The sequence below is a fragment of the Parambassis ranga genome, chromosome 8 (assembly GCF_900634625.1).
Source record: "Parambassis ranga chromosome 8, fParRan2.1, whole genome shotgun sequence".
Lineage (NCBI taxonomy): Eukaryota > Metazoa > Chordata > Actinopteri > Ambassidae > Parambassis > Parambassis ranga.
The window spans coordinates 7,861,860-8,150,217 of record NC_041029.1 but is presented as its reverse complement, the minus strand read 5'-3'; the positions used below and the strand labels follow the sequence as shown (position 1 = coordinate 8,150,217).

The 288,358-nt window shown below is 41.8% G+C and overlaps 10 protein-coding genes and 1 non-coding gene across 16 annotated transcripts in view; 6 read left to right on the top strand and 5 right to left on the bottom strand.

Moving 5' to 3' along the window:
- Window positions 1-97,538, top strand: part of LOC114439623 (RNA binding protein fox-1 homolog 3-like) — a 109,242-nt gene extending 11,704 nt beyond the window's left edge. For 2 of the 3 annotated variants that reach the window (XM_028411684.1, XM_028411683.1), the window contains exons 2-12: window positions 60,985-61,236; window positions 68,458-68,601; window positions 72,640-72,693; window positions 75,222-75,314; window positions 76,058-76,118; window positions 76,207-76,260; window positions 81,418-81,550; window positions 82,378-82,417; window positions 84,781-84,839; window positions 87,282-87,360; window positions 95,318-97,538. In XM_028411684.1, coding sequence (XP_028267485.1) covers window positions 61,018-61,236; window positions 68,458-68,601; window positions 72,640-72,693; window positions 75,222-75,314; window positions 76,058-76,118; window positions 76,207-76,260; window positions 81,418-81,550; window positions 82,378-82,417; window positions 84,781-84,839; window positions 87,282-87,360; window positions 95,318-95,320 — 939 coding nt within the window. In that variant the 5' untranslated portion in view covers window positions 60,985-61,017 and the 3' untranslated portion in view covers window positions 95,321-97,538. Of the gene's footprint in view, window positions 1-19,849; window positions 20,091-60,984; window positions 61,237-68,457; window positions 68,602-72,639; window positions 72,694-75,221; window positions 75,315-76,057; window positions 76,119-76,206; window positions 76,261-81,417; window positions 81,551-82,377; window positions 82,418-84,780; window positions 84,840-87,281; window positions 87,361-95,317 lie in introns of those variants that run through there. The other variant, XM_028411682.1, reaches the window with a different exon arrangement.
- A 28,985-nt stretch (window positions 97,539-126,523) lies between these two features.
- Window positions 126,524-154,474, top strand: grin2ca (glutamate receptor, ionotropic, N-methyl D-aspartate 2Ca). Its single transcript, XM_028411681.1, has 12 exons — window positions 126,524-126,949; window positions 135,026-135,627; window positions 137,862-137,976; window positions 141,746-141,957; window positions 146,286-146,454; window positions 147,428-147,581; window positions 147,676-147,801; window positions 148,739-148,968; window positions 150,515-150,675; window positions 150,799-150,986; window positions 151,688-151,920; window positions 152,606-154,474. The coding sequence occupies exons 1-12, from the start codon at window positions 126,524-126,526 to the stop codon at window positions 154,226-154,228; spliced, it is 4,239 nt and encodes a 1,412-aa protein (XP_028267482.1). The 3' UTR covers window positions 154,229-154,474.
- Window positions 154,475-171,007: 16,533 nt separating this feature from the next.
- Window positions 171,008-220,164, bottom strand: tmem104 (transmembrane protein 104). Of its 3 annotated transcripts, none has more exons than XR_003671115.1 (11): window positions 219,897-220,164; window positions 219,413-219,479; window positions 218,613-218,734; window positions 218,218-218,299; window positions 215,150-215,249; window positions 214,666-214,746; window positions 210,023-210,122; window positions 208,734-208,830; window positions 195,175-195,268; window positions 185,406-187,619; window positions 171,008-171,018 (listed from the first exon to the last, which is right to left on the bottom strand). XR_003671115.1 is itself a non-coding variant. In XM_028412615.1 (10 exons), exons 2-10 carry the CDS (start codon window positions 219,455-219,457, stop codon window positions 186,853-186,855), a joined length of 1,488 nt encoding a protein of 495 aa, XP_028268416.1. In that variant the 5' UTR covers window positions 219,458-219,479; window positions 219,897-220,164; the 3' UTR covers window positions 184,515-186,852. The 3 variants fall into 3 exon arrangements, 1 of the variants encoding a protein (XP_028268416.1); XR_003671114.1 differs by lacking the exon at window positions 171,008-171,018 and adding an exon at window positions 184,515-185,222; XM_028412615.1 differs by lacking the exon at window positions 171,008-171,018 and having other exon boundaries at window positions 184,515-187,619.
- A 2,808-nt stretch (window positions 220,165-222,972) lies between these two features.
- Window positions 222,973-226,640, bottom strand: tsen54 (TSEN54 tRNA splicing endonuclease subunit). Its single transcript, XM_028412464.1, has 12 exons — window positions 226,563-226,640; window positions 225,932-226,090; window positions 225,652-225,715; window positions 225,463-225,546; window positions 225,281-225,379; window positions 225,147-225,199; window positions 224,903-225,010; window positions 224,318-224,753; window positions 224,083-224,218; window positions 223,927-223,987; window positions 223,516-223,629; window positions 222,973-223,350 (listed from the first exon to the last, which is right to left on the bottom strand). The coding sequence occupies exons 1-12, from the start codon at window positions 226,616-226,618 to the stop codon at window positions 223,200-223,202; spliced, it is 1,521 nt and encodes a 506-aa protein (XP_028268265.1). The 5' UTR covers window positions 226,619-226,640; the 3' UTR covers window positions 222,973-223,199.
- Window positions 226,641-227,500: 860 nt separating this feature from the next.
- trnat-cgu (transfer RNA threonine (anticodon CGU)) lies at window positions 227,501-227,572 on the bottom strand. The gene has a single exon. It is a non-coding gene; the product is annotated as a tRNA-Thr (tRNA).
- A 6,326-nt stretch (window positions 227,573-233,898) lies between these two features.
- On the top strand, window positions 233,899-241,492 carry LOC114439304 (polycomb protein suz12-B-like). The gene is made up of 16 exons (XM_028411153.1): window positions 233,899-234,594; window positions 235,253-235,299; window positions 235,433-235,497; window positions 237,092-237,160; window positions 237,326-237,375; window positions 237,459-237,544; window positions 237,674-237,920; window positions 238,252-238,354; window positions 238,446-238,551; window positions 238,716-238,890; window positions 238,976-239,064; window positions 239,244-239,387; window positions 239,529-239,686; window positions 239,767-239,965; window positions 240,173-240,252; window positions 240,459-241,492. The coding sequence occupies exons 1-16, from the start codon at window positions 234,423-234,425 to the stop codon at window positions 240,898-240,900; spliced, it is 2,232 nt and encodes a 743-aa protein (XP_028266954.1). The 5' UTR covers window positions 233,899-234,422; the 3' UTR covers window positions 240,901-241,492.
- Window positions 241,493-243,876: 2,384 nt separating this feature from the next.
- On the bottom strand, window positions 243,877-254,109 carry crlf3 (cytokine receptor-like factor 3). 2 transcript variants are annotated; one of them, XM_028411155.1, is made up of 9 exons: window positions 253,994-254,109; window positions 250,598-250,725; window positions 248,555-248,762; window positions 248,210-248,297; window positions 247,913-248,090; window positions 247,524-247,752; window positions 247,228-247,366; window positions 247,003-247,115; window positions 243,877-246,787 (listed from the first exon to the last, which is right to left on the bottom strand). In XM_028411155.1, exons 2-9 carry the CDS (start codon window positions 250,712-250,714, stop codon window positions 246,522-246,524), a joined length of 1,338 nt encoding a protein of 445 aa, XP_028266956.1. In that variant the 5' UTR covers window positions 250,715-250,725; window positions 253,994-254,109; the 3' UTR covers window positions 243,877-246,521. The 2 variants fall into 2 exon arrangements, with proteins under 2 accessions (XP_028266956.1, XP_028266957.1); XM_028411156.1 differs by lacking the exon at window positions 253,994-254,109 and adding an exon at window positions 253,624-253,906.
- A 1,481-nt stretch (window positions 254,110-255,590) lies between these two features.
- mpv17l (MPV17 mitochondrial membrane protein like) lies at window positions 255,591-259,551 on the top strand. The gene is made up of 4 exons (XM_028412005.1): window positions 255,591-256,515; window positions 256,885-256,955; window positions 257,503-257,532; window positions 257,772-259,551. Exons 1-4 carry the CDS (start codon window positions 256,209-256,211, stop codon window positions 257,985-257,987), a joined length of 624 nt encoding a protein of 207 aa, XP_028267806.1. The 5' UTR covers window positions 255,591-256,208; the 3' UTR covers window positions 257,988-259,551.
- A 996-nt stretch (window positions 259,552-260,547) lies between these two features.
- On the top strand, window positions 260,548-265,873 carry LOC114439307 (nuclear distribution protein nudE homolog 1-B-like). The gene is made up of 9 exons (XM_028411158.1): window positions 260,548-260,747; window positions 261,410-261,524; window positions 262,061-262,214; window positions 263,204-263,352; window positions 263,526-263,662; window positions 264,297-264,560; window positions 264,686-264,771; window positions 265,023-265,168; window positions 265,263-265,873. The coding sequence occupies exons 2-9, from the start codon at window positions 261,439-261,441 to the stop codon at window positions 265,309-265,311; spliced, it is 1,071 nt and encodes a 356-aa protein (XP_028266959.1). The 5' UTR covers window positions 260,548-260,747; window positions 261,410-261,438; the 3' UTR covers window positions 265,312-265,873.
- A 1,460-nt stretch (window positions 265,874-267,333) lies between these two features.
- On the bottom strand, window positions 267,334-282,782 carry LOC114439306 (myosin-11-like). The gene is made up of 44 exons (XM_028411157.1): window positions 282,705-282,782; window positions 280,947-281,295; window positions 280,686-280,856; window positions 279,581-279,737; window positions 278,666-278,693; window positions 278,246-278,345; window positions 277,936-277,962; window positions 277,577-277,603; window positions 277,255-277,347; window positions 277,086-277,149; window positions 276,879-276,977; window positions 276,590-276,733; window positions 276,283-276,378; window positions 276,074-276,192; window positions 275,779-275,931; window positions 275,524-275,697; window positions 275,199-275,372; window positions 274,991-275,105; window positions 274,712-274,905; window positions 274,505-274,626; window positions 274,349-274,418; window positions 274,052-274,212; window positions 273,867-273,975; window positions 273,644-273,775; window positions 273,360-273,566; window positions 273,092-273,229; window positions 272,886-273,009; window positions 272,474-272,645; window positions 272,124-272,336; window positions 271,882-272,026; window positions 271,582-271,788; window positions 271,340-271,444; window positions 271,099-271,251; window positions 270,733-270,981; window positions 270,432-270,644; window positions 270,141-270,353; window positions 269,892-270,053; window positions 269,609-269,737; window positions 269,306-269,394; window positions 268,933-269,056; window positions 268,624-268,832; window positions 268,430-268,538; window positions 268,180-268,352; window positions 267,334-267,698 (listed from the first exon to the last, which is right to left on the bottom strand). The coding sequence occupies exons 2-44, from the start codon at window positions 281,109-281,111 to the stop codon at window positions 267,461-267,463; spliced, it is 6,066 nt and encodes a 2,021-aa protein (XP_028266958.1). The 5' UTR covers window positions 281,112-281,295; window positions 282,705-282,782; the 3' UTR covers window positions 267,334-267,460.
- Window positions 282,783-283,533: 751 nt separating this feature from the next.
- hoatz (HOATZ cilia and flagella associated protein) lies at window positions 283,534-283,998 on the top strand. The gene has a single exon (XM_028412810.1). The coding sequence runs from the start codon at window positions 283,534-283,536 to the stop codon at window positions 283,996-283,998; it is 465 nt and encodes a 154-aa protein (XP_028268611.1).
- The last annotated feature ends 4,360 nt before the right edge of the window (window positions 283,999-288,358 follow it).

Here is a 288,358-nt window from a genome sequence, read left to right as displayed (position 1 = left end):
GCTCTAAAGAAAACAGACAAAAAAAAGAAAAGAAAAAACACTGAAGCCTGTAGCTGAGGTCTGAGTCACATGCAAGAACGTACAGGCCCAGATCCTTTGGTTTCTATCTCTATCTCTGTTGTGGTTCAATATGTTAAACCATTGAGATGTGATATGAATCAGCTCAACACAAGCCAGTGCATCATTAAATCTCCTGTTAACATTCACTATACAGATTATGTAACCCAGATTATCTCTTACACAGCTTCTGTTTTCATACAAGCACATACATGTATTAACATACATTAGACTAGAGGGAGCTGTGAGGACGAATTACATTCAGAACTAGTGCCAGACACACCCAGAGTGAATTACTTGACTGTTTTTAGGAACTAATAAAAAGAAAAAAAATGAATTGCTGATTCCAGTATGCTGCAGTCAGTTATTTGGAATCTATGAGAAACTCCATTTGCATGTTTTGAGATGATGGATTCACATAAAGTCCTGCCCTTTCTTAGATATGTTAATATGTAAGATGGTACTCCAGCTTTAGTTAAAAAGTAAACAATCATCTCAGTTCAAGTCACATCACTGGTGTTTTTCATATATATGTGTTTATATTAACAGGTGCAAAGGCTCTATTCAAAGCTTGTTATATACTCTTCTCAATCAATTCCAGCCAGTATAACCCTCCCTGTCACGTAAAAGGGGGTTAAGAAACAGTGTGGCACACTGGCTGTAAAATTAATGGCAGGAGAGTGACATTAGTGTTATAGGTTATTGACCGATTTCATGGAATTTATGACCCTAATCGAGAGTCAGTGTCAAAGGGAATGAAGCAAATAAGAGTGGCGCTGACAGCAGGGCCGCGCTGTGGCCACTGGACACCACAATTGGAGCCTTCCCAGTAAATTGTGGCTGGGACTTTATAAGTCTCGGCGGAGGCCCCTTTCACTCCGGCAGCCTGGGTCCCGAGGCCATGCCCCGGGCCTACCTCCATCCTCCAGGTCAGACACAGCCAGGCTCAGCAGATGATGAGAAACGCTACTTCATCTCACCTCATGTCAGACTTGGCCTCTCACACTGTCAGCCACTGTGTGTGTGTGTGTGTTTGTGTGTTTAAGGTGCATCCACACGGGTGCACACACTCCTGTCAGTGTAATTTTTGTGTTTGTGTTTGCGTGAGGGGGGTGTAGGTGTTGGTTCTCATGTAGTTTTCATGATCATTATATAACCTGCTGTATATTTGTAGCTACCGGTATCTGTTTCCATGCCTGTGAGAGCTGGTCAAAGCTGCTGTTTAAGCTTCAACTAGAAACAGAAATATTCAGCAGTGCACAAACGGCCAGCCCATAAAGATGACTGAACTCCTGCTGATAAATAATTCTCAGTGAAAACGCTGTATAATGTGACACACTGTGTCATTTTATCCCAAAAATATATATACAAATGAAAACAGGTGAGAGGAGGACATGACTGTGGCCAAAGAATCCATCACTCGTCTTTTTTTTTCTTTCTATTTAACCCCTAACAGCCAGCGGATGCTTTGTGCGCATTGTTAGTGCCATAAAGCTGTCACACTGCAGATGTATACACAGCTGTAATAAACCCAAAGTACAGAAATTCCTTTTTGATGTTGGGTAAGAATAACTGCCACATACAGTATGTATACAGTATGCATATGTGTGTTTGAGGGACTCAGATCTCGCTTCTTCATCGAGTGCAGACATGAACTGCAGCAAATACATTCCACTATAAACAGGGTTCAGGTGTAGCTCACGGGAAAAAGAAACCCAACAGAAAAATCCCTGAAAAGCATCTTTTTTTTTAAAGCTCACTATTTTTTTTTTGACAGTGCTTAAGCATGCAGCGTCCGATCAGCATGATTCATATGCTGCACTCACATCATATTAGATGCATTTGAGGTGGAAAAAAAAAACAGTCATGTCAGCCTTGCAGTTGTAATTTCGAATTGCAGAGAACTTCTGACGGCTATGATATCTTCCAGTTGGTGAAAAGAACTACACACGTGTCAATGTACAGCTTGTAAGATAAGTACAAAGCCAACATGACTGGCAGTGACACCTGGGAAAAAAAAAAATAAAAACATTATGTAGAGATGAGGTGTTTCATCCTGGTTTCTTGGACCTAAAGTAAATACAATTTGTCTATTGGATTATAGCAAAAACTAAATTTGTGTGCCACACACCAGAAAAACAGTTGGCAGAATTAAAAAGCTACTGTGAGGCTATTATAGTGCTACATTGCTGTAGCGCTTATAAAGGTCATGTTTAGCTGCTTGTTAGCAACCATCTTTGCTAAAGCACATAAAGGCCTTGTTTCAAATTATAAAAATATCTCTTGGGCCCTTTAAATTTACCACAGATGGTATTTTTGGCATCAAATTACATTTCATACAAAACCCAAACCCAAGAAAATCAAAGGTGCAAAAATGCTAGTATGTTTTTAACAACTACAAAACTAAATACTAAATACTTGAACTGAACCTAATTATATTTAACATTATAAAAGGAGCGTATAACTAAAGAAAACAGACTCCTGACTGCAGTCTTTTGTAGCTGTGCATGTAGAGGTTGCTAAACAGAGGGAAGGAATTAATACTTTAAAAAGGCTCTCTTCACCCGAAGATGCTTCCATTCATCTAAAAATAGAAGCTGACATTATCTTGCTGTTAACAACTTGGCCTGGACCTCCCAACGAGTGGCAACACCGTGCTGTGTGTTTACTTGGGGGTCCTTCAGGCTGTGTGAGGACGGTCAGCTGTGGCGACACGGCCTCCACCGTTCTGCCCCAGCGCTCTGTGTCTTTGTGCGGTGGCTTTTGTGCAGCGCTCTAACCTGCTTTAAAAGCCCTTTAGTGTGCTTGTGACATGCTGCGCTATCACATCGTGGCCTCTGTAGAATGTATAGAGCCATTCAGACACTGTGCAGACTGAAATGAGTTTTATCCAGCGGTTGACGATTGAATGTAATGGCACTCTCTCCGGGGAGCAGAGTTTTCTATCCAATGATGTTCGCACTGATACGATGCAGCTCTCGCTCTGCACCACTGAGGAACAGCTTGGTCTCAGTTCTTTTAAATTATGCATTTTCATGACTAGAATATGGGAAGAGAGTGTGCCACTTCTGGACATTTACATTGAACAAAACGGATGCAATGTCTTGCACGTTACATAATCCATGGGAGTAGGGCTGCATTAGTGTTGTTGCATCATGTTTTTGAGAAAAAAAAATGTCAGAATGAAAGTTGTTTTTCTTTGGTGAAAAAAAAAACATTAAATAGAAAATGACGCTGCATGAGCATAAAATAAATAACACTGATGGTTTTAGAGCGGATGAATGACACGTAATAAGAATTAATATCTATATGAATGTCATCATTTGGGATTTGAGGGCTTCCATGACAGCTTAATCCCAAGGAACAACAAACGACAAACAGAAAATAAATTTCTCTGCTGCACTGATTGATGATGTGCCAGCAGTCTTGCCAGTGTTTTTTTTTTCATATAGTGATGAACATATAAACAAGGACAACCCCTCTCCTCTTCTCATCATCAGCCTGTGGTATTTGACAGAGAGTGCAGTGGTATGCTTTTTAATTAAAAAGAAAATTCAATAACCTTATCAAGACTTGCCATTTTAGTTTGAGACGTATTGATCGGCCATTTCAGTTATGCAGATCTGTTGCTTTCATCTACTGGGCATTTTTTTTTTTTTTTTTTTTTTTTTTTACATGGCGGCCTCTTCTTACTGAAAAGATCTCATTTCAGAAAATCTATTTCATATATTATTCAGGTTATGTTTAGTTCGCCTTACAATACAATTTTCAAATATGTTGTCTTGTCATGTACAGTGCGGCATCTCTTATGATGATATGAAAGGGTGACAGATTGGAGGTTAAAATATGAATGTGTGAAGTCTGAGTGTGAAGGTGAGCGCTGTCAGCAGAGATTCAGGACAAGATGGACAAACTCCTGTGAGAGCGAGAAGAGAAACTGTGCCACTGATGATCCGTCGCAGCAGTAGGCTAATTGCCCGCACACCTCTGTGTATCTCCCCCTTTTTTTCCTTTTTTTTTTAGTCCAATATGTCTGCTAATGGAATTAAAAACATGTTGCCAGGGGTCTTTGCAATTTGGAAAATAAGTCCATTAAGTTCATTAATTTAATAATGGGCAATAATAATGAATAAAAAGTATTGCTCAATTAGAGGGGAGCGTACGGTTGGCTGTTTCACATTCATTCGAAATCACCTCAGTGTGCAATAGCTTAATGAGATTATAATGGAATTGATATCGCATAGGTAGTGAATTAAGCCGTTACCAGAGAACCCATTAGGAATGAAATTCTAATCCTGAAACACTTGTCACAGCTAAAATAGGCTTCTACTTTTGTTATTAGCCCGCCAGTCGAGGTGGTGGAGGAATCTGTGAATATGAATCTGTCGTAATGATGATGAAATGCGGTGATTCTCCTTGATGTGTGTTAATAGCAGTGAATGTCAGGCAGTCCCTCAGTATTTGTTTGGTATTGTATCACTGCTGTATTGGTGGCTTTAGACCACTGATCCCATCAGCGGACCGCCTCCTTGGGTTTCATAGCCAGTGTTTCCAGACCAGCAAAGCTGCTGAGGACTTCAGTTAAAATTACACAGACAGCACATTCATAGTAATCTAAAAAGGTCAGGATAAATTACACTGCTTATTTCAGTGAAAAAGGCGGGTAATGTGATCCGCTGTGAGTAGTTTTTCATGCTGGCCACAGTACATTCGCTCAGCTTAGGGCGCAGATTTGACTCTTTGACTTTTACATGCTTGACACTTGATGTCAATTTACTGTCTCTTTTTAAGACCAGGAGGGACTGAACGAGATGAACTTTTCCTTTTCATCAAGATATTACAATAATTTCAGGTGTTTTATATTCATAATGGCTTTTTTACAGGAACACTTAAAATAATGTGTCGTTGGAGGATGTTGTTAAAATCAGAAATAGATTGGTTCATAATTTAACTTTTCGTTTAACGCGTCCGCAGTGATACACCTTGTAAATCCACATTATCAGCAGTTTGTGCAGCTTCAGCAAGGCAAGCATGTCAGAAAGTATTATTAGTGTCAGTCCTAATGTACTATATATAATACATAATGTGCTATATGTAACAGATTAATCAAAAATTAGATCTCTCCTGTTGAAATTAAGATATTAATCTAAAAAAAAAGAGGGAACATTTTACAGTAGGCTTTAAAGGCGCTGGCTTGCCCTTGGCTGAAAAATGAGCACATTTTTTTAGCCCCAGCCATTTTTATGTTAGAGATATGGCACAATAAAAATGAGTCAGATTGTTATTTCTTTCCAAAATGAAAATATTGTGTTTTTTTTTTTTTAAGATGGGAGAGAGGGGTACAGATGTTGTGGCTACACTTTCCACATAACATGCTTTGATGTATTCACAATGACTTGTGTTTTGAACGGAGCGTTTTCGAAACAAATAGGAAAATACAGGCGGAACAAGCCGCAAAAGTAAATGACACTCTGCCCAAAACATACAGTACAGGTGTGTTCTTACGCTTGAGTTTGCTTGCGTAAGGCTGTGAAATCTCCTGACGCACAGCGCTTGTACTCCTTCCACATCCTGAACCATTGTGGTGAGACAAAAAAAAGAAGAAGAAGAAGAAGAAAAGTCAAATGAGGATTTTGGGAGGATGTGAGAGGAGCAGAGCTGGGGGATGACAGCACTGAGTATCCTAAAAAAAGAATGAAAGGAATTAATCAGTAAGATATGGTTGTCTGCGATATGAAAATAGGCTTCGTGTGTGTGTGTGTGTGTGTGAGTGTCAGGCTCTCTGGGTGTGTGTTTGTGGTTGAGAGAAATGAAGGTTTTTGCAGGAGCTGCTTGACAAAATGAGACAAAGAAATGAGGAAAGTCCCCGATATACAAACTTTAGTCGTGAGTAAAGCAACTTTTTCCTATAGCTGTATGTGTGTGTGTATGTGTGTGCTTAATTAATATTTAAGCCACCTTCAGCATACCCTGGAAAGGAAGTAAAGGGGATTGTGTTCTCATAGATCCTTTAATCCTCTGAATTAGCAGTTTAATAACAAGAAGCCATTTGTAGATTAGTAAGATCAAGCTTCCAAGACGTGCTTGTGTACAATCTACTTAAATGCTTTGATTTTTGATGTCGGAAAAATTCCCCTCACACACCCCTGCATATACAGTGAGAGCCCAGCTGTGCATGTGAGCGTGCATTTATAGCTGCCAGGCCTCCTCTGATATTATTTGATCATTATTTCATTATATTTTTGGATTACTGCAAAAATGATCGGTTGATTAATTGAAGCATGGGGAATTAATCAATAGCACTTTTTGACTGATCAATATCATAAGTCAAGCAAAAAAATATGCATGCTTCAATGAAATATGACAGATTTTACAAATATTGTCTGTCTTTACTCATTTTATTTTGTACTAATCTGATGTAGTGATTACATGTAGGTAAATTACCCAGCATGCACCAGGGCAACATGTTATTCTGATGCTGCAGTAGCCGTTTTATTTGTTTTTGTTAGTTGTGCGCGCAGTTACTCTATAGGAACAAAGTTGGTGGTGTTTCCTCCACAGACAGAGCAGAGGTGCGCCCAAGTGTGAGAGAAAGTTCATAAAACCAAGGAATGATAGTTTGATGTTTCTCTGGGAATAGTGTGGAAGCATTATATATAACATTAATACAATTTATTTAAGTGTGTTTGGCCTTGTTGTAGGAGTAATTTGATTCTCTGATGCTAGAGAAAGGTCACATGTCATGTTATCCGCTATCATTTTCTCCCTGCTTTTACTGTACTTACTGTATTACATGAACTAATTGTGATATAAGTTGATACCAGGTTAAACATCAAATGAACATTGCCATTAATTAAGATTAATTAATAATTTAAAAATGTCTGCTCTGTTCAACTTTTCAACCTATAGCTAGTTGAAGTTTTCTGTAGGCCTGACTTGTTTTGGCGTGTTTTTAATTGCGAGGTAAGAAACTGATGAGCGAGCATGTGGCCAAAATTAGCTGCACAAATTGATTTCCCTCACACAGGGCCACTGCAGATATCTGTGGAGTTATGGACGCAGCCTGCTACTTCCACTTTCCAGACTAGTATATTAATCAAGTAAGATAACTTATATTGCTGATCATTCGATTCAGTTATGAAGTTTCAAAGTTATGGAATGATATCAGACAGTTAGCAGAGTCCAGTGTCAGCGTGAGGAACGGCGGCTTGCTGACCACACTGGCTATTAAACAGTCTGGAACTCTTGTGATCAATTTTAATGACTTTTCATTTAATATTTTTTATTTGTTTAAAGGTGCACGGCTTTGCTACTGTAGAATAGATGGAAACAATAAATAGCTGCTTTTATAGTCAGTCTAAGTTTTTTATGCTTCCATTATTGTTTACATTATCAAAAGCCAGTGTGCACACAGTGCAGTGTTTTTGGCCTGGATATTAGTATATGTGGACCCGCTTCGCCATGTGTGTGTGTACAAAGCCTTGCTGTGTTTTGCATCAACATGCCCCTCTGATCCTCACACACACACACACACACACACCTAGATCCCATCTCCTCTATCAGTGCTCGGCGTCATCATTTGCCAGCTATGACAGCCGCCTCTGTTTAACCACCGCAGATCAGCGTGTCACAGCCACCGTGTTTCTAATCATCCTCATGCAGAAAATCTCCGTCTTTGTTGGCGTTTGCTGATAGCGCCGGTGTTATCCCCGACTCTCCCACCTGGCCAATATCAGAGATTGATTGCTTTTGTCTTGTTATCGGGGTCGTTTAGGTGAGATTGACACATGCTCGTAGGATAAGGAGGCTCTGAGGGGCTCTCAGACTGTGTGTGTCTCTGTGTGTGTAAAGTATGCTGGTGTGCCTTTAAACATGCATGATGACCTGCATGAAATGTTGATGATGAATAATCAGCTGCATCATGGGGGCTGTAAATAGGTCAAAGAGGACTACTCTGTGCTTCTTTTTTTGTTTCGGCAGATATAAGGAAGTTCATTCTTTTTTTTTCTTACTGTGCAAACGTAGAAAAGAAAAATCCTTTCAAATGTTTCTCTGCTCCCTAAATCAACTCCTCTGTTAACTGAAACCCAAACCTCAGTCTTTCACTCCAAGCACATACAGAGGAGAAGAAATAAAGACCTCAGACGGGCGAATGTTTGTTGCACACTGAATTTTCTCGGCCACTCTGCTTGGTGGTTGCCGGGCGGGGTGGCTTCATGCTCTGCACACTAGCCACACATCCTAAATAATTCACACTCTACTTGAGAATTCTCCAACGGACTCACTGCCGCCATTAGACACTCTCTGGCTGCCAGTTTTTCTTTTCTTTTTTTGGGGGGCTTGTTTTTCACATTCTGACTTCAACATTACACCTTCATGGAACAGAAGAAGAAGAAGAAGACAGCATGGTGTGGTGTGAGGAGGGGGAAGAAATGAAAAACGAGTAATATCTCGGGTCGATGAGAGTTCATGGACAATCCAATATATAAAACCCAGTTTACATGCATAACACTTCAACGTTAAGATTTTTCACAGAGTTCAGCATATTTTGTAGAACTCTCCCTCTACTAGTTTTTTTTTTTTTTTAATCTGAGACGCCTCTTTGACAATGTCTCCCTCATGCAAAATGCATGAGCGCTTGTGGATCGATACAGGCCCTTTAATCTCTCTACATAGACAGCTCCCGCGCTCAGGCGTTGAACCTACACCCATGGCTGCCACCGCTGCAGCCCAGATCAGAGGCCAAGAACAGTCAGAGTGATCTGGGTTGGCCCCTGAGGTGGGCACAAAGACACAAACTCTCCAGCTAAACAAGTTTGTCCTAGCTTAATTTATCATGCAAACACTGAAGTCTACTCACAGAACAGGTAGAGTCAAGACTTTAATTAATATTTTGTGTATTAAAGGACATTTTTACTTCTGACATGTGGGTGAGACCTCAGACTCATAGCTAACCCTACAAGTATAAAACACTTACTATTAATATCCTACCTAACAAAACTACTCATTGGAGTAGGGTAATCCGCCGGAGAAAATAGTCCCCCACTAAACTGTTTCCTCCTGTTTGAACATTGTTTGCTAAAAGCTCCAATAACAATAATAATAATATTAAAATAAATTATGTTTGTGGGATATTTTAAAGATCCATTAAGAGGACATTGTTGACCTGATCATATCTGGTGATTATTTCTAATGCATTCTAATATAAACAACATTTTTAAGACAGAGCTAGCTCAAGGAAGCTTATTTGTGTTCTCCTTCCAGTTTTCTGACATCGTTCATTTATCTTAAGCTTTGTGTTAGCCTGTGCTGGTAATTGAAGTAAAATAAAGAAGAATACTGTTAGCTCTGAACATCGAATGAATGAATTGGCTAACAGATGGATGTGGAGATATTTCCATGGAGACCTATGTGTTCAGTAAGAGCGAGTGTTCTTGTGTAAAATGTACTGTATGAGGAGAACAGAGCTGCCAGCAGAGCAGCGTGGATAGGAGAGTTATTTCTGGAGATGTATTTAGGTTAATTCGGCCTTTTGTTAGATCAGTTTCTGACTCGGATTATTACAGTGGACATTTGTTTGAAGTGTTACAGCTTATTAGTTGCATCCAGTTGTGTTCTATTTTAGAGAACTGCGTCTGTCTTTGAGTTGAGACTCTCCTGGAATGTGGGGCTGCCACAGGAAGAGAAAACCCTTTTTTTTCTTCATTTTTATTTATTTATTTATTTTTTTGCACACAAAAGAAGATTGCTTTGGCTTCCTTTTATCAACACTTTTGTTTACTTAGAATGTGCCAAATGCAGGATTTAGTGTCACATTTGTCTGAGTGTCTGGCACTTTGACTGAGCTTGTACTTCAGCTGCTCTTATTATCAGCCATTTTGAAGCTGTTACTCATTTCGCCAGTCATTTAGTTATTTCTGAGGCATTGTCATTTTCATGTTGAGGTACACTCCGTGTGAAGCTTTGATCATATTTTGTACAAACAGATTTAGGAAACAAAGAAGAAGCACTGAAGGCTTCTTTAGAACCTTGGTGTTTGTAAATATTAAATGAGGGAAGAAACATTATTACATTTAAGTGGATGTTCTTGAAGGGAAACAAGGCCAAACAGAATAAAACATTATCACTGTTTTTGAGCTTTTTGAAATTTTGTTCATGTAAACTGTTGACAAACTCTTTTGATTAAGTGGAAGTTGATCAGCTTGGCTGCCTTCTTAAGCTTGCATGAAGAAAGAAAAAAAGATAAATAATGAACAACAAGACTTTAAAAAACATAAGCCCCTGAGCGGAAACCCAGCGCTATCAGTTAAATGGAGTATCTCAGGGCCCACCTCCGGATAATGTGTGGCGGTTTAGAAATGATCCAATATGGCTGATGCATCAGCTCAGCCTCCCCATTGTCTTCCGCCCTCAACAACTCTCTCCCTCCCCTCCCTCCCTCTTCCACTCCCCATAATGCAACGCTGCTTTTGTTCACTCATTCTTTTAACCGTTTCTTTGGCTGCGAGTTGTCACGGCGGGACAAATTAAGGAAGCGGTAATAGGGTTATGTCAAGTAGACGGAGGTGCTGGCTCTGTGTGGATGCCTCCCTCCCTCTGTCTCCATGAAAGGTTACTGCGCTCGCTGGGTTTTGTCTCCCCCGCTGTAATGAGAAAGGCAACAGACAAGCCTCTATCAGTCCTGCAACACCTACTGACAGATAGCATTTGGAGACTGGAGAAAAAGAAGCATTAGGGAAAGAGCGAGCGAGCGTCACAGGAAGTAATACAGCAACATGAGCATGACTGATCACAACGGACACGCTTGACCAAGGAAAACAATCCTTCTCTCCAAGGGTGCTGTGCTTTAACATTTACCTATATGACACCTTCACATGTATGTATGTATGTTTGCAATCCCCCCCGATATATACCTTGCAGACACTTTCCCATTGAATCATCAATATTATGACCTCAACAGGGCACCATTAAAACCTGACGTCTGTTAAAATATTAAGCAGTGATCACAGCATTTCAGTCCACTATGATATTACATTCATGATTCCCACTCATAGATATTACGCTCACATTTCTTCCTCCTCCTTTGGGCAGATTGTCTGGGTCCCTTTCTCTTCCAGCCGCTGTCATTCTGGGGCATATGTCCATAGAAAATCTGTATCAATGCGAGAGTCCCCATAGCTACGTTTTGATGGCGATGAAACAGAGAGAGAGAGAGAGAGAGAGAGAGAGAGAGAGAGCAGGCGGTGGTGAGGTCGGGTTTGTGCACTTGCCTGTGATGCGGTCAGAGGGCAGAGTTGGATCTTAGGTAACAACTGCAGATGCTTCAGGTACTGCACAGGAGGGTTTTACAGCCTGGCAGATATCTACACACAAAAAACACATCTACAGCCAGAGACGCACCAACAGAGGTACAAACACACACCCACACAAACTTTATATTTAGAGCTTCTATTTAAGTAGCACTTCTCAAAACACAGATGCTCACCAAACGTAACAAAAAATATGCTTTATAAAACATTCAACAGTCAGGCTTATGAAAAGACCTTAAATCCAGTTTGAGAGGTGATTCAAAAGAGGGCATTGATTTAGAAATTGTGACGTCTGCAGCCTTTAGGCCCCCATTGAAAAGGTTGTACATTGAGACTGTGGTTTGGACTTTGAAAGAATTGCTTGGAGAAAGCACATAGCAGGTTAAAGGGTTAGAGATGGACCTGGAGGAGAAGACCTCAATGAAAATCGTCCTTAAATTATTGAAATCTGTTTAAAATAAACATCTGATGTATGGATCCCAGAAGTGTGCTGGTTTCTGGAATGAAATGCTGTGTGTGTTCCACAGTGCTAAGTGTAAATGCACCACTAAATCAGGCTTTTATGAATCCATCATATACACATTCAATATAAGGTGTTGGATAGTTGTACAGTTACAAGCACACACATGTTCACATATTCCCTGACACCACCCGCCCCGGCTGTGGTTTCTAACGCTCCATTCTAATATGATATGTGTGTGTGCAGGAGGCCACTGTGGCCCAGTGCGTCTGACAGTATTGATGTACCATTTCTCACCTGCCGCTGCTAAATATGAGAGCACGGTAGCTGCAGTGTGAACCCCTGACCCCTCTGGGAGACACACCGGCATTCACAGTTGTGGGAAATAGGTCTCCGGTTCCCCAAATGCCTGTTTAGAGTAATGGTCAAAGGTATGCCTGCTGGAAGGGAACATTACTGGGCATGACCAATCTGCTCCCAAATGGAATACACTTTATGTCACCACACCAATCTATGTAATTGACTTTGCGTTGGGCTGAAGCCATTATGGTTAAGGGTGCTTTTTTTAACAGAACATCAATGACAAGGCACAAGGATGGTAGATTCTGAGAATGATTGCTTTGGATAGATATGAATTGTGGGACATTTTGTCCATAAAGAACACTTGATATGTGTAATGTGCTTGTCAGGCAGTATATCCTGTCTGGTGTCTCCACGTTCATTCCTCAGTCTCTGCTGCGGTGTATCTGTTCTGGCTGTTGAATGGGAGACTGATTTGGACCTGGGACAACAGGTGAATGCAATTAAGTAGGTGGCAGAAGAGAGAAGCAGCAGTACCTCTGGACCCTGAGTATTGGATTTGAGAACATTGCCCTGACTTATTGATTGGTACTAAACTTAGCAAAGGCATGATTACAGTACCACTTGGGTGGTGTGTGTGGTCTTCCACTTCTGGGTTATAAAAATGAACTCCAAGATGAAGTTAAATGGCAGGATTCACTTCTTCAAATTGATGGTTCAAGACTAAAGGGCTATGTTTACATTATTGTGGCATAGTTGTACAGCATCCAGAAAATACAGTCTTGTTTACCTGCATTGGTCGACTGTGTGTAGGGTTGTGGTGGTGAAACACTTTTAAGTTTGCATTCCTGGTAAAAGATTTCTAAGCACTACTTGACAGTTGAAGCATACGTTTAACTAATATACCCAATATACCCAATTTCAAATACCAACAGAATTGTACATATACGAGTGTAACCCGATAAACATGCCTTTTTAAATCCCATCTATTGATTTCTTCTTGCTTTTAGGCTCGTTCCTAACCAACCATTCTGTCCACATCGTGGACAAATACACAAATGCCGGCTGACACATAAGCATCTACATGAACATCCAGTAGTCACACGCTTACATGCACCATGTGACATCGTCCCCAAGAGCGACTCTTGCCGCCACTGAATTTTTCATCATTGATCTGATGTGATTTCCATGCTTGACCGTTCTTCTGCCCTGTCAGCTCTCTCTCTCTCGATCGTAGCCTCTCTCTCAGCCTAAAGGGCTAACGGGGCGTGAGCCATCGCCCCCGTTTGTTGTCCACCACCATGCTTCAACAAAACCCTTCCCTGTCTTCCACCCACCACACAGGAGCTTCACACAGCCCCTGGCCTCAGTGCTTTGTAGCCGCAAGCAAGCCAGACCTTTGGATAAGAGGGTGGTAAAACGCTCAATGTATTGATGTTGACTGTCCACCGCCATAAAGCTCCATCAACCCTCCTCCTTTCCTGCCTTGTCAAAGCAGCCAGAGCAGCAGTCGACCAGTGTGTGTGTGTGTATGTGTGTTTCGGATGTAGACGGTGTGGCATGGAAGGTTGATATATGACAGTGTGGGAGCTAGAGTCGGCACCCCTCGGCTCCTGCTCAGCCTTTTCAGAAGCTTTTGGAATGTCCTAATATCTGGGCAGAGCTCAGTGAGCGATGGTCAGACCCAACCTGCTGATCTTAGAACTGGGTGCATTAGTTTGCCATAAAGAAGCAGTGATTGTGAGACGCGGCAAGCGAAAACATATGAGGATGAATGACACCATATAAAAGCCAAGCTCTGTTTCAGAATCCATTAGAGAGGCAAGTGCCTCAGCTCCAAACGCAGCAAAAGCCAGGCCCCTACATCCTATCCCAGCATCCAATTGAAGCATGGATCGCAGATCACTCTGGCAGTTCCTCCCTTAACTGTCCATTTAATCAAAATTTTTAATCAATGCATTAGTACGTGACAGCTTTGAGGGGAGAAAAAGCATACTTCACTAGCTGCCAGATATTGGCATCCAAAGATAGGTGGGAAATGAATGCAGCTCATTTGGTGCTAAGATTGAGCAAGAGCTTTTTTAGTCCACATGTACAGGCTCACTTTCTTCTTTTATGAGTGCAGGTATGTGTGATTGTGTGCATGTGTCTTTGTGTGTGCATGCACTTCCATGAAAGCTCTAGCCCTCCCGTGGCACTGCCTCTTAATTACTCAGATCTGCGCTCAAACTGAAGAAATAATGAACGAGAGCTTTAATTATGCCTCCAGACAATGATCCTTGATGCCTCCACAACACCGCTGGCACCCTAAGATGGGTGAGGGCAGGTCAAAGAGGAACCCTTTCCTCTTGGTGCTGAAAGCTGGTCAGCCTTGAATGCAGACTGAGCTGGCAACCTGACATGATGCCGTAAAGTGCAGATATCGAAGGGGAGGATTAAAAAAAAAAGATGAGCTACATAGGTTTGTTATCTCTAACAGATATGACACAACCTTTAATTAGTGGGGATCCCTGAAGCTCTGGGCCTGAGATATAATCAGTGGACCTTTAGCGAGAGCACTAACCCTCCTCTTTCCGGGTACCCTCGGGGCAGGCTGATCGAGGCATCCTCATGCCCCCTCTTCTACAGCAGGGTTGGCTGGCACTCTGGAGATGCCAGATAATGAGGAAGCCTGTCAGAGGGGCACTTCAAGGATGCCCCTCCAAAGGCCCTGCTGCTTCTTAACAAAATCCACCAGCACCAAACACTACTACTTTGTTTCCTTTAGAGTGCGTCTCTTGAGGTCTTGGCTGTGTGTCCAGCAGGGTGAAGTGCTTCCCTCTGGACTCTAGAATCTCTTTTACTGTGATCACATAAGCGGCTCCAATGGGCTAATTACAGATACTCTACACTGTGATAAATGGCGAATATGAAAAGTTTTCTATATTGACTTCAGTTTGGATACTGGGTTTGGATCTGTGCATATTATTGCATAATCTGCATTCTCACACGTTTGTGTTGTTCAAACTCTGGTGGTCGTCCTGATGGGGGAGCTGTGTCCATAGTGAAGTGCAGAGAGCAGTTATGAAAGCACATTCAGTCAACTAGTGTACAACCCTGAGCTACTTACTTCTAAACTATCACATTTAATATTGAACTTTTTACCCATTTTTTTGCAGTTGGCTTTAATTAAACTAGGGCAATGAGAGCTGAGGATGATGAGGATGAGGTCATGTTTCCTTCGTGTAAATTGTCAAAAAGATTTTTTTTTAATTATATCAGTGAAAGTATGTACACACTTTTGAATATAAATATAAAGCATGAAATCTTATATATAATGTATGTGGACAATGTTTGACCTTAATCCTCTGATATGTTTAAACAGATTACTAATAAAAATTGTTTAAGAGGGTTTTTCTGAATGCAGGACTCTTTACACTTATTGATACAGTTAAGTGAAGTAAGTGAAGGATCTGAATGCTTCTTCCTCCACTGTTAGAGTGATGGGAGTTAAGGGAAATAAACAGTCATCTCTTATGATGATTAGTGCGAGTGTGCTGTATTGATCAGTGGTCATGCTATAAACAGTGGAGAACTGGAATGCGCTGCCAATCGTTTGGGCCCCATTAGTCTCCGCTTGTATTGCCTTTGATTATTGCTGACTGCGGCTCCCAGTGCATGTGATGGCTTTTTACTGCTAGAACTGCTGCTTTCAACCTTTTTTTTTCCTTTTTCTTTTTTTTTTTTTTGAGAAGCACATTAAAATAACACCGGCTCAAAAGACAAACCACTCGGTATCTTGTCACACCAAAGCTGTGGCTCATATACACAAAGGCGGATGTGTTAGTGGATGTTTCTGAAAGGAGATTAAATCCAGATTTAAAAGCTTGTTGGTGCCACAAATCAGCCGAAACACGCACACACCTGCACAAATCCACACACATGATGACATGATGACAATCAAACACAAGCCCTGCCTCGAAGGCTAAATGCTGTGGTGCAGAATAGAAGGCCAGTAACACAGACTCACAAGACAGACATGACAGAGTCGACGGTGACAGTGATGATGATGGTGATTGTGGTAATAATGATTATGCTGATTATTACAGGCCTGCCACAGCGATGTGGTGATTGCACTGCAAGGAAGAAATGGAGGAAGACAAAGGGCGACAGTGACAAAAACTGATGATGATGATGATTAAGATCACTTTTTTTTTTCTTTTGGTGATCAACTGTGAGCCATTCGCAGCAGTTGTTGATCTTTCTTTAATTGGCAGAGCAGCGGTGAAGGGAGTTAACTGAGGATATCTCTACTGCGTTTGAGGGCTTTGATTTCACATGACAAAAAGAAAAGGCACCGTTGAGAACATTCCAGCAACTCCCTTTGAAGGGAGTGATCTGGCAGTGCTCATTTGAATTATTAACTGGGTGAGACAGACAGACATAGGGAAAAAAAAAAGGGCGAGAGACAGAAAAACAGATAGAGGAGAGACAGGGAGATGGATTCCCATCTTTAGCAGGCAATGCCAAACGGCTCAGCCTAAACCACCTCAGATAGCTGTGATGACTGATCTTTGCATCAAACAGTCAGGCCAATTATTCAGGATGAGAACACACACTGGCAATAAAGATGGCTGCTGTTGGAGGTGAGCGTTTATTTGAATTAATGATGTTATATTATTCACTTTCTTTCTTTGGAAATACAAGAATGAATGTGTAATTACAGGTCAGCCGTCCCCCTGCTGCTGGCTTAGAATTGTTAAATCTGCAGAGGGAGTGTCCCAGAGCTGCTTAATTCTCCACTGTGGTCATGTTGTGTCTCCCATGGCGCAACACTGTTATTACTATGGCCAGGACACCAAGGGTATAAAGTGATGTAAGTTATGGAGGAAGTTATGGCCAACAGAATACATCATATTTTATTATCACATTTTCTGTAGAACATTTTTGGGAGAATATTGCTATTAGTCAAATTCATATTTAACTAAGTTTTTGTGTTTTAATCAAACTGACATATACGTCTTTAACCAACATGCAGTTAGGTCTTAAAGTCCTCATACCTTAGCTTTAACATTTGGAGTTTTATAGTAAGTAGCATATGGATACTAGAATGAGCACCGTATAGGTTGATGCTTGGCAGCTATTGTATTATCAATATGCATGATGTCATGGTTATTATAGGGTTATTGGAACCAGTGTTAATTTTGGCAGCAATTTCTGATTTAGTTTTTATTTTAGTCTTGTGACTAAAATGTCATTTGAGTTTAGTCACATTTTAGTCATCAACATTTTTGAACTTTTAGTCTAGTTTTAGTCGACTAAATATCAAAGAATTTTAGTCGACTAAATCTGCCGTGGATTTAGTCGACTAAAATTCTATGATATGTATTTTTTTATGAAATAATTAAGGTTTGAAGTGCAATAAAAACAGGCACAGCTTTAACTTTTGTTATTTGAAACAAACACCTCTTTATTTAATTGCTATTACCTTTTCACAAAAGAACCAGTGAACAGTGAGCTGCTCTCCCTGAATACACTGTTGAGTCATAACTACAGCAAAACACTTTTGTGACAACTTAGAAACGGTGCGCTGTAAAACCATCAGCAGCGGTGTCTTAATTTATAGATTTTGTCACATGTATCTTTGAACGGAAGTTAAGATGACTCGTCTGCAAATGTCGCTTCACGTTTATTGTGTTTTTACCGCTGATAGTCGCTCCACATGGTTTGCAAACCGTCCTGTTTGTCTTGACATCAAACGTGTCTGTGTGTCTGTTCTTCTCCTGTGTTGTGTTACCATGCATGAGGACGCCTTCTTCCAGCATCGCGGGGTAACATCCTTACGCAGAGAGATCACTTCTGATTGGCTCTCTGCCGCCATCTCCTGATTCATCCCTCCCTTCCACAGTCAAAATTTGCTCTGATTGGATCTCGTCTCCATCAATAATTTCGTCTCGTTTTTATTCGTTGACGAAAGTGTCAGTACATTTCGTCTTCGTTTTTGGCACCGTGCATTTTATTTAGTTATCGTCTCATTTTTATCAGCAAAAAAAGGTCGTTAACGAAAACTATGACGAAAATGATTCGTCAACAAAATTAACACTGATTGGAACGCCTCTGAATGCCCAGTAATGTATCTGCAAATAGACAAGAAAGTTGCAGCTCTGCTTGAAAAAAAACGTGATGCAGTGTGCAGATCTGTTACATTTAGCAAGCTGGTTAACATACATACTGACATGAAGCAGATTTGGGTGAAAAGAAAACAAAAAACATTCTAATTCCATAACACAAAGGGCCACAGAAATGTTTCTGACAGACCCCCATTCACTTACATCCAATGCACAGGAACAGTCAACTCACAACAACATGCATCAATCTCATCCATATTGTCGCCTTTTTTTATGGTATTTTTTCCGAAGCCATTATTCTGGCTCTGCCACAGGAAGATAACATCCCCGTTCTTAATCCTGCCTACAGAGCACAGATTGTCTTTGCCGTTTCTGTTTTTTTTCTTCCCAGCCAGCAAAACAGCCATGAATGAGCACAACACCAAACCTATTCGAATCTCTGAAATAAAAAAAAAATGTGAACAATGATTCAGAGGTGTGGAAAAAGGCTAAAAATACACCACCCGAAAGATTGTAATCATCTTGTAAGTTTGATTTAAAAAGAGTTAAAAACAAGAGAGTGATCACACCTCGTTGATGATGGCCCACGTTCCTCCAATCTCTGCTGAGACTCAGACGAGGGATGTGTTGGAGGACATGCAGGATAGCTTCCTTGCGTTTTCTCCACCAAGTGTAATGAATGCATCTTGTGCATTCTCTTTGCTTCCCTTTAAAGCAGTATTAAAACAGAATTAATCAGAAAGATACATTAAAGGCAGCTCTGAGTTGTTTTTCTTCTACAGTTTAGCATGCTCCACAGTACATGCTTGGCTTGATTCATGTTTACAGCTCAGTAGATGCAAGAGCAGATGAAGAAGGACGTCACGACTGGGCCTAATAACAGCCTGTTTTTGTTTTAATGCTGTTTCCCCTGGCTTCACTGATACGTCTGCCATACATGCTGTACAGTATGTGTCCTTGAGCGTGCACACACACACACAGAGGAGGAGAGGGAGGTGGTACCAGCCACAGTGAGGATGGGGTGGTGGTTGTTCTGTGTGTGTGTATGTTTATATGTGTGTTTGCAGAGTGGGGGGATAGGGGGCTGCAATTAAAAGGCAGCATGCAGTGTCCCACGAGGTGCTAATGCCCAGGATCAGCTGTTCTAATGTCATTCACATCCCCTCTGCTATTCAGCCGGCCCGTTTGATGTATGAATCCACCGGGGACTTCATCAGTACCCCCCCAACTCCATTGCAACCACCATCTCTTTTATACCCCCACCCTAACCTACCCAACCCCCTGTCGACTCTACAACCCCTCCTCCTCCTCAGCTTGCACAGAACCTCCCCTTCTGTGTCTGAATGCTTATGTTGGCTTTTATCGCACACAAAGTAAACAGAGTCGCGCCAGGGATAGTGTGAGTGAGAGAGAGAGAGAGAGAGAGAGAGAGAGAGACCTAAAGAGAGAGAGAGAGACAGGGAGAGAGAGAGAGAGCAATAGTGATAAAGGTGGAACATGCACATTGTCTGCGCGCTGCTCGACTCCCTGCTACATCTTCAATAGAGACACAAAAGCCAGCAAAAGGGAAATTTAAAAGGCAAGAGGAGGCTGAGGAAGGGAAGTGATCCGAAGAGGCAGAGCAAGAGAGAGAGTGTGTAAGAGAGTGGGAGCGAGCAAGCCAGAGAAAGAGAGAGAGAGAGAGAGAGAGAGAGAGGAAGAAAGAGTAGAGCGAAAGGATCTCCCTGCTAAATGCGCAAAGCGTCCCGTCACCCCACGCTGAGCTCCATGGCCAACTCCGGCTGCCTGCTGCTCTCCGGCTCCGGGATGCTACCTCATTCGCTCCAGTGTCCCCCTGCCTTCCTCTACCTGCCCGAGGTAAGACTGAATGAAGCTGGCTTTGTCGCCCTCGCTCTCTCCCTCTCCCTCTCTCTCCTCTCTTCTCCTCTCCCTCTCCATCAGTCCCCCCTTTCATTCCTCTGTGCGCTCCGCGGCAGCACGTGATAGCATCACTCTCGTCTTGTGTTGAGCACTTTCGCCCCTCTAACCCTTGACCCTCACCCTGCCTATTGTGGAGGGACACAGGAGGGGTAGATCAGAGGAGGTTGAGGGAAGCGGTGCTCGCCTCTTTAATTTAAAACCTTTTAAGCATCCTCCGCTCTTTTTCTTCTTGTCCTCGGTGTCTCCCTGTTAGAGTGAAATTAAAGCAGCGATTACTGTGACGTGGGACCATGCAGTGTTTGTGTACATCAGTGGCTTCATGACTCATTGTGTATGGAGATGTTTCCCGGTCAGTTTGTGGTGTTCAGTCACTTGTCAGCTGCAGTCACAGTCAAGTGTAACAGACAGGCTTCTTTGTCTTTGGATGTCAACTTTTGTTTGAGCATCTTTGTTAAAAAGAAAACACACCATTTATCTGCATGTGGTAAATGTAGTGTGGGATGTGTTACCTTATCTGACCCCAGCCTGGTGCTGCATATTAAAAAAAACAGATTCTAACTGAACAGTGAACACATGATTTTTGATGAATTTATACCCTTTTAAATCATAGAAATCCGAGGCCTGCAGTTTTTTGTTGATATTTGTGCGTCATGCCAACAAACAATGCGTCTAAATTTTGGTCATGTATGTATCACTTTTCAGTGTATTCGTCATGCAATCTTATTGATTTTCATGGTTAAATCACAGTGTTACAGGGAGGATAAAATGTGTCCATTTACTTTAAATTTAAACACTAAATAAAACTGAAACTTTAATTGTGAGACTTCAATTTATCACACCCGCTGTAAGCTCCTCAATCTCCCAGTGATCCTCACCAGCTGACAATGCTTTGAATAATTATATATCTCTCCAAATTAACATTGATTTCTCCCCCTTTTTTGTGCGATTCTTTCTTGCTCCTTCGGAAATTGATTCTGTCACTGATCCCTTTGTTTTGTTTGAAACATGAAGACTGCGATTTTCTGAAGAGAGGTGAAAAAATAAACAACAAGGTGACTCTTAAGAGCCCATGTGCCTGTCTTATCTGCTGAATTATTCACATGCTTTAATTCAGAGAGTTGAGGGACGACGGGAGTGCTGTTAGTGGTGGGATGATGGGAGAGGTGGGTGTTGGGGTCTATAGCATCCAATTCTGTTTTTTTTTTACTACCAGCAGCATGTGTTGCAGTAAACAGAGTGTGTTACTGCAGTGATTTAGGGGAAATAACAGTGAGGATACTCGAGGTTTTAGCCCTTTCTCTCCCACCACCCCCTCTCTTTTTAACCCCCCCCCTCCCCTACCATCATGGTAATGGCCCTCACCCCCCCCTCCCACCCATCTGTCCAGAGTGGGCACATCCCACCGGCATGTGGACGAGGTGCCATCAACACACAGCAACTGTAAAGGCGCCAACACCACCTCCACAAACTCATACTAAAAGATTTATTCTTATAGCCAATTTTACTTTTAGTGTGGTGACAAAACAGCAAAATTAGTTTCATTAGAATATCAGAAGAGGAAATTTGATGACCGGCTAAGATTGTTCCTGTTAAGCTGTGAAAAGCTTTCTGAGCTTTTTTTTTTTTTACAAGTTACAGAGACAGTAAACTGAGTGAGTTTAGGTGGGTTTACCTTCCACTACATCCCTGTTACTTCCAAATCCTCAGCAAGCCTCTGGAGAGTGTCTCTGTGTGTACCTGGCACCTGTGTGTGTGTGTGTGTTTACATCCACACTAGATTCCTTTTAAAAGTCCAACACAGAGCTGAAATTGAAACTTCCTGTGTGCTATTTTCATGAAACATCCCTTTTTTGTTTCAGCTCCCTTTAATGTATCAGCAGCTTTTGTTCTTTTTCTCTTCTCTGTTTTTTTTTTCTTCTTCTTTGCGGTAAATCCTCGCCCTGCAGCGCTGTGAGGGGAAACAACCCTCTGAATCACACTGTGGCCAGCGTCTCTCTCCCCCACCATCCCTTTTCCTCCCACATCACCCATCCTTCGTAGCATGCTGCCTGTGTTCCCCGCCTCTCCCCACACCACCACCACCACCTCCTCCTCCTCTCCCCTCGCCACAGTGCAGGGCTGCAGCATCGGCTTGTGTAAGATGACAGCCAGTGAACAGAAGGGGAATAGATTGAGGTGATAGCCTCTGCCTCACTGTTTGTTTGCATTTCAAATAAGACACTGTATTAAGTTGGGCTCCGAACAGCTTTGCTTATTATGTGTGAACATGGCGCCGCATGATATCACAGGAAGACAGGAGTTTATTACATAAAAGATTAGCAAAGCACACCTTGCCTTTATTTGTGTGCAGCAGTGTTTGGGTGTGTGTTCCCAGGCAGTTTGCTTTGATGCTCTTTGTAGTCGGCTGCAGCATGTATAAATCCCGGCTAAATGTTTGTTTTCATTAACACAAGGAGAGACTCCCTGCAGTGTGGTGGGAGAACTGTGAGCTTCTGATTACAAAAAAAAAAAAAGTGGCAGTATCACACCGCCGCTGAAGGGCCGTTCCTCTTCTCGACAGGGGGAGAGTTTCTCTGCCACATGGGGTGCCGGCTTCATCCTTCCGCAGGATGATGTCACTTTTCTTCTACCCTCAATTTGTATTGTGGTGGTTCATTTCATGAGTTATGGTGCTGGATATTGAGGGAGTTATGAATTACAGTGTGGTGAGGCTTTTATGGGGATGCAATGCTCACCGCTGTAGGCCTGTATTAAAGTATAAATATATTTATGGTACAAGCTGAAGCTGACGGGGGTAGCTCCAGTTTGCTCATGGTAGTTAGTAGCTGTCTTCAGAGTCATAAAAACATGGCATCTCATGGATTTTCTATTTACCAGGCACTGGGTGGGCATATGGCAATGCTCGTAAATGTAACTCTATTATCTAAGAAGATGCTGTTGGGTGGGAAGCACCGCGTTACTTATGTCTAAAGAGGAAAAAGCAGCAGTTGTTATTGTCTTGATGTCACATCTCTCTCTGTCTCTGCCTCAGACTTATCTCCAGATCTCCCGTTTTCTAAAATTGCCTTCCTTTGATTTGTAATTGGATTTTCTATCGTTGCATTCCACTGTGCTGATGTCTTTTGTTATTGTTGCATCTATTGATTTCTTTTTTGTGGCTTCTTTGGTCGGGCTGTTTTGAATTTCCCCCTTAACTGTACATGGCTTCGGTATCGTTCTAAATGGTTAGGTCACCTAGAAGAGGCGATCCTTTCATGTCGGTGGATCCTAGGAGGAATTGCCCAGGCTCTCTGGTTTCAGCGGCCTCCTCCTCCTCCTCCACCTTCTCCTCTTCCTACTCTCGCTGATCTCTTTTCTACGACTGTACTGCTACTGACTCCCTCTCTTCTCACACACACACACACACTGATATATCTGGTTAAAGGCGAGGATTGCAGAGAGGAGAGTGCTGGGAATACTCGTGACATACTTCCCCCTCGGTTCAGGCCTTGATCCTGCCTCCCAAAGCGCCACTATTCAGGGGGACTTTAGATATCGAAGGATTCAGGTTGACGGTCTCCCGGGGACGGACTAATGCGAACCGTGCAGAGACGGCTCCTTCCTGGGGGATAATTATTGTAGGCCAAGCTGCACTATTGACAGCTGTAAATGGAGATGCTGTCTGTAACTGGGGAGGCCTAATAGGTTTTTGTCCCTACATGGGCTCTCGTTAGGCCCATGTGGGTGCATCAGAGATGAGTCTGAGAAATGAGCCACGGCCTCACTGGGTTTCAAATGGGACTCAAAGAGACCACCACCCCCACCACACCGCCTTCAACTTAAACTCCTGGGAAAATGGTTAACATACAATAGTCGTGGGTCTTCGTCTATCTAGTATTACACTTATTTTTTATATGTTCCAATCATTGTGACAGAAGGAGGCTGTGTGGTCACATTCTGTATTTTGTCCTGTTGTCAATAGTGTTTCTGTAAAGCCTGATTTGTCTTATTCCTCTGAGCCACAGTGCCTCTTTCTCGTCCAAAAACACATTGTAAATCACCAGCTAGCAAGTCAGCTGGTGATTTACAATTTTCATTTATTATTGTAAACTATTGTGACTCAAAGAATATTCCAAGCAAGCCTGAAACTTTATATCAGTGAAGGATTTTCAGGTTGGAAACATTGGGCCTCAGACAAGTTCAGGAAACGTGAAAATATTGAACAAACATGATTTTTTTTAGGAGGAATTACAGTACAATAAGAAAAACCTAGAAAAACACCAGCTTTATACTTTAACCACTTGCAAACAAGATCTTATGATTAGGAGTTTGTTGCATCCTTTCCACAATCTTCTTCTGTGTTGTGTTGTTATAGATAAATGCTGCGTTTGAAATATTTCCTTTATATCACAGGGCAACGGCAGCTTTGTTGTTTTTCAGTCACTTTAGTCAAGCACAATTCCGTCAGATTCAATCAGGTGCAAATAATAAACAACCAAAAACAACAAACTTTAAACCCAATTTCATGGGCTCCAGAATATACTTCTCAATATGTTGTATGTTTCGGTGTGAAATCATTCAGTTTTTCTCCTGCTGCTGTTTTGTCCCTTAAACAGCTGATTCATAGCAGCATAACAAAGGCGGAGGGACTGATTGAAATGTTTTCTCACTTTTCTCTGCCCCGGAGGAGAATTGTAAATCACAGCTCAGTCGTTTATTTTGAAATTTCATTTGGTGTGTGAGTGAGTGCTGCCTTGTTCTTCACAGAGACTTCACAGTCAGGCTGACTTGTGTGTGTGTATGTGTGTTTTCTTCTTCTTTTTTTTTCTTAAGGCTACCCACCGTCTTACTCCAGTAGACCTTTGTAAATGGAACAAAATTAAATTTGTTCCCTGTATAGAAGAATGGCACAAACGGTGCAATAGGTTTACTCACCAACAAAGGCTTATTCCACCGGGGGGTCTGACTGTATTTTTAATGTGTGCCTACATATTTGAGCTGACATGTCTTTATTTATATTGTTCCACCCAGTGAGGAATCCTTGTCATCTGTAGGTGGATTGCTTGTAGGGCTTTGCATGCACTGTGCTGTGCCGTGCATCAATAAATGTATATTTACATTTTGCCAATAATGCTAAATATCCCCTAGTCATTAATAGTAAGCGTTAGCTTGGCGAGCTCCTGTCTATATTCAGGTCCTATAGTGTCGGTGAATTAGTATTCACAGTGCTGCTCATGCTAATATACTTCACTTCTGGAAAACAAAGCTGCGGTTGCAGATGTCCTCACCTTGCAATAATTACACAGCTTTTTTTTTTTTTTCTCAGAAGGTGGCAAATATCTAATGACGCTTTTAATTAACATCAGTGTGGGAATCATGGCATTATTGGCTACAGTGGGAGTGCCTGCGTTTTCAGTAATGATTGTTTTTAATCCAAGGAAAGAAGTGAGATTTCTGTGAGAGGTCAGTGGATTACTTCACAAAGATTCACAGGTTCAGATAAAGGATGCTGGTCGCACAGCGCTGTCGACACATCTGTGTTGCGGTGGCTTTGCTTCTCACTCAGGCTGGGTGTAATACTGCACAGTATAAGTATCCAGTTGGTGCTGAAATCTCTGCTGCTCGGTTCTCCTCACTGTTCCTTTAGGCCAAAACAGAGACAGTGTGCAAGTGAGGGGAGAAAGACAAGACGCACGACACGACACCTCCCTGTCTTTACACTGCAGGAGCTCTCGCTACATCCCTCACGCTTACACACACACACACTTACAGCAGAATAAAGACAGGAGGATAAGTGATTGTAGCCTCTTTATTTCCCTGAGACTATAATCTGACCTGAGGTTTTCTATTTCTACAAATGGCACGCTAAAATGCTTAAGCAGCCAGACCAGCTTGAGTCCAATTATTTCTTTACTGCAGTATCTTAGCCAGCTGTGATTATTATGTTTATAATGTAGTGTCATTCTCACACTGTCCTTCAAGCATTCTCCTCGCGGTGGGATCCTCTCAAATGAGACGTATTGCCCTGTGTGCTGAGTTAACAGAGTGGCCGTACAACTGAAAGCAGAAAAAAAAGAAGCCATCATAAGCCATTAAAAGCACTGCACCTTTTTATCACCAGCAGCTTAATGGCAGTGGTGCAAAGCATTATTACACTTCTCCTTGTGCTCCTGCAAGGCTGTTTTCTCCGCCGCCAGAAGGCACACTGCTGCTGACAAATAGATCTACAGACAAACACCGAAATTTTGTTTTTCAAAAGGTCATTATCTGTCTTCATCGGAGCAGCAGGCACATTGCAAGTTTGAGAAAACGATTTGTCATTTCAAACAAGCCTAAGAAGGTTCCTTTCCTTCCTCACTTTTTCCTCTTTGCATTTTATTTTTAAAGGATGCAACTACACTGGGTGTTTGACTACTAAAGAAGCACCCTGGGTCACCCGCTAAAGAAGATCAATATTTGAACTATGCTGTTGTGGGTCAGCATGTACAGGCGTATAAAATTAAATGGGGCTTGAAATTGATTTCAAGTTCTCCTTGAAAAAAAGTCTACAGGTATTCTGAAACCAAGAGGAGAAGTGCTGGAGAGAGGAGATGACCTCCACCCAGGCAGATTCATAATTGTTTTTGTTTCTCCAAATTAAATGAGCCCTTTTATTAGCAGTATGATTATTTCTGTATTGCAGAGTTGGGGGTCCGAAATTGCGGTTATGGCACGTTTGTTTTTAGAGACCTAAAGTCATATAAAGTAATGACCGTGATTCCCATCGCATCGCCACTCCCTTTAATGCTGTGAAACAAATGACCATGTGATGGACTTCAACATAAAAAATGGGACCTTTAGTTAATCTGCATTGCAAGAACACAATGAGAGAAAAAAACAATGAAAGTTCAGTTTTCTTTTTTCTCCTTGTGGGCATCCAAACAGGTATCCTTCTGATTACTCTGCTCCTCTTTGGGTAATCGGTAAGAAAGGAGAGATGCTCATGTAATTTAGCTCAAATCAGAGTCCCCCTTTCCCTCCTCCTCCTCCTCATCCTCATCCTCCTCACTTTCCCTCTCCTCAGATGGAGAGTCTAAATATCACTGCTTTTTTCTCACAGCACTTTGTTAGTGGAGCACGCCTCTGTGTTTTTCTAAAATCATCTATCAAGGTGAGATCTGTGGGAAAGAGCAGCGCCTCGGGCTTCCTCTCCGTGTGCTTATGAGGTTTTATTAGGTCCCACAGGACCACTGCTTTGGTGTGTGTTAAAAACAAATGGAACTTACAAATTACAGATTACAGCCTCCACAGGCTCGTGCATCCACCTTCAAGTGTGTGTGTGTGTTTTCTTTGTGTAGAGGCAAACACAAGTGTGCTCAGTTAATGAAAGAATGAGCTGGTGTGTGCAAGCAGCCTTGCATGGATGAGCTGATGTCGGCCATTGTTGTAGCTGCTGCACGACAGTGTTTATTAGTGATGATTGTGAAGGGTCAGTCATCAGATATTTATTAAATTTAGTCTAAATACGGGCTGTGAAAACATGAGCTAATAAACTGTAATGGAAGTTTTTTTTTTCCTTCTGACTCCTATAATAATGGATTTTTTAATGTAAAATCACAGAATAAATGAATTGTCTGAGATTAATTATATTGATTAGTATTTTGATTAGTAATCAAAATACTAATAGTTATTTAATACTTACTTACTTACTTTAACATCCGTTGCTTGCACAGGTATGTTTATCCTGTCCTCTCCTATATTCTTTATTTTGACTTCTCTTATCAGTAAATAATACAATTTACTCAGTTCATTATCTTAGACTGTGCTAATTAGATGCTAGTTTTTAGCTATCCAGATAGCCACAGCCTTAGTTTTACATTTTTATGTACTTTTTTAGGTGTTTTTAGGTGCCCACAAAGATAAAAGTCCAGCTAAATCCATCTTTAGCCTGAATGGTTCTGATGTGGCAGCACACATTGACAAGGCAGAGATCAGGGGATCGTCACATTTTTAGTATATTGTATTTTTTTAAATTAAATTGTGCCAAATTCATTGGAATTTTGGTCATTTTTTAAAATATTTTTATTCTTCTTGAATGCAATGGCAGATGTGTTCTCATCAATATGATGACAATTATAATTAGAACTGATTTGTATGTTTCAAAGCAGATGTTTCTTTTACTATATTGAAGACAGATGGTATCCTTAAAAAACAATCAGAGGTCCGAATATGACTGGAAAAGATATAAGATTTATAATTCTAGCCGCATAAATGAAAGTCTATACGCTGTCATCATTTTTGTAGTTAAAAGACATCTAACAGAAATCAAACCTCGGGGATCTCCATGGTCTTGTACTACTAAAGATAAGTATTTTGGAAGAAGCGACCCCTTTAAACCACTACACACTGTCGATACTCAACAGGGAAGAGGATTTTCCATCGCCCACCCCCTCCCATTCATCCCCCTCCTTCTAATTTAATGACTCAGAATTGTAACTCCAACATTGTTATCATTCAGCAATAGCGAGTAATGAATAGCAATTAACGTTTTCAAAGGAGGGAGTAAAGCTTGAGAGACGTCGCTTTTCACCCAGAAATGTTGAAACAGCACAGTCGGGGGAGATACTGTCATGTAGAGAAAGGGCCTAATTTATCCGTCCAGCTGTTTTTGGTAAATAACTTTTCTTCTTCTTCTTCTTCTTCTTCTTCCCGTCACACAGACTGCTATCAGCGCAAACACAAGTAATCATTCTAATATCCAACACATTCTAGCTTCCTCAATGAACTGTAATAAACTGTAATAAATTACTCTGCACATTTTGTCCAATGATTGCTCTTTCTGGTGCCGGGCGAGAAAGTGCTAATTAACTGGATATGAATGAAATTCTAGAGCAGCATGGTATCAACGGCAGGGAGACAAATGCGATTTAGTTCTGTTGCGAGCGAGTGGAAAATTGCTGTGTAAATTGGAGGTTGTTGCTGCAGAGCGTTTTTCTGTGTGCTTACATTTCATGGGTGAGAATCCAATCTCACAGGGCAGCATGTGCGGACTGCCCTCTCTGATACACTCCACCGTCCTCCACCTACTCTATGATAGCGCTCTAAAAGCTCCCCCAAATCTCTTCACACACACACACTCACATACACTCCCACTGACACAGAGAAACACAAACACATATTTCAAAAGGTAAAAGCTATGGAGCCCCAGAAGCCACGCCGAGCTGAGGTAAAGATGTTACCGTCGCATTCCTGACAATTTGACTCATTTTCCAATTCACCAAATTTCACTGACACTTGTTTTCACACTGTGTAAACAGAGCAGATTCTAATTGTCACACTTGTCTTCTCCTTTACTTTATTTTTTGTATATTTCCTGCTTGCTTTTTCACAGATGTAGTGGGTGCTTGAGTCAGAAAAAAAAACAGTCTCCTCATCCAGACTCACTTATTGTCCCTTTTCGCCTCTATGCACTTTTTCATCTGTAGCTGCAGTGGCCGTTTTTATCTATGGGTTTGGGCAGTTTTGGAGAGAATTACGGTGACAGAGCCATGGAAATGATAGGCCGGCAGTGAGATATCTCTGCCTCATAAATTCTACATTGCTCAAGATAATTTACGAGGGAGGTTTGTGTGCGTAAGACAGACAGTGCTCCAATGGTATCCATCCACTCCACAGCCTCCATTCACTTCGGCCCTGCAAGTGCAGTTGATTTATCGAAACTGAATTTATTTCCACTTTCATTCCTTTCGGTCCCAAAGCATCACTTTTAATGATTATGATAATTTTTTTTCAGCCTTTATTTTTTGCTCTGAATATGCCTGGGTATTATTTGTTCTGTCAGGATTATTACAGATAAAAGATCAAACTAATAGATCTTGTGAGGCTTGTCTACTACTTTACGACAGAGAGGCCTTCACTGTGAGGTATTCCGCCATCAGCAAAGGTCATCAGCTCCCCAGATTGTGCGCCGCGTGTATGAGGCCAGGCCAAGAGGCAAGGCGGCTCAGACGTTGGTAATCATTCTTCGTGCATATTTCTGCTTGAGGGAGGTTAGTGCTCCTTACTGTATGCACTACACTGGGAAACTTTTCGGCTATTTCCCACCAAGAAACAAATCTTTTTTTTTCTAAGAAAGTTTTGATCCTGTTTGGATTTGCTTCCCTTATTTAGCTTTCATTGTTCGTGTTCTTTTTTGTTATCTTGACAAGGCTTGAATCCTCTCTCTTATGTTACAGGCTGCTCTTGTGAGCAGAATATGGCTGCAGCCCTGGGGCAATAGAAGTTTACAACTCAGTTAGTAGTGGGCTCTGTGTTTCTATCCAGTTAGGTTTTAGGCCTTTATTTTGGTTGCAGCAGTGCCTCTAGTCTTTACCCCTCACAGAGCCTTGTCTTTCACGATGTCGATTTACAAAATGGATGTCTTTGCAGGAAGAAACACCCCTTGAGGGCCCGAGTATAGAGTCCGATGGGTGTAGTGCGGTACAGTTTGTACCCCAGTGGCTCTCAGGAATCACTCACTTGATCTTCATGTAAGACGGGTGTTCTGATGAGGGAGGAGGGAGAGTAGGGGCTGTACGTCAGCGGTGTGTTTGTGTTTGAAGAATACTCTATAGGTTTTCCAATCAGTGCCAGTATTCCCAACACAACTCTGATGTCAGTGCACCTGCTTATTGCCATGGCATACCTGTGTCGTTTTAACTAGACAGGATGCACAATGGAAGCAGACAAGGCTCTTTCACAGGGGAGTTAATCTAATCTACTCGCACTCAACTTGGACATTCGCTGTCACTGACATGCCGGCGTCGTCTCCAATAAAACAGGTGAAGGCAGAGCACGTCGGCTGCGGCTCTGCAGGTAACTGGGGCTGGCACTCTGCTGGGCTTTCATGTTAACCCTCCCCGGATTCCATCCAATCATTATACATGAGCATTCATTTTCGATTCGGACTGCTTTCCAATCAGTTGTTTTTGCTGTCGTCTTATTTTAGAGGAGCAACCGTTGATGCCACTGACAAGATAGGTTTCCAAAAATATGCACCAGCTCATGGCTGCACTATAGTTTTGTCAGGCGTGTTGAGATTTAAACGTTAAATGTTAACATACCTTCTGTTTCTTCTGTTTTCATTGTCACTCTGTGTGTGTGTGTGTGTGTGCATTTTGTGCACACAGGTGACGAGTCAGTGATTCAAGTGCTCAGCAGCAGGTTATTTCCTCTGAACCGGGGCCCTTATTTAATGGTAATTGTAGCAATTAGCATGTGAATGAGGTAAGAATTGGATAATAGAACTAAGATAAATATTGATGTTAATTCACATTGGTGGAATAGTGTGTGTGTGTGTGCAAGGGGGGGGTGTACAAGTTTCTGTAAATGTATCCTGAACTCTCATTTGCATGCATTAAAGCAGGGGCAATTACGACCTCAGAAAACATCAATGCTGCTGATGTTAAAAATAAATCAATTACTCTTCGAAGGCAACTATGTCATATCAGGAGAAAATGGATCCGGGCCTGGAGAGGTGTTTTCAACTTTCAGCCTTATTTGCTTTGGTGTCTAAACCAGTAACCAGCTGCTGGGAAGGTTAAATGACATCCATCAACTGTCAGACAGCTGACCTGGGGATGAGGCTTTTCATTTTGACTTTGTAATAACAGCAGCTTGGCTCACAAAATGAGACGGATGACCTTGCTCGGTCTGTTTCGTAGGCACCTTAAAGCTCTCTCTTCGCAGGTATATAAGAGGTGATGAGACAGTGTCATTTTCTCCACCAAGACGTGGCGGTAGTTGAAGGGGTGAGGAAGGAAACTGCGCAGGGAGAGACGTGGCGGCCTGTTTGTGGCGACCGGTGGCTGTAAAAGAGGGAAGTGACCCAGGATAGCTCATGCTAAGAGGTAGATAGGTGGAGTGGAGTGCTGCGACAGAGCAGTTGTTGGGGTGGAAGTAAAAAAATGCACTCCCAGAAGGCGGCTGCCATCTGGACATTGGCCCGTGTCTGCAAATCAGCAATGTGCAGGCGATGGGCCATCTCAACAACCACCCGCACACGTCCTACGAAACATTACAAACATACACCCACTCGAAAATATACGCCAACATTCACATCAGCCAACCCCCGCCTTCTTCACCCCCTCTGCTGTTTTTGAAAGAAAAATGTGAGAGAAGAAAAAAAAAGCAAGGGAAAGAGTGCAGTGCCAGGGGCGGGCGGTGGAGAAAACCTCATTTCTTCCGGCGTGCTGCAGCGAGTGGGTTATTGAGGTGGCTGTAATTTGATAAGGAGAGGAAACTCAATGGACTGTGAGCAAGTCAGCAGTTTGAGGCCAGTCACATTTCTGATGTGATGTGGAGGTGGCGGTGGTGATAGTGGAAGGAGGGATGGAGGGGGAGAGCTGGAGAGGAAGTGAGGGAGACGGCGAGAGGCAGGGGAGGGGAAGGAGAAAGCAGGGTTCCCTGACATTGGCGGCTTTTCCTCTCCTCCATGAGAACAAAGCGAGCAAAGGAGGAGCAACACTTATCCTCCTCAGGTCCAATTGTCTCTCGGACGGAGTCAGATGCACATTCCCAGGCAGATGGCCCATATACATTGGTCTGATCATTCTAATCTGGAGATCTCCCCACAGAGCCCCGCCAAACCCTTCCCCCTTCTATTTCAAACACTCACACTTTTATCCCTACCTTTTTCTCCGTGCTCTGAATTTCCACTTTCCTCGCAAAGTCACTTTTTGTTGTTGTGGCTGTTTCTCGCTCACTAGATAAGAGACACAAGTGTGATCAGCGGAACCTTTGAAGTTCCCATAAATAATCGGGCAGCGTGGCCCACTCTGGAGCCCTCAGCTTCCAGTTCAGATCAAAGATTAGCCTCACGTCGGCCCCAACCCTGGAATAAAGCACTTTATTGGATTCCGAAAGCTGGGCAAGCAGGCCCCTTTCTCTCTCACCGCGGGCCCCTCGTCAGACACAAGGCCCGAAGACTTTCACACGCAGCCTATCGAGCTGTTTGTACTCCCAGGATCCACAAGAAAGAGAAAACAAGAAAGCCTGAACAGTGCTGACTTTTTAATCAACACCACGTTCAGAGGCAATCAGCAACCAAGGCCTGATGTCTGAGAAATCTCTTTGTGGAAAAAAAATGGGACAGGGGGATTTTTGAAGTTACTGTTAAACAGGCTGTAAAATGCTCCCTCAGACCTGCAGGGCATTTGGATCTGGCGAGCCCATGCAAGCAGTCAGGGCTGTTCACACATGAGCAGGCTCTCTCATCTGGCTGAGGGCGAAGTCAATCTGGGGCCCGGTGTTTGAGAATGGCAGCCCACCATTCAAAAGGTCGGCACTGGGCTTCTCTGGCTCGTGGTCACACATCTATCTGGGTACGTTGCTGGACCGCACTCCAGGTTAGAAAACTGGCCTGAGCTGCTTCTGCGATGCCTGACTGAAATGAACGCCGCCAGCATTTAGATGTCTGGAGAACTAAAGGGTAGGCTGGTCTGTTGTTAGCTGGTTAAAGACAGGGCTCACTGAGCCTTTTGTGAGGGATGAAAAACGATGTCCCTTTGCATGCTCGGCTGCTCTCGCTAAGAAATGGCTGATGAGGGTGGAGGGGAGTGTGTAGCTCCTCCAAACCCCTCAAAAGAGCAGAATTATCTTCTTTATGCACCTCCCACTCCCCACCTTTCAATAAGTGTCCTGTACCACTCAACACCGAGAGTTATTGTCAAGACTTTACAGGTGTACAGGAGCATCAACAACACTGTGTAAAACATTAACAGGCCTGTTTAATATCCTCATCCTCCATTGCTGCAGCTCTCCTAACATTGCACATTTTTGACATTAGGTAATACTCAAATCTCTCTTGCAGAGCTTAAATCCCCATAAAAACACATCTCATCATGGCAGCTGTATTCTCTGGGGATTTGATGTTCATGTCATGAAAAGCCATACTCTGCAAGCACACTGAAGCACCCACGCACAGATTAGGCTGGTCATACCAGCTCTCTCTCTTTTTCTCTTTTTTTTTCCGTTTTTACATTTGTTTCTTTATTTTTTCTTTGGAATTATACTTGGTAAACAGCGGAGGATTGTACCAAGGGGAAGGGATTTTATGAGCAACAAAAAAATCACTGCAAGATGAAAATTGTTTCAACCCTTTTAACGGTGTACAGTATAGAGCTGACTGAGCCAAAGATGAGATGAAAAATAATTCTGTCAGCAGACACTTTCTCCTTACATCACCCCATTGCACTCCTAATTGATAAATGATGTCCATTCATTTCATCAAGGTCGGCGTACAATTAAAACTTTCGTGATTTATCAACCAATGAACAGAAACCAAAATCAGCGGGGATTGCAGGCAACAAACCTTGATGTTTGATGACTTGAATATGTAGCCACACTCTGGAGTTTGATCGGAGCATCTCACTGGGGATGTCTAACACTCTGACTCCTGCTGCTCCCGAGTGTGTGGACTTGGGAAGTAATGAGTTATCAGACGTACTTGATAAATCGTTGACAGCCAGTACATGCTACAGAAGTAGTTTTTACTACAGAAACATGATGAGAAGAAGTATTATTTCCTTAAAGTGTTGCCATTTCAAAAGAAAACTAAAAATCTATTTACATTTTTTTATTTCAAATTAGTTTAATTGCTCAAATTTGACTAGTCACATATTCTCTTTTATCCACACAAGCTAGATACATACCATGTCTTAATCTCTGAAATTAAAAGAAACATATGTTCTTCATGATAGCCTATAAGATAAAACAGAACCATATCCAGTGTGACATTAAATTAAAGATACTGGCAGCTGTGAAATGGAAAAACCATGCCTTGCCAGGTCAGTGCAGACATGCTCCAGCCTCTTGTGCTTGTGCTTTTCTGGTGAATTTCCATTTTCAGAATCTGCATTACCTTTGCATATGAATTAAAAAGGTCATTACAAAGTCTCCTTTTTGATGTCTGAGTGATAAATAATATATATAAGCTTTTGCAAGATATGCTCTTTCAAGTCCTATCTGCGGATCTTCTCTTAATATATGCGCCACATTACTGTGCATGCACACCCTTTGGTGCACCCCCCCTTCCCCCCATGCATACTCGAGATGTATGTTAATGACTTTAATGGGCTGTTCTGTTTCCATTTAATCAGAATCTAAGTTCTGGGATACAGCTGTGTGCTCAGTGGTGTCGAGGCTTCGTGTTCAGGCCCAGCTGAAAGCCGCTGCTGCCTGCTTCAAACCGGCGCTCCCAGCATCCCAGAGACCGATTTTAGATGCCTGCTTGATTGCACTCTGTGAGGGTGTGTGTGTGTGTGTGTGTGTGAGAGAGAGCGTGTGTGTAGTGAGGGGTGGTGTCAGGTGAAGTTTAATGTTCGTAAGAGAGAAATCTCAGTGTGAGGGAATGAAATATGAGAAGTGTGCTTGATGTGTGGCGACTACAGTCTTACAGTCTTCTCCTCAGATGCTTTCGTCTGCTTCAGTGAACACTTGACAGTGTGGCTTGCATTTTCCCCCCTTCTATGTATGCTTTGGACTGAAAAAGAACAAAAAGGGATAAATGCATTTGGCTGATTTCACTATCAACTCTAATGAGTTTTCTCACATTTCACTGTTCGTCTGTTCCTCTCTCTTTTCTTTTCCCCGTCTCCCCTCTGTGTGTTCCCTGTGGTGTTTCTTTGGTTTTCCCTCCCCAGTCCAGCACAGACCCATCTAACTGAACCTGATACTGAGATTTGTGCGGCTAATTCCCTGCACTCACACAGCTCAGTGTGGTGTCATAATTGGCACACCATTGATTTATGTCTCCTCTTACAGTGCCCTGAATGGCTGATGAGTCGAGCTTCCTGTCATAATAGGCCTTGTCCAGGCCTCTTGCCGCTCGGCTGCTCACCACACTCCTTCCTGTCCTCCGCTATTTGTTGTGGCTGAAACCCAGCTGAAACTATGTTAATTTCCTTTTTACACGGGGACAACATGAGACTAGTACTCATATTTTACCTTGTAGCTAATAACATTCTGTACATTTCGAATCATTAATGGACACTGAAACCACATACATCCACATTTTCCAAGCTCTGTTACCCAGTAATTACATTGCAGTTGTCTAGTAATGCGATGCAAGACCATTCTAGAGGTTAATGGCTTCAGCTCGTAGTTTTGTTCATTTAAAAATGAGACATAATCTCTATAAGGCTGACCCATGTTAGAACCAGGAGCAGGAATTTGAAGAGCTCTCTCATTCTCAGGCAACCAGCAGGGGACTATGGCGCCTGCCGTGAGCTGGGCTCTCCCTGGGGGCTTTTGTAATCTCGTTGTCCCACGGTAGGGAATGGAGAGAGGCGGTGGAGATGAGGGCTCCCAGGGCCCGCTGGGAACACTTGCTCCATCTCCCCAGCTAACTGTGCTGCCAAAATTCTAAAAGTAAGCAGGAAAGATGCACTAGTCATCACTCCTTCAAAAGCCCTGCCTTGATTGATTTGTTTGTTAGATCTGATAAGGGGGGAATTGTACTTGATGAAATTAAAAATGTCCATATTTTATGGTGTTTATGAGCTTTATGTGTATTTTTGCAATCTTCTCCTGACATTACCTTCCTAAAACAACCCAACAACACTTGCATCAGCAAAGCAAAACAATCTATATTAAGCCTGTGTGAATTGACAGATGCATGAAAAATGTATGGAAAGCTGTAAGCTATCTGCATGGTAAGAATAGCACAGTATATTCTGGCTCTGTGCTGTTGTTCTTCTTCATGCTTGCATTTCATTAAAGTTTCAGCCGACTGGCTTTGGGAAATCAGACACCTCGTAGATACATTGAGATCAGGCTGAGGAAGAAAAGGGAAGCACGAACGACGGAGCTGAGTCAAGTGTCGGCCAGGTTAGGAGCGACGAGCTTGAGAGCGAGCAAAGCTAAGATCGGTGGAGGGCTCTAGCCCCGGGCGGCCCTGCCTTTTCAAACTCCGTGCATTCATGGAGTTGCCAATTGGACAGGCGGGGCTCAGCCAGATGAGCTGTCAGGGCATCCATAGGAGACTGTGTGAGAGCGGCAGCACGTGGCTATGAAGGGGGGAAAAAACAGCAAGGAGGAGAGGAGGAAAGGAAGGAGTGGCAGGGAGGCAGGCAGAAAAACCCCAGACCTTGTGTTTCTAAAGCCCAGCTCATACATTGCTAATGCCTGGAGTAATATGGGTCTCATTCATAATGGATAAACCCTTGGCCCCTGCTTGCAAAGTATATCATGCACACTGTAAAGAGGTTAAAGATTGGGTTGTGTTTGCCGGGAATGTGGTGACCACTTCTGGCCTAAGCATCAGCTTATGCTATTGTTGCGAATGCTGATTGCAGGGAGGGTCCACTACATTACATGGCCACAGGCCTGGGGGTCCTGGTACGCAGATGGCTAGAGGTAACCCTGTTGATGCTACCTCAACCCACCAACATTGTCTTGAGATATTAGTTTTAGTCCATTGCGGTCTGTCTTTTTTTTTTTTTTTTGGTGTTATGTTACTTGATCGCTGCCATAACATTTGTGTAAATGATCCAGAAGGGTATGAAAGAGCAGGCATTTATTTCATAATACCTACATGACACTCACAATCACAGAATAGCGTTGCATTAGAGAGGCTGTCAGCAGCACATGCCACAGACCAGTCAGTGCTGCTCCATTCTCTGCTTTTTCACTTTAAGAAAAGAGCAGTCCCAGAGGTAGCTTTTAATCTAAGACTTAATTGACAGTTGAGAACACACGCAATTAAATATACAGTAGATACAATTTAGGAAAACTTTAACCTTGGCATCTGTGGAGCTCTCAGCGTGTCACGAACACTCTTTATATGTGGTGATAGCTGGGCCAGACGCGGTACAGTGCAGAGGAGGTGAACTGCTTTTAAAGCTAGAGCAGCAGTGAAACACTACTTCTTCTTCTTCTTCTTCTTCTTCTTCTTCTTCTTCCCTCCTTTTTCTGTCCCTCTTTTCTGCTTTTACCTAGGTGACTGTGCACATAAATCAGCACTCCAGTTTGGCCCCATTACCAAGCACTTCCGCCACCACCACCATCCGGCCTCCTTCATCTCTGCTCTGCAGCCTAAACAATGCATGAAGCTCTCAAAGGGCAAAATGCTGTACCACTTAGCAAATGAATATTTTATAGTGTGTAAAACTATGTACAGCCTGCCTTTTGACTGGGCCCCCACCTCCATTTTTTTTTGTCCCACCACGCCCTCTCTCTGCCACAGGCTAGAACAAATTGATGCTGATTGTCTCTCCTGCAGGGTCAAAGATCATCCTGCATCTTCTGCCACATAACATCTGGCACTTCCTTAAGTAGCATTCCAATTGGTTCTTTTGATAAGGTGGAGTGCTTCAGCACATTGAATGTGTTGTAATTTCATTTCATGTAATCATATCAATCCCTTCAAGCCCCTCGTCAGATTACATACAGTACAGTGGAGTGGGGGGGGTGGACAATAAAAGAGTCCAATAAAAGCTTGAGACAACTTATGAGAATAATGTATCGCAGAATTGCGGTTGTGGCTTCATTTATGCCCACAAGCCTGCCTGCCCACGTTCTGTGGTCCCATAATTCTGAAGCAATCATCCAGAAGCCTCCTTAATGCTCCATGTTCTAGTCAGGGATCACAGAGCATTCTTCTTAGGTCAATGGTCTTTGGGTTAATGATCTGATTACGGCACCACGGCTTTCAGTATCAGATGTCCATTTGCAAGGGATTGAGACGACATGATCATCCCTCTCTCATCCATTTCACACCTCTGTTTTTGTTCCTGTCTTCTTTCTCATGCTTATGTTTGGGGAATTCACTAAAAAAACGTTGCACTTTTTTGCAGCATACTCACATACCTCACCTCTCTGGCCTTCATTTCCCCCCCCCCCCTTTCTCTATCCCATCTCGTCCCTTTCTCTTGCTTTTTTTCTTCTACCCATCTCTTTCTTTCAATTTCTCTCTCTCTCTTTCTCTCTCTCTTTCTCCCCCTCCCCCCTTTCTGTGCTGATCGATATTTGGGGCTGAATTGGCTGAAAGGGGAAAAGAGGCCTGTAAAATTGAGGAGACAGGCTGTTGGAGGGCAGCCAGCCTATCTCCCTGGCTTGTTTATGCTTCAGGAATGATTCCCAATACCAGATAACCTGCAGTAACGTCAGCATGTGTCTGTCTTGAGGGATGGCCATAGATCCGCCAATTTCTAATTATCGGCCAGCTGACCACTTATCTGAGCAGTATTTATTATTATTAAAAATGCTAATTGTATTCCAGATTAGGCTGCTTTTCATTTTATGTAATAGTAATGGAGAAGTTTTACATCAGGTAGTACAGTGAAAGTAACATAGAGGAGGATGTTGGGGTCAGTTGCTGGAATGTTCCGTCCAGTCTTTGCACCCTGTGTGTGTGCGTGTGTGTGCGTGTGTGTGCATGTGTGTGTGTGCGTGCACAGAGGGGCCCCTTGGGGAGTTTGTCTTTCTCTATTTGTGTTTGTCAGGGGATTTTTTTGTGGCAAACACACACTTCATCACTTTGACATTGATTAAAAATACATGGCCCTATTCTCGGGGACAGTCAGTGCACAAATCAGCACAGTGTTCAGTTCAGCACTCGCCGTCCAAAGCTTTCCTGCCCCTGCTCCTCCGGTCTTAGCATCCAGGCCTTTACTCGTTTAATTGCAGTGCTGCTCTGGGCAGCGTAACGGCAGCTCATAGGGCTGCGGGCGCACATCCATCCGTCAACGTGCTCCGCCACGCTCCACTGCTCGCACATACACACCCTGTGCAATCAAGTTTAAGGCAAAGCTCGGTGTGCTCATCATGTTAAGAGGAGTCAGAGAAACCTGCCTGCGACGATCATCTTTTGCTTTTGCATTCTTCCATCGATGTGTATGTGTTCCATGTAGAATTAATTTGCCTTGTTTTTCTTTGCTTCTCTGTGTCCTCACCTTTTCTTTGTACCCTCCTTGCCTCTCCTCGTTGAGTCCCAGAGTGCCTCTCTTGTTTCCTTTGGCTCATCTGTTAAGTGGGAGATAAACCTCAGTTAGCTTGTGTGGAAGTCTCTTCAGTGGGGACAATGTTATCTGAGATGAAGCAGTAGTCTGAGATGCACAGAAAGGTATGATGTGCTTTGTTGTGTGTGTGGGTGTTTGTGTGTAAAAATGTGTGTTAATGCTTGCAGGCATATACTCTCAGGTGTGTGGTGCCCTCGCGGTTTGTTCACCGTTGCGGTTGTGGGGCGAAGTGTACCGACTTCCTCCCTCAGCTATTGCAGCCTTTCCCGATCATTCCACTGCCCTCCACCCTTGGAGCATCTGGTGTGGTCATCCGTGCCTAATGGGCTTACACTGAAGCCCGTTTTCAAGCTTTGCCAGCAGAATTGTTGCTCCATCAGTTACTGTGGGGGCCATTTTGCTGGGATAGCTGGGTGGTGGTAACCCAGCCAGGGCAATTAGAGGGTATATGGAGGGGTATCACACCCACCTCTCTCCCTGCTCCTCATCACAGCGCTGGGGTGGTTGTGCTGCCGATCGATGGCCTGGACCTGGAGGGGGAGTGGGGTTGCTGATTAGAGACGGATTGGTTATAGAGCCCGAGAGAAGCCACAGCCACTTCTCCCTCGTTCGTTTCCTTCAGTCGTTCTCACTTCACTATCTCCGCCTTGGACACTCTTGCCCCCATTTGAAAGCAGAATGTGTGTGTTCCTGAGTGCGTGCATGCGCGTGCACTACCTTTACCCTGACATCAGTGTGACATGGCACTTAATGGACTCTGCCATGTGAAACAAGCACCCTCGGTTAATTACCTTGCCAAGGCCCTGGCCTTTCTAGAGCAGTTCATTCCCACTTGGGCAGGGACCGCTCCTGCATGTGTGTGTGTGTGTGTGAGAGAGAAAGATAGTGTGTATGTAAGAATGCACGTGTGAGTGCACGAGCTCTCTATTGTTACCCTAATCCTCTGAAGTTGAATCAGATTCAGGCTCTTTTCCTCTAAAAACAAGTGTTTTGTTGTCACTATTGCACAAATGCAGCAGACTGAGGCTAGAGGCGAGGTGCTAACAAAGACCCAAAGATCCAGTAAAGCTGGAGGCTATTCTGGGAGCGGAGGGCTGCGGTGGTACTCCTCCTGAATAAGCTTGCCTGCGTGTTTCATTCATATGTCGATTAGCATCCATTCTGTAAAATCTCACATTTGAATGGAACCGACAAGCACTTTGTTAACAGATGCACAAGTGTCCATTTTCCAATCTGTCTGCGTACTTCAGTCAGTTTGTTTTGTTAATAAAGTGCTCCATAAAATCCCCAGTGGATGTGTTTTTCTTTAAAGAAGCTGTTTTTTTTTTTTTTTACACAAATATGTTTTGTAATTTCAATGCATATGTTGTAGCTTCAGGATGGAAATGATTTTTTTTTTCTGTTGTTACTTTCTCTATATTTTATGTTACTCTTCAGTTGGCCCTGTTGACAAAACAATGCAAATGTCTCAGATTCTGGGCAACATGCTCACGTTGACTGCCCAAGCGCTGTAAAACAGGTGGTGTGGAATAAAATATTTAATGGCTTTCTCTGAATCCACACGTATACTGTGCAGTCCAGTCCATATGTCAAGTGAGTAAACAAATCCTACAATTTTATGTACACCAACTGCCCACCAACTCTGTGTATAAATAAACACTGTATAAATTCATGAAAAACATGTCAGTGGCCAACTTGCAGGCTTTGAAGGCTTACTGACAAAGCCGGGTTAACTACTTTTACTACTAATTACCTTTCACAAGCAAAAAAAAAAAAGTGTATCCGCAAGTGTGTAATAAGCTTAAGACCACAAATGGAAATGGAATAATTTGCAGTTAGAATGAACTCCTGCCTGGGTTTTGTTCCCTTCCTGTCTCACCCTGCCTCAGTCTATTTTATTATATTGTTAAGTGAAAATTAGTAAAGAACAAATGTGAGAGCGCTTTCTTCCAATTGAAATGTTTAGTTTATTTTAATCTAAAAGGGGAAAAGGTTTGATAATAATAATAAGAGTCTATGTGTTCTGCCTAATAATACCTACAGGCTCATCAGGCAACAGGCGACAACAGCAAAAACTGTATGAAAGATATCAGACCTCGCAGTGATGCTTTTTGTTACCGTGATGTTTCATATTCGGCCTGAGAATTACAGCTCCCTGTCCCTTTGCTGCAGATGCTTTAGTGGGGCTACCCTGTGTTTATCTCTGAATTACAGGTTGGGCCTCTAAATACAGTTTATATGTTGTTGTCATCTGCTTGCTGAGATTTCTGAGAAGTGGCAATTTTCAGCTGAAAATCAAAAAAGCAGTATCGATTGCACAGACGGAGAGTTCAACTCCCAAAATGAAGTATGGATGTGATTTGACGGCTTGGAACTGAACTAAGGCACTTTGATCAGGAAATCTGAGGAGGCAACAATTGTGACATGGTTGTCTTCACTGTAGATGAAAGGAGAGTAGAGGTAGTTTTTTTTTTTCTTTTCTGTCTGTCTCCATCATGCATTTTACAGTAAACAGACTCTGACAGAGCCTCCATCTCTCTTTGAGATGCAAGTTATCCAGGATTCAATCAAACTTGAATTTTGAAAAAAAAAAAAGCATTTTTTAATTAGTTCATTGTTCTTCAGCACTCTGTCGAGATTAAATTTCATAGACTCAGACAGCAGCTTTCATGTTCAGAAGTTTCATGTGATGGATTCTTTCTTTTTTTTTGTCTTCTTTATTACTCATAAACTTCACAATGGAGTCCACTGTGTGCCAGCCCGAAGTTAGCAGACCTCTCCATCTCCCGAGGTGTTCTATTCGTCATGGCTGATTATACAGCATGAGCTGCCAAAGTAGAGTGAGGCCCGGCTTTACCTCTGTCATTACCATAGTGTGGGTATACACTACATCGGCTCTCTTTCAAACTTCGAGGCTGGTGGCAGGCAGGAGAGACTTGGGCTGCTGGGCACTGCTGTACGGGGCGTCAACCGCCTTCATTAATGATGCAGCAGACACTACCTCTTCTCTTGCCAAGACAGACAGAGGGAGAGGATAGAGGGCCCCTGAACTGAACAGCCCCATGGGTTAGCCTCTAACAACCCTCCACCCGCTGCATGCCTAGCACTCCCTGCCTGACTGCAGACTCTGTCCAACTCCCCGTCTACCTCATCCTGTTCGTTTCTGACCACAGCCAGGTTGAAACTGAGCCGGTCCCAGCACAGCGAAGGGGGGGAGGCAGGTGAGGCTGAAAGGGAAGGAGGTAGAGTGACAGATAGCGGTTAAGGATGCTGACCGGAGCCTCAACCGCACTTTGCCAGCTAGAGAGATAAGCGACATCCTGCTGGATTGGCGCTCAGGAGGAAAGTCGACTTTTAGCTCTTCCTCTCTGCATTGCCATTCATCTCTTCTTCTCCATGGATCATACAGTAGCTCTACTTCTGCGAGATCAACCTGTGCGTGTGTAGTTATTTTCAGCTAATGCAGTTTGACCAGCAGCTTGACTCAAGGGGCAGAGCTTAATCTACGAGAAAGGTGCCAGTTTTGATGAAAAAGAACAAAAAAAAAAAAAGTTTCCTGCCTTCATCGCCCTCTGGCCTTCTTTTATCAAAGCAGCTAAATGCACTAGTTTGTAGTTCTGCCTTTATTAGATAACATGCTGTTATTCTAAGGATGTCATATTTTTATATCTTATGCAACCATATGAAACACAGTCCCCAGCAGTGAATACCTGTAAGGCTCTCTGGCTGCTTTTGACTACCTGAACTCACAGCATTCATGTTCTTTGGAAAACAGATAAAGCAGCATTTTTCTCTGCTTTCAGGAACTGATCCGCAGTCCCAGCTGAACTTGCAGGTGTTTTAAATTACTCTAATATTGCGCATTTAAGGGACTGCGGTTTGTGAAAATGTAAACATAGACCAAGTTAAAAAAAAATGGATGCTTTGTGGTAGATAAGATGTGGTGCATCCCACCCACATGGTTCTAATTATTTGGCTGAAAACGATAACCCACTTTAGCTGAGGGGTTTCGACGCACTCAGCAATAGCTCTTCAGTGGTTGGGAGGACATACAGCTACATGATTGAAAGGTGTACTGTTCTTAGGAGATGGTGTCCCGCCATGCAAACTATCCTTTCTCTTCATCTGTTCCCCACCCACTTCAGGCAAAGTGGCATTTCCATTTTAAGATTGCCTCCCGAGCCCCTTTGTGAATAGAATCGAATTACGCTGAAAAGCACCAATTGATTCTTTCTGAGCACAATAGTTTTCATCATTTAAGCCAATCCCAGCAGGTTTTCCCTTTCATGAAGTACCTATTGAATCCGGTCCAAGAAGTCATTGTGACCATTTTATTGTTTCAAAATGGGTAAATGGGTGAATGGTTTCTGGGATCAGGAAACACAGCTCTGAGGAACCGTGTCAGAGGAGACCAGCCATGGGAGGAGGGAGGGGGTCAAGAGTTCAGGCAGTACATGCACGAGGTCCGGGGTATGCATCTCACTGCTTTAACACACCAATGGTCTTGTCACAGAGTCTACCTAGAACCCAAGGGCTCCTTTTAATGGCAGCATTGAGGACTGGATTCCAGCTCATTATAACTGCTAATTTGCCACGAGGAGAGTGCAGCAGAAAGAACAGGTTGGAGCTCAAAGTAAAGCCGGTCGAGAGGCTTTTTTTTTCATTCACGGCACATTTTTGATGGAGGAGAAAGAAAGAGGAGGGAGGTTATCCTCGAGGTTTTTGATAAATGAGCAACCACCATCCATCTCTTTGCAGCCACCCACACCCAGGCCACCCTATCCCCACCCACCCCGAGCTTCTGATTACCCTTTGAGGGCACTATAATGCAGCCTTCATGGCCATAATCTCAGTGCACACACAGCACAGCGAAGCAGGGCAGCACCACCCTAACCTCCCCAACCCAACAGTGATGAAAGGCAGAGCAGGTGAGGAGTTCACATCTCCGCTCGTGCTTTAATCAACTTTCCTGCAGACATGCAGTAATGTAAAACAGAGAATGACGGGCCAATCCCGACTTTGACACTATAACAAGCCCTGGTCCCCCCCACCCCCACCCCCTCTCCTACACCACCACCGTTTGAGCTGCCTTATTACAAGTGAGAATGGGGTTGCAAAAGGGGGAACATCGCTTTTCCAACCCCACTCAGCAGCTACTGACATCAGCTGCCAAGTTCAGAGGAGCTGGGGGAGGGGCCCGCAGAAAGCCTCTGGACCAGACTCAGGCTTTCTGTGCGTCTGTGCTTTGACGAGCTACCTGTGCTGACGGACAAAGTGAACAGGGGCACTCTGGGTAGTCAACAAAGGGTTTGAGTTGGATGTGTCTGCAAGAGCTGCTGCAAGTGATGTTCAGCCAGCGATACATGGATGAGATCCATGTGCACTGTCACACCGGCTCTGGTGTTGTATATCAGTGACACACTCCAGTTTTCATCTGGAGGGCTGCCAGTCTGATGAGCTGGAAGCAGCGCAGTTTTTTTTTTTTTTAATTTATACTTTTTTCCTGCCTTCATCAGCAGCAGCACACTTAGAGAAACAGAATCCAACGTGTTCTTTAAGGCTTTGTAACCTGATATGAGACGGAGACTGTGGAGGCCCTTTTGTTGCATTAACATGTGTGAAACGTGGCTCATTGCAAAATGTCACCGACTGTCACGGTCACGTCCCCCAACCTGCTTATGAGCACAAACGTGAATTTCATCCTTTTTTTCTAAAGGATACTTCCCCTGGCTGGAAAAAGAAAATTAGACTATTAACCGACAGAGGGGTTTGTGTGTGTGTGTGTGTGTTAAAACGTCCTGTGAGCAGCACTATTGTGTGTGTTTATGTGGTATGTTTTATTAAAGGTGTCTGTCTATTGTGTTTTAAAATGGAGCTTGCTTGACCTCCACCGCACGACCGAGCACTGTTGAAATATTTACTATCCGCAAAAATTGTCACTTTGCCCAATGTCCCCCGATCAGTCATCTGGCCTGCATGACCCTCGATTACTTCCACCCCCTGCCTCCCTGTCAGGCCTACATGATCAGGCCCTGGTGGCTGCTTTTGTCCTTTTCTTTCTGTAATGTAGTATTTCATGCTTTCTCGCCCAATCTGCTCGATCAGCAGTATTCCCTCTGTCCCTCTGCACCTCCCCCCTCGTTCACCCCGTCCATTTCCTCCCTCCATTGGTTTGACATACACGGCGGAGAGCGGAGAACTTGCCTCTCACTGAGGAGGATTCACTGGAAGTTTGGATCATGATGCGCTTATTGACTTTCTTTCACCTTCCATCTTTGAGGCTTGTCTTAGAGTAATGGAGAATAAAGAGAAATGTCAGAATAACCAGAAAACGATATCACACTTGAATCTGCTGCTCTTATCTAATTAAATTCATACCTGATGTTATCTTGGTGCTTGTCACAGCACAGATGGAACATAACAACTCTTTCAATATTGACGAATACTTAGCTGTCATAAAGTAATTATAAAATAGTTTTATTCACCCAAAAAAATGTTGAATTAAAGTTTTACTGAAACAGTCAAAAGTAGAACTTAATATGTAACATGAGGTTCCTGAATGAGATCAGATATAATCCTTCTGCTCTTTCCCTCCATCGTTGGATAAACAGAGACAATCTCCAAGCTCTCTTTATTTATATCCTTAAGACCAAACCCAAACCTTGACTGTATATTTTTCTTTTGAAGATCCCTTCCACGGATTAAGGTGCTCCTAATTGACTCAATTATCCCGTCCAGTCAAAGTTTGAAAAGTAAAGTGTGGGTTGTGAGGATTTTTGTGGCATTAAGTCGTCATTGAGAGGGCACGCGGGCCCAGTGTATTTACTGCCAGAGCCCGCGTTTATCCGACCTGATGCCTCTAATGCGGGTATCAATCTCCACAATGCGTTCTCCCTCCAATATGGGTCGTGTCATCTCTGGTTAGTGGAGTCTCCTGATGAAATTGTCCAAAACTCCACCGATCAATCAGGCTTGCCGGGGGATTGATTTTCTTTCATCTTTCTCGTCTTCTCTTTCTCTTCCTGCCCCTCTCGATTCCGAGGCCTCTGATGTTTCTCAATGTAAGACGAATGTCGCACAGAGGGTAAAAGAATGGCTCGCTTTGACCCACACCTACCAAACATTTCTGTGTTTTTTTTTTCTTTCCTTTCAAATCCTCTCTCCTCCCTTCAGACTTTGGCAAAAAAAGAAAAAACAGAAAAAGGAAAAAAAAGCTTCTTTCTCATCCTGGTGCACCCCCTCCCGCTGTCTACATTAGCTCTCTCTGCAGCCTGTTTAAAAATCTTTCTCCAAACAACTAAGTTCTTTTATTTCTTCTTTTTTTTCCCGTCATTGTATCAGCAAAGCTACAAGACAGGCAGGTCTGCCCCCAGTTTCCCTCTTAGGCTCGGGACGGCACAGCTAGGCGGATCAACACCCCCCCCGCCCCCCATTTATATGGGCCTCACGACTTTCCCCATAATGAAATATTCACAGGTCACTGGTTCCCTGAGAAATGATGGGGGTCAGTCAATTGCTTTTCAGCGAGTAATTTTCTCCCCCTTCAGACGGCCCTGCTTGTCGTGTTGACAGTCATTAGCGCAGGAGGAAGGCTGGATCGAAGCGCAAGTGTGACACTTGTCAGACAGTAGCAGTCTTTAGCTCCTCTGCCTCTCTTTTATTTCCCGCAACCTTTTCTTCTCCTATTTTATCTAGCTTTTTACGCTCCTTTTTTGTGCACCCTGCTGCTTTTCAGCTTGAAGTCAGCTGGATAAATCATGCCTCTGCAGTTTTTCTTTTTTTTCATATTTCTTCTAGCCTCCATTTTTCTCTTTCTCTTTTTTTTCCAAGCTGGTTAATTCCATCCAGAGTATTTCCTACATGTTACTAAGCTTAAAAAAATTGCTGGCTGTTGTCTTCTAACTGCCCCTTTTTGTGTAATGGTTCACTTTTAAATGAGGTCATCAAAAGCCAATCAAAAGAGACACTTCAGATTTGGTGATTGGTGATTAGACCTCTGGAAATCCCAGGGAAAGTTTAGCCAAGGCTCTTTTTTCTTTATGACTCAGCCTGACCTTTAAAGATATTAACATTTGACATGATGAATGGTGCACAGAGGAGACAGAGACTTTTCCTATTAACCAGCTGCAGCAGAGGAGGATCACACTCTTTCCTTAATCCCCCCAACCACCCACCCACCCTCGCTGTCCTTAAAGGTGGAAAGAGAGACAGAAAGACGCGACAAGCAGTGACATGGAGTTAAAAATGATGCAGAGGTGGTTTGAGTGGGGGTCTTTGCTGGTAGAGGCACCACAGATGGCTACCCTGACCCCGAGGAAAACTCCAATTAGCTAACAGTAATGGATGGGCCCGGTGCCTTGTATCTGCAGGCAGCCACAGTGGTGACCCTTAGGCCTCACGTTCCCTCGTTCTGCTGAGATGTGATGGAGAGCTGCAGAGCAACCGTGGCAATCTGTTTCCATTGTGTCAGCTGCCACATAGTAGCACTGTATCCAGAGCCTCACAACACACACACACATAGACACACAGAGAGATGCATGTCTGTATACTCAGGTTACCAATACATCCAGCTGATTCTGGACTTTAAATAACCACTGGGTGTCACCAGACAGTCTTGTCTGATATGATGCAGACAGAGCAAAACTTGTATCAATCAAATAAATGGGGCCTGGGATCTTTAACCGTGTATTGGAGGAGGGTTTTTGTCAATTTGGTTCATTTTCCGATTGCAAGAATAATCTGTGAAATTCAGTGAGGAACAAAAACTGTGACCGAGTTTTTGATTCCATTTTTTTAACTTTCTGTCAATCATTGTTCTTAAACATAGCAGGGCTGTCATTAGAACAGGATGACAGGATGACAACAGAAATACAGAAAGGATGGTAAATTAAAAACACTCATCATTCTCTCCTGTACACAAGCGTCTGTTTGGCCACTTTCACTTCATTTCCCTTCATGTCATTTTAATGCAGGGTTTCATGGTGCTGCAGAGTTGCACAGAAGCTTCTTTTTTTGTTTGTTTGACAGCATTACCAGCTCCCTTTCTTTAAAAATCCTTGATTGGACAGTTGAATTTAAAAAAAAAAGAAAGCATCTGCCTTTTTTTCCCCATGATGTAAATCAATGTTTAGAAGCAACTATTCTCAGGAACAAATTCCTCACACTTTGTCCTCAACTGTAGTAATTTCCCTCTGAATAAAAACTTGTCAACTTTATTTATTTAATTGTTTTGGCTGCTTGTTTATTCATTCATTACTTTTAAAAAAAAACTCACTGCCTGTTTGCTGAGTATGCAACCTCTTTTTCAGGCATCGCCCCGCAGTGCTCTCACACAGTTAACTCTCAGCACAGACGCTCGTTTTTTTCCGCTGATGGCTACCGTGCAGCTCAGTTAGGGGGATAAGTGCTTTGCTGAAGGGCACATGGGTTGGAGAACGGTTACTTGGAGGAAAGTTAATTTACCTGCCAACACCCTCGCAGGCCACTGCAAGGAATGATATTCGGCAGCAGAAAGTACAGGTTTCTGCTCCCGCTGATAACAAATGTATCCCTCTTAGTGAAAATCTTGTGATTTTAAGTGGCATGATGTTAATGAAAGGTGCTTGAAGAGGTGTCAGGATTCTCCTGAAGAATCATTTTAATGTGACTGTGAGAGGAAATGGTGCAATTGTTGGGGGCCATTTTCAGCATCAGATGAATGCACATTTTCTCACAGTGAGAAAAAATAAAGAATACTGACCCTTATTATCGCCTATCTGCATGTGATCTTGATCACAGCGCGAAGCTGGCCTTCAGTTCACCGCTCATGTGCAGTTTGACCTATGTGTCTGTTGAGAGAGGAAAACAGAGCAGCTGGAATCCCTGTTATTACAAACTTTTAAACTTAAAATGAGCGGATTAATTAAGAAAGATGGATCTCTGCTTCCGCCTCTATTTTTGATTTTCTCTCTCTCTAAGGAGCCAGATGTTTATAAAGAGCAGAATTTTGCAATGCAGCAAAGCCAAACATATAGAGTCTCGATCAGAGAGCAGAGCTCTTTCAAAGATGGTTTGATCTTGTTTAGATTTTGATAAACATGACCAGAGTATCAGCAGGCTTTCATATTATAGTGTGTGTGTGTGCTGATTATTTTACATGTAAACATAGGGCCGGCTGTGTATCACTATTACAGTCTGTGTCAACATGTAAACAGTACACGGCATCAATCTTGCACTCAGCACAAGTGGACAGAGTTATTATGTTAAAAGCCCATTTGCCCGACATATTCTTTCCAAAGATGGCCTCTCGCCGTGGGAGGAGTCTCATCCAGTGAGTATTGATAAGCTCATTGATTGATTGATGGTCCCCGGTGATTTATCGATTCATCTCGCTTCCAAATGAGCTACGAGTGCTTTCCTGCCCAGAGGAGAACAACCACACAGCCACACAGTGCCTGTAATGAGAATTCACTGACTTATTTCGAGCAGTACGGCACCGGTACCCCACCCCAACTTCGAATTTGATCTTTTTTTTCTGGGGAGGGAGAGATGTGCCGTTTGAAATTGAAAATGAAAATTGCAGCATGGTGTTGTGCCGTGAGATTTAGAGAAAGATTCACTCAGGCAAAGCACTTTACCCGATCACTGTACAAAGTCAATCTCCTCCTCCTGAGGTTTTAGGAAGAGTTTCAGGGCGTCCTTAGGTAGTTAAAAGTGGATCGACTGTGGATGGGCTAGTGGGATGTGTAGATTAATGCAGTGGAAAGCCATCCCTCAAAGTGCTTAGAATAATTAGAGTCAGGCTTCCAACAGAATGGGCATGTCACTGGAGGAAATTGTATTTTTATTTACTGTGTCGGGTCTCCCTTGGCCTCCCCCTCGCTCTGTCTCTGCCTCTCTCCATTTGTACAGCGGTGACGACGCTCGGTATTCAGGAGCCGGGTGTTTCTCAGAGTGTCTTAAAGGTGCTGTCAGAGCGCCGTGATGCATCTCTCGGATTTGTATCTCTGCCTGTTTCCACATGTGGGCGCACACCATTTGTATTCTGCGCCGGCATTTGCATTCAGGAGTGGATCCAAGTTCTGTAGGTGTGCATATTCACATATGTATACCAGAGCTCGCAAGCATGTATGAAAATCTGCCGCATTAGCATGTGTTTGAACTTAAAAAATGTGTGTTTTTGTGAGGGCGTGTGGTTTCCTTTATGGCTGCATGCGGTGCTGGAAAGTGTGCAAGAATACAATTTTACAAATAATATTTACTCTCAAGATTTTGCCTCAAATCACCTACATTTCCCACACAGAGAACAGATTTTATAAAGATCTGTTCTTAGATTTATTTTCAATCTAATCTGATTCAATACTTTTTACAAGCACTGTGCCTGCTCTCAGTGTGTCTGCTCTCAGTTAATGACCCTCAGTTGTACAGTGCTTTTCATTGTCATATCAATTTGGAAATAATAAGACATTCGGGACACTGAATAAAATGGTAAAACGAAAAACAAACATATCATAAAGCTTATGAAAGACGATGTGTTGTTGTAGATTTAATTGCCCGATGGTAGATAAAGTAGTTAAATGAGCTCTACCTCAAGCAGCTACATTAAATGATGCTTACACATTAATGCCTCAGTAGCAGAAATTGAATAATAAAACACTCACAGCCGATGTTTCTACCGAGTCTGGATGATATTTCAGTTTTTTTTCTGTATTGTGTGTGTGTGTGTGTGTGTGTGTGTGTGTGTGTGGAGCTCACACCAATGTGTGCAGGCATCTCCCATCTCAGTGCGGTGGACAGCGAGGCAGGCTATTGATAAATTGATCAGAGTGAAATTGTGGAGTAGTGAGACATGCTCTAAATCCCTCCCCCATTGCCACACATCCTGCGCGCACGTGCGTGCGTGCACACGCCCAGGCTTTGGCATCAATTATTGTGGATTGCGTGGTTGACAGAGTGTAAACCAGGTGCCAGCCCTCAATCCAATTAAAGAGATTTAATTGAAGAAAATAAATGGTGTGTGTCCACAAAGTGCTGCCTTACCCACATTTAGTAGTTTTTTTTTCTTACCTTTTTCAAAAGTAAGGTTTTGTTTATGAAAGACCGATTGAATCTAATAAAGCCTCAAGGCTGTTGCTTTTTTCCAGACTGCTTTGCTCCACAGGTCAGTAATGCAAACAATCCAATTTCTCCAGTCTGAGAGCTGTACTGGCATGTAGAAATGGGATTATTATCTAAAATGGGCCCAGCAGGTGTTTCTGTGATACAGTGTAATTTTAGGAGGATGATAGTGCTTCATGTGGCCCAGCCTTACATTCCCAGAGATGCGTTTAAAAGAATATCTAACAAATAAGTTGGCAGATCTGCCACTCTGGCCTGTTAGCATTACTCCAGCAGAACAGGCGTCTGTTTCCTGCAGTTATATGCATGAGGTGGCAGCCATCAAAGTTTGAGTAGTTCGTGGAGCTAAAGAGAGGCATCTGAAGCGGTCAGGTAGCGCTCACGGTGGTCCCGACGTTTCTACACCTAGCTCTTTTCTATCCAAATTTGTCCCCAGGGATGAGAGAGTGTGGCTCATTCCCGTCGCCATCCACCCCTCCTCAACTCCTCACAAGGGACAGACATGCATAATGCAGGATTGTTATCTGTCTGCTGCTAACCCCCCCTTCTTCCCCCATACACACTTACACACACAGACACACACACAGATCTGCAATGAAACAGTCTGACTGCACATCAATGATTCACCAGACAGCACCCCCCCCCCCTTCCCGCAGCCCCCTCCTCTCCGTTAAGGGAATCATATGGAGCCGACAGGGACTCCACAAGCATGCAACTTCCTATAATTGGAATGAAAAAGGGCGAGTGGGGGGGAAATGCTGTATCAGGGATCTGGCGAGTGCGGCAGAAGTGTTCAAACAGCCATTCAGCAGTGTCAACCGGCAGATGGGCGACTGGGTGCATACGTTGGCCCTCTCGTTAGCCACCAGGATAGGAGAGACAGGCGACACGGCGCCAAGGGTTTCAAGAAGGAGGAACGCTTCAGAGTTTGGATTCATGTCTGTGAAGAAGACAGATTTTAAGCCTCTGAAATGCACCAGCACTGGGACTGCAGGCGGATGCCTGAGCCTCCTTCCCAGCTTCCTGCTGCGAGCATTGCCATTTCCCTGGATTGCTCCCGCCTCTTTATCCCCCTCTCTTTCTCTTCTTCTCACCACACTTACCTTTTTCTTTCTTAAACATCACAGAAGCAAATCAGCAGACAAGTGAATGTACAAGTTTTCTCAAGCTTTCAAGAATTACCACCATTTCATCATGGATAATCACAGTTAATAACCCTTCTCATTAAGGAGACGAGAATCACGGGTCATTAATATTGTTAATATCTTCTCCTTTCCTTCTCTTCTATCTCTCTTATTCCCCCTCTCTGCATGCCAGAGGGAGTGGAAACAAAAGGATGACTAAAAAAGAGCTTAGCGTGACAGTGATTAACCGATCGGGGTAGATGGACTGTGATGAATCAAAGTTATCTCTCAAATCTTAATAACTGGAATTAGCCCCTGATTAGATGAGCTTTGGCTACAGCAGGGAGTACTCTGCATTTTCACTTCAAAGAATCCCGCCCATGTAAACCTGTCCCTCCTTCCAGTGCAGAGCAAAGACAAAAGAAGAGATTCAATGGAATCGTTGAGAGAATAAAGAGATAACGTGAGTGCCGGTGTTACACCTGTTCTGTTGCAAAAAAAAAAAAAAATAGAAATCCACTCATCCTCATGCATTCATTTATCTCTCCTTTTCAGTTTTCTAACATGCACGGGGTACACTGGGAGGTGTCGGCGTCTCCGTGACAGGGTCATAATGAGAGTGGCACTCTCCTTCATTTGCATATGTTTGCCATTGTCACAGCGGTCAAGGAATGTCATGTCGAGATTCCTGCATGCTTAAGTAATGGCATTTTGTCCCCACGAGGAACTCTGGCCCCGGTATCATAACCCCTGCATTCTGTACAAAAAAAAAATGACTGAATTAACATGACAATCAGCTGATTCTAAAACAAATGTTGGCATTTTTTTATTCCCAGCAGACTTTCAAAAGACTCATCTGTAGTCTGAAGAGCTGTGTGCACATGGCATGATGACACTGTGCAATTGATTTATATGACCAGAACAACAATGTTCATCATATCAGTTTTCTTTTGATACAGGTCTTTATCTTATTGATCAATAGCAATCTCAAAGAAGTCGTTCAAGTTTGGAAGGATTTTTTAATAGAATATACGTCAGTGCCACTTTGTTCTGGCAACTTTAGAAGAACAAAAATCAGACAGGAGATAAAAAAAAGTTCTTTGGTGTGTTTTTGATGAGGTCCAAGGAGCGCGCTGTCTGTTCCTGTTCTAAAATGGGTCTGTGCATCTCACAAGTTAATCCAAATTTTGACACCCAGCGTGGAGTAATTAGTCCCAGATGTAAATATCTGTTATGCAACAGAAGAGACAACAGCACTGAAACACACAATTATCTCCTCTTATGGTGCTATGAGTCTAACCATGTGTAACTGATGACTTTTTCACAGGGCCTCTAGGCTGATTTGGTTGTGGGTTTTTTTTTTGTTTATGTATTTATTAATGTGCATTTTTTACCATGCAGCGCCCGAGCCCAGGCAGCGCTGTAGCTGAGACAGACAGGTTCATTACATGTCACCGGAGTTCAAAGTGATCCTCTGTCTACTCTGTTTATTAAGTGGCGCTCCGGCGTCTCTGAGGTATAGTAACACTCGCCGTCGCACAGCTAAGAGCAGTCCCATCTCGGTGCAAGGCTCCGCGTGTGAGGCGCCTCCACTGCAATGTAATGAAGAAATCAGCAAGGGATTGAGGAAAATGAACTCTTCTTCTAATACCTCCATCCGAGGCTGTGGAGCAAATAAGTGCTCCCAATAACGAGGAAAAATCACGTTAGAGGGGATGAAACGTATGTGACATGTGAACGATTAAGCCTCTCGGAAAAGAGCGGCAGGAACATGCACAAAATCTAAATTGACTTGGACGCAGGGCGAAGACACCGAGTGTTTATTTTCATGAATTGATTTTTTTCACAAATGAGATGGAAAAATGGAAAGACGGGAGTTTGCACGGGAGGAAATGTGAGACAAAACAATAACCCACTCCCCAGCCTATTTGAAATCATAAACCTACTGTAGTGGTGAAGAAGACTGGGACTTGGTTGCGGTGGGAGAGTGTTGTGAATCTGCATTAAATTGGGCTGCTTCTCCGCATCTCCCCACTCTCTCTCTCTCTCTCTGTCTCACTCGCTTGATGTAATTGGTTGACTTGGGGGAGGGGAATAGCCATTGCACCAAATATGTGCCTCATCATGAGAAACTCTGCTGAAGGTGTTTTGTTTTTGTTGTTGTTTACCTCTTCTTAGTTTCTCACCTTGGATGCGCTGTGTGGCATGTGGTTGTAATTAACACACACTGCAGCCTCTGGTGAGTGTTAACAGAGAGACTTGGAGTAAGATCATGTGGCTCGCCTAATTAAAATGGACCCAGCTAGACAGACTTTATTTATGCGCCTTCAAGACAAAATGAATGCCAGTTGCCTGTGGAAATCATCTCAGGCCGTCTACTCGCCCGCCTGCCTGACTGTCTGTGTGCGGGGCTACAATTAACCGAGCATCAGCAGCAGAGCCGGGGACAACAAGACGCTTTCATGCAGCTGGCTGAAAACCACTCAGTGTTTCGTTTGTGTTGCATCAACTGATTGCCGCACGTTGGCCTCCGCTGAGCTGCATTACACTCCTCACAATAAACTCTGCTCGGATTTACGCTGTGATGGCCCTGCGGGATTTGTCACAAGTTTGCTACTGTCACTGTCAGCCGGTCATTAAAACCAAATGAGCATTGTTCTAGAGAGGAATGCTGTGAATGAACTATTTTCAGGCACTGAAAACCTTAAGGTTCACTTTAAAGAATGTTATGTCATCTGTAATCTGACAAAGCAAGTCGCTCGTGTGCATTTTCCACGAAGAAATCAGGCAGCAGTGCTGTATGTTGATGAAGATTCTCAGTCATCCAGGTCATCATACGTAGAGAGGATTGAAGCAAGGACTCTACAAGTCCAGACGCCTTGCTTCAATCCTCTCTAAGCAGTGCTGTATGTTAAGTATTCCTGCTGTTTTGGATTATGCACAAACACTGTCGGCCTCTTCATAAATCTATAGGAATTGCCTAATATATGGAGTCAGGAGCAACATTTCTTGCTTCTTTAGACTTTTAGTGTCGTACAGTAGGAACCATGTAAAGTAGAAAGGCCTGAAAAATGATCGGAGCTGTGTGTGACTGAGCTAAAGCCATAAAGCTGCCCACTCCATCACGGCTCCTATCGCTGAGATTGATCAGCCCGCTCCCATTTGAGTGATTTCCCTCTGGATTCAATGCAACGTAATTAGTCGCCTGCCGTATTTTGCCTTTGCATTGCTCTTTGACCCTCCATCGCACGTATGAGTCAGTGCAGCACTCTGCCGTTATGAGTTCCTCCTAACAGCTCCTGTATTTGCACAGCCCATCTCCTCCTGGCCTCTCAGCGCCGTCCCTCCCAGCACTACTAAAGAGGATCACAGACTGCTGGCGAACAGCCAAGCCGCTGTACCTGGTGAGATGGAATGTAGCCTTGACCATCTATGCTGGGGTTAACAGTGAAAGTCTCCATCTCTCTCTGAGTACTGTGCGCTGGGGATTTCTCTGAGACTGGCAGCCTCAGCAGTGGGCATTGCCACAAGGCCTTCCTGACCTCTTTGGCTCCCGATGCTGACTGTAAAAACAAAAACTCCACTCCAGAAGTGATCTTCTTAAGTAAGGGTTTCCAATCCAATTTTACACAAGGAGAGTGCTTAAGATTAGAGATAGTGTTTTTTATTGTGCTCTTCAGTAATAGGAGTGGAAGGGGTGAAAGGAGAGATAGAGGGAAGGAGGGACAGAGGAATGGAAAGGATGTGAGATCGATAAAGCTGCTCTTTCTGGTTGCCTTTAGTCTTCATCGTCGTTGTGCCTGTGGAGATGAGGTTTAGGCAGCTCATGGCTGCAGGCCATGTAAGGGGGCATTAAAGTGTCGCACAGGGACCTGCTCTTTTCTCATAAACAGGCCTGCAGGTAGAGAAACACTCACCGAGATCCCAATATAACAACAACTCCTGGTGCTTGTTCGCAGCCATAATGAACAGCAATCTCTTGCAGTGGAATGAAACGTACTGTGTACCTGACTGATTTTTTATTAGGCTGTGTGGATGTTTGCCGGGACTGAGTGGCCCTGGCAAAAAAAAAAAAGGGCGTGTGGTTGCACTGGGACAAGCACAACTCCTCTGATTTGCATGGTCCTTTTTTCTTCTCCCAGTTCATTTCCAGTTGAATAACTCGTTTGTCACATACATCAGAGGAAGGCGAAGATCATACGAGAGCCAGTGTTACTTTGTGTTTCACTAATGAGGCCTGTGCTCTCCGCCTCCTTGCTTTTTGCCTTGCTGCCCTTTGAAACAGCAGCGACATGGTGCTACAACACTTTAGTAGTTTTTTTTTTTTTTCTCCAATGCTGAGCTCTGGGCTGTTATCCTGTTTGTGTGTCACTTGGCTCTGTCTCAGTCCTTTTTGCACTTGTTTGTGGCTCAAATAGCAACAGACCTGACACAGATACACTGACCCTGCCTGGCCTGTGAGTGCAGCGATTCAGATTCTGACCCAAGCACAGAGGGACACTCCGAGGCGCATGATGGTTTAACAAGTTTAGTGGAACATGTCATGACTAATGCAGAACTGAAGCATGAAAAAGAAACTGAGGAGTAAACTGCTTCATAGATTCTCCTAAACTTAGGAACTGTCAGATACATAGCTAAGGATATGGCAAATAAGAAACTAAACCCAGAAGCTCCACTCCAACATGCTCAGCAGAAGCAAAAGCACTCAACATGTCATGTTCTCAGGGAGAAAAACAAGCAGCCAACACAGCTAGACATTGTGTTTGGTACGTGCAATTTTTTTTTTCTTTTAACTCTTACAATTTGATCATATTTGTGACTTTCATAACACAAAGAAACCCTTTCATCCAGCTCTGTGTAGACACAGCTATGCAGTGTGTACCTCAAACTCTCAGGCACTCTGTCATTTCAGTTTTCAACTTAGTTACGTGAAGTTTTAAGGCAAACTTGATTTACTGTCTGTGTGGCTGTGGACGTTGCCTCATGTACCACTCTGCTGGATTGGCATCTAATTGTTATTAATGGAAGACAAGAACAACAATATTTTTTTATCCTCAATTTTCTTTTCAACATGTGCATCATTTTTCTTGCTTTTTCAATCAACTAAAGCCTAAAAAAAACAAACCCCACACAGGCGGAGTTGTCTTCTACCAGTGTATTTGCTGATTTCTCTGTAAAAAGGGGGTAAAACATACAGGAAACACATCTGTTTACATGAAGAACGTGTTAAGCTCTGTGTTAATAGGACAGAATTAATTTTTTACAATCATTTTATCAGTAATCTAAGCGGTGCATTGCAGGTTAACACTGCAGTGCAGCGTTCAGCATCAAGACGCCTCCTGTGCCAGTGCAGGAATCTCACTGAAAAACTCATGAGATCTCTGTGAGTCACGCTAAGGTGCCGCGATACCCTGCATTAAGGCAGAGTAAGCCCACCAGCATAGAACAGAGACATAGTGTTTGTCCTGAAGTCTGAAACCTGCATTTTATCTTTTATATGAAAATGTTTTGTCGACATACAAAAGACACTCAGTGGTCTTGACAGTGACTAAATAGAGACACAAAAGTAAAGCTGTGATCACTTTAATGACACAGAAAGCGTTTGATGTACAAACAGCACCCTCTTGTTTCCGGGCTGCTGAGCTCTCTGTCACTGCCGGACCGCTGGGTACTGTTTTGTTGACGGGCTTGCACAGGCTGGTGGTTAAAAAGAGGACACGGGATCTGGTAGTACTTTCTGCTGTTGCACCAGGAGGTGCATCTTTTTTTAGGTAACCAACCCCATTCTTCTTTAAAATGGGCGCTTAGAAGTTGAAAATTGCCAACATCAAGAGCTTCCTTGAATTAGGATGCCCCGCAATGCAAGTGTGTTATATAATGCCATGACTGGAGGGAGAGAAAAAGTAGAGCACAGGGGTAGAGATTAAAAAACTTTCTGCATAAAAAGAGAGGGAGGAAGAGATGAGCATAAAAGGGAAAGGGAAAGGGGGGGCGGGGGGTGGGGGGATTGAGGGAGAGACAGAGGAGATAGAAATATAGTATAATGAAAGAGAGAAGGGGGGATTAGGTCAGGCAGGAGTGAGTGGTCCACTCCTCCAGCAGGAGCAGCCATGAGGCCTGGCAGGCTGCAGGAGGCTGGTCAATCCTCCTCCTCTCTCAAGGCTTCTCTCTTTTTTCATTTAGATAATGGAGCATTTCCTTAATTGGCAGAGCGCAGTTTAGGCCGAGGTTTGTTTGCCAACACGTCAGAGTAGAATTATTTCCACTACATTTACAGCATAGTGTTGCTCAGCTCTCTCATTAAAACCACTGCCTCCGCCTGCCCAGATAGAGCTTACTTTGGAAATCCGCAGACGGAGGCCAAACACCACAGCAGGAAAAAAAAAGAAGAATAAAACACATTTATCTACTATCTCCCCATCCACAGCCTGCTTGTAAAGGCAGAGACAGAAACTTCTCTATCTGTTTACTGTTATTGTTTTTCTCCAATCATAAACCCTCACTTCTGGCTGCTATTGTGTGCTTTTTCCTCCTTCCCTCTTATCGAAAGAGTTATGCGTCGAGCTTGCATGATCTGTATCTTTAAATTTGATTGAGGGTATTTGCAGGGGGTGTTATTGGATTTCGGTGTTATTGTCTCACCTTTTTTAATGTTGGGATGGATATCCGCTCCAGCAGCACTGATCTCACTGTTCTGCTCATTAGTTTGGATTCACAGAGCCTGGTGCTTCGCAACAATAAGACAAGCACTTCTGTAGTCCGGCCATTACCGAGTTTAACAATGTGCACCAGCCAGAAAAGTCCATTATTTCTGCAGCTCATCATCTCAAGCATCCACACGAGAAAAAGGGTCTGTGAAAGTGCTTCATTTCAAAGGGCCATCTTCCGTATCACTTAAGTCAGGAGCAGAAGCTAAAAAAACATATGTGTTACACACATTCTGTTCAAGCAGCATAGAACCAGCTATACCACTGACTTGTTTTTGTTTCTCCTACAAGCGTTCTCCTAAGTATACATCATCAGAATGATTTTTTTGAAGCTACTATGCACGGCTCTGAATTAAAACTGTGGATTTTAGAATTTAAAATGCAGTAAAATATGACAGAAATGTAAAAACTGCTCCTCAAACTCAGGTACTCTTTTGGCAAAATTACAAATAAAACTCTGAGGGATCCACAAGCAGGCCTGGCGAATGATAGGAAAGCCCGTAAAGCAAGGCGCAGGTTGCTGTTAAAAAATATGAAAGTGCAGCTTGGAGAGGGAGCAGCTGCTAGTTTAACAGACCTGTCGTTGAAATCAAAGGCCCTAATCAAAATTTTATCAATTAATTGATCTTTCCTCTTGTGCTTTGCCACAAGTGCAGTTGAGATTCCCCCTGACTCCTGCCCCTCCAACAGCAAGCCATGCTCTACAACATAAACTGTGTTCATTAGTAAAGATCAAGGATTTCTCTAATCTGAGCTGAGATGTGATATGATGGCTGTTTCCCCCTGACTTAGTTGGTTTGCAGGACAACTCTCCCTGGTTGCTTTCCAGATCGCACCAGGGAGCTCGCATTTCTTTCATGCTGCTAGAACAAGTCAAACAATGTACTTTAACTTTAATTTCAGCTCCACTTCTGACGCTTGCCTCCTGCTGTGTGTTTTTTCCTCACAGGGTAACCAAGAGGCCACTAACCCCCCAGAAGCGATGGCCCAGCCGTACACCCCAGCCCAGTACCCACCTCCCCCACAGAATGGAATCCCCGCAGAATTTGCGGCACCACACCCGCTCCCGACACAGGACTACACCGGGCAGAGCCGGGTTCCCGAGCATGCCATGACCCTGTACACGCCCACACAGACGCACAGCGAGCCGGCCGGCACTGACAACAGCACGCCCGCCATCACCGCCACCACGACCGCACCGGTCAGTGTCCTTCATCACCTGCAAACACTGTTCTCAGCACGCTGTCAGCAAGTAAAATATATTCATACTATCATTTCTTTTAACTGTGACAGAAGCTAAACTGTACCCTTCCCTCCTGTTTCCTCCTCCCTCCCTGTGCCTGGCTCCTAACACTCAGTCTGCCTAAGAGTTCACACCCAAGTGCATTAAAAGCTGTTAAAAATCTGATTTAATACTAGAAAGCATTCAAAAAAATATGAATGCATAATTATTATGATTTTAAAGGTCTGTAAACAGCTTATGTCAAGAGACTAAGAATGAATGAATCAAAATTTAGTGCATAGTTCATTCAAAAACATCCATGTAATATAGCATTAATAGTCTTTATCAACCAACACTTTGTTGCTTCAATATGTTTTAATTTTCAGTTATTTATCTGATTTTGGTATGAAGTACATTTTAACCTTAATGCATTTTTTTTAATAAAATAATTTAGATTCTTTCTGCATTTTAAGCAGAAAAAATAATCCTTTTGATAACAATAAATTCTTTATTTTTTAATAGTTATAAGCTTAATAATTAACTATTGGGATTGGGCCATATAATTATACACATTGATGTCAGGTCAACAAACTAACAGTCATTTCCAAGGGTTAAATCGAGGCAACTGGACTCAAGGATTGCTTTTTGGAAGACGTTGAATGATCCAGAGATCCAGAGATAGATTAATAACAGTCACATTCCCTTCACTCTATCTGCAGCAGGTCCTTCTGTCTTTGAACAGAAAAGACAGCCTGCTGTAGTGTGTATGCCAGTGGATGATTGGCTGTAGAAATCCTAGTCACTGGTTAAATGATGGTGCAGAAATTCATGCACAAATGTACAAGCAAGGCTGTTTTTAGGTAAATGTTTAGGTAACATATGTTTTTCCACTTTTCCTTTCCTTTCCATTAGACACTTAATACACTAATAATCTGAGCCTGTCTCTTTAAATGGACAAACACTCCTGGTTAAAGTTGATTCGCAGTGTTGAAACCGTTCCTGACATTCTTGACCCAAAAATACCCCGAAATATAGGTCATGAGTAAAAATAGCAGAATTATCCTTTAAGAGTGAGTGTTAGAGTAATGCATAATTAGGAGCAGCTGACTTTGATGCCCGGGCCAACATCAGTGCTTGATGATGGAGGTGAATTTGACTAAAAATCTGCTCATAAAATGAAAGTGCATATCTGAAGAACCATTTGGGGCTCCCTCAAAAACATGTCAACCTGAGCTGTTTTATTTATCGGCGTGAAGGAGCTTTGACATGCTGTGGACATGAATGATTAAGGATCTGTGAAAGGCAGGCACGCCCCTCCCTCCCCTTATCTTTTTGGTCTCAGTTTGAAGAGCAAATGAGCGATGTAGTTTTTTTTTTTTTTCCCAGCAGCCAAAAGCAACTGCTGTTTAGTCAAATCAGCTAATTATCTGCAACTCCACCCGAATGTCTAATGTCTGAGATTTTCCTTTAAACATAAGGCTTGATCCTCCATGCTAGGGCATGATAATGCTTCTGTTTTTGCTTCTTTCTCACCTCACCATTCAACTGCGTGTGTTTGAAGTTATTGGCACTTCAAGTAGAAAACAAACCTCTGGCGATGGTGGGTGAGTGAGAAATTCTAAATTATATATTATACATTTCATTCTTGTGTACTGATACGCTTACGTAAAATGCCTTGACCTGGGATTTACTTTCACAAGAGGCAAGATGTAGATAAAAGGGAGAGCGACTTAGCTCCAAACTTTAGAGCTGACTGTAGAGAGATGGATAATACTGGCACAGATAAAAAGAGAGAGAGAGAGACCTTCAGACCTTCTTCTCTCCTTCAGTATGAAAACACCTACTGTGAGGGGTCACGGCAAGGCCGCAGCCCTCCTGAGATGGATCGGGGTCACTCATAAAGAACACTCTTAATAACTCCATTTTCTCAGCCACACAATTACAGCACAGCCATGAATGTTTGGCGGCAGAGAAATTCTTATGCAGCACAATAGCGTTCGCATGGCGTATTATCATTGACTTGTAATGTAGCAAGGTTTGATTTGAAGATTTGTGTGACACTCTCCAACTGCTTCACAGTTACGTGCTGCACTTATAGTAATGGCTGACACACAAGAGAGTTTAAAGAGAGGAGAGAATTGGCAGGAGGTTCAGTCTCCTCCTCCTCCTCCTCTTCCTCCTTCCCCCTCTGACACAGCACACCACTCCTCCGCTCTCTATCTCTCACTGTCTCTCCTCTCTCTCCATTTCGCATTTGATTTCATTTCATCTATTCACCCGCTGTGAAGAAAGCTCAGAGATGGTGGCCATGGAGAGATGAGAGCTCGCCCGGCTTTCCTTCATGCTTTTCTCCACTAGCGCAGTCCCAGCTTTCCTCCATCTTCAGTCTCTGCATCCACGCTCTCCCCACTTCCAGCGAGCCTTTTTCAGGGAGGACAGAGGGATGAGATTAGTGGGGTGTAAACAGAGAGTCTAATCCTGGGGGTTCGCTGGTGTAGTGTCGCCCACCGCTGTGTTCCCCAGCTTTAATGACAGACCCAGCCTGTTTGCTCTGGGTGCCACAGACGGGCCCGGGTGCCTTTGATTAGGGCACCCTGCAGAAACACAGATTGAGGGAGCAGATCAGCTACTCGCTGCGAATCTCCAACGCACCCTCCTCCCTTGGCTCGACTGTGCTGCGCTCAGCTCCTCTACCCCACGACGGCACTTTACGCTGCACATCTTCTTGACTTAAAGACTTAAAACAAGTCAAGAGAGTGAAAATTCAGTGAAATGTATGGATTGTGTGTGAATTCCCTGCAGAGAGCGGAGAGTGTGTATGTTTTAATGAGACGCCGGGACTCTCTTCACTTCTTCTCTCTGTTTCTGTCTGTTTCTACCAGTCCCTCCGTCTATACTGGGAAGGTGGCGTTGTCCAGAGCCAGACCTCTGGGACCTCACTCTGTGCCATGTTCAAACAAGATGACTTAAAAGCGTGCGACTTGAGGAAGAGAGGCAGCCCCCAACTTTTCTCCAAATCCTTAGAGATGAGGGTAGCAGAGGGCTGCCAGCGAGCTCTGCTACAGAAAAAACTGAGCTCGTTATCTGGCTCAGTTCAAATAGTCTGAGGTTTGGTTGAATTTCATGAGTAATCATTCTCTTTTCAGATAACAAATTAAGGCAGTGGCGTTAGGGCAGCACTCAATTCCAGATTTTTCACAGCCCGTGTCAGCGCCATGAAGACTTTCCAAAGGGTATTCTGGGGGACTGCGATAACATAGACACACACACACACACACAAACGAACACACAAGGGCATGCAGAAAACATGGGCACATGCAAACATTCATATATACGTACTCTCTCATCTCTCCTGAGCTGTGTTTAAAGGATTGAGACACCACCAGGGTGTCGCTTTCACAGACGGTGCTGATGGCAGCATGTAGGCCACCATTAAAAGGGGATGACTGTAAGAGGGAGGAGTCCCTGATTTCCCCCAGACTCTGAATTCCCATTTCAAAGATATCTTCAGTGTTTCTTAACATAAAAACCCTCCTGGATCATTTGAAGGATATGGTTGGTGTTAGTTAACAAATGGCAATTTGTCGGCGTGTCTCTTTGTCTGTTTATACTGAAGACATTAAAACATAAAAATTAAGTTTCACTTAAATGATGAAAAAAATGTTTTCTGAATCAGCAGCTGGGTGCTGCAGTATTGTGCAGTTAGGTGCATCTTTTGATCATTTCATAGGCCAGCTTCATGAGTTCTGTGTTGCACTGCTGTGCCTGGCACCAGAACATTGTAGCATAGTTGCACAAATGATCCAGGCTCAGTGATGCTACTTGTAAAACAGCTAAGAGATATTACTTTGATTTATTTTTCTGACAGACACTCCGGTTTGGTATTGGTGACTCAGAGTGTTTCACATCCATCCAGGCTTTAGTAGTGATCCAGCTGCCTGTCTATACAAACAATGAATGAGGCTCATTGTTGCCTGAATGACCAAAATAACTCTTCCAGCTTTGGCTACTTTGTATGAATCAGGGAGAGGAGATGGGGGTGGACCTTCTACTCCACACTTCCTCCCTCCCTCCCTCCCTCCCCTCTCTCAGGTGATGGAGAGGTTATATTTGCAGCTTCTTTAGAAAAAGAAAACAAACAATGGAGGACCCGAAGAGGAAAATAATGAATTAAAGCTCAGGCATTATAATTCCTGTGAGCGAAGCTCAGAACCCCCCACCCCAACTCCTATTTAATCGGATGTAATCTACCTGCTTGGCAGCATTCCAATCAGATAGTTTCAATTATGCTCTTGTAATGCCACTCTGCGAGGAGGGGGAAAGTGCTGAGCAGAGCACTTTGCAGGCGATTTGCAAATAACAGCAAGGGAGTCTTTTAGAGAAATGACTGAACAGGAAGCTGGAGAGTTGCTGGAGCTGACAGCTCTCTCACTCTTAGGTTTTGCTGGCTTTGGCGGTGACGGTGTGTTTTGCATCCCACCTCCTCCTCCCCATGACAGCAGCTGTCGGGACAGTAAAGTGCCACTGAAGGTGGCCTCCTATGGTAATATGGAGGTAATTATTTTCCACTGCTACACCACGATCTCACAACCAGGCAGGCAGCTTGGAGCCTCGGGAGCAGCGCGGAGAAGCAAGCATCCTGGATCTCAGTGACACTCACGTTATTGAGTTAGTAGGATGCAGTCTGGGGTGCTCAGGAGTCAGCAATTCAGTATTTGTGTTCTCAGTATGTGTATTTGCCCCTGATGTCAGCATGCTGCTGGCCTGTCTGAGCACCGAGTGAAAGTTAATCTGGATGTCTGCAAACACACGACTGCTCCTGCCGTGATAAAAAGCCAGACAGACAGAGCTGGAGGACAGCGGTGCTCAGTAGTCTGGCAACATACGCTAAAGGTCGATAGTGTCATGTGTGACCGATGAAACAGATTGACCCGCGGGGCTCTGGTACCTTGTCACCCTCCACGGTCCTAGCATCTGTCTGCAATGTGTCACCCCTGGGGCCCAACATGGCTACTCAGGCTATTAACCTCCAGCGAGCGAGGACACAGCAGAGTTAAGACCCCTCCGCCCGTCTCTCTCTGTCACAAATCCACTCCTTACCAGCCGGCCGGCCCGGCCAGCTCAGTGCATTTTCCGGCTCCTGTGTCCTTTACCACTTGTTAACCTCTGGTCTAGACTCCGTCAAGCCCAGGCGGGACTTAGGAGGCTGCTGCCAAAGCAGCCTACCTGGATAGCTGCAGGGGAGACAAAGTGGGACCTTGAATCAAACAACTGTCACTGTTAACAATGTATGTCACCATCTCGGAATGGGCCATAAAAACCAAATAAATGACGGCCATTACAGTGGAGATTGTGATTATGATAATGAGAATAATAAAGGCGATCATCATTACGATCATGATGATAATGATAATACTGTGATGATGAATTATAATGAATAAATCCCTTCCCCATTTCCTAAATGGTGGGAAATGTATCACTAAGGGAGGCCTGCAGCCAGCTGACAGCCTCAGAGCAGGGTGAGGGTTATCATTGTGTGTGTGTGTCCATTTGTACTCAGGCAACAACCTACTCTTTTTTCGCGTCTGTATCAGTACAAGACTTTGTGTGTGTGTGTGTGTGTTTGCCATGCTCAGAGAGCACTTCCCAGGAGACCTTGCAGTTTACATATCACATTCAAACAGCTTTTGTGCTCAATATCTGCCACTTCCACTCTCTCGTTTCTCATTCTCCCCTCCTCCCTGTTTCTTTATTTAGTCCCCTTCCAGAGTCACCAGCACTAAATCAGCCTTCGTTTTGTTCCTTTCATCCATTTGCTTTCTATTGTGAAACAGACACTGTCCCTATCAGGGGAACCACAGCATTTATTGTTGGTTCAAATGCCTCAAAACAAACTTTATCATTTCCTGATGAGTGACCTCTTGTGGTCATGAGAGTAATTACCGTGCAAAAGTAGAAGCTGTGCAATTCTATTGCATACCGACTTGAAAAAGCTCTTTGGAAACTCAGCAGACAGTTTGTTTTCTGTCGCCCACCTACCGCCAGCAGGGCTTATTTTAACCATGCCAGGCTCTTTCCACAGCTTAATGATACACAAACCAGCACCAAACAGAGTTAATACATTTATGTGTGCATACCCCACCTTTTCAGTGAGTAGAGTTTTAAGGTTCAGGGACCATATCTGGCAACCTCACTGGGAAAAGACTCCGGGAAAACACTGCATGCAGCTGTTTGGCAGAAAGTAGTGGTACCACAAAACTCCAACTGGAAATGCAGTTTTATATCTATATTTATGACAGGATAACACACATAACACACATTTATTAATGAGCAGCCAAAGCCCTTTTTTTACTTTAGACAGAAATGGGGTAGTGGGTTTACCTCTGCTTTAATGCTAAGCTAAGCTAATTTCCTCCTGTCTCCTGTGTTCTTAATGCTTCTCATAATATTGTTTTTTTAGTGTTTGTTTGTAATTTAATTAGCTCTAAGAAAGAAAGAAAACTTTGTTTAAACTCTGACTGCAGAGACTGTGGGTCAGGAAACATTAATGTGACTTGTGCAAACTGGGTATGTTACCATTGCGAAAAGAAAAATCGTGCAGTTGACCAATGAGGTTTTGTACAGAAAATAAAACTGCCACAAAAACAAGGTCCACCTAAACAGACAAGCCACCAACACCCTGGGTGAAATCCATCACTGGTGTCGCAGAGAGAAACAAGTGGAATTTGTCATTGACATCAGACACGTCATTTATATAGAAATGTCAGCATAGCATTCGCATAATGATGGAAACAACAACGCTGAGGGCTCTGGGCCTCGCACTCCGATGGCTGTGTGCAAACGTCACCAATAATGTGTCTTTAGTCTAGACATGTCAGGGCTCTGTGGGATCTATATCCACGCCTTTTTGTCAGCGCCTTCAATCTTCCCTGTTGCTCAAGAGCTAAGTGCAAGAGATTAATAAGTGGATTTGTAATGCACAACCCCAGGTTTGACACTATAAGTCATCGGCTGTTTATCGCTTTGGCTTTCTCACCAGATTGAAAAATGGCAGACGCTGAGTAAGTTAGTCAGCCAGGCCTCCCACCCCACCCTGCACCCTTCCACCCCCACCCCCCTGTACGTCAGGACCAGGAGGTTCAGTATACTGTAGCAGCTAATGAGCAGCTTGTGTCTTTTCTGTTTGTTTCCCTCTGGCAGACAGATGATGTGACGCAAACAGAGGGCTCTCAGCAGCTCCAGCTCCAGCACTCAGACTCTTCAGAGAAACAGCAGCCCAAAAGGTTACATGTCTCCAACATTCCTTTCCGCTTTCGAGACCCTGACCTAAGGCAAATGTTTGGGGTGAGTACTTTAAAAGAAAATTCCAGATTACTACAACAATCTGGAAAGTGATAAAGACAATAATAAGTAATAATCCAAGTGTTATCACTGCTGTATTTTATTGCTTGATTTTGGCTTTGGGGAAACAAGATACATCACACCATGAAATCAGCTTATTCAATGAGTACATCCAGTACTGAAACTGTCAGCTAGCTAATGCACTGATTACTGTATTATCAGTGGGAAAAAGAGAGCCGTTTGAGTTTTAACGCAGCAACAAACAGCTCAATCAGTCACAATCTGGTACTGAACTCACTGCTGCACTGCAGGTCTGACACCAGGCAATAGTTAGCTGAGCTATGAAACCCGGTGCAGTAATGATTTTACTGTTCATCTTCTTCCCCAAAGAGGTTCAGCTTACCCTATGTCAAGCAAAGCTGTGGCTTCCCCAGAACAATTAACATGATGAGGACCAGGCTACATGCAACTTTTTGTTCACTGGCAGTACACATATATTAGAACATGTAAGTGGAAGATTGTTTTGTTCTCAGCGAGGAAAAACACCATTAAAGAGCTTTCACACAACATTAAATTGTCAACTAAACTCAGGACTGAGGAAATTATTTTTTAGAGGTTACACAGACAGAGTGGTCAGCTGCAGGCAAAAGATTACACATGAGCATACCAGAGGTCCTCAACAGAAATTCTCTCTTTCTCTCTTGCAGTCTCTGGGCCAATTAATGAGGCAATATAGGGTATAGTTCACCAGCTCACCCTCGTGTCTCACAAAAGCCTCAATAAAAATTGAACCAAACATCCACAATTCAATAACGATAATGGATTTGAATGGAGACAATTGCCAAAAATGTACTTTAAATGCTATGCACTAATTGGCCCATTAGAACACAGAAGCGTTAATTCTCGTCGTTATGAAGACAACATCCAGCTGATGATATTAATTACTCGAGAGCCCGAGCTGTGGCTTTATAAATTGCAGACAACATGGCTGTTCTCTCTCTCTCTCTTTCTCTCTCTGATTGTTGGCTTTATTGTTCCCAGCTCTGGTGCAGGTTGTGTGGAATCCAAATCACCTCAGTAATTAGCTCGGAGGCTTTGTGTGCCTGGCCGGTGCGTGCAGAAATATGATACAGGATTGATCGAGCCCACCCAGTCTCTCAATCACCCACCTTCTCACCCACATGTTGCCCGTTCCTTCCTGTTAAGTGCAGCCTCCTTTCATTCTTGGTGGTTGGCATAGTGGAGGATTGTGGGATTGATTGTCTTGGGTAGAGCTTGGCAAAGAGATAGCTGTCCGCTCCACCCTCTGACATGGCCTCCACAATGAGCCTTTGTGTGATCAGCGTGTGCGAAGCCTCATCCCTCTAACTCTAATGGCTTCTGGAGCGCCACCGGCTCAATACGCCATTACTGTTACGCATGAGTGAAACCCACAGACATGCAGGCGGGAAGACAGAGGAGAAAGAGAGTGGAGGTGCTGCACGGCTCACTAGAGAAGGCCTCTACAGCAGAGCAAAGCCCCACCAGGAGCTCCATCTGCTCCCACACGACACAGAAAACCATCTCTGGTGAATCCGACAAAGGATTTCAACAACAGTAGTGAGCCAGCACCCATAAACAAGAAGGGAGGGCCCGAGTCTCACCATGGGGTTAAGGGTGCGGAGAAACCTGTGAGCTTTTAACAAGGCGCTGAATGAAGGCCTCATTAGGGCAACCACAGCGGACGCTAATCAGTAATTAGAAACTGTGATCTCTGAGAGCTAGTAAGTGTGGGGGAAATGAAAACACTCCAAGCGCGAGCGAGCTCTGCGCAGCGCCCATGCTGTGCTGCTTGAGGGTGCCCTCGTTTGTGCGACTGAGTTCTTCAGCAGTGCTTCTCTCAGTGCATGTAAGGGCTCTCACAGCATTCCCCAGAGCAATCAGGACCTCTGCCCCCCCCCCCATTACAAAGACTGCTGTGCTCTACACTGCCACTCTGTTTGAATACACAGGGCATTGTAGCATAATTATAGGTTTCTGAAGAGCTTAAAGATATTCAGGCTAATCAAAGGTGGAAGCACAAGGGCCTCAATCTTGTTTGTTGCTTCCGCACACAGAAGCTTGGGCGCTAGGAAAACAGTCTATCAAAATTTAACTCAGGCAAAAGGCTGCATCATATCAAAAGACCAAAACACCAGTGTATCTTTGACCATCTTTGTATGCATGCTGTATATTTCTCCTGTTCCAGTCAGCCATTAGCTTCTCTTCATTTCAGTGTAAACACTACCCTCTTGAAACATGCATGAGTTGAGTAATCCATTTTCTATCTCTCCATAATGTATTTTAAGAGATTTTAAGATTAAAAATTATTTTAGGAGCCTGCACAACATTACTTAAAAATGATAATATAATGGAAACCACAGAATAAACAAGCATCTTAAATGTAGCAGCATGTTCTGCAAAATGCTCAGCTGTAATTTAAACATAAAGTGCGTGTGGTAAATGTGACGAAACGCACAAAACCACTGGTATGGTCATTTAACTGTTTTTATTCTCATATTGAATTGTTTTTATGGATGGATGTAGCTGCAGCCTCTTAGATGATGTCAGTCTTTCCCTCGTCCTCTCTCCAGTGACTCCTCCCATTGAAGCTATTGTTTATCAGTGATGCTGATGCAGCTGTTTCAGTGTGTGCAAGAGAGAGAGAGAGTGAGAGAGAGTGGGTGAGGACAGAAGAGCATGAGATCACTGGTGAGCAGTGAACAGTCCCCAGCGCCATGTGGAAATCCACAAAGACGACTTCCTCTGAAACTAATTAATCGACACCACAAGCCCATTACGCTCGGTTAAAACAATTAGCATCTGCACGTTGCGTGGGGGAAGCATTGTCTTCTCAGGCGAGAAAGGGGCATCACGCTGGGATATAAATGCCTGCGTGTGTGATCGAGCCGACACTCCCCATTCGAATCAATGGAGCTGAGCGCCATAGGAAGCAGATGTGTGGATAGTATCTATGGAAGAAGTGACATAACTGGGAGAAGATGCACCCAGCTGAAAGAGAGGTTTTAAATAACCAAGCACTTTTTTTACTGGGATGTTGCTGCATACTCTTTAAAGTGGGAGGAGACATATGTTTTTCTGCTAACCCATAAACCCTCAGCTCCTCAAGCCCACTCCAGCCAGATAATAGCCAGCTCCTCCTAACCCCTATTAGTGGCTCAGTCAAACGATCCATCCATTCCCATTGAGCGTCGACCACATGGAAAGCCCATTTCTTCCCTGTTGTGCTGAAATGAAGGCGACGCGGACCGCTTGACAGGGTAATTACTTTTAATGAAATAATACGGCCATTGTAGACAGCAATTAAAAGTCCCTCTCACTCCACTCATTAGAGGAACTTACAGTTTACTTTCATTCCTCTGTTTTCTAATGATCCACAGGCAGGCCTGTTAAATCGAAAGGCTGGAGCATGTTAACCCCTGGGGACTGGCCCTGGGGTCCTGTTGACTGAGAGAGCGCACAAACAAAGAGAGAATAAAGAATTGAAGAGAGAAAGAGGTGTGGAAAGGTAGAGTCAGGAACGATCCGCCAAACTCTGCCCAAGTCGGGGCTCAGTTAGGGAGCGAGTTTTCCCCAGGTGATCACAGAGGTGGAGGGGTTTCCTTATCTGCAGACAACATCAAAACACCCTCTGATGCTTCCTCTGTTGTCTTTGTGGTAAAACAGGCAAACAAAGACACATCAGAGATGCTATAATGTAATCAAAGATCAAGTATTTGTACAACTACTGTGATCTCATTTCATATAGTATTGATAGGAATACAGGGCAGCTTTAAAACAGCAGCTACCAGTTCTCTTTTCAAACTATGCCAACGAGCTTCAAGAAGTGTTTGCTGAGCTAACAAATGCAAATTGACCACCATTTCCCCACAAAAGTAACATTTCCATATTGCCTTAATGGTTTTTCTTTCTCCACTCTTCCTTCTGATGAATTCACAGTCAGCGAGGCTTTCTAACTCCATCTCGTCTGTGCTCTTCTCTTTTTCTTTTCTCTCTCCGCAGCAATTTGGAAAGATTTTAGATGTGGAGATTATCTTTAATGAGCGAGGATCCAAGGTAAGTGAACTAGAACGCCAGCTGCTTCATTACCATGTACTTCTTCTGTTTCCTAATGATGGCATTAGTGTAGTGTGTACATTGGCTGAGAGTAGTGGTCTCTAAGCCTGGTCCTGGAGAGCTGCATCCACCATGCCTCTCATTTCTCTGCCTCCCTCCCTCCCTATTGTTTTTGTTGTTTGTTGCAGCTCTCACCCAAGTTGTGAATCATTAGCCCTGTCAATCAATTCATTATTGAGCTGTTTCACATTTCACTTAATCCAGCAGCAGGCTGCAGGTCCTCCAGCATATGGAATTGAAACCGCTTGTTTAGGGACCAGGTCTTCTTTGAAGCCTGAGCTTTGATTGAAAAAAAAGGTTTTACATTATTTATGTTCATCATTTTTGTTTTACAAATTATGTTGTTTGTGATAAATAAATGTAGTTTAGCTAAGATTCATTTGAAGGCCAGAAAAACAAAACATTGTCTGTTGGCAATGGAAGCATAGACACATACATGATGATGTTTTTCTAGATTTCTTCATTTAAAATAACCAAAAGCCCATTCTTTCTTTTCTGTAACAGATATATTAAATGATTTATTAAAGAAATTAGGCTGCTGAAGTTTCAAAAAACATCTTAGCTCTAATAGTTTTCACTGGCAGATTAGCACACATTTGGTGAATATTTCCAGGACAGTGTCTATGAGACAGAGAGTGTGAGCTTGTAGTGGCTCAGTAATAATATTTTTAGCCAGCTGTGGCATTTAAACACACACACGCAGCACTTTGGTTTTGGCTTTTTGTGGGATCTGTGAAAAAAAATATAGCTGGATCGAATTCAAATTTTACCTCTTAAAATCTCATATTCACAATGTGCACTTATCTAAGATCATTTATCTCAAAGATAATGTGAAGTCCTAGGCCCAGAATAGCAACCAGGCTTTAGAGAAATATCCCAGCGTTGAAGCGTTACTGCAGTATCAGTCTCCTCGCCACGTACCAGGACAGGTGAAGCCTGCGGAGGTGTGAACAGCCGAGTGCTACTCATCCAGCTGTTCATTTAATAGAGTGTAGTAAGCTCCACAGCTTTCCATTCATAAAGGCGACAGGCTCCCTGGCTGGGTGTTGAGGCATGAATACTATTGATTCCCATTCATACCTGGGAGTACTTGGGGCTCGTATACCGGCATGCAGGGAGCCCTGGAACCAGGCAACACTAGCTGCACTCAGCCCCTTCTGCCAGACAAGATTGAGCACCGGATAAACCTGCCTCCTCCGCCGTAACAAGCATTTATTGTTTGTGCCCTACAAAGCCATTACCCATGATGCCTCTCTCCCTCGCGCTCTCTGTGTGCTATATAATGAACCTACCAGGCCATTAATAAACAATCTATTTTCTATGAAGCTTTGGCAATTTGCATTCAATATGTTTGTCTCCTTTGAAAAATGGTGGCTCCACTCTCTCCTCTTGTAAGCTAATTATTTGTGCATGATAAAAAAAAAAGATAGGGGGGGGGGGGGTAACCACAGTCGGGTGAATGTCCAAAGGATTAATTTTGCCCTCAATTCCTTTTTTGCATTTATTTCTTTATCCCGTTTCCCCCCAAGGACAGGTCTCATGTTATTTATGCTAGAAATAGCAGCATGGAGATCCTGTGTATGCATACAAGATCACACTGCCCGCCATCTCTCACATGTATTACATCCTTGAGCAATTATGAGGCAGCGCCGGCCATGCTCCCTCCTCTCCTGCCCATACCTCTCTATAAGTATATATAGAAACCAAAGGAATGGGACTTGTTTGGCCAGCATATCTTAATGCTTCTGCTATAGAGCTCAGGTCCAGTATCCCAGTCCACATAACTCAAGAAAGTGACAAACCCCCCAGGGGAGCAAGCCAGAGAGAGAGTTGGAGGGGGAGGGGGGGGGGAGGAAATGAGAAGTTGGGTATATTTTGGTCAGGGTTTAGAGTCAATATTGTTGCGTTTCTCTATTTGCAATGACACCGTTCACTTTTTTGTTGCATGGAAAATATCCCACCTATTAGTGCAGTGGATTAGAAATAGTCAGAGATCATGTTAACATATCTCTTTAGAGAATTCATCCTCACTCCTTTTCCCATTGCCCACGTCTTCAAAGGGAGATGGGGCTGTTTGAGTGGCCGTGCTGCCGAAGCTGTGTAGATAACGACTATTGTGGCAGCTAACACAGTGTTTTGCATCTGCTGCTTCCTGACATTCACCCGATGGCACTGGTGCTGTGCTGTTTAATTGGGTAAAGCAGGCAGGTTTGTTGGTGCTGTTGTGTGAGGTCATGTCACCGTTATGCTCTTCTCTTCGGATCTCTCTGTTTGCTGTTTCCTGACGCCTCACTAACTGCCTCTAATTAATCTGGCTGCTTACAACTCGACTCTGCTGCTCACCTACTCCTGTCTTCTCACCTCTCTCTCCCTTTTCTTCTCCCTTCCCCTTTCCCTCTCTTTGTGTGTGTGTGTCCATCTTTTCCCTTTTCCTTGATCTCTGCCGGTGGCTAACGTGGCATTCTCAGGGCTTTGGGTTTGTAACTTTTGAAACAAGCACAGATGCTGATCGTGCACGGGAGAAACTAAACGGTACAATCGTAGAGGGACGCAAAATAGAGGTGCTTTCATTTTTTCCTTTTTTCCTCATCTTTCCTTCTGCTTGCCTGCTGCCTACTTAACTTATCTATCAACCCATGCAGAAGCATGTGTATGCTGTGTGTGTGTGTGTGGATCTCTGAGAGTACATGTGCCTGGATGCATGCATGCATAATGGTGCATATAACTTGTCTTCAGTGGAATGTGAGATCCATACATGTCAACCTGGACAGGCTAGTTGTCCATCATTACCTGACAATGTAGGATGAATGCATGCCATCAACTTCCAGGTTCCTATCAAATCTAAGACGTGCATTCCCCTGTCACCATTGTTTAGTGTTGCCTGCTCTAATTCTTCTTTTGTTTACGAGCCAAGCCCTTTCATCAAGTCATTTTCATCAGGTCAATAGAAAAAAAAATCAAAGCTCTGCCTGTGTTTTGTTTTTAGAATCCATTTGTTTACCCAACCAATTACTGAATTTTGAGGATTTTTTTTATTATTCATACCTATGGGTAATTGGTGCATGCTGTCCCTCTCTTGCCAGTAATATAATAATCTGCAAGAGAAGTAAAATGATGAATAAATTTATGAACGTGTGAGCCAAACTCAATCACACTTAAGTGCTACAATCTTATTTACATAATCGTTTATTTATCATTTTATGAATTTATCTGTATTCATCTTGGTTTGCTGCTTGCTGAAAGTGTGGATAGTGGAATTTAAAACTCAGTAAACATAGGCTCTGTGTTTTGCTGCTTTGTACAGGTGAACAATGCAACAGCACGAGTGATGACAAACAAAAAAGTTGCAAACCCCTACACAAACGGTAAGTGTTGAAGTATATGATGGAGTTTATAGAATTACACACTTTCCCCGTAGCTCCTGTTGTAAGCTGAGTTTTCTTTGTTTACCAGGCTGGAAGCTGAACCCAGTAGTAGGAGCTGTCTATGGTCCTGAACTGTATGCTGGTAAGTCTGTTTTCAGTGTTTTCTCTCTCTGTCTTCTACCACATGCATTTCAGTGTACCTGAGGCCACTATCAGCCACAGCCAATCCCAATCTGACCCTTGAATTTCTACAATCGGGTTCATCCTGAACCTACTGAACATGAAATTCCCCTCAAATCAAAGTGAATCGCAGAGCAGCTCAGATAAGCAGTGGATGATCCAAGCCTCTGTGAGTGGCTGAGGTAGCCTGAGCCATTGTTTGCACGGTGTGCAACTGTAAAGCTGAAAAAAAATGATTTCAAGAGCAAGCGCCCCTGCAACTGTTATCAGATTGTGGAGGCTGCTGCTGTGGATGGATTTGCCAAGTGCGCCAGATTGACTTTTACAGAGCTAACCGAATAAGGGAGATTGAGTGAGCGATATTGTTGGCACCTACCCTGTCGAAGGCCGCTTTTCCTTCTGGTCTCAGTAATGGAGGAATGAGATGAGCTCAGTGGGGTTTTCCCTATCTCTCTCTGCCTCGACATGCCAGCTTTATTGCTGTATGTTATATGAACCCTTTGCATTTTAATGAGGGGGAAATGGTACTATTTCATTTGGAAGAAGTGCTGAGCACATCGCGCCACTTTAACGGCTTTCCTTTCTGCTCATTAGACTAAAATCTGTTCATTCCCCGGACAGCTTTACGGCGAACCTCTAAATAACTGTCCATGACAGAAAGCAGTCATCTATCATTTTTATTTCATCCCCAACCCCTCACCCACTCCAAGCCTCCTCCCCTGCCTCCTCCTCCCCCAGCACTCCTTTGGTTTCGACATCTTCCCCTGATAATTATTCACGCACACAAACATAAACACACCCCAGCATAGTTGCTCGTACATGCTCAAACGCATGCAGTAGGCACAGACAGGTAGAATTTTCTCTAAAATAAAATCTATAGTGTAATTATGCCTTTACCTATACCAACAGTAATTTCATTGACCTATTTACATGCACAACACTATCACCTGCCCTGTTTTTTACACTTAGAGCAACACATTCCAGCATACAGAAATAGATAACCTATGTAGAACACAGACACTAATACATGTCCCCTCTTCCATGCACACTTTCTCCATTTTACACTCACACACGCACACACACACTTCCCAAATCATCTCATAAATCAGAGGGAGTGTGGTCCACCACTCCAGGCAGGGGAAGCAGGAGGGGTTGGGTGATTTATTGGCTGCTAATTTTTCAAGTCGTCTTGACATGGCGCTGGAGTTTGCCAAGCCTAAACGACAACATATGCTTGCCAGCTGGGAAGATGGGAAACATAAATAAGAGATACATTTTTGAAACAAAACCTCCCTAATGAGCAGCAAAAGGCGGTTTTAACTCACAGAAAAAACCCTGGCCAGACCTTTGACTGTTCTGTTCCTCTCTTGTCTGAAAGGGGGGAAAAGAGAAAACAAAAATTACATTGCCAGATTTCAGACTTATTCCAAAATCATCACAGCTACAGTTAATATACTTTTGGTGGGAGTAAAATGGGATATAAAGGCGATTAATCACTGTTTATCAGTCCTCGTTTCTGTGCAGGAGATCAGTGAAATTGGGAGCCATAAATCCTGGCTCGGTGACAGCACACTTCGTCTCCATTCGTCCTGGCGCTACAGGTTTATTGTCCTCAAAACCCATTCAGGAGAATGACGGATGAGAGCCTCATGCCGGCTCCCCACTCTTAACCTCTTCCAGAGGTAGATTGGCTCCTCCTCTTAAAGTAGGAGGGGGGTCAGGGAGCGCTTGGCAGGCAACGCCAACCCTGGTTCTATGGTATAACACCCAAACCTCCCCGCAGAGCCTCACTGAGGCGAGATGGTCAGGAAGGATTCTTTTTTCCAAGAATGACCGGGAGCAGAGGGAGGTGATTGGGTTCCCACACAAATGGAAGGATTGGCAATAAAACAAGATCATGCCACAAATCATGGCACATGGTAGCTGGTGGGCATTCAGTATCTGTGCTCACCTTTGTCCTGCTTTGTGTGCGCTGATGTTGTTTACATGTAGACTGTAAATAAAGGTAGACAAACCTTCTGTGACAGTGCCAATAGGTTGACTGAAAAGCGTTCCAGAAGTTCAGGCTGTGGTTGACACCATCTTGGCAGCGCATTTAATCCAAACATTGGTGAAGCAGTGGTGCATGAGTGCAGCTAAGGTGGGTGGGCTGTTGTGTAAGCAAGCACATCGTGATCTGAGCTCAAGTGGTCCCACCCTTAATTATACATCTTTTTTAAACCTTATTATAATTTAAACAGTTGAGTTATATAAAAATTCACTTCCTGTACTGTTGTTATGAAAGTGGAAATTTTCTGTAGAGACCAAAATCACTCATGCTGTAAAGATGTTTATTTCTGCTCTAAAGTTGGACATAACATCGCGTTGGTAGTTTGGCTGCTTTTTATTTTTTATAGAAAATAAAAGCAAACCCCACAATCTTTGCTGCGCTGCTATTTAATTTGATGTAAGTCTCATGCAAAGCCCATATTGCATAGCTCATCTTCCAACAGTTTGCAAACTTGATTCCTCATGTTTGGGGTTTTTAGCACCATGGACAGCTGTCAATTACAAACCCCGTTCATATGGCTTCCTCAGCAGAGACACTCTTCTCTGCGGCTAATTCCTTGGGAGACAGAAGATCAGTAGCTTTTCATATTTTCTGCTACTGAGGTGGAGTTTTCTTGAGGACTCATGAAAAGCTACCAGCTGTGTAAATGACAGAAAAGAAAGGCTAATTGCAATGTTAATATATGTAGACAGATCCTCTCATTGTTGGAGTGTACTTTAGGGAGATAATTAAGCTCCAGACTCTTGATTAGATTAAGCTGTTTTTGGTCCCCAGTGCGTGGATTAAGTGCTCATTGCCCGATGTATTTGAGCAGGAAGTATTAGAGAGATCAACCTTGTGGAAAATCAGATCTTTCTTTATGGGAGCTGGTTATGACCCCATCATTGGCACAGAGCTGGATTACCTCAGGTCCAACTGGCTCTGCAGGTATTGAGCTTCTCTCAAGTTGACACATATGACATATGAGGTGCAGCATGACCCTGCCGCCCTCCAGCACATAACTCATATTTTCTCCAGCTCCCCTCCCGGAAAAGGTGTTTGACTTTGGTGGCTAGACCAGGTTTGTGCTCTCATACACCGAGGCTGTTGTTGCTTTTCACAGGCTTACCAAGGTGTGACAGTGCCTTTGATTTATGGGTTATTATTGAAGCAGTGTAGCCTATCGCCAACTCATTATGAGTTTACATTCACATACATCACTGCATGCATATTGCATACAAATTTTTAGAAAAGAAAGCAAGAAGCAATTGGACTTTGTGAAGCCCAGAAACAGTAGCGATTTGTTAAGAACAGAGGAGAAAAAGCACACCTCCAAAACTATCAAAGAGGATTGTTTTTGCCCTTTAGCAACTCTGCTCAGATGTCCACTGCTCCAAAAAAAGAGACTAATTTAAATGTCAAGGTCAGCATTATAAATCACTTGGGGGAAAGGGGGCACCCTGCGAGTCTAGGCAGTCTATTGGTACGTTGGCGGCAAACAAAGTGCCCTGCACACTGGTGGGTTGGGTGAAGAGAGGGGGGTGTAGGCGTCACCTGGCCAAATGAGACGCAAAGTTTGAATATGTGTGTGGACCCACTAATGGAGCGTGATGTTAATGGCAGAAGACATTAAACCTGGCTCTCTGTGTTTTTAAAAGCAGCACTAATCTGTCTGCCTGTCAGCTTTATTGAAGCAGCGGGGCTAGGGTGTGCATCGTTCATTAGGGTGCTCATTGGTCTCAACCAACTGCAGGGTTAAAGCAGCACAGCAAAGTAACGCAAGGGCGTCATTCTCCAGGCAGACACAAACCGATACACCACAAATTGCATGCAAGCTACCATGGATCTTCATTGCAGTCTAGTTTATCTGAGATTGTGAAGGCCTGTCTGCCATCTCCATTGCAGCAGTGGGTTCATCTGAAACACATTGGATACATGTTATTAACCTGCGTTTTTCACCCCAAGTGAGGCATTGCCTTGCCCCACCCATCTAGATCAGGCACGAGCTGCAAAACTCCTCATCACTGAGCCATCTCTGATTGGAGAAACACAAGTGGTCTGTGATGAATTCACCCAAAATATGTAATGGAAATGAATAAAGAAGAATAAAGTGAGGGGAGGGTGACAAAGGGGCGTTGCTGAGGATGAAGAATAATAGGGCTGACTGTGCTGTGATGGACTAGGCGTTGGGGGAGGGAGCGAGGGTGAAGATCCAGAGGAAAGGGGGCTGCGAGGGAATTTCAATTGCTGGCAAAGTGGAGGCCAACTTAATCATGCCTAGAGATCAGTGTGTTTGTATGCACCTCCACAGCCTGTAATCAGACGGCCACTGGACTGATTGAAGGTTAAGTGGAGAGCTGACGATCACATCGGCTGTCCTCTAAACTATGACCGTGGCCATTTTGTTACACCATCACACCAACCCTTAATACTCACCCTGAAGCCTTTCACACCAGCTGACCCTCTTGCATACACACTGGTAGCCATCACCAGAGACATATGTAGCTATGTTATTGGTTAAAGATGGTCCCAGATGGGTTTGGAGATAGGGGTCACGCTGAGGTTTGGGCCTTGGCTGTCCAGCCCATCTGCTCCACTTCCCCTTGGGGAAGTTCTGAACATCTAGTCGGGTTGTTTAACAACCTTCACCTACCATTTGTCTCTACACTACACCTAGAAACGCCCTCTACCTCTACTCCCTCCACCCTCCCACTGTTCTCTTCACTCCTGGCCCATTGTGTCTAAACTATGCAAAAGCCATGGTGCGAAACTAGTGGTATTGCATCCATTACCTGCATAGGCTTCAAGGCTGCCCCTCGCCAGCAACCAAGAAAGAATGCGTACAGCAAATGTGGATCCTTGCTGAGTACGGCACAAAGCAGCGAGCTGGGAAAGGGGAGAGTGCTCGATGAGGCGCACCTAGAAAAGATTAAATCTATTGTTTCCTTGTCTTCCCCATAATGCATTCTGTCATAGGGAAAGCAGTGCCACACATCTCTCTCTAATGTATTCTGTCATAAGGTAAGCAATGCCAAGTCGAGGATGTTCTCTGAAAGTCATTTTCTCTCCCCTTGTGTGTTTCTTTCTTAGTAACAGGGTTTCCCTACCCTGCCACAGGCGCTACGGTGGCCTATAGGGGTGCCCACTTGCGGGGACGGGGACGGGCTGTGTACAACACATTCCGCACAGCACCGCCGCCGCCACCAATCCCAGCTTACGGAGCGTGAGTACTGAAATCAAGTACTTGAATTTTGTTATCATCATGTGTTCCCTTTTTTTATGTATATCATTTTTTTATATACTAGACAGATCTTTGGGGAGTATTTTAGTATCTCCTCACTCTGCTGTTGTTATATTATATTTGTACATAGTCTGTTGACAAAGGAACAACTGACAAAGCCACAGTTAGAGCTGTAGAGGGCTGAGATAGTGTATTACTGGGCAGATCTCACTGGACTGTGACCAGGGCCTGTGCTGATCTCCTGGCTTTGTGCAGCCCTGCCTCACACTCATCTCTTATCAGCAGTGGTCTGTGTGGCCGTGGGAGAGGTCTGACGGTGGCAGGCCGAGGGCCCAGTATAGCTGTCTATCTGTGATTAGATCAGGATCCGTCTGACTGCAGAGGGACTCGCTACTGAAGCTGGGACTGGAAATCCCACATCCCTGTTCCCCTCCCTCCCACTCTGGGGCCCTTTGCTACTGATGGCAGCTGGTTGATTTATATAGCGTAGTCATGTGACGGGGCTCCTTCGCTGCCTTCTTTTGTCCTCCCCTCCTCTCTCCCCACTTCCAGCAGCCCTCCTGACAACAACTGCAGAAACTGGAAAGACAAACAATTTTACCAGAGCAGAAAATTGAACAGGGATGTGATATGGTTGCACCTTTCAGTTTAATGTGTCATTCATTATTTGTGGTACAGTGCACTAAAGTGGCTAAGAGCTGACCCCATGGACCCACAAATGGTTGAAATAGGAAGAATGGCTGAGATTCCGGAAGGTAAAATGTAAACCTATCAAACTAATGCTCCTTTCCTGTTCTATAATTTCACAGGGTGGTGTACCAAGATGGCTTCTATGGTGCAGAGATCTATGTAAGTACAGTTGGCTCTTCTTCTTGCCTTCTTAGATGAAACAGAAGAAAAGCAGACAAGAAGCTTAGCCCTGGAGACAAAAACGTGATCTCCTCAGCCCCCAGCTTTCACCCAGCCTTGCTGCCAAGCCGGCGTCGATTAGGCCTCTGTCTACTGTGCCAAGAAACCCAACAACAAAATTTAAAACCCCCTCAGCTCCTCCCTCCTCTCCCTCTTCCTTCTTCCTATGATCTCAGACTTTGGCAAAGAGGCAGACCCCGACTCAGTGTCCTGTGTCAAGTTAGGTCACTCTTTCGTTTGGATTTGTCTGGGTTTCTGAGGTGCCCCTCCTCCTTCTTACTACCTCCTTGCTGCTCTCTCCTGTTTTGTGTTTTGTGTTTGTGTTCACTCAGAGGGTTTGGCTGGGATATCCCTGCCTGCCCCAGGGGGTCTGTGCAGGCCTGAGTGGAGCCGGTTCCTCCCAGCCATCACCATGTGGGAGATAAGAGGAGCAGCAGATAAAGGGATTAGCCATCCCTCTGGAGCTGTCCATGCAGGCAGGGTCACATCAGGGGCTGGCCCTGCTGCATGTCGCCCTTGACAGAGAAAAGCATGGACGCTGTGGAGATAATGCTGAAATTACCACGTTGCCCCTTTTTGACATCAGCCCAAACGTTTGCAGGGGATGTAATTTGTCCCTTTGATTCTGCTCCTTTTTTTCTCTGCTGTCGTCTGCCGAGATAGCAAGATGACAGTGGGCACAGCCGCAATGACAGTTGCTTCTCACTTTCACCCTGACGAAGACTGGTGTCTAGGAATGAAATGCTAAACCCAAGTGATATATGACTTACACACCAGCCCACATGATAGGACTGTATTTCACTGGCTTTTATTGTAGCGACACCCACTGCCATAGAAGAGACCCGGGCTGTGCTCTGAGTGATGTTGTTTGTCTCTCACACTCATTCAGCTACCTCCAGCTAAGTCCTGTACACCGATATCCCTTGACCAAGGCCTGGCCAGGTTGGTCCATCACTCAACCCGTCAGGCCAGCCCCTGGTGCTTTACTGCCATTAGTTTTGGCAATGGCCACTGCACTGCTTCAGACTGGCTGAATGTGCGTGAAGGTCTCGAGTGACCAAGTGAGAGCTGTCCCTTAGCCCTCAGTGTCCTATACAATCATTCAGTGGACACTGGCTCGCTGTCAAAAGCAGCCGGCTGATACGTCACAGCTTCCTGTTTGAAATAGATGACCTGCTAATACATTAGCAGAAAGAGAAGCCGGTTACATACACATATATATCTACACTATATACATTGGATGTGCTAATACATATGCATGCACCTCCATGTAGAAATGCACGATTGCACACATACATGAATGCACAAACACACATTCTTCATGACAAAATAACAAATGTGCTGCACTGCTGTGTGCAGGATTTGACAATGTGGGAGAGTGATTTATTGGTCCATGTTTGTTCAGGCTGTTGCTGTAATCAGCACAGTCCCCAGGCATGCCTGTCCCACAGGAAGTCATCTGCCTCAAGTGCTATGACTTCCTGTCCCCACGGAAAAACCAGAGGAGAATTGGGGAAGTGGGATTCAATCGTCATGGCCCTTGCCCTGATTTCACGTGCAGCCGTGGCCGCGTCCATCGCTCTGATGCCTCACAGCACAGCTCTTCATCGGACGTCTTCCCCCTTGAGTTTAAAAATGAATGAAAACATGCATTATTAAAAGCCACCTATCCACCGTATGGACACAGATGGGCACACACTCCACTGGCACTAATAGAAAAACAGTGGGAGAACAGCTTCATTTTTCAAAGAGAGTAATAGCAGCACTCCACAATGAGGTCTTTAATTCCTTCCCCACTCTGGCAAATGAATACAACGGTACTGACTCCCCAATGGTCCGACCGTCTTCTGCCTTCTTACTTCATTTGTGAGGCAGGGGGGTCGTGTAAAGGAAAAAGGGGATCTTCAATAATGTAGCAGCAGAGCCTCCTCAATCTAAAAATGGGCTGAATTTGGGGAGTTGGCTCACGTGGCCTCCGTTATGCTGTTGCTGCTCCTCGGATGAGTCTCTAGTGTGACAATGACTCGGTCCCCTAAATGCGCTGCTACTCAGAACATCATTCATTCCCCTGTGCCGCCACCTGCCTAACACACCATATATCAAACAGCACCCTCTGGTGTCAAAGAGGGAACCTGCAGTTAGAAAATGTGGGCTGAAGACCACAATACTGTGCAGTGACATTTAACTATTAGGGCAATTTAAAGCTCGATGCCTGTATTGTTGTTTTCTTTTGTCTCTGAGAGCTAACCTTTCTTTGTGCAGGTTGTGCTTAATTATTGATTAATACTGTGGTATTTTTACAGGGTGGCTATGCAGCATACAGATTTGCCCAGCCCACCACCACCGCTGCTTTCAGTGACAGGTGAGAATCCCTCTCCTCCAGTTTGCATGCGGTGGTCGCAGTTCATGTAGCACGTTAATTAGTACCATAACTCTATATTATATGAGCCATACAGTGGTATTACCTTGATATCCTAGGGATGTTTGCACAGATCATAATATTCTTTTAAATTTCAAATCAAACCATCACTACCACCCCGTAAAGTACTGTTCTGTGCAAGTGCTCAAACACAGAAATCCATTGTAAGGCAGACAGTGACTGCATTTTTCACCATCTGCAGCCCAGAGAAGAAACAGAACGCTGATAAAATACGTTGAATTTCAAATGATGAACATGTCTACACTGTGTTCGACAAGATCACAGATCATGTGCTCATGTGAACTTGAATTTAAAGCAACAAGTTGATCCTGCAGGCTCCCGAGCAGAGGAAATTACTGACTGAAGAGAAATAAGTCCACCACTTAATGCATTCCATCATGGTGTAGGAGTAGCATAGGGTGGGTTTTTGCTTTAAATAATTACTTAGAATCTACAGGCAAAACATACATGAGATAGGAAAATATTCTTCTTCTTGAGGTTTTCTTCCTCTCATGTTATCTATTAGGAAAACCTCCATATTCTTTTTAGCTCTGAGGTAAAGAATACCCCCCGCCACAAAAAAAGACTAACCTTGTTGGACTCGATGAGAAAAGCAGTGATGTATGTCGTGACTCTCTGCTTGTGATGGCAGAGTGGGTATATCACTGCGGTATTTATGAATGGCCTCAGGTCTGTAGAAGGGGAGGTAGGGAGACAGAGAGAGAGGGAGAGATGGACCAGCAGGAACTCTATCACTTCTGAGTGATGTCACTCTGGTTCAGGTGTGCTCCGTTTGGGAAGGTGTTGCTGATTCATTTCGGCCCCTGAAAGCCGCTGTCAGCCGGGATGTGGGCTGGTTTGGGAATCTAATCTGGGAAGGATTGAGCATGTCACTTGTGATAACGTACACCCTGCCTGAGAGCCTGAAGATCATATCGATAATGTAAGATTTATCAGGCCTCGCCGCGGCTCGAATTATGAGCAGCCGTGCTCGGTGAGAGCAGAAATTGGACAGCAGCTTCTTTTTTTTTTCTCTCTCTGAGTGATTTAATTCCTGTTTCTCTTGCCTATACTTTTCTGTGAGATTTAATATAATTCGCCCCCAAGTTGTTTGTTTTGCTTTGTCTGTTTGTTTCCTTTTGAATAAGCGGTCATGCCCATTGGATCAATAGGGGTTTGGCGGTATTGTCTCAGCAATACCTTATCAGACTTACCCGTGGTGCAGTCAGCCAATCATAAAAAAGAGGTCACCAGGATTGTAGAAGGCGTGTGAAACCCCTGTAAAATATGAAACATTTATTATCCGAAAATCCTACATCACTCACAGGCTGCATTACCAAAGCCCTTTAAGTAACTAAACACAGTTCATACCAGATGTATCAAAGCAGGCTTGCGAGGAGACAGTCACATTGTAGAGACCCTGCTGGCTTCCAGTCAGCTCTGTGACATTGCACAGGGTGGTTTGACCTGCCGGTCGTCAGCCGTGCCACTCTGGTGAGAGTCATTTTGTAGATATATTAGCCTTAGAGGGCCTGTGGGGTTCGGTGCTCACTGAAGATAAGAGGACCACGGAGACCTCCCCTGACCATCTCATGGCACCGGCCTCCTCCCCAAGGAGCCGAGACAGCCTTTTTCTGATTTCACGTCCTGCTCACTGACCTTGGGTGCTTGCCGAACTTAAATGGGCCAAGCCATATTTAGATCTTATATAATTCAGTGTAGCTCATGCGAAAGACATGAATGCTGTATGTTGTCTCCTTTAGGAGAAATTTCTTCCTCTCTCCACTTTTTTTTTTTTATTCCTGGTTGATTTGGTGCCCTCAGTCCTTGGCTGGGTGTGCCTTATCTGCTCCGTGCAGACCCTCATTTGCAAGCAAGCACTGGAAAAAAAAGGGAAAAGTAAATAGAGGAATATGTGAAGTAGAATAAATAAATAAATAAGGCAGACACATCTTGTCCTGTCTCAGAAGAAAATTGGAAGGATTAGTTCCAAACCAGCAACAATGAAAAGACAGGGGCGTGAGCCCAGTGTGCAGCCTGGGTAAACAAGAACAGGGTGAGAGACCAAGCCCTCCAGCACCTACTGTGCTTCCCTCCGTGCATCGTTCCCTTTCTGTCTCTCTCTGCTCATTACCTATTCCATCCACCTAATCAAGATGACAATGAAAAGACAAGTATAATTCACCAACCTTTGAACTCCCCTTTTTGAACCACCTTGTATAATGTAGGAAGCCCAAGAGGCCGAGGAGGGAAATAATTGATTGTGTTAGAGACTTGAAAGAGTTGACTTGAGGGGTTGAGCATTAAACAAGCATGCATAAATGTCCTGCTCTCCTCGTCAATGATAGATCAATGACCGTGTTCTCTTTGCCTCCTGTTGTGCAGCTATGGCAGAGTCTATGCAACAGCAGACCCCTATCACCACACGATTGGCCCTGCCGCCACATACAGTGTGGGGACCATGGTAAGTCTGTGAGACCACCGCCTGTTTCTGTTTGCACTGTCTGTCTCAAACATCATGACACAAAGTAGCACACACACACACACACACACACACACACCAGACCAGAGACTGTAGTGGTCACTGGTGTTTATTTATGTATTACCAATTAATTATTGTCTATTGTCTTTGTCAAGCTATCTGGCACATCCCAGTGGAGCTGAGCAGTACTATGAAACAGCAGCATGTGAAAATTGGCTCAGACATTTAGCGCAAGCTCACCTCATGCAAAACTGAGTTGACACAAGCACCTCCTGAAATAAGAATGAGTGACCACTGCAGTGTTCTTGTTTTTCACACAAACTTTGCATCGTACATTATCAACCTTTCATTCCTTTCTTCATCTCTCAACTTGCTACAGAGTGAGTTGGACCATCTTTATTTTTTCCCATTCAGCCAAACCAAACTTGAAGGGATGAAGTTGAATTGTTAATGTCTGTTTTTAGCTAGCTTTTGCAGCTACTGTAACATCAAAGATGAAATGTGATGATAAATAAAAGAGCGTCTTTTTTTTTTTTTTGAAACGAAGAGTTTCTCTTTGTTTTTTTTTTTATGATGATGAGGGGATGGGACCGGGCTCACAGACCAAACCTAGAGATTAAGGACCATCAAACGCATGCAGCAGTGTGCCGTGGGACATAAAAGAAAGAGAGAGCAAGACGGAGGGAGGGAGATGTCTCACCCTCCTCTCCTGCCCACAAGCTTGAGCAGAGTCGTGCTCTCTGCTTGAGAAATGACTCAAATTTACCATTCCTGCATGCATGCGATTTTTCAACGACATTAAAAAAAAAACCTTATAGTTCCCCGGTGCAGCTGCTAGCTAAAAGCTTTCATTAATTAAGACATTTCTTTTCTCTTTTCATTTACCTAATTAAAAAAATGTGCTTGAATGTTTATTATTCTTTCTTCTTTTCCCTCCAAATTTCCTTCCATTTCTCTGACACTTTAATTGTCCTTTCAATGAAAGTAGAAGACAGGATCTGGACCCTAAAAAATATCAGAGCTAATGTTGTGTGTGTTGGGAGCTCAGGGAGCTAACACAGACTCCAGAGGGAGGGTGTGTGCATGCGTGTGGTGTTGAACAAATGGCAAGGCTACTGGGAGACAGGCTGTGCTAAGCCTAACATCTAATAAACTCCTGAGCTAAAGAGAAAAGACCAGTTTGGTTCCAAATTCTTTAATCATATTTGATTAATGGTTCTCCGGCAGAGACGAGTCATTTTTGCATTTAAAAGCTATACAATAATTAGTTCCTCTGAGGTTGAGGTTGGAAATTCTCTTTACTCGTTTCCAGCTAGCAGAAGCATCTCGTATGGATGAAAGTTTTGTACAAGCAAGAGGGCTCCCCGAAATTAGGCAAAATTAGCCTTTGAAGACATTCAGTAGCCTTTGGAGTTTGTCTGAATTTATAATTGCAGCAGAGCCACCGGAAGATGAGAGGAGAGACTGAGCGTGTGCATGTGCAGGTGTGCATGCAATAGGCCCACTTGCATGCTTTATGTGTGTCTGCCCTAGATATCTTGAGCATGGTGCTAAATCTAAGGGCTAATATCCTGTGGTGGTTTGCCCCTTGCAGACACCTCGGCTACACTTGAAAAGGAGCTGTGATTAAACCCCTCGGAACTTATCCTGCTTTGGTTGAATCGCTTAGTGGTTTTACTCAGGTGAAAAAGCACAAAATGTATTTCCTAATATAATTAAATAAAATGAACCCAGTCCCAGTGTTTCTTCTTTTTCTTTTTTTTTGCGAGGTTGCTATAAAACCATTTTTTTCCCTGGGCACCAGATAAGCTCCAAATCCACCAATCCACTTTATCTCCTGATGACCCTGTTCCTAACACACACTCAGAGAGTATGCATTTAGGCAATTCATTTAACAAAACCAATTATTGGCTTAAATATATCAAACTATCAATCACTCCAATGGAATGTAAAAAACCCCTAAAACCTTTAAAAAGGAAGGAAGGAAATTTGTGGAGAAAGAGAAACGGACTAAAGCTGTCACCTGAATACTGATTGGTACTTTTTCATCTTTGATGTTGCAGGCTAGCCTATACAGAGGAGGGTACAGTCGCTTCACTCCCTACTAAAAGAAAGAAAAAAAGCGAGAAAAGACAGAGACATTACCCCAACAAACAAATAATAAAAATAAAACATTCTTTAAAAAAAAAAGACAAACACAAAACAAGCAAACACCTGGTCCTTGGTGGAGAGTTAAATCAAACTAAAAGCTTCCAGGTCCACATGCTGAGCCCCTCCCCTGACACCTCTCAAGCTGATATTTCTACAACAACCTTTTTGATGTCATCATTGGTCTGCTCTTGTTTTCTGTTCATTTTGTGCTTTTGTTTTTTTTTCTTTTGGAAAGTTTTATGCACATGTGCATTATCTCGATTGCTGTATATGGGTGCTGTGTCACCATAACCAATGTGAGCCTACTGCAGCACGCATGGTGCATGCTCAGAGGTGTGTGTATGCAGCTGCTGTCATCTGACTAAGAATATACTGGGGCATTTCTATGATACACACAACTTACACAACAGAGAGGAATCGCTGATTGGATTTTCTTCCCTACCCTTTATCTTCCATCTAACACACAGAAATATTCAGACGAATATGCCTTGGTATCTCTTAGGTCGAAGACGGCGCTGCTCTGACTGCTTTTGTTTTTATTTAAACGTTGGATTGTCCTACTGTTGTGCACTGGCAGTGGAGCCTTACCAGCTGTACTATGTGCTATGACAGCATGCAGAGTAAAGGGTCATGAAGGTCAGATTTCTGTCCTGGACTCACAATAATCACATGCACGCCCCAGCCTCCTGCAAATTACTGCGCTTCTATGTGCAACTATTCTGCATTAGGTTTATGTGGAAATGTAGTATTCCTTATAGGTAAAGCAAAGGCCAATATGGGGGATGAGCATTAGATTTTAGCCTGGATTTACATCACATCTCACCATCAGTGGTAGGTTTAAAAGTTGGTTGGATATACAAATACAGTCTGTATAGTTCTGTTAGCATTATGTTGTAGTTAGTTCTAAGGTACATGCAGACTCACGTCTTGTTCTCAGGTACATGGATCTCACAATATAATGGGGGTCATATGTTTAAAAAAACAAGATTTATGAACTTTGTGTGACATCATCCTTAGGCTTTCTGAGCTGTTATGAAACTCAGCTGTTGCCATCTTAGAGTCCACCTAATTCTTCAAATATAGACAAATGAGTAGACTTGTGACATTTCCAACTTTAACTTTAAGCCTTAATATAATTTAAAGGGTCAGTTATATAAAATGTTTTGCACCGACATCACGGGGGAATTATTTATAGAGGCCAGAATGTAAATATGTCTCTTTCTCCTGAACACACCCTTTCCAGACATTTAAAAGAAAGGCTCTGCTATTCTTATTAAATTATTAACATGGACCAGTTAGACTTGACTTAGGCTAGAACTTTGGTTTGGTTGAACCAAACAGATACCCTTGAGAATCTTTACCATTCAGATAAATGGGTAAATTAGTTAGTTAATTATAAAATTTGGAATTCCATGTGACAGCATTGTTAATTGCAAAATAGATGCACATAAACTCTGTTTGCAGAAGACTTGGCTGCATATCCTCACTAATACACCACGGCAGATAATCTGTACACAAGCTGTACTGCTTCACCAAACGTGTTCCACATCCACACACACACAGAGTATTGACACAGCACTGAGGTGGTTGAACCCGACAGAGGGCTGTTCTTCTACAAGTCATCAGTCTCCTTTGTAAGCATTGCACAAAATGTTTTACCTCAGGATAAGATAACCGAAACTAGAATTCAGTGATACTGACTTCTCAGCAGGCGAAACTGTTTCCTTTCTAACACAACCAGCAGGTTTGTCCTCTTTGCAACACAGCTTTCTTGTTTAAACAGAGACCCCCCAAGAGAGGACGATGATAAAATAAGACTGTACTGTTGTTCTTTATTAAAAAAATACTGTACTATATATATATATATGTAGACATATACTGTATAACACATTCTACACTGTATACACACACAAGTACCGAAGGATGTTGTATAAAAGCACCCAGGTGTTAGGAGACACAATGTAAATGTGTGTAGAGAGTGCAGACGTGCCCGCCTCTTAGTCGACATACAGTCACTGCATTGGCTTCTATTGCCACTTTGTGCTACGTGAGGTGGATTTAAAAGAAAATCTCTGTGTAGCTACTGTTAGCTGTTAAGATTTCAGAGCAGCTATGGAAATACAACTCAAAGCTATTGCCAATATTTACTTTATATGTACTCACAAAAAAAGTGTTTGTGGTCTCAAAAGAAATATGTTTGTTGCACTTAACTTGTTTTTGTTTTTTTAAAATACTTTCTGAGATGTAAAATATTTATTAAAAAAGTATCATATACAGCTAGTTATGTTTAGTCAAAATGTTAAAATGATATAGAGTAATGTTGTATATCAGAAAAAAAGAAAAAGAAAACTAACCCATTATCTCATGAGTCAAAGAAAACTTTATGTGGGTAAACAAACAAATGTTCTTCCTTTTATAAGCTAGTATGTACGTAATGCAACATATGGGGTTTTTTATAAGAGTCAGAACTTAGGATGATTATTTTTACCATTTTCAAACAGGGGAGTTTCTCATATAAACTCTGCAGGAGAGTACATATGTGGGTGTTCAGTTAGTGATCACTATTATTAAGCTAGGCTAGAATAAAACAGATTTTTGTTTGTGTTTGTGAGGCCATGTAGAGAGAGAGAGAGAGAGAGATGAGTGCATCTTGCTAACATACTGTAGTGTGCAGTAACAGTTTACTCTCAAGTCCCAGTAATAACATCACATATTATAGGATGTGTGGTCATGACAAACTGATTCAGTTTTCCTTTAGGATGTTATTAGTTAAAGATAAACATGTTGTCTCCATAACTAATGCCTAAGCAGAGGAGGTGGACACGCTAATGTCTTTTATATTTATTTATGCTGGAAATAAGAACCATACAAAAGCCAATCTAAGTTTTTGGCCGCCTTGTGTACGAAACACTGATTCAGTCCAGCATTACCATGAGCTACATTCTACAAACATGTTAAGTAGAGTCCATCCGACATCCTGTGAATGATTTACGTTGTCCATCAAGCATTTATATACTAATCTGAATTACCACTATTAACATCAAACACTACAATACTAATATCAATAATAAATAACCGGGGCTCTTAAATTCAGAATTTGTGCTCATGAATCAAGAGCATATAAAGTTAACTTAGAGATATGTCATATGCAAGTAAATCGTTCAGATTTGATGTTTAAGCACAAAAAAATGAATTGAAGTTTGATGTTACTACATGAGAAATTGATACTTTAATAGCAGATCAGGGTGCAGCCATGAATTCATAATAGAAACAGAAGACTCGCCCCCTGAGTCTTAAATTTGAGTTGAACAAAATTAAAATCCAACTTATCAAATTTGGGATTTTTGTCTCCAAATAGGGATGTTTGAAGTGTGATTTGATTACAACCTTAAAATGTATAATTAAAATTTTTTAAATCTGCTTTTTTTTTAATTTATACTGCACATCAAAGCATTAGCTATCATGACTGAATGATTGAATGTATGCACACATCAAATCAATGCTGCTACATTTTCCCGTGTTATTACTGGGACAAATTAGAGTCATCTGGAATTGGTCCTATCAGTCTGCATGGAGTTTGTTTACAGTTTACAGGGGAAAAAAATAGCATTATTTAACTGTTTCATTGTCAGCTTATCAAGGCTTAAATGTTCAAGATATACCTGGCAGTCAGCAGTCGGTATTGTAGAGGTCTGAGCCATTTTATTATGCTTACTGTCAAATGTAGGTCAAATGTAGTTTATTAAATATTTTGATTCTGTTTACTTCTACTGTATTCCACAACCAGCTTAATATGCAACCAGACCTCTATTTAGTCCGAACATTTGTAACAGTAGTACTGACACATGTTTACATACTCTCCATCCATCATTTATATTTACAAATATTCACTAAGCCCTGATAAGCTGGCAGGTGAATTTATTAATCCACCTAAAATATTTGTACAAAGGAAAACCAAGCAAAAAAAAAAGAAAAAGTTATGGTACTTGTATATACATTTAAATGTACATACACACACATGCTATATCACGATTCTCTGAGTAACTGTTTTATATGTATTCCTATATGAAGTGGGGTTATCTGTGTATTTTCAATTCAGCTCAATTTGTTCTTGAAATCTGTGTCATTTCTATAATGAGAATATATTGTCTGAAAGGTGTAATTTTCTTTTGGGTTCATTTCATAGGTAAAGGTATACAATTATGACCATTTTCTTTACTCATGGATTATTTTTGTTATCAATATGTGGCATATAAATAATCTCTGATTGTTTTCTGAGTGTCAGAATAAAGCAGTTATGAGAACATTATGTCTGCTTTCACACATGGATGTTGCTCCTGTCAACTATCAAATATTTAAAATGTGCGTTACTTAAGACACATTTTTAACTTATTCTTAGTGGCGTTTGACACATTTAATTTTTTATGTCAATCGAAATGTTTTCTCTGGTCACAGAAATGGGCAGAATTTGGATAACTTAGTTGCAAATCAGTCACACATACACCCCAGCAGACCACAAATGCTGCACTGTAAATGGGCAAATGTGGTAGAACTAGACCATACATACATCTGAACCAAGAAACTGAAAATATGAGATAAAGGAACCCTTTATCTGCATGGCTCAGACCTACTAACAACAAGCACACAACACTAACTATGACTGAGAGAAGCACAGGCTCTGATACCTGAACTCACCCCCTCTCCTGAATCCTTCATGTCCATGGGTGATTAATATATTTGTGTCGGCAGGCCTTCCAGTTCTAGGCTGCCTGTCAGTGAGGAATATATGTAGCTCCAGTGCTATTGTGCTCCCTCCCTGCTGAGCTGTAAGACTGCATGTGGATATTTTTGTATGGCGGGTCCCAGGCGACTTCTCAGTAAATCTGAGGTATGGAATGTATAGAGAATGTGGAAAACCTAAGGCCAGACCCTGTAACAGAAAAGAGCAATAGAGCGGTGGGGGTGGGGGTCGGGGTGGGGCAGGGTGGATGCTGATTGAGCATGCCACTTGTTTGACTGTTTGTCTCTCTGGGTTGGAAGACGGGGGGTGGAGTAATGCACTACAAAGCCTCATCTTCTTTCATTTATTTATTTTTTCATCAGAAGCTCCACAGAGCTGTTGAAGATCATTCCGAATTAGCGAGTATCTGTCATCATTAAAGGGTCGTGGGACACTCGCCTTGCCTAGCCTGCCCCTGACACCCACATACCCCACCTCCCTTTCCTCTGCTCCCATCCAGCCCCATTGCACTTTTCACTTTGCACTAACAAACTGCCGATCTCCACTTGTATGATTACAGCTCACTCTGATCTTTATTCTGGGGAGAGCGGCAGCACTAGTTTTGGCAGGCAGAAGGCCTCTGCTCCCGCTTCTTTTATGCCACAGTACAAGATAGGGGATGAAAAGTGAACGTCTCTGCTCTCAAACTTTTCGCAGCTGAGTTTTAAGCATTGTTTCCTCTTCTCTGTCTTTACTCCGTCACTGTGTTTTAACCCTATATTTTGCGAATTTCTCCTTGTAACAGTGTACACTGCATAGATGGGGAGTTGTATAAAGCGTTGTTTATTCCATACATTATCCCATATGTTTACTTGTTTTTTGTTTTTAAAGGAGTTGTGTTCTAGGCTATACTTTCTGTGACAATATGCTCACCCCTAGAAAAACTTATTTAGAAAGAAATAACGGCTTCATACTAACTTCTCATAGCACCTCTTATAATGTATGCCTAACAGAAACATAACGTTGTAAATATTTACCAGTCTCCCCACTTCTCTCCCCTGTTTCCAGTAAATACAAAATGAAGAGCTGTACTCAGTATTGATGGACATCACAGATGAAAACAACGAAGAGAGGAGAACTAGCTTTAAAGAAAATAACACAAGAAGAAGATGAGAAGGAGTCCCTCTACTGAGGCTGGCGAGGGAAGACGGGAGGCGTACAAAGTGGCGCTGCGGCAGCGGTGTCAAACCAGCCACAAACTTGACAGACGGAGGGAGCCAGTTTCCACCAGGGACCACCTTTTTGCCGGGTAGAAAAAGACAGAGAGTGAATGAAAAGTGTCCCGTTATTATAAAACATTTTATTTTTCTATACTTTTGTGATTTACAATGGTAAAAAAAAGTGTGTATAAAGCAGTATATATGTACAAATCTGTTTTTATGTTTTTTGGTAAGGGAGATGAACAGTTGGCCCTTGATGCTGATTCTGTGGTATGCAGGAAGGAGGAGGGAGGAGCCCCCCCTCCCCCCTCCTCTCTCTATGGCACACTGCTCTGTCGCCGAGGTCAAAAAAACAAAAGAAAAAAGAAAAAAAAACATGAGACAAAAAAAAAACCCAGAAAGGTGGCAGGGAGAGCTCGGCATCCAGGCAGAAGCACTTTCTACACTGTACTTCCTGTGGGTGGAGTCAAAGGTCAGCCTCCTGGTCTCACTGCTCCGCCTTCTTCCTTCCAACCTTCCCGACCTCCTTCCTCACTACCTTCTTTCTCTTTCGGGCCGGTGATGACGCTCTTTCCTCCTTGTTGCGGTGTCACTGGCCTGCAGCGCCTACTGTTAGCAGCGTCCCCTGTGGATACTGTCGCGATGTCACTTCCTCCTGGCAGCACCATTGGGCATCCCCGCCCTCCCCAATGGGCAGCATCACTGGTTTACAGCGTTGGGGAGTGGGGGGGGTGAGCCACGGCGGGACGGTTAGACGGTATTAAGCCGAGCTTCCCCGTCTGCCCCTCTCCACGCCCCAGCAGAGGTCACTGACTAAGGACTAGTTTGAGAAAATGGCGCATAAGTCGCCGACTTTACTCACCTGCCAGACTCCGAGCCCAAGCCTTTGTGTCACTCTGCACTGACGGACAAACTGTCAGACCAACGCGATGATAAAAGTGCGTACAACTACCAAGGATGCACGTTTCCACCTGACGAGAATAACTCATCAACGTCCATGTAACAAATTGAATTATAATCGAATAATCCCATTGTACTACATCAGCAGGTGCATAACCAAAACACAAGCCTGAGGCATATAGACTATGTCGCTAGAAAAAAAAAAACATTATAGAAATACAGTAGTGCCCATCCAATGGTATCAAGGAACGAGGGCTGAAATATGTTGATTTTTTTCGTCAATGTATTCTGAGAATATTTGTGTGTTTTTTGTTTATTTGTTTGTTTTTTTGCAGCACTGAAAACTTTTAAACAGGAAAAAGTTTTAATTTTGGTGGAAGCGAAACCTTAATTCTTTATATCAGGAGAGTCACTGTAAACGTGTTTAATCAAGAATGTTGGTTCAGTTTTTGAATGTACTTTAATGTCTAGGGTGTCCAATAAGTATGTATTCTTTTTCTGTATATAAATATATATACATATCTATTATATGGGCTGTGGTGATGTCAGGGAATAGAGGGGGTGGGCAGGAAAAGCCTCTGGCCCCCCAACATAGATATCAGACTCCCCCTTCCAACTAAATATGTCCCTGATATTTACTGTAACATGTGATCATGTGTTATATGATTGAAAGTGTGATGGTGATAGTGTGAACTGATCTCCCCCCGAAACCCACCTTTACCACATAAACAAACACACACTGTGGAGATACTCGCAGATTAACGACACATGCAGGATTATGCATACACACACAAACATTTTTGCCCCATTCAGAGCAAATCATGATACCCTACTATTAGCCGGCAGACAGCTCAGAAAAAGAATCACATCTGCAGTAGTTCTGGCCCTTCATTGGAGCTGCAAAGACTTGCTAATTAGCGCAAGGTGTTGTGGGTGTCAGATAAAAAGTTTATGAATATTGATTTTTCTTTTCTTACTTGAACCAAAGTATGATTTGAACACACAGTCTCAGTGCTCTTTGATCAGGAGACAGTGGGACTCGATGATGATGGCGGAGCCCGGATGTGTATTGACATGACCCAGATTTTATTCACTCACAGCACCGCTGAGGAAGAGCTTGCTCTTCTGCTAATGTAACGAGCCTCGCTGACGAAGCCCCAGCTCGCAGCTTCCTGCAGCAGCAGCCTCCGTTTATGAACTGCTGTTCTCACGCTGACCCTGGTGGGCGGGCAGTTTTATTGCGTATTCGAAATAACCTGCTGGCCCTGAGGAGAAACTTTGGTTTGTCAAGGGGTGAGCAGGTTCAGGTGAAGCACAACTTTGTTTGAGAGTTCAGGGTACACCACTTAGGAGTGGTTTTGTGTGAATTATTGTAAGAGGGTACAACTAGGTTAAGCTCCTGACTTCCTGTACAAAACTACAGTGTGTACTGTTAATATCCTGTACAGTAAATCTCACCTCACACTTCTTGATTAACTTCATCTTATTTCAGGTTTAAAAAAAAAAAAAAGAAAAAAAAAGAAAAAAAAACTTGTTCTGAATCAGGGCTCCTACCCACGCGACCTCTGTTCATCTGTAGACAGCTTATCATATATTACAAAGAGTATCTATATCATGGCAACTAACTGTTGTGAAGTCCAATTGGGGTAAAGTCGGACATTCATTTCCCCATGAAGCAATCATATGCAGGCTTAGCATCTTCATACCTGTAGGTTTGTTTCTGAGAGTCACATGATTCATCTGGCCTACTTAAAGTGTGACAAACTTGTGGTGGGTCAGACACAACTTCGGAGCAGGTTGGAGTTTTACTTGTGATGTGAACTTCTTGGGAAACAGAGATAAAGAGCCACGGATTGGTTTTTGTTCATGAACATTAGGGTTCAATCACATAGTTGGATTTAGTCCACTGGATTATCTATGCATTAAGCAACAGAAACACTTGATGTCATGTGTGATGGGCACATTTTAGGATGAAAGCACTGTTATCTACTTATTAGTAGCTATGAGTTGACAAAACGAATCTGAACGAATACGCCTGGTTTTATATATGTAGGATTTGTCAACAAATGTCATGAAAGGACAAACTTTCTGACCTTGGTTCCTTTGAAAGGCATACTGTACATATTTAACTAAAGCTGGCTGCTATACTTTTTCACACACATTACTAGGACTTTTTTCAACAGCAGATCTATTCCACATTTGGTGCTTTTGTGAGTTTTTTCCGGCAGGGCATTTGGGACAGCGTCAGAATTAACTGTTGTAATAACAGGACACGACACTGGTTTTAATACTTTTAGTGGAGATATATTAGACTTTGAATACACACAGTACTTGTACTTATATATGTCATTTTGGTCTGTTTGTAGGATTTGAGCTGCTCAGTTTTATTATATTTGACTTCAAATGTCAGTACATGGCATTTCAATGGGGACAGTGATGCATGCTAGATATTAGGATGCCAATGTCTTAGTCGGTGCAAACTGACATTAGTTGGCTATTTTTAAACTGGAAAGCAATGGTTGATGGTTGCTTTTAATTTTGGTCCACACACTGTACAGCAACAATATTTGCAGTTTGTATTATTATTATTTTATTTTATTTTTGTAGAAGTAGGAACAGTAGTGGTAGGAACTGCATGAAATTTTGTAAAAATCAGTATTGTAGTAAAGTTAGCTTGAAGTTCTAGCAGTTCCAAATTAAAACCAAGATTAAGACAGGGCACATAATACTAAATACATCACTTTATCTTTTGTATTTGTTTTCAATCTGTAAGCTTAAACATTAGGTGTTTTGTCAGAAATGGAAGAAAAAAAACCCAGTTTAAGTTGCTTTAGTATTATTTAGTATTTCTTCCTATTGTTTTAGTTTACTTTCGGTTATACTGCTTACAGGTTCTGTTTAAGTGTCATTGCATGATTTGACAATGATTTATTTTATTTCACTCTATCATTGTCATTGATATGGATAACAGATTACATTTTGAATCTAAATAGATATTTAGTGGCTGTACAGGCACTAGTTGTCTTCTATGGATAAGACAGTAGTTTTATTTATTATACTTTAAACTGTGGCTGTTTGTCTCTGTTCACTTGCAAGTTCTGTCTCTACCAGTGAGTGCATTTAAAACTCCAGCCTGCACCGTAGCAGCGGGATGGAGTGGGGGGGCGGGGTTAAAGTGACCCTCCCCTTCCTTCCTTCAGATGCCTTCAGTTTAATGAAATGGTCCTGATCTTCCTGAGCACAACTGCTTGAGCTGTGACACTAGCAGGATGTCCCCTTTTGAGAGTCCCCCGCTTCTCCCCAACTCCAACATACCCACCCCATACAGCACCCTCCTGACTCCCCCATCCCTGTAGCCTTCTCGTATGTGAGTGGCCCCTTTTGTAATCCTGGTGTTCTGTACATAATAACCCTCACCTTTCCACACCTCCCTCCTTTCCTCCCCCAGTTGCCCTTTCAGGGGGGAAAAAAAAGAAAAAAATGACATCCTCTGACTCCCCAAAATCTTGTATTTTGTTCTAATAATGACAAAATTTATTTATAAGGATTTTTTAAAATCTATCTCTTTCTCTTTTTTGTAAATGTTCCAGTTAAATAAAGTTTAAAAATGTTAAAAAATTAAATGGATATATTGAAAGGTTAAAAAAAATGTCTCTAGAAGTCCCTGCCCCCTCCTCTGGCTCTGTACTCTGAACTTTGTGTTTTTGTTTTTTCTCTTTCTGTATGCTTCTCTTTACGTGCTTCAGATGAAGAGTTCTATTTATTATGACATTAACGTTATTATAATTATGACTAATTATTAATATTATCATCATCCTCATCATCCTCATTATTATCATTAATAAACTTGTCTACTTCAGCTCCAGAGTCTCAGTGCTGTTTTGTGGGTGAGTGATGAGTTGCTGTGTGCTCAGGTTGGACCGGGACCTGACGTAACACTACAAATCCCATGACACAACATCACAGCGATGGCGTATGAAATGAGCCATGTGGAACGGGGCGGGACAGCTCCACCAGACCTATTTGTCTTATGCCAAACCCCCTCTGGGGCTACAAGATGGAGAGGACTTGTCTGTCGCAGAGGCCGCCATTTATCCAACCAAAGAAAGACAAACTCAAAGACTGAAGCCTGCGAGTGGAAAAACATAGACACATGCCTGGGGGGCTGGGGGGGCAAGAGAGAGGCAGAGAAAACATAAATGTAAATACTTCAAAAGATCAGTGCCTCTCCATCATTGTTGACTTAGTTTAATCCTTTGAGCCTCTACAAACAATGGGAGATGGGATTCTTTTTGTCACAAAAAAGAAAGAGAATCCAGAAAATACTGATATTTTGTGTCACTGCTTTGCAACATCAAAATGTTAACAGCATGCCCTGTACATGCCTCTGTTTAAAAGATAAGTATGCTATGCATTGTTTGCTTTAATTGGAACCCAGACATGCCCTGATGACAGAACAAAAATGTAAGTTTCATTTTTTTAGATTACTCAGAAGGTCAGGAAGGTTTTGAATTGTTTGCAGTCATTTGAACATTGGTAGTATCTCCGAATAGTGCATTATTTATTTATTTACATACAGCTTTTTTGTTTTGTTTTGTGCCTTCACTGTTTTGGATGATTTTTTTTTTCAACTTTTCTGGACATGCTCTTTTTCATAAATTACTTTTTCATGCTTTAATCTCATTATTCCTGCCAGAGGCCAGATTTTAATATGGTAACATTTCACTTATTGTTTTCCCAGGATTCCTCCTGTCGAGCTATTAAGTAGGAGAGCAAATGATACATCTGTTTTTACACTCTTTGTATGATACAAAAACAAACATGTATCAAAACAATGTAACATCAATTAATCATTTGCAAATACCTTGACTTTACACAACCAATACAATATCACTTCATTTCAAGCTTCAACTCATCCAATTCATCTTCTTTGTTGAACACACACAGGAATAAAAGTTGGTTTGTTAAATCATACAGAAAGTCCTTACTCATTCATAATATAACCATTAAGTCTGGTACTTTCTCTTTCACAGCTGTCATGTCACCTAGTTCCCACATGGTGGCACCATCTATCTGTGTTATAAGTTTCTGCTGGAGGTCTCTGTTTGATTCATCCATCAGCACCAGTGTTCAGCTTTGCTACTACAGCCGCTTGTGTGTATTTGAGTCTCTTCTCCTTGATCTCGCTATCTCCTCTCAGACACCTGATCCTCCACATCTGTGAAGTTTTATGTTCTTCATATAGTCCTACATGTAACGCTTGATTAAGGTCAAATGGGGATCTACAATATGATAAAAGCATCTGTTGGGCTCAAATAGAATCTATCAACCCAACCACAGCAATTGACCATAATCACACAATTATGAAGCGATGAGACACTTTGGCTTTATGGGGAGGGTGCTTGGCTAAAATGGCCCATGTAAAACCCCATCTGTACAAATGGGACTTGGATTTAAGCCAAAGCATGGGCTAAAAGACCCAATATATCAAGTCACGGCACATCTAGCAGAAGGGAGCAGAACGTGGCTGACAAAACGGAGAGTCTGCTGGTGTCAAAGGAAACCACTGCTCAAATATTTTCGGGCACTATCAACTAAGACGTGTTCTTGTGTAATTCTTTTGACAAATAAAATGAACCAATCACTGCAGAGTCCAAAAAACAGCTTCCTCACTGTATCTCAGTATTTATATCACAGCATAGGTTTTGACCCCTGCTGTCTCTTTGTTTGTTGAGAGTTTTTTATATTATATTAATTTATTTTAACTGTATTTTACTACATGTCATCTATACCATGGAGTTCAGTAATTTTACAAAGAAACATCAGAGAAGCTGAAACCAGAGAATACTTGACTTTGTGCTTCAGGGCTTGACATTAAGCTTCTTCAGCCACTTTGAGCAAGAGATTAAGATGTTTTACTTTCCCAAGAGCAAAACTTGCTTAGAAAACCACCATTTTAGATGCAGACTTGAGGAAAGAGTTGAGAGATGTGATGTTCCCTAGTTCAGTGGGTATAGTCTCCCTAGTGCAGCTTCAAGGCCGGCGCCTCAAAGACACTTTATAATGTCCTCTGTCCTCTCAAGATCATGTCTGGTTCAAACAGTGATGATATGAATAGAACTTTCTATCTTATGCTTCCAAAGCCTGCAAGTCCTAACATGAATCAAACATGACAGTGTGCACAGCTTGCATCCACACACAGATGTGTGCACATCACCCCCCTCCTCCACTCCTCTTTCAAATATTTTATCATTTTTATCTGGATTATTAAAGCAAACTTTTTGTAGCACTGTTAAAGTAAAATTCTGTGATGCACACATACAACCTACCCAGGTTAGCAGCCCTACACAATAGGTCCTGAGTAGATTCCTTCCATTACACAATAACCCGTATCAACAGGGTCGAATAAAAAACCCACAATATGACCTCATGTGGTCTTTATCATCATTCTACTCTATGTGTTTGTTGTCTGGATTGTTTAACTCTGCAGAAGCTCATCCTTCTTAGCCTCTCTGAATTTCTCAGACAGAGGGCAAGCAGCAGGTTCCTTGTCTAGAGTTTTAGACAAAGCATCCATCAGCCCCAGATTCCACCATCTGCCGCCAATGCTGCAGCACTCGGCCCAGCGAAGTGCCATCTGCAGCCAACTTCATTTACATCACTCTGGGAAGTTTTACTTTGGACTACTGCACTACTCAAAAGTGCAAAGTAGAACAGGGGTGAACCGTGGTGTTAGTTCAAACTAAAAGCTGTAAACACCCAACACATTGTGTTTTTTTTTTTTTTTTTTACAAAGTATTCTGGATTTTTGGTGATTCTTGCAGCATTAAGTCTAAAGTGTGCAATTGTGTAATTATACAGTCTGTCCAGATGAGGGAGACAAACACCTAAAAATCACACAAAAGTTAGAGTTCCAGGCAGGCATCCCATGAGCATAAATGTACATTTTGATTCTAGTTCAATTATGTAAGACAAACATCTCCAGACTGTAGTCACAACGTTATTATCACAGATGTTGGACTGGATACAAATAGTCTGGCCCCACTGCCTAACCACTGGATAGAAGAATTTTAGCAGTAGATCTGCCTGTGATGCATTTGGAAACACACAACCAAGAGGCCGAAACATCTAAGGTGTAGTGCGTAAGCCTTTCTGAAGACTATCCAGGACCAATGGTACCTGTGACCACACTGTATAAGAAAGCTATGGCTTAAATAGATATTTAGATATTTTGCAGGAGAGCAAGGGACACCATTTAAAAAGGATTATAAAAAAAGTTCTTATGCTAAAAAGCATCAGCATGGAAACTGACATTACTCGCAACAAGCAATAAAAACCAGCAGCTTACATACAAAGGACCTAATGTTCCACATTCTCTAAAAGTTCCTCAGCCTTGTGGCTCACACTGTCGTTGGTGCTCCCACAAAAACAAGAAAAAGTACAGGTCTGTATGACACTCAGTCCACCCTGTGTGGCTTAATAAGATTGTGGTTTAATACCCATTACAACAGCGCAGAGGTGCTGTCATTAGCAATTCAGCTGAGCTGTAACTCACCTCCTCTCTTTATAATGATAAGAATCCTGAAAAGAGCTGTGGCTAAAAATGGAAACAAAAGTGCTGGGCTGGGTGGAACAGGAGCACCAGCTACAATTTGCGGGATTAGGTGAGCACACGGCTGATGACCCGCAGCCTGGTGGGTAATGCAAGGTCAGCTGTAAGAACTGGGTGATCTGAGGGCCAGAAGTTTGAAAACCCACTTTGTTGGCTTAATGCAGCAAACTAATGACAGCACAGACAGACTGAAAATTAGGCCTAGAACAAGAAAAATGAGAAAAAAGGTACAAAGGTTTTAGCAATTATTTGCTGTATTATTTTTTATGTTTTTGTTTTTTAAATGTAATTATAATCCAAATAAATTGTTTCAAACGTTTCAGTTTCTGACCCTGCAGCACTATGGAACACTTTATAAGAAAAGAAGTGTTCAAATCATTAATTAGACCCTAGATACCAAATTATCTCAAAAACCCAGGATCATCATCAAGATTGATTACATAATACATCCCTGGGAAATAAATCAGGACATATCACTGTGCTTGATCTCTTATCATTAGGAGGCTAAAAAAAGTGAGTTTCTAAAATTTGCGTCCTGAGGTGGTTATTCATGTTGGGCTTTTTCCAAAAATCATCACAATTTCCTACAAAAGAAAAAAAAAGATAAGCTCTAAGGATGAGTGACAGACAGAATCATCTGCTCCCTTTCAATCTCAACATAAAACTCAATCATCCCTGCCTGTGTTCAACATAAATGTCAGCAGAGTCCAGTGCTGCTCATGTCTGACCTTAACAGCCAGAAAGCTGCAAGACAGCAAACAATGACAAAAGCAGCCTTATTACATTATACCAAATGGCAGAAAAAACTAGAATTTTGGAATAAAATACGCTGAACTTAATAAACATAAACACACAAAACCCCATTATTATTGTGAAGCATGGATCTGAAGTCTCTGAGCTACAGTGCTGAAGAAATAGGCAAGCTGATGGCAAGACAAATGCAAGTTTGCATTCATCAGTCTAGAAGTTGTGCACGAGACACACTTTGACTTTCCAACGGGACAACAATTCAAAACACAAGGCTCTGATGTACACTCCAGAACTTTTACTTTCTTCTACTATCACTGAGCTACTTTAAAAGACATAAAACTCATACAGTAAAAACAAGACTAAACGAACAAAATATTGACATTCTCAGGGACAATGTGTTATAATCAGACCACCAGGAAAATATATTATGAGGTCAATATTTCAAAATTACAGCCTTCCTGTTTTTCTTTGGACACATCTATTTGTGTTTTTCTGGGCTCATCGCCAACGTGGCCAAAAATGGCAGAAGCAAAAGAAAAAGGTTTTCTGTGCATTTACTGTATGGATTTAATCTTTACCTAACCCCTTACCCTGTTTTAACGCCTAACCTCAACCAGTGGTTTTCAATGCTTAACCCAAACCAAAAGTCAAATGAAACTCAACCACAAGTGAAAATATCATGCTGGACCACCACTGTCTCTAATCAACCTCCTAACCCGGACTTTGGCGGCTATATTTGTCCCATGATCAGACGACATTGCCCCATACGTTGGTATGTTCTGTTGTGGCCATCCAGCATAAAAAAACACTGGAATATGTTGAATATATTAAGTTAGAGAGTGTAAGTATGAAAAGAAGAAAAAATACAGAAACCCTGCAGAGATTTTTTTTTTTAGTCTGGAATAAAACATGCGATTCATTTTAAAGCTGCACAATAAAACCTGATGATGTATCGGTCTATCCCTGCTCTCTCCTCTCTCGGCATTTGCCGGGTGCCAAGGCTCTCAGGATTTAGAACCACTACTGGTATCCATCTGCACACCGGATTTAAAAACGTGGCTTCACAGTGACCCGTCTGTTGTCCGAGGCCTCTGGAGACAGACGGAGGAGAAAACACTGTGCCAGGAAACACTCGCTCTCCCTGACAGCACTGCTCTCCATAAACATGACCAGTTCTGTTACTTTGAACCTTATAGACAGGAACAACTTATGAAGCTTATGAGGGGCTACATTTAATTTTATTTGAACTTTTAGCAATGTTTGTTATAACAATGTTTTTATTTACAGGTCAAAAATGTGTATTTGCAGGTCAGTGCTATCAACAGGAACAGTGTGACCTGTGATAAATGAGCATGTACATGAGAGAATCTGTGCTGTGGACAATCCTGCCTGTTGGTTTAAGGCAGCTTACTGGGTGTCTGTTCCAGCCAAATCCATTTTTATTCACCCTGTGGATTATACGACTGCTTGGCACGGCTGCCCTCGCGGTACTGAGGCCAAGAAAGATCCATGCAGGTGGATGTGCTCCATGTGGAGCATGGAAAATAGAGGAATAACTGTTGATAGCTCCATGTTTTAGTATACAAAAAAAGAGGCAAATTTAAAACATTGTGTTGAAATGTACATCTGCCTACAGGGGGCGTTGGTGATGAGAGCATTTTTCTTGATAGGTGTTCCGCTCACATTCTGGTTAGTTTTTGTGCTTCGTATTTATTTCGCTCTTCAGCAACTTGAATTGCCTGTGCTAACCTTAAGCGAGCGGCTGGAGAGCGGAACACAATCAAGGCCTAGCTGAGAGCTAGCACATGCTAAGCCACGGCTAGCAGAAGCCAACTAGGAGACCATGCTACTAAAGTAAAATTCTAAAATGAAATGTCTTTTTGTCATGGATAATTTGGGCTGAGAGGAGTAATATTTGGGAACGATTGCTCTTACTGTTATTAAAGCAATGTTCTTCATGTGACAAAGGCAAACCTGCCACAGCCAGAACTAGTGTGCAGCATCAGTGGAGTGGAGTTCTGTACCTGTTGCTGGCCTCAGGTGGCCCTCTGGTGGACAAACGACATGATGAACAACAAATGATGTTTTTCTCCGTCATTTAGCTTTTTTTTAAACTTTATATTTATTGGAGGTAATACGACCGATACCGATTGAGCGTTCTTTCCGCTCAAGATCTACTGATGAACACCTGCAGACACTCCATGCCATATAAGTTTTATGGGCAAATCTTAAACTGTTGTTAATAGGTAGGCGTGACATAAAATGTCACTTTAAGCTGTAAGATGCCTGAATTCATCAGAGTTAGTTAGGGGATAGTGATTAAAAATATTAAAATAACGTTTTGTCCTATTTGATGTGCTGATGTTGGGTTCTTCCTTTTCTGAATGAAGATTTAAATCTCAATTATTAACAGGTTTTGATGTTTTCTTTGTGGACACACACTGCTGTCAGGCCTTATACCAGGTTTATAACGGTCTACTTACTATCTGTATATGACAGTTGAAGTAATGAGTTTGGATTGCAAACATCTCTCCCTGTGTGGTTTGTAATTTTGTGAGAATTAGACACTGGCATGTGTCTGCTGCCAGGATATGTGCTTGACAAAGGTGGGGGTTTATCAGTGACAGATTGATACATCCGCTCCGTACATTCGTTTTTGTTTATAGAGACGAACTACGCTCAGCTGCAGGTGATAGATATGTGTGAGTATGAGAAGACATGCTCTGAAAAAATGCAGCAGAGACTCATTTTCTGTCTGTTTGATCTTTTTTTGTTTTCCTGTTTTTAGGTGACATATGGCAGAAAATTGAGAAAATGGACCAGTGGTCCGAGTAGCGATGCTGAGTTACAGTGACTGCATCATCCATCAGGCAACAGGTCTCAGCTTGGCACGAGTTCCCAGAGAGCACAGATGCTTAATGGCTTGACAGGTTGTGTCCTGGCTCTCGGGCCCCGACTGAAACGCCGCTGGCTGCTGGACGGAAACACCAAACAGCCTCAGGACACCCAGTGGAAATTCAGAAAGGCTCACAGCACTGGAGATTTAACTCAAAATGTGTAGAGCATTAGTTCCTTCAACTGATCTGACAGCAGAAAAATCTCTGCCTTTATTAAATTAAAAATAGAATCTTTAAAATGTTGTATATTATATTTTTATTGTTAATGTCAGACTGCAGGCTCTAGCTCTAACAGGATTAGCACATACACGGCATACATTTATTGTTCTTATCTTTATGATTTCATTAGGTTGAGCATCCATGTCCACTGATTGGTTTCTGTGGCATTAGATTAATGATGTAATCTCCAGCCTTTACATCAAGAGTTCAAGTCAAGGGAAGGTTCTAAATACTGGGTGGCTACAAGTAATGTATATGGGGGGGGGGGGCAACATTAATGCGTAATCCTGATATAAATAACCTTACATCTGCTCGATGATACTACATCCACCCACTTTGTCCTCGGCTGGAGCCTATGCCAGTTATCTACGGGCGAGAGGCGGATATGATATCCATCCAAGGAAATTTGACAACAATTCATTGACCAACAACATGTTTGAGATTTAATATGCATTTGCTAGAAGGCTCACTGTCTTATCAGAAGCAGCAGTGATGGATTAAAGGGGACAGAATGCACTGACTTTGCAACCAGCGTTTCAGAGTGTAAGCTGAGATGGCATTGGTCAATACTTGGAGACTGGGATAAATTTGGCCTCTCTCTTGGGATCTGAAAAGCCAAGTTTGGCCTTTTACATAGCTGTTTTTCCCTTGTCTAAGTCACAGGACCTCCTCTGAAAATATCTCCAAGCAATCCCAGAGAAGAGGAGTGTGTGTCTGTAAAATGCTACAGTGACGGCTGAGATGACGTTCGGTTTGCCGTCTGTGGAGGATATTATTTTGGGTCAGATGTGTCTCTCTACCATATTGCCCATTGAAGCAGGAAGGCCAGGCCACAGAGAGGGCGAGCATATGCCTGCCTTTCCCCTCTGCTGCTGCCCCTGACATGTGTTACTTCCTCCACATTCAGCCCACCTGCTTGGCCCAGGCCTTATACTTTAATGTGAATGCCAGCTTATATTATGCAGAATCTGTCAGTCTGTAGATCAAGTCCTATCAAGAGCTCAACAGCTCTGTCCAATTATCTGTAATTCTCAGCATAATCAGAGAAAAACATTGTTATAGATTAATATAAAAAATAAACAGGTGAGGTTTTTTTACTCAAAAGTAAAAATGATTTATGTTCTGGCTCATTTTGTTCTACAACAAGCACAAACCTGACACAAGCAAACATATAATTATCTCTCACTTTACAGTCTCATTCGTTTGTTTTATTGATCACCCATTGATCAAGGAAAGCCAACTCTATAAGCTGTTGATCACAAGCAGAGGATTCGTGGACATTTATTATTGTCCGGTGATCGATTAGGGTCACGGGGCCCAGCCTCCACCATCAGCTACAGTGAAACAAATACAGCCCCGCTGACACATCTCTTAGTGCAACCCTGACAGGCTCATAAAACCTCACTGATGTCCTCCTGCCTGTGAGAAGGGATTCATTTTTCGAAGGATTCATCCACAGGGGGAAAAAAATTAAGATTAATGGCTTCTGTGCACTGCTACGGTTTGCAATTGTCTTTGTGAGGGGGATTGTTTGCAGCTTGGCAATGCAATATATGCAAATGTGACCTGAAAGTGCATAAATGGGTGGTACCAAAATGATTTTGTGCTTATTATAAGTCAGTGCTAAAGTGAAGTGTGCACTGACATACTAAAATACAAAGACATGGGTTAAAGTGCATCAGAAAGTATGGCTGTTTCTCAGCAACGTGACATGACGTGCAGAGCAGCAGGTGCACTTTTCTTTTATGAACTCTAGGGGTGGCTCATGCGCTAACAGGAAAGTAGAGCAAAAATAGCTCGAGGCAAGAGTTTGTGGTGAGTTTGAGAGAAGAGACGAGACTGAGCCACCTGCAAACACTCCTTTAATAAAGTCAAGTTTTTTTCATGTCCTGAATACCAGCGTGACCTTTCAATGATTTCCACTTTACACATCCTGCAGACTCAACATCATAACATTGAGGTTCTGTGCTGAGAGTAGGTAAACTCAAATAATCAGTGAGGAGTTGGCTGTTGACCTAGGTCAACCACAGTCAAAAATGCACTTTAATTATAGTTCCACTGAACAAAATTGAGCAAAAGATACATAATATTGCTTACAAAATATTTTGGTCTTATCTCCTGAATAATAGTGCAACACATCCTCACACATAAACAACAGATTTGACACATATAGGTGTGTGGGAGAGGAAAATAATTTTCAGTTTCTTTTTTTAACTGTACTTTTTAGACACTGTTTGTTTAGGTTTAGCCTTCACATCTGCTGGGCTTTTGGTTAAGATTACAGTCTGGGCTAAAATAGACACTTTCCCTTGTGACACATGTTCTCTGCTTTCCACCATTCCTCTCTGCCATGGTGACAAGCATCACATCCATATAAAATGCATTAGCTACCACCTTCTAGGCATGTTTTTCTGGTTAGGATGGGATGGTAAAATACAGCAAGAAAAAAACAAGCTGGGCTACATTCACCTTCCAATAATCTGAAAGTAATTAAGATTACAGAGGAGTCATTCATTTTGATCAACATGTGACCAACAAGACCAATAGGCATTTTCCCACAATTCCCTCTCCTGTTTGGCATTGTCATCATGTGCACAGCTGAAGCTTAAAGAGAAAGGTTTGGTGACTCATACTGCATTTTTTAAGATGACCAAACTTCATCCTGTCCTTTATCCAGTATCAGTGCTGCAGATCAATAAGGCTCTTGTGGCTGAGTGGAAACAAATGCCTGCAGCCAGGTTCCAAATCTGGTGGAAAACCTGAATCCAGAGACGTAAGGCAATCCATTACTGCTGTGTTTCTGGAATGTCATGCAGGGTTGTCTGCATACATTTGTCTGTATATATTGAACAGGACAAATCTATTAGTGCTCTCTGGTGGATAAATAATGGTATAGCAACATTGCTTCAAAATGACCTCAAACAACAACAACAACAAAAAATCAAATGTTTTTCTATCACAGTGCTGACAAACTGCGCAAACTGCGACAGTACACAGACACAGGCAGCTCATACATAAAGGGATGAGAACAAAAATAGGGAAGAGAGGAAAGACTCGCTCTGTCCCAGGGAAAATCTCAAGGACAAACCTGTTGATGTGAGCTGCGGCAAGACAATGAATGAAAGAAGGGAAAAATAAAAAAAGAATGATTAGATAAATGAATGGGTTCCAGAGAAGAGTGAGGAGAGATAATGTTGTGATGGTTGAAATGGGAATGTAGTACACTGGGAGTTGTAAGACGGACGATGTACCAACAGCAGAGGGAGGGAAATAAACGGGAGGGGTAGAGAGAGGGATACAGAGAGGGAGGAGGGAGAGTGAGAGGATAAATCCTTACTACATAATGATTAGAGCTCACAAGCCCTTCCTGTGACATGGAGTGTAGGAGTCAGGATTACAGCCGGCCAGTGGAGCCAGAGTGAAAGCTCTGCTGATAGGGGAAGGAGGGGCATAGGTAGGAAAGGAGGGGGGAAAAAAAGACTAACGGGTGTTCAGCAAATTGAAGACCACAACAAGAAAACAAGGTGCGATCCCCGGGCAGGCCAGGAAGAAGATCCAAGATTTTCCAAACTCCAGTGGCTGACTCACATCTGCAACCCGGCTCCAGCCATCTGTTGCCAGTCACTGACAGCCTCATCCCAGGCAGCTGGATCATTTCTCAGAATCTTATTTTGATGGAGTGGTCGCAAGAGAGCCACTTGTACCAGAGGAGGGTGAAGGAGAATAGCTGGGACACGAAAACAAGGGTCACCCTGCAGAATCTGTGAGAGATGGGACACAGTGTGGACGGGTGTCTCAGCCAAAGATGGAGTATTTCTGTGTCTTTATGAACTGGGCAGTGATGAAACAAGGACAAGACAAAAGAGCCGACCCTTGAGGATGTGTTTAGTGTTGATATATAACACGGTGTAAGTTTCTGGCAGTTTTTCTGAAGTCTCTTAAGTCCCAAGAGAGGAATTATCTTTTCCCCAGAGGTGAGCAGCTGGTGAAGACTTTGAGAAAGGCAACTGAACAAATATGCACACTTACAAGTTCCTCCTCAAAGCATTCTGGGACGTCTTACCTACAAGCCCTCTTCTGAGGTAGCTGTCTCAAATTCATTCTCACCCGGAACATTTCCCCAGGAGCCCAAGTGCAACCGTGGACAGCCACGATTTGTTAATTTGCTTTGTTTCTCCTTTTCCTCCTCCTCCTCTGGCACCTGCTCACCTCAATCTCCCTCCATCACTCCTTCCTCCTCCCTCTCCTCCTGCTCCTCATCTTCCCTCCCCTCCTCTTTACCAGCGAGTGATAATGTGACCTTCTGCCAAAGTGCTGGAAACCATGCCACCGTCGCAGCGGGCTCCTCTGTTGCTGCTACTGAAATAGACTCAAACAAGTGCACGGAGAGGAAGAGGAAAGGGAAGGGAGAGGACGAAAGAGGGAGAGGAAGAGAAGAAGAGGGCCAAAGGGGAGAGAAAGACAGAAGAGAAAAAAGGAAAGAAAAAAAAAAGAAAAAACAGGAACAGGACAGCTGAAGCCGCAGACACGGGATGAGTGGTGACGAGCCAGGGCTGGATGTGGATTGCCAACACAGGTAAGAGATCACCTTCATCTCCCTCTTCACACAGCACATCATTTCATTTATCTCTTCATTTAATCACCTGATTCTTAAGAGTTTGCTCTCAAATGTTCTGTCTCACTTTAAAACTGATTTCAGCTTTTTTCCACTGTGTGTGGTGTTGTAGTTTTCTTTAAAAATAGTGCCCCCCCCCTTGCCTCTGCCTTCCTCTGTGAATAGAGGAATTATCAGAGCGCAGAGGATCAGATCAAAAGCAGGACTTGACAGAATCCTTGTCAGAGGGGGATCAGGCAGCACGCGGTGCTTGGCTTTTATGCCTGCTGTAGGTGTGTGTGGTGGCTGTAACTGTTGCTTTAACTCACCAAGCTGAGTGGATCGATGCGTCATTGTAAACAGTTAGAGCAGCTGAGAGGGGCTTTGATACCTGCCCGCCGGACCTGAGATACTACTGCTGCTGCTGCAGCTGCTGCTCCTGCAGGGGAAATTGAACTACCACTGAAGAGTGACTTATCAGGATGTACAAAATAAAAGGGCGCTTGTAATTACTGAGGGCTCACTTTGGCACTTCGGTTCAGTGAAAAAAGAAACAATTCCTTTTTGAGACATATGAATGAGATCTGAAGTTCAAGTTGGAGGTTCATTTTTGAGTAGAGGAATGCTGCAAGCCTCATTATTAACATTTAAAAGGAAGTAAACAGTACACACAAACTTAAAAATGGATGCAAAATTGCTTACATTGATTATTTGTTAAAGGTGGGTTAACCCAGAGAAAACTACATACAAGAAAATAAATTAAAAAAACAGCAAAGTACAAAGACAAAGCTGTATATTATCTTAAAGATCAGATAACTATCAATGACAAAATGCAATAAACTTCATTACGGAGTGTCAGAAAACTGGCTCAACTTAACACATAGCTAAGAATCCATCCATAAGAGGTGATTAGATTGTCTCTAACTCCTCTAAAAAAACGTTTGTCATGGTGTAAAAGAGTTTATAGAACTAAATTCATTTCACACGTCAGAGAAAGGTGTGGCTTTGTATATCCAGCTGCTTTAAATCAGAGGTGATGCCGCGAGACCAGGAATCCACTGGTATATCCTGTAGACCAGATCAAACATGGACTGGATGTTTCCCACCTCAGAGGAACCACAGTGCCAATACTGTGTAACAGCATCAATAATGGATTTTTGGAGACGCAGACAGCTGATGTCTGTAATCATTGCTGAATGATTTGATGCCAAATTCCATTGGATCCCATGCATCCCGTCTTAAGACCAATCTGAAGGGGTCCCTACATGATTGACGCACAAAAAATAAATAGATTATACTGTGCCATTAAAAATCTCTAAAATTTAAAAGGGATCATCGTCATCATTCGAGAAACAAGTCAAAAGAAAATTCCACGGCTACAGAAAAGTAACATTCATTCTGGTTAGAGATTCACAGGTTCTTGAGGTCCTCTGGCTTTTTTGTGTTTTTTTCTTTCTCATGGCTGTTATTGGTTGTTATACTGGCTATAATTTTGGTAAAAACCACCCATTCTACAGGTGGAGGTTTAAGATAAAATGGTTTTCCTCCACTTGTTTTATAAATGGGAATGTGGAATGAAAGAGTGTGAACATTGCCGCACCACTTAGGCAGGTGAAAAATGGCTGTTCATTATGTTATGCCAACCATATCCAGGTTTCAGTAATTGGATGTATGTATGTGAGTGCAGTACGAACGTCCATGCCTATGCACAAGTGGGACTGTGTGTGTGATATACGAATTCTCAGCCCATCCCATGACATGATCAATTGTGTGCACACACACACACACACACACACATCATTGCACGAGGTAACACACCAACAACAGTGATGGAGGAATCTGCTCCATCACTGAGAGGCCCGATCAATAACAGGAGTGATACATTCAGTGATTAAACAGATTTATTTTGTTTTGAATAGATGCTATACTAATCCCACACCTCACTGTCACCATAAAGACACACACACGTACTTCTATACATGTGAGGACAAGTGTCATCTCAATGCATGGACTGAAGAAGGGAAGACAGGGTGACATGTCCTCACACTTAAAGGCTGAAGCTCGTCTAATCCAATAAAACTGTTTAGAAGTTAATAAATACATGTATCAGTTACAATCGAACAGACACCGAACTAACCTAACAAACAGCATTTACAGCTGTGATCAGCTGAAATATCAAGAGACAGGCTCTAGACAGAGGAGGTAGTGCTCATTTCCATCACATTTAGAGACATAACAAACATTCACTTCCCATCAATTGACCCATGTGTCAACGTCAGTCCTTGTGCTTTCTCAGTGATGTGATCCATTTCAATGTGTTTTTCAGCTGACACCCACACACTGGTCAGGTAGCCATAAGGTGATGCACTGTTTTTGCTGCATCTTTAGATGTGGAGTAAGTCTGTCTGCTTAGGTATAAAAACCAGAAACACAATCCCTGGAGCAACAAAATGGTTAATCTTCCTAAGTATTTTTCAAGGAATATGATGTGTTGTTGCATGGGAGGCTGCACAGTATTGCATGCCTGCAGCTTGCAGACAGACTATAATGACCTCTGGGTTTGTGTCTCAGGGTTAGAGGCTGCTTTGTCAGCTGTCCAGTTTTCCCACAAACACTTAGAGCCAATCTGCTTAATCAAATGTTAAAGATACCAGACCTCACGCCATCTTCGGTGTCTCTGCAGACAGAGACGAGAGGGGGAGGAGGCGGACAGGACACAGGAATGACAGAAGGAGGAGAATGAGCACTGAAGGAACTGGCCAAAAAGATTAAAAAAAAAAAAAAAAAAAAAACAAACAAATGGGCATGCTTCCATAGACAGCTGTTTCAAATGAATACTGCGCTGATTGACAGCCAGTTACAAGCATCCAGGACAGTAAAACATTTACTGCAGGAGCGGGACGAAGGTTGCAGGATATCAGAGCAATCTATCCAAGGTCATGAGAGAGGAGTAGTAAATTTCCCTCAGAATCAGGCGATGCTGCATCACCACGTGATCGTCTTCTCGCCAATTTAAAACAGACCTAACAAGTCACTTTTATATGTTCAAGTATAGATCTGTGCTGAGATACCTTTGGAGCAGAAGTTCACAGAGTGCTCATATGCTATGCAAGTTATCTGATGAGATCTTAAACTCAGGACAGAAGAAGTCTGGCAGGCTGTGTTGCTCCCCCTCCCCAAGTTTATGGCTGCACTCACGGGCACAAGAGAGACTCCAATCCCATTTATATTCATGGCGCAGCACTGCTTGCACCTCGTCTAACGTCCTGTCCCTGTTGAGAAGGAAAACTGACACGCCGTGGGCTGGGGGGGCGGGGGGGTTGGTGCTGCCTCTCTTACCTTGTCATTCTTCTGCCTCTTGTGGATACTGACACCAACCTGAGTGTTTATGCATGTGTGGCGTGCGGATTGGTGCATATGATTTGTAGTACGGCAAATTGATTAGCCTAATCGCTTTCTATTCACAGCTGCATGTGTGCTGCTTAATTTTTCACAATTAGCCCTGAGCGGTGACACGGTGGGGAGCATTTCGATGAAGGATGATGACAGCGGTAACCTTAGAAGGAAGGCCGGCAAAGTGAGGTGGGCCAGGGAGATGGCACTCAAGCATTTATACAGAAAGGTTCACTTAGCATGATAAATCTTAAGAAATAAGGCTGAATACTCTGCTCTACAATCTAACAAAAAGTGACACAGACTCCTGGTGGCTCAGTTGGCAGAGTGATCATGACGTAGTTAAGGTTTATTTTGGCTTTCCTTGTCACATGTCTCCTCCCTCCCCTTTTCTCTTTCTTCTTGTCACATCTCCATTGTCACCTAACAAATACAGCCAAAATGCTCAACCGAGCAAGGTGCTCTAAAATAAGGGCTCCCTAACAGCTTCTGGCACTCTGGTTCTAGAAGTTGCATAAACAAGCCTCCTAAAAGATGAAGAATTGTTTGCACTTTTCTGGAGTCTGTTTATTGCAGCAAAAAATCAATATGTCATCTCCAGAGAAAACTAAAAGCCAGAGTTGTTTATGACATGCTCTGATTGCTTTTCCATGGAGTGGTTTTACATGTTTTAGCTGCAATTACTGTACTGTACAAGTACCTGGGGCTGTCTGTCACTCAGTTCTTACAGATTTTAGCCAACCAAGAACCCCCTAATCCAACAACAGGAAAGCTTCAACTTTATTTTGATCATAGTTTGTTCCTGTCCCTTTTCCTTTTTACGTTATCTGCTTTAATAAAAGATAAACTATAATAATTACTAGATCACAGAGATGTATGTACAGCTCTAGTTCATGTTTGTTCATCTTTATTTTGCTTAGAAGCAAACTAGCTGGTAAACATGGATCAATCATCATTTGAAAAAAGTATTTTAGTATCCAAATCAAAGCAGAAAGTCAATACTGAACTTTTATTGATCTGGTGGACAGCAACACAACTCAAACAGAAGAATGATGTTACTCTGTGTCTGCTGGTGGCCTGCTGCCAAAAAGACTGTACAATCCGCTGCTGCTGGCAGACCGCAGCATGCAAGCACACATTGATAGTGGTTCACCTTGTAATGGAAAAGATCTCTTCCCTTTCCCTTTGTTGTGAACAGATTTTCTATTTGTCACAACAAATTGCGATGAAAGATAAAAGAGAGCTATAAAAGTGTAACTTTCCAGAATTGTAAAGTCTTATCTTATAGTGTCATAAATTGCTGTACAGTGTTGTGCCATCACTGCCTCACTGGTACCTGGTGCAACACAGCTCCACAATGTATTTTAATGCAGGTTTGTTTTTGTTCTAAATATACCACCCCGCCCACGCAACTGAAGCATTTTTGGGTTTTCTAGCAACTTGCAAGTGAACTTCACAGATCATTCTCAACCAAAAATATAAATAGTACGGAGAAAAGATGCCGTGCCGTTTTAATGTACAAATGTAATCAACTTGCTAGAAAGTGGTTTGCTCACAATTACAACAACCTGAGTCACATGCAATTCTTTATTATGACCACACCACAGCTAAAAGTTAAGTATTTAAGCTTTTAAGGGTTAGTCCATCCAAATAACTGCACAAATTAGCAAATGTGCACTTAATCCTAGTTACATCTAACCACGTGTTTAGTTACAGCAGTGGATTTAAGATTTCTCCCTCTAGGCCACACAATTCCTGTGGACTAAACTCCTATGGCAGCACTCAAATAACTGACAATGTATCGTGGTTTTTTTTCTATACACAGTATTTCTCATTGTGAATAATTTTCACTGGAATCAGCTCCAAAAATAGTCACCACGACAAACAAATATAGCACCATCTGTGCAGCCGGGATACTGTTACTGTAAAGCCATGTTGCTGAGTTCTTTAAATCTAAATTTTCTGCTCTTATTCACACTTATTACTTTAAAATTGGTTTTTCAAAAGCTTAGCACATAAAAATCAATACGCTCTTGCCAGCAAGGAGTAAGTGAGAAAATATGTTTTCTGTGCTTGTGATTTGGCAGAATTGGTGGGATTATCTTAGACACGTTAGCAAAAAGGTAAGAAATCATCATCAGTGCAACTCAAAGCATTGCTAGAAGCACAAGGCCCTGCACACAAACAGACACAAACATACACACAGGAAAGATTAAAAACAAAGTGGTATGCTCATATGTGGATTAGGGCATGTGTACGTATGTGTGTGTATGTCAGAGGTCAGCTTTATGTGTGGGCAGCTAGTCGAGTCAACTGTGAGAGCAGGCTGGCGACAGCTGGAGCGGTGGTGGGGGGTGGAGGGGAGGGTGGTCTGGTTCTGCACGGGAAACTACAGTTTCAGCTTAACCAGGGTCTTACACTGATCCCTGCTCCACATACACAGGAGGCTGAGCATAGAGGGTCGCCAAAGGCTGACAGAGGACTTCCGCCACCCTCCAATGTCATATGCCACCACAGGTTTACAGCCAGGTCAGCCCGTGGGGTCAAAGTAGGAATATTAATATCAGAACACCATGTCGAAGCTGTTAAGCCTCAGGTAAACATCCATCCATGTGTTATGGCAAAATGGATTACATTTTCAACGCTATTGTAATCTCACAAAGATTATTAACCTCCAAACACTTGCACATAAAATCTGTTCAATTTCTGATCAGCGAAGACTGTAACATGCTCACAGTCTATGTGCTAAAGAGATATATATCAAACATCTGTCCAATGACAAGCAAGTACATGGACCTTGTCCTTGAAAAGAAAACCCTTAAATAATAATCTCGTCTGGACTGTGTTGAAACATTATGAAACCATTGAGACATTTCATGTAAAAATATACGAAAGGCGTGGTCAAGGTTATACTACATGTGCTGGCGAGGGGGGTTCACTTTAACACTAGATGAGATTGCAAAGACGGAACCATAATAAAGCACACCTACATAGCTTTCCATCTGCTGTGGCATTTAAAACCTGCTGATCATGGCCCCTCTGATACTATAGAATCAGAGACTTCAACTGCTTCATTCAGCTCCACTTCCCTCCTGAATATTTAAATCCTTTAATGCACAGAGATATTACCCAAAGCCTGAATGGCCTTTGATTGATTCCTCTTGCAGTATGTGGAAAATTTACAAGACATTTCAAGACGTCCTTCTTCAGAGACAACAGTAAAGATCACCACAGATTTATTGGGATTTCACGTGGGCAGGTTTTCATCCCATGGCAGATCAATCACTTGTCGTGTAATAGTTCAGGTAGAGGCGTACATGTCTTAAATATGTCTGCAGCACCATGACAGAAACTACTATCACTGAGTGAGTCAGTGTGATGTGCCTCTGTCTCCAGGGGTCAGCAGAAACGTATAAATCACAGGTGGTTTGGATGGGAAAGCATGCATTGTGGTTTCACCTCGGGTGCACCTCTCCAGGAGTTTCTGATGGACATCAGCTTGGTCTTATACTTCATATGGCGGGCGGCCATTTATCACATGGCCACAATACAGAAAACTGTTCCATAAAGAATAGAGCACTAAATCACCAGACAGCTTTAGAGATGGCCAAGAGGAAGAGCTGGCCACAGCAGGAATTAAAAATCCTGAAACCTGACCTTCACAAAATGGAGCCATATTTTCTCCAAATGAGCCCAAAAACAGGCATGTTTCTGATATGGATTAGCTAATGTGTCGCCGAGTTAGACGGGCTACATGCCCAGCCACAACCTCAGCTCTGACACCTTTGCTTTCCACCTCTGAAGTGGCACCTGCCATCAATTATCACAACAGAATATATCCAGTATTATCCAGAAATAATGTGCAATATTAACACAATGAACCATTTAAAGCAACAACAAACTGGTTGTCCCGTGTTTGTGTTCAGGCTGTCACCTGTCTAACACTTGTCACTGCTGATCTGGCTTTTGCCTGAGTGTCAGACCACCTGCCCTAGGAGATATGGTAATTTATAACACAAACTTTCTTTTTGCTCCTTTTTTAACAGTTGTCTTTACTTTATTGGCTTCAGTGCTTTCCTTACATATTTTATATTCACTGCTCTGTAAAGGACAATAGTGAATTGACTACATGCTTCAGTGCAGCTTAAGTGAATGAAGAGAAGGTGACTTATTCTTTGTGACATTAAAAAAAGACATGACTTGGACCAATGAAGTTAAGCAGGTGTATCGATTTTAGCTTTAATCTGTTACTTCCCATTGTTGATTTCACCAGTTCACACTAATTGAAACTACAAAACGAGAATAAAACCAGGGCGAGGGAACATATGAGCACTAAAGTGATAAAGACAAAGACAACTCACATTTCATGAATTAGAGGAATGAGACATCACAGTGTTGGAAAGAGAGCGTTTGGCAGGTGATCTGTAGAAAACATGAAACAATGCCAGCAAGATGTTTTGAGCTTATGATGGGAATGAACACAAATTGTGCAGCTCTTGGGATTGTGAGAAATCTTTTTGATGTTTGATTACAAACAACCGTTTCTGACTGCAAACTTAATGGCATGAATGCGGGGGCTGTTTGTGCACTTGTACCACAGAAGTTGCCAAATTCAACTATGTCTTCAGTGTTTATGCAGCAAACATGCAATTTTCTGTCCATTTTAAAGGTTGCTTGCAATACACTGAATAGACATTTAACATAAAGGTAGGCTTGACATACGTATGGCAGATTCTAACTTACGGTATGCATATTGACAGTCTCAGCTCAACATTGTTAGTTTGTCTTTAAGCTGAGTTGTACTTTGAGGTGAATATTTATCTTTATTTATTGTTAGCATGACATTCACGCTCAGTCAAATATTTGTTATCTGAGCTACTGCAGTTGAGAGACCGCTCTAGCCTTAATTAACTCCAGTCCCAGACAAGGAGAAGTAGTGCCAGTCACATGAAGACAAAGACTAGTTGCAGTTAGCTGTTAGCTCAGTTGAATAGAGCTAACAGCGTTTATCACTTTTTTTTGGCCTGACATACAGGAACAGTAAAGGAATTTACAGAGAAATTATAAACTAACAGTAGTTTTAGTTTGTCTTTCTGAACAACGCCTTGAGATCTGACAGGAATGGCAGTACAGGTTGCATTATTTATGATCACGATCTGGCTTTATGTCCACTGGACACAGTCTGATACAGCTTTCACAAAATGATTGGTCTGGACCTGCAGGGAAGAGTCTGAGACAGGTTGTGCCAGGTCACAAACATATCTTTGATTTCGGCTCCAGATATTGTTTTGTTTATCGGAGATGGGTCACAAGACACCTAAGATGGATCGTATATTCGCAGAAGCTTTGGGGTGGACCACAGGGAAACTGAATACAGTAAATACTTTTCGGCATTAAATAAATCTTTTGGACAAATGCCAACTATGTCAAACTGCAGGTATTTTTGGATGCAGTTTTTTTTTGCATTTCACATCATTCCACTCGCTCTGTACTTATGATAATGATGAATATACAGATTAGTTAAATGGCCGTGGATTTGGAGAGATTAGCATGGCTGTATTTTTTAATCAGAGCTTAGCTGAATACATCCATACAGGTGAAAGCAAAATAAGACTTTGTTGAAATTGTTGTCATAAACTGTGGTAAATAAATCCTCACTGTCTGTAATACAGGTCAAGTTTTCAGTCTAATTGTTAAATTGTGTTTCACAAATATCTCTCAAACTAAGGACGCACTAATCCTGAATGGAGGATCCTTACAGGGAGCCACCACATAGGTATTCCTGTTGCATTTTTACTGGAAAAGGTTACAACTTTGTTGCCCCTTGTAGACCTTCAGATCAGGGAAGCTCCATTAGAGTAGCTTGTTGCAGATGTTGTGAAATAATCTGTTCCTAAGAGTAACAAAATAGTAAGTCAAACCAACAGTAAAGTGAAAAATGTCCAGTACATGAACTCCAATGTCCTGGAGTTTATTTGCTCCACCACAGCACAAAACACCTGCAACAATCCCTTATTAGTTGATAGAGATTCCTTCCTAATGTAAAGAAAATGCAAAGGTTCTGTCTTTTTAGTCCAAAGTTCCACCTGTCCATCCTTTAGGACTCATAGACTCAAAGACAAAAAAAAAACTTACAACTCTGAACAGACGTAAAATCAGTTTTCATATTAAGTTTTTTTATTTTTCTGATAATGACACTAAGGAGGATGAGTTAATCAGCATGTGAACCACAGACGCAGCAGGCTGCTGATCCATGGATGAGCATATTGATCATGTAGCAGGACAGGTGCACATTGTTAAACAGCTGCAGCAGAGGCGTCATGCCTAGAATATAAAAGCAGTCATTAAACACTGTGCCAATGAGACCGCACTTCTCAGCCAGATGTATTTACTGCTGCAGCCTCACGTTAATGAGCTGGATCACCAATCAGCTGGAGGACTTGACACCTCAGCAGCACTTTATCAATAGGTGGCTTTTTTCTGTGTGGCTCATATGCTCAATATTAGAAAATGAATAGATGGACAACTTTGGAAACTTGGATGGAGTTTATATGACACATTAAATCTGGAATATGTAATACAAGTAAGCCTGGCAGTTGCAGAAGCAATTATAGATATAAATATGTTAAGGAAATGAAATGGAAATTATAATGTAGAAATATGGTGATATACATAAATACAAAGTTGACACAATACTAGAAAATATGCTTGTTGTGGTTTTTTTAATAATAAAGGGACTCTGTTAGTGCCCATGTGTGCAGAAAATTCAATTCACCTTATCAACAATATTCAATTTACAGGCTCAGATAGCATGTGTGCTGGCTGAACATGCAAATGTGGATACCCGTTTTATTTACCTGTTCAATTCATCAAAACGTCCAGATGTCAACAGTGAGGAGGCACCACAGATTAAAAAATAAATGTTAAAAACATGATAAACCCTCAGCAGTTACACTCTGGATGGCAGGTTACTCTGTGAAGAAACTGCTTCCACCATATGTTACCCACTAGAGGGGGATAAGCACATCTTAAATGTTTGTTAGTCAAAGACTAACAGAGGGCAAAACACAAAGCTTGTCAGTGATTGCTGCATGAACTCTAATCAGTCAATTGATTACATTATTTTTTAGTCATATCCTTTTTTTCTATGTGCAGATGTTCTACACATCTCTGTAATCATATTTATGCCTGGTTTACAGTGACTGGAAACAGCCACTTACAGAAGCATACTCACACATAATAGACACATTATATTGCTGTTCTACATGGCAAAGCCTGAATTTCCCCTCAGGGATCAATAAAGTATCTCTCTAATAGCTCCACAACTCACACAGACAGTGTAAGTATGCTTATTTGTCAGTGAAATTAGTTCTCTTTAAACAGGACAGAACATGGACTCAGTCTTAGCAATAGAATATGCTTCACACATTTAACAGAATATTCGTCAATCAAGATTATCTGAAACAATGTTATATAAACCAATGACCAATTGCTTTGTTACAACATGTTTATGAAAAGCTGAACTATTGTCATAAAACGCTTACATCACATAGGTCATACCAGCATGTCTGTATATATAAGCAATTGGTAGCAATTGGTTTCACTCACTTGGTCGCCAGGTACAGCATGACTCATACTGAATCCAGTTTGTGGCAGCGTCATGACACAAACCACAACCTGTCTCTTGCTTAGAGCTCAAGCTGCTGTGTGTACTTTGTATCTGTTACAACCAGGCTCAAGAGCCAAATAGACTGTGTCATGATGTCATGTATCCATCTTATTCCATCTGAAATCTCTAAAACCAATGGATATCCACAGTGACTTTTGATCCTAAACATCAGAGTGAAGCTTCCAGCTCTTGTATACACAGGAATCTTTTTGGAGGATTTAGCCCAAGGACAGATGAAAAGCCTCTTTCCTTTATGTATTGGTGTAGTTTACAGTTTCAGATGACTTTGAGTTTCAAGGGTCAAAACGCAGTAAATAAACAGCGGCAATCTGCGTCAAAGCTGCATCATAGAGCTTTGATGACTGTGCTCTCCCAGTCCAACATTAGATACAAACTGAAACACTCCTGTTAGCTAGAGTGGCTCTTTGTGGCTATTTCCCTTGACAACACAAAGCCCTGTCATGAAGTTATTGATGACTCATTCCTTGTTTGGTTTAATTCTATAGCCATCGCTCCAGTGTTTGACCTTCATACATCTGCCTCAGCTGTTCCGCTGTGTTGATTAAACACACGGAGGGTCTGAGCTTTTAAGTATTTTGACCACGTACCTTGATTCTGACTCTTGACTCTGCCATTGTGGGCTGTACCAGTAGAGGTCGGGAGGCGGAGTATATGAGTGTGGTGGACAGCTTTGTGGAGTGGTGCGGACAGAACCACCTGCAGCTGAATGTCACAAAGACAAGAGAGCTGGTGGTGGACTTCAGGAAGCACCAGACACTCCCTAACCCGGTCAGCATCAAGGGTACCAACGTGGACATTGTGGACAGCTACAAATACCTGGGTGTCCACATTGACCACAAACTGGACTGGTCCACAAATGCAGAGGCAATATACAGGAAGGGACAGAGTCGCCTGTATCTACTGAGGAGACTCAGGTCCTTTAACGTCTGCCAGACCATGCTGCAGATGTTTTACCACTCGGTGGTCTCCAGCGTCATCTTCTACGCTGTAGTGTGCTGGGGCAGCAGGATGAAGGCGGCCGACACCAACAGACTCAACAAGCTCATTAGGAAGGCTGGCTCGGTGCTGGGAGTGGAGCTGGAGTCTGTGGTGGAGGTGACGGAGAGGAGGATACTGAGGAAACTCCTCAGTATTCGTAACAACACGTCTCACCCCCTGCACGACACACTGCTGTCCTACAGGAGCACATTCAGTGGTAGACTGAGACTACCGAGGAGCAGCACAGAACGCCACAGGAGGTCCTTCCTGCCAGTGGCCATCAGACTGTATAACTCCTCCCCTTTCTGTAGGGAGAAGCGCTAGATAATCATGTCAGGCATCACTGTCATTCCTATATTATGTTTACTTAGCACCTTACATCTCCATATTGTATCCATGTATCATATATTGTGCTCATACCGCGTACTGTACTCTTTTTGGATTATAGTGACACTTATACTTATACTCTGTACTTAACTGCATTTAATGTAACTTAATACCTCTGGCACAAGAATTTCCTTCGGGATTAATAAAGTTTTATCTTATCTTATCTTATCTTATCTTTATCTTATTCCTGTCAAGGACATTAACCCTAAAGTATTCTGCTGCTGTCGCAGCTGAAACATGGCTAACGTCATTGAAAGGAATGTGGGAGCTGCCCTCTCACGGTGAGGACTAATCAATTTATGAAATGATTTATGTGGCAGCGCCTACCTGGAGAATGACATGTAGGGCATAGCACGTACAGCTTCTCACGCATGTGTGATGTCTTTTATTTGAATTTCAGCATGTGACATGACTGGAAAAACAATTCCTTTATAAGTATTCTAAAGGCGTAACAGCCAAGCATGCTTGCTCCTCCACAGCTTGTCTGTCAGTCGGCCTGTTTTCTAGGAGGAACTCCCTCAGTCCCACACAGGAAGTAGAATGTAGAACTGCAACACGGTTACACTGTGCCTCGTGCACTAGTCAAATCTCTTGATAAGTTTATACTCCACAATCAAGCTGCAGGCCATGACGCCTGGTAGGGATTACCAAGGGATTACAATATAGTCACCCCACTGGGATTCCATCACATGGTGGATCAGATCTCTGTGACAGGGGACCAGTGCGTGGCACTCCCTCAGGGCCACAAACACAACTGTGACAGATTTGACAAAGAGCCTAAGTCTGTCTGACAGCTCAACACAAACCGCTGTCTGGCTACAATGTGAATGTTAAACTAATGCTACAGGGTTTGACATCACAGAGGTCTGCCATGGTGTTTCTCCTCCGTTAATTTCCAGAGGGCAGAAAGCAAAACAATTAGACTATTTGGAAGTAATTAAGATAATATGGCCAAGAGCTACTGGTTGTAAGCCAGTCCATTTGTGATGCAATGTTGCACAAAGAGCATGGATTTGTTTTCGAAAGCCAATTTAAGGATTTATTTCCTTTGTAAATATAATTATTCTGTTTGAATAAACAAATCAGAGTTCCATAACTGGAAACGAACATTTTCCCAAACAGCTCATCACAATGACACAATGGATGTCAGTTAATCAGCATAGGCAAAAGCAGGCCTGCAGACCTTTGGCAGATTAAGTTTGAATGCCTTGGACTGCTGAAGTAACAGCTTCAAAAGTAATGTCACGAGAGAAAAATGTTAAATCCTCTTGTTCTCCATTTGTTGCATTAAACACTGGACACCATCTGTTGGGTTGGACCACAGAATACAACAGCAGCAGGGTGGCAGCTGCCAACTTAAGACGCAACAGCCTGGCAACTGCCTCATGTTGCATGCTTACACACTCTAAAAATACTACGTTAATGGGCTTTTTCGTGGTCTTAGTTACATCAGGCAGACCAGAGATGATGCTAAAAGGTCATTTATAGAAATTCTAAACAAAAGCTAGCTGGGATTACAGAGTATTATAACAACATTTCAGGACAGGAGCTGGTCTTCCTATTTAATATATCAATCTTTTCTATTGACCCCTCTCTCGGCTTTTGTCCCCTCCTCCAGGCAGTAGGTGACTGAGATGGGCGTTCGTCTAGGCTGCTTGAGCGACTCCCCGTGGTGGCCGCCGCTGCTGCTACTGCTCTCCTGTACTGTTCCCTGCTGTTCAGGCCGGCCGTTTGGGATTCCCACGCCCTCCGTGAACGTGGCAGTGGTGTTCAGCGGCTCGGCATACCAAGCAGAGATCAAGGGGCGGTTAAGCAGGGAAAACTTCATGGACCTTCCTCTGGAGGTGAACCCCATCACTGTGTTGGTCAACAATACCAACCCAAGAACGCTGCTCACTCGCATCTGTGACACCCTCTCTACTAACCGCGTCCATGGCGTGGTGTTTGAGGACAACGTTGGCTCGGAGGCTGTGGCACAGATCTTGGACTTCATTTCTACTCAGACATCTGTGCCCATCGTTGGCATCAGTGGAGGCTCTGCTGTTGTCCTGCCATACAAGGTCAGTGGTCAAGGGGTCAAGAACGGGTTTATAACATACTGACTGGGCCTTCAGCCATACACACAACTTGAAAGCCCCTCATTGTAGGATGACTGAATGTACCAAGAAGTGTTTACAGAAGCATTTATGAGACAATCGGTTCCACCGATTTAAACAGTTTTCACAGGTGCAGCATAAAGCAATGCAGCTACTTGTGTCAAGTCTGGTCAAAGTCAAGCTTTTCCATTTATATCTATAATAGCTTGATCCTACATGCTGCATGTCAGATCTTAACTGGCAACTAAGTGATAACTACAGATGTAAAGTAGGGGCTTTTGCAAATATGGTAACCACAAAACACCTTTCTAAAAACACACCACAGGTCTACAAACAAAGAATACAGAAAACAATGGTGAAAGTAAGGAAGAGGAGACACAAATATACTTCCTGGCTTCCTAGTTTATATTTGTAGCTTTATGCCTTGTGTCAAGTACCTTTATAGTATATAAGTGGTTTAGTCTTTATTTAGAAATTAATCAGAAAGTCAATCACTTCAAACTGCAATTTGCTAAATACTATTTCTTTTGATCACAATTCCACCTAAGATCTGTTTCATGAGAACAGTTAAATAGTGAGAAGCCTGCACACACAGTCATTTGAGTGTTAATTACATCAGCTGCAATGAACATTACACAGGAAGACAGGCATAATCAGTCATTTTAAATGACTCACGGATTAATATCAGAAATACCAGTCTGCTCAGAATGGTTTTGCATAAGGAAGAAATGAAATAGGCAACGTTGTCAAGGTCAAAAATTAAGCATATATGCCCTAAATTTTAATATGAATTGGGTGTTTGTTGGTCAATTGATGTGACTTTTGAATCTATTTTAGTGCTGTATTAATATAACATGCTGTGTAAACTCTGAGGTAACACACTGCTACAGAGGTGCTAGTGACACAAACAAACAATTAAATTGCATTTCAGTTGTAGCTGGAAGGCTTAGCAGCAATGATCCATCTATAGAAGCAGTAACCACTGCAAAAAGCTCAGCCACAGAGACCAACCATAATCCTTTCAAAACTGCTTTTTTTCTGGTGGCATTTCTGCGTGAGAGACTATGGCGGCAACGTGTGATAGAGGATAATGTTATGTCATGTTGATAGAGCCTTTTTACACATACAGAAGCCTAACGTCTGAAATGTTGCAGTCTCTAGCTATACCTAAACTTACATGTATGGTTAAGTTTGAGTCCAGCATGATCTTTTTCTATTTTGAGTCAAGGCTCCAGGCATTCTTCATTTTGTAAGAAAGAATGAGACACTTTTAAAGACCCCGGTTATTTCCTTAATTCATATGGGTTTGCTCCCCTTGTCAGCTGCATCCATTTCAGAAAACATGTCGGGTGATCTTGCCATCCGCATGGCTTCTCGAGGGTAATGAAAGAGATGTCACTCAGCAGGTAATGCCTCCTGCTGCTCATTTACTCTCTAACTATTCAAACTTGAGGACAGAAAAAGCACATCAATCATAATGAATTACAGAATAAACACATGTAGTAAGAAATAAGCATAATGACAATGGCTGGCAACTGTTGAAATGAATGACTACTCTGCATTAGTAATTAGTCAGTGAAGGAAGTTGAGACCATTATTAAATGCCATTTAGCAAAGGCATTAAAAATGCCTTTCAGAACAGTAAGTGCATGCATTATTAATATAGATGGTCCCAGCTGGAAACCAAACGCAATCTTCTGCTACCCACTGAGGTACAAGGTCTCTGATTGACATGTACACCTCCCTGCCTCGCTTGATAAATTTGCTAAATATAATTTCTTTCTGCAGTAAATGTGTTTCATTTCTACAAACTAGCAGTTACTACCGAGTATTTAAATTAAGTATGCCTGGCACAGTCAGCTGCTGATATTTTTGTTTGATGTACGATGATGACTTATTGAACATTCAGGGACCACTACAGACAATTTAACCTGAGCTTGAAAAGTTTTTTTTTTTTTTTAAACCAAACCGCATCACTAAATCCAGTTTTATCAAAATCAGATTAAAACTTTAATTCAATGTCCACGGTTCATTATTCAAGATCAAAGCAGTGGTAATAGCCAGTAAACATTTGTGTCTCAGGATATCTGTGTCTATTTAATCAATTATCAATGTTTAAATGCTTTAAATTGTAAATGTAACAATGAGCATGTGACAGCCATGTCCCGGTTATACGATGATGATTTTGGTCCAAACCTCTTTTCAGTCTCCTCATAATCAGGGATACCACCCGTCGATTGATTTATGGGGCGCTGTCGAGGGTAGTCAACAAGGCAATGGGCCTCATTCATTTTTCATGCTTATCACTGAAAGCACAGTTTGATCTTTCTAAAGGTGACAGCATAAAATTAGGTGATAAACCGATTCCTGCCCTCGGGACATTTCAGTTTGTTGATCGGTAATATCAGAGGATGTGTACGATTAGCCCTGTCATTTTCTATTCAAAAGCAGCCAAAGTTAAAGTGAAGACTGGAGATTTTTACCCAAGTTAACTCGGTTAGGAATTCTCTTACATAAGTACCTATTTAAATTATCAGCCATGTTTCACTTGACAAGTGTGCAAACAGCAGATAAATTAATACCAATAATTATAGCTGACACACATTACTCAAATGCTTGTGAAGTATACAGAGAAATGAACAGGGAGCCAGTTTGAAAGCTTTGTCCCACAGCTTGAATGCCAGAATAAGTAATTTGCCACTGCTGCATAACAATGCTGCAGCTGCAGGAAACACTATAGGTATCTTAAAGAGAGGCCAAGCCCTGCAGGTCAACTGAAGGAAACACAAATATACAAAACACCCACAAATTAAGAAAATTAAGCATGTGCCCAAAATAGTCACACTACCAAATACAAAAGCAATGCAAATACCAACAACAGCAGCAAATACAAGATGCTAATGCGCTGCTAAGTCTGCTAGTCATCAAGAGTGATGGACATAAGATTTAACTTAACATCCTGAGAGAATTACTCATTACCTTGAACTGTCAGCAAGTCCCAGCCAGGTCACTCTACCTCTTTGTGGTACTGTGGGTTTCTGAGTGTGTTGCATTTGCATTGTGTTGATGAAATAATTTACTTAATTTGATGGGTCAATTGCTGGGCATGTGTTTTCTTAAGATGAGGCACAGAGAGCTCTCCATCATAGACAAAGTTATAGTAAGGGTTTCTATACTGACGTGAGTCTTATCCTCTTAATATGCATTTAGTTCAATATCCTGACCTAAAATTCAAAGCGTCCTTTGAAGCATCCACAGCTACGGTGTGACAGATCAGATCCTCTGAGCCAGAGCGCTTTAAGTGAACAAAACGTAAGTCAGACACGAGCAAAACCCTGATTGTCTTTGCAAGAACATAAGCCTGAGGCTTTTCTCAAAAACTAGAGCAGTTCCTTTTTTCCTCAGTCTGTCTTCACTACTTTTTTGAAGTCACTTGTCTCCACTTCTGCGCCCTGCATTTTAAAACTACCTGTCTGAGCTGAAGCGAAACAGGTGCACGGCAGTCATACAAAGCAGGCAGGGGCAGTGTGACAATATGTTAACAGTGAGTACATGCAGAGGCACACAATGCTCTTCCAATGTGAGGCTGTGAGATGTAGACGTTGTAGATCATGATTAAGAGAAAAAACACGAGTATATTAGGTATTATAATAGCCTTCCCTACCAAGTGATAAATAAGAACGCATATCTTGTGCAAACAATATGCCCTAAAAAGTAGATTACAAGCCATTTATAACTTTTATAGGAAGCGGTTAAAAACTAAATGTGAAATCAAACAACTTCTCTTCATTTTGCTTGTATAAAAATACATAGAACTGTCACACTTTGATGCATTTCATTTCAATCTGCCTCTAAACAATCTATAGTGCATCATAATTTCTGTTGTAAAAATGGCAAATGACCAGTAGTTGTGTATCTTTCCTGGTCTAAGTGACGTCAGCAGCACAGGATGGTGGTGCCAGGGCGCTTTCTGCTGTGTGGCGGAGGCTGACATATGTCGCAGCAAAGAGCCGTGGCCAGAAGTCGCTCCTCACAGAGCAACAGAGAGTGAGGGAGGGAGAGATGGCTGCAATTGAGTCACATGATCGGTGGAACTGTACACCACCGCTTTATGTTTCATATCTTTACAACACAATTACCACAGTACAACCTTTCATTGTGGGCTTTAGTCCCTGACTTCAGTATCTTGTTTAGATTTTTGGGTGCATTCCAGGTCTATGAATAGACGTCACCCATGTGAGTCATTGAAATAACCTTCAGCTCTCCACTGAGATGTTTTAGAGCAGTTATAGATCAGTGATTGTGTTTTAGACAAAATCACTGCTTTACACACAACTCTACACTAAATCCTCAAACAATAAAACATCAAGCTACAAACTAGAGAATTTAAAAATAAAACATAAACAGTAAAACTTTATATTTTACTTGTAGTGTAATTACAGCCTTGAAACGCTTTTAACTCTGTATTTGTATTTGTAACACTACATTGTTACATTACAGATCAATAACAGACAGAAAGTGGTTCTGTGTTCTGCTGCCAACCTTCAGATATTCTGGTTGCCTGAGCATTTGTACAACATCTAAAGACTACAAAACAAGACACAGTATAGCAGCAGAGAGATCAAGGTTGAATGTTCTTTTTTTGTTTTACATTTAAATGTGCATGTCAGGAATAGGAATACATGTACACATTTATTTTCAGAAGATTAGTTCAAGCTTCCGAGACAGGTGATTGCTACTGGTGGACAATTCATTTGACATCTTGAGTATATAACTGTGACAACTGGTTTCTTTCTATTCCCTAAAACCACATGCCTTCGACGGCGCTGTGCATGCTCTGCACACTGACGAGGCGGTCGTGACTTCAGGCTTTGAGCTGCAGCTGAGCCTGTGGTAATGCCCCAGGCTCATTTGGACTGTGCTATCAGTCAGAGCTCTACTAATTGAGCTGTTGAGACTGTAGTTTGCAGGGTACTTTAATCTGACAGACCCATGGGCTAGTAAGTATGTACAAAGCATACAGAAACATAAGTCAGTTCAAAAACAGACACACACCTGCATAGACATTCTCTGACACCTTGGCATCTGTCGGAAAACAAACTGATTGTGCACCACTGCAGATGCAGGAACCGGTGGCTGCACATATAGGACTAAGGTAATAACGGTGACAGATTTGCTGTGGGACAGTGAGGGGAAGGGAAAAATTAGTAGATTTATATGATCTTCTCAAGCTCCTCCGTGACTAACCTGCATAAGATCCCTGCACCCAGCATGGATGTATGCAGCAAGCCAGCCTTCAGTGCAATCTAATCCATCTAAGTCCAGAGCAGGTCCTTACACTGAGCAGAAACCAATTTCTAGTAAAGACACTGATAACTGCATGTCATCAGTATTAATCAGTAACTTAAGAGAGCAAGAAAAAATAAGAAAAAATATGGGCTTTGGGTTTGGGACTATTAAAGGGTTAACCCTTTAATACTATTAAACTATTAAAGGGTTAACCCTTTAATAGTCTGCTCAACCATTTGGTAGAGCACATTTTTTACATCTCTACCACTCGGTTGACATATGCTATGATCAAAAGAATCCACTAGATATCTCTCAACAAGTGCTTCATCAAAGTGCCGCGGCAGAAAGACGAGCCAGGAAAGGGTGGTTTCTGGAAGATTGACCCGCAGTATGCCGAACGCCTCCTTAGTGGTGCCTACAAAAAAAGACGAATACCACCTGTCCAAATCAATCCCACCCTCCAGAAGAGGCTCAGGCTCAGGCTCAGCCTCCAGCCCCAGTCCACAGGTCCTTGCAGCACAACAGGGGTTCAGGAAGGCCTGTGCATCAACCCTGAATCCCAGCCACTTCTCTGGGAGTTTGAAGAGGCTGACCGGTGCTGGGACCCCCATCTAGCTGAGGTCATGCTAGGGTCATGGCCGGTAGGCAGGGGAAGAGGTGGGAAAAAGAGGAAACATTCACTGAGCTCTAAAAATGGTGTCACCAAAGTCCCCCGACGTTCAAGCTCCCCTCTGCTCTCTGTGGACAAACAGAAGGAGATTGGACCTCTAAAGGGGGACTTTGATTGGGATGCCCTGGCGGACTCTGCCCTCAGTGGGGAGCTCAGTTCGGAGGGAGGAGAGCCTCTGAGCCCCATCACGAAAGAGGAGGACCTGACAGTGTGGACCCACATCTCCTCAATTGAAGCTCCTGCAGGGATATCCACATGCTGGAGACCCAGAGGAGACACGGTGTGTCTGACTTTGATGAGGAGACCTTCCTTGCCACGGCCTTCCTAGAGAATCCCTGGCCTGAAGAAGAGCAAGGCCGCAGTGATTTTCTCTGTAGCTCCACTTTTAACCTGGACCAGCTGTTTGACCTTGAAGACTCATTAGGTGGAGACCCCAGCAACTGGATTGACACCCTTCTTTGAGGAATAACTGCTATCCAGGTCCTCTTAAACAAAACTCTTCTTAACACTACTGGGGAATACCAGAATTTTTTTTAAACTGACAAGAGCCCATCACTAATTCTTGTGCTGTTTTACCCATATGCTGTTTTGACAAAGGAAAAAACAAAATGTATGTTATTGGTGCCCCAATGACATAAGAAACACACAAAAAAAATGTCATTGCTTGTTTCTTGGAGTGAACATCAAAGGGTTAACGAATTTCAAATGAAACAGAAGAGCTGCCAAAAAATAGATATTCATTTTCTTCTTTGCATTTATTATAAGTTTATGGTTAGGCAACTTTCTCTTATAATTAATAAAATTAATGGTACATCAAAAACTATACATGAAATACTTTTTCTATATATATTCTGATGAAATAACAGCAGTGCCAAGAGAAATAGGGCAATGGAAAGGGAAAATATTTTCAGGAGTGTGAGCTTGTTACAGTCAGAGGCACAAAATCAGTGGATTTAGCCATGACGTCTGAAACTGTAAGACGCTCATACATCACAAGCCCGCTGAACTTCTCTCAAGGACAAGCAGGAGACAGAAAAGATAAGATCACAGGCCTGTTTGCAGTCCCAGGATACCTGACCCCGCCATTTTCTGAGCTCCAAGAGCTCCCTGCTTAGGATGGAGTGGTTGCTCCCCATAGAGGAAGAGGGTCAGGAGGGGCCACCTACCTATCAGCCTGACAGAAAGCTTCTATACCAAAGCTCACACCACAGTCAAAACTTGTTTCAACACGACAGATGGAGCAAAGTGGGAAAAAAATGTCGTCATTAAACCTCAAAAAGAATGATGAACCCTATTACTGTACACAACAATACACTCACACTAATGTCATGATTCACAACTTAATGGCCTTTGTTTGTACAGCGTAGCAGAGCACAGAGAAGGTACAATAATTGGGTACATCAATCATCCCAGTTCTGATTCTGAACCCTTTCACTTTTATATTAATTGTGTTTTTATCTTCTCTAATATGACATTAAAGACAGTAACTTGAATTACTTTACACCATGAGAATTTTCCCTTTACCAAACATGAGTTGAAGCAAGAGCAATACCTAGGGAATAGGGAAAAAACCTACAGGGAAATGCCTCTTACAAACCAAGATGCCATCAAGTATATTTTGTCTTTCGCAATCCTTGTGATAATACACAACAGACAACCCATCCACACTCTTTTCTCAAGGTCAATGGATTTTCAGAAAAGAGATGAAAAGCAGAGCAAGGCGCAATTCACGGTGATAGTGCCATCCCTCTGAATTTGCAAGTATGACGGCCAGTGTTTGCGCGGCAAAAGTAAGACATGTGGGTTTAAGTGATGAATGAGTCTGCAGCTCCTGGAAGAGCAAAATAAAGCAGAACCACTTAGCTCCTGTCAAAGCTGTACTACAGACCCTACTGGTGGAGCATCTCACTGCTCTGTGTGTGGGATTTAAATTACTTCTCTTGGCATGAGGAAGGTGCTCTAGAGATCTTACTGCACACACTACAAATTTAATTAAGATAGGTAATTTTGCTTGTTAATAGAAAGCTAATTGTATGTAGTGGGTTAACCATTAAAGTTGATATGTTTTCCCCTTTCAACAGGGTGAAGGCTCCAACTTCCTTCAGCTGGGATCCTCAATCGAGCAGCAGATTAATGGCATGTTCAAGGTGATGGAGGAGTACAACTGGGACAGCTTTGTTGTCATAACCAGCCTCTACCCGGGTTATGAAACCTACGTGGATTACATCAAGTCCTTCACGGACACCAGCTACTTCATGTGGGATCTGCAGGACGTCCTGACCTTTGATATGTCCGCCGACAGTATGAACGACATACGTGCACGGAGGCTCCTCCAACAGATTGACACTCAGGTTCTGTTAGTCTACTGCTCACACGAAGAGGCCCAGTACTTGTTCGCCATGGCAGCCGAGGCCAGATTGGTGGGGCCAGGTTACATCTGGATTATCCCCAGCCTGGCTGTGGGGAACCCAGACATCCCTCCACCAGACAGCTTCCCTGTGGGGCTCATCAGTATCATCACTGACAGGTGGAGGATGAGCCTGAGGAAGAGGGTGCGCGACGGGGTGGCCATTGTTGTGAAAGGCGTGCAGAGCTTTCAGAACCAAAGAGGCTTCATTCCCGAGGGTCACAGTGACTGTCACAACCCCGTCAAACCATCAGCTACAAATGACACTCTGTTCAGGTAGGTTAGACGTTTTACTGGTGACAGGCTATACCTTGTGGTTCTATACGTATAGGTACAGTGATGCACTAAACAGAAAATATGTATAAAACTGAGGGTTCTTCACAACTCTGCTCGGTGTGAACATGAGATATGAACTGTGTACTTTATGGCATCTCGTTTGTTGTGTTTAATTGTACACAAGCACTAAGGATACTACTTTAATTTAAAATTGAACCCCTGAGTGTTGAAAAAGCACTCAGAAAAGCACCAGCTGTTATTGCAGCTGCGCAAGATAAACCAAAACAACAACTGGACAACTTCATGACATATAAATCTGCTAATTAGTTCAATTTCTTTCTTTTGTCTTCAAATAGTCAGGTTTTTAAAAACCAAAAACTGGCTTGTTTAAGGTTAGAGCAGTCGCAGGTATAAATGAAATCATTTATCAATTGTGTCGATTGTGTAGTAAGAAACACCTCTATGCTTCCTGTTTTGGCATTGCCTCCTACAGCAGACAGCCAATAAAAATAATAATAATACTAATAAAAAAATCTTGTTTGGGACATACAGATGATTGCTGTCTGATGGTTGGGGGTCACAGTGAATAACTCAGACTTCTCTGTGGGACCTGGCAAAAAAGAGGATCAACAGTCATTTATTTATTCATGACTTCCCATCTGTTTGGTGCTGTGGAGCACATTTTATGGCATCTGTCACTCTCCCAAATTGTGTCTTCTGTCCTGCTGCCATCTAACTCAGCACAGAGCAAGCTCGTAAATCTTTCGGAGACTGCAAGGTTGTTAAACTGGAAGGTAGCATGTTGCTAATGAAGGATAAGTTCCTCAAAAGAGCCTTTTGACACCATCTGTGCATTTTACTAGAATTTTGATTTTAAACACTGTTCATTTGGATAAGCTTTTGTTCCATGTAAAATGAAAAGTCATTCAGAGAGTTTGGAAATGTGTTTTTGTAGATGGTCACCAAGGGCCAGTATGCATCATCAGACACTTGCATTATGAAACAACCCTCTCCCTCTGATCTCACAAGTCATTTTTCTTTCAAAGTCTTTGCAGCCTTAGGGGAGACAGCTTTTCCTCTTGTAAACCAAAACCATCCATAAAAAAGAGAAATGGTGATCATGATCCCAGGCTTTGATACAACCCCTCCATTTAAACATACTAAAGCCAACAGGCACGATTTGAGCAGTAACATGAAGGTTGGCGAGAAAGAACAAAGCTCTTTGAATTGGCTGTATAGTCCAACCATCTCTTCTCTTTTCAACCAGATCAAACGCCAAACAGCCCCTTCAGTCCTCTCATGTGTCCTCACTTGATTGGAGATTTCAAACAAGCTTTTGATAATGAGTCAGCTCACCTGTTAATGGGATTATCACGTGTTACCAGAATAAATAGGCTTTTCACACAGACCAAGCGGAAGGCCATTCTCCTCCCAGCAGGCTTTCATCACCTCTGCTGGAGTGGTGGATGAGGCCAGAGAGCAGCGCAGCAGATCTAATATCACAGAGTGATGAAATTAAGGAATCAAAAGCAGCAGATAACTGTTTTTTATACAGCAGTAATGGGACAGGCAAGCCAAGTACTGCATTCTATTTTTGGTGGCAGGGTGGTGGCAACATCACAAATCAGGGTTAACAAGTTAATCTATCAATCAAACTAGTTTAACAACTATTTCTATTTACAATAACAAATGAAGAAGTTTTGATGCTTATCTCTGCTATAAGCTACAGCAAAGTGTTGCTGTTTTCAGTGGATGGTCAAACTTAACATGATATTTAAATGTTGCCATTTTAATCTCTTACCACTTCTTGTCCATAGGTATTCATTGATTCAAACAGATTTTCTCACCTCAGTCATTTCCAAAGTCATTTCTCACCTCACTGTTTTAGAAGATCAAATGTATCAGGTCAAATTAACAGACCTTACATTTTTAGCCACTGAACATCACATCAGTCACACCAGCTCCCACTAATTAACATTCAGATCATTAACAACTTGGGGGAAAAAATGCTGAAATTAAACTTCTGGCTGTCACTTGTGACATTGCTCCAAATGACAATTTCCAGTTCCAAGTGTCTCAGTTGCTGCAGGCAATTTAAGAGATGTCACCTTAGGCTTTAGAAAACTGATTGGTATTTATCTGTAGTTTTAGAACTAAACACCCCCCACTATATACAGCAGTTTGACTGTGGCAAAATTACCGTAAGGTGTGCAGCTCTTTTTTTTTCTTTTCAGGCACATGCTGAATGTAACATGGGAGCACAACGACTTCTCCTTCAACAGTAACGGCTACCTAGTGAATCCAGCCATGATAATTATCACTCTGGACAGAGAAAGACAGTGGGACAAGGTAAGCCTTTTTAACGACAGATGATGGTAGATATTTTTACCTCCCATTTGATCTGCAGAACAACTTAAATATTTGCTATCATCATTATTTAATGCACAAACCTACAGTTTGGCTCATAAATGTGAGAAAACTGAAGACCTTACTGCAGTTACAGCATATTGGTAAAAGCTGATTTCACACATCACTGACCTCTTTAGACTAGTCAGAGGACTCAGAGCTCCACAGATACCAATGATCTGCTTAATGAAGGATGATCTCCTAATCGCCCACAAAGCTCTACATTTCAAACACACACACATGCCCGTCACCTGCTCATATCTACATCTCTCTGAAATCTATTAAACAAAAACTCATACATAGGTAAGTGCAACAGTTTAAAAGGTAAACAACAACAAAGTTGGTGGCAGTAATGCCAAACAAACTCAAAGAAGAAGAAGAAAAGTAAACAAAAATGGATGCTGGATTTTTCCATCCAGCAAACATCAAAAAGAAAAGCCAGGTTGGGTCAAGTCGTGGCAGGAACGAAAATCTGCTTTAGTTAAACATCACAATTACAATGAAACGCTACCAGCATTTAAAAGCCGGGTTAACCTCACGGTAATTTGGTCTTGTTCACCTTTAAAAGAGGGAGAGGAGGTTTGGTCATTTTGCACCTTTGTTTGTATCTCCTTCATGTATCGGTTCTAATAATTCTAGATACTTGAGGTGTGGGGAAAATAATAACTGTATGGAATATATCTAAAGCCAATGAATAAATACCATACCTGCAGAACACAGGTTAAAAAAATAAAAAGCAGAAGCAAACAACTTTTGATGCAATTTTCTATTGTTTGCCTGATGAGCCGTTTCTTATCTGAACAACCAAAAACAGTTGTGTCCACTGTTTTCCTCCAGTCCTGCTGCTTTGACGCTCATGTTGAAGGGCATTGTTCTCCCCCTGCAACAATCCCAGTAGATTAGGGAGGTTTTTAAACCATCTTCGCCTACTTGTCCTCTGTGCCATCAAAGACAAACAGAAAAGCCGGCTCTGGAAATAATAAGTTCTATTCCAATTTCATAAAAAGAACACAGATGCTACAGGACTGGAATTAAATTAGACTCAACATAAATGGAAAATGTTACTGTAATGTGCTTGGACAAACCTGTTCAGTTGAGGTTAGCACGTTTAATCAACCCTCATATGGAAGACAGAGTTGAAGGTAAATGTGTCCTATTCAGTCCCTGACTCCAGCACTCCTCATTTCCACCGTCCTGACCTTTACATAAACCTTTTGAGGAGGGGAAAAGCCCTTTTCTCACCCCTTCAGAGAACAACACTGAGCTCATTTCACAAACGTTTGGCAAAGATGTGTGAGCCAATCCGTTTTTTTTTCTGCTTAACTTTGTCTTGCCTCTGGCCCCTTTTCTCTGAAAGCTGAAAATCAATTCCAGCTTTGGATTGCCTCTTTGCTGGCCTTCTTATTGTACATGTTGCAAAGCAGCCAGTCTGTTAAGTTCATATATCACCTCTGAGCCAGCAACAGCCTGACACTTTACAGATAGTTTGAATTACCAACCTTATTTTTTTTAATCATTAAATCTTTATCACTACGATGCTCCTATCACACTGCTGTAACGTCATTGTTCAGCTGCAGCTCTCATGTCTCCCTTTAGATCTAGATGTCAAAGATGGAGGGAAGAGCATGACAAAAGAGAGAGAGAGAAGTGACAGAGGGAAGAATGAAAACTATTTCTGTCATTGCCATTATCTGACAGAGTGATATACGGGACTGAGAAGCTGCCACTCTCTGGCTGTATATCTCTGACAAACACAAACCCTGAAATCAGAGTCTCCCTGCTGGAAAGGATTCATGAGCTAGGATGAAAAAAAGTAATTGTATTTTCCCAGTGGATATTCTGTAATTTCTCTTATTTTTCCAAACAGGTAATTGTGCACCTCCTGGCAGAATTGGCATAAGCTCTATGAAGATGTTTCCGCTTCCTTCCTTCCGTCTTTAGAGATCACACTAGTTTTTAATGTTCTGTATCTAACCGAGGGCGTCTCATTGTTTTCCAATATGAATTGAGATTTTTGACCACTGGGACCTGATATTTTTTCATCTCATGATGATCTCAGATCATGTCCCTGTAATTTAAAATTCTGATTGACTTGATTAAATGGCTGTGAAAGAAGCAGCGGTTAAAACAGCGGGATTGATCAATATGACTGACAGGAGCATGGAATAACAGGACAGTCCAGAGAGAACTGAGATATTTACATTTTCCCCTCAGTCTTTTCATTTCATTGTGACAGGCTGTACTGACTGGTGTGATGAGATAGGATTGCCCCCCTTCCTGCATAAACAACAGAGATTATGTGGGAGGAAAAAACATTGTGTCCACACACACTGACACTTTTTTCAGTTCTCTAGGAAGTTAATGGCATTTACAGAAGACCAGTCGAGTGAAGTGCAATTCACATATTAATAAGCTCATATTTGCACTGACTAAGTGGAACGATTCCATCCACTTTCTCACGATAAAACACTTAGAATAAAGACAGCTGCCCCCTGCCAAAAATGTAGACTGCTTGCTTGAACTGGAGTGATTGATACTGGTTATGAAAAAGTGATGATACAAAAGCCTCTCTGTTCAGAGATTAGACCTAACCTAACCTAAATGGTTTGATACACAGACCAATCTGAGAGGTCACTGAAGGAGAGGCACTTCAAAAGACCACTTGACAGGTGTCACTGTGTATCACCAACCAATTCTAAACAATCATTTTAACAAACCAGAAAGTTGTACACCATAAAAAGTATTGCGTTACTGTGGCTAAAACTAAAACACACCCATATTTGCTAGTCGCAGGAGCACTGATTGGAGCCTGGCAAAATGAAGTTGTTTGTTTGTGAGCTCATGAATCTTACCAGAGTCCAGGTTCCTCCTAGCAAACAAATTAAGAGCCCCGGTGTGCTTTGGATTGGATTCTATAACACACGCTTATGGTGTAATAAATATAATGTTTATAATACGGCAATATTGCATAACTGATTGCTTCATTAATTTTTTTAATTACTGGCCTGTAAATGAGAGTCTCTAAATACTTTCTGGGGAGTTAAAATAAATCTTAAGTAATATAAATTCAGCTATTGCAGCTAATCCAGTGTAGATGAAAACAGAGATATAATCTGCTTAGTTGTGGCAGCCAAAGCATCTACCGGACATGTAGGACATGTCAGCGTGTTTAGTAATTGGGGTTCAATTGGTCCTGTGTGACCTTCATTCCTTCATTTCACAGCCTTATATTAGGAGGAGGAGTCAGACGGGCCAATTTGTGAGATGCTGTTCTGAACAGGTCATGGCTTGAGCTTGAAATATTTAATTCCAGATCATTATTATGTATTAAGCTCATGAATGCTCATTTCCCTGCAACATCCAATTAAAATTAGCTTACTGCTGATGTAGCAGGGGGTGGACTACACAATCCCACAATCAATTTCCTCTAAACTACATATGAACTAAGACTCTGCTCATTGCACCAAACCCAAACAATCCAATTACAAAAATACTGTAAGTCCATCATATATACAGCTAAAAAAGGAGGATAACTGATATTATGCATATTTTTTCATGTCCATGTTAAACAGGTTTCTAAATCCTTGAGGCCTTTTCACAAGAATCCTTGTTTTTCTGCACTGTAACAAATCAGCATCACGGTGGCCATCTGGAGTTTGGTGCAAAGATTTTTCACTGCCTCACCCCTCCTCTCCTCTCTCCACTCCTTCAGGTTGGAAACTATGAGATGGGGATCCTGCAGATGAGATACCCTGTGTGGCCGCGGTTTGGCTCCTACCTAGAGCCGGTGTCAGATTACAGGCATCTGACTGTGGCCACGCTGGAGGAACGGCCCTTTGTCATTGTGGAGGCAGTGGACCCTCTAACTGGTACATGTGTTAGCAACACTGTACCCTGCCGACGACAGTCAAACAAGACAGAGGCGTAAGTCGAACTTGAACTTTAAACCTATTTTTTGGAGGCTGTAAAGACAAATTATGTGTTTTGAGTTACACCCTAATTAGTCTGTACACCACAAAATAAGACAAGTAGGACAAAACATTCAATTAATTACACATCTGACAACATCTGAAGCCTGGTTATTTTTATCATGAGCTTATTACTCCAAATACAGGCACTTCTAACAATTAGGACAACCATAATATATAACACAACCCAATCTGAGCTGTGTAAGTATGACTTTTAGGACTCTATTAAATTGGCCAATCACAATTTTACAGGGGAAAGTGTAACTACAAAAAGTAACCCATTACGTTACTGTTAGCAGCTAAATTTGACAAAGTGAAATATAGTTGAAGAACTTTAATTTTTGGTCAACCCTAATTGCTTAAAACTGGCAATCAATCAATTTACCAACAGTTTACCAGCGGTGTGCAGCTTTTGTCTTATAAACCAAACCTCTATGTGACATCTTAAAGACATTATACCTTAAGAAGAAGTGCTCTAAAATATTTCATTTGGATGTCTTGGGCTTCAATATCTACAGTGCATGCAGCATGTTGCCATTAATTGGCTCCATTCTCTGATCATTGACTGTTACCTACCAGTGTATCGACCATCAAGAGTCTAATACACCATTTTATGCAAACCCACTTTATATTGCTGCACAGTCCCACATGCACTCTCACATGTTAACATGCCGAGCTTAATTGATTTTGTATCTAACTTGAGAGTGCCATTAAGTATGAGATTAAGAGGCTCTTCCCCTGCCATTAGCACATGCATGGCTTCTTATCACTCAATGAGGTAAGATTCTCATTAGGCTGCTTGGCCAGAGTGCAATATCCATGGGATCACCCTGTGACCCAATCAGGGAAATATATGTGCTGCATGGTGGGGTATCAATTAGATGGGATAAGGCCATGTCATCAATCCTGGAAACCTAGAGACTGATATTGGTGTTCATTAGTGGGGGAGAGAAGCAATGGCTATTATCCATTACTGACAGTGTTAACGAGATGAAGGGAACAGAAGATGAAGATGACGACCCTTCACTGTTATGGAGCACTGTAGTGCTTTATCGCTCACGCACCATTCTCCTTGTCAGACAACGAAACATTTCACAGAGACGCACAAGAATTCAGTAGTCAACAGTCAGTCAGAGGTTCAATGAAGCAGTCAGGTGAACAGATGAAGGGGAAAAAGCGACCAATAAAAGACTGCAATGAAGGGTGAAAAGTTAAGCTATGACAGATCTCTCTGTATGGCCAGAGTAAGCAACCATAGGATTCTTTTATTAATTATTAACCTGTGGATTATTTTTATGGTTCAATAAGTGTTTGATTTATGAGGAATATTCTCATTTCTGTGTGACATAAAATTCTTATATCGATTGGTACATTATAGGTATATTATTTATTTTAACAAGGCACTAAAACACTTCAGGAGCCTGTCATTTTTGTTATGAGTGCAGTAACTCGTCTGTATATTCCAGAGGAAAAGATATGATGAAAACATCAATTCATTGTTATATCAAATGTGACCTTGGTATAATTGAAAAGCAAATTATTTTTTATTTCCCAGTTGCGTACTCAGATGTGGACGTACATATTTGTAACTTTGGCAAGTTCAAAGCCTTTCTGTATCTAAATGTTTTCCATGGCATTGAATTCCCCCGCAGCTCTGAACATGGCCATAATTCAGAACCACATCATTGCTTTATAAATGGTAAGCCACTGGTCATGTAGGTTCTCCATTTCAATCCCTCAACCCTTGGGCCATGCAGTCAGCTTGCCAGGCAGACCATCTGTGTGTTTCACTCATGCGTCCTAAGAGAGGCCTGACAAACATGCGCCAGTGCTTGGCTCTGACTTTGCTAAAACAGCCCACAGCAGTGGGCACAAGACAAGCTCTTTGCTTTGAGTAATGCGAGGTTTCCAGTGGGATCAAAAAATCTGAATCTCTCTTCCTCACTGTCTCTGAACACAGAGAGCTGGATTTCTCTCTCAGCTGACAAAGATTAATTCAAACACGGCAGCCTGGTGAAAGGTGGTATTGACCTGAAAAGATAATGCCATCATACATTAGCTGTATTCAATTGGAGTTACATCATAAGTTGATTTAATTAAAGCTGAGAGTGAGTTCAGCAGATGAGCTCTCCAGGGTCTTGAAGCAAAAGGACCAATACAAAACACCAGAAACGCATTGATTGCCTCACAAGCTCAGGTTTAAAATTGTAGTGTCTTCAAATACCATTTGATGTCAGTGTAGCCTATACTCAATACTTTGACTCTAACATTCCCAGATCAATGTTAACCTTTTTTCTACTGTATTTCCCAATGTCTAATCTATTCTAAACTGTTGGTCTAAACAACCAAAATCATAAGCAGCACCCAAATTTAATGCATAGCAAATATGTGTCCTCCTCTTCCTTGTTCTCTTAAGTATTTTACGGTCCCTCACATTTTTTTAATACTTTGCAGGACTTAAATGTTAAAAAAAACCACTGGTGTAGAAAAGAGTTTGCCTTCTTCTGCACAACCATCACTATTTGATTTAGTCTAAAAAGTCTAATGTCACCATCCATAAAGCACCCTTAAAACATTATTCTAAGAATGTCTCTAATGCACAAATTTGCAATAATTCCCAAAGAACCATTTTAATGCAACCAGCAGCTGAGCTAAAGCCCAGGCCTGAACCCTGGCAGCTGGTGAGACAGGGGATGTTGGGACCACAGTGTTTACTTGTGGTCTGCTGTGGCAGCCTCGTTTCCCTCTAAAGTGCTCATTTGTTCCAGTTTGGGGTGGCACTGTTCTGCCTGCTGTTCCAGCCTTGCCCGTTCATTTTATCACCTCCTGGTCTTGATGTGTGGGTGCAGAGTCCATTAGACCGAGGGTCTGTGGGAGGTTAGGGGTGATGTGTCATTAGCGCTCTCTGCATTGCGCCCATGGCTCACTGGTTCGTTGCCACCTCACCGCACACTACCCACTTTATGTGTTACAACAGGGGTTCATTTTGGTTTCACTGAGCCACTGTCCGCGGAAAAAATAAGCCAAAATGGATCATCACATTTATCTAAAATGATTCATAATGTTTATGAATCAGTAACAAAGTAGAGATTTTGTGGCTGATGTAAGATATGTGCATAATCTGGCCAGTGATTAAAGTAAGGTTTACAAAAATAAATCATGATCATAACAACTTTATAACTTTAAAATCATTTAAATAAAATGATAAAATAAATATTTTGCAGCTATTCAACATGAATATTTTTCTTCAGCAGCACTCCCACACACTGAGGTAGACAGAGAAGTACAACGGCACAGGATGATTTTTACGTAGCACTACATGTCATGCTTTCTCCCTTTTTCCTGATATCGCTACTATTATCTTTTGTGTGTGAAACTGAAGGACATATCCACATTTCCTCATAATCCTGCTGATAAGTTTGGGGGAAGTTGATTTCAACTCTTACATCAGCCTCTTTTGCTTGGTATGCAGAACCTTTAACTGTCCATTTTGTTTCTGCTGCCTGCTCTCTCTGAAGATCAGTAGTTTCTGTAAGCAGACACGCTGTGCCTTTTTAGTCTGGATCACTCAAACAGATTGGTTTGTGGTAGGTATTACACAGGTGTATCATGTCAGAAAAACTGTTGGCAAACTGTGGCAGACACCACATAAGCCTGGTCATGGACGGAGCAAGAGTAAAGTCTGAGAAAGAAAAGAGGAGCAATGTGCAGCACTACAGCAGTAAAGGCTTTGCAGAAAAACAATAACAGTTGAACTGAATGATGACGAGAATGGCAGACTTCCAGCCATAACAACACATTTTATATGCTGTATTACACACGAAGAGGCTGCTGTTAATAAACTATTACAGCAGTTAAAGTGTGACAGGAACATGGATCTTTATTTTCATCAGTAAAGGATGCCAAGAGTTTATGAGAACATGGTCCTGATCTTAAGTAGCCACTACATAAGGGTATGTAAAGACTGGTGTAGATGGCAAGTCGCCATCATTCAGTACAAATGATCCTGCAGTGAGTTTCCCTCCTATTTGCCATTGTTTGTTTGTGATTAATTTGTGTTGGATTTGTTTTGGTCCTCCCAGCTGTCCATCCATCTGTTAGGGCCATGACTTAAAACCGCAAGCCTGTGGAGTAGCTCCAACTTTCCCTCACATGTCTACGTCTCATGTTGTGATGTCACGGCTCCTGTCTAAACTTTGAAGAGATGCCCGGTCATCTCATTTCCACAAGCTCAATCACCTTCTAAACGATCTGTTTTTTTTTTTTGTTTCTCTTCTTTTTCAGCATTGTGGGTCACACTGAGCCTTACACAAAGCTATGCTGTAAAGGCTTTTGCATAGACATCTTGAAGAAACTTTCCCGAACTATAAAGTTCTCCTATGACCTCTACCTGGTCACCAACGGCAAGCATGGCAAGCTGGTGCGGGGAATCTGGAACGGGATGATCGGAGAGGTATGAATTACAAGCTGCTAGTTTTACATAGCAGCAGTTAGCTGATTCTCTTCTGTGGCAAAACATACATTCACTTTTCAGGAAGAGCACAGCAAATGTTGAGGGAAAGGTCTGTAATGATGAAGTTTAATAAAGTTGGGGTGAAATGCTAATGATAAAGAATGAAAACCTTAAGAGAAAAGTCTCTTATGATAAAAAGAAAAGTAGAAAGTTGTGATTAATAAGGACGTGAGTGGGTACCAAGGTCATTGTGGTAGTTGAAGAAGGGACTGTTGTAAAAAAAGGAGGAGTAAGCATCTATGTGAATAATATCCACTCAGTCTCCTCTGGCTGGCCCCTCCGCTTGAGAAGTTGGAAGATGCAACATTACTTGGCTTTTTCCCCCCATTTTTTTCAAAAACAGGAAAGCTATTGTGCTCAATGAGGCATCAGCCTCCATAGGAAAGCTAATGGCTTGCATGAGGCAGAGTGTCTGGACTGTAAATCCACAGCCTCTCCATCAACATGATAAAGAGTTGTGTGGTATATGGCTGTGAAGGCAGGAATAGCTCTGGCATTTGAACTGTGGGAGGTTCAAACAAGAGTCAAAACAGCATCACCATGATCATTTTATTTCTACGACCTGATGTAAAGCTGTAGGTACAATGCTATATGCTGCAATAACCTGTAATGGATTAGAGATGGATTAGATGGCAGGTCATGCTATACAATGCCCTGTTCAAAAAGGCAAGATAACACTGAGAGAGTCTTTTGATTTCTGTCAGTCTGGCTGCTTGCTAGCGCTGGAAGAATCAGACAGTAAATCACCCTGAGAGACAGAGACTGTGTGTGTCAACTTCACTGATAAATGAGATTTATCGCAAAGGTCAGCGGTGGACGTCTAGTATAATGTCACTTCGCAGGAACCGATTTATGATCACGCAACACACACATCTGCAGTTTCATCCCACCAAAATCTCTTTTTCTGCCACAGGTGTTCTACAAACGAGCAGACATGGCAATCGGGTCACTCACTATAAATGAAGAGCGCTCAGAGATTATTGACTTCTCAGTACCATTTGTGGAGACGGGGATCAGCGTGATGGTGGCTAGAAGCAACGGAACAGTCTCACCATCAGCTTTTTTAGGTTAGAAATATGCACGGGGGGGCATCAAGACAAAATGCATGGAAAACACAGTATATGTATTCTAAGTCCTTGGTTGTACTTTCTGTCCCTACAGAACCGTACAGTCCAGCAGTCTGGGTGATGATGTTTGTCATGTGTCTGACCGTTGTGGCCATCACAGTCTTTGTCTTTGAATACTGTAGTCCAGTTGGGTATAACCGCAGCCTGGTCAGTGCCAAACGTGAGTGCTAACAACAAAACATCACAACTACACAACACCGAGGAGGAAAAAGAGTATGAATGTAGACAGAAAAGGATTGGACTTTGCTGTAATCTAATTATAAGTATATTAAAAATATTCTACACTACTTTTTATGTTTATTTCTTAGATTTAGGTATGCAGTTTCAACAATTTAAAATAGCAGTAAATAATCAGACATCTGATCTGATCAATGTAATCAATTTAATGTTGACAGACCTGAACTTCTACAGATGTGCAACACTGCAGTCACAAGGGGATCAAGAAGCTTTACAGAGCATGGGATATCCAAGCCTATTTACAGTGGCCACATATTGGATCAATGCCTGGCAAATTGAGATACTGCAGTTTCATTTCAGAGCCACATGATCTATATAATGGATGAAAAAAGGGACACATGGGCTAAGCTCCCGACCTGCCTTTTCATCTTTATCCTGTTATATGTTTGTGGTTTTTATATATTTTATAGTAAAGTTTAGTTTACCGTACTTTATTTATAGCGCAAGGTATAACAATAGAGATTCAATTTAGTTGTGTACATTTATTTTTAGAATACACGTGAACCGAGTTACTCTTCAGTTTGGCTAAAATTATTTGTGTGTTATTGTTTTCCGCCAATTTGTATTTGGATCTAGAATTATGGAACTAATAAAGGATTATTTTATCTAATTTTGTACAAAACATATTGGGCATACAGTAGAAAATGAGGTTTACATGTTTTATTTCACGTTTACCTTCATTCAGGACATATAACAATTCCCATATTTCATCTTTCTTTGCTTTATTTTTAGGTATTTTAGGGTTTAAACCTAAAATGTTACAAGACATTACATAGGAGTAAATGTGATTTGCTTTGACCATCTTCCACCATGTATAAGCTGATTAAGTCCTATCTGTTTTTGACTTTTGACTATTTTAGATCCCGGAGGCCCAACCTTCACTATTGGAAAGTCAGTGTGGCTACTGTGGGGAATCGTTTTTAACAACTCTGTCCCCATTGAGAATCCAAAAGGCACCACTAGTAAGATCATGGTCCTGGTCTGGGCTTTTTTTGCCGTCATCTTCCTGGCTTCCTACACGGCCAACCTGGCCGCTTTCATGATCCAGGAGCAATATATCGACACAGTTTCTGGACTGAGTGACAAAAAGGTACAGATCTCTGTCATTGACAGTCCTGTGCGTGCGGGTGTGTTTAATGTACAGCTTAGGAAAAACAGTTTATTTTGGGTGTGTAAACAAATGGGTGGTAGAGCTATGAACAGTAAATATCCAGAAGTGGCAATGTCATAGCTGTGACTTTTCACTTTCCCTGTGAAACATAAAAGGGTTCATAGAGTAAGTGGTGAAATTGAATTACATACCCCAACTCTTTAGAGGGGGATGTCAATGGGAAGGCTGTGAAATGTAATACACAAGTGGATTTTTCTGGGCAGACAGTGATTATAATTTTCTGGTATTATCTTATGCATATTTGTCTGGCCTGGGGATGTGTTTTATAGGAGTATTGACAAGGAAATCCATGTTAAACCATCAGCACAAAAATGATTTGTAGACTCTTTGCTTGCAGGCGACTGAAGGGATTAAAGAGGCATTTGAGGAAAAGACCAGGCTGTCCACTGCTCATTACAATTCTAGCAAAGTCGTTTACAATTCTCGTTTCATTATACATTAACTCTGCTCTGCTCTGAAAGAAACAGAGCCATTTTGACAGCGAGTCCATAGATTATTGAACAGCATTCTGCAAGTGAGAATAGAGCTGAACTGCTAGTTTGTCCAGCTGTGCTGAACCCCTAAGGTTAAGTAAATGTAAATGAGGTACAAGATGAAGCCACAGAAAGTGACCTTGTATCAGAGGAGAGAGTGATAAAGATGAGCAGATCTGCTCTAAGGACACCGGGCTGCGTTAAGGCAGATCATTACCTCACTGCAACAGAACAGACACTTCACTTACAAGAAAGGTCCTTGTGAGTATGTGTCATGTTACATTTGACATCCACCTGGTACACAAAATTAAATTAGCCTATCAACATGTACCAAGATATTCTGGCCAAACAATTACCTTTTTTGAAAAGATCCTCTGATACTGCAGATAATCTGTGTTCTTCCGTGCAAGGTTAAAGAAACACAACCTTTTAGAAGCTGCAGGTGTTTGAGTTAATTCTATCCCACACAAACTACTTAAGCTCAAATTGTGTCCTTACCATGTATCATGAAGACATCCACAGAAGGTTAATGAAAGGGTGCAATTTTTGTGTTTCCCTCTTGTCCCTCTTCCACACAGATAATTAAATGCATATAGAACAGCCAAAAGCAAAATGATGAAATGAGACCTTCATTTATTACTGCAAAGAAGAAATTGATGTATGAACTTTAGATCCCCATGGACACAGTGTCCTCAACACAGAGTTCATTTCTGATCATCAGATCTTCAGATTGTAGAGTTAGATGTGCACAAGTGCAAGATAAGTTCAGAATTGAGGGCAAAAATGTCACTGTATTGGTATCTCTAAAGTACATCTGGGCTTACCTGTTATGACTGCATTTCAAACAAAATCACAAAATGCCAGCATGATGAGACAAACTAAATTTGATCAAATGTCTTATTTTAATTTTATTTATTTGTAATAAAATTGTGTATTATTAAATAACATGGCCATTCAGCATTATCATTTTCTTACCATATCTCCCGCAACAGTTTCAAAAGCCACAGGAGCAGTACCCTCCATTCCGATTTGGTACAGTCCCAAATGGCAGCACAGAGCGCAACATAAGGAGTAACTACCCTGAGATGCATGCCCACATGGTCAAATACAACCAAAAGGGTGTAGAGGATGCCCTTAACAGCCTCAAAACAGGGTAGGTGTCTGCCAAGAATCACAAATATATACTGCATGTTTACACAGCATAAGTGTGTGAAAGCAGAGCCAAACAGTTGCATGATGTCCAATTGAGTGAAAATCCTGTTCTGTACCCTGCTAGTAAACTGGATGCCTTTATCTACGATGCTGCTGTGCTGAATTACATGGCTGGCAAAGATGAAGGCTGCAAGCTGGTGACCATTGGCAGTGGTAAAGTATTTGCTACCACTGGTTATGGCATCGCCCTGCAGAAGGATTCACGCTGGAAACGACCCATCGACCTGGCCCTGCTTCAGTTCCTGGCTGATGGTAAAACTTTCATACATATATATATATATATATATATATATATATAACAACAATGATGCTGAATTTGACCAAAAATATATAGGGTAAAATATAACGGTGAAATTGATTCAGTGGATTTACAAGTCATACAAGATTGAAAATGAGGCACTGAAACTCTTTAGGCAAAGGATTTCATTGCCTTGTGCAAATGTCTGGCCACCTTTGGCAGAATATGCAATAGGTGGTTAGAAAGACAATAATACACACTGCATAATGCAGCATGTGCAGTGCTGCAGTTTTATTACTTTTCCTATAAGCTGCAAAATTGTGTGATTTCAACAAAAAGTCATTTTGTTTTTGGCAACAAAGGATTATAAACAGTTAGAAAACAAACATAAAATAGAGAAGTCACAGGCTGAAAAAGCTAAAGACCACTGGCTTATACTAGCTTACAATTTGCAAGAGCTATTATTTGTTCTTCTTTTTACGAAAGAACAGCTGCTGTGTGATCAGAATTTTCAATGTGCAAAAACACAAACAGAGGACTACAACCTTATTCAGATGTATCAGGGGTGCTGATTATTTGAGAGAATTTCATTATCCCATGCAAATGCATTTCATAGGAGATTGGAGGGTGTTCCATTACTTACTGAAAGTCCCCAAATAATACTAGTGTTATGCAGATAGGGCTTAAGCCTTTATTCTGTACTCCTCACTCACAGGTGACACACAAAAGCTGCAGACCGTCTGGCTCACAGGCATCTGCCGCAATGAAAAAAAAGAGGTCATGAGCAGTAAGCTGGACATTGACAACATGGCAGGGGTCTTCTACATGCTGCTGGTTGCCATGGGCCTGAGCCTTCTGGTTTTTGCTTGGGAACATCTGCTCTACTGGAAACTACGACATTCAGTACGCAAATCAGAGCGTCTGGACTTCCTCCTAGCCATCAGCAGAGTAAGTAATCCTCACATATAAAAGTGGTTTATGTTCTTACCCTTTTTACAAAATGTGTATTTGGTGTATGCCATCTAGGAAGAAACTGCTGCAATATGGGTGGTTATAAAACCTGCTATCTCCTTCTGAGATTCTATATTCTTCACAGCCACAACAGTTCAAGGGCAGCAATAATAAAAATTACAGTAAATAAAAATGATCTTAGAGTAATAAAAGTACTTCATGGACAGTTGCTGAAATAAAGTGATGGTCATGATACCCGAGAAACTGAATTTAAATTGCTCCATTAAAAATCCTTCATCTGTGTGTTGAAAGTAGTCAAAGGTGATTGTATTAAGTATTCTAAACCGATACACACATTTAAAAGTAAAATAAAGCTGGTGGGATACAAATGGAGAGACTTATATTGTAGGTGCATAATCAGCAGCTCTCTCATTTTTATGCCTGAGCTGTTTCATGATGCAACATTTCAGCAACACTGACATGAAACTACCAGAAACAACAATAAATCTCTTTCTGTTATTCATTGAATTGTTATTGTTGAATTTGTCAATACAAAGGTTATTAATCACAGCACCTGTAGCAAATAATAATTGAAAACCTTTGGGAGTCCAGTGGAATGTGGGTTTATTCTACCACCTGATGAAGCTTTAAAATTAAATGTTGCCTTTCCATCCATCTGTAGGGCATCTACAGCTGCTTCAATGGAGTAGAGCAAAGCGACCACAATGGGAGCATGCAGAGTCCAGACGTTACAACCAACTACTCACAAGCCAATATGTTAAAGATGCTAAAAACAGCTAAGGACATGGTGTCCTCTGCCAGAGTGGAAAACTCTCTTGATAATGCCACCAAAACAATAGAAAACTGGAGCAGGAGGGGAGCCGACAATGTGCGGGCTGGCCTACCACCCAGAGTGATGACCACAGACATGGCCCATGGCCGTCTTCCCTATATCTCAAGCATCACAGACAACCATTCACCATACCCACAGAGGGCCATAACACCCACCTTCCCCATTCACTACGGGGACACTTCTACTCAACCCCTTCTTGATAAGCCCCGGGTGGTAACCCGGCCCAGCCCACTCCGCTACACACTGCCTGCTCGCAGCAGTCAGCATGTCTTAGAAAGGACTCTGCCCATCTCCAGCCTCAGCAGCCCTCACATCGCAATGAGAGATTCTGCTCCTTCTGGAACTCCCAACCCCCACCACAGCAGCAGGCTGTATGTGGAGAACCAGGCCCGGCACCCTACATCCACCTTCGTCCCTTACAGAGAGTTCCAGGTGCCAGATATTTATGTGGAGCACAAAGGACCACTGAGGAGGAAATTCAGCTACCCACCAGACTGTGTGAGCCGGAGGAGGAGGTCCCATACCTATTTGTTTGATGCAGCAGACCCCAGAGTAAGAGCGGACTATGATGAACCTCGATCCTGCCTTGCTGAGTTGAGGGCCAATCACCTACTGAACAACCATACACCTGATGCAACTGCCATGAGCTGTACGGCAGGACACTACCCCAGTGGCAGCACCAGCTGCAACTCCTGTATGAAGTCTTACCTGGAGCCTGAAATGGAGGACATACCACTCCTGGGTAAGGACAAACTTAACCGTCGAGCCTCATTTCTCAAAGCTACATGGGGGAATGACAGAATCCATCAGGTAGACGAAACAAAGCCGTCCACATCCACATCTCCCTCCACCCGAGTAGATATGCCTGACCTGTTTCCACGTGTGGTAGTGGCTAACCCAAAGCCCCACAAGTTATACGGTAGTCTGGGGCACAATCTGTCCTGCTACCCCTTGGCTGCTGAGCCAGCCTACTTGGACCCAGCCCACATGGGTTCCTACCCCTACAAGCAGAAGCTCAAGTACTCCGAGTCCACCCGGCTACCCTCTTACAGGGAAGCTATTCTGCAGAATGCAGCTGCCCTGCGCCGGTCCTCTTCCACAGTGGTACACAGACACTATTCCACCTATCTGAACTCATACACAGACTTACCAGTGTATGTTGGGCCACTAGCCCAGGGACCACCCCAGTTCTACAGCAATCCCAAGGACATGTGCCACTTGTTTCCCTGTACAAGCCACTGCCCAGAAAATGCAGCAATGCTGCCTCGTATGAGTGACAGGCAGGTGGTTTACCACAACAATATGTTTGGGGCATATGATGGCACAGGAAAAAGGGAGGACCCAGGTTCTGGAAGCAGAGAGCGGAGGCAGGTGTTGGTGGCGCGCAGAGTCAACAGTCCCTATGTGCCAAAGCCCTGGGGCAGGGTATCCAGCCTGGAGTCTGAGGTTTGAACCACCATCTTTATTGGTCCTCTAACAGGCTCTTTGACTGAGTCCCTCTGATGAGGGGAAAGCCTGGAGGTTCTCCCCTCAGCCTCTGGATAAAGCAAAAATTAAACTCTACACCAATAGTGTATTTGAGAGTGTTTACTCTCAATGATCAGTGCAATAATATCTTGGGCAGCAAAACGTAAAGAAGACTTAAAAGCAAATTACTGCTGGGACTTTGTAAGCCAAACTTAAACTACTAATAAAAGAAAAGGCAATGTTGAAATGTATTTAATACATAAGAATTTAACCTGATTGTTATTTAAAGGATTTTTAAATGCTGTGTTATCTCAAAGAATTCTGGGAGACAATATACTGTAGCCTCTCAATCTGATTACAACTTGAGACATTTCTTTCTCTCGCTACTGTTTTTAATCATTTCACCATTTCAACTGAGTGATTAATTATTAAGATCAGTTTGTGATCAATCCGCAGATATGTCTTCCATAAATTTTCTAAGTCCGACCTTGGGTGCACTGTTGTTCTGAGACCTCCTGCTCCATTGGTCATTCATGTAATTTGACTGGGATTTTAAAAAGGGAAAACTATATAAAGTATCACATGTATTTCCATTGTTACGCTACCCTTTAATAAAGAACAAGGTCCTCTCATGGGCCTTTTGAAACCATCTTTTGTCCTCCCAATCTATATGCTAACAATTCATATAATACAATGTTTTACAATGTTCTTGTGTTCTATCACGCCATTATTTGAGTCTTGAATAGTTGATATAAACCAGCCATTGTCCAAGCAGTTTGTTGCACTGATAAGGAGCAGGTGTGTATGGAAAATCAACTATGTTACTTAAAATAATTCTGCAACCAGCCCCCAAAATGCAAAAGCCAACACGACTAATCCAGCTCCTAACCATATTAACTAATAGTATTGTTCATAATCCAATACAAAAAAACAGCATCAGAGAATCACAGTGAATGGGCCAAGCAACAAGAAAATTGACAACAACAAACATCCCACATTACATTTACACTGTGCTCAAGCTGTCAGAAAGCAAATAATCTACCAGAAGCAGAACAAAATCAGCCAACAGCATTCTAGCAGCAGCTATACAAACAGAGCCAGTACTCACACTTGTTAGTACAAGCAGTAAGCAATAACTGCTTTACACTTTTTAAGGGTTTGTTAAGAGGAATTGTGAAATGCAAAATGACAATGTGAATTTGCTCTTTGGATATTTACATCTTTAGACATCAAAAAGTCTCTCACAAATACTCCTGGTCTAAGAGCTTGTCACTAAAACACAACAACAGCAAACTGAAGAGAAGCACAATGCAAAACAACCCAGCACAAAAAACTGATCACAGCAAAAAATAAACAGCATGAAAGCAAAGTACAACGCAGGCCAATAACTGATGCAACTGCAACTCCACACATACAAAACAGTTTTGCATAAGTGTATGTAAATATTTTTTAGACCATCATCATGCCAAAATTAACAGGGACACAACTAAACATCAAAACAAGCGTGAGCAGCAGTCACTTACCCTGCTGAAGTAAATCAATAGTCATTAGGGAGTCAGCTGGCAGTCAATTTGAAAAGGCTGGTAAACGAAAGGGTCTAAACTGAGCTGCAAAGACACAAAATATATGAGCAGAATGATTATATATAAATGCTAATATGACATATCCCTATGACAACATATAATATAGCCCTTGGAATTAGAGATAATTGAGAAATGTAAAATGTAATAGCATCCCACAACCAGACATGAAACAACCGCATTACAGCATATATTGTCAGCCAGCAGAATCATAAGCATCAAACACAAGCAGGTGACATACAGAGTAAGAGACATATTTTCAAGCACAAAGTAACAAGTAACATAAAGTAACAAGAGTCAAAGCCATTGTTGAATGCTGAATATACACCATGCTTATCAGGAGAGGCTGTTTACCTGCCACAGACACGGAGGCCTCAGCTTGTTGTAGTTAATGACATAGAAGAGAGACTCCAACCACAGCAGACTGCATCCCACCTGCACCACTGTTTCACATACCTGCAATAGAGTCACAAAGTTAATTTATGGTCTTTAAATTGAATATAAAAACAACAAATTAGCTGGATCCTTGATCATAAGCATTTCAAATTCAAATCAGACAGTCGTGTTGATGAAGATTCTCAGTCATCCAGGTCATCATACGTAGAGAAGATTGAAGCAAGGTGTCCGGACTTGTAGAGTTTTCTAGAAGACGTTTCGCTGCTCATCCAAGCAGCTTCATCAGTTCTAACTGTTTGGTGGGGAAACATGGTTTATATGTGGTTACAGACCTCAGTGGGTGGGTCTGGGTAAAACTTTAAAAAACTTACAAACAATAGCACTAAATGTTTCCATCCTAACCTGTGATGTTCTGGCTGACTGGGCCAGGTGTGTCTAACGACTGGCTAATGACTATGAAACTGCCGGAGGGGGACTGATTGACAGCCCTTTGTTCTTACTGTGAGTATGTGTAAACTTCAGACAGTCACATTCACTATTTTAGGCCAACCACATCCAGATCTGACAAATATTACAATAAAAAACAAATAAACATTTAGAGCATTAACTTAATGATGACCAATTACCACCTTTTTAGGCAGGGTCTGACTTAGCTGGATGGCAGAGAGGTGTTTTATTAAAGAGATGCAATATATTAGCACCCATTAGATTCAATAAAAATATCACATTTGTGACTTATGGAGAATACATGTAGTCTACTCTGTAGCCCACGACAAAAATATGATTTACAAAATGGAACCAGCTGCCCCGCGCTAGCTAACATGGCATAAACAGCCCAGAGATTAAAAAAATAACAAATAGCGTAACCAAATATCACTGAAAGTAATACGCAAGTTGTTAATTATCATCTACACGTCCTTGCCGTTTGCGCTGAGATGAATAAAAACTATTTTTATCCATATTTTTATCTTACCTTTAAACGTGCAGGTGACAAGTGCGTCCTTCTCGTACTTTCTCGTACTCTATCGCGAGAGTATCAGCAACGTAGCAGCAGCCTGGCTCTGAAGTGATTGTATCAACAACAAAGTGTATGAACAAGCCACACAATGTAAACAAAATGTGTACAATAAAGGCACATAAAACAACAAGACAACACCATCATCAGATAAATTCTTTTTTGTTCTTTCATCCCTGTTTGTTTATATTTACCCTCATTTAGCTTTAGAGTTTGACAAATCACCTTATTTCACACTATCACATATCAGTTATTTCAGCTCTTCATTATATGTTTACACTGAGTATCTGAACCCAAGAGTCCCATGTTTTTATGCCTGCATCATCCATCAGCTGGACATATTAAAGATATATTGTGTATCAATTTCTCAACATTTTCCCAACCGTGATCTCCACTCAAATATAAAATAAAGCTTACAGGGTTCCACCTCTACGAAGCTGGTCCTCTGGTGGCTCAGTGCTGCCGAGGGCATTAAAACGATACTTTTCAAATCTGCAGGTAAAGACGAATCAATCACATCTGTGGACTTTAAAAGCATCCAAACCATCTCTACTTTACTCTGACATTGTTTCAATAAGATAAATGTTTGGAAAAACTAGTGAACAGAAATGAAAGCCAAACTCCTAATCTTTAAAAATCACACATGTAGAGGAAACACAAACTTATAGTCACAAATCCTGACACTCCCCTGTTGTAGTGTTTGTAATAATACAGCTCACAGTGCAAAGGACATCAGCCCTGATTCACTCTCACGTGGATAGGAAAAGTCATCCAGTACTAACTGAGGTAATGTTAGCTGTGAAACTCATATGTGCTCCTCATGCCTTGGGCTCTTATGTGTTTTCAGGTTGGCTCAGAGACAAACAGGGATATAATGGTGCAGCTATGAGCCATTTATGTATTCTGCACAGCTCTCAGCGACCTGCAGAATTGATGGGAGGGCTGGCTGATTGCAGTGCAGATGATAGATGATTCTACACATGCAGATAAAATATGACCAGCAGCAATGTGCTATGTCCAAAATATCCACTGCCTCACACGTGTGTGTGTGTGGAGCGCTCTAGCACACTTGGCACCACACTGGAAAATTAAACCATTATAATTGATTACTCATTTCACTTTAGCATCAGACAGTGTATGAATATTTCATAAATGAATACTTAATGCAGTAATCTATTTACAAAAGTGTGTTTTTGAATGAATAAAGTACATCTATCTAATTAAACAGATCAAAAACAAGCAAATTCAAAACATATTTTCACCAGGTTGACATCACATGCAATGAAAATACAACACAATGAAATTTCACAAACGATAATAAGCATGTCCATCTCTTTCTAGGAAACCCTGTCATTTGTACTTCTGCATGTGTTTACCTTAGAGGCAGTGTGATGAACTGATTCAGCTTCTGCAGCCTAAAAAATTTTGACACGTATGCTCAAATATTTCACAAAATATTCAAAAACTTAGCTCTCAAGCTATGCACACTACAATGTATGCAAAAACTATTGCTGCAGGCCGCTCAGTTATATTGGGTGTTATCTGCACTACATGTAAGAAGGTCACTTATGCTTTTCTTCAAGAAAAGAAGGGGGCTCATTCTCATGGCGCAAACCATTAGACACACTGATAAGAGTCAAATAGCAGAGGCTTAGTACTTGGGTAGAACACATTATACAAGCTCAACTCCATCACAGTGTTGCTATTGGACCGCTCACACAGACTGTGGAGCTGCAATCAAAAAGGATATTTTCTGTGTAATCGCCCATCCCCTTCCTTTCCAAAGATGACTTTTGATGTGGTTTGTGGGTTAAATGCTCTGGTAGCTCCATCTCACACTCACTAACTAGAGCTTCTCACTGATGAGCATATTGCACTGCAGCTGAGCATCATATAGAAACATGACTTCCAATTGGACAAAGAGAGATAAAAAGCCACTTAATAAGTGTGAGAACTGACTCCGCTGAATAATATAATTTCTTTACACCCTAAAGTAAATCTCTAAAGGCAAATATATAAATGTTTTGCCTGTGCTCAGCGACCATACCAGTCTTCATTAATTTCACTCAGTCATTAATGACTAATTCTGTGGTTTGTGTGCTGTATAACGTGACGAATTCATCTGCTCTCACTTCTCTTTGAAATGTATGAATTCACACTGTGGGCGTACAAAGATGAGACATATAAGACAATTCAATTCATTTCATTGAATAAGATTTTATCTAGCGTCAGGGACCACTTTATGAATATGATTTTATTCCTGATTCCCTCAGCATATTGGAAATATTGAAATTACATAGGGAGACCTGAGCTACTGATGTGGATCTGTAGGCAGAGAAAAGTTGGCTGCAAGCTTCAGGCATTCACTTTGGAAGGCGTTTCAAAGGGTCTGTTATGTACTATTACAGAAGTTTTTAAAAATCAACTACTAGGTATTAAAAAAAGCAGTAAACTCAGTAGAGCTTTTTTGATCCAGGTGTCAGATGTCTATTGGTTTTTGCTGTCTACATTATTGTCTGTGGAAAAATGCTCTTTCATATTCCACTCCCTTGAATATGTTCACACATTAAAGAAATGTCTCCTAAAGGGACCAAAAACAAGCACTGACAGGATCAATACAGCTGTTTGTGTTGCACAAACGTAGTGTGTTAAATCTGCAAGTGACTCTTTTAGCCCTATTTGTCTGACAGCCAAAAACATGTGTTAGGATTGTATAGGTAATGTTCTGAGAAGACCATGAAGTGGAAGTGAGTGATGAGGTAACGCTGCCAGGAGGGTTGCAGTATCCCCCGTTGAAGGATAAAGATGAAGATGAAGAAGAAGAAGAAGAAGAAGAAGAAGAAGAAGAAGTGTGCAATATGTGACCAGCTTCTGGTAAAATGTTCAGTGTGTCTGAAAAAGACTTTGTACTTCCTCTACTTTACCCTTCACAGTTTTCCCCTCAGACCCCTCTGTTTAACCCACAGACAATGTGTTAGTGATGTGTTTAATCAAACCACCTGGATGGGCAAGAACTGGCGGAGAGCCAGACTTCACTAATACAGATACACACACACACACTGACACACACACTGACCCATCAAGGCCCTGCTCATTAGCTCAGTCATGATGTGTGGACCTGGACTGACCAGCTGAGCAGCTTTCTGCAGAGACTGAGACCTGCTGTTTGTTTGATGAATCCTTGAACTCCCCTTCCACTGCGGGGATGACAGCTCTGCGGCTGGAGACACAAAACCACAGGGAAGGGTGGACAAAATAACAGAAACAGCACATGAAAAAGATCTTGTAACTTTTATCTATAAGCAAATCACATATACAAAGATAACAACCCAGAGACTCTGAGTGAGCCACCTTTAAAATGTAGATGTCAGAGGTACAGAGGTAATCTTCATCTTTATTATGTGAGTTTAAAAGCAAAAGTGATGCAACTTCTAGTGCAGCACTGCAGCTGAGTCAGACACAAACTTTTGCATAATGAGGCAATAAGGTTGATATATTTTATTTGTTGATTTTGTGTGTGTGTCCACACGTGTCTGTGTGGGTCTGGAGTTTTGATGAATGGCCTGAAACCATTTCATCCAGATATACCGTATTATTAACTGGGTAAAGCTCAGGGGAAGAGGAGGGGGAGCTGCTGACCTGAGGTCAGAGTAACGAAATAGATTATTTGAAGTACACAATATTGTGTTGACTCCTCAAAGTGTACATTTCTGACAAATTAGTTTTAGTGTCTCAATTTGATCACATTGATTTCTATTTCAGTGGGAATGAAAGAAAATTATAAAATAAGTTCAGCAGTAAATGTATGAAAACTGTCTTAATTTTCCAGAAAATATCTGGTAACCACACACACGTCTACACCTGTCTGTGAGTCTAGACTAAACCTTCACAATGACTTTAAGTCATATTAAAAAAAACAATCACACACTGCCAAGGTATTTTAAAATCTGATAAGATGCTGTGTTCAGAGAGATCTATAATTGATCTATGAATAATAAATGTCCCTTCAGCTCACTCAATAGTGCACATTGTCATGAATGATTTTAAAGTAGTTTCAGTCTCCATAAGCTCTGTGGAGACAGACTGGCTGTCAGCCTCTGGTTGTTTCCCCTGCAGGCTTCTAGCCAGTCCTCTGGGCTCTCTGAGGCCTCAGCATTATTTGTGGGCAGATGCCCTGGCATCTGGGCCCAGGGTTAGTAAGCAACCATCAGTGTGTGCTGGCACTCAGCTAACAGCAGGCTTTTGGGCCGGCCAGTACAGTGGGCCAGGAGCGCTCAGTGGAGCAGATTGGTGGCCATGATGGAGCCTGATTTTCATCATCCATTATCCAAGGCCTGCAGATAAGTCAGGGTCCCACAGGGGACTTCCTCTGAACTGCACTCCCAGGAAAAGATGGTGAGCCACATGTGAGGGTTTGTGGTGCCAGTATAACAGGGGAATCAGATGATGCAAGGAGTGCTGGTATGCAGACATTCTGCAGGATGTTGTGCTTAGATTGTGTAATTACTCTGAGGGGACTGGTGGGGGACTGGAGTGATTCAATTACACCTGCAGTTTGGGTCAATCAAATGTCAATCACGCTTGATTCAAACATGATGACATGGAGCCTGTCCCAGCTGTCAATGGGTGAGAGGCAGGATGCACGCCAGTCAAGTGGTCAGGGCTAACATAGAGAGACAAACCATGCACATGCACATTTAGAGTCCCCAATTAACCTAACATACATGTCTTTGGTGTGTGGGAGGAAGCCAAAGAATCAGCATATGTTATGTGTGGTGTTAAAGGAGGAAATGCAGGTAAAGTTCTGAGTATAACAAATGGCGAGCTTTATTCAAAAGCCGAGGACAGAATGCAACTCAAACTATATCAAAGACTGAGATAGGACTACGACCCAAGAACAAAATGAAACAAAGAAAATAAACCACAAATCTAACCATGAATAATCCGAAAGGAGGAACTGGAGGACGAAATGACGACAGGTGAGCCACAACATAGGAACAAAGAACAACGATCCGACAAAGACAAAGGAAAACACAATATAAATAGGGAAGGAGGACGAGACACAGGTGAACACAATCAGGGACGAGCTGGTAATCAGGGAGGAGGCTAGAGGAGGAGAGAGGGAAGGACTGAGGAACAAAGAACAGGAGGGAGGAGGAACGGCAGGGAAGACAGGAGGAGCAGAGAGATGAACATGAACATAAGGAGGGAGAGGAGAAGAAAGAAACGCAAACAGAAAGAACAAAGAAGAAGCAAACTAAACTCAAAATACTAATAAATAACAAAAAGGATAAATAATATGAAAACAAAACGAGGATCAACACAGGATCATAACAGCATAGGCCCGGGGGGAACCTGACCTGCCCGGCACCAAAGTTAAGTGGTAAAGTAACATTAAATAGCCAGTCACAGTATATAATGTCTGCTAACAGACAGAGAACAATTATAGCTGAACTTTGAAGCAGCATGCGACATGTGTACCCTTGAAAATTTGATGGCATCCAGAACCATATGGCCTTACGTCTAGATTCACCCCTTAGTCGTTCTCCAACCATGTTTTGCCATCTGGCTCAGACATTCAGACCAGCATCCTGCTGTTCACAAACACTTCTCCGCAAGGTGGTGGTGATATGTTTGCCTTCAGTGCCACCATTCAGATTTTTTTTATATATATAACACAAAAACATAATGTCATCTAAAGACCCTAAAATATACCACAAAACCGCTTAAAAATACCACCAGGATCTCCTTCTGTTTCTGCTGTCTGAGTCTGCTTGGTGACCTTGTGACACTGATGAGTATTTATTCTCCATTACAGTGGCATGCCATTAATTATACCACAGTTTGATCAATTAACAGAAAAGGCAGTGAATCGAGACCATTTAGAAACACAATTGATTTTATGACCTCTGCTCTTTCTCCTCCCTCTCCCTTTACCGCATATTCATGTCACCAACGTCATGCCACCTCTCTGAGCTTGCATTTAAATGAATATGTTCACGTCTGTGACGTCCTGCACACATTTTCTGCTTCAATGCACCACGCACAAAGAATACTCTCCAAATATGTAAAAACACCAGAAACGGCAAGTTTATGACTTTTTTATGGAAAATCTGATGGCAGCCTTTTCACATGCAGACGCACACACAGGCTGCTATCATCTTCCTGAGTCCACAATGCGGCTCCCTAACAGAATTCTTGGGACGTCCGCACTTTGAATAAATTACCTCACACACTCCATAAATTTTCCCAGATGCTAAGAGCCACTCTGAGAATAAGGTGAGGGTAAAAGTGTGGATGAGAGGGAGAGAGGATTTAACAGAGAGCAGAGAAGGGGAAAAATCTAGTAAAGAGAGTCGATGCCAAAAAGGACCTGATCACATTTGAACATTTATATTCTAAATTAATGGCTTGAGAAATGCAAATAGTTTAGGTAACAAACATTAAACACACACAGCCTGACAGTACATTGCACAGCAGTGTTGTGTGTTGTTGACTTATGAGTTATTTTTACAGGATGGATGCTGTTGGGGCAATTTGATGATGTAAATGAACTGCAGTGTGTGGTGGCAGACCAAGACACCTGACCTTACAAATAGTATGTATGAACTTGAAGTAATGCGCTGTTTCTATTTTGTAATTAAGTAAACTGAACTGCACAATGTTGAAAAATGAAATGACAAAGTAGCTGTGTCTTAACAGGCTCTCTGTTGGTGTGATAATCTGGCTTTGACTGACTCCTCATGCTTCATTGAGTCCTGCGTGCGTGTGGAATTTAATCACCTGCTATTTTCTCATTTGTTAACAGCTGAATCGTGGTGATGATTGTTTTCTTGTCTTTGGATGGATGCTCATCAGTGTGTCAGTTCTAGGAGCTGGTTATTAATTCATAACTACTTTGAATAGTTAAATAAAGCACTGACATGTTGGAGTCACACTACACTATGATGCCAAGGCCAATCAAATTACTAACTTTTTGTTTAAACTGGACATCAGCTGATCAGTGTCATCCACCTCTGAAACCGTCCGGCGTCGACCTTCAAAATACCATATTAGTCATATGTCCACTCTCATCATGGGCTTAATCCTCCGGTGTCGCATGTCTTTGGTTATGGCTGGCGCAAGGGCAATGGGAGTGCTTTAATGGGGTCCTCCCTTCCTCCTTCATTTCATTTCCCATGTCTATGAGAGAGACATGAAAGAAGGACAGGGCGGATCATTACGGAGAGCTATTTCCTTTGCAGTAATGAGACACAGCCAAGGTTAAGTGAAAGAAATTCTCTTATTCACTCATTCACCTGTTCTTCACAGTTCATTTTTAAGAACGTTGTTGAGGCAGTGTTTGTATGCACGCTGAGGAGCCAATGACTAATCAAGATAAAAATCAATGCAAGCTTAATGTCCCTCCAAGAAACTCCCTCAAAGTCAACATGCTTGTCCGTTTAACCCCATCTGCTTTTTACAGAATGACTTTACTGAATCTATCAATCAATGCACTGAGGGGACAGAACATTTTGAGGCCGTCTACAGACTAATGATGAGGGCAGGTTTGACATAAAAGCTGAAATTAAACAAACAGTGCTGCAGATTTTTTAACTCAGACAGTTATTATCAATCTTTGCAGGGAAGAGAATGTTGAACAGCTTTTCCTTCTGAGCTGCCCTTGAGCAAGGCTCTCATTAAGCTGGATTTGTTTCAATGTGCTCCTCTGCTTGGACCAAATGTCCTCTTGACCTTTAAGATCTAAATTACTAAAGCTAATGCTCCTGCTTGCTCTCTGCTCTCAGCCAAAGTGCTCCTCTTGTTGGTCCAAACCTTTGGTCTGCTCATCAAGCACCCTTCATGTTGGTCAGGGCACTTTCAGGCTAAGTGACCTTCTGGTCAACCCGACTGTCCTTGTAATTGTTGCAGATGCACATGTGATAAGCCGTTATACTGCAAATGTTCAATGCTCAGCCCCTCCATCTTAGCCTACGTTCAGACTGCAGACTGAAGTGACCCAAATCCGATTTTTTTGCCTATACGTGATCTGTATCTGATATTTTCCTGACAGTCTGAACAGCTCAATTCCATGTTTTTTTATATCCGACCCAGGCCACTTTTTTTTTTATTTTTTGCAATGTGACCTCAGTCTGAACGGCTATGCGGCATATATCCAACTTTTGCGTCAGTGAAAGGCGACAGACGTCACAACTCTGCGACACAGGAGCGGGCAGACAAGCGGTGTTGTTAGCAACAAGCGCCTGTTGCCAGGAAGTAGATCCCAACTCCAAAGCACTTGCTCACAGATGAGGGAGATGTCAAGTCTCTTGCTGTGAAAGTGACACAGAAAGGCGCTCGCAGACGTATTCAAAGGTTCTCGTCATTCTGAAATTATGAATGAAGTCAGTGTTGCTAAAAGCAGTCACATTACTATCTCCCCACCCTGCACTCCCACACATCTCTGTACAGACGCTGCAGCTACTGCTTTCTTGCTTCTCAGCGTTCTTCTTAATATTATTTGGTTGTAATTATGTTGGCTACGATCGGACATTAACATAAACAAAGCCACACAAGCACACATTGTGTGACGTCGTGTCCGGGCATGCGGGTCACTTCAGGGCCGCAGTCTGTTCACACAGGAGAGTGGTAGCTGTCGCATTTCATTTTGTAAACACCAAAAAATCGGATTTCACCAAAAGTCTGAATTGGGCATTAAGACCTGCAGTCTGAACGTAGCCTTAGTGTCTCCATCTGCGTCCTTTAGGGTTGGTCCAAAAGCTCTGTGTGTGTGTGCAGGTCAATTCAGGTCCGCGCTAATGATGTCAGAAGCCTCGTCTGACCTGTTTGTCAAACTGAGGTGGACCTAGTCCTCCTGTGAAGACACACTTCAGGCAGGTGGACCCCTGCTGTGTTGTCAGTCCGACTCCCCATTTTTCTGTCCTGCTTTGGCACAGGCCTCTTCCTGGTATGTTCAAACTCTAAACACACCATAGTGTGGCTGTGTGAGCTTGAGACAGTGTGAAAAGGTGCATTCATGCACAGCAAACCTTCCCTAGATAAAAGCAGATATCAATCAACGGCTTTATATCAACATCATAAACTACTTGCAACATCCTGAAACCATCCTCAAGGTCTGTAAATGTAGTCACAGTACTAGAGTGTCATAAAGCATATCCTCAGCTCCCTCTCCCGACAGACAACAACCATCCATCAGTTTGTCTTGATCCATGAATTGTTTTCTGCTTCACAGTTAATGAGCCTGCAGTCTGGCAACAAGGAATCGACTCATCCTGATACTCTCCTATGGATTTCACCATCACAGACATTACAGATGGTTGACTCCTGATCATTTTTGTTATTGATTTTGTTTTCTTCACAAGGCCAAATGTGGCACGGCCAAGACACAGGAGGAATGACCACATCAATCTGCCACACTACATGCAGAAGGAGGTTCCAAAATGTACTCATTCTGCAATACAGAAGAAGATAAGTAATAAGGAGGCCGAGGGTTCTCTGGATGACACTTCAGTGACAGAGACTGTCCAAAAAGGAAATAATTCAAAAGTTTTTCATAATTATGTCACTACTTCAACATCAGAATATGTATCCAGTGATCTGAACATGATGCCGATCACTTAGATCTTGGCCTTAAAATAGAAATTAAAGAGCTACACCAGCAAGGACAAACATTATAGAGTATAATGCTTGAGTATACAACCAAAGTATGTATACAGAAAAATATTACACCTAAACACAAAAAGAGGAACATAACAAAAGACACCCACACACCAAACCAGAGGTGAAGTTTGAGTTAGGGGGAGGGGAGGTAAGGAGTTGTTGGGCACTCTTCTCTGAAGTGGAAATTTCCCCGGAGGAAATCAGCAAGAAAGTAGAAAACCATTTATGTGCTCAGTCCTCCCTATTGCAAAGAAATTATCCTGTACAAACCCCCCACATCTCTGGGTGCCGAGCTACCCTGACCTTCACCACGCTCTACCTGTAAAGCCTTTCAACTCGCTGCCCATTTTGTGCTGGATATAAAAGTGGAGCAAGCATCAGAGACTAATGTGCCCTGACACATCCATGATATTCTGCTGAAGAACAAACTGACACAGGCAAAGGGAGGCTCCCACCTCTCTATTAAAATGTTTAAGAGGTAACACAACATAATGTGTAAGGGCAAAAAAACATGTCTCCAACCTACACTTCTTTTACAAAACTATTACAGCCAAGATGCCCAAAGCCTCAGGTTATTACTTCCAGCTGTTAAAGTACAAATTACACGCTGAGCGAATATGATGAGGTCATTCAGATCTCAGGTTATTGTTATACTCTGAATATAGATCACAGGTGCAGTAGGTAAAACTATAAGCTGAATACTTACATAAATAATTCAACACAATATCACGTCTGTAGAGGTACATTTGACACCACAACAGCCTCACAAAAATAACGGCACATTTGGTCGATAATACATCCACCAGATGTTATTTTTATGCTAACGGGACACTTTGCAATGTCCGGGGTTCGAGTTCCCCTGACACCATCAGCTGTTTTGTTTTCATCAAGTTTCATTTTTGCCTACAGTTTTTGGATTTGGTGTCAAACACTACTGGTTAAGGTTATAGGCAAATAAAAACAGGGTAAAGGGGTTACAATGAAAGCTCCCTTTTATGGTCGCCATTTCTGTCTCCCATCAGGGTGGATCCCCCATCCCTATGAACATGTAGAGGTGCGTTTTCAAGGATGGAAATATTGACCTCATGTTACACTTTCCAGGTCGATGAATAATTTGACATGCATCAATCATTTTCAAGTAAAAGTTTAAAGTATGAACAGTTGTTTGCACAGGTGACCATGGGCATCAGATCAAGGCAAAAGCAAATAAATCTTCCGTATATAAAAACGTAATGTATAAAAAAAATGTTGACATTAATGTCTCAATAAATATCCTGCTCACACTGTGAAGTGTGAAAGTAACTTAGAATTGTGTGGACAACTAAAACTTCTGTAATGGGTTTGGTTACCACTGAGTTGCAGTGATGAGCTGATAGAGACAGGAACTGCAGCGAGTGCTCCTGTTTACCTCTCAGAGTGGTCAACAGACAGATAAAGCAAACAGACAGCTCAATGAGCAAAACAATACACAGCAATTTCCCTCAGCAGAGCGAGGAGGTGGAAGCTGAAAGAGCCGACATCAGGAGAATCAAAGAAAAACAGGCAGGCTGTGTTTCTGTTCTGTTATCAGAACATGGGGAGAACTGGTTTTTAATCTCCATCTTGTGAGGCTGACACTGAAATAGATCTAGTGTGTTTGTGCGCGTGTGTGTGTGCATGCGCGCTGTGACAACAACAGCACGTTCTGACACCGTGCCCTCTGCTGGACCTTCAGTCCCACAGGTCTCCCTTTCTACACAAATTTGTTCCTTCTTTTCTCGCCCTCTTGACTCTTTTCTGCTCAGGTTTTATTTATTTTTTATTTTATCGCAGAGAACATGGAAACGTTCCAAAGTCGCTGGCAACAAGGTCAAGAGTTTCTTTACAACACATCACCTCCCCTCAAGCCTCTGAGGAAAGAATACTGAAATCCTATATATATATATATATATATATATATATATATATATATATATATATATATATATATATATATATATATATATATATATATATATCCTTGTTTTTATAACAATACTTACTTACAATTCCGTGAAGTGCACAAATCAGGTGTATAGTTCTTCACATTTTGTTTTTCCATTTATTTTTCAAGGATAATTCTTGTTGATGTCCCTATTTATTCAAACGTTAGCCCAGTGTTCAAAATCAGCCGTTTAAAGGATGTTCAAACATGAAACATGAAAGCAAATAAAAACAAGATGAAAGCCTAAAAGAGACAGATAAGCAGCATACAAAGTAAAACCGCTACAATCCCATTATGAGGTCAAGATAATAAGAGCGGACATGGCATGTGTGCAGAAACAAGGTGTAAACAAATCAATAAGAAACATTACAATATACTCTATATTTAATGGAAGGCTGTTACAGAGCTGAAAAGCTTTTATTTTGAAGGTTGTCTGGATGAAAATGTCTTCTCTAATTCAGAATAAGAGGAACCACTTCCATGCATAATGACATGCTAATCAACGTGCAGTTTCTTTTAAAGCCTGAATATAATTTACTCAAGTGAACTTCAAAAAAATTCTCCATCAAAGTGGTCATGCACTGGCTTCACAGTTCAACTTTGTTAAACTTGATCAATTTGTGAAGAGAGTATAATTAAAAGTGTCACTACATGGACAGACGGGTGTCCCTCTGTGGGCTGATAAATGTTTCAGCACATTAAATCTGGTACGTTTAATGACTTGACTTCTTGCCTCTGCTATGAAGCTATATGGATTTCTCTGTTCAGCCACAGATGCTTTATTTGCTATTCATCAGTGTCCAAGGATCAGGCAACTTTTTCTGAATGGCCGCCAACATCGCACCATCTGTCTCCACCCGTCCAACACTGGAGGTGCTGCATGAGAAATGGAATCTGCTGCTCAGGTTCACAGGAAAACAAGAGCAGGAGAAAGAGTCATGGATGCAGATTACAACAGGTCGATGGCACAAATGCATGGTTCACATGAGTTAGTCTGAATCAACCAACCACTCATAAAGATCTTTGTCTCCACTGAAATATTCGAATTAGCCTAGTTTCATAATCAGCGATGGCTGCATGTGGATGAGTAAACAAACTGATGATAGCAGGAAAATAAAGCATGTCCCTCCTTGTTCCGTATTTCTTTGAGCAGCTGTTGCAAGCCAGAGAAGTTTGTGCCCTGCTGAGCATCTGCCTCTGCAAATTGATTACCCAGGAGGAGCCCACCTCCTCACACCAACCACAGCTGCTGCTTTGATTAAAAGCCGAATGCAAGTCCGCAGTTTTCTCCTCACAAAGGTCCGAGTGGGTCCAACATTATCTGAAGAGCACAGAGTTGTCAGCGGTGCTGTTGAAACACCATCACAAAAGATAGAACAAGAATTAAAGTCTCACATTGTTTAAAACTTCCATCACCTCAGTGTCCTTTTCACCCTGTTCTTACCTGTTTGCAGCAGACACTGAAGGAAATTGGTCTGTTGTTTATCCTGCCTTCACAAAATTACACCTTAATGGACCAATGAGAAGAATCCCAATTTGTACCGCTGCTTCCGTTAACTAATTACCTCAGCCAGGTTTGACGGAAATAAGAATTGACCTTTGACTCCTTTTGTGACATTTTTGGAATCAATCGTATCGACTCTTTAGGATAAAAATAACAAAAGAAGCGCACAAAAAACTAATTATTTGAAGTCCTGTTGGCCATGTGTTTTGGTCCTAGACATAACAACAAACAGGATCAGTGTTTTGCAGCTCCAGACCTCCACCTAAGTTCTCTCAGCAGGATTTCTGCTGTATAAAAATGTTCAACAGTGAATGTGACCTTGGCAGCCGTTCGAATTCCTCCAGAACAAAAACCATTAATTTCTAGTATATAAACATAATTATCAGGAGACACGGCTAGAAGGGCAGCTGCCGGAAGTCTGAGGAAACAGCACATTTTCCTAAACTGCTTTAGACTTCCTCGACCCATTAACATCAGTGTGAGTCAACACTTTCAGCCTCTCTGCTTGGCCTTGTGCGATTCAAATGAGAGCGAGTCTGGTTGTAGCATTTTCAAACATCACATGCTCCGAGTGTAATTATGATGATGAAGTATAAATATTGATATGTCCCTGAGTTACATTTCCTCCCTCATCACCGCCCCATGCAGGAGCTTGAACTGATTTTCCATAGTTATTTACGTTAGAAATGAAAAGCAATTAAAAAGCTCTGTTTAAGATGTGGAGCAGCGGCTCGGCTCTTGCACATGTAGTGAGATAAGCAATGAGGGTTCTCAACCAAGAGAATTCCAAACATCTCTATTAGTTTAGCCCGCCTAATTTAAATTCTTAAATATCACATTTAAAAATGGTCTCCACAACTGTGATTGAAACGACTACAGCACCTGTGTCTATGCACCCTCCTGCAGTTGTGTGAATAATATCATATGTATAATCAATGCATGTAATAAATATGCAATTAAAATCTGCTGCTTCAAAACCCCCTAAGAGGAGCTGGAAATCCTCCAGCTCCTCTTAGGGGGTTTTGAAGAGTTCTTGACCCGTATGAGCTGCTCTTCAGAGAGTTCTGGGTCTATCCATGGGCTCCCTATATCCCAGCTGAATTCTTCCAATAAAGGGCACCCTGAAGGTATTACAATCAGATGCCCGCATCACCTCAACTGGCTCCTTTTAATGCGAAACAGGAGGAGCGGCTCCCTCTGGATGTCTGCCTCTTATCTATAAGTGTGAGACTATCAAACCCTTTAGGGGGGATTTTGGCTTCAAAGCATCATAAAAGGTCACGACTACAAAGACTGTTCCCCTAATAGTGGCAAGTATCTTACAACAACAACAGGTACAGGACCAAAGACTTCTTAAGTCAGACGGGATACAAATGGTTAATTAAAAACCTACAGCAGCTGCTTTGGGTGGACTAATTGCTGAAGCTGAGGAAGTACGTCATGGTGCATAAAAGAAGCACACATGTAACTTTATTGTTATTTGTGCCATAAATCATGTGATGAGATTTTTGTCACACCTCCTCAGAAATAGCCCGGCTGCCTCACGACTAAAAAATGATGCCAGTCTGACATGAATTATTATGTTGAGTGAGAGGAGACAGGCTGAGTTTCGATGACTGTGTAGGAGGGCGGCTCTATATTTCACTCCTCAGAAAACATGGACAGACAAATAACATAATATCGATCCAGTGTAATTCATAGAATGTAAGAAAGATTTGGGGCAAAGGTGGTGAAGAAGGGAGGAGGAGGAGGAGGATGGAGGGATAGCAGAGGCAGAGGAGAAATAACATCTTTGGGTAAGCAGAAAGGGGGAAAAAATCAACTAACAGCCAATAAAAAATGTGGCTCTCACTCCTCTCATGGAAACACCTTTTTCCCGGCGCTTTATGTGATGCAATAAACAGGACAGCTGAGAGGGAGAAGAAGGAATGGCCATTTTATCAGCTGGAAATGAGTCTGTCTCTCCCAGCCCCAAAGACTCATATTAGTTTTATTTTTGTCATGGTGAACTTCCCAGAAGGCTTTTTCCACATTTGCCAGTGTGCTCATTTAGATTTATACACTCAGTCTGCTTTCAGACTCACTTCATGTCTTGTCTAGAGATGAACTTAAAGCTTGTAACGGGATGCTGATAAATCTTCTTTATTTCCTCTTAAATTTGCATTAAAAATGAGAAACTGGCAGATGTTAAGGCATCTCTACCACCAGCCCATCTGAGACAGATCAAACCAACGCAGCACACCTCACTGCACAATCTCATACAGCATGTTTGTCTCCAGCCTTGACACTGAACCTTGGCTGCTACTTGAATGGACGTCTTCATCATGTATTGACCCCCTCAAGGCTGCAGACATGCAGGAAGAATGATTATTCTGCAGGTCCGACATGCATGGAGGAAGGATTTGTGGAAGCAACTGCCTGACACTGGGACTAATGAGATTTCGTCATAGCAGACGGTCATCAATCTCAAATCCAATCTACGAGGCAGTGATGGAAAAAAAAATAAAAACCTGTGTGCTAACTGCATCCCAACACTCGCAAATGTATCCACCTGTTAACATGTGGCCTCGTTTACATTTATTCAAGGCTGTTCTCTGCATAATCAGAGCTCAAGCCCACAAACAACTGTCAGCTGGCACACAACGAGTGGACAAACTCCCAATCTGCAGCAGGGTCGCAGGGTTAACAAACAGATCCTTCATTATAGCCAAAACAATCTTCTTCTTCCTACACAATTAGCACCAAAGCTCCCAGTGGAGCCCCGACAGCACAGAGCTGCCGTCTGTCTGCTTCAGGAAGACGACCGTCCGTTTCCCTCTGCTCTCTGCTGCTGTGCCGCCGCAAAACAACACACGTTCCAGCAAAGAGGAAACTAAGCTGCTGCTGGGGCCCCTCCACAGCAGCTCACCAGTGAGTCCCCAAACACCCCAGAACTGAAAACAATAGATTGAGTTTTCATTGTGTTTTGAGCCATTTTTTTCTTTTTCTTTTTTTAATCACAACACAACTGTTTTCTTCATTATTTCTGCACCACTTTTATCGTGTGAACTAGTGCAAAGGTCCAACAAATTAGATGGGAAGCCCAAAGTCATAAGGAAAAAGTAGACTGAGGGGTAACACAGAACTGAATCTATTTATACCCACCCAGCTACTCAGTGATGCTGAGCTAATGTTTCAAACCATGGAGCAATTTTCACATTAACAGAGATGTTGATGGGCCCTTGATTCAATGTCATGTTCAATTCACAGGTCTGGTCCATGCCAAGTGAGTTGTGTTGGGCCAGGCTCGCCCCCCCCCCGAGGCCCAGCCAAGGCTGCTTGGTCAGGGTTTCCCTCCATGTGTGAACGCGCCAAGGCCTGCCAGAGAATGGATGAAGAACACAAACAAGACGAGCAGTAATGTGCTCATTCATAACGTGCTGGGCAAATATCCCATAATTACTGCACACATCGGGGTCCAAACATACATTAGCATTGATCATTACAGCACAAAGCTACCTGGTTGAACCAACTGATGACACCAATCACTGCCTTAATGAGTCCTACTTAGCAGCAGTGGCTAGTTAGCACAGAGTGATTACTTTCCCAGTAAATTAGAGGTGCACATCTGTCACAAACTGCAATGCTTTATAATCCTGCAGATCAGCATCACAGCCAGCAGAGGAACTCTTCCTGTTGTGGTCGGCTACAGGTTGACTGAGGGGGACCTTGGTTTTGCTCCAAAGCCGTTTCTGTTTTATGCAACTGTAAAGGCTTTTCTTCACTCTGCTAGGTTTGCCCTTTAGGTACAAGTACTTGGAAAAACAGTTTGCATTTTTTCAAATGACTTTGGTCACTTAGCAGAGCGATGAGCCATTACACGCAGTCCTAACGACTTTCCTCCTCAGGCTATTAGTGGAACAAGTTAGTGGATTTACAGTTTGTGGAGGGTGGGCATTAGATTCGGAGGAAAGTGATCTGGATTATTATTGTCCTTTAAAAAGGCTCAGAAGCAAAAAGGTGTTTGTGGAGAGGTTTAATGTGGAGAGAGAAGTGCACTGTACTGTTTCATCAAATGTTGTTAATCATGTTATTTAGTGATCAATAAATTACTGTTAGAGAGCCATGCATGCAAAATACGATACAAACTAAACATGAGAAATGACCATCACTCATGATGATGATCATTAGAGATCAAAATGTCTGATTGTGTGACTCTGCCGGTCGAACAAATGAACAGCTTTTGTAGTTTCTACCCTCCCCCTGACCCTCAGGACGACCGAAGTCAGGCACAGCCACGATGAGTTGGTCTGTTGTTGGTGTTGTTGTTGGACACCTGGAACTAAGGAAAGGACAGGAGGCGGTCCTTCTTAGTTAAAAGCTAAACCCAGTCCATCCTGTAGAGGCGTCATCACAAACACATGGTGCGTTCTGGAGCGTTTCTCCTTGTTTCGTGCCGACAGACTGGCTCTGTGCTGGATCTGGCTGTCAGGGGCTGCCGGGTGTTCCATCTGCTGAGACAATGAGTGGCTCACAGAGAGTCTTTTCCACCATCTCTAGCTGTCAGGGGACGCAGCCGTATAGCTGTGAGTTTGACGGAATGAGACCAGCGCTGGTCTGAATCAACCTGAGGCAGAACTCAGTGAAAAAGATGCAGTAGTCCCCAAACTTCCTGGAGGGCAGGAGGAGCTGTGAGAACCCCTCCTGGTCATCATATATGCTAATAAATGACAATGAGGAACCTTATGGTTATTTCTCATAAAAGATTTTTTTGTCTTTGTGTTTTTACCATTTGTGCAATTAGCCATGAAAGATGCAATTAGTGGCCTCTGTTAGCTTTCAGGACTATTGCTTACATTCCTAATGGAAACTGACACTGTTGGGAAAATGTTCCCACACTTCTCTGCCAAACAGCCCACCTCTCTATGCCACTCTCCCCCTTTTTTAATTGGTGAGCAAAGCTTGCATCCAACAGCAATTAGGAGTCAGCATGAACAAGAGGAGTTAAGAAAGCTTAGAATGAATCTGAAGGATGTCCAACCTGCCGCTGATCTGCCTAGTTCTCATGCCTATGAAACAAAGAGTCTCACACACGCCAAGACGCATTAAGCAGAGATTTAACCACACTGCTCCTAGCTTCCCCCTTTAGGGGGGGTAGAGTTCTGGAGAGGGGAAGGACAAGTGTAAATCTTTGGACAGTTTCAGAGGCAGGAGCAACGTTTCAGCGGGACAAATATTGTGTCGTGTCTCCGTAAATACCGGCAATAAAAACAGACGCATGCTTTGGTCCTTGGAGAGCTTTCAGACAAACCGGCTCTGATTACTGAGACAGCAAGGGCAGGATGGTTTATCAAACAGACAAACTTGTGGATCGTGGCAGAGTAGCGAGCTGTTTGGACAGCATATTAAAGTGATATTTCACTTTCTTACACTCTGTTTTACTTTTTAAAGCAAATTCCTGCTTAATAGAGTTCAAGTCATCATCAGAGATTTCTGTCTGAGTCGCTGATCAACACAAAACAAAGAAACCGCACTGATATGCCATTCTTTTTATTCCAGCATATCTTTAATGAATAATTTATATTTGAGTTCAGTTTCCAACCTTCCAGCTTAAAGACTGCAGCTCTACTTTATGCTGTCACATAAAACCCAGAATCAGCCTGTAAATTGTGATTTATGGTCTCATGTAGTCTTTCATCTGCAGCTATGAAGTGTTTGACAGGAGAAGAGTTACTGCATCATGTTACAACAATATCAATAAACAGGTGAGGGAGGAAAACAACACAAACATGTTTATGTGGTGTAAATCCGTGGATCAGACCTGCTTTTCCCAAACATCTGTTCCTCGATCACCTTGAACAGAGGTGACTGTACATGGCTACACAAACATCGCACAAGCGGCCGTTGGGTTAATTCTTGGCACTTGTCGGCACAAGTGAGCGGCCTTATTGACAAGTCATTTGGGTGAAAACAAATTGGAGGGCGAGGTTGGCACTAATGGACCAAAGTCATGGAGAGATGATGGTGGTACGGGGATGGGCAGGATGAGAAACAAGGCACCTGGAGACTAATTAGATATGACATCCAAAGCCTGCTATCAATTTGTACCCTACACACACCAGCTCAGGCAGGACTGACCTAGACCAAGGGCGAGACAGCGAGGTAAGGAAAAAAAGAAGAAGAAAGGAAAGGAAAGCTTATTGCTGTGGAGAAGAGGAGAGAAATTACAGAGCGGCGATGTAATATAAAGTGCTCTAAGTTACAATGACCAGTCAATCAACTGACCAACAAATGTGTGAGTAAAAATCCGTTAAGTAAATAAGACATTCTGATCCTTTCCAGCTGTCTGGCTTCACCTGCAAACATGACGTGTGTCCAGAAAGTGTTCAAGGTGCACTTGACACAAAGCTTGTAAAGATAATCCGAAGGTCCCTGAGCTCAGAGCTCCGAGCATCAGTCACATCAGTCAGGGCTGTTGCTTGTTGTCTTGTTCTTTATAATTATTTTTTATTGTATTGATTGTTCATATTGCAAACTTTCCACAGACACCTGCTTTGATCTCCGCCTGTAATCTGTTGCTGTCCTGCAGTTCATTCACAGGGGATCAGCTCCGGATTGTTACGGCTTAACATGTGGTTTAAAACGTGCCCCTTTAACCCATGTTAAAGCAGCGTGGGAGCAGGACACAGACCTCTTTCCTTTTTTCTGATGACATTTGGAATGAAATTTTCAAGAGCTTATCTTCTGGCTGTGCTTGTCACTCATTAGTTCATTTTAAAAGAGTCCACAGAGCCCAAAGTGTAACTCTCCTGTGTAGAAGATGAAAAGAAGAAGCTCCTTCTTAGTGACATGAGAGTATAAGTAGGGAACTGATAGGGAACTTTACAGACTTTGCAGACTATATATATATATATATATATATATATATATATATATATATATATATATATATATATATATATATATGCATGTAAAACAGTGTCAGAATGAGACGTGGATAGCTTAAAATGTGAAGTTACAGCACAAGAAATGTCATTAAAATGTCTCCATGGCTTGATGTCAAGTTGAAATATGAGTTTCTGGCTTGACTTTCCATTGTAATGTCATCCAAAGAAAATAACTTCATCTATTTATTGTTAACTGTGTTTTATATGTGCATTTTATGTTCAGGAAAAACAGATGTTGTGTGCAGCAGCAGCAGCAGCGGGAGGCGGTGACCTTGAGCGATTCCTACAATTCTACAGTCAGACGTCACACAGAATAAAGCAGCTACACTGCAAAACCTGTCATTTGCCCCAAAACAGTATTGCTATACAAGAGTGAGTCGGACCACAAAGCAGGTAGCAGCTGAGGAGGACCGAGGCAGGTGGGACAGATGGCTTCAGACGCAGGAGCGGGGAGGGGTGTACAGTATGTCATCAGCTCATTTGAACTGCAGCCTGAATCCCAAATGATGCTCCTGTAACATTTCAAAGACACAGCAACAGATTGAACTGAGGAAATCCAGGCAAGCACGGATTAATTGGGAGCGCAAACAGATCCGCGGCATCAAAGGTGACTTCAGTTACTACAAACCAATCTGTTCTGAAGGTCTGCATGAAGCTCAACCTCACAGGAACAACCTGAGATGCAGAGACACCATAAAACCTGAAAAGCACATCTGCTGTCATTGTTGATGCTGCGATTGAAATTGTGAATCGATGCTTGCTTTGTCAGCAGATGCAGATGACACCTGAGGCCGTGGATTTGCAGAGGGGCGGGAGGATCGGTCAACGGGGCACTGCTGGAAAGTCAAAACTTGTACAACTGATACAGTACAGAACATCTTAATCTGCTCTGAGGACAGCGAGACTCTGGGATAAGCTGCATGATCTCAGGGATCTCCTCAACTCAGTCAAGCGTGTCGGCACGCTCATGCATAAATCCAGATCTTAATGCACACAAACAAAATGTCTGAGAGGGCCAGCGGGCACGAGGATCACACTGCTGCAGGGTAAACTGGGTCACTGCAGCAGCAAGAACTCAACAGCTTTAACAGATGTACGGTTAGCACAAAATGAAAGGTCACATGATCATAACAGCTAAAAGGGTCTCATCATGAATGTTCTCAAGAAACACAAGTTTTCAGACAAGGTGGTTCATGATGTGTCATTAATCACACTGCTACATAAAGCACACACACGGCCACTGTAAATGACTCAGTCACAGTCAGTGCGAGCTCTGTGCAGTAACCTCTCTGGCCTCATGTCAAACCTGCCCCGCCGTCCCTCTCCGGATGTTTCACCATCATCACTCTGCAGCGTTTAGGCTGCTGTCACTTTCGCCATTTTGCATTCTGATGGCGAACCCTAATGAGGAGTGTGGAGGTGACTCTAAGACCTCCCCTTGCCTCTGCTGTCTGACCACATCAATCCAAACTTTGTCACGCAATCCTCGGCGGGCTGTCTCCTCCTGGAAAGAAGCCGGTTTCTCAAACCTTAACCTTAAAGTTCTCACAAAATGGCTGGAACAGAGTGCTGAGTTTTAGCATAATTTACATGTAAAAACAAGGAGCAGGTCCCGCCTACTGGTGCAGCTCTATAGAAGTACTTAATTAGTCACTAAATTAAAATGACAAACTCTAAAAAATACACCTGTGATTTTCAGAACATGTCATAATAAAGAATTCATGTGACGTGTGTGTTAAAGAAGATTGAGAAACATGGAGGTAAAAAGCTGAAATTGCTTTTCTATTTTTTTCTCTCAATCCAATTATTCCCAACCTTTCTCCCCATTTTAGAACAAAAACATAATCCTCCCCACACGAGCTGGATTTTTGTATTTTTCACGCTGAGAGCCAGTCGTCACTCATTCATAATGAAGAGGAGTTTGTGAATGATAAGTAAAAGCCGCCGTTCGTTGCCCTCAGGAGGGCAGTTAAATATTAAATAATTAACTCTGTTAACCTTCACGCAGGTTTCCTGCAGGTGAGGAGCTTATTTCACCCCGACGAACAGACTGAGACGTGGAGCAGAATCTTAACAACAACCTGGCTGCACTTAATGATAGAAACAAACTGGGACTCACAGACATGGAGAGCTAGGTTAGCTAAGTTTAATGGGGTGATTTCATGGGTGATCAGCAGAAATGACCACCACACTGTTAACATAACAACTCTGAGCATTAACGGCAACATGATTAACTCAGGAATAACAATTTATCCTGACCTCTGTTAAATATATCAAGCAAAATTACTGAGGGCTGGATTTGTCTTTGTAAATGGCAAATAAAAAAGATATTGATGTCTAATCTCAAGAGAAGCAGAAGGAGAAGGTCTTAAACACACTGAAGGTACACTGAGGTTTGTATAAATACTTTATTAGCTCATTGTGTCTCTAATGTGTGGACGTGTGGGGGATGAGACAAGATTGTCCGATCTGAACTATTCAACACACATTGCATCAACCTGTGATGGATGAGGAGGCTTCACATGGCTTTGAGTCACATCAGGCTCCACCTCATCTCACTGATACACCTGGATAATGTTGCTTTTATGTCTGCTGACCTGCGTGAAGAGGAGATCATCTTTAAAGCGTCTGTGTGAAGCTCTGTGGAGCCCATAGATGTTTGATTATGGCAGGATTGTCTACTAGTAGAAGTACTTTTATCAAGTCTGACGTCTTCATGAGAAAATGTCTGTGCATCACCCTGACAGACATTAGGATCCATATGTGTCCCAAGGCTAGAAAACAAGCTAACCTTTCTGAAGATTTCCATAAAGTGATTGCAGTTTGTTGCTTCCTGCAGAGACTCTATTTCAGTCACAGTGGGAGAAATAAACCCTGAGACGGTGTTTAGACCAGACCCCACTAAAACCAGTGTTATGAAGCGGTTTCTGTCAACGGAAACCATAATAGAGGTCCTGGACTGTGGACAGTCTACACTCAACATAACTTTACTTCAAATTAAATTAAAGTTTTCTGGGCACCAACTGTGCACACAGCTGTTAAAATGTCACAAAGAAAGAGGCGGCAGAACTCTTTTAAAGGTTACACATGTAGAAAAAAAAAGACTGAAAAGGTGAGGAGATCCTTGAAAAAACAGAAATCCTGTCACAGAGTGGGGCCGTGCAGCTGACTGTTTGCATTCGTCTGGAGGACGATTCTGCTGACATGGTGACACAGAGAGAAAATACCAGCGGAGGGTCCGACAACGGCCGCTCTGTCTCTGAGTGTTTGCTCTTGCCGATCCTCTAACCGCTGAGGCTTTTGTGATTACACACCGACAGACAGCACGGAGCTCTGCAAACAGGACAGAGTGAGGAGGTGGAGGCTGCTGGGACACCAGCGGGATCCCCGTCTTATTATGGACTTCAGCCTACAATTATCTGCAATCATTGTATTTTATCATTTCTGACTTTATGTACATCACTTTGGAGCAGATGATGATGATAGTGATGAAGCCTTTACAGGGATCAATGACCTTTACATGACCGTCAGATTAAAACATCTCATAATCTGAGAAGTAAAATTCCATCAGATTATCTCCACAACACTGACCGCTATGATCTTGCAAACTCTGACCTTTACTCTTTTACCACTCTCAAGAAAAACATGGCGAAACTGTTGATTTCTTTACATATAGATTACAGATTATGGCAGCACCAAAAGGAGATTACCAGTGCTAGAGGATGTGAGGCTGAAGATACACAAACAACTGATCTAAATAACCTGGCATTAAATACATTGACAAAACAGAAGCTGAAAATAAAGAAGGCACATATTGATAAAAAAAGGACTGAGGTGACTTCTCTGACCTGGACTGTCCTCCTAACTTACTGCTTTAATCGACTCTTCAGTGATTATTTCTTGGCCGAGCGCTCAGCTGAAATTTTGCAGGAGTGCATCTGTTTCTTTATTGACAGCTGAACTTTGCTTCAGTCCATTAAACAACAAACAGGTTTGAACTCTGTGCAGTAAACTTTTTGTGAGATAAAGTCAGACTGAGATAATCCACTCAAGGTTTAAATAGTTTGTGAAAGATAACACATCTCATCTGGAGTTGTTTCCTCACAGTTCAACGTTATGATATTCAGCAATGAACGTGTGCTGATTTCCTTGGTGTGTACACCTTATTTTGTTTTGAACATGCCTGGAATACATGAGCTGGAACACATCTATCTCCATCTAGTAATACAGTAAATTTACATGCAGGAGACGACCTGCAGCAGAAGCAGCCTCCTGTACAGGGGGGGGTCACGTGTGAGTGGTTATGAGTGACAGACCGCCGAGGGGTTTTGCTGTATGTTGTGTCTCGGACCGAGTCTGTTAACCAGACAGGTGTCACAGGGTCCAGTTCCAGTAAAAGAAAAGGTTTTTTCCCTCAGTGAAGCAGTGAGCTGACAGCAGACAAGCAGTCAGACACTTGTTGACCCAACAGACGTAACAGAGAGCTGAGCTGCACGAGATGCCGTCAGTCCTGCAGGAGGACAAGCTGGGTCTCCTTTTCCATCTCCAGCCTGCTGTTACACTTTTAGATTCCTGGAGGTGCTATGACACATATATATGACAAGGATGCTGGGATTAGCACGGGCAGGAATTATTATTATTTATTGACATAAACTTAACAACAAGCACTAGATAAGTAGGTGAAAATAAATGTTTGAGCAGTCTGATATTTGCTCGAGCGTGCTGAGTGATGAAGGACTGCTGAGCCGATGGGTCAAAGACGGACATGTACGCCTCCAGAATGTAAACAACATGTTCTGCATGCTGAGTGTAGTGGTTATAAATCATGCAATGACACTCTTCTTAGCCCCACAGACAGACAGAATATTTAACGGCAGCCTTTGCCTTCCTCTCAATAGAGGAGAAGAGAGGAGAAAGAGGGAGAAAAATCTATCCAAGGTCAGAGTGAAAAAAATTCATCCAAATCATAGGATGCTGCTCCTTCACTGAATCCTGATGACATCACATGTTGTTTTATTTGGAAAGGACATTTTCAAGTTTGCCACATGTCAGCGCAGCCAGCTCTGAGTGTCAGACCCCAGTTTGGCTACCATCACTAAAATACTGTGACCCTAATCTCTCACCAAGACCTTCTACTAAGCCCTGTTTGTGCTAATGAACCTCACAGCGGCAGGGCACCAGGGAGAAAAAAAGCTTATTAAAAAAAAGAGGGGGGGAGAGCATCTGTCTGGAATTAAAAGAAAACCATCTGTCATTACAAGATGAGGCTCCACCTGGCTGGTAATGAGCTCCAAATGTGCTAAACCCTCCGGCAGGTAAATATTAAATGTGAATGATGTTGGAAGCTAACAAAGGAAGATGGTCGATTGCTACTTTTAATGCCTCTTTTCACTCTTTCTTTTGAGTTCTACAGTCAGTAAACAAACCTCTGGCACTGCTTAATGCAGTCGTGTCTTATCTGTGTTTACTGCCACTGTGTGAAATGACTGTCATTAGCGAGGCAAGGTGAACTGAACCTTTCAGCCATGCAGGTTGTACGACATGACTGCAGACAAGGAAAGGCACGAGACCTGTGAACAAGCAGTGAGCGGCCTGAAAACGGACGCTGGGTGCGTTTCTTCTCTGCTTCACGGTGTGACTGCCTGCTGCTGACACTTAATAAGGCCCATTGATAGAGTCATAATCGCCTCCGCCGCAGGGGCTCACCTGTAAAGGCCAGCAGGTGTCACAGAGGCACCTGTAGCAGCCAGAGTAAATAAATCTAGTAATAAAGCTGTGGAATGGATCAGACTGCAGATGGTACAGTGTGTTACTGTCTCCTCACAAGGTCAAACTTGGGAGTAGATTTAGCTGAGCATCCAACCATATCTGCACTTTCAGCAAATTAATCCAACCTTTAATGATTTGTTTGTGTCATGTGGCATCATCATACCTGAAGGTGCCATAAACTGCTTGTTTATACACTCAGGATGCAGATTGGTCCATCACAAGCACACACTTTGAAGCCTGGTGAGTCTGTGATCCACTTTCCTGTGACAGCTGTCTCACAAGCTAACACCAATTTCTGATACTTACATAAACTAGAAACAGATAATGGTGTTTTTTCTTCTGGTGTCACATGACATATGTACACACAGATCAGCTGTGCATGTATTAAACATGTTCCTGTTAAGGAAAAGCATAAATAAGTCAAATCCTTTGATCACATATACATGTCTAAGGAATATATAAAATGAATCAAATATGTGGTAACCTCACATCCAAATCAGCCGATTAATGAGATTAGGGTTTAATTCTGCAGATAATCTGATCCAGTTACTGCTTCAGTGAAGATCAGGCCGACTTCAGGTTTTTTGATTAGTTTGGATACAACCAGATGAAGCCAGGAGTTTAAAAATGTGTCCCCAGGTGATCAAATATCTGCAGCACACGCGTGCTCTTTGTAACCATGCCGTATAAAACTATACAGCAGTTAAACAGCTCGCGAATTAATTAAGCAGCGCCAAGTTTGCATTTCCAATTAAAGCCGTGTCCCCGAACACACAGACACTCCCAACATACATAGAAGGGCAGCAGGTGAATTAAACCACGCTGCTCAGATTGAAATTCAGAGGGGGAGGTCTACTTTGATAATAAAAAAACAGCAATCTCATGTATCAATAATAATAAAAAAAACCTCCGAGGTGCTTTAGGGAAGATTGAGGTGAACAGGGTTGTTTAAAAAAATGCCAATCACCTGCAGAGCAGACACAAACACTGCCAAGCAGGAGTGTGTGAAATTGTGTAGAAGTGAGGATGTGATATGATTAAAGCAACACTGAGTCATGCACTTAATTCCCCAAAAGAACTCTTTATACCTTTACACCAGGATCAAGCAGTTTAAAAAATAAATAAAGGCCAGACTGGTATTTTGCATTTAGGACCTTAAGTCCTGCTCTAAATAAAGAAACCATTGGCCACATTTAACTTATTAAGGTCATATTTTTTTTTTCTTTGTAGCCAACATGGTGATATTTAAAAACTGCTCTGAACAGCATCAAAGATAAATCAGTGGTTGTCTACTAAGATGAAATTAAACATGATGACAACATTTAGGTCACTGAATGTTGCATATTTTAAAAAAGCCTAAAAAGCATGACAATGACTTGGAGGTATGACGACTGTCTGCATGAACGACTGACCTGACCCAGGTTGTTCAGAACAGAATTTACCTTCAAGAGAATCAGATGAACATAAAACCTTTATTATAAAAAAATCCAATTCATTAAAGCCATAAACAGCCATATAATCTGCTGAATCACAGGCTGGCCAAATGATTGTAAACAGCAGACACTGAAGTGAGCAAACAGAAAATACAACCGAGGAAAACACAAAAAGATGTAAAATAAAAAGGAAAATTAGGATTATAATGTGTTTTTGGTGGCACAGATTGTCACATAGATGGATAACATGCAGCTGAGGAAAAAAAAACGGCAGAGATGATAAGTTTAGTGCAAAGAAAAACACCAAAAAAGGCACGTTTCTCAACTAACGTGTTCAAAATTTAAAGCAGTCACACACTCACTCATCTGCTTTCACACACACTGGACTGATCTGACCTGACAACCTGCAGTGTTTGGTAATAAAAGTGAGCGAGACAGTATGTATTTTGTGCAGTTAAAAATTACTACGAGCACAACAGCGCTACAACAACGCATGGGTGGAAAACTTTGAGCTGCAGTGACTTAAGAACACTTGAGTCACAGCACATTACCCTTCAATTTAAACTGCATTACAGCAAGTGCTGAAAGAGCTGCACACCTTAACACTGCACTGTAACTGAGCACTGTGGTGGAACTTACATACAGTATACTGTTCATGTTTTACATACCTAGCTCTCACTAAACAGCAGCAACATTATGATTGTGTTGCACAGCAACATGTGACCAAAGGAAACTGCATTACAGTATATGATCACCATAAATAAAACTAAATTCTGCATCAATATAACTATTCTTTATGCACAATGTTTTGTACTTCACCTAACCATGAAGAGGCTTTAAGACATATGAATGGAAATCCAGACATGTATTCTAACATTTAAAGCTATAATCTAAACATTTATAACCAATCAGCTACCGAAGCTACTTGTGAAGTATGAAGAAAGCTGCCAAGTGTCAATGAGGTGACTACAGTTCAGCAGGTGATTGTATGAAGCTGTATAGCTCCCCTTCACTTTTGGCCCGCCGACTTCCCCATAGCCCGAGCTGAAGTTCTGTAGATCACCATTATCCCTGCCAGGTGTTGTGTTGTGTGATAGATACAGTAAGAAGCTGACAGAGTCATGAATGGGTGCCGAGCAGTTGAAGACAGGAGACATGCCCTGTGTGTGAACTACAGGTGCGAGTGTTTGGTGATAAACACAGATGGAGCTCTTCCTGGAGGCCTATCTGTCAGCTGATCTGTCACGGATGGAGCTTCATTGTTCACAAGGGGGCGAGCAGATTGGAGGCTGAGGAATGGAGATACGTCAGCCATGAAAGAATGATCATCCCTGATTCTGGTGTTAGTTTCTGTTCCAATCTCATTACAGCACTTTTGCAACAGAACACCGGTCTGCATGTGACAGCCTGTTTTTCTTGTCACTGCTCTGCCGTTTCAATTATTGTGATTTATTTTTATTGGAACATTTAGCTCTAAAGGTCCAAGAGATCATTCACAGTCTCAAAAGCTTTTCAATCATTTGGGATTCAAATGAAGCTAAAATACTGAATTTTTAGGTCAGAAGTGTGCTTTAAAAGGATGATTTGGTTTCTATTTATGAGCTATCCATCCACATTCAGTACAAGTATACTCTTTAATACAGAATATCTTTTAACATGTCAGACACCTAGGAAAGTTTTTAGATGCACCAGACTCCATTAACAAAAATAATCATTATACATCACAACACAGAAGTTACTGATGCACTGCTGTGTGACTTAGTGGTCCTAATGTGGTCATTTGCATCTAAATTATCATAACCAAATATAAATATAACCAAAGTTATTAATGAGCTAAGCAGACACTGTGATTAATGCCGTGGGGCAACAGCATCCCCTCTCATCATTTGCAAAGTAAAATGACTGATTTTGTTAAAAGAGTCTGGTGACTATGAAGACCAGCTTTTGTGAGAGTCCCGTTTAGGGTTGTTTCTCTGATGTTTGAAGCCTGACCATCTATTTAAACAAAAAGTTTGCAGCACTGCTTTTCCTTAATGCACCCTCTGTGTGAAAAAGACATCACAATAGCTTATATTTTTGTAAAGTTGTGCAAGTGCAGAACCTAGTAAAAACCTAAAATTGTCAAATGTTTTTTGACAAAAGATCATTTTAATAAATTCCCTTCATCGTAGTCATGCACTGTCCCAGCTTTCCTTACAGAACATAAACATTTGGTCCCTTTTAACAAATATGATAAATTACTCTTAATTACATTTCGTTTATGCCACACGTCCCATAAAAAGGCACACTGCCCAACCAGCAGCAAGTAAGGCCTCGTGTTTTGGAATGAAGAAACTGGCCGTACAGACATACAATTACAGAACTCATTTCTTAGTAGTATCAGTCAGGATGATGTTCGCTGTGACAAACATGAGGCACGAGGCAGCCCACACCAAAACGAACCACACCCAGAAGGCGTGACGGAAGGGAGACTGGTGCTTGTTGATGGCATCTCTGCCCATAACAGGCTCCAGATGGCGCCGAGCGAAATACACGAGGCAGGCTGGGACAATGTATTGGATCCCTGTGCCAGCATAGGATCCTGTAATTCCCACCAGGGACTCCAAGTTGTGGGTGCAGAAGGCCACCAAAATAGGGGGCACCAGAGTAATGAGGGGAAACACAATACGGTCCACCACCCACGGGTAGGTGCCTCCGTCCCGGTGGAATAGGGTCTTCCAGTTGTTGCGAAGCGTGACAGCGATGATAGGAAAGTTGGTGCTGATGGTGAAAACAGGGAACAAGCCCAGGAAGTAGCGCAGCACAGGAATGTCTAACACATTACAGTTGTCTGTGAAGTTCAGGGTGTACATATCGTGCAGCAGTGAGCTGTCAAAGCAGAAGATGGCAGTGAACGAGAGGAGGACGTAGAAGCCCAGGATCAGGACATAGTCTGCGAACACCAGAGTGCCGACACGTTTCTTGTCAGAGATAGGTGTCACCAGGGAGGGCAGGGAGTGCTGGCACATGAAGGAGTACACGCACACTCCAAACAAGTTGGGGACCCCAGAGAGGGAAGCGACCGGTGGGTGGCCCTCCCCGGTTCCTTTTCCGATGCGGATTAAAGCCAAGATGATCATCATGGTGAATGCTGCAAAAAACAACACAAGAAATAAATACAAAGACCAGACTGGCTTGTGTTCTAGGATAAATCCTTCTATATCTCTAACTCTATTTCTTTACATTAAGCATTTTTGAGACATAGACACTGCTGTTTACAATGTATATAAATAGTTTGCTTTCAAATGACAGCTGCATTTAAAAGTGCAGTGCACCACATGTGGATAAAGTTTACTCTCCTAGTGCTGAACTGCCTTCCAGCTGTTTGTCCCAGAAACATCAGGCGTAAAAAACCTAACTAGGGAACATTTCATGGCCCAGTATAAAATCAGGTGCAGATAGAGAAGCCCCCTGTGTGTCTCCACCTCCTGCTGTTCGGTTGCATCACCAATTGATTTCTAGGAGATGCCTCTCGCTGGCAACGAGTGTGTCTAAAGGAGACTCCTGAGTGCGGCATGCAGTCCTGTTATGGGCTGACAGTCATGTGGCCTGGTAAGCCATCTCCCCCAAATAAACGCACTCAATCAGCCCATGACACCAGACGTTAGTCATAGCCCTGCGATGTCCAGGAGCCAGTGCCTCAGCTTTCATCATCAGCTGTCCTTTAAACACAGGGTGACATTTAGGAAGTGTCACCCAGACCATAACGTGCCGCACATATGCAGAAAATCATTCTATAACGTACACTCAACGCATGACTGAAAAAGTCAGACCCCTGCTGCCTTTGATGCAAATATTTAAGAGGGCTGCAGGTTCAGCTCATAAATGGGGTGCGAAGGGGGGGACAAGTCTCTGATGAACTCAATGTATTGGGCACAGTGTGCTCTTGTGGTGGCATTTTAATGGATGTGAGGAGAATAAAATGAGTTATCAGGGATGGAACAAAGGCACTAAGCACAGAAATGAACAACAAGGGGAGGTGTCTGCAAGTGTGTGTGAGACAGCGAACGTATTGTACTGATACATGTATCATACACTGTAAAACCAACATGTAAAAACATCATACTGGCAGCAGCTTCACTGCCACTGTATTCTCTCTATATATAATATATATAAATATATAAAAGGAGGACATTTTAGGGGAAAAATTGCGTGTTTGAAGCTGGAAACAGTTGCCTCCCCCTTTCTTATTTTAAGTGTCATCATAGTCAAATGTATGATGAAACTGGCCTCCTGGCAATAATAAAAGAGTGTGCTGATAACAGAAAGAGATTGCAAGCTTAATTGAATTAAATATAGAGCAGGAGTGGGAAAAAGAATGGAAGTGGACACAATGTACTAACAGATTGCACGCCGTCTGTCCACTGTTAAAGAGAGTGAACCGAGTGCAAAGAAAACGATATGAAGGCTGATTTCAGTGTGAATGGTTATCATTATGAAAACATGTAAACAAACATGTATGGAAGCATGAATAAGGATTTAAAAAATGCTGGGAAAAAAAAACTGAGCACATACACAGCTACATTCCTCAACCTTGCTTCACACTTTTCTTGAATTTACATGAGAGTAGATGTTAGCACACATTAAAGTCTGTAACCATGTAGCACAACTGTTCAATATTTAATGCATTTTTGGCTTACGTCCAATATAATCTCTGGCTCTGGAGAAAGCTCTTGACCCTAACCTCCTTATACAAAGAGGTCAAATGAGTGGGCAACAGACCAGCTTTCAAGGACAAGGGCACGTGTGGGGAAAAGTCTTCTTATTATATCTGTGCCGTTTGAAGCTATGAAAGTGCCTCCTTTTGTCTCCTGTGCTGGAAACATCTTACCATCTAGCTTTGTGTGAAGAGTCACCCCTACAACCCATGTGTCTGCACGCTTTACCTTCTTTCTCCTTCAAACTCTTATCTTCTTTCCACCTTTGCGTGTTAAGAAGCTATGTGTGAAACGCAGCCACCTGTCTGTCTGCTGCACATGAGAGAGGAAAAGGTGCAGGACAGAAGGAAGGAGGCTTTTCACACTTACAGGCTGCACAGGAAGGAAACTAGCATGGAGCTTTTAATTAAGAGAGCCTCCAGGTGGCTGGACACTATCACATTAACTGGAGCATCTTTTTCTAATTCTAGCAAAGATTGAAGAATAAGCCTGTAACCAACGATGTCATGGCTGGTTGTTCTGGGACGCTTTATATTCAGAATCCATTCTAATTGCATGCAGAAAGCCCCAATGCTGTTTTATGAAGTCACATCAAAGAAAGTCAAAGTCTATCAGATGGCTGAGGAGCTGAATGCCAAGAACAAAACCACTATGAAGCGTATTATAATGTGCTCATTTGTCACTGATGCTCAGCTGCATAATGCTACATGAGGAGGACAAATCACATCTGCCTCTGACACTTTTATCGCACTCACTGCACCTATTGCTATGAATCTGCATATCTGCTGAAGCACTGCGCATAGATGAAATAAAGCATATTAGCTCTGATCACCTTGACTCATTTAAAGGAGCAGGAAGGCTAAAGTTTATTTACACAGTGAATTCTGTGTAAGAAAAGGGACTGAGGTTAAGTAACGCTTAACTGAATCATTCAATGGCTTACAATGATACTTTAAGTAACACAACCTGACAATCTGTTTTAATCTAAAAGATGCACTTATTCACATATTTACCTCTGCACACACCTACTGAGATAAGGACAGACAATGAGCCTCGCCTATTCTCTCCACTACATTTGACATGCAACAACAGGAACTGAGTAAAGTGAGCAGGTGTCAAACCGCTATATATCACGTCCATCTTGCAGCCTGTGATTTATATTATGCGGATGGCAGTGACCTTGTGAGGAAAGCTTTAACTAACAGCCCTTCAGGGGAGGCTCTTACAGGTGCATTGTCTGTGGTAGCAAACACAACCAATGTGGTTAAGCCAAAGGCTGGCAGACACTCTCAATGCTCTGAGGACTCATTGACTGCTGAGGGAGAAAGACTCTCAGCTTCAATTTCAGCCAAGATGGGAATCCTGGACTCAATTAATGAGTAGAAAATGGTTGAAGGTGAGAGGTGATCAATCTCATGTGCAACGGAGCACAAGAAAGCTGCAAGCTGGGAGGTCTCGCTTCTTGCAGTGAATGACTTGAAACACTTAAACGTGAGTAATTCATTGAAGATAGTAGGAAGGTCAAGGACTTCTCTGCTGTGTTTTAATGTTTAAAGAGCAGCATGGCTGCAACAGTGTTTTTAATACTGAGGAAACCATTATGCAACATAATGCTTTCTCATCTTGTTTGCCAGTTTAAACACCCCCCCCTCTAGTGGTTTTGGAACACAGCAATCATCCCATCATTAATTAAGAGAGACACTCCTTGAGCACTCTTGGATAATCTCTGCGGTAATTAACAGCACCAGCTCTTTGCCCAGTTCTCACCAGGGTTTCGGGACTTCTTACTGTGGTAGACCTCTATCGCTTCAAACCTATCAGGACTGGAGCTAGCGGGCTGCTGCTGTTGCTGCTGTGTTTGGTGGGCGACTGGGTGATAAGTGGCTGCCTTGCCTCGTAACAAGTTCTGTGATCTCAGATAGGGCTATCAGTAAACACAGCACAGAACAGCACAGTGCTGTTTAGCACCCCATACTGTGGCTGAGGTTCACAGGGACGAGCCAGCCAGCCTCCGTGACACTTAACAGCTTCATGAAAACATCAATTAGTCCACCCGCTCAGCCAGAACTCTAAATCAGAACATTAGCCACAGATAAGTCAATGCAGCTTTCTCTATCGCCTGCAAAGACGAGGAACAATGCAGAGATTTCCCATTGTTAAAAGACAAACACATTCGCTGCTTCACTGTGATGTGCGTAGTTGTCAAAAACTCTTTCACTGATTTAACAAAGACTTAGACTAAATGTTTAGTGCCTGGGTGACTCAAAATGATGGGGCTTGATACTAGCCAGCTGCCATGGGCACAGCTATGGGTCAGCATTATATTGACTGTGAAATAATTGTGTAGAACTACAAATATAAATTTATACAAAGCACAAGTTTGATATTAAGCCTATAAAGGTCTAACACCATAAATTAACATAAGCCCTCTAAAACAACACTGCTGTTAATTGAATGAAGCATTAATGATTTCTTTTGCAACATAGGGCTGACGGTGCAGCTTTACATTTTAATTCCTCTAATCAAATCTGTCTTGTAAAGCAATTAAGGCAACTCCGAGGTAAACAAGGACTTGAGGTCATCGACCGCAATTAAAAGCTTAGTTCGTGTGCAAAGGTCCAATTGATCATGTTCTCTGACCACAGCAGTCATCTACCAACCATTCCCCTAATCACCCAGGAACTCATTCGGCAGGAAGTCAACCCTGTCATCACACAATGGAATCCCAATACTAAGCAGGGGCTGCAGACAGGAGCACTAAAACAAGGGTAGAACAGTGAAAACAGCCACGATCGTGTCAAAATTTACAGTTACAGACAAAACTGTAAGCCCTCTCATGAAAATGCCATTCTTTTTTTTAAATATTTTCCACATAACAGTTTAACAGTGCAAAGAAATTTAAACACATTTCCAAACATACTAGTTTTTATTATGACTTCTTCCATTTTTAGGCATTACCAATCCTTTTTCTCAAGTCTAAACTTCTTTCACTTTCGCCATGTTGCTTTCACAAGCGCTAAGGCAAAATGTTTCCATGTGTGTTCTGCAAGATATGAATCCTCACTATTAAATGCAAATTAAATGGTTACAGGGTCACCCAGTTAAAGCATATGCTACAAAGTAGTATTACATTAACAGGCTAAACAAAGAGGTCAGTTCTTAAGGGGGGGCTAATAATACTGACCCTGGTATTTTTTTGGTTTACCTAAGAAAAAAAGTTATTCTCTGCGAATAAAAGAAAGCACAGCTTTATCAAGGGAAATACTATGGTAAAAGTGTTACATTTTCTTTGCTCTATTAAATAGCACTTGGGAAATATTTAAAAAGGAATGACACTGGCTGCTGTCTGTAACTGTTCTACGTTTGTCCTTGCCTGACAAAAGAAGTTAGAAAAAGAATGATGTTTTCCAATTTGTGTTTTTATTTTTTCTTAAATGTAATTTTTCAGGACCTCTGAACTGTGGTTCTGCTGTACAGTTCATTAAGACCGGCTCATATTTCAGCATCCCCCTGTGAGCCGCATGCTTTGGACACACTGAACTTTCCACCGAACAAGCCACCAGAGTCCCCCTGACCTTCAAAAACAATATCTCCCCCCCTTACCGATTTAAAATGGCACTAGGCAGCTGTGAACATCCCCGCGGGCAAAATCTTAGCTTTTATTCTGTGTTGTAGTAAACTGAGAGCATTAGATGGATGGTGAAACCCATAGGTCTCTAAAACATGAGTATATGTTATCTTGGTCAGGTTGCTTTGAACATGCAGGGACTGTTTGTAGTAAAGGAACACTAGAAAAACTCTCTTAATTGTTGGTCCTTAAGATTAATGTGACAGTTGTGGGAAGCAAAAAAATCCATATGTTACTGATTAAACAGTTAATACAGATGGTAGCCCCTCTACACAGCTATCCGCACATCCCAGGCGAGATGGATGGAAGTGATTAATAACCGTTTACTAAGTGAGGAGGCTGTTAACTTATTCCTTTCCTTTCATACCATTCAATATCAATTAGAGATTGTCAGTGTTTAGGAGGCATCTGGAGTGTTGATAATGATCCCCTCTACTTACACTGGCCAGGAGGCACAAAGTGAGCAGGGTAAGTGCAACAGGTAATTTTTTTAAAAAAGGTAAATATACTTTTCGAGGTTGTAAATTATCTATGCATCTGTAAAGGTTTGTTAACTGTAAAGAAGTATATTTTTCAAAAAGGATACAGATGGGCTGGGGCCAAATGCTTCTTTTTGCACCACATTCCATCTACATTAGGAAACAGTTGGGTGTCACTGCTAGAAGAAACAGAGACTAAATAAATGCAGTCAAGCGTTCTGGGATGTGCAAAAGGTGTCACACTGACCCAGGCTAATGGTTACTCTATTGAAAATCCCAGCATGTTACAGGCTGCACAGCAGCAGGCAGTCACACCATCGCTCATGTTTGGTTAAAAAAATAAATAAAATTCAGGGCTCACTGGACAAGAAGGTGACTACAGTTGAGTGGCAACAGCCGCAACAAGGCCAGAGCTGAGGGCAGGAGGCAGAGCCTCGACGCACCAGCCAGCTGCTACCCTGACATCCCAACGCACCACGTCCTCACTCGGGGCTACACAGATGACTGCAGGTGCAATCCACGGGGATGTGAGTAATGGTCAGGAGTGGAAGCACGGACTTATGTCTATGGTGTGTTCAGTATCAGTGGTTTTAGGCAAAATGGCTCCAGAGATCCAGGGACACAAATAATGATCAAACTAAGTTAAATATATGACTATACAGGAAAATATTTTCAAGGCAGAGTCACTAAAAAAATAGATGACTTTCTTGGCTGCAGACAATCATTACCCTACAGTTGTTCTGAGTGGCAGACACTATTTAACACTACAAGCAGCTTACAATATGTCTGGAATGGGACTAAATCTTAACGGGATAATACATTCTCTCGTCCTTGAAAAGCAGCTCTTCCAGAAATACCCCAACAAACAATCTATAACTCAAACTGACTTTCTGTAACACACTGGGATGTGTACTTGGTTCTCTGCACGACATACAAAGATGCATGAGTAGAGAGAAAAGTAAAAGAACAGGGCCAACGGTCAAGATTAATGACCCAATGGACAAAGTAGGCCATGGCTTAATTGCATTTTTAGAATTTAGCCGAAACATCCAAGCATTAATAACCAAGTACCCTGATTCTAAATGTTACACAAGGTTATTAACTTGTTTCTGTTTCTTGCAATATTCACACAAACACAGACTTATTTCGTATTGGTAGATTACTGGCACCATCTGATCAAGGTTTTGAAAAGCCTTGTAATTTTTTTTTGCACCTGACAGCAAACTGCTCAAAAAAAAAAAAAACAACCAAAGCCACCACTTCACTACTTTGAATGATTAGCCTGTGCTGTAAAGAGCCCTGCAAACGGACACCACCAATCAATTATATACAGCTGGGGGAGGGTGAGACGATGAAGAGTGAAAGGGACAGCTAAAACCCCTGTGTTATTTAGCCAGCCAGATAGTGGACAGTGCATGGACGCTGCTGTGTTTGTGTGTTGTTTATGCAGGGCATTGCGCGGGTGTGTGGGGGTGGCTGGATTGCCATGATTCAGTGGTGTTGTGATTTTAACAGCGGGCCCAGGACGGGCGGTTTATTTTCATCCGTCGCCCTGTGAGTGACGGTCCAATCAAGCTTGGGACGGGGTGTCAAGCCTGTCAGGTTGAGGAATGAGAGGAGATGAGAATCAAAGACACAGAGCAGGACCGAACCATGATGGACGGACCTGAGCACAGCAGCCACACAGATGAGGGCAGGAGAGGGAGATGAAAGAAATGGGGAGAGACACAGATAAAATGGAAATATGTGCTGGTAAGAAGACGAGGCAAAAAATGGCTCTGAGAGAGCAAAGGAAACGCAGATGATGAAACAGAAAGAAAGATAACTAAAAAAAAAAATCAAAATCTTATACATATCAGCGTTAATGTTTCTTATTCTTACCCAGCCAACGCATGAGTGAGGTGAGAATCTGAAGATATTTGGTCTTCTGGGCACTGAAGAAGGTGAAAGGTCCCAACAACACAGTGAACACACTCTGCAAAAACAAAGAAACAAAGAAATCAATTGACACTTAAGTATCATAATCAGGGCTAAAAAGAAGTCACAATCTTATAAAGAACAGCCTTTGAGTGAGAATCTTAACTCACTGACCAAAGAAATGAGCTGGGCAATAAAATGAAATATCACAAACCAATGCACTGTAAAATGCTGTAACTGTCAGAGCTGATCAGTGACTAAGTTTGAGATGAATACAATAAACAGTTGCAGAACACACACTTGGAGACACTTCTGTTGTTTCTGAGGTTGTTTATATACATTTACTTCTGTGAGTTAGCATTCAAATCAATCTGCTGACTGAAAATATATTTGATAATCTATTAAATGTTCTTTTTCCTAGACACAGAATATGTACAGCTCCTAAATGTTTTGTTCTATAAATCTGTACAGGCATTTTTGACCACAATATATTCTGACATTGGCGTAGATGCATCAGTCCCTAAGTGCTGAGAAAAATCCCATCAGTAACAAAGGTGAAGGAACGAAGAGGTGGACCAATCCATTGTACACCAAAATTTTAAAATCCTCTCAGACCACAACTCTGATTGCCTATCAGATACTTTCTTTATCAAGAGCTGCAATCAGACGCAGTGGCTCAGCTACTGTAGCTCCAATTCCATCAGCTCCCTTTCATTCCTCCTTCCTTCTGTCCCCATTCCCTGACACTCCGAGGTCTGACTGCACTGTTTGAGTGGCATGTGATCTCAGAGGCAGTCACTTGTGTGCCATTTCATCTGAAGAGCAGGCTGCAGGGTTTCAAAGAGGGACGTCACCCTCCCATTAACATGCATATGGACTGACAATGATATACACACCTATGTGAGGACACATATTAAAGCTTCAGTTTGATATTGAATGTGAAGAATAAAGCAGAGCGTTTTAACATTCAAACTATCTGTAATTATCAGAGACAAAATGCATATAACATTTAAAAAAAAATTAGAAATGATGTTCAATCACAATCGATTGATCTAATTGTTAATTAGATTGTGTTATTTGTAGTAAGTGTCAAACAGCAACTTTACAGAGCATGTCCTAAGTTTGAACTAGTGAATGAAGGAACAAGGGAACAATTTGGACACAGTACCAGTCCAAAAAGTGGACAAATGGACAGCTGGTCTATCGAGTTTCAAAAAGAACAAAGAAAAAACACAACAGCCTTTAATTCTGCTGAATAATGACAAAGTCTATATGTCTATATATTAAAGTATTACCAGCTGTCCTCTTGGCAAAGTGCAGTCTAAGCTCAAGCCGTGCCAAAGCATAAATCTGCAACAGCCATTGGAGGTAATGAATGAACCATTATGAAGAGAGATGTGTCTGAAGAAATAAGTGAAATTAATGGCAGCTGGCTGACAGACAGCAGTATATTAGCTCTGAATGTTTCAGCGTGGTCGGCGCTTCTCCAGAACCTTTGCTTTTAGGTAAAAGATCACTTTGTAATCTACAGCATGGCATGAACCTGGGTGTAACTCTTCCAAACATATCAGTCATGCTTAATGAAAATCGCTGATGTGACACATTTGACTGCTGCACATAATGACTAGCAAGGCACAAACAAGTCAAATTTATTGTATTTGATTCTTAGTGTGGTTCCCCTGAGGACACAAAATGCTATGCTAGTTAAAGCTGCAGTTATACATAAAGAGAGGCAGATTCAGCTAGTTTTATACAAAAATACCACAACTGAGAATTCATGAATTTGCTCGCCAAATATCCTCCATTTTCATGTTCATGCCTAAAACCTTTTTATGCTTGGAGAAAATGCCTGTCACGAATGTCATGTGTAAAACACTGGAAGGTAAGATACTCCATTAACTACACAATGGAGATAAACTCTACATTATAAGATGCGTACTACCACAGATATATTCTTCTGATTCATACACACACATCCCTGTAAGGTTAATGATGTCTCTAGAGAGCAGTAATGACTGTGACACAAAGCTGCCTTAGATTCTGTATGTTTTGCCTCTGTTGAGAGGCACAGCTGTGCCAGCTAGGCAAATAAAGCTGAGAAAGAGAGATGCATATAACTAGAATTTCATAACCTAGACAGATTGAATGTGGCTTGGTTCCGTTGCATTTATTCATTTAATACTTTGTTCAGGCTGTTCAAGCAATTTCATCTCACTCGTTGTTTGTAAGGCCAACATACAGATTTTGTCTGCAGTTCTGCTTCTTCCCCTTGGAAACTGCTTACATATCATGCTCACTTTAATAAATGTTGCAATAACCAAAAACAAATTCTGTCGGGAAAAAGTGGCATGAATCAATTTTGTCTAGGTGCTCCCCACTCTTTAACTCGACACCCCTTCCACTTTCCCTCCTCTTTGGAAAGCGGTTAGGTTTTGCTGCTCCACAGCGGCACACTCATCAACTATGAGCATTTCAGGTTTGACAACAAAGACATTCTTAAAAATCGGCCATTTCTCCTCTGGTGAGACAACACTTTTCACCAACAGCCACCTGGCTGGCTGCAATCACACACTTCAGTGAAACGCAATAAACGCTAAGTCTGAGATGAGAAACTGCAAAGGTGACCAAGGCCAGGATGAATACAAACTCCGAGATCTGTCCTATTACCTGTCTTTGGAGGGCGCAGACTGTTGAGACTGTCAGCTTGATCATTATGTTTACAAAAAAAGAAGAAATATTCAGATTTTTTTCTGAACTACTACGACACAAACTTCCACACTTGTTCGGGTAAGAGGGTTGCAGCCTAATACACCATGCATTTTACTTTCACACAAACATCATACTATACATTCCTTACCACAGCTATGTTGCCACTCATCATTGCAGCACCAATATCTTATTACAGACCATGGCTCAAATCATGGCAAGGCTCAGTGGACACCATCATTTTTTTCATCATTACGTCAAAGCCTGAGGGTCAAACAACCTGCTACCTCCTGTTCTCTAAACCAATTTCTATTTTCCACCTCCTCACATAGCAGCCTTAAGAGTCAATTTAGAGCTCAGACATACCACAAATTGAACAGATCTTAAACTTGGCAGCATGTGAATGTTGAGCATGTTGATCTAGAAACAAAGCTTTGCATTGGGGGCATCATTTCTACTGTCATATTTTATTTTATTTTATTTTAATTTCCTTAATTTAACCAGATTATAACAAAAGTCATTTGCCTTTCCTATAGAACAGGTCTATATCTTGTTATTTTAATACATTGGCCTTATGTTATTTATCTAATTTACAATGGCAGGTCATTTCTGTCTTCACGGTCTCTACATGGTCATGGGTTTACACTTCTCTGCTCTCTCTACACACACACACAGTCACTCACTGCACTAAGTTGAGGTAGCAGTCGCACTGCCAGACCTACAAAATGTATGAGCTGATAGAAAAATCTGTTCACTTACCTAACTCTAGAGGGTATAGTTCTGCCAGTCACTATACATGGCTGGCATAGAGTTACTAAGACAAATTATTAACAGTAAATGAATAATAGTTTTTGGAAAATTTCCCATGACACACTTGATGATCTCCACACTGGTTGGGAAACACTGCAGCAAAAATTAAAAAAAAAAAAAAAAAAGCACTTACTTTTAAAACTTTTATACACAATATGGAACACTATGTTATGCTGGGAACAAAGTTATAATTTGGAAGCAAGAGATTAATGGGGCTTAGATATGGTGAATGAGCCCAATAACGGTGAAAACCCGCCACCCACTGGCACACCACGCCATAGCTGTCAATCACTTTCAAAGTCTATAAAACCCAGTGTTTTGGATTTGTATGGTTGACAGAGTGCAGCGACTATGGAAAGGCATTTAATTGGCATTAGATTGCGTCACTCAGAGCTCTTGAGCAATTCCACTGGTCTGCTTAATCACCACATATGTGAGCGTTTCTCTTGAGCCGCGTGTTGCATCGGCTCTTCATCCATCACAGTTGGGCTACATAAGTCAAACCCTGACCATACACCCCATTTAAGTAATTAATCAACATACTGTATTTTTCTGTTCTGCTCTGTAGGATCAGCCAAACTCCCATAGCACAGATGTCACAGTAACTAAATTTATACCCAAGAGACCCATATGAGCAATATGATTCTGACTGCCGTGCTGTCAGGCAGGCGGTGGACAACTGTGAAAATTTTGGCTGACGTTCCATTGGATGCAAAGAGGGTTAATGGTAAAACACCCAGAGGATGAGCAGTGATCACATTAGAGAGAAAGTCGAGAGATGAAAATCATAAGTGCCCCAGTGGTTCCATGTGGTGGTCCAGCCTGGACACCAATAATCCACCCCACAATCAAACAGAGAAAGAAGGATTATGATTCCAATCCCCACAGTCCCAAGCTCCCAGCCCATTTGTGTCTGATGTTAATCTTTATTCTAAACAGATTTCAAACAGAAAATGCTGCTACCATTAACTCACTGTCATTATTATTGTGTCAATGATGAGATTTGTAATATTTCATTATAAACTATTTTTATAATAGTTAACTATTTTTCTTATTAAATTCTTAAATTAATTTAATAAACATTTGCCAGTAGTTTGGATCTCTGTGAGGGACTGGGACTGGGACTCTGGGACTCTCTTCAGTGACCACAACCATATCCATAGTGATGATTGGCCAAGTTCACTTCTTTAATACCAAAAATACCAACATGACCAATCAGAGTGAGACATTCAACAGTATTTCTAAAACATTATTTCGCCCCAGGATAAAACTAGACCCTAAACCTCAGTCATCCTCTGGCCTAATCAATCTGTTGAGCCAAATGAGATCTCATAACATCTCATTTCACTCTTCAGTCATCAAACCAAAGAGCAGTTAGCATGATACTTGAAAGGCAGTAACATGCTGTAACATTACCACTTTTGTTAAGATATAAAACCCGCATAAATGTCAGCTTTAAGAACTATCAATATATAGCTGCAATGCAGGCAGCTCTACACTCGCTGAAATATATCTGCGCTGCCTCCTCTCCAGCAGAACAGCTGCAAAACTGCAATAATTTAAGACCTCTACAACTGCATGCATCATTTAACTTTAATTAAGACCTTGAATTGAGACCTTGAATGTGTAAAGAACAAATCTAAGACCTTTTTTTTCAACCTGGCAGTTGAACGAAAACTGAGACATTGCTCACATTCCCTATTCGATTAACCACCAGTTTGGTTTCCTCTTCATATGGAATAACTGAAATTAATCAACAGAAAAATGATTCAGTTATTCAATATACATGTAAATATCGTGTGGCCCAGCAACATAACTTGTATGTTGATGGCTACACAAAAAGGGCTAAAAAAGACAAATTACTTATTTCCTAATAATATTTCATCTTAATGAGGCAAAACAAAATAAAATGCTCTATGACTGAATGAAACACCAATTCGACTGCATCATATCCAGAGCGCAACAGAATATTAGATATTATGGGGTAATTCATTGCTTTGATTTTGACATGTATGATAAAAGACTTGGAGGGTAACCTGACCGTAGTGGTATGGAATAGAAATAGCATAAAATAGGCCATAAAGGCCCAGGAGATATGTACAAACCCTTATGATAGCAATAACAAGTCAACTGATTCACTGAACACACAGGCAGCAGGGAGGAATGGGAAGTAAGATGTTCAGAACATGGTTGTGGGGTGTAGGTGTGGTGAGCAGATGCAGATGATAAAGAGGGGAGCCTAGGAGGCAACGCTCTGCAGTTAAAACCATCCTGGAACTATATGTTGTCAGGATGAATGAGAGGCTCCTTTCAGGATCATTAATCACTGCGGAACATTTTCATCAAGCAGATACAATTAACAAAATAATGAATAAAAATCAACCAGCAACAACAATGGAAGAAAGCAGGAAGAAAATAAAGAAATCAAAATGTGGAGCCACTTTACAAACATAAATGCTGGTTTTTTCCTTCTGCAAATTGGCTGTTTTTGCTGTATTTCTTTTCAGGGTCTGCTGCAATCTTACAATGAGCCTCTGACTGGGTACCATTTCAAAGGGCTGACAGAGCATCAAAATGAGGGACAAGTGTGGTCCTGGCAGACTGGACGACATGATTTGCTGACTCAGAGCAGAGTGTAGAACAAAGCAGTAGATCTGACTATTACCGAACATTGCCAAAAATCTAATTTTATATATACATTACAATTGACATCTTATGCTAATGTCTGTGTGTGTGTGTGTGCATGTGTGCGCTTGCGCACATTTTCTGTGTTTTGTGAGACAGGCATAAAGACTGAATATAACTGAGTGCTTATCTGCTGGCAGCAGAAGTCTCTCCATCCATCTCTTATGTGACCATCTCTGTCAGCTATAGATGCAGCTTTCAACCTTCTGGGTCTTTGGGTCACTATTAAGCTTCATAAATTCAACTTTTACAAAGACACACACCCACACAATGAAACTCACCAACACATACACATATCCAAAACAAACTTTTGATATGGTACACTAAGGAGTACCATCAGTATGCGTATAATATAGCATTATGTAAAGTAACTCATTATTCACAGAACATTGGTTCTTCTAACATTTTTAGTATATTTATTATTATGAGACAGGAAAATAGGTATATTTCTGTTATAGAATGTGCTGCTGCTGTCTGAGCTGAAATAATAATAGGTTTAGCTGCTGATTAGCCTTAAGTGTAAGTGCAATGACTGAATCACACATTCCCTCATTAGTATTTCTCCTCACAGAATCCTATTCTAGTCATTCAGGATTCTGAATCATTTAGTCTGTAATAACCTGATTAAACTTGTTAAGTGCAGCCAAGTGTCGCATTTGTAAATCAATGCGCCAGATTAGTATTATTATCACCAACATTGCTGTCAAATTTGTTAGCACATATGAGGTTTCTTACTGGCATTTAATCTTATTAACAAACAAAAACAAAGCAATACAACAGGGAGTAGAGAAGATGTGTTTTCATATCAACAATCCATTAAAACGTTGAAACACAACAATAGTTGCTGGTCCATGCAAGCATTAAGTGGATTTACAGTAGCAGGCACAGCATGAAAATAACCTACCAGCTACACTACGTGACCAGATTTGTTATATCACACAGACTATAGCAACTACAAATAAAAACCCTACAAAGCTATTGTGTGGGTCTGAAGACTTCTGTGCCACTATGATTAAACAATGGACTGTAATGAGAAGAGGGACAACAACTCACAAAAAAGCAGAGGTGTAAGAGGTACAGAGTGAGGACAGGGATGCATGTTTCCTGTGACAGCACCCTCATTATGCATCACTAAATAAAGTTAAGAGAAAAACAAACACCATTATTCATTATAGAGTGAGGCAATCTTATTATTTCTCTGCAGTGCTACAAAAATTATATATATGTATATGAGCTGGCTGAACCTTTTATGGCAGAACGCATGTGAAAATGATAATCACACATAGGTCATCTGCTGTGTGGTTTAGCTGATGATTATGAGGCTCCATTTCTATGATTTTATAACAACAAAAGATCTTTTCAGAAAATGAAAAAAAAGCTGATATACAGCCACAGTCAAACTTTAGGGTTTTAGGTTATGCTACTGTTGTCTCTACAGATCCAGTACATTAGTCATACATATTAACAATTGACACAGCCAATAATTATATATTATATACTCATGATTACAAATCTGTTTAATAATATGTGTACCAAACTCAACTGTCTGTCTGGCTGTATTAAACCCATACTCAAGACATTTATTGCTTTGCAAATAACATAACAGTCACTGCTTAAAGCAAAGACTGATGAGCGTCCATTTAGTGCAGACTTTATGTTTTAAGCAAGATGCTGTTTCCAAGACATTTGTTGGCTACTCAAAAAAATGAACACCCCGTACAGTACCAAGGTAAAAAAAACAAGCAACAGCACAGGGTGAAGATTTGTAACAGACTCAGGACATATCTAGGGGGAAATGAGAAATGATAATTTGCCTTTGCTTTAATAGGACAATGACTATTTTACTCTGCCTATCATCCAAGCTCATAAAAATGAAACAGAGAAGAGGAAGAGGAGAGAGAGGGTAAGAGGTGATACAGGACATTATACTCCCAAATGAAGCTAGTTATTGAAAGGAAGAAAGCCTTATGTCGATAAGCAATACGGCAACACTTAACTAAGAAAGACCACGATTGGGTATTACATTTAAGGCGAGGCATGATGGGTCAGTGAACAGCACTTAAGCAGATGCTCCCCACGGAGTAACTACAGAGCTACATGACCTAACAACCCAATCAATTCAGAAAGACAGTGAGCTGAACTGCTGCTAAAGCAGCAAGCTACAGCATACCAACCCACAAACATGCTGCAGGACACGTAATGAGCTCAAGGTTATACCAGGTTTCACAGCAGACAGCTATTGTTAACCTGTCTGCATTTTAAATGTGGCTACTGTATGTTTCATGGAAATCACACTCATTTGCCTTCAGCGAACGAGAGCATTACATCACTCTGAAACGTCCTTGTACCAGATAACCAGTTCTACATTCCTCGCATGTAGATTTGTGTCGTCTTTTTGCCCTTCCTTATTCCAAAAAAGAAAAAGAAAAACAGAGCAGAGTGCCTTGAGAACGCAGTTAAGGAGGACATATCAGGGCGCTGACTTTATCTTACCGTCTCAGGATGCTATTGCCTTCCTAAAAAGGCACAAGTTCCTCAAGTTTAAGAAGAAAGTCCTAGCCCCTGTATGTGGGATGATTCAACACAGAAACAGCCTGTGTTACCTGGTTATCATTACAAACGTTGTTTAAATGTAATGAATTACTTATGATGGGACAAATCAACAAAACACCAATCTGTTGTTGTCCTTTGCCAACGTTCCCTTTTGTAACGTTATGGCTCTATAACAACATCACACCACTCCATCATTAGTCACATGTCTGTAAACATGTCATTTTCAGGCATTTATGGGAACAAATGATGCTGTCATTTTTCTTGGGGCCACACACCAGCACACACCTGGTGATGCCCTTGAACATGATAAAAGCATGATGTGTTCACAGTACACTTTATCTTGTATAAGCAAACCCCTACAATGAATCATTCAGTTTATCAGGCTGCAACAAAATTACCTGCATAACTAGCTCAATCTAAAGAAAAAGACAATCCAAAGGCCTATCAGTTCTTCTTCCATGACCTCTGTTTTTCCTTGACAACCGCTCCCCTCATCTCTAGTCTCTACAAGTGTATTCAAACGACAACAATATCATACATCTTCTTTCCATCCTGATCCGCTGCTCTGATACAGTGTCCTGCTGTTGTGAGGAGTGAACTCCCTCCCTGTGGAAAGCAGCTCAAACACTTCTTCCTGCTGCGATAATCTCTATTAAGCCATCTGCACAGTCATCTCCCTACAGTTCTGCGGAAGTCACTGCCATTGAATACAGTATATAACTTCTTACTGTACAAATCTATTATACTTGCCTTCAGTCGAGTGTAATAGATCAGCATGGTAGCACCTGAGGCTGATACTGCCCTTAGACACCTGTGCTAAGATTAGTATCAAGCTAGGGTTAATACAATTAAATGAGGTAAGATTTCAAGGGAAAGAAAAATATTGGGAAAGGACAACTTTCCTGATCATTCTGTGCAACAAACCATCTTGTAATGTTACAGGTGTATTTTTGTTTTCATCAAAAAAATAAATAAACAAACAGTGGCCCCTTCGCAGGAACACAAGGTCCGGAGAGGCCCCCCTTCAATTTGATTTTGATACTCCTGTTCTATAGGAATACCTAATGCTTTATAAGTGCCATAGGCATGCTATTAGCAATGCGTAACAGGTAACACTCCAGTAAAAACATTGCAAGAGGCCTCCACAGAGAGTGGCCACCAAGGTCACTGAAAATTATCTCAGAATAAATCTTTATTAGTCAGTTAATTAATCAATCAGCTTCATATTGAGGAAAGTGGTAATGTGGGTCATTTCAAACTCTTGGGGGACAAGCAACAACTTTGCTGCACTATGCACTTCAAATTAACTTTATTTCAACATGTGAAACAGTGTGTGGTTTAATAGACACGCGGCATAATTGAAATATCTGCATGAAGATAAGAAGTGAACAATGCAGCGTAAGCATAAACGGTCTTTGAGTTTATATATTGCATTGATTTTCCATCACTTCCCACATACTGAAAGAACAATAAATCAGCCATTTAAATTGTACTGGCTGTCCAGCAGGGTGGCGTGTGCCGACCACTGCTTGGCTAACCACTGTGACAAAGCCCCTGCAGTGCAATTCAAAAAGAAAACTTAGCAGGGGACAATCAAGGACAGAGAAGTTTAATTGAGGTCTCAGGAATCTCTGCTGGAGCTGAACAAAAACCCAACTGTTTCATGGCCGCTTAATCTTTTCAATCAAAGCTGTGTAAAGGGCCAGGATCAACACTCAGTGCTCTGTTATGCAATGGCCTTTATCATCACCCTTTCACACCCTCAGAGCCAACACATATTATGGTTAGAAAAGCCGTCAGCAGTCCACTTGGGTGGTGAACATGATAATCAATCAGCAGCATGCCAAATCACGGTCAATTGATCTTCTGAAGAGCTTTCACAACTTTGTATGAAGAAAAAGGCTGTCATGCCATGTTCATAGCTGATAGTGCTGATGTGTCAATGTCAAAGACCTGACTTGATCAAATATGAGCTAGGGCCTTATTATCAGAGAGTAATTAGTCTGTCTCTTTGTGAATTCTGCAGTATGGTCTTCCAAAAAAATGAGAGGTTGATGTGCATTCAATAATAAAACTAAATATACAGGAGATGGCTGGGAGCTCAGGCTAATTTAAAATATTACACATATAGCCCAATTTCCCTATAGGCTCAATGTCAATGTCAATGTCAGTTTATTTGACTGACAATTGACAGGAAAATGGGCCTAAGGTGTAGTGCTAAAAACAAAGAATTCAATAATGCCCTCCAAGTATTTGGCAAAAAAAAAACCTCAGTCTCAAGTAACAGGTTAAAACTCGACCAGTTGGCGTTATTATCAGAATTACAAATAGTGTTGAGACTCAAAAATTAACGTTAGCAGGTGTCAAGCCTAATGTTCCCCCCTCTTTTCCTCATTCTTCTTCACTGTCATAGTGCTGCTGGTAAAGGTCTGCTCATCTGTACAGGGACAGATGTTCTCAGGCCTAAAAATAACCCACAATCTGTTGTCCACTGCGAACAAAGCACCCCAAGTGCTGCAGACCATCCGTCTGGGGGAAACCGGCCAAAACTGATTCACACATAAAATCGAACAATGTCGTGTCCAGCCGAATGGGCCGCCAACAAATCAGGCCAATGTCATGCAGGTCTGTTAAAAACCTGGCTGCCAATCAAATGAGGAGGTGTAAAGGTTTTTTTTTCTTGAGCATTTGCCTACATTTCAATCTGTACTACCTACCTCTAAAGTTTTGTGACATGCATCTTTACATAGCTGTGACTTCAAAACCCCACATAGTGAATGCAATACTAAACAGCCATCTGTTGCAGCAGGTAAACATACGCAGGTTAGGTCAAGATGATGTCTAGTCAAAGCAAAAAAATGTCCTAACTTAGAGAGACAGTGTTCAATGTAGGGCACATAAAAAGGAGTCTCTGTCCATCAACACAAGAACAGGCTCTGTTTGAATCTCTCTCACTGTCTCTTTGTCTCTCTCTGCACAAATCACCCACACAGGGATTAAAGCTCTTTAGAGCAACACCATAATCAGGCTGCTCTTTAATCTCTTGTCATCTTCTAAACTCTAAAAATGTTATGGCAGTAGTGATGTCTCTAGCACCACTCCCAGTGATTCCCTTGGTCATAAGCTGGTTCCCAAACTAAAACATTTGCAATACATATAAATATTTGTATATGTGGGTAGGTCACAACAGATGAAAACATTTACCTGGGAATTGGGGATCATTAAAGTGTTTGAGACCTGACAATGGAGTTAAGACCCTTCTGCTTTTAGTACACTTATTTCTTCTTTATTGTGTCGGCAGTTTAGCTTTAACAATAACGACCCTGTTTAACATTCACGGTCAAAACCAATAAAAGTTTGAAACTAGGATGTCCTTTCAAATTTATCGTCAGAAGTCAGTGTTCTATTTTTACAATCAAGGTGATGACAAGACCCACTTTAATTCTGTGTACACTTGCTGTTGCTTTGATATCTGTGTTTGTTTGCACTGGTGCCAGTGATATAGAATACCTTATCATCTAATAATACATAAATTATCCTGTGAGTCATTTGGGTGGTCAGGCTGGGATAATTAGAATGACTTTTCTTAACACACAGTGGTGAGATCCTCAGAGGTCAGATTTATACTGTAGACCACTTTCAGCAAGCACTTTTGGGGCTGGTTATCCTGAATGAACCATCTGATATTTTATGAGTTGCTGAAATGAACTCTCAATTCAACAATGTAAAAGTAGGGCACCTTAACACCTTGCAGCTCAGATCATAAAGCAACCCTGCGAATACAAAGAAGACATGGGAGATACTGGGTGGGGTAAATTCTGATGGTTCTCTCCACAGGGTGGAAAACAGCTGATGAGAGGTACTTAATTATTTAGCCTCATCATTCAGAGTCAGTCTAGGCAGTATCTCCAGGCGTAGGCCTCTGTGACCCAAAGTGGAAAAAAGATTCCACCCACTGCAAAGTATGCTAACAGGACTTAATGTTTTATCACAGCTCGATATTAAAGCAAAGGTCAAACAGAATTTTAAAAATAAAAAAAGGAGATTTCCTAGATAAAATATAAAAGGTTATCCGTAAAAGCCATTATATCTATTATCTGTTACATCTGGTCAATTATTAAAAAACAAAGAAAAACAACTGACTGGTCATGATGAAGCTAGAAAAACTGCAAGTGTAAACAAACTGACCGGAGATTACAAATAAGCAATATTTAAATTTGCTTATTCAGTAAAGAGGAGGAAAAAAAAGTTAATTTATCTGCAAATTATTTGAGGTCTGCTCATTCTATTAAAATGTAAGCAAGGACGGGAGGCAAAGAGGGTGCCAAGGGGAGGGAGGTTTAGAAATTATACAGCAGACGATCAGCACATCTATCACTGTCGACGTGCAAAGTTAAAGCTCGAATGGAAATCACAGAGTTTGGCTCGCTTAAGTCCTCAAGGACACAAAAAGCTTTCTGTGTGTTTCAAAGGTTGAGCATCGGGGGAGTGAAAACAGAGCTCAGAGGACAAAAAATGTTGTTGAGCTGTATCTGACAGTATAGAGGCAGGAGTTTGGACATTACACCTCGTTCTTACAGAGGATGAAACACACAAAGAATGTACAAAGATGTATTTTCATTCTATGTGTTGTAGAACACATAAATGTGAACAAATCAGTGTCATCGTACTGTCCATCAGGAGGAGACGGATAACAGTTGTGTCTTGGCACCAGGCAGTTGGGAAACAGAGGCAGAGACATGCTGTTGGGACAAGGAATCAGCACTTACCAGAAACACCCTGTAAGCATCTTTCCTAGTGACTGAGCCCCAGCACGGGTCTGTATCATTGTATTTCACACTTCCAGCGCTGCAGGAGTGGTTCCCACTAGACAAGGACATATAACACAACCCTGTCAGATGTCTCTGTGAAATACTCAGACTACCAAACACTCTCTCCAATCTATTGTATGTAGAGATTATGATAAATCATTTGAATAGTGTATCTTTTAAAAGCTTTGGCTCTGTGACACAACAAACTTTAAAATCTTATGGTTCTGCCCAAACCACTCTGCAGTTTATGGCTTAAGGTGAAGCAAACTGCTTTTGAAGTCTGTTAGATCTCATTCTAGAAGGTTAGTGATGTTTGGACACAGTAGAGAAGAATTGAATATAATAGGGTGGGTTTGTCATAACAACAATTAGAAAAAGAGGACAGAGTTTGAGTGACCTGTATTTCAGTTTATATCACAATTGTATGTTATGAATCAAATCAAGCTGAAACTCAAACAAGAATCAACATTTGTACATTAATAATCCCTGTGAAGTTTTGAACGGTGTACAAAATGTTGATTAGCATCAGTGGACTGCTTAACACATAATTAGTGTGCGGCGTCTTTCGGAGTCTGGCTCAGTGAAGATCCTGCAGTATTTTTGAACTCACTCTGAGGTGTTTGATGACAGATACAAACTTATGGTAATAAAAACAAATAATGGTAATAAATCAAAGAGATTTTACATAAGTGCTAACATTGTCTTTATTTTACTGTCAGCCATGGGTGTAGATGAAAATCCTTAAATGATTTTTTCAGACTTTTTCCCCACTGGAGACAAAAGCTAGTTAAGTTGTTTTTTTTCTGTTATTTACATTCTTTAAACTTTTTCGAAACTATTCACAACATCAATGTCAAAAATCATCTCTCTAATACATCTAGGCACTAAAGGGCTGAGTCCATAACTATATGAAAAAGCTTATTTTCACCCAGTCAGGCAGACAGACTTGTAATAAAAACCTGACTGGAAGTGAGTCAACACAACTCAGTTGCCAGGAGCACCAGTAAGAGGTGAGCAGGCCTAAAGGCCTTTGTCAGCAGAGCTTTATTGTCTAAATCTTGGGTTCAGAGGGTCAACAAAATACGATCAAAGTGTGTGTGTGTGTGTGTGGAAGCAGAGGAGCCAAAACTGAAAGTGGTAAATGTTCCTAATGCTGCCCAAGGATAGTGCATGTAAAACCCATAAATATATATTTCACAATAATATTAAAAATAATAGAAATAAATATATCAAAGAAAATATCTCACCAAGCAACTTCCATCAGTGATATAGGCACAGCTGCTGCGTAGATGGCCAGGTCTCCATACAGATATACTATGATGCAGATGTAGAACATATTGACGCCAACTGCAAGACAAAAAAGAAAAGATGAAGGTTTTTCTATGTAAAGAAAATCAGATGATTTGTAGAGTAACATGAGATCAATAGGTGACAAGAAAACACATTTTTCATTTTTAGAAGCCGTCTAAACACGTCATCATGAAATATAGCTGATAGACCATGTGTGTCCAACTTCACCACCATCTCTATTAAAATGTACTCTCATCTACACCTCCGCTTATTACATCCCTCCATCCCTTTTCTGGGACAGCCTCCTGTGCAGCATCTTAGTGGTTCAATGCAAACTATATTAATGGCATTAATTAAAAAGCTAATCATGCTATGAAGGAAATTCTCCTTGACAGCCTTTACTCTCCACAGCAACAAGCTCTTAACCATCTGCCCTCCTCTCTTTATCCACACACCAGAGTGGCAGACCAAGCCAAGGCTGAGGCACATCAACACAGTGCACCACACATCCATCATCGTCTTGAATTCTCAGAAGGGGGTCCAACCGTCCAACCAGACCTCTCAGTTAATTCATTACTACCAAGGAAATTAGAGCATGGAGTCCATTAAAAAGAAATAGAAGCTGACACATTTACATCTACACTGATTCTTTTAAGAATTAAGTGCTAAGAGTGCCTGTCGAGCTGTTAAATTAAGCTTTGATGGAGGTTGCAAATAGGAAGGTGGCAGCATAATAAACAACTAAGTGGTTGACTTACAAGAAAATGACTTGAACAACAGTCAAAATCCAGGAATAGACTTCCCTCTTTGTTGCATGATCATGTACAAGACAGTGTAATCATCTGATATGCAGTTAAGACTAGCAGGATGCTGTCAGTTAATAAATGCGAAAACTCTGCATGACCACAGTGATGCAGACATTTACAGGACTGTAACTAATATTTGCCAATTAGTCAGAGCCACAGGGGAAAATGCTGCAAAACGTGGGAGCTCAGTATTTCATATAGCTATGAAAAGCATCACAATCCATCAATACATTGCCTCTGACTGACAGCAGACATGCCTGTGAGGAGCTGCAAAAAGGGTGAGACCATTAAGTTCACAACAAGAAACAAAAAGCAGCAAAGTCTTAACAGTACAGACAGGTCGATGCTTTTAGGGATGTAACAGTATAAATCATAAAAGGACAGTATTTTATTTTTTAATTATTTGTTGTGTGTTTTATCACAGTTACTATTCAGAATGAGCTGCTGTCACCCTGTCATCAAGTAAACCATTAACAATACGACTCGAAAAACAGAGTGAGAAACGGCTGACAGTCTACTTTTGTCAACACACAACTCAGTGTGGAGAAACTTTTGACATAATCTATAAATCAAATCATTATTGTAGCTTATTTTGTCGTGGAAGAGAGGAAAAAATGTCAACCCGTAAATTCCAGAGTGCAAAAGATGGCAATTATTAGTTTTTTCCACAAGTATTGTACAGCTTCACGTGGCCATCTATCCATCCGTCTTTATTATAGGATAAAGGATAGTTATCTCAATATATCAGATGGGACTGGGACACAGGCAGTTGTAAAAGATGCAGATGCAGGGGAGTTTCAGCGGGGCAAAAACACCATCACAAAGTGATGTGAAAAACTTCTTTCTATTAATGCACTTAAGCTTTAATTTGTAAGGAAGCGGAGCTGGACTCTGGCAGAAGTGAATACCGGTAAGTTCTTAGTCACAACAGAAAAAGCCTCACTTGATCTCAATTTTTAAACAAATCAAGCCTTCATGGAGCAAATCTCCTTCCACAAACCAAACTTGTAATATTGATCTGTTGGGATGTTAGCTGTTATAACATACCCCTTAAATTAAAGTGCATCTCCCCTTATCTTCCCAGCAGTTTAAGCACTTTTGATTCCTAGTCTGCCGTGTTCGCAATGCACAAGTTTGACATTTAAGTAAAAGTCACTGAAGTATTAAAAATGGATGTGGACATGTTTGGCTCTCATTAAAGACAGGAGCCTGTATTAGAGTGGGTTAAATTAGTATTCATCCCCAGTCCTCGCTGTGTCAGGGGAAGGACGGCTCACGTGAGAGAAACAATCCTGCCGTTTGCATAGCTGCCATGTTCACCACCACATTATAACACAAAGGTAAGAAAAGCTGAGACAAGCTCTCTAAGTCTCCCTCTTTGTGACTTTAGCCAAAGTCGTCTTCTAATCAACTTTCAAATCATCAATGTGAAGGTTATAGCAACACCTTTCCATAGTGGTGCAGATAAACCAGCCCCCATCAACATTCCTGTCAGAGGCTGCAGGTCAGACTGATACGATATCCATGGCCTTATTCCAAGCCTGCTGCCACTGCCACGTCAATTTCAGCCCAGGAGGAAGTCCAATGCCCTCTAAGAGTGCCTCTTCAACAGCAGGAGAGATGCCTTTTAATTGCCTGCAAAGGTGCAGGATAGAAAGACCTGAAGAAGTGCCATCACAACTACATCTCTTAGAAGGAGCTGGTGTTAAAAACACGAAGAAACACTTGAGTATGCTCATCTGTCTAGAAAGCAGTTTGCCCTCAGGAAATATTATTCTTCCCCACTTGAAAAAAAAGAGAACTGCAGAAACAAATGTCTGCCTCTTCATACACATAATCTCTTACTATTCTGTTTTTTGTCCTGCAGTTGGTTTGGATTAAGTTGTTACTTTTTAAAAACTGCACAGCTGATATGTTGTAAGAGAACAGACATTTATGTTTTCAGGCTTGTTGGTGGATTTTAAACACTCAGAGCTGGACAAGCCTTTAGCTGACAGTATGTCACACTCCGACTGTGTGTGCTGGGTTATTGCTTATGTTTCTGTCTGAGTTTGTGTTTTGTATGCTTTTATGGAATTAACATAAAATTAATAGTCGGGCATTTTCTGTTTCTGACAAGAAAGTGAAAAAAAGCTTGAAAATCTTAATGCAAAGAACCCACAGATTGAGAGGAGCGCTAAAACTGCAGAGCTGAGGAGTACTGCAGAGCGGCTTTATTTGTAGCAGTCCTCAGGGTGTTTTTGCATAAATTATAATTAACCTGAGCAAATGGAGGTCACGTGAAGTTAAATGGCCACCTGAACAGGTCTGTTGAAATTAGTGTTCTTCAATCCACTGTGAGCTTGCAACTTTACTCACACTAATTAAGGTAGCCATTAAGTCCAAGAACGGAAACCTGACACTGAATAAAGCCTACTCTGTATCTGAATGAACTGTAAATTGAAGTCATTTAATTTAATTCATTTTATTTAATATCAAATACTAACACATAGGAAAGATAGATACATGATTTGATATATTTAAAGAACTGCTATTGTACATCTTGTATGAGTAACATTATGTTATTAATTTATTTTTGTGCATTAGATCCATTTAAAAAAAACGGCATCAGGACTTAAAAATGTCACCTTGACTTGTTACTTTTCATTTGTAATCCCAATGGAAGCTCACATACAGGCACAGCATTGATGGAGAACTAAACCGGTCAGTGCTGTCAGGACAGACAAAGGAACTGCATTTCCCCTTTCCTCGTTCAGCATGTGCTGGGACTCATGCCTGTCTAATTCATTTCTGATTAGAGTCACTGGGCATCTTTCCCACCACATGGGGAGAGAGCGAAGAGAGGAGAAAACTAATTTCCTTATTACCAATCGATATGCCTCCACGTGTCCCACCTGCACAATCTGCTTCGTGGTGGGAAAGGTCATCAGTAAAGATTTTTTTTTTCGCACTCTGAAGCACCTTTAACAGGCAGGACAGTGAAGTGAGTGACAAGAGACTGAATAGATGAGGGCACACTGCAGCTTTAACAGCATGAGCTGCACGACGGCATGCATGAGCACGTTCACACGAGTGGGTGTGAACATGAGCTGGCAGGATGTGTCTTACACTGTATGGGCATGTGTGCCAAGTGCTCCATCTACTGTTGAAAAACTGAAGGACACAACATGTCAATGCAGATGATGTGGTCAGAGCTTTGACCTTTTGATGTTCCTTTATTCCTAATACAACAAGGGAGCTGCAGATTGTTGAGTCACTCAAATCTGGTCAACAAAAGCCAGTTGGCTTAATGTAAGCAGACAAATGGAGGGTGGCGACGAGGAGATGCGAACGCAGCAATATAAGGACATAGCCAGGACAATGTACTGATATAAATGAGGAATGTAAACCTGCAATGCTTTCTTTGTCTCCAGTTCAAGGTGATTCTTCTTTCAATTTACCATCATGACTTAGCAGTGGGTTCATTAGCTGCCAAATCATTCAGTATTTGCCACAAGTACATGTGACACCCACACACAAAGCCAGCAGGGAGATTAACAGCCTTGATGGGGTCTCAAACAGGTAATTACAACCAAAGGCAATTTATCCATATATAATTATATCCAATTAAACCACCAGCAGCCTTTTAATTTAAATGTAAGCTCTGAATATTAAATGTGTAAAAAAACTGCAGCTAAATTATCCCACACAACCTTCAGTACTCCTCCATAAATGTTACACATGGCTAATGATGGTGGTGTCTGCAGTTAATTGAATAATGAGAGAACAAAAGCTTGAGGCAAAAGGAACATTACCTTTGTTAAAGAACATGGAAGCCATTTGACCCATCTCAACCCGCTCCACAATGTCAAAATGATCAACGTGACCTGATCTTTCTGTGAAGACACAATGAGGCATTCTATAGTGAATAAAATACAAATGTATTAAAAATAAAATGGGTTCAAAACTTGTTTCATAAATTCAATGTTCATAGTTGTCATTTAAGCATTTTAAGCTGTCACAAGTGTTCCTGCAAACTTTATGTAATTATATGTGTAAAAATGTGGCCTCAAAAACAAAGAAAACAAAAAACATTTGTTTTTATTTGTTCTAATCCTTACAATGTCAATAAACCTCTCGTCTTTGAGGATGAAATGCACGTAACATTATGTTGTTATTGCACAGTAAATCCCCATAAAAAGCCTGGGTCCATAGGTCATCAAAGCTTGTGACGTTTGTTTTCCTCATTTCCCCCTGCTACAGAATAAGCATTTGCCATATACACAGAGCAATACTCACGAACAGACAAGATCGGCTTCGTCTCAGGCTCTGAACGACCCCGACCCACGACATCATCATCATCGTCTGAATACTCCGAGGTGGAATTGCTGTCATCAACCTGTGGAGGATGATATGTGTGTGAAGCGGCGGTTTAGATTCTTGCTCTTACAATTTCTCAACATAAACAGCAGTCAGTTTACAAGCTATTAACACAGTGTTTATGTTCTCTGTGTGTGACGCAGGTAAGAGCAACATCTGGATATTACAAGCAACAGCTGGGAAGCACACACAATTCACACCAGTCACATGTGTGCACCATCGCTTTTTATTAATTTGAGAAACTTTCCACAGATTAATGTCAATAACAGTCAGCTTTGTGGATAAATAAGTGAGGAGATGAGTAGTGACAGAAGGTCTGTGGCTCTGTGTCAAACTACAAGCAAGCAGAAAATAGAATCAACCTATAATAAAATATTGTGCTGCTGAGGATGAGTCAAAAGACTATTAAGTGATAGACAATTAAGAGATTAAGACACAAGGATACAGACTGTGAAACCTCCCTGTGGCCATTTCATTTAACTGAATGCAAGTTATTAAAGGAGGTGATGCAACCAGGACTGAAATCACATCATTGATTCTTACTTCAAAAATAATTAGATTTATTGCCCTCAGATGTCTGAGAGAAGTCAATCAAACCAAAGAACATTTGACTGAAGTCCGTAACATTTAATGTAACAGCCAATTAAACATTGTAACAACACATGCTAGTGTTCATTTCCATTTTTAAATGTATAAATACTTTCTGTTGCTAAAATGTATCTGAAGGTTTCTGTGAAATAGGATTTCATAAACAGCCTAGAGGGAAAATGGAAAATATGTTCAACTGATGCAATTTCAATTAATTAATGTCAAGTTTTTTTTTTTCGTATGACTTAAGGGTAATATGTAAATGGTTTGGAAATCAGTTATTATCTATCTAAATATGCACTAATTAGCATGTTTCTCAGACTACATTCCAGTGTTTGTTTTAATCCAGTCACACTCCTACAATTCCAGCAGAGGGCAGTCACTTCTAACCAGCTTAATTTACATCAGGACTGCTTTATGGTTATTTGACATGTTTGACAGTTAGCCAGACTTCAGTAACATTACAGATCTACATCTTACTCCAGAAACGTGGAGAGAAAAATAGCCAATGTCATGTCATGTCAATGTGTTTCCCACATAAAGGTTCTTAAAACTATTTAAATGGCAGGCAATGCTGACTGTCTTTTCAGTCATGTTCTAGTTTTAAACTAATAAACTCATTAGGGACCTTTACTGATGATGCACCAATTTCAAAAAAGGCCTGTAATGCTGTAAACAGGTCTCACTCAAGCAGAGAGAAATAAGAGTTCAGCAGCAAAGATTTTCAGTTTTATACGCTCTTGTTTTCCATTACGTGGGAGCAGAATGCTGAGGAGTACTGGAGCCATGAATCAGAGCCGAACGTTTGAGACTCTGTTACAGCCGGGCTATTGTCCTCAGACTCATAACTCCTCAAGTGGAAATGCACAGGCATTAAGCAAGATGGCTTCTGCACCAAGGGAGAAACAAAAAAGCAAAAGTGGAGCCATTTGGGGAGCACAAAACCTTTTTCCTAGTCAAAGTAAAAATGATTTAAGACTTGGTTGTTTCCCTTGACAATCAGTATAGTTCTACACTTACAGCTTCATCCAAATTGGGTTTTGTGTAGACAGGTGGCAAGAGGTATATTTCACTGGGGTTAGGATTGTGCAATAAAATCAGAATGGTCTTCTAAATAAAAAAAATACAGCTTCTCATTAAAAGAGAAAATTATTTTCAGGCTTTAAATGTTACTTGACCTACAATAAAGACATTTTCAGATGGAGATTAAAAAAACTATTCTTGTTTCTCTATAATTGGGTTCAAAAATGTCCCACATCTTGACACATTTTATTTGTAATGTGGAAGGTTATAAAAGTTTGGTTTGTGAGAAGATGAAGCAGCAAAGTCTGTTAGAACAGATCTTTCTGAAATTCTTTGAATAGTCTGTACTCAGTTTTACAAAAGGCAGGATAGATTAGAGAGAATGACGCAAGATTGATTATTTGCTGCAGTGTAACTATTCTCACTGCAGCTATAAAGCTATTTACACTCAGGGAGGGCCCTCACACCTCATTGTAGTTGGCGGTGCAGTCGAGAGGTTTTCATCACAGGCCCACAGCTCAGAACACATCATCAGTCAGCCATAGATCATGTTTTTTCCACTTAAATACAAGTGTACAAAAATACAAATTCCTCAAATCTACTTAAAAAACAGTGTGTCTTTCTTGTCTCTAGTGGTAAAAGGATTTAGCTTAATTTGCAGTCACTTGGTCACATGACATGGAAGCTATTGAAAGAATTAAAACTAATACAAATATTTTATAAAAACATCTAGAAAACGTTTGGTGGCTTTTTGCAGGGCCTTCAAATCAGCAGTTCTTTCAGCATAAATAAAAGAATCAGAAAGTGTTATTATTATTTTTCTGATTCTTTTATTCTTCAAACTGTATTTATTGCTAGGCCCTAGTGAAGTTATTAGTTATTGCCTACTCATTAGTAAAGCTGTGCTTCCTACTAAGTAATGACTCAAAGCCAAAAAAAGAGTTCTGTGCAGGCCGGCAGGCTCCTAAGTGAACAGGTAGTTTGTCATGATCTGTCCTTTAAATGGATCTACACTGAGTTGGGGGTGTTTCACAGGTTTATCACTGTCAAATAAGATGAAAATTTATGTTAAGTACCTCCTTAACATTCTTGGACATGTCCAAATGAGACCTGTAAGCACATTAACCTGAGCTAACGACTGCAAATATATTCCTGTGCTACATTAATACTAACATTAGTTCCACTATTTGGCCCACGGAGTATATAAAAAGTGTTTGGCCCAATGTTTTATTAGACAAACACCCTCTGACATTGAGAAACATTAACTACTTTAATATCTGATTTGTCTGACACGTCCATACTGCTGGCCCAAAACCCTTTTAAGATGTATTTACATATAGAGTAAAACTGCTGCTTCGTAGAATTTATTATCTCACCTCTTCCTGCTCTCTTCTCTTCCAGCGCAGCTGAGCATTGGCTGCCGCCATCGCCTCTATCACAAATGTGGTTGTCATGTAGCTGCCAGGGGAAGAGCGGTAAAGGATAAGATCTTTTTGTTGTTCCAACTGCTGATTCTTGGGCAAAAAATTGCTGATATACTTACACTACCTAACAATACATTTAAAAAATTACTTGTTGAACCATACCTGTATCTTGTGCTGTTTTGAATTATTAAGTTTGTAGCATAAAGCTTGTGCTGTACTAATAATGGAAATGAGCAGAAACACAACAGGCAAACAAGTATATCCTTATTTACACCGTCTTGTTTTAGATTCCAGACGAGGGATGCAGATCAATCCATTTAAAATTGATGCTGTGCCTCAAAACTCACCTCATGAATCCTAAAAAGGAGATCAGCGCTAAGCTAACCACCCAGCCGGCAGTAGCAAAAGCTCTGGGCATCGTCAGAGCTCCTGTACCCACAATCAGATTGAACATATACACAAGCCCCACCTGTAAAGAAGAATAATGCAAGTTAAAGCCATAGAAAAAAAAAATCTAACACGAACCTGCTTATGTTTACCTGTTTAGTTATTTTATTTTGTACTTATTTTGTACTTCAAAGCTTTTAATTTTGTTTGTGTGCTGACCTGGTTTCTTGATACAGCACCCAATCATTTCACCTAAATGATTTACTTAATGTAGTTAAGTGCAAAGTCTCAGGCACAACACCGTGGCTGATCAAGCTCAAGAATCAACCTTTGTTAAAGAGGTTAATCAGGCAGCAGCGGTCACCCTATCAGCTACCATGTAGCTGAGTGCTTTAATGATTCAAAGCTTCCTGAAAAAAACATCTGGCCAGCAAGACTGAATCTCTGTGGTTAAGTCATGCTGAAGTAAGCAATGTCAGGGGCTTACTCAATGAGATATGAAAACTGAGCGCATGGCATAAAAAGGCCTGGAGTGTAAAGATGTGTAAGCATTTAAGCTTCCTCTATTTTCACTTCACTTTTACGTGCCGTCTCAATCTTCTAGATTGATTCTAGGTCAAAGTTAAAGCATTTGCAAGTAGAGAAATTTACTATAACTCCAGGTGAACTGTGCATAGTCAGTACATGACATTTTACATAATACTCTTCAGATACACAATCAGAGCTTAAGGAATCAACCTGTACTGAGGATGATACTCACAAATGGAGAGTAGGGTTCCCCGGTGTCTGTAATTCCACCCGCCATGGTCGGTGACTTTAGTTCTCACCTGAAGAGAAAATAGCAGAGACAGGTAGTTGAAGGCAAGCTACAAATTACCATGATGTTAAATGAAGTACAGTATTCCCAAATACCCCTAAAATGTAAACATAAATGTTGATTCTGTGACTTTCATGCGTGGACAAAGAACCTCATTCTCATACCATTCATAATGACATTTGTAAACTTTAAATATGACCCACGAACATCAATGCAAACGGTCTGTCTGTATTTTATTTTTATAGAAGTACTACTACTGTTGTCTGTAAACTATAATTCCTTTGCTAGCAACGCAACTGTCAGTCACAGGGTAGGCAGATATTAGCTACGGTACAACCTTTACGATAAACACTGATAAAACCCTCTGGTAACTCTGTAGCTGTATTCAGAGGTGTCATTATAGAAAACAAAAGTAAACAACACCTACCTGTTTTCTTCCCGATGCTAACTCAGCTGCTAGGCTAGCAGGATGCTCCAAGCTATCAGCTGGATCAAGCCCTTGCTAGCTAGCTGATTGAACGCGCTCTTACTCCACCTAACCAACATGGGCTGTTTTGTTGTTAAATAGCTGGACGTGTATCACTGAAAAAAAGCAAAACATAAACACGTCCCCGTGGGCTAACAAGGCTCTAACACTTAGCTAACTTAGGCAGTAAACTAACCTACATGCGCCCGCATAATACATATAAACTAACGCTAACTTCCGGTACCCACTTTCACAGTAAAACCACCTTTCTTGTGGGTACGTGGCGATGGGTCAGATTACATTAAATACAAGCTTTTATTGTGAAGACCAAAGCCTGTTAGTTTATCCGGTCAGTTGTTGGAGCAGACAAACGTGCAGTGCTCTCCGATTGTTTAATTTTATGCCAACACAGGTAACACCATGTTCAGTGTTCTCTGTACAACCTCCAGGCTATTTACATTATGTTCTGGATTAGTTTCGCGCCGCCTCTCCGTACTGCCAGGGATTCCAAAACGACCGACCTCTCTCAGCATGTCCTGTCATATGACACTGGCTACATGTCATATGACATGCCTGATGTTATGGTGTATATGTATTTTTGTAAAGATCATATTTAGACCACGAAACGCACCTTTAAATTGTAAGCTGTGAGGAGAACAGAGAAAGAGTGAAACAAAAGTAAAATAATGAATTACTTACTTTTCTGTTTAATGTAAAACTGAAAAATTATTTTTCCCCTAATAACAAACCTTTTTTATTTTTTAGCAAATTATTCCTTATAGAAACCTGCCATATTTATACTGTGATTTAAAATATATGCAGTGTTAGGGAGTAACTGATAACTAGAATAGAAAATATGAGCAACTGTATTCCATTACAGTCGAAAGAGATGGTAATTAGAATACAGTTACATTGTTGGAATCAATTGATTAAACAACAATAGGTTCACGTGTTTATTCAATATGCTGGATAAAACAAGTCACATTGAGGCAGAAATAACCCTCAGGCACGCTGTAGAGGCCACAGTCACTTTTTGGTAAAATGTAGTTTATGAGGTGTATTGACCCTTTAAAGGTGTGTACAGGTACTGATTGGGCTGGTTGTAGGATAATATGCTACATATCACAAATAAGAATGACTTTAAGTAATTCTGCAGCAGAGATAACCACTCAGGCACCCTGTAGATTGTTGTTTCATTGTAGGACTATAAACTACTGCCTAAATTATATTCCTCAATCAAGCAGTAGGCCTACAGGATGGACTGGGTTTGGCTTTTAACTAAGAAGGTGCTGCTGCCTCTTGTGGCCTCCATGATAAACCTCTAATGAGGTTTATCATGAGAGGTTTATCATGACCACCTGTGCTTTCTCCAGTTCCAGGTGTCAGTATAAAATCACATCTCCACATCACATCACATCCCTCCTCATTCTGTTGTCAGTCTTGTTGCACACTGTCTCTTCTATAACAGCACCAACAACAGACCAACTCATCATAGGTGAATGGGTCTTACATACTCGCCTGCTCATCTAACCCAAACCTGTTTCCATGTTATCATCTACACACAGAGCTGTGTCATCACTGTGTACCACAGTCAATGTTTTCATCACAGCAACACATTGTCAGAGTCACACTGTAACGACCCAGTGTGACTGATAAACAGATCCACCTGTCAGCAAAGTAAACGTCCTCAGAAACATCACATTTTACAGCTGAAAGGAGTGCTTATAACTCATGAAACATGACAAAAATTCTTAGAAAGCCGCCACACAAACACACTGTTCAGACACATCATTTGATGTTTAAATACAAAACATCCGCTCATTTTTGTTCCTTTTAAAAAATATATATTTACACACATATATATATATATATTATATTTTAAATGTGAAAAAAGATATGTGCATCATCTTAGAAACCGCTGTGTTGCAGTGCAGTTATTCATGCATGTTTGTGTGGCTCTTTGTCTTGTGTAACTGTGTTACACAGGCAGAGCACGCAGACCGAAAATAAATATTTAGTTTTACATCAAAGCTGTGACATGAAAAGAATTTTACAGCCACAATGCCAAAAAATAAGTTCAAAAATTTAACTCTAAGAACATATATTATTAATATATATGTTTTATTAATCCATCCCCTTTTATGCTTGCTTGAACTTATGAAGCCGGCACTAAAGTTCTCTCTCTCTGCCCGCAGCTTTCAGCTGTCTGTCCAATAAGGTAGCATTAATGATAAGAGGTCTCACTCCTCCAATCATTTACCCTTCCACAAACACACAGTGACGCAAGCAATCAGAAAAAAGTGGGACATCAGCATTATAGAAGATCTTTGCAGCACCTAAGCAGAGTAATTATTACACAATTATATTATATCCACCTCAGAAAAAATACAGAGGTCTGAACCTCGGGGACATCAGTGTAACTGGCAACTATTTCCACAATCTAAAAACACCATCTGGATCTCTGATCTAATCCATCAAATGTAAATCAGGACGTGTTAACGTGTGAAATACAAGACAACGATGATTTCAGCCAGTGTCCTGTAATGTCCACGCTGGATGTCATTAATTGTACTGTCAAAGTGTAACAAGCTGAAGCAAACAGCAGGTCTGAGTGTGACAACAAGTGGGAGTGGGTCTGTTCTCGATACTTCTGTGGTTATACTTAGATTTAAATTAAAACCATTTTGTGACTTACATCTACTGGACGAGTGTGATAAGACACAGACATGTGATAGATTGAAGTATTGTTGTATTGTTTGTATTCATTTAGTTTTTGGAAAAGAGACTCCTTAGGAAACTAATTTGTAAAAATTGATTTCCACAAATCAGAAAGATTAGTGATCAAGGTTTTTTTCCATTTTTTTTGTTTTTGTAAAGATACATATTTTGTGTTATTACAGTGCTAACAGCACACACAAGTCTATCTTAAAAAATAAAAACATACAGTATTAATAAATACAACTCAGTTTGTTGCCAAATAACTTTTTTTGGATGCAAAATTATTTTGTACACACCATCAACTGATACTGTCTTTTTTCTTAGTTGAATACAATATGCAGGAAAAAAATATAATGATGATAATAATAATAATAGTATGTTTGTCCCAAAGTCTATTGAAACATCAAACAACACACAGTGAAACAATTTTGGCACAACAAACTCTTTAAATTATATAATATCCAAACAGGCACATAAAACAATCTTTCCACATATGCAGCCAGTCCAGCTGATACAGATTTATTTAAAATATCATCTGAATGTGTCTCAGGGGAACACATCAGTGGGCAGCTGGAAGTCCTTGAAAGTGTAGAAGGAAATGTCTCCATAGTCCACCACAGCAAACACAACTGGGGCGTTGCCACTCTGGAGAGCCAGCTGTTTGATGTCCCTCAAGTCTGGCACGGGACCACTAAAACTGAGACACATGCCAAATTAGAATTGGTGCATTACAAGCTGCACAAATGGTGCATGTGTTAATACAAACCAAATGATTCTTAAAAAATAATTAACAGATTATTTACTTGTCGCCTGTCCTATGGAAACACCCCCCAGGCAAGTTTTTGTGTGTTTTAAGTTTTACCTGCACACACACATGCGGGAATAAGGTTTCCCCGGGTTGCTCTTCTTGAAGTCTGCCACCGTATCAGGTTGGTAAACATTGAAACAAATCCTCCACTCATCTGAACGTTTTAACCTAAGTAAACAATGCAGAAGGACATCAATATCTCCTGAATGATGCACTCTCCATCAGAGTACAATGCATCACCCACAGTATATATTTTTTGTGCTGTGAGATGAGCTTGATTTAAAAAAAATCAAATAAAAATAATAAAAAAATATTTTCTTCACCGGTCACTAAGATTTGTTGTTTTTTCATTGTGAAATAAGGATGAAAACACACAAACATTATTTTATTTTATTCATGTGCATACTCTATTACTTCCCTACTGCATATCTGGACATGAACTCAGCAGTAATAAACATGTGATACCTGGATGCTCCCTCAAGCAAATGTGTAGATTTAATCACACTGATTTTATCCAACAGCTCCCCTGGAATAAAGAATCAAAATGAAATACAACTGTTTAGTGCAGGTTAAAATAAACAAACACATTAATGTAAGTGAATTCATTTTATGTGATCTCACCAGTGGAGATTGGTTGTGTTGGATCATGTAATGGGGTGACCTCCGTATTCCACAAATGTGCTGGACGGCCTTCACACTGTTCCTGCCTTCTCACCATCAGCTTCTGATACTCAGCCCAGTTTCTGCACTGCTGAACCTTTAGCAAATGAAAAATGTGATCACAAATAATGCTTTAAAGTAAACCATTATTCCCCAGATAATATTTTCATGTCATTAGATTTTACTGTGTTCAAACCTCTTTGTCGACATCCCTTCCCTGCCTCCTCTTTTCCTCCTCCCTCATCTGCTCCTTTGAGGACATCTTCACCTCCCGCTGGTTAATTTTCTGCCTCCAGGAGGCAACATCACAGACCCCGACAGTAAAACCCCCGGGCAGCAGCAAAGGGTCTGGAGGGTCCAGGCAACCAGAGAGGGTACTGCTGGAGCCCAGATCAGGGAAGGAGATGGCACTGAAGTCCCAGCATGAGGAACCAGTGGTGGAGGCTTGATGTGATTCTCTGTCCCTGGGAATATCTGTCATCCACCAGGTCTGGCCTCTGCTTACATCTGATGAACTTGTGGGGGGAGTCAATGGAGAGGCAGGAAGCTTTTTATCCTCTTCACCTACATGGCTGTATTTATCTTCTACCTCCATTTTCTCAGTGGTGGATTCATCTTGTGCTTCGGCACGACTACAGAGAGAACAAAATGTATGTTTATATAGTCTCTTCTGTTACACCCTGGCAATGTTTACTTTTTATGAGGAGTAAAGTAAAATAAAACTCTGTGAATTCAATCATCATACTCCACAGTGGCAGTCAATACTGTGCCCCAGGTTTACCTAGATGTCAAGCTGGGGCTGGGGCTGCGTTTTCTCTTCAGCTGTCTCCCTGCTTTGTCACGTGACTGAGGTAGGTTCAGCTTCCTCGCATAGGATGATGGTTCAGAGCTGTAAGAAACGTTTTGACAAGATTCATTCTCCTGTGTCATAAGCAACACTTTAATATTAAAACACTATCTTTATTATCTTCTGTTTTATTGCCAGAGTGCACTTCTAATCCTGTGTGAACATAGTGCTGTGTTACCTGGGATCAAATCTGTGCACCACATAGCCGAGTCTCTTCAAATGCCCATACACCTTAGCATTGAAAAACAGTTGTTAGACCGGTCTGATAGTGTGTTACACCTTAAAGAATATGTGTTGGACCAACAGCTGTACCTGATACTGCTGAAGGCCCACTGTGTCTGAGCAGAGAAATCTCTCGTACCCATCCTGGATGGAAAGCGGTAGGTCCTTATAAAACACCTGCAGGTTTCCCTGTTCACATATATTAACAGTGCTTACAGATCACATTGTGTTATAGAGGGACCCATTAATTACAGGTTTTATCTGTCACTCACACACTCCATTAGGTAGAGTGCCTCCTCAGGGAGCAGACACTGCTTGCCATTTGCAGAGAAGCCCATCGTCTGCCAGAACTTTCCCTGTGAACAAACAAAGATCTTGAATTTGTAAGATATTTCAATAAAAATAAACAGAAGTGTTAGAAGCTGCCAGGTTGTCCCGGGGTGTGTAATGACAGTACGTACTGCTGGAGATTGAAGCTCCACAATCTGCTCACTTGGAATCCACAAGGCCTTCACGAGGTTTCCTCTACCATAAAATAAAGGCAGTACAAAAGTATAAAAACAGCAACAAAAAAAGTTTGTAGAACATCTCTTTCAACATAACTGTGGTATTTGTTTGTATTGGCCTGATGAATGTGTGTTCGATATTACTACTTCTGTAATCTCTGGCTAAATTATAAACAGCAGATTATACTTTTGGTACTTTAGTACTGGAATATGGATGGACACTTCATCTACTCACAGCCTCTCCACCCGTTCCTCTGATATGAGGCTCCAGTGTTCATTCAGACTCTGTTCCAGCCGCTGCCGCTGCTCCTCAGAGTTGTCAGGAAAGAACTCTTTCTGTCCTTTGACTGGAATCTTGTGGCTTCTGGACCGAGCTGCAAACAGCTCAGACGGACTGCAATTTTAAATAAAGGCATATAATAGCACAACTGGTTACAGTGCCATCCACTGTACATCATAAGCTCATGACTAACTGCTACAGGACCTTGCCCAGACCTAGTTGAAAACATATACTGAGTTAGGTGGCACCTAATACAGCCCCTCAATTTAACCAAATACCCAGCAGGGGGCGACAGACAGGCAAATACACGTATAAGACATGTTTCTAGTGCACATTTGTAAATAACACACTAAGAAGTTCCCCGAATGTTTTATGTATCAATCTAAGCTATGTGTGCACTGTGCATGTACCTGGGTGAGAACTCCATAACTTTGCTAGCAGTTAGCATAAAAAGAACCACCATGTGCACAACCCCCGTTCGAAAGTTCCAGCAACAATAAAGCGTTAACAAACAACCTCTAGGGGAGAAACATACTACTACCCTGCTGATAGACTTACTGATAATTATCAAATGATAACAAAGCACCTTAATATTTCACTGTAGAATTTCCCCTCGGTGTCTGTCTTATTTTGGTCCGCCATATTGGTCCATCCGCAGTCCTCCTGCTCTGGGTCCTAGTGACCGCCAGGTCAGCGGTTACAAAACATGACCGACAGAGGGCTCACAGTTTTGGATCAATACAGTACATCTATCTAGCTATCTTATAAATGTCCCACTGTCAGCAGGGTGTCAAGCATTTTTTACTTTCTGTGCCAACATTATCTCACCTAAACTTAAACACATTTATAATATATTCTTGATTCTTCTTCTTGTCAACTGGCCATAGTGTGCTGATTTGTCTAAAGTTCAGGTTGTGTGCCCTATGGACACCAATAACATGAAATCTTGTCTAAACACTTGTCTAATCGTAAGCCATTGCATAAGTATTAGTAAATAAAAATCTAAATACTTTTATTTGTATATGGTTTGTGAGGACAGTTTTTGAGTTAGCAGTGACAAAAATTCAAAGCAATATTAATGTTGAAAGTACAAATTTATAAAAGTCAGGACAGCACTATCAATGTTTTTTTTAATATGATCCTGATGAATGTAATATTTTTCAATAAAGAAGCTGAATTCATACTAGGAAAAAAATGGTGTCACTGACATAACCGTATCCAGTGGAAGGGCTCAATCTTGTGTTTTTACCAACATAGCAACTTTTTTACTTTGTACGTTAATGGTTAACTAGCAACTAGAATTATAATTATTTATGCTTCCAAATATATATATATATTTATATATATATAGACGTATTATAGGCTTCATTTTAATTTAACTGCTGTGTCATTCCCGTGAACCTGTACTAAAGGACAGAGGATGGATGGAGAGTGGATGCTGTTCCACCCGTAATACTGAATTAATCTAACGATTAACTGATCGAACAAATGTAATAAAAAACCTTCAGTAGTGTTTCGCAACGCAGGCACGGACGGGGTTCGAACCCGCGATCTTCGGTTTACGAGACCGACGCCTTACCACTTGGCCACCGCGCCTGGTAATATAAAACTTGCGTGTCAAGGGTACTCGAAGACGCCTTCTCCTGGATTTTTTAACAATTTTTGATAGTATTTTAGAGTCGGCGCACAAAATGAATGATGAATTATGTGATATGCTATTGTAAGATGCGATGGGTATGTTTTATTCACTGCATTTTAACAGTAAGTGAAGTCAGTTTGGCGTATCTCAGTTGATGAACACGCGAGAGGACAGAGAGAGCACACCCGGAAGTAGTATCTCACAGCAGATGGGATTTCAATCTTTCCTTGAAACATAACAGCTGCAGAGGCAATACGATGATGTGAAGGTCGCATGTACATACACGGGATGGTGGAAGGATTGTCCGCACCTCGTGAACTGCAGAAGTAGCTAATGCTGTAAGTATTTACGTCCAGTGAAAAGTCAGAGCTTGCTAGTTTAGAGGGGACAAGCCCATAGCTAAAGCATTAGCATGCTAGCATATTATCTGTATACATGATAACTGTGTTCTTTGCTTTTTGCATGTTGTATACATTTAAAATAGTTTCAGAAAATAAATCAATAAGGTGGCAGTTGTGAATAATGTACAGAATTGTGCAATGTTGCACAACAATCTCAACGTATTGTATGCAGTCTTAAAGTCTCCAACAGATAATACAGTGCCACTCTGTAGATAGATCAACAATCATAAACATGTACATTGGCAGATTCATGCTGTTTTAAATAAGAAAGTCTGTAGACCGTAAGAACTATGTAGTTCTCAGTGCTGGGTGGAGTTTCACTGTGAGGATCTTGCTCTTCTGTTTTTGTCAGGAACTGATATATGCATTTAACATATGTAATTATATATATATATATCTATATATATATATATAGATAGATATATATATACAGGTTTGGATTGTGTGTATATATACACAATTCAAACCTGGTTGGAAATTTCCATTTTCATTTCAGAATACCGACATTGTTGACCTGTTTTTAAAATTTGTAAAATTCTTCCAGTCTTTCCAGTCCAACCTGTCTGACCTTCAGCTGAGCCTTCCTGCCCGCATCACTATGCCTCTGGTGGTAGATGCTGTGTGGGTGCTGTGGAGCATTGGGGCTGGCATCTATGACTACTTCCACACCAGTGCCATGGAGGAGAGGATCCACACACTGGAGAACGTACTCTCTATACATCAATTTGTGATTGCGGGCCTGTCCGCAGGCCTCATCCTGCTCATGACGTACATACTTTTGAGAAAACACTAAAGCCTTGTAGTTCTGAGCGTTTCTGTTCCACAGTAGCTTAAATCCTGATGTTGGATCAGAGTGACAGTTTTGCTAAATCAATTGATCCAGCATGTTTTAAAAAAATGACAGAATGTCCCACATGAAGTCAGATGCACCAATGGGAATATGAAAGCAAGCTACAAAAACAACATGTTTGGTACTTTTTGACCCCGTTCAGACTGGGAAAAGTCAATCCAGCTAGAGTGGGATTGAATCCGGATAGCTTTTAAGCCAGACAGGGTGCACACAGTGTGGTGTGGTTTCTTTCATTTTGTTCATTCTTTTTTTTTCGGTCCAAAACACAGTTTATTCCTTTGTAGCCATGTGAAAAATAAACTCTGTGCAAAGCTTTCATAGTTTGACGGATGTTTACAGGCGGCTTTTGTACGCAACCCGGATACTGTCCCTGACCCTGAAGTATGCCGTCGCTACCAGGATTTGCTAGCCACATTTGCGTTCAGACTTTAGCCAGATTTCAGCGAATCCAGCTAGATCCACCTCCTCTGAAATCAATCCAGCTTTAACTGGATTTGTGCTGTTCAGATTGAGAAAAAATGGATTACACACGTCTGAGCGGGGTCGTAGGGTCATGGGTGTTTGGTCGGCCTCCCTGTCTGTTGCTGTTTTTAAATGTTAAACCAGACTGAAACCGTCCATTAACCGTTGTCCATTTTCAAAATGATTACAGCTTCTCAAGCCAACTTTGCACTTTTTTGCCAAACTTGAAGGAAAAACCCCCTGAGCTTCTGCCATTTACTTTAAAACACAGAGAGGTCCAGCTTTAGGTTACGTTTTACTTATTACTGGGTAATACAATAGTGACGCTAAAAAATAATCACTGTGTTCCTTACTTTTAATATGATACTGGGTCATACAAATTTGGATTCAATACATAAACCATCATGTATCAGATGCCTGTATTAGGTTACAAAGCTGGTCTGGTGTTGCACTGTAGTCAAAGCAAAGATTACCGTCAAAGGATAAGGGGAATAAACACCGCAAACACTGGGTATTAATGCATCCTGTATGTGTTTTTATTTTAGGAGAAGCAAGGTAAAGGTTTGTGTATTTATTTAGTGTTTCTAATGCTCAAATGTAGGTTGTGTGTGTTTAATTAATCCAAATTTTTCTCAGCCTGTTTCAAGTCTGTTAATCAAGTACTGATTGAATACATGCATTACTGTTCCTGCTTTTTTCAGGTGTTGTACTGTATACATAAATGTATATTTTACTAAGCCAAACCACTACCATGGATACAATAAAAGGGAATATGTTTGAATCAGAAATTAAGTTCCAAGCTGTTCTTCTTCATAATTGTTCCTGTGCAACTGGTGTTTTTTTTTACTGACGTGTTAAATTCAAAACGGCAAGAAAGTTCTGCATTGTTTCTCTTTTATAAATTAGAGATGGCTGTTGAGATTATCAGACTGGCTTTAACTCAAGATGGAAATGGAATGGCAATGTGGCCTTATTGCTGCAGGACTAGTCAGTATGTAAATGTTAGCGTAGCTTCTATGCCGTCTACAGAGGAGGCTCCTACAACAACAAGTATTTACCACAGTGGCATCGTGCCTCCCAAAAGTAAGGGGGGGACACAAGACATTTTCCCATTAAACATGTCCTTTATAGAGCCACTGTCACAGTCTGGCTTTTTGCTTGTAAATGATTCAAACAACTCTTGCTGTAATAAAGATTCCTCATGTTATTATAAGTTGGTTATTTGTCCTTTAAAGTATTAAATTACTTCAATGAAAATCTAAATAGGAACAACAATAAGTGGAAATTTTGCATTTAAACATGAAATGATGTGTGTGTGTGGCTTTCTAAGAGCTTCAAGTGTTTGTTGCACATTAGTGAAATGACTGGTTAATTAAACCCACACATATTGATTAAGTTTTTTTAGATAATATTGATTTGTGAATTAATTTAAATTACAGCAGCAGAATTAGAATGTTGGCGTTCTATTATGACACATCAAAGCCTGTGAGTGTGTCACATAGAGCTGCAGAGAGCTCCAAAGCTCATTCCAGCTTCAGCCTTCAGAGAGGTAAGAACAATTTTCAGCAGCTAAAACTTTTAATTCCAGGCAAAGCTGGGAGAGCTGAAAACTTGCAATCTGCAGTGCCGATGGACTGGTAGACTGGGGTGGTGGTCCCTCTTTTCAAGAAGGGGGACCGGAGAGTGTGCTCCAATTATAGGGGATCACACTCCTCAGCCTCCCTGGAAAAGTCTATACCAGGGTACTAGAGAGGAGAATTCTGCCTATAGTCGAACTTCGGATCCAGTAGGAACAATGCGGTTTTCGTCCTGGCTGCAGAACACGGGACCAGCTCTACACCCTCTGAAGAGTGCTGGAGGGTTCATGGGAGTTCGCCAAACCAGTCCACATGTGTTGTGTGGATTTGGAGAAGGCGTTCGACCATGTCCCTCATGGCATTTTGTGGGAGGTCCTTCAGTATGGGGTCCGAGGCCCTCTTTTAAGAGTGGTCTGGTCCCTGTATGACCAGATCAGGAGTTTGGTTTGCATTGCCGGCAGTAAGTCAGACATTTTCCCAGTGCATGCTGGACTCCGGAAGGGCTGCCCTTTGTCACCGGTTCTGTTGATCATTTTTATGGACAGAATTTTAAGGGGCCGGAGGGAGTCTGGAATTTGTGTATCTCGGTGTCTTGTTCAAGGTGAGGGAAAAATGGAGCAGGAGATGGACAGGCGGATTGGTGCAGCTTCCGCAGTAATGCGGTAGCTGTACTGGTCCATCATGGTGATGATTTACTGGTCAATCTATGTTCCTACCCTCACCTATGGTCATGAGGTTTGAGTAGTGACCAAAAGAACAAGATCAGAATTAGTTTTTGTCAAAGGGTGGCTGGGCGCTCCCTTAGAGATAGGGTAAGGAGGTCGGTCACCCGAGAGGAGTCAGCTGAGGTAGTGTTTCGGACGCTGGTGAGGTGTTGCAGGCATGTCCCACCGGGAGGAGACCCCGGGGAAGACCCAGGACGAAGTGGAGAGACTATGTGTCTCAGCTGGCCTGGGAACGACTCGGGATCCCCCTGGAGAAGCTGGAGGAGGTGTCCGGTGAGAGGGAAGTCTGGATGTGCCTGTTTAGACTGCTGCCCCGTGACCCGACCCCTGATAAGCAGTTGGAAGATAGATTGATGGATGGATGGATGGTTAGTAGTTGTGTGCTGCCTCTGTGCCAGTCAGTTATCTCCAAGCATCAGCAGAATACCCAAAGAGGCCTCAGAAGGCAGCAGCTCCTTCACAAGGAGCTCTGATCCAACCTGCAGAAGTGTACACTGGACTGGCTGCATCTCAACAATAGGGTTAGTTCAGGACACCGCCACTCAGCTTAAGCTCATTGTTTTTGGAGGGGGGAGCAGCCAAAATGAGCCTGAAGGCCCGGAAAGGCACTTCTGTGTCCAGATAGAACCAGGGAGTTCCATCTGGACACAAAGCAGGCTCTGTGTCTCGTTGGAAACACAGAGACTCTCCTGCGTCTCATTGGAGACATTCTCTTCTGTCTCCACTAAGACGTAGGAGAGTCAGTTCTATTGTCTCTGGCTGTTAGAGGACGCAGCCAGGAGGCTGCAAGTCTGACGGCATGAGAGCAGAGCTGGTCTGAATTGACCCGAGGTGAGGCAAACCACTCTAGCTGAGTGGCGACGCCCTGCTTTAATCTTCTCTATGTAAGATGACCTGGATGACCGAGAATCTTCATCAACAAATGGATGATGAAGCACAAAAACCAAGAACACATGGAAGCTGCTGTAACGTGAGAACAGACAGAGAGCTTAGAGAGCTGCTTTGGTTGTGCACTCAAGAAGGAATCATGATTTTGAGGTGATTTGACTACATCAGTTCTAAATGTTCTCTGTGGTTCAATGAACTTTTACTACAATAATGTTGCTGTTGTTAACAAATACACAAGTTTAATAGGTAAGGGGGAGTGGGGCATAAAGAGGAAAGGCTTTACTATAACGTTTGGATAAATCACTGTAAGTTTAATGGAACTTAATGAAGTCTTAACTCACAATGAAAGAAATGAGAAACTAGCAGGAGAAATGCAAATACCGGTAGGTGTTAGGTTTAAGTTCTGGAAAAACCCAAATTCAGACAGACCAATGAAATGAAAAGAAAACTAACAAAGTATTAAACAAAAGATCGAAGGAACAAAACCTGGACAAAGTGCATGCTGAAGACACTGGAGACACAGGACAAGACAGGACAAACTCACAAAGGGGAGCACAAGACTTAAATACACAATGATCATGACATTAGTCATAATTAAAATAAAATAAACATGCTGCAGAAATGTTTGGTTTAATAGAGGAAATCAAAAATAAATTGTGCTGTCCCACACGCTTAACTGAAGAAATTATTTCCTTCTAATATCTTTCAGCCATACGGACAGCGTCAGTGTCATATCAAACACTTATATATTTTTAAATAAATAGGACAGAATTAAAATAATTATTAACTTTCAGTTGTCACCTGATTTAAATAACTATTTTTATGTCTTAGGCTGAATTGTAAATATTTAGCAACATATCTAAATTGAGCTCTGCTTGATCGTCTACTTAAAACAAACAAAAAACGTACATTTGTGGTCTTGAAATGAACTGGCCTGATATTCAGCAGGCGGCAAACGTGCCTCCGTCTGCTTCCAATTCATACAATGAGACCGGTCAGCATTGCCACCAATGAGAGGTCAACTTTATCCCAACAAGCATGGTGATTGGTTGCTGCTAGTCGAAGGCGGGATCTTTTAATATAAGTCATAGTGGAAGCCGCAACGTTCATGGTCAAGTTATTTAAGATGGGCGGATGTTATGGTAATTGTGCCATCAAAATAAAAGCATGCAACTCATATATCTCATATTTTTAGAGATACACGTGTTTCATATAGGACGTGTTTGCTTGGAAACGTACTCTTATTTCCGAAATTATGACCTTTTTCAAATGTAAAGATTAAGGAAACGGGTGTTTATTGCTTTCCATTTAAGTCGAATTTATGTTGAAAATACAGACCGGATTGTCCGTGTGTATTTTGTTTTCTTTCCGGCGCCGCTAACACAAGTTGCCAACTAGCGGTAGGCTACAAATAACGTTAGTGTTGTTTAAGTAATGTCATGTAAACCACTCAAACCTAGACATAATATGTTTGCTCGGTTGCCGTTTATCAGCAGCTTTGAAGTTTCAAATTGGTGAAGTCGGAGGGCCGGACGCTGCTAGCCGGTTAGCACAGAGTATTTGCTAGCTGGCTAAGGAAGTTAGCCAGTTAGCTAGCGATTCGCGTCAGCCTGCCGGAGGCTGTTCTCTTGTTTCGCGCATTTCAAGCCAGATCCCGTAACTGTTAAACCTCCTCTGAAACCATAACGTTGTACTGTTGATTCATCGATGTTGAATATAAAAGATAAAAGCGTCTACAATACGTCAAGAAGATGAGGAATCAACTGTGTCTCTCCTGATCGGCTGGTTTTCTGCCAGCGCTGCTCTTTTGTTTTGACAAAGGAAAAGGACCTGAATTTCTTTTTTTACCCACTTAACATTTGGTTGTGGGGCAGCTTCTTTAACCCTTTATTTAAAATTTGAAAATGCCCCCACATAAGCAGAGCTCCTCAGGTGGAAGTCACCCAGTGGGTTTTGGTTCTGGAGGAAAAGCAAACGGGATGTACCAGTCGTCCTCCGCTGTGATGGCTGCAGCCAAGAAGCCCAACATGCAACTTGTTCAAGCCGACCATGAGTTGTTCCTGCAGGCCTTCGAGAGTGAGTTCCTGTTGCATATTTACAGATATCAGTCTTCGAGTTATTTTGAGGTCACAGGAAGCTCTATACTGGCCACGGGGCTGCATAGCTGGAGTAACAGATCACTTTACAGCTGTAGAGTTGACCTGGTATCTATGCTTAAATGATCACGGACAAGCCAAGACAGTACTGAACACTATGAATTGAACTTGTGTCCATTAATTATATATTATAGAAGTGACATACTTTTACATGTAGATACACATTGTTTCAATCTTAGCGGCGTTAGGAGATAAAAGCATTTTTTCATTTAGTGATGTGTTTAAATGCGAAGCAACACAGGAGTACAATCAGTTTATCCAGTATTTATATTTTTTAGGTAGATTTTATAATCTACAAGATGTCACAGGCAGATTAACTTAAAGTTACCTGACCAAAAACTGGTGCTTTTGCCTGAGCTGTCAAATGGTAGCGAAAAGAAACTTAAAAAGAAACAAAGGTTTTGTGATTTTAAAAAGATTACTGACAGTATGTGTAGTCAGTGAATGAATGATTGTTTTACCGCAGGGTATACTCGGCTCAACATGCTTTTTGTTTGACTTGATGTTAAAGATTCATATTTCTCTTTAACTGACAGTGATATATAGTGCTAATGATGCAGCTGTATGTTTATTTGCAGAACCAACCCAAATCTACCGGTTCCTCCGCACACGAAACTTGATTGCTGTGAGTGTTTCCTTTCTTTGAAAGCAGCCACATGTTTCTCTTGACCATTTCTGATAAGAGGAAACCTTTCCGTACCTCATGCCATGCAGGCATGAAAGAGTAACTGGTTTCCCCCTTTTCTGTTACATTTCAGCCAATATTCTTGCACAGGACGCTCACCTATATGTCCCACAGAAACTCAAGGAATAATGTCAAAAGGTAAAACTTTCATTTAAGGACTCACAGATATTGTGTGTGTGTGTCTGAATGACTGAAGATTGGTGTTAAGTAGTTACCTCTTAGAAAGCAGGCCAAGTGTTATCATGAGTAAACGTTAACCGACATGTTGGCTGCTGTAGGTGGAGGCTGCCTACATCAGTTAAAGCTAAGATATGAGAGGCATTTTCAGTTAAGCTGCTTTGCATACAGACGCTGCAAAAGAAAAAAAGATCCTGCTGATACACAGGCTGCTTGTGGTTGTCTCTACTGAAGGGGTGGTTTAACATAAAGACGCTCAACAGGTGGTTGTGTGTGTGTTTTTTTGTGTCAAATGACTGACATCATTGTATGGATATCAAAACTTATAATGTGTTACACGATTGTGTAACGTAATTGTTAAGCATTGCCATAGATCAGTCCCTATTTAGTCATGCGCTCTACACGCATTTGGTACTTTCCTTCTTTTAATAGCTTTTATTTGTTGCTCTGGACTAGTTAGGCAGTAAAATTGGCAACTGTAAAATCAAGTGTTTTCATGGTGTGAGGTTGAAGTTGTGAGCTGTGACATGTTGGCTACGGCTTAGTTCAGTTTCACCTTGTGTTCTATTTGTGCATGCTCTAGTCACATGAAATGTTTGTGATATGGGATGGATGCCCTGTGACTAATTTTTCACCAGTTTTACCAGTAACTGTTCTTAAAGCGTGGAAAACAATGAATTAAAATGACAAAGGGAATGAATTTGATAGATGACATTAAGAGTCCATTTATATTGTCAGAAACCATTTTAAAAAATGGTAATTACGGTATGTAGTGTGTGTCACAAGCCAAATTTTCAGTATCTTTATAAACCTTTGTGACCTAAATTTGTTGTGTGTGACAGAACAAATGACTGAGCAACTTCTCTCTTGTCACCTCTTTGAAAGATCATAGCCTATTCCATTCTTATTGGTATTTCTCAACTGTAAGCAAATTAAAGCAAAATGTACCCAGTCAGCAGCACGTTGAAGCAGCTTTCCTTTTGAACTAAACAGACTAAACAGAAGTAAAAAGCAGCACACTGATGTGCTGTTTCTGCAGTTAAAGTTGAGCGAGCAGACCCTCTATGCAGTGGCCTCTTTAAAATGATTAATAGGGCTGCATTTTGGTTTTTCATTCAATCTGAACATAGTCTAAAAATGTAAAAGGTTCTTTTCTGAGTCCTGTAGAGCCTCACAGGTGTTTTCAGTTACTTTGGCTCATTAGACTCCTGCTCAGGTTGGACAGAACTTAGATTTATGTGAGGTCACCAGACTCTGTGTACTAATGGGTGCACTCTAACCGCCACACCGTCTATTTAAGCCAGGTGGGCACACTGACTTGACAGCTGCACCAAGTTAAAGAAATAGTCTGTGTACTAACACTAATAAATAATACAGATACAGTTGATTTGTCTGAGAGAAAAGTGACCTTCAAAATAATAGTTAAAGAAGACATGTTTAGAGTGTGAACCTTATGTAACTACTGAAGAAATTAATTTGCCTCTTACCAACAGTATGTGTTGACAGACATCTGCTTGTATGATTGCTAACTGCTGCTGTTTGTCTGCATATACAGGAAAAACTTCAAGGTTGACAATATGCTGTTTAAAGTAGAAAAGATGAGAGGGGAACAGGAGACTCACAGGTATGTCCAGAAAGAATTTGGCACATGTTTGCTGATGTTGCCTCTGTGGACACATAAAGCCCTGCTTTCTTTTTAACAGCGCTTCTCGAACACACTACATGTTGCATATTTGATCAAACATAATGACACTTAAAACACTGAAGGGCTCTTCTGTTTTTTTCACAGCTTGGCCTCTAATCTGCAGCTCACCTTTACTGGCTTCTTTCATAAAGCTGGTAGGTTTGTCTTTCTCTGCGGTTTGTCCGATGTTACTTTTTGGAGGCTTTCCATTCACTTCGGTGTGTTTTTGTTTCTTCAGGAAAACCATCTCAGGACAGCGAGAATGAGCAGAACTCTGTATCTCTAGAGGTGCTGCTGGTCAAAGTCTGCCATAAGAAGAGGAAGGTGTGTTATCATTCACTTGGTACATCAATCAGTTTTTAGATGACTTTCATCAAAAAGCATGGTCATTTCTTAGTTTTACACAATTTATAGCTGAAAAATAATACATCTAAAATGTATGTTCCCAACTAGGATGTTAGCTGTCCAGTAAAGCAGGTCCCCACAGGGAAGAAGCAGGTTCCTCTGAACCCAGACACAAGCACTGGGGTCCAGGCCAAGACGGGCTCCTTTCCCTCCTTGCTGGTTCCCAGTAGTGAGTTTGAGCCCAGCAACTCTCACATGGTCAAGTCTTACTCACTGCTCTTCAGAGTATCAAGACCCGGATGTCCTCGACCACAAATAAATGGCCTGACCAATGGAGAGAATCATCCCAGCAAAGGTTAGCAAAGCACTGGCTGTTGGCCACATAGTTGGCTGCTGGTCATGTTTTTTTTTTAAAGATAGTTTAAAGAGCGGAAATACAACAATTTGTGCATTTTACACACGCAAAGGTGGCTTAAAGAAGAGGGTCTTCTGAGCAGCATTACAGCAAGATGTTTATGTGAAAGTGACCATTGTCATGGGACGCTCATGGTTATATGATTTCCATGGACATCCAACATTTTAAGAAAGACAGTAATTAATTTCGGTTGCATGACTAAAATTTTACACACAATTCTACACAAAGTCTTTAGTCTTGCGCAGAAGAAAAACACCTGTCTGTATTTTAGATTTTTCAGAGGAAGCGGTGAACAGGAAGAGGAGGAGCTCCTCTCTCAGGGAGGAGGGAGAAACCACATTTGTGGCTCAGATGACTGTCTTTGATAAAAACAGGTAGACATGCTCACATGTTTAAGAAACACAGGAAGTGTCATATTCACACTATTATGGAAAAGTGAGAAAAAGGTTTTGTGTGTATGTGCAGACGTCTGCAGTTGTTAGATGGGGAGTATGAGGTGTCCATGCAAGAGATGGAGGAGTGCACTGTCAGTAAGAAGAGGGCTACCTGGGAGACCATCCTGGATGGAAAGGTGTGTATTGAAAAAAACTGCAAAATATTCCAAGTAAATTTGCAGTTTACAGTATTTCCACAAAACCATGCTGTGAAATCGTTTTGTGTGATAACAAAAAAAACAACACATTCGTTTAGATTCACCTTTAGTCTGGTGTAGTAAAACCATCGGTCTTTCTGCAGCATTTGCCTCCATTTGAGAGCTTTTCTCAGGGTCCGACACTGCAGTTCGCTCTGCGCTGGACCAACGACTCCTCTGATCGTTCCACTGCACCTGTAGCCAAACCTCTGGCCACCAGGAACTCTGAGACCAACCAGGACAGCAGACCCAGCACCCTGAGGGCCACACACACACTGGGTTAGCAAAACAAACAAATTAGGCATAAACCTATACTGTATTATTGATCAGGCAGCAATGATTAATATGTGTTGTTGTACTGCAGCTGTCAAAGAATCCATAAATGCAGATATACAAACCAGAAGAGAACAAATCGCTGCTGAACCTCGACAGAAACTACGAATCTTTTACCAGGTCAGAGTCTCACCTCACATCTTCACTTGCTAGAAACTGTACTTCAGGCTAAATGTAAACAAAGCCCAGAACATTGAGGATCAAACAATCTTGAATGGTCCCGTTATAAATATCGTCTTATTCACTTAAACGCTGAGGATATATTGATTTATTGTCTCTGCTTCTTCCCCCCTCTCTAGTTCCAATACAACCATAACACACGGCAGCAGACTGAGGCTAGAGATGACGTCCACTGTCCTTGGTGCACTCTCAACTGCCGGAAGCTGTACAGTCTGCTCAAACACCTCAAACTGTCGCACTCCCGCTTCATCTTCAACTATGTGGTGAGAATAGCAACAAGATAACTTTATGAGTGAGGGTAGAATAAGGAAAATTAGTATTACATTCACTTGTGTACCTTAAAAACTTTGTGTTCGTCAGTTTGACATTTGTATTACATTTATTGTCTTTATGGTCTTCGTCAGCCTCATCCTAAAGGAGCAAAGATCGAGGTCTCCATCAATGAGTGTTACGATGGTTCCTATGCAGGAAACCCTCAGGACATCCACAGCCAGCCAGGCTTCGCCTTCAGCAGAAACGGCCCGGTCAAAAGGACCGCTGTCACCCACATCCTGGTTTGCAGGTATCACTGACATTCCCTCTCATATTTTATCTTATTTTTTTTATGGTGCCAGAAATTTCTCTGCCATCTTCTCTTCTCAGACCCAAGAGAACAAAGCCAAGTCTCTCTGAGTTTTTGGAGTTAGAGGATGGAGAAAGGGAGCAACAGCGGACGTACATCAGTGGACACAATCGCCTCTACTTCCACAGTGACAGCTGCGTACCGCTAAGGCCTCAAGAGATGGAAGTGGACAGCGAAGATGAAAGAGATCCTGACTGGCTCAAAGAGAAGACGGTTACGGTTAGTTACAGCTGAATGAATTGAGCTGATCATATTGGGTTTTTTTGCTGAAAATATACAGTGATTAGATACATTTGCATAGGTTTACATTGTATGTAAAACATATCTTTTTTTGTTACTTGACCCACAACAAAAACTAAAGGCTACATCTGAGCCACACAACACAAAGACAGTAACCCTGTCTAACGCTGACTACTCTCACTGCAGCAAATCGAGGAGTTCACTGACGTGAACGAGGGAGAGAAGGAGATCATGAAGCTGTGGAATCTGCACGTCATGAAGCATGGGTGTGTATTTGTAGCATACCTATAGTGTTCATTTTGCTTACCACAGAGCACAAAGCGTTTGTCTGGAGAAAATGTTGAATCTGTCTTGATGAAACTTCTATTTTCTGACTTCAGCTCTTAAATAAAAAAAAAAAAAAAAAACCCAGAAGACACCCGGCGTGTTCATATTTGGTTTAGATGTTTATATTTATCTGTTTTCCTTCCAGCTTCATTGCAGACAACCAGATGAACGAGGCCTGCCTGCTGTTTGCCGAGCGTCACGACACCCTTATAATCAAACAAAACTTGTGCCGCAACTTCCTACTGCACCTGATCAGCATGCATGACTTCAACCTGATCAGCACGCTGACCATCGACCAAGCCATGGCCCGGCTCCGCCTCATCCAGAGCCAGACCAATCAGAAAAACAGAGACAGGGAGGACGAGGAGGAGGAAGAGGAGGAGGACTGGGAAACAGCTGTGGAGTCCCAGCCAGAGCTAGACCCTGATCCTGATCTAGATCCTTCTGATTACAAAGCCTGTAAAGATCAGACTACAAACGGCTGCCCAGAGAATCCAGACCAGTTGGATCAGGGGAGGAGAGGAGCGGAGATTGAAAAACTGCACACCAAGCAGAAACTGCCCGGGTGTGACTTGGTCTTAAAATGACGGTTCCATCATAGAAGGTCTCCAAACAGGACTTTCATTTGGGAAAAGTAATGCCGAAAGCCAGAATTGACAAAAAGGCGACAGACAAACAGGTGTTCACCACAAACACAGGTTACTGCAGGGATCATTTTTCAAAGGCGGGTGACATCGTAAACAAAAGGACCTTTAATTATCTTGAGTAAGTTGTTTGGGATTTTTTCCACACAAGACAGTTTAGAGGTGTGTGTTGTTTTAGAACTTGTCAATGTTTAAAAAAAGAAACTTGAAGCTTTGAATCTTCATTACTTGCTTATTTTTCCATGTTGTGTCCTGATTCTGTACATTTATCAGATTCAGAGGTGCTCTAGTTTCTGCATTATTTCTAGCTTATCAAGTTCATTAACTTCAAAACTATAGAGTGAACACAAATACAGCCCTGATTCTGAAAGTCAGTTTCTGGGTAGAAGAAGAAGGTGGTAATCAGATTTTCTGACTTTCTGCTCCACATCCATTGTCTCATACTGAGGGTGTCTATGTTTATGAACACCTCTAGCATGGTTTCCTAGAAGTGGTGGATTTATCTGTGCTGTTTTTCATTTATAGTGATTCTACATTCCTGTGGTTACACTGTGTTTTTTGCTCTCTGGATGTGCCATGTTATTAATTTTGTGTTCACTCCATAGTTTTAGTCTTCCTCAGCGTGAAGCACCAATCAATGACCCTCAGCTCCACCAAAGGTTTTGTTTTGTAATTGAGTGTAACTGTCACAGGTGTCTGATCAGGTACCCAGGTCTAACTAACAGTACCTGTTCATAATCTCTACATTTAGTTTTTATTGGAACACAACATGAGGACTTGGTGTGCATGCACACACAACACACTTCTTAATGGTGCTAGATGTGTTTAATTCCCAATTAATTGGATGCATCTCTGTACTTATCTTACAACAGTCTCTACTGCCAGCACTCTCACCACTATACTCAACACCAGTATGAATTTATGAAACTGACTTGACTGGTGTTTCACTACAGTGCAGCTCTGCTGAGGCCTGGACAACAAATGAATAAACTATGTACCACTTCACACATTCAAGTGCAGATCTGCAAAAACTGCAACATAAGTGTGACTATTTTTACCTGTCCCTTTAAAAAGATGAAGCTTTGAAGGCCGCGCTCATAATGAAACAACTGTTTGAGTAATTAACCTTGTTCCAGCAGTTGCTGATGTTTAAGCTGTTTATCCAGGTGCTGGTTTTAGTTTCTTTAGAGTGAGAAATTGCTGCTTTTGTTTTAAGACAATATGAACAAAATAATTTAGATTTTTTACAAGCAACTGGTTAGGAGCATTCACTGCATGTTGAAGGAGGCAGAGCTTAAAAAGGACACATCCAGTGGAGATGAACAAGGTGCTTTCTCCTTGTGGCACAGCTGTGCCCACTCACCATGCCTGCTTTGTACATACGACTCTGTGAGATTAGTTGTAAGGAATTAGTTTTGGATTGTGTTTTTGAACCAGACCACCATCCATGATTTTTTTGTTAGATTCTCAGTTTACAAACCAAAGGGGAGTTCACTGGTGTTAGATTTCTTCACTCACTTTTTGTCTTGTGGAAAAAAAAAGTACAGGTATACTTAAAAAAGTTGACTTCTGCAAAGCAGACTCAGGCTGCATCTCTAGACCACCCGACTCAGGATGCATTCAGATGATCTGAAGTTTAACAGTGAGACAAAAAAAGCACACAGTCCAGATGATGATGCTGCCTTAGTTCAAATTTGTACAGACTGTATGCAGTATGAGCCTGCAGATGTAGCCAGCTGTTTGCACTGGCACATACATATTTTGAGAGATCAGTTTGATTTTTTGATGTACCGTGGCCTCTTTAAAGCTTTACATCAGTCAGATTACAAGTCTGATGCTGACAAATCCAGCCTGCAGAAATCTGGTTTACTGCAGGTATTCAGAGCCATTTGGGTTCACATGTGACAGTTCTGAGTGATGTGCAGAGCACTTTTTGGTTTCAGTAGAACCCACTGTAGTTTGAAGGTTTTTTTTTTTCATTTACAAGACCAGCAGCATTTTGCACAAGATGGAGGAGCCATGTCAAGAAAACAAGACGTTTCTTCAACAATAATGTAAAACCCTCTTGACATTATGAACGTGAAAGGCGAGTGGTTTTCTATTAAACAGAACAATTCTGTAATAGCATTAAGGCTGTGCACTTCTTTAAATATCTTACATTTACAAAACACTGGGAGCTTATAATTACATGAAGTTGATTTTTTTATTAATTATAATCAATTTGTTATGAAAACATAATGTGAATACTGACATTTGCAGATGTCACACCTTGTGAGGCAGATTCTCACAAATCCGGTTACATGCGCAGAGGTTCCCATACCTAACCTCATTCACTAAATTACAACCGACATGAGATTGAAAACGTTTGCAACACTGAAATGACTGCCCCCTGGTGGTGACAGAGGGTATTACAACACATTACACTGTAGCATAAACACAAACAAACGTCTTCAGCTAAACGTTGGCTACATATTGCTATATTTTATCAGAACTTGGACAAACAGCGACGGCCACATTGTCTTTGATTATCGCAACTAACTATTCCGGCGGGGGCAGCCGTTAGCATCGAAAATGATCGAAAAAGAAAGTTATTAGCTAGCGCTAGCTAGCTTGTCCAACTACCACGTACATGCTGTAAACGCTACATTTGCCTAGCAAAATAAAACCAGGCTCAAACTCAAATGCACTTACCAGACAAGTTGAATGGCACAATTTATAAAGTGACACTATGGTAAATAAGATTTTAAACTAGCGTCTGAGACCATAAACGTATTTGAAAATTGTTTTTCGCAGACTCTAACTATTTGGATGAGTCGCCCCCCACTGGTCAACAAAAAAAAGACAGGTTTACTGCATCACTATACTAGCAGTGACAGAAGAATCTGCACACATGCAGAGCAAAAGTCTGGCTCCAGCAAGTCTTTCTCACATCAAGATCACAATATGACCTTTATTGAACAACATGTGAATGATGCACATGAACACAAATGCAATGCAAAGCTTTGACCTGCAGATGTCGTTGTTGTGACCTCTTTTGAAACAAAACAGTTGTTTCTGACACCAGAGGACAAGTAGGTATATCGAGGTTGTGTTCGCTGGTTTCAGGATATTTGTACCATTAACTGGACCCAATCCATGATCCCACTGTCCTCCAAAAATACAGAACTTTGACCTCAGTTCGTCCATAAAACAATAACACTCCTGGGAAGAACATAAAGCTGTGCTGACTTGTTGATGAGAATGACAAACATCTACAGATTTAAGATCAGTCGGCTGAAATGGGCCCAAACATGTTTATTAAGAGAAAAAAAAAGCGTAAGAAAACAAATGGGCCATTGGTAGTAAATGCATCACATGATGGTTTTCCACCAGTCCATTGTCCATGTAGGACAAAACATCCACTGATGTGTGTCCTCACTGCAGAGTTGCACATAAAAACACAGCTGCATGTTGTAAAAACACCAGTCGCATCAGGAAGACTTTCTCCCATGAAATTTTGAGCTATCATTTGTCCACACTCTGTAAGTTCTACAACATTGTTAAAACATGAGGTTTGAATGATTTTTAAGACACAGGGACACATACACTCATGAACAGAAAGTGGACAGCATGGATAGAACAGCATCCTCCACAAAAACTAAAACATTTGTGCTCTTTATTCTACATTAACATGTCAATTTAAGCCATCAACCTGCTGTGATATGAATATGAGAAGATATGAAGTATTCCATGGATGAATGTAAAACTATTGGCTATAACGCCAAAGCATCAACTACAGCAAGACATCTCAAGTTATCATTTTCAAAAGTTATTAACCAGGATCCACAAAAGCTGTTTAAAGGCTGAGCATGTCTTATTTACTGTAAGAGGGAATCATCTCATGCACAAATAGACATAAGACTACCTGCTATATAAATAACATATCACTGGTAAAAAGCACACAGAGCAGCCACATACAATATTTGGATGAGGAACCAGTTCCTATCACAGATATTGAATACCGTCTCTCATGTTTGTGCTCCTAAAAATTCAAACTCTTCTCCTCCCACATAACAGTGAATACTGTTGGGATTGTCATTGCGATAAGCTTAAAAAAAGGCAGATGATTCAAAGTAACAGTTTGATGAACTTCAGGCAACATCTGCATAAACTGCTACAGAAGTTGATCATTCAAATTTATGCCTGCAGATAACCAGACATCTCATGTTGCAATCACATTACGATTGTATCAGAATGTAAATAAATAAGCAGCATTTTGAACTTGAAACTAATAATTAATTGCATGAGGCACAGTCTAAAGATGATTATCAGGATTTTTGCCAAAAACAATAGACGCTGCTGAGCCACTGAGCCGGAGGAGCAGAGCCCCAGCTCAACTGACTGAAACAAGAAGCTGCAAAACAAAATACAACAAATACAAAAACAATGGCTGTCTCAGAGAAAAGAAATGCTGAATGAATCTGGATGCTCGGCGTTCTTGGTGAACTGCCCTTTTCTGACTTATGGCTAATACACACTATGAGGCAAAGAATAAAAACATCAAGAGGTGGCTTTCACAGTGATGGTTTTTGATGGGATCAAAAGGGTTCAGTAGCAGATTGTGTGTCCGTTTGTCCTTACAAACTGTGGCAAATGAAGACAATGCACAGATAAACAGCCGATGAAAACTCTTCCTCACAGTGAGGGAGAAAAAGCTGTAAACAACAAGCAACATTGTGAGAAGGTCCTGGAATGATACAACAGAAACTAAGAACATGTCACAACACAACACAGCTCAATGAGGGTGAGACAGAGGTGCATCCCTGTGTGCTGCACATGGGGCACTAACACAAAGCGTGATGCATCATGTTTTGCATGCAAGAAACTTGGCTTGTGGGAAGACAATAAGGCAAACTTTTCATGTTTTGCTTTAAAAATATACAAATAACAGGATTACTTGTTTCTATAGGAGCGGTCTTAAACAGGAAACTACAGGCATCAGATTTATTAAATAAGTGACATCAGCCTAGTTCCTGAAGTGTATGTAAACATACTGTGGCAGAGAAAGAAGCTGCTTTTTATGACAAACAGGACCAAAACTGCAGCAGGTTGCATTAGAACCCATCTGCAGTCCTCTTAATCTATTCTGTGAAAACATTCCCTCTGGAGCCTCACTACTTTACTAGTTCTTCCAAACAGAACTGGCCATCTTTGGCAAAGGAGCGATGAGTTTGTGAAAATAACTCCTGTTCTCCAGTGGAAATGTTTCCTTGCTTTAGCAGAAAGGAAATTTTCCTAACAATGAAAGTTTTAGTTTCATCAACTGCTGCTGTCATTGTGACCTGGTGAGGTCAGTTAACTGATTTCCAGTTCAACATTGTGTAATCAGCGGTGTCACATTGATAAAATTCTTGGGAGAAATGACAGATTTTCCTTGTTTTTGTTTTTTTAGACTTTGCAGCCGTTCTGTACTTGCCTGAGTTGTGAGAGGAAATGGAGCAAAGGAGAAGCTCGAGGTAAAGGAGCCTGGGTGAAGAACTCCTAAACTCCAACTGATTGCAGGATCAACTCTTTTAAAATGGAGCCTAAAACACAAGCACTTTCCAGCCGGAGTGTACGAAAGAACAGCCGAAAAAGAAGGAGTCAACTGCCTGGTCCACCAGCCAATCAAAAACCACCTCCCGGTTGCCTGAGCCAATGGTCACCCTCAGCTTGAAGTTGCTCCCCTCACTCAGGTTGTTGTTGCTAATGGGAAACAGGTTCACCACTTCCATGTCAAAGGTCACAGCAGAGCCAACAGCGATGGCAGGCAGCTGGTTGGTCATCTCTTTACCGTTGACAAATACGGCACCTGTAATGAGAGGAGAGATCTTAGCTCTCTGTGCTTTGTGCTAAGCATCTAAAACCTTTTAGGGATGTCCCAATCCGATGATGTGTGTGTCTTGTAGTGTAGGGGTATGACAGTTGCTTTTGGTGCGAGAGGTCCTGGGACATCCCTAGAACCTTTCCTGGATTTGTTCCAATTTAAATGGGGGAAAAACAATTTTAAGGATGAGGTTGGCATACCATTGGTAGAAATGCAGACAGCCTGATCCCTCTGAAGGGATTCTTCTCCCCGTTCGCCATCAATGCACACGCCCAGACAGTCCCTCCGATCCGTCTGACCTGCAGCAGAAATTCTACACACAGACACATAAAATGCACATTACTGTGAAGTGTGAGTCCAGAAGGAAAATGCAAAGACATCCATGTTCATGAAGGGTTAATTATATATGTTGTGTGTAAGCGTACTTGAAAGTCAGTGTCTGGCCACAGAAGTAGGTGGGAGCGTTGGAGTAGAGGACGGGACAGCGTGACTGGGAGGCGTCATTACGGAGGGCGATGTTTTTCCTGCTGCTGAGGATGTAGCCTTCAGTCCCTCCCCGCCACTCTGGAGGTGGAACCAAATAACAAATTAATACAGTTATACATACATATATATATATATATATATATATATATATATATATATGCAATACACAAATGTATTTTGTGGTTTTTGCTTTGTTACCCTCCATCTGTGGCTGAGATAAGAAGTCTTCACCTACCATGTGGTGCTAATGTGGTGTATCCTGTCTGTGGGATGCTCCAGGGGCTCCACTCTGTGCGACCCTCTCCCCGGGCGCAGACCCTGAACAGATAATCAATGTGAGGGTCCAGGTGGAGAACCAAGAACTCGCAGTCTCGACCGATGTAGGCGTCCTCATACTGGCTTCCCCCACTACCAGAGCGCCGGTGCTGCAGCCGATAATCCGCTGCTGCAAAGTCCTCGTCCACCTGATGGCCAAATGGCAATATTCACACATCTCAACTCCAAATCATACAAATACTAACAGTATATGAATATGTTAATCAGCTCAGATATATGCATATCCACTGCAGGATATATACCCTACAAAAGGTTTTGAGAGTCAGGGTCACAAACTTTCTGCCTGACCTTACACCAGCGGACCAGGATGCTGCCTGGTCTCTCCTGCAGCTCTTCTATCTGGACGGGTGGGTGGGAGGACACGGAGCCATGGCGGCATACTTTGTCCTTCAGCAGGCCTAGCAGGGAATCATCCAGCTGAGCTGAAACACATGGCACGTCCACCAATGCTGGTACCTCAGGCAGACTGGAGAACACAGCAAAGGCTTCAGATGAAAGGAGAAAATACTACTGCACAGCAGCAGGCAAACTGTTTAATCAAATGGCTAAAAACAGCTACAGTCAGACTACACGTGTCTGTCCTACCTGTCCAGTTGGATGTGCATGGCCTTTTTTGTAAAACTACCCAGTTTGTCCTCCTTCTCTCCAATACCACATCGTAGAGCAGCTTCTCCTGTACAGAAAGAGAGATTGTAACACCTATATAACAATAACTTTCCTGCAGCATTTGCGCTGAGGGAAAGAGCAATTTATCAGAGGCAGGCATGCAACTCATTTATTACCAGTATTATCGAGGTAAGTTTCCTATTAAACGTTTTTAAAAATCTAGCCAAAAAAAGTTAATAAGGCAAAGTCTGTAAATGTAAAATAATGTCTTGCATGTGTTGCTTGTTCAACAAGTTGTCCAACTATTGCATGTGTGTGACCCACCCTCCCTCAGCAGCTCATCAGCCTGGCCCACACCATGCTCAATGAGGCTCTGACAATCATCCAGTGGCCGGATGCTGTCGACCTCAATGGTGTCCACTTCAGCCAAAAGGCCAGTCAGTCGGTCTGTCAGCAACTGACTTGCAGCTGCCTGCAGTTCTGCAAAGTGCCTCCGGAGGGCCTCGCGGGCCTGACTCGAACTGCCCCGAACCTAAAGAAAAGAGAAGCGTTTAAGATAAAAGGATGTAAGCCTGTGAAGGAAGCGTGTAACAGAGGACCTGCATGCTCCTTTCGTTTTGAGACACTAGATTTAGTGTTTACTATCCAGATCCTCACAGCTTCACATTTAGACAATATCAAGGTACACTGCTGAGATTTGTTCAGTACAGATATTGATTGATACAGCAATAATGATTTCTTTGGAACAAGTTGTATTAATAAAAAATACTGACAGCAGAGAGCGGCTTGTCAAGAGGGTTGCTGTTTTGTCATCCCCAGTAGAGGCTATGTTTCAGTTCCTCTTTGCAAAGCACACTTTGATACACACACACAGGATCTAGGATTTCACAATGACTATACAGAGAGATAGCAGGAAACGGAAGGCTGATTGACAACTGCAGCACTGATAAAGCAGGGACAGTATAACTATGAGGATGGAAACACGCCAAGCTTTTCCCTAACGCACACTATTCTTTGTGCATGTTTGCGTCTGTCTGTGTGTGTGTGTGTGTGTGTATTGAAGACACTTTCCACAGGAGGCAATGCATCACTTCCTGGAAATTATCAGTACGACACAGACAGCCAACAATCAATATTTTGGGGTTTGTAAAATAATAGTCTAAAACTAAAAATATAACCAGATGCTATCAGGAAGAATTATCCAACACAAAGGGATGATCTGACATAAGGCAGAGCAGAAATAGACAAAGAGTTTTCTCTAATGTTTGGACTACTCCTCTTACAAAGGCAAGATGCTGCAGTGATAAAACTGGTATCTCCTTTCTTTTCTCATTGTGTTTGTGTGTGTTTGTGTACGTGGTGTGTAATGTTTCCTGGACTTCAATAATCTGGTGGCGAGCCATCTCTTCTGTGGGAAAGAAGGGGCGTCATTGAAGGAAAAAAAACTCCATCCAAGATAATGTATGATGGAACAGCTGGGACTGGGTGGAGCAGTCGCACACAACATAAAAAGAAAAAACTACTGTAAAACATATTTACGGCTGGTATTAACATGTGATATGTACACACAGATCATTTATCTGTGTAAATGTATGCTAAACAGGCCCACATTCAGGGAAAAAAACATGTAATGGATTATCTCTATGTCTCAGGGTACTTAGCTTCGGTGTAGTTTGACATCCAGATACAAGTCTGGTGTAACTTATGGCAGCAACCATTGAAGCTGCCTTGAAATGTAAAGTTCATATGTGCCTTGTCTAGGAGTATAAATAAAGGACTCGTCTGATCATGACTCAGCAGTGAATGTCTAGAAGGGAGAGAGGAAGATGGCTTTCTCCCATTCTCCCTTTGGGTATTCATGCTACAAGCGTGACCTTGTTACATGCTCTCATCAGTTCAATGTGCAGCATACCAGTCAAGTTAATATGAATTGTTTTATGGCATATTAGAGCTTTGTACACCATGCTTAGAGTTAACTGTTATGCAAATATTTATGCATCCAAAATTATTACTGCTAAATTATTCTGATGATTTTAATGTATCAATTCATTAAAATCCAAAAATGGACTCTTTCCCTCTCTCTCTCTAGTCTATAGTAACAGGAAATAGCCGCATTGTTTACTGTGAGCAGCTGGACGGGTAAATCTAGACAGCAGGGGGAAGGAAGAGATAGCAGAGACAGAGGGGGAAAATATGGTCCCCTGGGATTTTTGTTGGGTCACACTTCATACTGATGTGGCTACTTCAGTGTATTTGAGAGGGAACTAACGGCATACAATCTGAAGAACAACACTACACTGACTGTAGTGACAAGTGGGAGAACAACTGGTGGCGCTGTCCATCCTGCTCAGTCTTCTTAAAACCTACCTGTTTGCGGGCCTGGTTGAGTCCATGCAGGCGCTGCTGGAGTTCACTGCGATAGTTCTGGGCTGCCTCAATGCTTTCTTTTGCCTCCTGCAGCAACACGTCCACCTCCACAGACATCCTGCTGCCTCCTGATACACACACACACACACACAGGAGCAATATTTACAAAACACAACCAAGACAGAGTATAAACTGAAACTAGACACATATTTTTACTTGGATGCAGCAAAGATCCATTTCATATTATAGCTCTGTCTTTTGTTGTCTTACAACGTTGTGACAGCACTGTAAACGGTCAGCTTTAGTGAACATACTTTCTACCAAACAATACTGTAGATCTAAAGCACAAGTAACAGCTTGATTATACTGGTGTTGCAGGAGTAAACATAAAAGGCTGAACAAATCAAAATTTAAAGAAACAACTATACTAAAAAACCATTAACCTGATAACTCATCTGTGTCAAAAAATGCATTCTAGGCATAAACGTAGCCCGATAGTAGTCTTACACCTGGTAACTGAGAATAGAGGATCTGTGGCAACATGAAAACCACTTCCTGCAGCAACCAACTTAGGAGTCAGTTAACAAAACCATTTTATTATCAGTGTGGTTCTTGCAAAAAAAAACAAAGCCCAAAAAGTATATGCACTTATCATGCAGTGCTGACCTCATAAGAATGTGTCCATCCAGTGAAACCTTTGACTTAATATACAGTCAGTTTAATGAGCTTCTTCCTGTGACCTTAACATCTATTATCAAAGATCACTGACATAATGTTTCTGCTCAGCTACATTACTTACTTTGGCTGTGTTAATATCAAAGCCAATAAAATAATTATAGCCTGGAACAAAGCAACATCAGCATGTAGAGCTTATCTAAATTTGAAACAACAGCTATATAAGTTATAACCTCAGTGTTCATATCAGCACAGTCACAACTGGCAGCTGCTTTTAAAGTTCAGCAGGGTTTGCAACAACACCTATACCACAATACACTGTGTTTTTAACGGGTAGACCTTTACTGTACAGTATCAATCATTTTAGATAAAAACTGTGGAAAAGTGATTGATAACTTATTTATATAATATGTCAATACCATATATAGCCATGAGCTTAAAATGGCAGCATGGAAATCTCTTTATGAAACTGAAGATGTGACGAATTTCCTTCATCACTGCCCTTTAAAGTCTTCCTGTTAGAGATGTCTATTTCTGGTTTAGAAAAAAAAAGCATTACAAAAGGACTAACATGCCATCAGTCAGAAATGAGTTGGTGAGTTTGCAGTCTCACACAGCAGGCGGATTGTATTCTGTCATGCTTTTTTTTGTTCAGTGCTGAAAGCAACCTGGCTCTCTACTGTGGTCAACCATGCTTCCTTTACAGCATCTGAGGAGGAAGTTGCAGACATTTGCTGTATAGTTTCTTTAGGGTATCATCGTATATATTACCAGCATCTCAACTCCAGTTTCCGGATGACTTAATAAACATCATCATAAAGCCTGCATGTCCTTCTATTCAGTAATAAGCAACTTTTAATTAAAGTATCATATCACTATGCCTTTGCACACTTATTTGTGTAAATCAGAAACAGAATCGGAAATACTTTATTAATTCCAGGAGGAAAGTTTTTTAAACTAAGGGTGAGGATTCCACGCACTCTCAATTATCCTTTTTTTTTTTTTTTTAAACAGCATGTTTCAGATGTACTTAAGAACAATCATAGCTGATGCTATTTGACATTTCTGCTCCATTTTGAAATTGCAGTGTATGTTACTGTACATCACACTCTTTTACTCTTTGGAGTGTATCTGTATCTGTCATCCAGCAACACTAACCCACACAGTACATCATTTGTAAATTTGCAGATTAAAACTTCCAAGAATCCATGGTGCTCATATGCAAGTAACCACTGTGACAAACAATAGGTTGTCTGGCTAAAGTTTTTAAAAAATGAACATTTCTTTGTTGTGCATTGTAATAAATTGAATATTTTTGCACAAAACCAATAAACTCTACTATGCATTTATGCAGAGGAATGCAAATGTACAATTATGCAGGCATGTGCTCGCTCACGTTGACATAAACAACACCCACAGCTAACACTGGTGCTCTTCTTTTACACACTTCTCTCTTTCTGTCCAATGAACAGCGGCCTTTAACAGCTGCCCAATATTTTATTTTACGTCCCCTAAAAAGGGTGCTGGTCCTTTTCCTATCTCTTTAATCCCACAGTTTATAATCCTTTCTCCCCAAAACCTGCTACACCCTCAAAGTGAAAGCTGGGTTCCAAGTAAATGTCAAGCCGGTTTTTTGTACAACACAGAAACACTCTCTGTTTATATATGCTATGGGTGTGGCTATAAGTAAATTAACAGAACTGTTTGCCCCTGAATCTGTCTTGATGTAAATGTGTTTCCATAGAATTCAGAGTATTTAGGTCAACCTGCATGGGGTGATGCCCTGTTGTCCTGCTTTCACAAAATAGACAGATTTCATTTCATTTCATTTGGTTGTTAAGCACTGGAAGGCCTCTGATTCCTATGAGCTGATCTGAGTTTAAATAGCATCATTTACACATGAATGTAGAATGAAATATATTTAAAGAAGCTGGATTCCGTTCTTTCTGCATGTGGCACACTGACTGACTATCAGTAAAGTTATGAAAGGCATTCAAGCACAAACCACATCATCATCATCATCATTATTATTAGAACAGACCACTGACGAAATGAGACAACAGGAGACATCAGACATGTCTAAACTCGCTCACAACAACTTCCGTATTTCGTAGTTATTTCCAACTTAAACCCACGCCCACCAGCATTGGGGCTGTAGTGGGTCTGCAGAACCTGTGTATTTCACAATGTGTGGTTTCTCATACTTTCACGCTGGAATGTCACGAGAAATATGGGTAAAAAAAAATGTAGAACAGATCATCTTAGTCTGAAAATACCGGGATTAGCCTTCAAGAACGCCTTATATTACAGATACATAAATGTCTTAAGAATAGACAGACAGAGAATCTTACCACTAAACCACCACTGTATCCACGAAGTGCCAATCTTAAATGAAGAGTCGCCGTCCTCCTTATTTTGGTGGAAGCAGATGAGAATACCAGACAAACTAACAAACAGCTGAGAAGTATCCGACTAAAAAGTGTTCCTGGTTTAATGAAAAGTCGATTTCAGCGACAGAAAGGGGCACTAACCGCGACGTCTGCCGTTTAAAAACATTACAAGACAGAGGGAAAGTTGGGGCTAGCTTGTTGTTGTCAAAAGACAATGAAATTCGGAACGTGCCTGAGAGAGCAAACACAACACTCGCATTATCTACGACCAAAAGTGGGTCATATGTGATACTATCCCGTCCTGTGCGTGGGGTAAAGTTCTAGAACATACCTGTTTTAGTGCCTTCTGATGGCCATTTCGTGCTCAAAGTTATGAATCAGCTCGAAGCCGCTGCCGCCGCTCGATATACGCCGAAGTTTTGCTCAGGTCCAAAAATGACACTTCCGTGGCTTTAAGAGTAACAGCGAATCACAGACGAGATCATGTCGATTGACGAGAAAATCCACCAATCAGAATAAGATATGCTCAGTCTGCCCCTCCCCAATGAATGACCACTCAGATCAAAGTGGGACTGATGAAATAAACTGATGTGAGGCCAAATCTGGACCGTTCTGTAGTAAATGTGTACACATACTAAAAAAAACATAGATCATAGATACAGTGTGTCATGGAGGGTTTTGCATTAATTAGAAACATCCACATCCACATTTAGCCTATACCCAAAAACAAACATATGAAGTGCATGCTGGTCTCTTTATAACGTTCTGCACTAGAAATTTTATCCGTGTACAAAAATGACAATTCGGGTTTTAAAAAAATACTAAAGTATAGTTACGAAAAACCCGAGACAACCGCTCCTTCATCAGTTTTGATAAAAGTGTGGAGAGATGACGCCCTCCCCTGGTTCATGATGCATACAGCATTTTACTGACATTAGGTCTGGCTTCACCCAGTGTCTATACGTCCAATTGACATATTTTGACATCCAGTTCTGAGCTGAATTTATTTAAAAGTTGAAGAAATTGTCAAAATGTAAATGTAATAGAAGGCTGGAATTGTATCTGGAGTTGTAAAGAGCAAGCTTGAACAAAATCCAGATCAGAACTGTCTGAGGCTGTAATAACACCTGAAGCTTAAAAGAAGAACAGGATGTATGATTTGGATGTGGAAAAGTAGTAAGCAGCTGAGTAGTGATGAATATGAAAGATATCTGATATCAGATATCTATTTGTTTACTGTTTTGAAGGATTGATTTCTTTCCATAAATGCTTCAATCTGCTTCAATGCTTTAAGCAGTCAGAGTGGAGAGGTTGCAAAACTCAAAATCTCCATTATAACTGATTGTGAGGTAGGAGGGAGCTGCAGTTAATGGCCATTGGTCTGTTTACACATAAACATGTGTTGCCACACTCCTTCCTGTTTGTGCTGTCAACATGTTGTGTCTTATTCTTAGGCTGTCATCTTTAGGGGCCTCCACAGCGAATCAGTTTCCATCGAACTCTATCCTCTGCTTTCTCTCTCTCACACCAACTTCATGTCCTCTCTTAGCACATCCATATATCTCCTCTTTGGCCTTTTAAACTCTTACCTGGCAGCTCATTTGCCACCATTCTTCTACCAATAAAACCACCACCCCTCCTCTGCACATGTCCAAACCACCTCAATCTGACCTCTCCATCTTTGTCCCCAAAGTGGGGACAAAGTCAATACAATTTATGATTTCCTTTTGATTGAGAGGGAGATAGGAGATGCAGTTAAGGGCAGTTGGTCTGTTTACACACCAACATGTGTTTCCATACTCCTACCTGTTTGTGCTGTCAACATGTATACGTCACAGGAAATTCTTCAGCAGGCAGCAATCTTCTGAAGATGCGTTGGATAAAGCAAGAAGAGAGCGAGAAAGGCTGCTCGTTGTGGGTAAGAGCGCGGCTGATCTGACAGTGCATGGATTGGTTTAATGAACCAGGCTCATCGTTGTGCACACAGCAGACTGTCACTGTGATATCAGTGCGCGCAGTTATTCGGGGATCTGCCTCTGAGCAGACTGGAACAACCTCTCAGATTAGCGCTTGACCTGCAGGATTTGTTATCGAAGAGGAAACTGATTCACCGGGAGCGACAGACCGAGTGAGAGAAGGCAGAATGATCTAGATTTACACTTACGTTCCAGCCGATCCATGTCTTTGCGCGTCTCCGTGTTTTGTGTCTTGTATTTTACTGAGAGGTCTCCAGGACGCACAGGTGGGAACCATGGCAGCTTTTACGCACAGCAGCAATATGCCAATTAAACTGTTTGTTAAACTTTTTGGCGGTGTCTTCTGAGATCTGATAATTGTGACATTTCTGTTGCCGGAGGAAACGTATAATCCCTCCCCTGATTACCGCACACAGATGGATTGCGTCCTGTCCGCGAGCCAGGTGTCATCAGGGCCTTGTCAAATGAATTTAACTGGTATGCTTGCGTCTTGATTGCTGAATTAACGTCATTTAGGAGAGGCCGTCTTGTAAGCGCCAGCGGGATCCCCAGCTTTTCACCGGTGCCAAAATGAGGAGAGCTGTTCTCAAAGAAGCCGCCAAGCGATTCCCGTGGCTGGCCAATGTCACTTTGTACGGTTGCTTATTCGCCGGAGGTGACCTAGTCCACCAGCTCATTGCTCAGAAAGAGCGCATGGACTGGAAACACACTCGCAATGTTGCCATCGTGGCAATCAGTTTCCACGGAAACTTTAATTACTTCTGGCTGCGAGCCTTGGAGAGACGATTCCCTGGAAAGTCCGCCGGGATGGTTTTCCGCAAACTCCTGCTGGACCAAAGCTTTGCGTCGCCTCTGGCCACCAGTGTCTTCTACACAGGTAAGATACCTCATTATGTCAAACAATAAAACACAACTTTAAATAAGAAATGAGGGTTTATTTATTAAAGGGCAATATAAAAAACACTATAAGGAGCCTTACTTATATTCAACCATCAAAAGCCAAAACTTCAAAGCCCTAAATGTATTCTCTTAATTAAATAAATGTCCAGAGATAAAGTGAGTGTATAGAAACGCTGTGAATGGGAGAATGATTTGAGCCACTTAAGAAGAGTTGATGTAACTTCCTGTCAAGGTTGTTTCTCAGCCAAACCAAGGTGAGGAGTCATTACACATGTTCAACGCTGTGGCGTAATGGCGCACAAATATTATTCCGAGCTCTGCGTAAATTGTGTCCTCTGGCCTGCAGGGGTGAGTTTCTTGGAGGGTAAAGAGGATATATTTGAAGACTGGAGGGAGAAGTTCTTCAACACCTGGAAGGTAAGAAAGGCCTCAACAAGCGAAGGAAAGTCACCTTCCCTTCACACCCAGTAGCCGCCACTGCCAGCTCACCAGCAGATTAACCTAGATTGTACCACTGCTGCTTTTGCGCAGTGGGCCTGACGCCCGGGAGCAAGCCGGGTAATTCAATCGTGACTACAGCCAGCGGATAAAAATGTCAATGAGTTTCAGGACATTTAAGAGCTGAAATCCGGCCAAGTGTAAAACCACACAGTCATCCTGCTGTATCATCCTGTAACATGCCATTAGCCTGGTAATAGTGCAGTCTCTGTGTCACCACAATTTCAATGCTGGAAAAAGCAGTGGAATATTTTCTTAAGGGTGTGACTGGCAACGGTTAAATTATTTTTAGATGTTCTAGGTGCACCCATAATAATTAATCAATGCTAAACTCCTGTTGCAGGTCATCGAAGCATTTGTCATGCTGAAATAATGCACGTTATTATAGCAGGTGTTGCTCATTCACAGAGACTTTATGGCTTTTTACTGCATTACATCACTGACCTTCCATCTTTTTCTGTTTCAGACTGGACTCATGTACTGGCCCTTCATGCAGGTGAACTTGTGTTTCTTATATGTTCACTAAAATAGAATACACACTGAGCAGCACATGGTCTAGATGTGTTTACCCAATAACACTGTAAATACATCACAACAGCAGCAACAATGAAGGGACATGCTTAAGATGACAATATATGTTTGTGTTGGGTTGCACTGGTGCATGCTGGAAGGTTTTACTTCAAATTTGGAGGACACAGTACAAATGATACAATCCTTTCCTTGTGCTCTTTTCAGTTCCTCAACTTCGTCTTGATGCCTTTGTACATGCGGACAGCTTTCATGGGCTGCTGCGCCTTCCTTTGGGCCACCTTCCTGTGCTTTTCCAGACAGAGCGGAGATGGCACTGCCGCTGTGGCTCTGGCATTTGTCATGGACCCCCGTAAAACTCTGGAGGATATGCGTGAGGCCCGGCTGGCCCGTAAGAAGCAAAAGGCCCAGAGGGAGAACTAAAGCAATCAGGAGGAGGATGTAGATCCCATTATTCAGGCCTTTGGTAGCAGAACGGAGGGGTTGGTTTGCTAAAGCAGCACTCACAGATTTAAAACACAGGTGACGAACCTAAAAGCTGATGAATGTATGAAAGTAATGTCTTTGTGTATTGTATCATAGACCTGGATGTTTCTATGGAAAGGAATATTTTAATCTGGTTAAGGTGCTGGAAGGCTGCAGAAAATACATTGGTTCATCCTCAGGGACTTGATCAAATAGCTATGTTTTTGTTGCTTTGGACCAAATTGGCCAAAGTAAGACTCACAGTGTTTACAGCTGCAGTGACGTACAAATAATCTTCTCTGCTCCAATCCAAGAGAGTTTGAGACTATTTTGAAGGACGGTCTCTCCGGGCCGTGGCTGTTTGTTCTTGTGTTGGTGGTGGTTTCGCCCAAGTCCACAGTGCAGTGTACAGTTCAAGGGCTTTATTATATTTCTGCTTTACACCAGTTGTGCCTTTTCTTGGTGACAAGACTGCCCCGAGTACAGGTCCATGAGCTCACAGTGTTTGGCAGACTGGCACCGATCATTAGTAGTAATCAATACAAAGAAAAATGTATATATACAGAACATGCATGTATTTTTGGGATGCACTGAAAATCAAAATAATTTATCTTCTGAAAGGCGTACAAATGTGCTCGGTAAATGTCACTGGACTCTCCTCAAAGTTCATGATGAAGATGTTTTTTTGGTGGGGATTCAAAGCTTTTTTGGAGTAGGAGGATGTTTTACACAGAAGAATGTCAGTGTGTCCCTCTTGTGTTGTGTCTCCTTAGTTGGAAAAGTCAAGCTCTTCATTCTGTCCTCTTACTTGAACCATCTTATAGGTTGCCATCAGCCCAGATACCTTATCATGTAACACATTATATACCTTAGCCAGACGTGTGATTCATTCTTGTTGGGATTTAGTAATGCTGAATATGCACATATAAGAAGTAGAATAATGAACATAATGTAGACTTGACTTGGTTTGGACACAGTCCTTCATGTTTCCATGTATTAAACTAAACATTTAACTTTACAGCAGAGTATAAAAGTTCATGTTACAGTAACTGGTTTACAACATTAAGAACCTCAGCTATGTAATTACACTGGAATACTTGGAAATATTCAGAAGCAGGTGCGTCTTTGTTGTGTAAACAATCACGGTATCAGGCTCTTTGTTCCTAGAGACATGAGCAAACCTGAAACCGGTAAACTGGTCATACTACTCTCCAATCCGGTTGAGTAGATTATCCCATGACCTTAGGTTTGAATAAGATCTTTTGGGTAAACGGTGACAGAGTTAAGCCACAAACAAAGAGACTGTTGGACATTTGAGGTGGTGAAGCAGCTCCTGATTAAGACTGGCTGTTGTCCTCATCTGTCAACATGACCGAGTCATTATAACTGTCCTGCTGAATGTCACAATACTTGAAGGAATACATTTGTTACTTTTAACCTTATTGTAAGTTGTCACCAAAGTCTAGCTGACTCCTTGTGTTTATCTTGACTGTACCCAGCACATACTTGAGTCTGTTTTTTATTCCATGCTAAAAAAAAAATAAGCAAATAAATACATTTTTGAAAATGTTGAATTTCTCTAATGTCTGTGATGGTCACAAATGTTTCAGATTTATGTCTTTATCTGTATGTCATATGTGGTCAGTGTAGACAAGATTTACACACATCATGTAGCCCAGATATGTGTGTGTGTGTAAAACAGCTTTATGCCCTAGTGATGGTGCGTGTGGATTAAGGAGGATCAGATAGGCCTGCTTAATCCCTCTGAAAAGGACAGAGTCGAACCAGTTTGACCTCTGAACCCTGAAACAGGAAGTGAAATTGTCCCAATCAAAATCAAGGATGTTGCCAGGTGCCATGTCCTCAGAAACAGGACTAAGAACATGAGCAGCGTGAGTGAGTCTGAGGTGAAGGCTTAACAAAACACACTAAATAGAGCATGCACTGTCAGTTAATCACTTCATTAAAATAAAACAGGGTGTAAACCCAGTGTTTATTTTAACATTACTGGGCAATAATGTTTGTACCTCAATAAGTAGTTTAGTTGCAATTGGAATATTTAAAAGATCACTAGTAGCAGAATTAAATTGACAGTGTAACTTTATGCTTAATATCATAATTTCCATGGTAGGCAGTGTTCAGGTATTTTAAACAAATAAGAATAATAAAAAACTCTTTCAATTAATAATTTATTGGTTATTTTAAAATCTGTACGTTAAGAAGCAGTTTGTTACTTTATAGATGTTATGTGTACAAACGAGGTACGATATGATAAACGTATGTTTTCCGACAGTACCTGAATGCACCACTGCCCTTCAGTAATCCATCAAACCGTCTAGACTGTGCAGATTATGCAGATACCCCCTCTTTCACACGGATGTCTCCTTCTGATTGGACCTGATCCTGATCCCGCCTTCTTTGACTTGATTGACAGGAAGTTCACCAATAGTAACAGGAAACGACGCTGTCATCTAACTTGTGATTGGTGAACTGTTCTGCAGAATATGAATGGGGAACATGTATTGTTCGACGTCCTCCCAAAGCAGCAGCAACTTTGTTGGTTTGTAACTCCAGGCTAGTCTTCAAATAGTTTATATTTATTAAACTACTAATAAATGTAACCAGCAAACAGTGTCGACGGCAATAAGGACACACAAGGAAGACTTAGAAAAGAGCTTCAGTCACTTATTTTCGCGTCGAAGGAGCCAACTGTTGAGTGTAAGTTTCAGCAGTGATATGTTTATCTCAACTGGGATTTAAATGGTTAACGCTATACTCCGTTAGCAGAGCTGGCTAACGGTAACTTATTAGCATTCATCTAACTTTGTTTTATTTTAGTTCTTTCCTGATTTTAAGAAAACAGGTGTTATTACGGATAAACAACATATTGATTAAAGTCATGTTTGGTAGCGTCTGCGTTTAGTTCCCGTTTTTTATTTCAGCCTGCTCACCAGACTGCATTCAAACGTTGTTATTGATAAATCAAGAGAAAGAATATTGAAGTCATACTTTTTTTTAACTTTAATGTTGAAGTGTTTCTTGCATGCTAATTCGGCCTTCAAAAATACGGTGTTTACTGTAGGTTGAAACGTATTTACTCGGTGTACCCGTTATATTTTTTTATAATGGATTGTTGTAAATACAAACTAAGATAACTGAGATTATACCGCATGGTTATATTGAGCTATAAATAAATATAGCTATAAATAAATATATATATATATAAAATATATATATAAATATATATAATATATAAATATTGAGCTATAAATTCAGATTCTTTTTTATTATTATCTGGTTTAACAATGACTTAAATTGGCCAATTTCCAAACGGAAGCTCTGCAGACCGGAACTCGACTAAGTATTTGACATTATCACAGATTGTCGGTGCACTGAGCCTGGGCTGGAGATGGGGGATCCGGAGCCTCCAGAGTTTGGATCCCTGGAGGAAGAGCTGGAGTACTGGAAGGAGGAGGCTGCCAGGCACAGACAGAGGTGTCTCTCTGTTTATTCTCTTTTTTTAAACAGATATCCTGACTATGAACCTAGGATATTTATTACCACAGTATCATCTTCTCAGCCTAACAGCCTTGAATATTTTTCTTTTCCTTGTTATAAGGCTGATCAAAGTACTTGTGATGTGTTTTCTACCTTCTAGGCACTCAAACAAAAATGTTTTCATGTCCTCAATGAATAAATCACAGAGCAGCAGAAGTTCTCCAAAGATAATATTGTTTTGTACCAACCATAAGTTTCTTGAGTTAGCATTGTGACCTTTCAAACATAAACACCCTCCTTCTCTTCTGGGGGTCTGTCATAAATAAATGTTCTTGTCCCACCGGTTTAGCTTCTACAAGACAAATAATGAAAACCTTTTAGACTTTTCTTATTAAATTCTTTTCTACAATATTCACATTTTTTGGTATTTATTTTGTTCTCCTTGTGGTTATGTGGGAAAATGACCTGCCATGAAAATGTCCAAAGATAACAAACTTAATATACATTATATTCTTCTGTCTGTGTACGTTCAGTGCGGAGGAGGCCCAGGAGGAGCTGCAGGAGTTTCAGCAAATGAGTCGAGATTATGAGGTGGAGCTGGAGACGGAGCTGAAACAGTGTGAGGCGCGAAACCGAGAGCTTCTCGCCGCCAATAATCGTCTCCGCATGGAGCTGGAAAACTACAAGGTACTGAGGACATTATCAGTTATCATCTTTGTGTCACATTTCCAGTCTGGGCATGAAGAGCAAAACTCTACCACTGGATGTTGTTCAGAAATCTGTGCAGAAATATGAGACTGTTGGGTTTAATTTGAATTTCTCATTCATGTTTAACCAACTGTTACATTTCACTGGGGATTTCCATGTTTGTCAGCTGATCGTGAGCTGGGTTTTATAGCTCCAGTTTGCCTGAAGTGAATAGGATTCACAAATGTTCTTGTCTAAACACACACACACACACACACATTCACACACACTTTCACAGAGGATTGATTCAGAACAGAGTAAGGCAGCTGATGACTCTTGCGCTCTGTCTGTGTCTGGAGGGGATGGCAGTACATCCCATAAGACCCGTTCCAGTCACAGTTTGTTTGCCCCAATTTCTCTCTTTTTAAAAATTGTATCAGCTCCTCCTTCTGGGAAGGACATAGCAGGGATATGCACTGAAATTAAATAACGTAAAGCAGGCTTTAATAAAAGAGAGGAAATTTGTTAGCGGTCGCTTTATATTTGATTCCTGGAGCCTTGTTGATGCTTTGTCCTCTGTGCAGATTGACAGTGACATCATTGCATCACATGTGGTGGCGCCACAAACAGCCATCCAATTTTTTTAAAAAAACCTTGCATGCTTGAGATCCCCTCCACAACAAATGCTGTTTTTAAATGGGGACACATAGAATGTAAAGACATGTGACACCAGAAGATGCTATCCTGCAGAATATATGTGCAGCATGCAAAGACTTTGTGGAATTTGGCTGAAGCATGCTGAAGCTTGACACAGTGCTGCAAAGAAGGGACGCACAGATGGAGTCAGAGCACAAAATGATGTTATTGCTACAGGGGATAGGTTTTATCCTGAATATTTGTGCAAGTTAGGCTTTCTCTGTGACATTTTCCTTGTTCCGTTGTTCTCCAGCCATCATATTTTCTTTCTGTGCTCTCCTGCCTCCTGCCAGGATAAGTATGAGACGCAGCACTCTGAGGCCTGCCGGCAAATCTCCAGCCTGGAGGGAGACCTAGCTGAAACTACAGCCATCAGAGACCAGCTTCACAAATACATAAGAGAGCTGGAACAGGCCAACGATGACCTGGAGAGGACCAAGAGGTCAGCATGTAATCTGTTTGTTGTTGTAGCTGTAACTACTGAAAGTAACTTTTATTTTGGAGAGATCTAAAACAGCCTGATTAAACATACCTGACACCTTTTTGATCTGAAACATACAGCATCATTTTACATACTGACACATCCTTGTTTGTCTTTTTTTTGGTGCCCTTCAGGGCGACCATCATGTCACTGGAAGACTTTGAGCAGAGGATGAACCAGGTCATCGAGAGGAACGCATTCCTGGAGAGCGAGCTGGACGAGAAGGAGAATCTTCTGGAGTCTGTACAGAGACTGAAGGACGAGGCCAGAGGTAGAGCTCTATCCCATTGGTGGCCATTTTAAAATAAGCCTTATGAACGACAATACACTCAACACATGCGAGATAATGAGAATTATTTATTATCTAAACACTAAGCTAATTATAATGTTAGTATATTGATTAAAACAAGACAGTGAACAAGGCACACATATGAGTTAAAGCAGGGTGTCAGTTGTGTTTTATAGGTTAGAGAGGCTGACTGGACCAGTAGGAATGTGTGGGTGGGGGAGTAATGATTCTCCACAGCTGAACTACCATTAAACAAGTCACTGCCCATGAACACATGAGCTGGTTGTTATACTTAAACTAATATTAAGAGCATTTGTCAGACAATGGTGCACATGAAAACCAGTTAGCTTATCTGTCATTTGCATATCAGCTGGTGAAGCACAAACCTTTGGTTAGGCGCACAAGAAGCAATCAATACAAGAGTAGCTGGTATTTAGCATGTATGTCTTTGTTATCCTTTTAAAATGTACTTTTAGTCTTCAGTGAGTTCATATTTCAGCTCTTGTCTAAAGAGTTGAAATAGTAAAGTGTTTTTATTCAGACATTGTGCTTAAAGGCCTGTTTAATAGTTTTAAAGGTCTAACATTCATCATTTCTGTGTGTGTCTGTGTGTCAGACCTCAGGCAGGAACTTGCAGTGCAACAAAAACAGCAGGTCCAGGATAGGAAGCCTTCCCTCAGCAGCGCAGCCAAAGAGCCTTCGTCCTCCTCCTCTTCCTCGGCTGGGTTGCCCACACCGCCCCTCACCCCTCCAGACAAAAGAACAGAGGATCAAACCTCATCTTCAACTTCTAACCAGCCGCCTCCATCTGCCAACACACCGTCCAGGCCTCAAGCGGCCTCAGAGGCCTTTTCCACGCCACTGCCCTCTGTCAGCAGAGGTCAGTACATGTGCAACAGATTACATAGGCTGCATTGTCATAGTGCTGCCAGGAAGGATGAAGAGCAGGACACTACAGAGGATCAAATTAAGAGCTAAATCAATGAATGTGTGTTTGTTTTTCAGGTGAAAGCCTTTCAGGAACTCCCCTCACCACGTCGGCGAGAATCTCTGCTTTGAACATTGTTGGAGAGCTGCTGAGGAAAGTCGGGGTGAGAACCATATTGGAGAATCTTGGGCTGATGACTTCTCATCATGTGATGCTGCGGGGGGCTTCTTCTTGTAGTCACACTGGTTCATTTAACAGCACACACACACAAAAGGAGTTTATTGCTTTTTTTTTTTATAAATATCTGACTTAATTTTTCTTGACGCTTTTTTTACACTCAGTTTTATACTAGTCCATTACTTCAGCCCAAAAAATATGAATCCTGTTACATTTTCTTCTATTCACTGTTTGTAGAGCCTGGAGTCCAAGCTGGCCTCATGTCGGGAATACGTCCACGAGCAGACAGCTAGTCGAAGAGGCCTCAGTGGTGGACAGGGGGCAGCAGTAAGTCATAACAACACCTCAGAGAACCATCCTACCAACGGCCTCTACAACAAGGGGTGGGTGTCTGTGTCATGTTTGATAGTGTCTGAGGTTAAGTTCAGTAAGACAGGATCTGCTCAATAAGCCATCTGTGTGTGTGGTGCTTTACAGGCTGGTTAAGAGGTTAGACTTCGGAGCAGGGTCCAAGCTGCTGCTGTGAACACGAAAACCGTGGCTCAGTCGTCCTTGTCCGTCCAGCCTGGAAGTTCCAGAATTTCTGTGTGTCATTCAGATCTCAGCCTCTTCAGGACACAAGACATGGACCAGCATGGAAAGCTGCAGTGATTGGATAATGTTACTATGGAAACTTTGGGACTTCTGTTAGCACAGCTAGTTTGTATATTAACAGGACTTTTTAGCACTTGCACTTGGCTTCAACTAACCTAATGGACCTTTGCTGCATGTCACCACTTCACCTCCTTTTGGTTGGATATAGAAGTATTTGATGTTTTTTTTCTTTTCAGGGTGTGTTCATAATGCATGAAAAGAAAATAATTAGTGAAAACAGATGCAGAACTGAGATGTCTCCAGCTACAGCAAATGTCTGCTCTGTCATATTCATTGATTGTTCAATATCCATCAGCACAATTTAAGTGAACTGTCTGAACACACCTTGAGGGCATCTGACAGCTGAACACTGGAGCGGCAGTTTGATCCACAGAAAGAATGTTTGAGAATGTCTTGAAGCAATACGACAGCTGATGCTTAGTAGGCTCAGCTGTGTTACAGATGAAATGCCAACAACAACACATCTTTGATTGATCAGCTTTTGACACAGGAGTAGATCCTTCTGTAGTCCAGAATTTAACATTTGTATGGTTTCCCAAAGACTATGACTGAAGGGAAAAAGTGAGCATGTGGTAGCAGGTGGCAAACATCATGGAGGAATTTGTGGGGTCAAACATGCTGTACTGTACACCTGTGTGAGCCTTAAGTTTAAATGATTTTTTTCTTAATCTCTGTGACAGATTTTCACTGACCATGCAGCACCTAGTGGCCGCCAGTGCCGGTGCTGCCTTACAGCTGCCTTAAATGAATCTGTTATTTTTTAAGATGTGAATGAACCTGTTTGACTGTGTGACTCTGTGGTCTGAGCTTTAGCACCTGCTTCAGGACACTGTAGGGTCAAAATACCAATGAAGATTTGGATTGGAAGATTTTTGGTGTTCTCTCCTCCGTCCAGATGTTTGATGAAATTATAGATATAGATAGTAGTGATTTGTTCTAGAAGTAGAGGAGGACATTGTTTGAAATGAATGAATCCCTCTGCAGAGGGCTACTTCTGTCTGTCCAGGAGTGAAATTGGAAACGTCTTCTGTTAATGAGGAGCTACGAATACTTCAGTGAAGGCTACTTGTGTTTTATGTTAAAAAGTATCTAATAGGTTTAGTGTCATCTACTGTACCTCTACTGTAGCATCAGTATCATAGGTTGATGTAGGTTGTGGTTTGTTGCATGAGTAGCAGCTAATGGGGGGAGAGCAAAGCAACAACAGCAGACCTGTGGAGGTCAAACATCTGTGTGAGGTGAATGAGACTTTACTTACATGCTCACATATGAAGACCTGTTCTGTCCATTTGTTGTTTTTACCTTCAGTGCTGCTTACGATGCTTCTGAAAAAGCAATAAAACTTGAAATCTTTATCTTTATTTTCTGTTTTTTGTATGATAAAACCACATTGTTAGGGTTTGGTAGCAGTTTTATTAGCACGTCTTTGGTTAAAGCAGAAAGTTTTGCATCACAGCAGTTGTAGACATCACCTTTTCTAGAGTTATAAATCGTGTATCTGTGAGGTTTGAAAACACACAATCTCAAGAATAAATAAAAAAACCACAGAGCTATAAATGTTGTTTTACATTCAGTTTTCAAACAGATGATTTCTACATGTTCTTATAATCCTCTGAAGAAGCAGTTTGTGCCTTTTTTGACATATTTTTGACATACAATATCTTTTTTTAACATGATGCTTATCTGAAGATAACGTTTTGCCCAAATAAAATCAAACTATTTGAAATAAAATAGAAAGAACAGCAATAATTTGAGAGGAATGTGCATATTTACTTTTTCATAACCCTAATTTTAAATAATTTATTTGATAAGACTTTTAGTTAAAATATATAATTTTACAGACTTTATGTCTGTATTTAAAAAATAATACATATAAAAATCCAAATGACCTCTTGTATTGTAGGGACAGTGTAGAATTTTGCACAATTTCTGATTTCTTTTTTACGGTTTTGTTGTAAATAACTTTTCTCCATGTTTATTCTTACAAACCAAAAATAATTGTAAAGGTGTGTCTGGTCCATCTATTCGTCTGGGGAGCAGGTGTAGACCTCCATGTGGGGCTCCAGAGGTGAGGAGCAGGCAGGAGGAGACGGAGAAGGAGGCTCTTCTTCTTGCATCTCCACTGAGTTCTCTTTGATGGTGCTCCTCCGGCTGATGCTCCCTCCCAGCCCCAAGCTCCTGATGCTGCTCCCGCCCACTCCGCTGCAGCTCCGAGGGCTTGGATTGCTGAACACCGCCTCTCCTCCACTGCCGCCGCGCCTGGGAACGCCCGCCACATCAGGAGGAAGAGAAAAGAGGAGGAAGAGGAGGGTCAGAAAGAGATGAAGGACAGAGAAAGAACAGAAAAAAGGTGCTTGTTCCAAAACAAACACGTCAGCCCCTGATATCATGAAGCAGCACAAACTAGAAGGAGGAGGATAAAGATGAGGAAAAAAGGTCAGTCAAAGAAGAGGAGAATATTTCCTGGAGGCTTTGAGGACAGTTTGCAGATCAATGATGTCTGAAGATAAGCGAGGAGCAGCCAGACATGAAGGAGGAAAAGGAAATTTAAAATCAAAAATGACATCAAACCTTTGCAGCTTTTTAATAAAGCTCTCCAAAATATTTGAATTTTTAGCACGGTAAATAATTCAGTCCAGTGCCTGGACATATATCTGTAACTCCACTTTTACTGACCACCACTTCATGGAATGTATTATTAGTGTACACCTTCTCTGTCTGTGTTCAGGTTCCTTGTTACCTCAGCTTGCTCCTGAGTGAAGCCACCTCTCTGTTGAGGGCGTCGTTAGCCTCAGTGGCCTCATCCAGCTCCCTCTGCAGTTTCCTGCGGGCAGCCGCCATGCGCTGCGCCTCCTCCTCTGCCTCCTCCAGCTGATGCTTCAGCTGCTTCACCCGCACGTTGCCCTTCTCTGCCTGCAGAGCAACAGACAAGTCATTTCATTCAGATATAGCAGGACTGGACAGAGGAACTCATTTTGGAGTTGACTTACCTGGTCTTTGTATTGCTGCGCCTGCTTCCTGTCATCCTCCATTTGAATTGATAAATCTTTCAGTTTCTTCTCTTTCTGACGCAGATTCTTGCCGGTAGCCTGGCGTTCTCTGCACAAAACAAGTGGCACATCTGTCACTGTGCCTCTTTGGTGTATTTGCCGATTTAAATCCAGTGTCCACAGTGCAACATTACCTGCTCTCCATCTCCAGCTGCTCTTCGACCTCTCTCAGTTTGGCCTCCAGAGCAGCGATGGAGGACTTGAGTTTGGAGCGGCCCTGGCCCTCCATCTCCTGCAGCTTGGCCTTTAGCTCTCGGTTCTGCCTCTCTAGCTGCTGCCTGGATCCCTCCCTGCTCTGAGAGGAGGATCTCTCAGCTGTCAGCTCTGCTCCCAGCTGCTCCACCTACACACCAGTGGAAGGGAAAGTATGCATTTAAATAAAACTCAAATGCATTTTCTTAACTAAAAACTGATCGGGCCTCACTTTTCCACTGTAAACCTACCAGCTGCTGGCTCTTTCTCAGCCGGTCGTTGAGGCTCTCCATGTTGGCCTGCTCTTCCTCCAGTTCCTCCTCTAGCTGGCTGATCTTAGCCTCAAGGCGTCGCTTTTCATCAGACATCAGGGACCTGAACATCAGTATGATAGTGTCCCTTGGTTCTGTTTTACATACTTATCACATGAAAATATATTTAAATAACTCGTACCTTTAATTATAGTTGTAAAGGTATGAATTATTTAATTATAAATCTAAATCTGACACTTTGATTTTATATATTTGATGCACGTAAATCTCATTTGCCTTCAGTGGTCCTTGTCACCACAGTTCAATGAGCCTCATCTCATAAGTGTGCTGAATGTATAATCATAAGACCTACTTTCCAGAGGTGTTACTGGCCAGTTCTTCCGACAGCTCATCTCTCTCCATTTCCACCTGCTTACGAGCTCTCTCAGCTGCTGCCAACATCTGGACAGACAGAAGGAGACAGAGGATGTCTGAAGGAATACATTTTTCTGATCATCAACAAACCATAAAATTCATAAAGAGAAATTCAAGATAGACTAAAGAGATTTGAATAAAGCTGTTTATCACTTGTTCCTTAACAGAGGCCCTGGAATGTTTTTATTTATTACTACTACTAAACGGATACAACAATATGAGCCAACAAAGTCAAAGACACCTCGTGCAGTTGGAGCATGTCGGCCTCCATGGCTTTGGACCTGCGCTCAGACTCCCTGGCTGAGGCGAGGACCTCCTTCTGGGCTGCACGAGATTCCTCCAGGTCCCTCTGGAGTTCCTTCATTTGGCCCTTTGAGCAAGAAAGACATGAAGGTACATTTACATTTAGCCAAACAATGTAACAAGGAATACATTACTCAAAATGTTGAATATTGTGTTTCTAAAGAATTGTTAAAATGATTATTCACTGAATGTCACAGAAATGCGTAATCGTGCATTCTTACCTGAATTTTGCGGAGCTGTTTCACTGCCTCATCACGCCCCCTGCTGGTGGCCTCAAGCTGGTCCTCCATATCCTTTAGCTCCCCTTCAAGCTTCTTCTTCCCAGCTGATGCCTGACCACGCTGCTTCTTCTCCTCCTCCAGCTCTGACTCCAGCTCACGCACCTGATGGAGAGAGAAGGACTTTTTTTAATTAAATCTGTAAGGTTGAGACCTACAAATTAAAAAGGAACAGCAGGAGTTTTTCTTCACCTGCTTAAGGAGCTGCTTCCTCTTCTCCTCGCCCATCTCATCATGGGCCTGCAGCTCCCTTTCATGCTGAGCTTTAAGGGCCTGACTGTTGACCTCCAGACGCAGCTTGGCATCCTCAGCCACCTGCAACTCATCCTCCAGCTCCTCCATCTGTGTCCTCATCTCCTCCACAATTGCCTCCAGGCCACGCTTTGCCTTCTCCAGGTCATGGACCTGACATATGATCAGATAGAATCACTGTTTTCGAATAAACTACCCTGACAGAATCTTTCATTCATTTTTAGGGCTTACACTCTTTCCCACGTCGTCCTTGGAGCTGATGAGATCCTCCATCTCAGCTCGAAGCCCCTTCATGGTCTTCTCCGCCTCTTCCAGAGCATCCTGGTTTTCCTCCAGTGCTCGGGTCAAAGCCAACACCTTTGTCTCCTTCTCCCTTGCCTCTGCTTCTGCTCGATCCCGCTCCTCTGCAAACTTACATGACACGGCTCGTTCCTCCGCCAGCATCTGATGAATATGAGGACAGTGAAGATGAACAATAAATTCAATATGAAGCGCAAATTTTTAGTTACTGTAAATATCTTTTATTCAAGACCTGATCAAACTTCTTCTGCTTCTTATCCAGGTTGGAGACAAGCTGTCGCTGGCTGTCCAAGTCCATGAGGACGTCCTCCAGCTCCTGCTGCATCCGACTCCGGCTCTTCTCCAACTTGTCGTAGGCTGAGGCCTTCTCCTCATACTCATTGTTGGCTGCCTCCAGTTCACGCTGCAGCCGCTTCTTACTCTCTTCCAGCAGCTCCACCATCCCTGACATCTCGTCCAGCTTCTTCTTGTAGTCAGACAGCTGACACAAAGAGACAACTTAAATAAAAGGCTGTTTTTCTAGCTTTATATTTCATGTTCCTAGATTTTCTTCTGGATTCTTTAGATTCAATCTTCATCTCTTGTCTGAGTTACTGACCTGCATGTTGAGACTGGAGACATGCCTCTCCACAGCCCTTTTGCCCTCAGTCTCCTCCTCCAGCTGCTCCATCAGGCTGTTCCTGTCGTCCTCCATCTGACGGAGTCGTCCGGACAGATTCAACTTCTGACGTGTCTCCTCCGACAGCAGCTCCTGGAGATGAAGACAGAGCTGGGAAGTTGGTAAATAAGAAGAGAAATCCTAGTACTGGGTTGTAGTAGGGATGTATTATGCCCCTGACCTGTGCATCCTGGAGCTGAGAAGACAGACCGGAGACATCTTTACTCAGCTTGATGTTCTTGCCCTCCACCTCGTTCAGGATACCTGTCATGCTATCGAGCTCCATCTAAAGCAGAGAAGGACAGAGTACTAGTTAAATAATCTGTGTTTTACTTTGCAAAAAAATATAGATGAGCTCTAATAAATTAACTTAAATTATAGCATTGTTATAGCATAGCATTTGTGTTTTTGTTGTAGACTTACAGTCAACTTGGAAACTCGCTCCCCCAGCTCAGTTCTCTGCCGCTCGCTCTCATTAAAACGAGAGTGCAGGTCATTCAGCTGACCCTCCACCTTCTTCTTCTTGTGCTCCACATCCTGTTTAGCGCTGGCTAGTGAGCGCAGGTCGGCACTCAGATCTGATGATTCCTTCTCCAGAGCTTGCTTGGCTTTCTCTAGACCGGCCCTCACCTGCAGGGAGAGAAGTGGTTACTGAATGTGTGAAACAGAAGTGCACCCCCCTTCCACTATATGTTAGTTTTCTTCTAAGTTGGGTGAGCTGACCCTCTTAGCCTGCTCCAGCTGCTCAGTGAGCTCCTCCACAGCCTGATTATGTTTCTGTCTCAAGTCCTGGATTTGGGCCTCGTGGCCCCGTCCCTCATCCTCCATGGCTTTCTTTAACATGGTGACCTCCTGCTCACGTTTCGCCCTGCAAACCAGAGAGGTCACCAAAACATTAACACAACCTGGAGATGAACAATTAAATGTTAAATGATTTTAGATTTGGTTCATGGGATCATACAGACCGCAGTTCCTGCTGGGCGGCAGTGGTATCCAGACTGTCCTCCAGTTCGGTGCGTAAAGCATTAAGTTCCTCCCCGAGGTCCCGTCGCGCTGCCTCAGCCTTCCCCCTTGCTGCCCTTTCTGCCTCCAAGTCTTCCTGCAGCTCTGAGAGCATAGCCTCCAACTCACGGATCCGCTTCACAGCTGCCCCACGCTGATTGCTCTCCTCCTCCAAGCTGTAAAGGAAATGATTAAGAACCTTAATATTATAGATTTTTGTGATCCCATATCCATGTCAACTCCCCAGAAAATAAAAACAATGATCTTTCCTTTTGCACCACCCTTAGACAAATACCTATATCAAATATCTCACCGGGCCTGTGTGGCCTGAAGCTCCTCTTCTTTGGCAGCCAGCAAGGCTCGGAGCTCCGCGAGTTGCGCCTGCAAGTCGGCATGCTGTTCATGCAGATCAGCGAGCTCTGCTTCCACCTTCCTCTTTGCCTTCTCCATGTCCTGGCGACCTTTCTCCTCCTTCTTAAAACGCACTGGACACATTGAAAAAAAGATGGTGAACAAATCTCTGGGAAAGGGAAAAATAAACAAATAATAATAACGCTAATGGTGTGGTATCCATGACTCTCTTTTCTGAGATGTTTGGTTTGTATTTATAGCATTGTAAAAATTAATGTATGGTCACTGTTTGACAGACCTAAGAAATAAGTCTGCATTAAGAACAGAATGGTTGGTTGCGTGCCATGATTTGACTAAAATAAATGCTGACTCACCCTCCAGGTCAGAGATCATGGACTCATGTTTGTTCTTGAGTTTGGTCAGATTCTTGGACTTCTCCTCTTCTTCAGCCAGATTAGAGTTCATGTCAGCCAGCCTCTCCTCTAGAAGCTTTCGCTCCTAAACACAGATATAAGAACACATGAGTTTAGTTTGTACAACTCACTCTGCAATGACAACACACAAAACTAACCCTTCATACCTTCTGCAGTTTGTTATTCTGGTCCTCCATCATCAGAACATCCTCCTCCAGTTTCTTCACCTTTCCCTCCACAGCTACTTTCTCCAGCTGCAGCTTCTGCTGAGCATCCTCCTGTTCTGCTATGTGGGCCTCCATCAGCTGTAGGTTAAGACAGTGTAACATTCAAGGTGCGCAGATTCATTGGTAGCACATTGCCTGCATGTTTTAATTATTATAAGAGTATTACAAAAGTACACTTGTTTCCTTTTTTAAACGTAGAAAGTGAAACCTGTAGTTGCTGCTCCATGTCCTTCTTGTCCTGCTGCAGACTGTTGCTGCGCTCCTCCTCCTCCTCCAGACGGGACTCCATCTCATGCAATACCTCCTCCAGTTCCTGCTTCTTAGCCTCAAGTCGCACTCTCATCTCTTCAGCCTCAGCGTACAGATCCGTTTCTGCTTGAAGCTTAGACTCCAGCTGTGCTCGCTCCTCCATCAGCTACATAACAGACAATTCTGTCATTTTTTGTCAGTTATGAAGTTAAAAAATGACACAGACACCTGTGTTTGATTAACCTGCTTGTGTTTCTGGGAGATGTCCTTCAGTTCAGCCTCACTTTTGGCTGCTACCTCTTTGGCTGCCTTTAGCTCCTCCTCTTTCTGACCCATCTCCTCCTCTTGTCTGGTCACCTGCAGCAGGGGCTTCACCTGGTCCACAGTTAGGTTAGGATTAGAGTAGGTTTATGTCGATGTAACGCCTTCTCAGGAGGTGGACTAAACACTACTATTTGTATGTTACCTTAGTAAAAAGCCTCCACCACTGCCAGTTCTTAAGTTTGAGGTAACAGGCGCAGTTCCTCTGGATGACTTTCATGGCGGTCAGCTGCTGCTGACGTTTACTGAAAGCCCTGAAAAGACAGACAGAGGAGTCAGACATGGATCCTATGGCTGGATTCTGCTTGCTCGTCTAGGTGCTCCTCTTACATGCGGCCCAGGAAGCCTCTTGCTTGTGCCTGGAAGGCTATGATAACGACGGTGAGCTTGAGGTCTCGTTCTTCCTCCAGCTGGGCCAAAACACCAGTCCTGAAGAACATCTTACTCTGACCAATACGATACAAATTAGGATCCAGATCCAGATGCTTTACCTGGAGATGAGAAGAGTGTTTAAATGGGGCTTTGCTTCTGGGGTCATCTTTGCCATCATGAGCTTGATTCAAACACAAACAGACTGTACAAGCAGTGATCTGTAATAGTTAGATTGTATATTTCCATCCGGCTCACCATCAGGCTGCATGCCTGTTTCCCATCCATGAAGCCTTTAGGGATGGCATTGGCAGCCAGGATCTCATACCTGTAACAGAGACACATGATTATACATGATTATGAATGAATTATTGCCCATGAACAACAATAAAAATCAGTGTACAGCTTCCTCACCTCTGCCTGAACTCCTGGAACACAATGCGGTTTGGAAATCCCTGCCTACAGATCCTAATGCCCTCCAACACCCCGTTACACCTGAGCTGCTCCAACACCAGGTTTGAATCCATCTTACCAGCCTGCAGCACAGCAGCCAAACGAGAAGCAGTCAACGTGTAAACAGACTTCAACTCCTCCCTGCTAACAGATAGAATAACCTCTTACCCTCTTCTCGTGGTTGGGAATGATGCAGCGGACGAAGTTTGGTTGGGTGTTGTGCAGTGTGGTCATCAGTTTGCCCAGAGACTCTTTGTAGAGCTGACCCACTGTGCGAAACATTCCTTTCTTGGATTTAGTGGAGCTGGGCACTGAACTCTCCGACATTTTGGTTATGGTTTCCAGACCCACCACACGATCCGCTGACACGGAGAGAAAATCGTTTAGACAATATTTTATCGTGAGCACAGTCGTAATATGATGTTTGCTCTCTAATGGAGAACTGACCATCTTTCCACAGGTCCTGGATGAAGATGCTGGAGGAGTTGTTGAGCAGAGCTGTTACATTGTCGTTAAGAGGGTCCATGTTCTTTGTCAGCCAGTTGGCTGCATTATAGTCAACCTGAAAACATAAAAGAAGTTTTTTTAATAGTGTCACTTGCCTTGTTTTATCTTAGCTCAAGCTACACTTTTAAATGTTCAATCCAATCCTCACCTTTCCTGCATAGTGCAGCACTGAGAACATAAGTTTATCTTTGTGTTGTTTGGGTTTGGAGAATTTAACGTGACCGGTGTGGGTGTTCAGCAGCTTGTCCACGAAGGAAACATCTGTGGCTTTGGGGAACCAGCACTCCTCATCCAGCAGGGCCAGGATGCCTGGAGGGTTGTTCTACAGGACAGTGAAGGATACAGAGGCTCAAGATGGCTCAAGACTCATTTCAACTATTCTCTAAACTGCTCATGTTAAACTTAAATGATCCTGCAACTATTTTAGGATTCTAGTATTTTCATCATGTATGAGTGGCTGCAGCTGTCCTAACCGGCCTCTCGATGAGCTCAATGCAGGGCTGCAGGTCAAGGCCGAAATCAATGAAGTTCCACTCAATGCCCTCTCTCTTGTACTCCTCCTGCTCCAGGATGAACATGGTATGGTTGAAGAGCTGCTGCAGACGTTCGTTGGTGTAGTTGATGCAGAGCTGCTCAAAGGAGTTGTCCTGTTGACAAAAGGTTAGTAATTAAAAATGACAGAAATGCAATAACACTCAAATATTTATTCGTTTTTAGTAAGCATTAACCTCAAATATCTCAAAGCCAGCAATGTCCAAGATGCCCAGGAAGGATGATGACTGCCTCTTACTCTTGTCCAGCGTCTTGTTGACTCTGGCAAGTATCCAGCGAAACAGACGCTCATACATGGCCTTAGCAAGAGCCTCAATTGCAAAATCAGCCTGGAGGTGAAGCGAGGCAGACTTTATTAGGCTTTCATTTTTCATTGCTTTTATACTCATTATCTTTTTTTCTACTTACTGAATTTAGTAAAATTAAAAAATCTTAATTTTGTGTGTTGTTCGATGATTGATTGTGAGTCACCTGCTGTTTGGTCTGCGCCTTCTGCACCACCTCCCTGCCCACTTTAATCCGTGGCGTGAGGATGGCGCGGGTGAAGTCAGTCACGTTAATGCCCTGCAGGTGGCACACCTTCTGTGCAGCTGAGTTTGGGTGAGACAGAAAGGACGTCAGATAAATTAAAAGGCTATCTTACACAACTTGTAACAGAGTATCTTGGTTCTAATGGTTACCAGTGTTGTCAGGCATGGTCGCCTGCTCATTATTCCTCTCTTTCTCAAACTTGATGTTTCCCAGCTGGAGCACAGTGGACACCACCTTCAACATCCCTACACGGAGAGAATGAAGACAGCAAAGAGGATATGAAGTAACATTACAGATGTCCTGAGAGTGTCTTTCATAAAAAGCTCCAGCTACAAGTAAGTAAATGCTCTATTTAAGCTCATTTATATGCAACTTTCTACTTTTAAACTTAACACTGATGCACTAAAGGAAGCTTAAAAAAGGCTGTATAGGAGTCACTTCGTCAGCTCTCAGTACCCAGTCTCTCCTCCTCATTAAAACCCATGATCTCCATGGCCTCCAGAGTCTCATCAAACATCTCGTTGTCCTCTTGACCAGGGATCTCCACATGACCCTCTATCAGGAAACGATAGCTGCTGAAGTCCTCCAGCAGAAGCTCCTCTACACACACACAACAGCACACACACATGGTAAACTTACCCGGACCTTAAACCAAGTTTTCAACTTAGAATTTCTAACATAAAAAATGTATTAATCCTTTAAAGTACAATAAATATCGATATTTTCTAACTTTTAAGCTGCTCACCCTTCATCTTGTCTTGGGCCCCTGCCACCATGTAGTAGAAGATGTGAAATGCTCTCTCAGTGTGGGCCTGACGGATACAGCGAGACTTCTCCAGCAGGTCTGATCCAAGCAGGACAAAAGTTAAGCATATAACCAGGAGTTTAATTTATTTTTTCAAATGCATAATTTTACAAAAACTCCAGAAAGTTGAACTAAAAAAAAGGATACAGGTGTCAATATTTGCCCCCACAATGTAGCCAGTGACATCAAAGTTAAGTTTGATGAACTTGCCCTGAGGACAGAGACAATGACAACAGCTATATGACACATCACTGCAGTAACAAAAGTATTAAAGAATGGTCGACATAACATTTTTTATGTGTGCTAACAGATTTACAAATCGTGATGAGTTGTCGTTCTTGATAGTTTTAGCGTTGCCGAAGGCCTCTAAGATGGGATTTGCCTGCAGCAGCTGCTTTTCCAGCTCCCCCTGCAGGTCAAAACAAAGTCATACATCTAACTATATGAACAGAATATTGTGTGACACCAGTACTGTCTTTGGTGAGCCAAAAACTGACCCTAAAAGAGTGACCAAGCTCACTTGGATGTTAATTTATATATTTTTTCATATTTCTTTTCAACAGTGCGGACACAGAAATGTGAATATGAAGTCTGTCATATTACATTTGAAGTGTGTATGTATGAGACTTTATACTCACGTAGGCCAGAGATCCTGCCTGTTGTTGCTTCAAGAAGAATAAGAAAAAATCATTATGCTATTCAGTAGTCTCACTTTTTTCATCATTAAGAGATTTAGATTTCCCCAAAACTGGCTCCTAATATAACAGCTTCAAACGCAGCAGAGCAGCAGAGATTAGAGGTTAAGCGTCAATAAATCAGGACTACAAATCTCAGATAGATCAACCAGGATTAAGCTGAGCAAAACGGCAAATATGGCAACTTTGATAAATCCCTGAAAATAACTGTATTTGTAAGTACACTTCTCTATTAGCGCCATGATTTGTATGTTCTTTAAAAAGCAGTAGCAGAAGCGCAAACAACAATAACCTGTCCTCACCTTGGCCACAGCTGCAGCAACTGAATCCTGTCATGTACAGCAGAATTTGTGCTTTAATATTTTTATATCACATTTTCTTTTGCTATCTTGTAAAATTATGCCATTATCCCATTGTATTGTAATATTGCTGCTCTGAAAAATACATGCATAAGCTTGGATTTTAATTTTTACATTCAGTGCCTTATTAGACTTTGTAAGACTGGCTAAAAAAATGAAGACATAAGACATATATGCTGCTCTGAAAAATCCACTTTATCTTCACACGCCTCTCCTGATGAATTCTCTGAAAGCTGAAGATGTTTTTACTCACAGGGTTGACGTCCTTTTTGCCCTTGTGCGAGGAAGCAACCACAGCCAGGTACTGTATCACCTTCTTGGTGTTTTCTGTCTTCCCTGCTCCAGACTCACCTCTGGGTGATACAGTAGAATCACAATTATAATGACAAAGTTGGAGGAGACTTATGAATATGAATATTTGTTATATGACTATGGGGGGATTTGAAAGCTATTCTTATTAATCAAATGCACCTGGTGGGTTATCAGGAAAATAATCGTATTTATCAAACAGTACCTACATAATGTGTGTAGTGTAGTGTTTAGGGTTAACAGGTCTGGTTAAGTTTCTTTGTATGTGATTCTCTGCAGTCCCTCTCTGAAATGATGGTGTGTGTGCTCAGATGCATTATGTTAAGTGTTGGAAAAAGGTCAAGTGTTGTATGTTTTGACTCACGTGCAGAGAATAGACTGATCCTCACGGTCTGCAGAGAGGGAGAGAGAGAAAAGCACAAAGAGATGTTAAAAGGGAGAAATAATGTGAGATGTTGACTAAGCTGAGCTCATTAGTTGAAGCCAAACTGAACAGACCAAACATGAACTCTGAGGAGGCGCGACTTCACTCCCGACACGAGAGCAAACGGCTCTGAGATCTCGTTCAGAGGGAGATTAGCCTCCATCACTCATATCATCTAAAAATAGCAGGTGGATGCAAGGCTCCTTGGCTGTAATCTTGTCTCACTGCTCCATGTATGGCCATTCTGGAGCTGAATGGAAAGTACGGCGTTAGTCTGAGGTCACCGGTGGACCATCAGGAGACCAGACGGCACGCTCTGAGGCTTCAGTCAGGGTTGCTGCCACTCACTTCTCATTTGGCATCTTTGAATTGGTAATGTGTGAGTTTGCTGTTCCATAAAATATTGTGGTCCTGTGCCAGCGTGTTGGAGAAAACACTCCTGCTTTGTAAGCTAGCAGGAGAAGAGGTAGAGACGAACTGAACCAATGGTAAGAACTGAACCACAGTTCTTCATATTTACTCCACATCCACCCTTATTGGGCTGCTTTCCGCAGTCAGCAGCTGATATAACACATACAGTGTGGCACCACTATAAGGAAAAGAGTGAAATCAGTTCCTGGTCTCTACCTGCCTGTCACACATGACATCAGAGGCTCACAGAAGACAGGACGGCCTGTTGTTGCTATCATAATAATGGGCTAAGTGGTTTGGAGAATTAATAAAACGTCAAAATTCCTTTACTTTGACTTCTATGGATATTAAATGTGTATAAATGTGATAAGTCCCTGGATAAGGAAGATCCATCATTTTACACAGTGAAACTTACCAAGCTGACAGACCAGTGCTCTCAGTTACCTTGCATCATGTTCCTGTAGGCGTTGTCTGTGATGGAGTAGATGTGTGGCGGCACCTCGTGACGTTTCTTGCCCTTGTACATGTCGATGATCTTTTCAGAGTAGATGGGCAGCATCTTGTAGGGGTTCACCACCACACAGAACAGACCGGAGTACGTCTGTGGGGAGGAAGACACTGACTTTACATCGACATGTCAGAGCAGTCAGTCACTTTGCAGAGATCTGTCAGACATCCTGTTTTAACTCTGTAACACATCTTACAGATTTCAAGTCTTTGTGAAGATGCTCGTGATCCTGAAACGGCACCTACTTTACAAAAAATTTACAAATTTACAAAATCTGGAGAAAGTGGGGTTCAATGATCAAATATTCAATTAGTAATTATAATTAGGTGCAGCATGCATCTTAACAATGTAATGAGCATAACATTATGCATGTTTCACATATGAAATTCTGTGCCATGTCGCAGGTGCAGGCTACGGTCTTGTTCAGAGTTCAAAGTATCAATTTTGTCTTGACAGCTCCAAAGCTGTCTGCTCTTATAAGGGCTGGAGCATCTGGGGGGGTTCTTAACTCCTTGAGATCATCATGGCAGTCTGTATTACATGCATAAGCTTGGATTTTAATTTTTACATTCAGTGCCTTATTAGACTTTGTAAGACTGGCTAAAAAAATGAAGACATAAGCTGTTGATCCTTCAGTACATCCTGAGTCAATGTAGAGAGCACAGTGTCAGATCTTAGTCCTCAGACATGGACTCTTCTATCTGAAGTTCATATGAACTTAGAAGTTTCTATAAAGAGCACTCTGGTCTGCAGTCACCAGTTTTATTAAAGTTAAGCTTCACAGTACAAACAGATTTACTAATGTAGCTGATCTTTCTTTCTCCTCAGACAAGCACCTTGCTCTTTAAATTTTTGTCAGAGAAGGCTGGATGTATTGACCAGTGTCAGTGTCAGTTTAATTTATTTTCATTTTATATATGACCTTACTGTGATGTTAAATGGTGATACTTTCCACTTGTATATAGTTTCTTTTCCAATGTTTCACCACTTTAAACTCCACAACTTTAGCTCCTCTGTGTGTATATGTAGTTTGTTTCTCACATAGATCAGGCTGGAGAAGTATCTCTCGCGCAGGTTGTGCAGGACGGAAGCTTCGTTGAGAAAGGTGAGAGCGGCCATGTCCTCCACTTTGCTGAATTTGGGTGGGTTCATCTTCTGGATGTCGTCTTTGTTCACCGTCATCTTCTGACCATTAGAGAGTTCCACCAGTACCTGCAGCAGAGCGGCGGTTATATGTTATGCATTGTAAGGAAACATGTGTGTGTGTCTGTTATGAAAGGGGACATGAGTAGTCATCATTACCTGGTCACCCTTTTCTTCCTTTATGCTGGCAGGCTCAAAGCCTTCCCGCTCTGATGGCACCCACACCATCTTTTTGGCTGCCCAGTCGGCTTGGGCAACCCCACTGTTACGAAAATCATTTTCCAGGAAGAGGTACTTGTCGTCATCAGTAGCCGGGTTAGCCATGCTGGAAGATTCACCGTTAGCTGTTGGATTAAGTGGGATACAAGTCTCTGCGTCAGCAGCAGCGATAGAGTCTGGTGGTTCAGAGGTGGCTGAGCTGACGTCTGGTTCCTCGCAGGCGACTGGGTCAGCCTCTGGAGCAGTGACGGGAGTTGGGTTGACCTCTGACGTTGGTTTGACCTCTGGGCTGTTGAGGTCACATGCAAAGAGGTTCAAGAGAGTCAAAAACAGTGAGTTCCTGCATCACTGAATATCATGCAACACTGAAAGCTTTTATCAACCAAGCACATTTGGCACATGAAGCGACCTCGGCTGGTGGTTTGACCTCTTCTCCTGTCTACATGTTTAAGTGCTGGCATGACACCGGCTCCTGCCTTGCATGGTAACACAAACACACTGTAAAGTGTAATAAGTGAATGAGAAGCAGAATAAGTCAGTACGTTTTATTAGGCTTGTTTATTCAGCCACATACCTACTAGTGTAATGCTATCTGCACATAATAATGTTGATGTTAATAATTTTACCATCATAACAATTCTTACATATAAAAAGCAGAACTACACAACAGCAACAGAAAGCGGCAAAACTTTCAAAGTCACCACCTTAAACTTACTGAATAAACTCGATATTTAAAGAGTCACACAGCTCAGTGTTAAGCCTCCTTATACAGAAGGCTCAGAAGTGATGAGAACAAAGAAGCATCAGTAAGGCTCAGGTTTTCTCCCTTTTGCTTCCTCCATCTATGACTCAAACTGCCGTCTTTGCATCCGACTGTCAAACACAACATTTACATTTAATTTTAGGGAACTCTTCTACAGATTACGGTTGATAACTGACTCACTCACCACATTTCCCTGTAGATTTGCATTGAGCTACTTACTCGCTTATCCTTGACTTTGCCTCTCCCTGTAGGTCACAAGGCTCCTTTGACCTCCCATTGAACAGCAGGCAATAAAACATGAAAAGCAGCACACAGATAACCCCTATAATCAAACAACTGAGCTGCCATGCTGGAATGCCCATGTTTGGCTAACCCTTTGCTCCTGGTAGCTTGGTAGCCCAAAGAGGGATGCTAGGGACTTAGGAGGCATACTACCTTATAAGGTGCAGCTCATGTGTCCAGCCAAGCTTACCGTTTACACCAAAATGGTGACATGTCACAGAAAGCATCCATGTGTGGCTGTCGGCACACAGGCAAAACATTGCATGTATGTGGACAGAAATCAATAGCCAGCATCTCAAGTGAAAAATGCTGCCATGCTTAGCAGGACAATTAATCTTTTAAATGAATGGAGGTCACTCATAACACACATAAGAAATATATATGCAGCAGGCTACTAGTTTTTATGACTCTGTGAAGTATCATATTCTTAGTTTTATCATTATTTGTTTTTGTCTTAAGAACCACAAAAGTCTGCTCTCCGCTTTTCAGTACGATTCCAGCAGAAACTATTGTTATTATGCAAGTTTAGATGAAATTACAAGCTTCACTGAACTTTCTAATAAATCAACCAGGTAACTGAAGCAGAATCTTTTGCATGGAAGCAGTAATACCTGCCTGCCTACAAAGAGGAACATTAAAGTGCTTATACTCACTGTTCAGTGCTTCAGTCCTCAGGGCAGGATGCAGGCTGAACTCCAGGGAAATGAGAATATCATGTCAGGTAAATGAAGGAGTGATGATGATGATGTTGCCCTTCCTTCTCCACACTATTTAAACTGGCCCGCGACACCTGGGGGTGGAGCAATGGCCTGGCTGCCTCCCTTGTAGGGCTGGGCCCACATCTCAGCCAGCCAAAGGTCTGCCTTCAAATTAAGAGCCTTAAATGTATTTGTGTGGAGAACAGATAATTACAGCATTGATATGTAAGCTAAGAGGTTTTTTAATTCATTATGTATTATTATTTATTTATTTTCTCTTCAAGAATTCAGAGGGAACTTCCTGTTCCTTCCCCGACTGTATTATTGTGGAGAAACATATTGGAGCAACATGGAAATCATTTGGACACTTTAAAAAACTTAAAACACGATATTTTGGTAGATGTAAACAAATACACCCGAGTTCGTGGCTAAATTCTTGTTTGCTAGCAGGCTATTTGTTTCTAGTTGGTGGGCTAAAAGAATTTTAATCAGCTCACACAGCCGTCCACTTCAGTTTAACTCATGTTGGTTATTGCGTCCATTTGAGTAAACATTTTAATCTACATTTTGGTTCTAATGTGGAGTTTATGCCCCACATCTAGTAGCACATATATTAATTACATGTTTAGCTAGCCTGTATTTATTTTGAAGAGAAATGCGAGAATACAGGACTTTTGACACCTGCTGGCTTGCCGTAGTCTTGTTGCCACGGAGACCATAGTAAACTACAGCCGCTCATGCTAAGGTTTTCCCACTTAGTTTATGTTTCTTTTCTAAAAGAAGCATGTCTTTACAGCCTGAGGAGGAGTTTGATAAATTGTTTTTAGTGTTTGAAGGCTCTTCTTCAGAGGATGTGTCCCATGCCAGGCAGCTGTGGAGCTCCCTGTCGCTGCTCCCGCCGCTTGAGTCCCGACTGGAGTCGGCAGACATCCGCCAGAGGCTGCCGGTATCCCGTCCGCGGCGCAGCAGCACCGCTGCTGTTCCCGGCCACATACCCCCAGTCCCGGAACCGCCGAGTCTTCCCGCTCTCCGGCAGATGCAGGAGGAGAGGCAGCGGTACGCGGCCATGGCAGACCAGAGGCTGGAGATCCTGGCTCTGCTGAGGAAGCAGAGAGAGCAGAGGATCCAGAAGGAGCTGCTGTCTGCGGCCTTTAAACCCAGAGTGAAGGAGAGCAGAGAAAAGAAGCCGAAACGACAAGAAGATTCAGACTTGGAGGTGGACAGGGAGCTGGTCAGACAGCTGCAGTAGGACAGTGAAGGAAAGCCTGGTTTATAACTGATGTAAGGGACTGTTACATTTGTGTTTTATTCTGTTTCAGCTCAAAGCTAAAAACTGTGCACAGAATAAAAACTTGTTATAGAGCATTTTACATCAGACTGAATTTCCATAATGCATTTCAAGATGGTTACAGTCAGATTACCTACAATAGCATGGTGTCAGTTTGACTCAAACACCTTTATATAACATGAAGTGAAGCCTGTGTGGATATTTAAATTCCAAATGTCCAGTGGAGAAGGTCCAACCATAATAGGATAAGAGGAGGCCTTCTGACTGTTGACTTTAGCTAATTTGGTTAAAGTTTTCAAAGCAGAGGGAGCACACGGAAGGCGGTCATCTCTAAACGCATTTTAACCTCTCAAACCTTCATTATGAGAGGGTTCACCTTTAAGTAGTAGTGCCAAAATCCAAATTCACAAACGTTAATAATCATCTCACAAGGATCAAGTGATTTGTTTAATAGAAACCATGTAGAGCTACATGTACCTTAAATAAATAATTACAAATAAATTCAGACTGATCAATATTCTAGGACATATTTGAACACACCTGGATTATTTTAGATTTTGGAGTAATGAAGACATTTTGCCATAAGATGTCAGTAAACGGTCATTTATGGGCTTATGGGGCTGTACAGCACCCAGTGTGTGTATACATAATCATTATAATGAGTGTGTTATTTCAGTCAGAAGGCACATTTATAGTTAATTAATACTTTTTTACCACAGTCTCTGAGTACTGGCATGTATCTGACCTGAATGTAGAATGTCTTCAATCGAACAATTCTCTGTTTGTGCTGGTGTTTGATATCTCAGCACAGCAGTCTCTGCTCTCAGGGGTGGAAACAGATCGCTGTAATATCAGTCTGCCAGCTGTTGCTCACTCAGTTTGCGGCACTTCATCACCACTCATATGAGAGACGGCGCTCTGAGGGAGTATTATGGTCAGTGGGAACTGATGTTCCTGATATTTAACTGACATTTCACTCTGAGCCTCAGGAGACCTGCAGAGCTGATCAGCTCAACGTTCAGCTTTCATTATGTTGGCAATATGTTGCTGAAAGTAAATCTCTGTCAGCCGCTTCGCTTTAAGATTTGATTAATTGCCACATTTTGTAAATCATGAATGAATTGTTTATATTATGAATTATGTTTGTACAGTGTATGTTTGTGTTCATGCTGGCAGGAGACATCCTGCAGCCTGTTTCTACGATCATTCAGTATCCTTCAAAGACTAATATAGGAGCACATTTATTCTTTTAAAACCTATTTATGGCCGCCTTCTCATCGCATGATTGTTTTTGTCATAATTTTTGGCTCCTTGTCTCTCATAGCAGAGCACTTTGTGGTGCCTTGTTGCAGCCCTGGTGACTCTGCCTGCAGGTCCTTTCCACTTCTCACAGGGCAAGCACAGGTGCAGCACCTTCCATTAATGATGTCTCAGGTCCATTAAGACTCCCAGTAAGCAAGGATCCCAAAACTGCCTCACAAGAACACACCTATGCTTTTCCCACGATGACAAAACAAAATATAAATAAAGGTGATTTCTGACAGCAGTCTTATGGAAAGATTGATTATATCTGGAAACGTGCTGCAAAGCCTCAACTTCAGAGTGCAGGCTAACAAAATTTGCTGCTTAGCACCAGGTGTGCAAACTGAAATCACTGTGAAAGTGACAGGTTCTAGTGGTAATCAATAAGGATCAATAATCATTGATCAGTGCAAACGTCCATGTGGTGATTGTATTCTAATCTTCTGTTTCAGACACCATGGAGAATAACAAGAAAATACTGTTCATTACAAACGCCTAATTCCCTCAATGACACTGCAACAATAGACTTGTGATTACAAGGGATGCCTGTTGTTGCATGTGTGTGTGTGTGTGCTGGTCTAACAATATCAGGCATGATTTTATATCACAGAGAAGCAGCTGCTCTGCTGTAGTTGCAGTTATTTACTCAGTCTTTTATTAAGTGACCTCTGGCACATATAAGTTGTCTCATTATAGAGGCAAGATGATGCACGAAACAACACATGGAATAACGATCTGAATCAAAACATGCACTAAACATCTGCACTAAATGACACACTGACTCTGTCAGAGATGATGGAGAGAGTTACATGCAACTATTTTAAGGATTTTAAGTGATTTAAGAGGAGATACGTTTTTGGGGCCTATAACTCTTTCATGCCTGCCCCCTAGTGGCTATAAATGAATAATTGCAGCTTTAAAACATTACTGTTGGTCATTCTTGTGCCTTCTTCTTCTTTGGTATTCACCAACAGATCAGATAGTTACACTCCCTCCTCTGGTTTAAAATTAAAACATTTAGAGCATCAAAGGCCTCTTCCTGATGCAACCCCAGGGTAATAAGTCATCTTAAATACTTGGTCTGCTTCTCAGGACTGTGTTGGGTCTAGCTCTGGACTGTGTGTGGGGTCGCTCTGCAACTAAGGTGGCCATAAGACAGAAGTTGTGTAACATATGCCTGTATACATCATACACTCAAGTGCTTTATATGCTCAGTTGAAGAAGTACACAGATGATATTTATGGATCCGTCCTCAGCATCCATTAAAACCTGTTGTGTAATACAAGCACAAAGATGCATAAAAAAATGCACTATGGCTATAAATTATAGAGGGACACAAATCACAGTGACAAAGCTTTCCAAAGGCACGTCCCTGGGTTTAAGTTCAAAGTGAGATGATATACAACTGCCTCATCCCCAATAAAAGTTACACACCCAATGGGATGTTTTACAGTCGACAAGAACCAAGCGCAGTCTTGTATAAAGTCCCACTTTTAATGAACGGGCTCTCTGACTGGCTCTTTGACTTTGAGACGTCTTTTGGGATTCACCAGAATTGTCTCAAAGCTCTGTTACACAGCTTCACTGTTGGCTCAGCATGCCCGCAGAGGGCTGCGACATGCAGTAAAACATTTTACTGCTGATAAACAGGCCTCTTTAATGATGTTTTTCTTGCTCTTGTTCCTGGGCTCTGAAGCTACAAGAACAAACACTTCTGCCTGGTCTGTCTGAACAGATCATTTGCTCACTTAATTTTGACATAAGATATTTACGTATAGCTTATCCTGGGCCAAGATAGACTTAATGCACCTATAGCCAAATGAAACTGGAAGTAGCTATGCATAGAAAAGACGTAAAATTCATCTGTATCAAATGCTTATGATCAGCAAACCTTACAGTAAGCAGTTAAAAAGAAAGAAAATATATGCTAAATACCATAGATCACAGTCAAAATACAAATTTGCCTTCAGTGTCACAGTATCACAGGTAAAAGGTGATGGCATCGATTGCTGGTTTTATCTCACTGGAGATAAATAAACCACATCCCTCTCATATAGACCCTCTGAAGCTAATTTATTTGTATTACTAATGCCAGACACACTGTAAACAATACCCAATGATGTATATCCAGCATCAGTGTAGTGCATACAAGCTCTTGTTTAACATTGTGTAGTCATTAAAGGAGAAGGTCATGCAGTTACACTGTTTGCACTGACTGAAAAATGCACGTCCACCTTGAGATGAAGCATTACTATCATCAAGCCCCATTAGGTCCACAAATATGCATATAATGTATTCTCCAAGGACTGGGATTGTGCTGTACCTCATTTGGTGCCAAACAAGAGGGTTATGTCATCATTTGGAGGTTGCACATATAGGTCATGCATCATGTGGAAAGGTGATGTGATGTTAAAGTTTGGAGCCACATCTCCTCCAATTTACACATATTTGTCATATTTTTTTGTTTTATTTTGGTTATTTCTTCCCTCTTTCTATGTTTTCCCTCCAAATGTTCACCTGTTTCATTCAGCCATTGGGTCTTTCTCAAAAGCAGGACTACCAGCACAAACAGCAGAGCATTAAAACCACTACACACACAGACCTTTCTGTGTAGTCTTCTTCTTTTCTCCATTTCCCTCACACAAGTCTTTGTAATCTTTCAAGGACAGGTTGAACAGATATTACATTACACAATGCTGATTGAATGACTCACAACAATAACATTGCTGTGTGCAATAAAGGTCCAGTGTTCATTATCCACTGGTAAACAATCTCCAAATGCCAGAGCTACAGTTCAACATTCATTTGTCTTATTTTGAAAAGATAAACTTTATGAAGTGGGTCACAACCAGGATGTGTAATCAATGAGCGTATTTATTTATAAGTGAACTGACATTTTGCTCCTCTTGCTCCCTGTCGGATGTAGCAGTGTCTAAACGGGGACTGTGACATTTTATCTGTGCAGACAAAACCCCTCTTTGGATAGGAAGTGATGCATTTGTTTTAGTTACATTAACAT

Bases quoted from the DNA above. Each gene is read 5' to 3' on its own strand.
- grin2ca (XM_028411681.1), top strand. From the start codon at position 126,524: ATGGGCGTTCGTCTAGGCTGCTTGAGCGACTCCCCGTGGTGGCCGCCG. The intron at 135,628-137,861 runs GTAGGTTAGACG...TTTTCTTTTCAG, and splicing joins ACAAATGACACTCTGTTCAG to GCACATGCTGAATGTAACAT. The intron at 150,676-150,798 runs GTAGGTGTCTGC...GTACCCTGCTAG, and splicing joins CTTAACAGCCTCAAAACAGG to TAAACTGGATGCCTTTATCT.
- tmem104 (XM_028412615.1), bottom strand. From the start codon at position 219,457: ATGGCGGGTGGAATTACAGACACCGGGGAACCCTACTCTCCATTT. The intron at 215,250-218,217 runs GTGAGATAATAA...CATCCTCCACAG, and splicing joins AGAGAAGAGAGCAGGAAGAG to GTTGATGACAGCAATTCCAC. The intron at 187,620-195,174 runs GTAAGAATAAGA...TGTTTTTTGCAG, and splicing joins CTCACTCATGCGTTGGCTGG to CATTCACCATGATGATCATC.
- tsen54 (XM_028412464.1), bottom strand. From the start codon at position 226,618: ATGGCGGACCAAAATAAGACAGACACCGAGGGGAAATTCTACAGTGAA. The intron at 225,547-225,651 runs GTACGTACTGTC...GTTTGTTCACAG, and splicing joins TGGAGCTTCAATCTCCAGCA to GGAAAGTTCTGGCAGACGAT. The intron at 224,219-224,317 runs GTTTGAACACAG...CATTTGCTAAAG, and splicing joins GAAGGGATGTCGACAAAGAG to GTTCAGCAGTGCAGAAACTG.
- LOC114439304 (XM_028411153.1), top strand. From the start codon at position 234,423: ATGCCCCCACATAAGCAGAGCTCCTCAGGTGGAAGTCACCCAGTGGGT. The intron at 239,966-240,172 runs GTTAGTTACAGC...CTCTCACTGCAG, and splicing joins TCAAAGAGAAGACGGTTACG to CAAATCGAGGAGTTCACTGA. The intron at 240,253-240,458 runs GTGTGTATTTGT...TTTTCCTTCCAG, and splicing joins CTGCACGTCATGAAGCATGG to CTTCATTGCAGACAACCAGA.
- crlf3 (XM_028411155.1), bottom strand. From the start codon at position 250,714: ATGTCTGTGGAGGTGGACGTGTTGCTGCAGGAGGCAAAAGAAAGCATT. The intron at 248,763-250,597 runs GTAGGTTTTAAG...TCTTTTCTTTAG, and splicing joins TCAACCAGGCCCGCAAACAG to GTTCGGGGCAGTTCGAGTCA. The intron at 247,753-247,912 runs GTCAGGCAGAAA...TTTGGCCATCAG, and splicing joins TCCTGGTCCGCTGGTGTAAG to GTGGACGAGGACTTTGCAGC.
- mpv17l (XM_028412005.1), top strand. From the start codon at position 256,209: ATGAGGAGAGCTGTTCTCAAAGAAGCCGCCAAGCGATTCCCGTGGCTG. The intron at 256,516-256,884 runs GTAAGATACCTC...TCTGGCCTGCAG, and splicing joins CACCAGTGTCTTCTACACAG to GGGTGAGTTTCTTGGAGGGT. The intron at 256,956-257,502 runs GTAAGAAAGGCC...TTTCTGTTTCAG, and splicing joins AGTTCTTCAACACCTGGAAG to ACTGGACTCATGTACTGGCC.
- LOC114439307 (XM_028411158.1), top strand. From the start codon at position 261,439: ATGGGGGATCCGGAGCCTCCAGAGTTTGGATCCCTGGAGGAAGAGCTG. The intron at 263,663-264,296 runs GTAGAGCTCTAT...TCTGTGTGTCAG, and splicing joins ACTGAAGGACGAGGCCAGAG to ACCTCAGGCAGGAACTTGCA. The intron at 264,561-264,685 runs GTCAGTACATGT...TTTGTTTTTCAG, and splicing joins ACTGCCCTCTGTCAGCAGAG to GTGAAAGCCTTTCAGGAACT.
- LOC114439306 (XM_028411157.1), bottom strand. From the start codon at position 281,111: ATGGCTAACCCGGCTACTGATGACGACAAGTACCTCTTCCTGGAAAAT. The intron at 276,193-276,282 runs GTAACCATTAGA...ACCCAAACTCAG, and splicing joins GACCATGCCTGACAACACTG to CTGCACAGAAGGTGTGCCAC. The intron at 268,353-268,429 runs GTAAGTCAACTC...GTTGCTCTGCAG, and splicing joins CGCAGCAATACAAAGACCAG to GCAGAGAAGGGCAACGTGCG.
- hoatz (XM_028412810.1), top strand. From the start codon at position 283,534: ATGTCTTTACAGCCTGAGGAGGAGTTTGATAAATTGTTTTTAGTGTTT.